This window comes from Echeneis naucrates, chromosome 12 (assembly GCF_900963305.1).
Source record: "Echeneis naucrates chromosome 12, fEcheNa1.1, whole genome shotgun sequence".
Taxonomy (NCBI): Eukaryota; Metazoa; Chordata; class Actinopteri; order Carangiformes; family Echeneidae; genus Echeneis; species Echeneis naucrates.
Window position 1 is genome coordinate 2,826,893 of NC_042522.1, and position 288,358 is coordinate 3,115,250.

Consider the following 288,358-nt stretch of genomic DNA (forward strand, 5'->3'; position numbering starts at 1 on the left):
ACATCTTTGTAAGGTCTGGCTATTTGTGGAAGGTTAATGTTTTGCTTCGAAGGAGGATGGATGGTTGATCGTCTCTCTCAATTATTGATATGTGTAGCTATTCCAGACTAGCTGTCCGGGGCTTTCCTACAAGAACACTAAGCATTAATTTAATTTGGTCTTGATTTCTTTGAGATTATCATCTTTGGTCCAATCTGATCTGATCATTTGAAAGCTATACAGTTTAAGTACAAATAATGATGTTATCTTTGTGCTGGAATTACTAGATAGTGTACTTCCTTAAAGATACCACCAACTTTGGACCAACTTTCTGCTAGATGTTTTCCTAAAACATGAACACACTTCAGACAGGACAGTTTAATCCCACAAAGCTCTGCATGTGCCGCTGTCCTCCATACATCCTAATAATAATCCTGATCAGTGTAGAAGAGGCTGTGATTGAGGTTGTTTTCACACGTTCTTCTCACCATCTGATATAACCAATAGGAGCCTCTGCTAAATTTGTGTCCCAGTGAGACCAGGCAGCCGGTCTTTAGTCCTCAGCTGTGGTTAACGCTGGTCAGAGAGATAAAATAAACAATAAACTGGTCACATTGGTAGCGGTCTCTGGTTTAACAGCCCACTGGCATGGCTCCCTAAACCGCATCTCCTGACATCCCCTTTGCTCCTGCCACCATGACTGCAGCACTGAGGTTCCCTGTCAGAAACACAACACTATGAGGTGTAACAAGCTGCTAGCTCACAAACATCTAAGATTGACTAACTTAAACATTCTTCATCCAGCTGATGAGCTGATTGGACAGTCATGTCTAAAGCAACGGGTTAAAGTAACCATCAAGGAGAGCTTCTGGGGGGGGGGCTTTGTTGTTGAAATGCTAAAACAAGAGTTTCCAGCCACAATATAAACAAGCATAACTTGACCCAGTCAGTCAGTCCTACTGTTTGTCATTTTTCAGTATTATCCTCATCACGTGAAGGTGAAAGTATGATAACTGTGGCCTTTTTCTTTCTTCTTGTTCTTTGTAATGCGATTCAGTCAAGAGAGGGAAGGAAAGGAGAGAAAATAGCAGCACCTGCTGTCAGTGCCTGGGTTTTTGTTTTCCGCTTCTTTTGTCTCGTGCTATTTAGGCAGAATTTAAAGTGATTGAAAAATCTAACCTTCTTTTTTCAGTTTATTGTTTATTTATTTATTTTTGCAGAGGCAATCTTTCTACCAATGATATTGATGAAAAAAGTAAAAAAAAAAAAATAAGTGAATTACTATATGAAAACAGACTATGATGAAAACGTTGCAGTTTTTTGGAAAGTTTGTTACTTTATATAACTATATTTAAAAATGTTTTATTTGAACTATGTATTATTGAAGACGAGCCTGTGGAGTTTCTTGGGTGATGCGTCCCAGTTACAGGGCCTCCCATTGCAGTAGATGAAAAAACAAATATCAGAAAACAATGGAAATCACAACACAAAAACAGTAATTTTTTCCAGTGCGTGGCTTAATGCCTCAAACTCTTTACTTCTGTGTATTTTTCAGTTCAACAGTTCTTTTCTGCTTTTACAGCTTATTAAAGTTGTATTCCTTTACTTGGTTCTATGATTGTTTTTGCCCTCACGGTTGCTGTTGTTGTTAATGTTGTCATGCCACTTTGGTTTAACTCCAGATAAGCTGAGATGTTGGGGAAGAGTTTCTCTTTGATTTCTGTGCTGAGGATGTTCTTCCTCGTACCAGCCCGATAGTTGACCGTTCTTTGCCAGTTGGTTCTCATCTTGTAGTGATTCAATGACGTTCATGTTCATGACCGTTCTGTAGCAATAAATGTGCCATTTTTATAACGCAGCACCTTGAACGTCTCTTTTTTTTTCCACTCTTGACAGCATGGAGGGAAAATGATGTGCAGTGAACTTACGTCGCTGGGCCTACTGGGCGAAGCTGCAGCTGGAGCTGTTTGTGGTTAACTGGTTTGGGGTTGTGTGAGGTAAAGCGCGATGACCCTCTCCATCCTGTACCTGTCACTTTCTCCCTGCTGTCCAGTTCAGCTCCCTCTGTGGTCTTCAGAGTCAGTTGATTCCCACTCATTAAAAAAATGTGGACTGTTTTTTCCTGACCTGGCCTCTGTGGTCAGATCATTACCAACTCAAGCTGCACACAACTCTCACACATGCCTGTCACACTGTCAGTGCTGGGCCTCATCAGAGGGTCTGACCTCCCTGGACTCTGTGCACTGGGGATTTTAAATCTGTCCTGGGACTCAGCACCTGTCTGTTCCCTGATACACCCATTTAGTTTTGGGTTGTGTTAACGCAACTTGCCACATCACACTCACTCATGTCCTCACTCATGCACTCACGGAGACTCCTGGTTTTACCAGCTACACATGCTTATGCACCCCCTCCCAAGACTCCTGCAGAACTCCCACAGTACCCACTCAAAGCTTCCAAGATCATCAGGCTTCCCACCCCCAACCTCTCAGAACTCAACAGCACAGTCACCGCTCGCAGACCACATTACATAGCACTGGATCCCAGCCATACACTCGTACTTCTCACTCCTTCCAGCTAGCCAACAATACAGGTCGCTGGCCTGGAGGAAAAGAAAATTCAAGAAAGGTTTCATCCCAAATGCAATAACTGAACCAAATAAACAAATGAAGACGGTAAATGTGGTGGACTGTCTACGCGTATGGTGAGGGATTAGATGTGTATATGTTGGCATACAGTCCATGTTTATGTGGTACTGATGTTCCTGATATACTGATATTTCTGTCGGTTTGGTTGTACAGAAGGTGGAAACACAGGAAAAGGACAAGAAATATCTGCTGGGGCACAGACGCTGCCCTGGACCAGCCCATCTGCAACAAGCTGCCTTCAAACAAGCACACAGGAAAAGGACAGATATTTGGCTTGTATTTCCACCTTTCTATATGCACTCTCTGCCTCAACCTAAGAATCACTGAACTATCATATTGCAGAGTACATGCAGAATGACACTTCCCAAATGATCTACCGGCAATCATTTTTATCTGAAATTCAGTCCCTATGTATATGGGAAATACCTAAGTCCCTTTTATTTTTATTTTGATGTTCTCCTGACTAGGTGAATTTCCCCTTGGGAATCAGTAAAGTTATCTCTATCTATATCCATGTATCTATGGGCATTGATCAGCCCTGGGTCACCAGGAGATATTATAAGGGAAATCAGTGTGTTGTCAGCAAGGCTGTGGAACTTCATGGCATGTCTATGTTAAGGTTTCCAAGACAACATGCAAAGGTTCAAAAGTGTGAGCCTAAATGAAGCCTTCAGCATTGGCTCCATTCACAAAGAATTCTCTCTGGAGCAGAAGATTTGCTTAAGTGACGTGGTGCTAACAACCACATTCATGGTAGAAATGATCATCGGATCGACATGATGTCAAAATGGGGTTGCCCTCTTTCTCTGCTTCAGTGTTTATGCTGAGCAACATTTTGTGGATTGCTCACAAAATTAAAATTTGTGAGTGAATAACTTCTTTCAGAGCTGCAGGGCTCTAAATGTTTCTTCCATGGTCGCAGGTTCTGTGCATCCGCTCTGTGTCATCCTAGTTGGATTAGCATGTAGCATCACGACACCATGGACACAATCGCATTTCTCACCGTCACTCTCCTTTGTTTTGCTGTGTCAGCAGCTCTGCTAATTTCTGCTTATTTCAGAGTGTAAATTAATTCCCAGTTTGACACTAATCCTGTGTGCTCACAGGCTGGATGTTTCCTCCCTGCTACTGCAGGCCTGAACAGGTTGCACATCATGTCATGCATTTAGAGGAAATGGTGTGTTCAGAAGAAGGAATTACCTCCTGAGCCGTGAAGTGGACTCCTCTCAGTTTTGCTCTGATTCATCGAGGTGATTGTGTCTCCTTCTTTCTAGAGAAGAGAGTGACATCATTTTAGGAGGTGAAATGTTAGTCAAAGAGGTTCAGGAAAAACATTTTTAACCAAAGTATGTCCTGCCAGTGAAACAAACATGTTACGTCTGAAAAGTTGGATCAGTTTGTTAGTTAGTATCAGAGCTGTCAATGCTGTGCCAGCATCGATGTCCAGATGTGGAACAAGCATCTGCAAAAATAACCTTTGAATTTTACATCACAAAGTTGCTGAGCGCTGATGATGTAAAAAAGAGTAAACCTAAACTCACACAATCTCAATGAGAAAATGATATTGATTACATGTTTCTCCGATAAAACCAGTGTAAATACAGGAAGTTCAAATAAGATTGGCCCCCTGTAGAGGACGTCTCTACAGGAGATCCACAGGTCTCTAACTGGCATATACGTGGAAGAGCAGCAGCACATGGGGAAGATAGAATATGAAATAAATAAGTTAAAACAGAAATGCTAGTTCTGCAATTGCAGAACTAGTATACTCAGTATTGACCAATGATAAAGGCAGCAGAAAGCTCAAGCTTGAGCTCAGAAGAGACAAATGTTCCCAAGGCTGTTATATACAACTTAGATGATGTAGGGATGAAAACAGCAGTAAAAATGTTTTAAATGAATGCTGGGAGTACAACCAAGATCAGGGAAATGGCTTTGGAATGAAGATAAACAGCGAATTAGAAGAATATGAAATCAAAGAAATAAGATTTAACTCCCCTGAGTGCTGTTCCCTCTTGGCTCTTTCCTGAAGCTACAGTGGTCATTAACATCACCAACTTCAAGAAAACCTGGATGGAAAATAAAATTGGACACCGAGCAAATCAAAAGTCTTATAATTACTTACATATTTTCACTGATGGCTTCAAGATCAAAATGACCGTGTATGTACAGGAGCGCGCATGTCATAATTTGAAATCTATTTATGAAACAGAATAGCAGATAAATAATCTGTTGAAGGAGAGATGAGACAGGTTGGTGCTATGCAGAAATTCACCAGCAGTTCTTTTGAATTTACAGAATATTCAGTCAATCAGGAACAATCTCAGGCTGGAAATGTTCCTGTGTTCATTTTGAGCTGAGCGATTAAGAATAGTGAGAGAATTTCCTTGGGTCTCATCACGTGTCAGATTAAAAGGTGATGAACTTGCAGGCAGAGTGGCAAAGAAATCACTATATCTAAAATGTGTCTTTGATATTCCACTTGGGAAAGGTAAAGGTCAAGCACCAATTAAAATGAAACAGAAAAATTTAATAGTCAGTTGTATAGTAAAGTTGTATAGTAAAGGCATACTATAAGTATTATTATTAATAAGATAGCATATAAAATCCAAAGTCAGAAAGCACAGTGGAAAAAGCAGAAACAGAAGAGGAGGTTGTATAATTCAGGTTATGGTTTGATCACACTAGTTTAAATGAAACGTTGTTTTCACTGAAGAGAGTTGATGCATTTAAAATGTTTAATGCACCGTTGCCAACGCAAAGAAGAGTGGGTGAGATGAGAACACAGGGAGAGCGGCTGCCCAAGAGTGGAAAAGAGTTTCATACATAGTGGGGTTTTCTGGTTAGGGTTAGGGTTAGGGTTCCTTTTCCTATTGTAATGGATTATAAAGGATCACATTCCCATTCAGATAGCAGCAGTGGGTGCTTTTCAGCTACAGCTGTGTTATAATGATCACAGAGATATTTTAGATTGGTGCCTTTCTCTTTTATTAATAAGAGGAAATCAGATGGAAAAATCAACAAATCACAATGCAGAATGGCAGCAAAGCTGTTAGTGCTCTTCCAGCACTCGGTTCCCGGCCTGTGCAGAGTGTGTGGGTTTCGTCATGTTTGGGTTCACTGCTGAGTGTGAGCGTGAGCGGTTGTTGGTCTCTGTGTGTCCCTGTGTGTTGGCCCTGTGTGAGCTGGGATTGGCACACAGGCAACCAGAAAACGGAGAAGAGGTAGAAGATGAATGACGCTCCTCACAGGAGATATGAGATATGCAGTCCCTCCAGTGAATTCGGGGTCAGCCCAGAGTCTCTTCCCAGTCAGAGATTCCCAGAAAACCTCCAGAATGGTGTAGGGGGCATCTTCAACAGATTCTCAAACCACCTCAATGGTTCCTTTCATCAGGACGACTAGCTCTCCTCTCATATTTCCTATTTACCATGAAGGTACGAGATTCCATCATGCACTTTTTGGAACATCTGCTTCTTCTGAAGAAAGCTTTTAGAGGAATTCTGTTTTTTATTATTTTAGATATTATTGGTACTTTATCTGCTGTATCTCTGTGACCTTGACATCAGCTCTGTGATAGTGAACCTTTTCTGTGAGCTCACCACAGATAATAAACCCAGAACAAGTTGTTTCTTTAACTCCCACTGCCATTCATTTCTTTGCGATAGAATGTTTGTCCTCGGACATTGACATTGTTTTGTAGTTTTTATGCTGGCCATCATATGGATCCAGGATTATGCTTTCTTCAGCCCCACCTCTGCACACCCTACAGCATTGCAGGGGAAAAAAGGATAAAGGCACAACCAAAACACAAAACCCCCCAAACTGCCAGGGTAACAAAATCCAAGAGCCCCTGACACATTCAGGTAAGACATCACAATTCCTCCTCTGAGTGGCGCTACTTCTTCAGGACAGCCTGGATTTTCAAAAACTAAATGAGCCAAATGTACATCTGAAAAATCAAAAAATAAATAAATGGACACCATTTCAGGAAATTTGCTGACTTATAGTAATTGTGTAGAAGTGCATCCCTTCATCTGCCTTATGTAAGTTATTGCAGTGTGTGGGATATCATTGTGTGAGTAAAGGTTGTCTCACCGGGACACTCCCATCTGCAGCATGTTTCTCTGAAGTGCAGGCACACCCTGAACGACAGGTGACAACAGCATGTACAGGTCTTTACTGGGTGACTCACTCCCATGGAATCAAAGCAGATGTGCCAGCACTATCCAGCTTGTCCTCTTATTTTCCGCATGCAAGTTTCAGGTTGGAAGAATCGTGTCATTACTGTTCTTGATTAAAGCTACGTCATGTTTGCACAGAGACAGACATTCAAATCCATGACTCACTGCTTTTACCAACACGCCACTGTCAGCTGGAAATTTGATGATTGCCTTGAAGATTATTCTCGACATAACCATTTCTTAGAATCCAAATTCATGAAGAATTTACAGTTTAATACCAGGAGAAGATTGAACTGACAGTTCCATTGGAATGTGGTTTTCTTGTTGAAAGGCTTTTCAGAGCGACTGTGTCTACGTCCAGACTAAAATGGGGTCTGCAGTGTTTTGTGAGAAAACCTCACATCACATAACCCAAACTATAACTTTCAGTGAAAATCTGTACATCTCTTGCAAAGTGTGGGTTTTTAACCAATCTGGACCGCCTGTCCAAATAAAATCCAATTTAATTTTACATCATTTTGGCTCATACTTTGGAATCCGTTTCACTGTCACTGGAAATGCAGCACACGCTGTAATCAAGTTTTATCTGGACTCCAAAAATGATTCTCCATCAAAATTGTACAAATCAAACAATTCACTTATTGATTTATAAAAAGTTTCATGTATTATCCTGAATGAATTACTGATGCTCGGTTATGTCTCTGCAACTTTCTCACAACAATAGGTTAACCACTTCTGTCTCAGACCTGCTGGGTGTGTGCAGTGCTTTGTGCGTGAAGAAGATCCACGTGCTGCATTTTTATCAGTTCAGACTCAGATAAAGATTTCTTAAAGGCCTCCTCGGGTTATTCATGCTCATCTCCATTCAAGGTTTTTCACAACAAAGTATGAAAACCAAAGATTATTTATTATATATTATTATTTAGTAAATGAAATGCATGAGCGTATTTGTTTGTGTGTGTGTCCATTGTAAAACCTGCTGATGGGTGTGCTCCCCACAGAGGAATGTAAGGAGTGGTTACCTGTGTTACCTAACACAAAGCCAGCCAGCATTCAGTCTGACACCTCCTGTATAGCAACCAGCAGCTGTTTAACAACACCCTGTGCTCTGAGGCACAAAACAGAGTGACTTGAAAGTGTTTCATGTTTAATAGATTGGAAACACAGTGCACATTTTAACTGAACTTCATAATAAATGATTCTGCTCCTTTGTGCTGAAGGAAATCCTCCAAATTAAAAGCACAAAGCCCATTGTTTTGTGTGATAATACTGTGGTTAATGATCGCTCACATGCACAAAGTGTGTTTGCGTTAAATAATGTTTTTTGTCATGGTTACAGGACTCAGGTGGAGAAACAAGGTCTCCGTCAGGCCTCCGCCCACTGGGTTACACCTCAACACGCTGTTAGCTTAGCGTAGCAGCCTGGCTCTTCATTAACTCCCTGAAGCTGGCCTCACATTGACTGAGCAGACATCAGACAGGAGGAGCAGTGACCTCCGAGCTCACATTCCTGAAATACCCACAGAGCTTTATTTTGGTGAGACTGCTGCTCTGCATCTCCAAACATGGAGCTGCAGAATGTCAGTGGATTTCCCCTGTTCTCCTCCCCTCCTGTCCCCCTCCTGTCCCCCCTCTGGTCCCACATCATCCCCCCTCCTGTCCCCCTCCTGTCCCACAACATCCCCCCTCCTGTCTCCCCGTCTATCCCCCCTCCTGTCCCCCTCCTGTCCCACACCATCCCCCCTCTTGTCCCCCTCCTGTCTCCCCTCCTGTCCCCCTCCTGTCCCCCTCCTGTCTCCCCTTCTATCCTCCTTCCTGTCCCACACCATCCCCCCTCCTGTCTCCCCTTCTATCCCCACTCCTGTCCCCCTCCTGTCCCACACCATCTCCCCTCCTGTCCCCCTCCTGTCTCCCCTCCTGTCCCTCTCCTGTCCCCCTCCTGTCTCCCCTTCTATCCCCCCTCCTGTCCCCCACCTTTCCCACACCATTCCCCCTCCTGTCTCCCCTTCTATCCCCCCTCATGTCCCCCTCCTGTCTCCCCTCCTGTCCCCCTCCTGTCTCCCCTCCTGTCCCCCTCCTGTCTCCCCTTCTATCCTCCCTCCTGTCCCCCTCCTGTCCCACACCCTCCCCCCTCCTGTCTCCCCTTCTATCCCCCCTCCTGTCTCCCCTCCTGTCTCCCCCTCTATCCCCCCTCCTGTCCCCCTCCCTTTTTTGCCCGTAGACCAACAGCCTTCAACGTGCGTCATCGCGCTCCGATCCCGCAGGGTTCCTTTGCGGTGCAGGTGCGGTGCAGGTGAGCTGGGCCCCGCCCACCGGGCCACTTCCTGCCTCCCCGCCCGGAGCCTGTCAGTCTGCAGCAGGGCACTGCGGAGGGAGCGACCCGGTAAGTGGCTGAAGTTTCCCTTCCTCTGTCGGCTTTTGGAGCTGATGCCGCTGCTTTACGGTTGTGAGAGACTCAGAGAGATCCGTAGCTCGAAGACAGTTTTGTGTTTGGTGAAATGTTTTAGAGATCAGACAGAGAGGCAGATCTCAGACTGGAACAGGACTCACTTTATGATTTGGATCAAACCAGCATCAGTGCACAGACATAGCCCAGACTGAAATGATTACATTACTCTGGGCTATGTTTGTGTGCTGAATGATGATAGAATAAAATATGATAAAACATGATATTTATGTCAAAACAATCAAAGCCAGACCAACATTCTATCATAATTGATAAAGCTTCACAACTTGATAAACTATGTAAAGTTGTGTGAAGTAAAAAGCTTCCTGCACATGAGAACGCCATCGATTAAGGCAATATTCCAGTCCTTTACTGTGGGTTTCAACAGGAGCATGGCGTAAAGCCATCACAGTTACCGCAGCAAACACAGCTCATAGTGACAGATCCAGACCCCGTCCACATCCTCTGACCCCAGCCAGCAGAAACCTTCATGTTGAGCCACACAGTCCAGATCTCAGGCTCACCCAACACCTTCATGGTCACAGAGAGCATGTGAACACATGTTCAGCTGGGTCAGTTATGTCTACAAAGTGCACATGCTTATGGCCACGTGGTTTAGTTCCTCAGGTCAGTTTGAGAACGTCAGTGCTGTTAACATTGGTCACGCAGGAGAAATTATTATTTGAAGATAGCTTGTGTAGAAGAGAAACAGAGATGCGTCCCTGCTTTTGAGCACATGCGACTAAGACAGAGGAAGTCTCTGTAAGACCAAATGTGCACGGAGCATCAAAGTCCAGTATTTGTGATGAAATAGGGTGTTGTGTCAGTGATACTCTGCTCAGTCAAAGGGTGGGTCTGACTTCACTCTTTGCAAAGCTTATCTTTATTTCATGTGGGCATGGGGTGTAAAAGTCGTTGGCTCCACAGTCAGCCACACTGTCAAGTATTGGATAATCATTATTGGATAACCATTCATGATACGCGCAGGTATGTTCTGTAATATAAAAGAGTTTCCTATAACCGAGCTGTGTGTGTGTGAGAGAGATGCTTCATGCACGGTAAAATATTTGTGTGTGTGTATGTTAATATGATCTCTGTGATCCCTTTAAATGTTAAATTCTTTGCTGTAGGTCTAGTTGATATGGAAGTGAAGGCAAGACGACCTCAGTATCGTTGGGTTTGGTTGTTTGGTTTTGTGGGTCTGCCAGTTTGTTAAAAATATCAGTGATGCTTTGATGAATTGTACATTTTTGACTTTTCCTTTTTAAGTTGGTAAGCTAGTTAGCTCGTAGTTCTGCAAAAGGTGCCATCCAAGTATAAATAAATATCAGCCTCACGTTGTGGTGTGGTGTGAAGGACATCTCAGTGCGACTGTTGTGCACTCTGCAGGTGAAACATTGCTGTGATGCAGTTTTCACAGTGTCTGTCTGGCTCTTCACCGCTTCCCTATCCTTTGTTTCCATCTTCTTCTGCTCTCATTCTTTCTCACACTCTCTTTGTCTTGTCTCTACACATCCCTTGACTTTCACTTTCATCGCCTGCTTTTTTTCCTCCTCTCTCTCTTCTGTTATGCAGTCGTCACTCCCCTCCAGGTTTTTCTCCACAACTGCTTTTGTGACAGTGGTTGGTCTCAGTCTTTTTATGTTGACCAGAAAACTGCTATTTTGAGTCATTTTTCATCTTATTTTGATTTATAGTTTGTTTTTGTGTTGTTTTTTAATTTTTTATTTCTTGCATTTCAGAGTTTTGGATTTCTTTTTTTAATTTTTCTATGTATTTCATTTGTTTAATATTTATTATCTTTTCACATGTGATTTATTTATTTATTTATTTTTTACTGGACGACTCCTCTGCTCTTTGTCTGATTTCTGACTGTTTTCCTCTATCTCTAACTTTCTCCTCCTTCCCTTTCGCCCGGTCACTTTCACCTACTTTCTGCCTCAGATTTCCTCACACCCCTTTCTCCTCCAATGGTTATATTAATCTGTAACGTATCTCATGTCATCAACTAATGTTAATCTGGAGGACAAATAGAGTTGTGTAAAGTGACAGTGACAAATCTTAACATGATTAGCAGTTTATCTGCAACTCTCTCTATCTCTCTTTCTGTGTGTGTCTGTCACATTCACACACACACCCATTCTATCTCTCTCTTTAATGTGTCTTAATGGGACCACATTCTATTACTACACTCTGGTCCAGACAGTTAACCGACCAGATTGACAAGAAAACACAATTGCCGTCTTACAATTTTGCCCGGCACACACCCACTGCCACCCTTTCACCACTTCTCCCTCTCTCTCCCTCTCAGGCTCTCAGACAAGTAAAAGAAAACATTTTTCCCCACAATCTTCTGACCTTGAATGCCAAACAAAGCGATAATGTGTGACTAATGCGTCTGTCTCTTACTGAGTATCAAAGTATTTGGTACAAATCCCGATGATGTACTAAGGTTTCAGGACTGTTACTAAATCAGCTGCTGCTCACACACTGACCTGTTGAGAGCAATGACTGAATATAAAAGTTGGTGTATAATCTGAATTTGAACTCAAATTTTATTAATGTCTACGTGAAGCTGACCCTCCTTCCCCCTTGATTCATAGCACATTAAGAAGACGTGAAACTAGAGACTGAGCCTGTAAGCTCATTGGGAAAACATTAACAAGTTAAGAAGTTAGGGGAAATCATTTCCCCCCAGACTTCAGTACAATCTGATTTCCTTTTACGATCAGTAGATCTGCCCCCTGACAGCTTTTAGATACAATGTAGGTTGATACAGCCATTGTCATAATCAAACAGACACAGATGCACTTTAAAAACACAAAGCTGTAAAGGTAAATGTTTGTTTTGATGTGATCATGCAATAACACTTTTCTATCTATGTAGGGTCCACTCCAGCCCCTCTTAAATTTACCCCTTCTCTGTCTTATGAAATAAGACAATTCTTGGCAGCGAACATTTTTTGGATATTACATAAAGCATTTGTATTTGTGCACAGGTCTGGGTGGCACAAGGAGGAGTGTGTGTTGCCATGTTACAGCACTTTTGAGTTTTTCTTCAGGGTGTTGTCTGTCAGCTGTGAGAGTAAGCTGGAGAAAAGTATGTGTGTGTTTGTTGTGTTTCATTCTTTCTCTTACATGTTTGTCGGGGTGATTATTACCAAGGTACATTCCAAATACCTGTAGTGGTGCACTGAAAACTAAAAGGTCAGCTGTTTGTGAAAATAGACCTGAGGGAAAAAACTTCTTTGTTCTAGATCAGGTCTGAATTCTGAAAAGTCCATGAAAATTCACTTTTAGGCATTCAAAAAATTGCAGTGTTGTGCAACCAACAAAAACTCTAAGCACAACACGCAGTACTTTATATAACCGCGTAGACAATAAATGATATGACCTACCACCTGATTGGATGGATACGGAAATGGGTGTACGTTTTTATTCTACATCAACTGTCAAAGCCTCTGGAGGAATGAGGATCGTGTGTGTGAGGAACATCCTGAGCTGTGCAGGAGAGGAAAGTTCTCATATACCTCAAAAACAACCCTGACATCTGTACTGTTTTATCATCTCCAATGTCAACTTTTACAATCATTATTTAAAATGTTTGTTTATTTTGGAGAATTACAAGGAAAACTGAGTAGATTTCTGATTTAATGGTTAATGCAAACTTGTTCGCATTCATCCATCCATCGTCATCCATCGTCTTTTCCGGGGTCAGGGTTGTCAGGAAAACTTGTTAGCGTTGAGCATACATGTACACAGTGAATGTTGAAACATAAGATTATTAACTGTTAGTCTGGATCTTCATGTATCAAGTTTCAGCTTGTTGAGGATCAGGATTCAGTGATCACTGTGAGAAAGTCAGTTCAGGGTGCCGTCACTTTAAAGATGATTTTTCTGCTCTGTAAATGGCGTCAGTCAGCAGCTTGAATGCTGAGGCATTAGAACCGAGGTAAACTTCTGTCACTCATCACTGTCTACTGTGACTGCTCTGGCTTTTGTTGGTTACATGACAGAGAGATGAGCTTCTCTTCGTACAATCAGGATAAATGTGGAAAAAAATAGCAAAACACACACACACCTTGAAAACAAAGGGTCTGAAGATGTAATGCTGCAAACTGCAACTCAACACTGAATCCTGGGAATGTGGGAAGGTGAATGGAGACATGCAGGTTGGCCAGGAATGAGGGCATGAGCCTTGAATTAGCTTTTATATGCAAACAAAATTGTTTGGAATGTTAGCATTGCATACCTGTTTCTGTGTGTCAGCGTCTGTATGTGTGATGCCATGAGAGCTCATTGCTAAACTCTCTGGCCCTGTCTTTGTTCCATGATTTAATTCAAGCATCAGTTTTCTCTCCAGTCAGGAAGGTGTGAGTGTGTTTGGTAAGCAGTCCTTTTGCTGATCCTCTTTGGTTTTCAGCTATTTCCAGACATTCTACTTATAATGAGGCTCCATATGGAGACATTGTTCTCTCCCCTCTTCCAATGATAAAAAAACTCTCAAGACCTGCTAATATTGGGAGTTTTGTAGGCAAAGACTACAGTCTCCATTCAAACGTAGGTCAAATGGTGCTGTAGGTACTATTCAGCATTTAAACAAACACAGCACCGGTAAACACACATTAAGGGGCACAGACACACACAAGTAGCCTGTGTGTCACACGGCGTACTAAGACTGCCGATGTGGATTGATGAACAAAGCTCTGATCATAATCATCACATTGGAGTTAATGGCTGAATGAATAAAGTCTGCCTGTCTGACTGACAGTCCCTGTAGTTACAGTGTCCAAACCCTGTCTTACCTCCGTGTGGGCAGCAGAGCGAATCAACAAATGAAGGACTGGATAAGATGAAGATGGTCTCCTCTGACACTGTGAGCCAAAAGAAATCCAGAGCTGTTGTTGATGTACAATATGGCACGTTCCTAAATCAGAAGCAGTAATGTGTCTACATGATATATATCCTGGAATGCATTGAAGTTCGCAGATTTATGGCGTGTTATATATCCCCTGCATATGCTCTGCATTTAGTTCTTCACACTATAAGCCTGAAGGCTCTAGGATCTGGACACGCACCAATAAAAACCCATGGCTTGTTGTTGCTACAGAGATTTCCCAGCCAACCTAAGTGTATTCTGCAAGGGAAAAGGCCGGTTTTGTAAAAAAAAATTGCATCACTGCCATTTTTATATTTTTTTCAGCAAACATGAAATGTAAAAATAATCATTCCAAATGACGTTATATTCCTGATCACAATATTCTCCTGACTCTAACTTCAATTTGGAATATTGCTGAATGGAAATGAAATTGCTTTTACCTGTAGAATCTCTTCTTTGTTTTAATGACATTTTTAAGGTTTTACAAATTATATTATAATTTCCAAAACATACATTTATTCTTGACTTGAGCAAGATTCAGACACATCTGAAAAACCTCACAATGTGTTTCTGCATCTTAAATCTCACGTTTTGCACCTTAACATAATGTTCAGGCCGAGCACTTTCGGTTTCAGGGTCATGGGTGTGTTTTGGAGCCCATTTTCTACATCTTGTACTTTCTTCCTCTAATGGATGCTTGAAAATCCTAATTATTCATCTTAGTCATTTAGAAACTGCCACAGAGCTTCTCCCGAAATGCATCATAGCGCATTTTTTTTGCATTTATAGCGCCCTGTTTTTTTTCCTCCAAGTTTTAATGAGTGTTGTTTTGCATTATGAAGTACCTCCAGGCTTCAATTTGGCATCTGGGAAAGTTGGCTTGACTCCAAGACTGTGGTCACCCAGCGCTTTTTACTCATTAAGCCTCATCGGAGGGCCGAATGGGTGCAGACTTGGGTGAGGGGGGGAGGGGGGGGGGTGCAGTGCTTGGAGATTAGATGTTGTTTTTGTCGATGTTCTAGTTTTGAAAGAGAATTAAAAGAAGTTTGAAAGTCTCTATCTCGGGTCTGTTTAGCTTTGAAGAGAAAATAATTAAAATAATTATTTATACAATTATAATAATGATTCTTAAAAGAAGAGTAACATTGACATTATAGACAACAATTTCTGAAAAAACACTTAAGGCACAAGAGTCAAGTGCAATCCATGATTTTAGTATTTATATTTTCCACTGTTATTAAGGATGAATGTGGCAACGATTCACAATGAGCTATGGGCATTGCAGGTGACTGTAGCCATTGTTAGAACTATTTACAGTAAGCTCATATGATTTAAAAGCAGCAATTAGAGGACACCAAAGTGCTTTATGCTTTCTCCCCAAGTTCAGTGAGTGTGTAACTGTCAAGCCTTGATCCCTAAATGACAGGAATATATTTAAAAACCGCAGATGCTATCTGCTTTACAAGACAAGATAAAATAGAGGTCGAACAATAAAAATAAATGATAGTAAAGGTCTTCCGTTAGGTTGGACTTAGTTCGATTATTACATAAGAAAAACAATCCATCCAAACTTCTGCTAAACAAAGGTGAGAAAATCCTGCACCATCACTGTTTGGCTGTGGAGAAATCTACCAGCTGTTTGTTTTATTTTTTTGTGGTTCTCAAACAAATGCAAAGATTTTTTTTTCTTGGACAAATTGTCAGGAGGAGCCCTTTGTAAGTACACACAACTGCCTGTGTGTGTGTTTTGAAGTGGTTCATTGCACCACACCAACACTAAACTGTAAAGCTGTATGCACTGAAAATAAGCCATCAATCAGTCTGAGGTGAATGGGAATGCAACACAGTCACATGAGCAAAAAATATCTGCTCTAAATAAAGAAGATCCCATCTCTGAGATAGATATCTCTGATCTGGGATCGAATGCATTCTGCTTCTGGATGGTGTGTGATGCGGTCACGTCATTTTTTTGGGCACAGTTTATTTTCCATATTTTGGACACATGCATCTTTTGGACAAAAAAATAAATAAATAAATAAAATTTCTCTATATCCTTAACTAGAAGCTGCTTTTTTGTTGCTTCAGCCCATGTTATGTGTGAGTGCTCATGTGATTGTTGAACACACAGGACCATCAGTTTACAGGAGAGGTGATACGCTGCTTATTCACTGCGTCACCAAGCACAGACAAACTGGTGTCACTATTTTATGTAGTTAGTGCTTTTGTGGGGGGAGATTGGTGCACCACTGTCAAGCAAAGTGAAATTTATTTATACTCGTGTTTAAACGGCCTTTATTGTAATTCCTACAGCTGATGCCAATGTTTCCAAAGACAACCAAAGTATGTGGACAGCCCTTTTAACAGCAAATGCAACTGTCTATGGAGAAAGATTGCCTTTACACCAGTTTGATGTGTGCAGGGAAACCAAACCCACTCCCCATCCAAAAGTTTTAGGATGAAGCACAACACCTGCTGTGATGCTCACCCAGTATCAGTCCTGAACCTCAGTAATGTTCATGTGGCCTCAGGTTCAACATCTGGTGGAAAGTATGGAGCAACACATTAACATGAGTTCTTACCAAGAGAAATTTGGGGGTGTGCCCTGTGAATAGATTGATTTATTTGTTTGAGTTTAACAATTATAATTTATGACAAAATGTCAGAACCATTAAATCGCTGAGCATCAGAAAGAAACTCATCTGAGTAAAAAACAGATGCGCCTAGCAGAAACAAAAAGCAAGACCTATATCCCATATCATTCACCACAAACCATGAACATCACAGGAGTCTAAAATTGGAGAAGCCAAATCATTGAGCACATCTTATGAGGCAGTCACTTTATGTCGAACAGTAATTTTAAAGCAACCAAAGTGAATTGTAGGTGTAAAATGATTTGACGTGGAATTCGGCTAAATCCACGCCATGTCAGTGTAAACTCTCAGGTGCAGCATAACCATATTTCCTTACCATAGAAACAGCTGTTTCTATGGTGAGGAAACATTCCAGGGCAGTAAATGAGCCTGCAGGGCGTCTCCGGCTGTTCACTCTGAGTTTAAAGCTCTTGTTGGTTCAAAGTCCAGCAACACATGATGTTGCATACCACAGCTGCGAATCATGAGCATGCGCAGTCTGGGGGAGCTCCCTAGTTCCCACACACAGGTCTGTTTACTGCACCATGACGTGTCATCACCAAGATAGTGCAGAGCTGCAGAATAATGGCTTCGACTAATTATCAGCTGATGGATGAAGAGCAATCAGTCCCAGACTCTGAACCACGCTGAGGTGTTCTAAATTTCCCTTCACAAGCACAATCCCACCTCCATGAGGATTTAGGTGTTACTGTTTTGGATGGTTGGCTTATAAAGACATTTTTGGCTTTTGATTTGCTTGACATGGATTTGCAGACCATGGATTCTTCACTGGGGCCTGAGGTGCGACACATCTTTTTAGAGACAGCCTACTGAGCTGCTCTGGTATATCTCACAGAGTCAGACAAGAAGAGCTGATCTGCCAGATGCCTGGTTTCTTCTGGAGTTGATATAAATCACCTCCAGTGTTTGGGATCTATGATGATATACCCTGATGGGTTACCTTGTGTGCCTTTGTGTGCCTTTTGGAAGATAAGATAATACTTTATTGATCCCAATTAGGGAAATTCCAATGTCACAGCAGTACGAGACAAGAGAACAGGTGACGAATAAAGAAATTAAATAGGACACAGAGGACAGGCGGCAAAAGACATTAAATAAGACAGAGATAAAAACTACTACAAGAACAAGGTGAGAAAAGTTGCAGATAAAGTGACCGGTCAGCTGGGTCAGAACTGTGTGCTGTCCAACCTGCTGTCCTTGCTACAGTGCCATGACTTCAAGTCCAACCTGCGTTCAAATGTATTTTTACATTTTTAGGTGGACTAAAAAAATGAGAAGGGAAAGCAAAGGAAGCATGAACATAATATTTAAGATACTGGTTAGGGTTCACAAAACGGCCTGGAGTCCTATATTGGTGTTAAAAGTGCAATCAATCACATTTTAGACACATGCAGAGTAAAAAATACAAAGTAAATGACAAGGTTGATGTTTGAGTGATTCACAAGTTTCTGCGGGCGGAGAAGAAGCCTCCCCTGACTCAACAATATTATTTGTTCAAACAGGGAGAGTCTGCAGTGTCTCAGGTGAAAAGAATGGGCCACTCCTCTAAGGGGGAGTCACTATCATTTTATTTTTACTGACGTTGATTTTTGACTGAAATCTAAAGGAGGTGTCTCAAAGCTCCACAATTAAGTCGATTTGTTAAAAGATTGTATGTTGGAAAAAAAAAATCTTTTGTGGGTAGCAGTACAATGCAGAATGACTGACAGCTGCTGAGAAAGCTCACTCATGATGATGCATAAAATTTTTATGGCATAGTTTGGCCCCTTAAAGCTCATGGGTTGGTTTTAATTGCAAGTGCTGGTTCACTCTCATCAGCAGCAACAGGCAGCAGGTTGTTGGTGAAGTTAGTCACCAGCTGGTGAAGAAGGGAAAACATTTAGCAGCTAAATGTGTTGCTCTCACTGCATCCTTCAGCCAGACTGAAGACATGGATTGTTCTTCTCTCTGTCGGCTGGAAGAGGACGCAGGAGAGAGGAAGTCGGAAAAATGCAAATGCAGCTTGGATTCGTTTTCAACAGAAGTCATTTCACCCTGACTGAAGTACTTAGCTCAGAGTACTTAAACTGTAACAATTTGGACACATGCAGTCAGTTATGTTTCAGTCTGCAGCAACTTTCATCCAGAAGTTGAGCAAATTCTATGCAATTAACTGTAAATAATCATGTTCACCAGAGGAGGCATCCTAACAGTTTTTTTACTGATCTCTTAGTCATCTTCTCTACTGCCAAAATCCAAGCATATCCAGACAGGACGTGCCATGGACATTAACTGATAATATTCCTACTTTGAAGTGTCTTAATCACTGCAGCATCTGAAAAGTGTTTGTGTGTTAGTGCGTTGTTGCTTATGTGTGTGTTTGTGGTGGAGAGACTGAAATACGGCCTGAACAGAAAATGCCGATAGAAAGGGAGCGAGCCCTGCAGATATGCAGGGAGGCTCCACCCTCACATTGCCTGCTAGCTTATCAAGGTGTGTCTGACTTGGCAGGCTGCTGTAGTCATCAGGCCCCACCCAGACACACCTTGGAGAGGGCATTAAGACTCCTCTGACTCGGATGGGGCGGTTGAGAGCTGGAATTTCAATGATGCAACCCAACCTAAGGTTTAGTCACAGTTTATGTTGTCTTTGCACCAACCAGCCTGGACTTGACAGCTGTGGCTTGCCAAACTCTTTAGGCTTTTATAATGAGTTTTGTTTCTCCATGTGCTCCTTGTGTTTCTTTGATTATTAATTGATGTTTCTCATTGTTTCGGCAAATATAGCTTTATTAAGCACATTTAACATACTAAATAAAAAAAGCAATTTTCATATTAGGTACTTATTCGCTGATGTTATACTTACAGTATCACGTACTACATTTTTGAACAATCTAGTAGCTTCGCAGTTTGCAGTGTATAAAAACACTGACAAGAAATTATGCAATAAATGCATAAACATTCAAACAGTGGCTTTAAAACACATCTACCAGTTATTTTTCACTAAGAGAAAGTAAAGCTGTCTTTAATTAGATTCGTTTTCATTTTCAACCATTTTCCTAAAGGTCTGCATTTGCCAAAATCCACAGTTTAGTCACACAGGTCGTTGCAATGTTTTCTAGAAAGGAGCTGTTGCCCATTAAACACAGACATAACTTACAAAGTGAAACAAAGGATGCATTCTATAAAAGAATGTGTTCCTTTTTGGCCCTTTTTCACATAAATTTGCTACACATTGAAAACTTGCCAAGCCTTTGAATGTGGCATGAACTCAGGATACACATTTCACAATGTATTTCGTCATGTTGAGTCGGTGGTTAATCTAATCTAAAAATTAGTTTTCCTCTCCTCTCCTCTCCTCTCATTCATGGCTGATGTTCTCTCTCTTTAAATGAGAGTTGAGTAACATGATCAGTCAGGCAGCAAAACTCAGCAAACTGTGGCTGGACACAACTAACTCTCATTTTCTCTCCCTCTCTGCTCGTCGAGTCTGATCAGTAGCGAGGTTGTAGTTAGGGTCATCTCCATGTACACAGTAGTGCAGCCCACCCACTAACACACGCAGAAAGCCCCTGTGTCCTGAGCTCAGTAAAGATATGATTGCAAGTGTTTTTGTCATCATGAGCACTTCTCCGTCTCCAGGTCCTGCAGTGAGTATTTCAGAAAGTTAGACCATCAGAGAGTTTGTCGTGTTGAAGAGTTATTTTCATTATATAGTCTTTACTGATCTATCGTCAGTAATGAAAGGGACGTTAACTGGACTGTGATGTAGTACCTTTGTAACTAAAGCAATCCCATGTGTGGTTGAAGTTGACTCACATGTGTGTCACACAGCCAGAGGTAGTGCTCAGTTTACATTTAGAGGTTGGATGTTTCAATCCAGCCAGAAAATCTGTGTGAAATGTGAGAATGTGTTGCCAAGAACTGCAACAGTTGTGTTGTAGTTGTAGAAGTAGAGAGCATTGAAAAGCTTTGAGTGGTCAGTAAGTGTAGAAAAGTCAGGGCTGTCCATTTGCTTTGATTCTTTGCTTCGTTGTATCACCATTTAGAGAATCTGACAGAGAGCTGAGATAGATACCAACGTATCGGTATCTATGAGTGTTTCATTTGCAGAATCATTTAAAATCTAGACAGATCCAGGTTATGTTATTCTGACATCAAAAACCCTGTCTCACACAAATCACATTTATATATTACTGATTTGTTTTCCCAATTATGTTTTGCCAGCAAACATAATTGGAAAAACAAATTAGCTGTATATAAACATAATTTCTGGGAGACAGGGTTAGAAAGTAATGAGCAGTGAGTTATAGCAACCCACATTCACGAAGCACTATTTTACTTTATAATGAGATGTTTGTTTAAAAGAAAGGACTTTGTTGGGTCTACTGAAAGTTACATGCTACTTAAACGCTGCCTGTGACTTGTTTTTCTGTCATTTCTATCATCTTAGAAACAACCCAGCTCCCTTAAGCTCCTACCAATGCATGTAATCTTTCTCAAGGGGATTAAAACACAATGGATTTTTTTGATTGCATTTAATCTGACAACACGGACACAGTGTGCCATGGACACCTAGCCCACTCATGTTATAAATGCATTCATTCATATGGTGAGGAAGGGAATTAATTGCCTTCTGTCCATCTGTATATTTTCATATAGGGGGCATATGAAGATTGATGTATTTCCAGTAAGATGAAATTCTATGAGGCTGTTTCAGCACACAATGGTTCTCTGTGGTGGATTTCAAACAGTGGTGGGCGGAAAGCAGGGCAGAAACAACGGAAGGTCTGCTCTGTAGGCAAACTATACACCTACTATTTATAATACTCATCTTCAGAATAATACTAAACATTTCTGATGCTATGTTCCACGGCACATTGAAATGTGACATTTCAACCGATCAAACATGGTTATAAAGGTGCAAGAACAGAGAAGAATAAACTTCTTTCTTGCTGCACAAAGTCAGTCTCATCACTGCAGGCTGAGGGTCATCCTTTCACATGACCTCTTGCTACCTGCCACTCATCTGTCAGATTGAAAAGTAGACATGGCAAGCTCCTCCAGGACACAATCCTTCTAAAAACAATGACAGCTGACACCAACAACTCTCATACATTATGTTTGTCTGCATGTCATTTCAAGCTAAGTGTAAGTGTAAAGGTTGGACCTTGTTATCTTAAGGATTTCTTTTGCCTTAACGCGTGCACACCAAGGCACCAAAGATAACAGACATTTTCTGGGAATATATCTTTCACCCAGTTTTCATGCATCAGTATGCACACATACACACAGACAAGCGCATATATATTTTTAATCAATCTCATGTAAGTACTCTTAGAGCAAGTAAAAAGTTGCAATTATACTGTACGCCTCATCACATAAGTCAGGATGTTATGTTTCATATCTAAATAAAATTTTGGATAGTGACCAAATGAATTTATGAAAAGTTGCAGTGGAAGTTTTTGCTTTTACTAGTCACTAGTTTACTTTTTTTTTGCTTTTTTTGTGTGTGTCCTGTAAAGGCTTCAGAAACCAAAGGCACATGTCTGAAGTGTTGCAGTGTTCAGTCTGGAGGGCATGAGTCATTTTGTTCTTGTCTCTGCATTCCACAATGATAAAAATGCTTCTTTGAGAATCAAAGGACAGTGTTTTGCTAATTGAGTGTTGCCTTAATTGTGGCATCTAGACATTTAAGTAAAACAATCTGTAACATCCTTCAACCCTAACCCTACTATGATGAATGGTGATGAAATAAGGAAATATTCCTTCTCTTTCCAGAGAAACAGAGAGAATTTTCCTGTCTCTGTGGACAAACTACGGCAGCTTATAGAAGACAAAGTTCAGATTCTGCAGTCCCCGGTCACTGAGGACCAGCAGGTGAATGGCTTGAAAAATCCCTGTTAATAAATATACGATTATAAAGCTGTTTAACACTTAACAAAAAATGCAAATGTGATAAAATAATAGAAATAACATTTATGTCTTCTTAGTGCACAAAGATTTGATCATTACCTGAAGGACAAATTTTCCAATCGGACAGATGGAAGAGAGCATTTTACTCTTTAATGACTCAAATCCCCACAAATTTAGCTGAACTTGTTTCAGGAACGTTAAACATGACACCTCCAGTAAAAACAGTTAGATGATTATCAGCAGTGTGGCAGAGGCATCAAGTGTCATTTTATCTTTGCTGAGGTTGGACTTAGCTGTTCCTTTTTTTTTTACCTGATGTTTTTAAAGTGTGCATCTTTGCTAGAGGCTACCGGGCTAATTGCACAACCCTGCCTTAACTGCATTCCTCCCAAAAGTCTATGTGTTTTTTATCGGCACTGTCTTTATGTGATTTTCACCATTTTTTTTCTGAGAATCTGTGCTGTGTGCTGTCTTTCTTTGTCTCTTGGTGATGTCTCCTGAGGCCACGATGAACCAGGCAGCTCAAACCCAAGTTATTGCCCCACTCTAGTGTCAACTGCTTTTGCTCCCCGAAGCCTTAATTGCAAAAAATATAATAAAAGAGGAACAAAAAATCAAGTTAAAGCTCTGCTCGAGATGTTTGTGTATGGGTTTTAATGTCATTTCCCTGATGTGACCCGTTTTTGAGGTTGAAGTTCTCTTAAAAGTTTATAAAGTGAGCATGATGGCTGCTGAAAAGAGCAACCCCCCAGGAACTTTAGGCATTTTCACAGATTTAACACAAACTTGTTGTGTGTTCCATTCTTTTCTTTTTTTTCTTTGTTCCTCCCCACTGATTATCCGCTCTAAATGATAAAAGTGAAAGTGAGCCAATTTAATTTTTTGAAGCATTATTTAATGAACAGCTAATGAAAGATAAACATCCAGCATACACATTACCTTCCACATGAATACAATGACAAGGATGTTGTAATGCAGGAAGCAGAGGCACCCAAGAGAATGTACACAGACACAGGGAGAACATGTAGGGAATCAAACCCAGAGTTGACTTGCTGGGAGGCTACAGCACTAACCACCATTCACTGTGCAACCCAATACAGAAATATATTTTGAAACATTTTTCCATTTCTTGGTGTTAAAATAAAGATATGGGATTGTCCAGACGTGTAGTATAGGGCAGTCAGTCCTGGTGTCGCAGATCGTGTCTGGATTGTGAATGTGACTCCATGGACACAATTTACTGCAAATTTACAAATGTTTGCAAATACCCTGCATCTGCGTTCTTTGGAAAAGTCACCAAGATATGTGGTTATTTTGGAAAGCAGTTACTACAAAAATAAAGATTTCTAATTTGCTGGGGAGATTATAGAGGTGTAATAAATATATGATCTTGCACGAGAAGACAAAATGGATAACCTGCAACCTTTAATAAGAGATACAGGGATTATAGAAAGTAAATCTTTGTGGGTTGGTATCACAATGCCCCAGATTTTGGAGTCCTGTATTTCAGGATGAACCACTTTAAATTAGTATGTTTGTTCTGCATCTGGAGCAGATGATGTAGCAGTTGCTCTGGGATCACTGTGTCATCACTTTCGCAATCTAAAATCATGAAAATGAAGGTTTATTTTGCAACTCTGAAGTGTGAGCACTAAAGATCATGTGTGAGAAAGAAATCTGATTGGCTGATGTGTGAACATAGTGCCAGTTTGTCTCTCATACTGAGTCACATGGACTCAGACAGACAGACGAAGGGGAGGATGAGGGTGAGCATCGTGTTCTGCCAGGATGACTCAGTCGGTCTGTTGTCTCTCAGCCCACAGCCGCTCTCTGAACGACTCCATCACCTCAAAGAGTTCAGACGCACCATGTTAGATTTAACTTCTCCCAACTTTTGCTATACTCTTCATGTCTTCGAGTGTCTCTTTTGGCTCTCCCTCTTGTCTGTGTGTCTCTTTTTGCCTCTTTGTGTCTGTCTGCTATCCCTCTCTATGGTGATTAATTACTCTCTTCTGTGATAGCAGACCACTCAGAAATGAAATGTTTTCTCAAATAATACTCTAAATAAAGGACTAAATAATATTTGTTTATGAAGCGTATGTTTTGCTGTTCACCTTGGTAACTATTTAGGTGTGTCATTTAGAGACAGAATCGCCGAAGGATTTGGCACAGTCTGTTTCCCAGTAATAAAAGTGGTCAATGACTTTAGTACATTTGCTCTCTAAGACCTACCAATAGCAGTTTCTTTTTCTTGACTTCTTCTGCTGTCTGTGCATTGTGTTCAGTGTGGGTCTCAGAAATCTGCCTAATAGAGAAAGATCACCCAAGCTTTGCCATTCAAAAGCCACATTCTGTGGAAGCTGCATCTGAAAACTCTTTTCAAGTCAGTCCCACTTCTGAGGCTGCTTAAAATGAAGCCAAAATAGTTTTCTGAAGTGGGAATAATGTGGACACAAGGATAAACAGGAATTGTCTGTAGACCAGACAAGCTCATTTTGGTTTGGCGTTTGTAGTCTGTGTGGTCTTTGGAATTTACACCTTTATATAATCCAGCAGATGAACTAAGCATGGAAAAAGCCAGTCCCTTGGTGCTCCCCTTGTAAACTTTTCAAGCAATATTTACAAAGTTACACTCTTTACACAATGAAAGACAGCATGTAAATAATGAAAACTGGATAATATGTTCTGTTTTTAAGAGAGGAACATACAACGAAGAATCGATTTTGAAGTTATTGTATGATAATTGGATGGAGCTACAATGGCTTGCTTATGAACAGATTGATATGATGTTAGCACAAAATTTTTGTTGTTTGTTTTGTTTTGTTGACCTCCAATATGGCCAGCAGACATGCAAAGGCTCCTCTAACTTCTTCTTTCTCCTGCTCTGGCCAGGACTGTGAGGAAAACAGTGGAAAAAAAGGGCTCTGGAAGATTACCGTTCTGAGTGAGGAGCTGACCTCTGACCTCCAGCAACTGCAGAGACAGACAGAACGGGAGCTCAGCAACATACATACACAGTGAGTCCATGACACATGTTGGCCTAGCTAGTGGATAGCATGAAAGGGCATTAGTCTGTGTGCGCCAAAGTGGAGAGTTTCACTGTACCTCAGAAGGGCGGACACTTTACCAATGGCACGAACCAGAGGTGTTGTGTTTGTGTCTTTCTGTTTAACGCCATACTGGTGCCGTCCAAATGAAATAAAATTTTCCTGATATTTTGCTTTCTTAAGATTGACAACAGCGTCATATTAATCAATCAATAAATAGTCATCCTATTGTCAAAACCCAGAAAACATTAACCGATTCACCAAAGTAATCCTCAAGGTATTTATAAAGTGTGACAGCCAAACATACATGATAATTATAAACTTTATTCAGTCAGCAGTACATAAGTTCGCTCTGCAGCATTAAGCTAAAAATAAACCACCACTAGCCTCGTTGCTATGTTTCTTATAAAGCAGAATCTGGATTGTTCTCACTGAGTCTGGACTCCTCTCTTTGTAAACTCATGCCCGTGTTCTGTGCTGTTTGAACATGTGAGTAGGAGGCAGCTCTGTGTTGGTTTGTAACGTTTTGTCACAGAGCTGAAACACGACTGTGGGAGTTTCACTGTATCTCATGACAGCAGCAGGTTCTGCTCCACTAGAGAAAACAACAGGATCCAGCCTGCCTTTGTGTGTGTGTGGCTGAAAAAGTGTGAGAAAATGAAAGTGAATGGCTCTTTTGTGCATTTGAGATTTCCTGTAAATTCGTAAGGACTAAATGGAGCTTTTGAGCTGAGATTATTTTGTTACATTGACTGTTCCCATAGTGTATTCACTTAGAAGTGAACATAGACTTCAAAACTGAAGCCAGTGCTGGAGGGACCTAAACCTTCATTCTATCTAATGACCGCAGATTGTAATGAATTGTATGTGAAAATGGCCCTACGTCCCATTTGATTTATTCGCTCAACAACCATTTTCCTAATGATTTTATGATCTCAGTCACTAGTTTCAAGTCCAATGGCTGACATCACAGTGGGTTGCTGAAATTTGTAAAATGTTGCTCATGGTAGTTGTTATTCATTTCTAGCTTTTATTGTAATTTCTTTGTTTGTTTGTTTTTTTTTTTTAATTCAGGAGCTTGGTTGACACAGTCATATCTTTAAATGAACACTGCCCTGACACCAGTTTGGAGCAGAGTACCTACACAGCATTCCAATATTGATTATATTATTCATAAGGTTTATGCACTAATTTATTTGGAATTTGTTTTAACTCTCTGAAAGCTTGCTGTTATTCCGATTTGAATGTTACAGCTCTGTGTATCGACCTGCCCAATAATGTCAACACTGTCACTAATATCAGCTCACTGGAGCACACTGCAACAACTCCTCCATGAGCATCACTACCCTGAAACCTGATCCAAAACTTTATCTGTCTAGCCATACAGTCATACTGGTTGGTAGCAGGGAAAATTTCTGGATGGTGATATAATGTTCCACTTTCAGACTTATTTATAAGCTGTGGGAAAGTGAGAGATCATGGTGAATTTTCAGATTTTGTGGTGAATCTTCAGATGGTGGTAGGTGGCTGCTGCCTCACCCTGTTTGCTCCTACTCTTTGTAATCTTGCCATGATGATCAGTTTGGCAGAACACTTCAACTGGTCTCACTTCTGTCAGAGAAGGCAAGCTAAAACACATCTCACTATTCAAGGTGTGGAAATAGATGCAAACACACACACCACTCCCTTCCTAATTTCTTAATAACCCTGGTTCTCATCGCTTGTCGGAGCCTGGATAAAAGGCTAAATGACAAAAGATGAAAGAAAACTGTTACACGTCTTGGTCATGTCCCTCCAGACATGATACCCTAAACTCATATCCGCTCGGCTTACTGGAAGAAGACGTCACCCTGCTTTCATTTTACCAGGGTTTTTCCTTGGCTTTAATGCAGGCTTATGTGGTAATGTCAGCGAGAACACAGGTTGGGTTTTGTATATGAAAAGAGGATCGAGCTAAGACTCTGCACCCTTCATGAACAGAGATAAAGCTCTTCTTTTTTTTCCTGAGTAGACTTTACGCTGCAGGAAACAAGCAGCTTTCGTACCAAAAACTTCTGGAACAGTTTTTCTAAACTCTTGCTTTAGTTCAGTTTCTTTGTCAAGGCGAAACAGCATAATTTTCCTCATCTGACATATAGTGGACATGTACTCTGGGTCTTTGAAGTGAAGCCAGTGCTCAAGTTCCTTAAACCTGCAACCTGCAAGTCAAATTGGATTGAAGTCTATGTGAAATTTGTCACTACTTTTGCACTTGATTTTTTCGTCCTGTAAACATTTTTCCGAAAGAGTTCATGGTAACTTTGCCAGACGTACAATAATTTTACCCTCTGTAAAATGCACGATTAATAATTCCAACGATCCCATAGTATAATGTAATGCCTGCAATACATTGCTAAATTAATTCATTAGCAAACAAAAAACGGGAAACATATCCTGCACAGACATACAGCAGTTGATTATATGCATCGTCTCACGTGTCTCTTTATAGTCAATAGCACATGGTGATGCAAAACATATTACAAATTGGGTGTGTGTGATAATTTTCCTCATATGATAATTTTAGGCTGCAGGTATGATACTTTCCCAACTGGCAACAACACTGGCTTACAGTCTCAGGCTCCAGTTTCAAAGTTCAGTGGGATACAGCCAAATGCAAATGGTCATTCTTGTTTTTAGAATCTGCCATGTTCATTCATTTAGCAAATTTTAAATGTGACGGTGATTTTAATTTAATAGGTAGAATACAATTCAAAACTTTTGCGCAGAAGTTGTGTAATTACTGTGACCCCTTGTTGGGATTTTTACATGTAGAGCATAAATAAAACTGTTAGTTTTCTCATAAAATCATGACAATGCAAAGATGTAAGTACAAAGAGAAAATTTTGATTCTGAAATGCATCGGTTGTGATGTACATGTAAAACCCTAAAAGGTTCAGCTGCCCTGCATTCACCTTGAAGCAATAAGATTCCAATGTCCATTGACTTGTTTTATTGTTTGTTGAGCTTCTTTATTCTCTTGTGCTTTCCTGCTGTTGTATAACACTGCCATTTATTTAAAAAAAAAAGTCCTTCACGAATACATTTGAGATGAATTTACTTCATCTCACTGTGGAGATGCAATTGACCTTTGACCCTCCTGTCTGTGGAGTGGGAGTTGTTTTTAACACATGACCAATAGAATGAGTGTAATATAAGAGATTCATAAGTCATATGAATGGAAGTTGGATAAGATGCAGTTCAAAGGGCGGTTGACAGAAATTAGGAAGGAAAATATGTCTTCACTTTCTCATTCCATTTGTCTTGAATTTGAGGTTTCAATGAAAATCTGAAGGTTGCTGTTTTGTCTTTGTCACCTCCTCCCTTATACTGACATGTTGCCTATTAAAGGCTCGGTTTACCCAGATCAGCCTAATTTGTCACCAATGGGTTTCATGGGGACCGTTTCTTTTCTATGGTTCAAGTTCTTTGTGGATTAGCCAGAGTAATGTGAACACTCAGGATTAATTCGATTTTTTTCATCGCATTTCAGTCCATTTGTCTTATTTATGTAGTAGACTATATCAGTGTGTCTGTGAAATGTCAGAAAGATCATCTGACCCACCAAGGCCATGAGGTCCACAGAGTTAAGACGTGAATTCTTATACCAGACAAACTGTCTTGTATGCAGTAGTGTATGAAGTGTCAGTCCAATGTGATGTCAAAACCTCCATTTGTTTGTCAGCCATCACGGTTTCTCTTTCTTATTTAAACCAGTAGAAACCACATTTGGAGGAGGACACTCCTCCAAATGTAGTTTCTACTGGTTGGATCTGACCTGTTCTGCGCTATATTCAGACTGTGTAGAACATTCTGTCAGTCAGCAACTAGCCGCTCCCTTTATTCATACCCTCCTATATGGCCTAGTTTCTTCGAAATGGGACCATCATTTTAAAACATTTGCTGAACTAATAAATCAAATGAGAAATAGGGCCATTTTCACACAGACTTCAATACTGTCTGACTTATTTAAACAACCAGTGAAGTCGCCTCTCGATGGTCATTAGATAGGATGCCCTTTAAGACAGTTTAGCATTAGGTTGGCATGTTTTCAGCCTCAATGTCTGAGCCCACTTTAGAAACGGTTTAGGCAGAGGTATAGATAAAGCCTGATTGTGTGGAGTTTTCAGGGGTGTTTTCCCATAGAGGAGACTGAAACAGAGTCTGGTTATGCAACAAAATCTCTTGTTGTTGCCAAGACTAACAGGCGGACTGGCAGTTTGGAAATTACCCAGCTGAACTTATCATCTTCCTCTTACTTGATGAAGAAAAATCTGCTCATTCTTTCTCATAGCTTCAAAATCCTCTGATATCGATCAAGAAATCATTTACCATGGTGGAGAAGCTGGAATTCTTCATTGACTCACAGAGCCCTGTTCGATGGGATCCGCCTCTGTAGGACACACACAGGTCACAGATCTGGGAAACAACAGGACCACCCAGCAATGCTTTTCTGCAGAATGTTATATATATAGGTATATAACCGAGCATCTTATCATGAAGGCACTGTTCCTGCGCTCTTTTTTGTTGTTACTTGTAAGGACTCACATCGCACTCATCAAACATGACCAATCATGTTTCTGTCTTCATCGCGAGCTTCTTCTTCATTCCTCTTTTTGCCCCTACTTTCACTAATTCTTCTTTCAAGATGTCTGTTTACTTTCCCTCCCATTCTTTCATTTTCATTCAGGAATGGATATAATATATAATGGATCCATCCCTCCTTTTCTGCCACATGTTTTTATCAGCCACATTCCATTTTTTCAATTTGCTAGCAACAAAAGAACTTTAGTTTTAAGGTTGTGGGCAACTATTATTTTCAATAAATTTTTTTGGAGAGAAAAGAAAGGGGAAATAAAATGGGAGGAGAAGGAATGAAAAGATGAAGCAGAAAAGGAAAAAACTGAATGCAACTAAAAGTTAAACTGAATAAAGAAAGAACAATGTATTCTAAATTAGTAAATAATCTAAATAGTCTAGTCTGAACAAAGCTCACATGTGAGAGACTGGAACTGGTCTACAAATTAGCTGTGCTTCCAACATTTTTATTTGTAACTGCAAAACTAACAAAAATATGGATGGATTTAAGACAGCAGTTTGAAGATGAGGAAGAGATAAAGATGAACATTCATTCCCATTTACTTACCGATTCATACCATCACCTCTACTCATACCGGAATCATTTGATTCTTTGTGCTGTTTTGGTGCTATATACACAAACACACACGCACACACACACAGAGTGTGTGTATACATACTATATAACCTCGACACACTGAAAATATACGTAACAGGCTCCCAGCTGTGCAAGACATTAATGTAAAATAAATAAATTAAAAAATAACACCCACACATTTTTCACCTGCAATTATGAAGTGAAATGTGTTTGTCACATACATTCACATAATTATGGAGGACTATTCACGCTTTTCTGTATGTAAGCACCTAATCAGAATACACTGACAGCTGGCACAGCCTGTGTTTTGTGTGTGTGTGTGTGTGTGTGTCTGTGAGAGAGGGGGAATTTCTCAAATTGTCAACAACTTACACACAGACATTCATTGGTAATTACTGTCTTTTCACAGCAAAACATGATGCTCCTCGCTGCTCATCACACACACACACACACACACACACACTAGTATTTTAATAATAAGTATTTTGATGAAGACATTTGATTGGCTGAGATGAGTTTTGACTGACGGGTGACAAAGTAACTAATTTGTGTGAATCTTCAGAGTAAAGATCTCAACACGTGCACTTCCTCTGAACACCGAGTGCCAGTAGGTGTCTGAGCAAAAGTTAACATAGGGAGATATTACCCACAATCCTGCAGGAAGTTAACTTATTGGTTGATCCCGCTCAACTCAGGCAAAACACAAATGATAGTAGTCATGTTTATACTTCTCAATTAAATCAATATTAGATAAGAAAAAATATTGTATGGAAAATTGAGGCTGCTAATTTATTCTTGCTGAAATTTATCATAAATTGGGATGCTCCCCAAAAAGCCATCAACCTTAAGAAGATAAATGTTATTTATTTTAAACATGACTGTTGTTGCAGCCATTAGGCATCATTTAAAATGATATGGTATGATCTTGTGTTATGGCTCTACAAACAGTAGAGCTGAACAGTACTTAATGTCTATATAAGCTTGACATGCTTGCTTAGATTGGAAATCATAGCAGGATTCAGCAGGATTCTTGTCCAAAAGATTCTCACTGTGTCCAGTAAAACTTTGGATGTTTGCTTGGTCAGATATTTTCATAATGTTGAACATTTGCAAAGATACTCAGCTCAAAAACAGACCTGTGAGTCATGAAGACGTTGGAAAAAATAAACTGTCCCTCTCATAGTACAAACAGAGGCCTCCTCGAAAACCTCATTATCACAACGTTAAGATATTTCCCAGAGGGCCTTTTGGGCTTTTGTGCCATTGTCTGTGTTGGTTGTATTAATTTGCACTTTCTCTCCACATCAATGTCACTCCTTCAGTTAGTTCATCAAAGGAAAGGCTTCGCTCAGATTAGCCTCCTCTTCTTCTTCACAAACAAAACACTTCTGTGCCTCTCATCACCTGCTGTTCTCACTCCCAGTCACAGTGGTTTAGTGGCTCCCAGTGGACAGACGCTTCATTACACCCTGACATCCTAACTTCGCTTGGGCTCTCAATTCAGGCTCTCAGGATGTTGTTAGCTTGAGTTCATACCGATCTCTGCCACTATTGTTCTGTTGCTGAAATGGCAAATTCAAATGATGTGCCACAGCATCGAGAGTTAATCCATCTCCAATGCAGGATGGAAAGATACATAAAATCATTCATTCCCCCTGCCAACACACTTCACAACTTCTTAAGCCACCAGAAAGCAGTGATTAATAAAGTATTTCTTATTCTGATTCTGATTCTGAATACTACTATTACTACAGTAATACTGCTACCCTTGCTGTCTAATTACACATACATGTACATATACATATATATTTACTGCTACTATTGGCATTACTAATGGTGCACGTGCTTACTTCTGCTAATAGTAATACTTTAAAATAAAGAGCTTCCTCTCCCCCTGTCTTTTTCAGCTTTCCCTTATTTGGGGTTGCCACAGCAAGTCAGCTCTGTGATTTACATGATTGATTTGGCCACAGTTTTTATAATGCTGCCACCCTCCACATTTATCAGGGCCTGGGACCAGCACAAGCCTACCACTGGTTTGCCTTGTGGCGGGGGTTTGATCCCAGGGCCTCTGTATGCCAAACATGCAGCTACGTCCCTGGGCCAAGAGCTTCAACATCTATAACTATCACTATTCATGTATTATTATCACAGCTACTGTAATCAAACTACTGTAGCAGTATTGTTGGCAGCACCAGGCGTTTATTACTATGCCACACTAGTTAAATGTAATGCTTCTGCTGCTGTTATTCATTCATTCAATCCTTCATCTTCTACCGTTTATCCATTTCTGGGTCACAGGGAGTATTTTCGCCAATCAAAGCTCACACTGGGTGAGGGGCGGGGTCACCCTGGACAGGTCAGCAGTCCATCACAGGGCCAACACACAGAGACAGACAGACCAACAACCACTCACTCTCAGACCTACGGACACTTTAGCGTCACCAATTCACCCAAACATGATGTCTTTGCCCCGGAAATGGATAAGTAATTGAAGATGAATGAATGAATGATGTCTTTGGATAGTGAAAGGAAACTTGATTACCTGGAAGACCCAGAGAGAAAATGCAAACTCTGCACAGAAAGTAATTACTAAATACTACATAAATATTACAAGATATTGTTGCTGCGAGTGGCCAACTGTCAATTCATTAAGACACACTATTATAACTACCCCTAAAGTTGCAGCAGTTCCACTATGAAGCTATACAGTTTCCATCCAACTGTAACATATCGCTACCAACCACAGCTTCTACTGCTGCTGGTCCTCGTCTGTGCTCGTGTATACTGACTGTTATACTATAGTTTTGAAGTGACAGCAGGTCATATTTGATATAGTGCTGATATGAATGATCTGCTGGACTGTAGCTGAGTTTTGTTTTCAGTGTTTGACTTTTGTTGACTTTGAACAGGGAGAATGAATCACTCTCTGGATCAGCTGTTCAGATCTGTGTGTGTCTAAGAATACACAGCCATGTTTGCTCAGGAAAGCAGGAGTGTCATGTTAAACAAGCTGACAGGAGCCCACAGCTCAGGATTGTTTCATATCGGAGCAGAGAGACTGCTTGGGTTTCTGGGCCTGACAAAGTAAAGTGTGTGCGTGTGTGTACGGTTGGTCACAAGGTGCTGATGGTTTAAAATAATCCGCATGGGTGGAACCCTAATGTTTGGCCCAGGGCAAACTCCAAAACAAAGAAACACAAGCATCAGAGTTTATTCAGTCATTTAAATGTTCCAGAGAATATTTGACCCTGTGGCTGTCGTCAGTGTTTTTTCAGGCTGATCAGAAGGGTTTGTCCTGCCTCATGTCTCTTTTCACTGAGCTACTTGGGTAAAAGATATAAAGCAGGAACACCTGAGGGCAGAAACTAAGTATGAATCACCATTGAATTTAAGAACGTGTATTTGTGTGTTTTCAGACTGTGTCAAATTTACGGGCGTCGGCAGCTGCTCACCACTGAGATCTGTAGTCTTCAAGAGAAGAAAAAACAGAGTGAAGAAAAGCTGAAGAGGAGTTTCAGCCTTGAGACGACCACTGTAAGTGAGACTGACATCAAACATAGGTGCCCAAGAGGGTTAAAATTGGCATTGAGCAAAACGCCTCAGAGTTTGCGTAAATGTGATATTTGGGGTTCACACCTAATTAATATGATCAATTATTAGATGCCTACTCTTATCACACAATAATAATTTTAACAAAGTGCAAACAATTGCAATGCATAGCATCAAAGCAATGAAACGTGTTTTTTGCTACACAGATCAACTGATTATTGCATGATATTACAATTAATATATAGACCTCAAAACATGTATGAGAATTTAACTGGCAGAAAGAGGGCCTTGAGTAGGACTGACAGTATGAAAAAAAAATTATATTTCAATGGTGTTGGCAGGAATTCTGATTGTTTGAATTGTTTGGTCTTCGCAGTTTCAGTTGTGCATTTGTCGGGAACTTCAGGCCTCCATCGGTGAGTGTCTGGTCCAGTCAGAGGGGCTGGTGTTCCAGGAAGAGGCTCTGTGCGCACTGCGTCACCTGCTGAACCAGGACCTGCAGAGGTATCAGGAAGAGACCCTGAGACTGACCTGTTTCAAACAGAACCTACTCAGACAATCCCACAGGTACACAACACCACATTGTGACTGAAAAATCGCTCACCAGAAATTACTGTTTAGTTTAACTTTGATGACTCTCCCACTTAAAGCTGTGATGTGTTTTTATTCAGGTCAGGCATAGAGGAAACCTTCACTCACAGCATGCAGGGAAAGAACGAGGAGATGGAGCAACAAAACAACATGGTAAAGACACACCTGAAGAATTTAATGTCTGTAAATGTGTCTATGAGATTAACGCTGCTCTGAAAGCAGATGAACACTCCTCACCTGGTCGTTCCTCTGTTAGGTCACACACTGAAACATACAGTCATTTCAGCTTCCGGTCCAAATGCCCTTCAGATGTTACAGCCCTCAGCCCCTGACACATGTGCAGCTAAAGAGATTCTTTCCCTTGCAGTCATGGCAGTAATAACTTTAATGTTGGCTGTTTGGTGGTCTGAAACTTTGTGCAAAACTTGTGTGGTATTGGAATTCAGGAAATACAATCACGGTCAGTTAGGGTTAGATAGGGTTTTTTGCCTGGATTAACTCTAATACAAATGGAGAAGAAGCTGTTGCTGTGGACACTGATTCATTCAGGCAAAGAAAATATATTTGTTCAACTAGATTCAAAGTTCAGACCCAGCGGTTGAAAAGCAGTCACATCGAATGAAAATAAAATACAGCACAAAAGTTTGTGTGCGTGTGTGTGTGTGTGTGTGTGTGTGTGTGTCTGGCAATGGTCCAGCTGTTGTCAGTCATTCTCAGACAGTCAGAGTAGAGACAGAGGAAACATCTGCCTGCTCATCTGGCTCTGTCTGTCACACACACAGATGTAGACCTACACACACACACTGTATCTTTTTCTCTCCTTTTTGTGTGTATGTCTCTCTCTTTAAAAAAAAACAAAAAAAATGCATAATAAACTGACACAGTTGTGACAGGAGACGATGAGGGAAGAAACCTGGTTCGGAGTCTTATTATAACAGAAAACCTGTCAAAGTGTCATCACAGTTTAACAGTTACGCTTAAACACAAACAGCAGACAGACCAGCTGCCAACATCTCCTGCACACAGATACAACTTGCATCCACAATTTGCAGAGTTTCATTGAGAAATAGGAGCTCCATCGTTAAACGTGAAGCTGTAGCAGCAAAAACAGTGTGAGTGAGTTTCAGTTGAAAAGGTTCCTTCAGGTTTAGCAGCTGCTTTGGTTGCATTGGTTCAGTATCAGTTATGATCAGTTTTAGAGGATCGAGCCACTCCTTCCTCTGTCCGTCTCTATGATCGGCGTGCTCAAAGTGATCCACCATCACTTGTTTTATCACATCCGCTACCAGCTGCTACACTCTCCACTCTCTCCGTATGGATTACAAAAGAGCTCCATATTACAGGTGTCAATTCATCCACACGACAATGAGAGTTGTTTTCAGATAGTTTCATTTTCCCTGACGGCACTCACTCTTTATTTAACTATAAGTAAGCAGACTGTTCATTATTTCACTCAATCTTAGCTCTGCTCATGCATGGACCTTTATTTCATTTTTTATTTATTTATGGGGATAATTAATTCATTCCCTCAATTTTGTTGGCTTTTTCAAACATACACCCATCAGCCATAACATTATGAGCGTTGACGTGTGTGCGTGTTCTCTGATGGATTGTGTTTTCTTTTACATCGTGTGTGAGTGTATCTCTTACCTGGTGAAGACATGGCACCAGGATGTATTGTAGGAAGAAGCTGGTGGAGGCTGTGTGATGCTTTGGACAACTGAAACTTGGGATTTGCTCCAGATACCAAAGGTCTGTTGGAGTCCAGGCCTTTAAGGGTCATTAGACAGGTGGTGATAATGTTCTAGCTGATCACTGCATAAATTGGGGGATTGACAAACAAAACAAACCTGTTACCCCCTCGCTGGTTTAATGTCCAGACATCTGAAGTCTCCTGTAATGTGGAATAAAAGGAAACAGGTCAGCTCTGTGAAGAAATGGATTTTGTTGCTGACAGACTTTTGGCTTGTGACAGTTTTTAACCATGATCGCCACGAAATAGTTTGTTCATCCAACAAAACAACCAATGGCTATTCCCTTCATTTGTGTTTTGCATAGTGTGATGGGGACTCAAACCCTGGACATCTTCGGGCCTCGGTCTCACACTTCCCCCTGCTTACTCTGTCCTGGGAGAGGATCAGTAACCTTTTCATCAGATTAGTCCTGGTTTATCTGTCAGAAAATGAGCCAGGATTTATGTAATCACACATCACTGTGATTAGATATAAATTGAATAGATAGAGATTAAGCTGTTTGCACATTCAGTGCAGCCCATAATAGTTCACTGTGAGATGTTGGACAAATATCAGGTCAATATGTCATCTGTTTGATTTCTTTTTGTAGTTATTTATTTCTACATTTATTAACAACTAAACCTCAATATAAGATGTAAGGCAAAAACCTCAGAACTAACCCTAACCCATCAAGCCAAGTTTCTAAAACTGTTTAAAACTGTCATCAAACCCAGAAAAAAATGTCAGCCTCTTATCTGAATTCGGCTGTAGCTTGAAATACTAAAACTTCATATGTCACACAAAAATCGACAATTAAACAAACACAAGGCCCGCGTTCCTATAGATTTGATTGGAGGTGAACACCTTATACTTACTGCACTGTCCTTTTTTTTAAGGATTTCTCTGAGAGGAGCAGCTGGATCATGTGCACTGTCCCCATTCCCTGATAGAGACAGAAACAACTCAGAGGAACTAACAGAAACAAACCAGAGCACATAAACATCTCCAACCTAAAGGCCAGACACAGGTGCAATGAGTCATCAGACAAAACAGACAAAGCCTCTGCAGGGCTTCGTGCTCATGGGGAAACGATTTGGAAAAGCATGTTTTGTCAAGATAAGTCTGGGATTCTGAGAGGGACGCGTGATTTATTAAATGTAACATTTTGAAAGGACTCAATTAAAAATGGTTCATTTGACAGAAGGGAAATTGAGAAGTTTTATAGTGTTGCTCTGTGTTTTCTGCTGTTCTGGACCCATGTGCTGAGTCTTAATAAGATGTTTTTCAATTCCCATATTGAACATATCAGTAATAGATTAGATTACACTGATACATTAAATCCTGTGATTATTTTGTATTCCCACATTAAATAAAGAGATGTCAAGGATTAGCTTGAGCCTGACTTGTAACTAATAAAACTAATATTCCTGTTGATGGGGTATTTGTTAGCTACACAAGATGTAAGCCTTAAGTCGAGGACGGACACTGGCTGGTTGTTTAAGCTCTGTTATTTACAGCCGTGATTAGACGAAGGGGGAGGATGGGGAGGATGGGCATTGGGGGGGGGGGCAACAAAAACAACAGCACAGGAACATATTGCTGAGCAGATTGCCTCAGGCCAAACGTAGTACGCCGCTTTGCTCTCTGTGAGAGACGTACATGTCCAACACAAGACTGCTGCCACTAATTGGTTATTTATTTTATTTTTTTTCCATGCTGGTGTTTTCACTCCCTTTCTCCCTGATGCAGTGATAGTTTTGCTGTGGTGCAACAGTACAGTGCAACTGCATGTTTGCTGCCTTCCGTCATCCCTGTTGTATGTTGAGGAGATCAGTGTGTGTCATGCCAATAATTGACTGTGAAAAGTTACCAGTTGATCCCGTAGCAGCTCTGAAGGTAAAACCTCTGTTTGGGCTCACTGCATATAAGAGGGGCAGGTGTGTTAATCATCTTCCATTCTGCCTTCAATCACCGTATTTGAACAGCTACATGGCAGACATCTAAAGGGAATGTGAAAACGGAGACAGCAAAAAACTGCTAGAGGACAATCTGAAAAAGGTTAACATGAACCAAAAGTCACAGCACAAGCCACAGAGACTAGAGACAAGCAGAGGATATGACACAACCCAAAACAGAAAACTACCAGAAGGACATTGAAAAAGAAAAAAAAAAAATAATAATTTCAAAGAACAACCATGAAAAGGGGCCAGCATAGTGGCATAGAGGTTAGTGCTGTTGCCCCACAATTAGAAGGTTGCAGGATTGGTTGCCAGGCCTTTCTGAGTATTTATGTTCTCCCCGTGCCTGAGTGGGTTTCCTCCCACCATCCAAAGACTCTAAATTGTGAATCCCATCTTCACCCAGAGTGAGCTGGGATTGGCTCAAATACTCAGCACCCCCGACCCAAAAAAGGATAAGCGGTAGAGGATGAAGGAATGAATGAACCATGAAAAGGATGGATGGACAAAGTGAGGTCCGTGCCACACTCCACAAGAAGCAGGACCTTCCTGTGCAAATCCTGCTGTCCATTGATGCTAGCACTAAAGATGTGTCTTTTCAGCACAAAGAAACAAGTAGTGCTAGCCTCAAATGAGAAGAAGGGGCGCAGCAAGGAAGAGGCTGTGTGTGTCCTTAGCAGCTTAGAGAATTAAGCCTTGTGAAGGAGCTCTGGCTCCGCAGAGAAACGTGTCGTGTCTACGCAAAGTTCCCTTTCCAGGCCAGCTAAAACACCTGTTAGAACAGAATAAGTTAGCTAAGACTCAACAACAGGGAAGAACACAACAGAAGTAAGTGTAAAACAACTTGCACAAGCAAGCTTAAGAATATACAAGAGGGAAGCTATGATGCAACCGTGAAACTAAGAAGTCAAAGTAGAGAACAATGAGAGAAATTAACAAACAAGAAAGCTTTGAAATAACAAGCAAAAGTAATAAATAGCCAAAATAAACCAAAAAGCTGAAGACAAATTGGAGCATAATAGATAAGGACATTTAATAATATATTTCTATGTACACTAGGGAACAACTAAGAAAACTAGGAGGCAAACAAGTAAGCTTGAAACAACCAAAAACTAAAGATCAATGTTGACTCAGACTGAAGACAGTTGAAAGGAACCATGGAAATCATCAGAAAAAGTCAGGCAAGACTGAAAAAAACAAAGAGAGATGAAGCTATTAGTTTATGATGAAGTCCTTAAAAATACCAATCCCCACTGATTTTGAGGTGTCAGTTGTGCTAAAGTTGACCAAAACTTTATCCTCACCATCATCCCTCAATGATGTCAGGTGGCCACAAACACTGAAGTAATAAAATCCTTCAGTTAAACATGGATGTTGGTTTGGTTCTGACAGTTGATCAAATTTATTGTTGTGGAGTAACAAAAAGTCTCCTTTATTCTCTGTTGTCTGTCTGCAGATGGCCATGAGCTGCATGTCTGTGTGATTTCTGAGTAAACCTGCCTGCCCATCAAAGAAATCCATGCAAACACAACTCAGTTTCTTCTCACTTTAACTTCCAGAGATGAAGCCATTCTGGGCCATGCTGCCTGTAAAGAGTCACTCGTCTCATTTACCAGTCGAACAGTAAAAACTGTTCTTTAATGTCTTCTGAGACCTTTCATAGTGATGAAGGATTGATTTCTGAGAAGTGTGCTGTAGACTGTGAACACAGAGGCTAAATGAGGCGGTCTGTACGACGTGACCAGCCGTTCCTGCTCGTTACCATTGCACGCTTGTTGCCTGTAACTTTTCCTCACAAAAAAATTTAGATTTTAAGGTCCTTAGTATGAACAGTTGTACCGTTAACTGAAATCAAACACTGACATTTCACGGTGTAGTCCTCAGGCTCTCTGTTGGTGGTTTTTGTGTCATGTTATTTTCATTACTTGTACACAATGAATCTTGGGATATTCAAATTTAAATTCCCTTATTTGCCCCACAGTGGGAGGATTCCAATATGTTGGGATGTGAAGGATCCACTGCTGCTTTGATCTAAATCAGAGCAGTGTGTCTGTTTCTACTGAACTTTTATCGTGGAGAAAAACCCCCAGCACTTCTGCTCCAGACATCAGCGAGGCTTTGGCTCAAAATCCCAAGGTGCATTGCTGTCACATATCTGGGTCAGATTGTATGCAGTTCTACGCCATATGTCTGTAATGTGGTGAGGCCACAGGGAATAGCGGACCAATGTGCATTTGTTGATATGTGTGTCCCTGACTTTCAGGAATACAGACCTGTTTTTCCTCAACACTTGTTTTTCTAGCTCCTTCAAACTGCATTTTTATCGATAATTCTGATTTTGTGTAAAAGCTCTGGAGAACACTTTTTCACTAAAATATCATGTTTAGTGTTAAGGGACATGTATGCAAAGTCCCAGCCTACAACTGGGCTCAATGGGCTGAGCCTGGTCCATATATTTCCACATCTGGGCAGATTTTGTTTGTGATCCTCCGGCATGGCAGCTGACAGCTCCCATTAAAACTCAGTTTTGATCTCTTTTTAACAATAATAAGCTTTTTCCTGAACACTGTTAAAGCCCTACGTGCCTAAACCTAATAAAGTATCCCTGCTCTGTCGTCACTCTACCAATAGGGCATTACATCATTAGGCACCAAATGTTCCTCCTTTAAGTCTGAAGATTCAAGTCATACTTAATAAAAAGTATCACCAAACGTGTTTTAATAGTTAATTCAAATATTTCTAACATTTTGTTCCAAATACACCAATTTGTATTAATTTATCATTCACCTTATTTTGACCTAAATATTGAGAAAGCCACCACGATAAATGTAGTGAAAAATACAAACAGAAATACAAGAACAGGCGCAATTCATCTCCAACCACTCAATCCAGACTGAGCACACTCAGCTAACCGGGCAAAAATAATAACATTATAAATCATCAGCTCAGAGCTAATCCCAGCACGGCCTGTAAACATTTTAATACCAGTGATTAGCAGTGATCCTAAACCCCAGACACTCTCCCTCCCTCACAGCCCTCCCGGGTCCCAGCACTACTCCCATCCCAGCCTCGGTTCAGTGTCCCCGGGGAAGCTGGCCAGGCGACTCCCCTGGATTAAGGCCACTTTGTGCTTTGGACCTTCAAGCCCCAAAAGTTAAACCCCTGGATGCTCGCCACTTCATTTTTCTAAGTGCCATCGGCCTTCTTGTTAGGATTGTTAATTAAAGTTGGATTTATTCAAGTGTTTTTTTGGCAAAAAAAGAACAATGCTGCCATTTTCTTTTCCTCTTGTCTTTTTTTTTTACTTGAGTGTTTGAATTTTACGGTCTCTCTGCCGATCTGTCTCTTTCCGTCTATTGTGTCTAGCTTATTTATTTGTGTGTGAGAAAGAGAGTGAATGGTGTGTTTCAGGGAAGGGTTTTAATTTTTTTCAGATGAGTGAACAGATGTTGCCATTTCTCAAGGGAGATTTATGTCAGGATAGGAACACGCACACGCGCACAAATGTGCACAAGCACACGCTGGGCTTCATGTCATTATATATGTATTTCAGCAGTCAACAACATCTACATGCTACACAAAGGTCCCACAGTCAGATATTTTAGTCTTTAAAATGTAGCTTTCAAGTAATAATTGAAAGTTTAAATCAGAAGAACACTTTATTTCTAACAGTTAATTTGAAAATTTTTAGAGTTTGAACCAACTGCTTTATAGTTAAAAAAGAAAAATCTAATCAAAATCAAATCTGATTTATTTGTATAGCGCCAAATCATAACAAAGTTACATCAAGGCACTTTACATATAGAGCAGGTCTCGACCAAACTCTTTATAAAGTTATTTAAAGAGACCCAACAGATCCCCGGTAAAAACGTCTTAATATTAGAGGTTACACCATCTTCCTGTTGCATCCTAATTCTAACTTGGTATCGTATGACCAGCAGCTAATGATCGCTAATCTATCAGAAATGTGTTTCTTAGCTGATGGTTTTCTGACTAATCACGCTTAATCACTCTTTTTAGTAGAAATGTTCCAATACCTTTTTTCAGCTGTAGTTACATACACAGTTACATGAAAATAAGGTGACACAATACTAGCCCTGGATGATGTGAGGTGATTTGCACAAACATGATGCCATAAAATATTTTTATATCATCAAATCTGACTTTAAAAAAACTAATCAAGGAATAATTCCTTGAAAAACAAACTTATTTGAATTGTACAATAACAGCATAAAACAGTAGGCTGACATTAAACACAATATTTCACAAGGAGATATGTCGGTTGTGTCCTGCTTGTGGCCCGGCAACTCTTAAATGAGGACTCTAGCAGTGTATTTCTACAGCAATATTGGACTCACAATGAAAGTTTAAAAATGCAACTTCACCACCAATCTGTGTGAGATTCAGGTGTGGTGTGCTAGTGTTGGCTAGTGTAGCCTCAAGCCTCATGCAGAGATGAGGAGTAGGCAGAGGTTTAGAAACTCACTCCTCCAACTCATCTTGCCCTGATTTTGTTGATAATGACTCGGGCATAATAGTGGAATATATTGGAATTGTGTAGCGCTGTTGCCCCACAATAAGAAGGTCGCGGGTTTGGTTTCCAGCCTGGGGCCTTGCAGAGTTTACATGTTCTCCCTGTCTGTGTGGGTTTCCTCCCACCGTCCAAAGACATCATGTTTGGGTTAACTGGTGACTCTGAGTGTCTGTTGGTCTCTGTCTGTCTCAGTGTGTTGGCCCTGTGATGGACTGCTGACCTGTCCGGGGTGACCCCGCCCCTCACCCAGTGTGAGCTGGGATTGGCTCCAGCACCCTATGACCCAGTAAATGGATAAGCAGTTGAAGATGAATGAATGATAATGACTCCTCTGACATCGCAGTTTATGAGATCAGATGCCTCATTTCAACTTCTTGTCAAATGCAGTTGTATGACAGACTCCTGCTTAACATAATTTTGCGGATCTGTTATTTGTTCACCTCTTTCAGCACTCCCCCGAATCCTCTTCCTCCCAATCACCACTTAGTCTTCAGCACACCATCAACGGAGAAGTGGTAGATCAATTCTGGAGAGCCACTTACAAGAAACCAACCACAGGCCTGTCCCGCAGTACAAAGCTGCAGCGAGCTGGCAGCGTCAAAGATCTGATCAGTAAATTCTCTGGTCCAGATGTGGTTTCTCCTTCTGGTTCCCCTCAAAGCCCTGTTCTGTCAGTAGGACAAGCTATGAAGTCTGCATCTGCAGAGATTGTGAAGTCCACACCAAGCAGCGTTGGACCACTGGAGAGTTCACTTCCCAATATCACTGTCACTCCTCCACTCATGGCAACCCAGAGAGACACCCAAACTAGTCAGATCACCGCACGAATTGATTGTCCAGTTGGAAGCAGTGCTGCGAATACTGATTCAGCACCAAGGAGCAAAACTCAGATCGCAGACTCTGGTAGAGATTCAGTGGCTGACTCTGGAATGGGATCGGTAAGACGTCTTGGCATGAAATGCAAGTTTGGCATCTTCTCTACATAAAGACAGCACAGCAGCATGGCACTGCTGCTGTTTTCAATGCGTTACTAAAGCACCACTGTCAATCCGCATGATGACTTGAAACACGTGAAACCACGACTGGACTCTAATGACTTCCTCTTCACCTGCACTAATCAAAATGGCCTCACAGATCTAAATTTCACCCTTTGATTCTTTCCTTCAAATGAGCTTCACTTCTTTCAAATTTTGCCTCTGGGCTGAAACAATAAGAACATTGAGGTGACGACTACGTTGACTTTTACTGCATGAAGTTCATTGCGACACACTGTGTGTCAGCCACATGTGGTATTTTATCTACTGTATCAGAACAGGTGGCTTCCTGACTCACTCTCCAAGTCAAAACTAATGCATTCCAACCCCAAGTCCAAACTTGGTGCGTCAAGGACTGAACTAGTTGTTTGTGTGCGCTGCCAAACACAACTTTCCCTCCTGCTCGGACACGATCTGCTTTTTGAGTGGTTCTAGAACTTTTTTTTTTTAATTGAAAATGATGATGTCGATTTTTACATATCTGCTGCTTTTAGCAATAATCTCTTGCTATTTAATTGATGTACTGTTCAATATCAAGGAAGCTTCACCGATAACCCTCATTGTATGCCCCTTTCAATAAAAAAGTCGGCCAAATGAGTTCTTCCTACTGTGGCAACAATGCGTTTTATCCTGCTTTCATGGAGTTCCTCTGCCCCCTAGTGGCCAGGGAGGATACTAAATTGATTAGTTTGTTATTGAAGTGAGTCCTACTTTATTGGTTGTTTTGTTTTTTTTTTAAGTTTCCCTTTTTTTGTGGACATACAAACTTCAGTTCTTGACTAATTACTTTGACTTTATTAATCTTTTCTCTGCCATCAATCATTCTGATCATACTCAGTAAATTCACACTTGTCAAAGTTATATGCGATATATCAGGGGATTCTGGTGAATGTATGGTGATATTTTAATGTTTAGCCCAGGTTTATTTAATCCCCCTTCCTCGTCCTTCTGTCCTTCTCCCTCAGGAATCAGAATTTGATCCAAACAAGCAGCTAGACAGTCCATCAGAGGAGGAACCCTCCACACCCAAAGCTGTGCCCACCACCCAGAACCCCAAATATCAGCTGTTCATCAACAATGAAATGAGAACCAACGGGCTGAGTGGTAAAGATGCAGATAGCCCAGGAGCCATTGGATCAGTCGGGGAGAACGGTCCCAGGCTTGCCCGATGGGAAACCACTCGGCTGGGATTGAACCACTACCGGGGGTCTCTGGAGTCCCTGGCCTCCAGGGACTGGGACACTTCGTCTGATAGGGTGAGGGGAACCATGGAGTCTGTGAATGTTTACTGTGCGAGCCAGATGAGGGAGGTTAGAGATAAGGTAGTGTTTTATCATCGTGATATTATGATATAGTATATCAGACGCTGCTTAATGACTGCGCTTCCAGTCATAACCAGTGATTAAACAGTGCCATCTTCTGGACAAAACACTTGTAACTTCAGTTAATGTCCTTAAAGTTAAAAAAGAACCATCTGCTAAAATACTGTCTTGAGAACAGATCTCACTGGACAGTTTAGGCTGAACATAGCTGCAAAATTTGATAAAGCTAACTTTTTAGACCAAGAACATTTTTATTCTAATCCACCATTTCCTTTCCAGTTATGGAATCGCACCAGCTCTTGGACAAAACACAGAGCTAAGGTTTCATTATTGGTTGTCCTTTTCATCACAAGATTCAATTATACCAGAGTTCCTCAACTTCTTCTATTCTAATGTCATTTTTACATATCAATGGATTATTCTCAAGGCCCCAAACACCATTTAAACAAATATGGCTGAGAAACTCTTCGGGCAGCACGGTGTTGTAGTGGTTTGCGCTGTTCGCCCCACAATAAGAAGGTCATAGGTTTGATACCTGGCCTGGGGCCTTTCTGTGCGGAGTTTGCATGTTCTCCCCGTGTCTGCGTGGGTTTCCTCCCACTGTCCAGAAGACATGCATGTTTGGGTTAATTGGTGACTCTAAATTGTCTGTAGGTGTGAATGCGAGCACGAGTGGTTGTTTGTCTTTGTGTGTTGGCCCTGTGATGGACTAGCAACCTGTCCTGAACGTTGGCTGGGATTGGCTCCAGCACCAGGTAGAAGATGGATGGTTGAGAAACTCTGTATTAAACACTGACTGAAAGCTTCAAATCAAATCTAATCTGAAACTGGCACCATTCATATATAATTACATATGCCACTTATTTATTTCACTCAACGGTAATTTAGACTATGTATTTGTAATTTATAGCTAACGTGATGATCCTGGTAAAGTAATTAATATCTTCTTAATTTTGTTTTGTATCTAAATTTGTTATAATCAGTTGAGTTTTAGAAAAGGGAATTCGTTTTGAATGTTGTAGTTTGCAGCACTGTCTCTGCTGCTGTTGATTCCTGTTTTTTATCCATGTAAACCATCAGCTTCACATCCCTCTATCTCATTGATTGGTTCTATGGCCTCAGTCTTGCTTGTTTGTTTCTTTACAGTTTGGAGCTGTTGACAGTCCCCCCAGAGTGTTCAACAGTCCCTACAGCACAGGCACTTCCATGGATTACAACCCCATGTTTCGCATGTCAGAATTCAAGGTTTGTGACTGTTTCTGAATACAAGTGGTGCCATATACAGTGCGAATATTTATATGAGCGTTTGATACTTTTCATGGACCACATTTCAAATTATGCAAATACTTTTTTTTACTGCACTTCATTTATTATACCACTTTAAACTTGTGTTTCTGATCAATTTGACGTTGATGAACCCTGATAAAGTAAGACACCAGAAAAAAAATGGCAATGGTTCTGCCATGCAGGATGTTTTCTGAAGAACACTGATAGTTTAAGTGCATTCTTCTAATGAGATTTCTCCTTTTACCTCGATAAAGGATCTTTGACTGATTTTTTTTCTTCTTTTTTTTCTGTTGCCCCACAACAAGAAGGTCACGGGTCCAATTCCCAGGCCTGGGGCTTTTCTCTGTGGCGTTTACATGTTCTCCACGTGCTTACATGATTTTTTCCGGGTACTCCTGTTTCCTCCCACTATCCAAAGACATCACGTTTGGGTTAACTGATGACTCTAAAGTGTCTGTAGGTCAGAGTGTGAGTGTGAGTGGTTGTTGGTCTCTGTCTGTCTCTGTGTGTTGGCCCTGTGATGGACTGGCGACCTGTCCAGGATGTACCTCGCCCCTCACCCAGTGTGAGCTGGCATTGGCACCCCCGCGACCCAGAAATGGTTAAGCAGTAGAAGATGAATGAATGAATGATACCACAGCAGTTGAATTTGGAGTTTGTGATTAAAATGGATCCAGTCCTTTGTAATAACAGTTTTCTTTACAGCTGATGCTCTCCAGGTGACTGACTTTCCTCTTCCACAGGTCCAAGGTGGACTCTCTCCTGCTACCTCCGAGATGAACTTGTACAGCTTCAACAGTCGCAGCACCAGCCCAGTGTCATTGATGACGCCCACCCTCACCTCCCCCCGCCCCCGCTTCTCTGCCTATGACACTCTGGTGAAGAGGAGGGCTGAGGTGAACTGCAGTGTACGTCTACTGGCACTTGCACAGATGACACATTTTCCGCCATCTTTCCCGTGCTAAATTATCTCTGCTGTTCTACAGATGGCACCCACCCACTACAGCATGCGCTCTACCACACTGGGGGCTCCTAATAAAAAAGATTACATCGAGGAACTAACCAAACAGCTGGACGCCTGCCAGAAGGTAGGTGTCATCAAGTTGATGCTCTGCTGGATGATATGCTTTGTTACCTCCAGGAAGATTCCACTGATGTCCGACTTAGCAGACAGATTCTCGCATTTATTGATGCTCTTGTAAGGAACAGTTTTGATGGAGTTTGTGTTATCTCCCCAGCGTAACCAGTTCCTGGAGGCAGAGAGCGTGGAGATGGACAAAGAGAGGAACCAGATCAGGTCTTAATTTATTCTTTTTTTCCCTGTTGCTACACGTCATCCACTCTTGAACTTTTAGTCATTTTCTTCATGAGAACAGTAACTTGATAACATCTGTCTGTCTGTGAAGGTTTGAGATGCGTGGTCTCCTGGTGAACAAGGAGGACCTTCTCAGGACCAACAGTCAGCTGAACAATGAGATGAAGAGGATGAGAGAGCAGATGATAGAGTTGGAGAGAGAGAAGCAGACCATGGGAGAGAAGTTCAGAGAGATGGAGGTATGATGGGATGGATATTTGGATAGATAGAGAGATACTGTAGCAGTACAGTTGAATCATGCTTTGGGTCTTGCCTTGTGCAGATTGAGGTGAAGCAGGCCCGGGACATGATGGTGGAGGCCAACACTCAGGAGTACGCCTTCAACTTCCTCCAGCAGTCGCTCAAAAACAAGATTCAGGATGCTGAGGTGAACATTTATTCATCTGATTGTGTAAACCAGATGTAGACCTTGAACACAGCACAGGCGATATGAGCACAATCCACTATTGCGCCAGGTGCATTGGAAGAGTGAGCGTTTTAGCTGTCATCATTGCCATTCATCAGTTTTTCAAAGGACTCCCTTTCTTTTCGGCTCCCGTTTTATTTCTGTTTATGCCGACTGGCAAACACGAGCTGGCAGATGAATCAGACAATGATCAAAGGTACAGTCATTTATCATGTTCATTCATTCAACAGCCATATGTTTGTGTTGTGTTCAGGAGAGCCTGGAGAAGCAGACGCAGCACGCTCAGACTCTGGCTGAGAAGCTCTGGCAGGCTGAGAGACAACTCGAGGAGCTGGAGGTTGACAAGGACACCAAAGATAAGAGGACATCTGAACTCAACAGCACCATCAGCAGACTGGAGACAGAGGTACAGAGTTTCTGTTCAGCTTGAAGAGGAAAAACAGTAATCAATTAAAACCTATAGACACAGAGTTGAGAGTAAATTGAGTTTGGTTGGTTGTGTTTTAAATATCCACTTCATTGGATGCATATTTAACACTGCTCAGAATAACAATGATAATGTTCTGTGTGTGTTTCCAGCTGAGCGAGGCCCTGCAGGTGTCCACACAGACTGCAGCAGGGATGAACCTGGAGCAGAAGCTACGTGAGGATGCCCAGCTGAGGGTGGATGAGCTGGAGGAGTCTCTGCTGGAGAAGACCCAGGAGCTGCAGGAAATGCAGATTCTCGTCAACAGACTGCAGGGAGAGGTACTCTACCTGCCTGACACTTCACTTTTTCTGGGACTGTGGATGCGGGAGGATCCCCTTGTGGGGAATCGGCTCGTAAAGGCCCAGGGCAAAGGTTGCTCACAGCCTTCAGCCTCGCCCAGTAACAAACTACGTCAACATAACACATTCACTCGTGTTTGGAAGCACTTCATTTTGAAAAAGATGCACACTTGTGTGTACAGGTTTCAGGTAAGCTGATCGACAAGGAGAGGACGCTGGAGGAGGAGATCCAGCTGAGAGAACGGCTACAGCTGCAGTGTAAGCAGGCCGAGAGGGCTGTGGACGATCTCCACATGGAGCTGCAGACCACAAACCAGGCCAGAGATGACCTCTCCAAACAACTCAAACAGACTCAGGTATCGATGATAACACAGCCCGGGGAACCAAAGGGTGCCATCCTTTCCTTTAACAGCTGGGGAAAAAGCATTACTCCAACAGGAGGAGGTGCTGCATTAGTGATCATTTACAGCAGCAGGGAGGTGCATTTAAGAAAGAGCCAAATTAAACTACAGGGTGTTTTCATGCTTATGAAGGAAAATATCAACCAGTGCAGTAAGGCTCACTCATGTGTTTTCCCCATTATTAAATATGATCATAAACTTTAATCTATTAAAATCGCTCTTAAACCTAACCCTAATCACTTCTCCTAAGAAAGTGATTAGAAAGCTTAGAAAGAAATATTTTTACCATCAAAAATTAGACACATTTGTTTCCTTTTCTTGTTTGTGAACATCAATTTTGTTAATACATTCATCTTCTACCACTTAATCGTTTCTGGGTTTTGGGGGCTGCTGGAGCCAATCCCAGCTCACACTGGGTGAAGGTGGGGTCACCCTGGACAGGTCAGCAGTCCATCACAGGGCCAACACACAGAGACAGACAGAGACCAACAACCACTCACACTCACACTCTGACCTACAGACACTTTAGAGTCACCAGTTAACCCAAACATGATGTCTTTGGATAGTGGGAGGAAACCGGAGTACCTGGAAGAACTATCAGTTTTAGTGAAAAATAATAACATTATAAATCTCTCTATAGGAATAAAGGTAGATGAGAAAATACTAAAACATCAGTCTGTTTTATCTCCCAGTTCTTTCTTGGCTTAGAATCAAACTCATGTCCTGCAGGCTTGAGCATGAGCAAACCCTGGCCTAGCTAGTTCTAGTCACTCAAATTAGAATATTAATGAATATCCTGACAATATAAAGTCATTATAAACTGTAGGTTTAGGGTTGTTGGGTTTTTTTTTTATGATACAATCATATATTGTCTCTTCCCTAATCTATTCATTTTAAGAGCCTTCAGTCATTTGGTATTGTAAAGTTTCTCCACCAAACCAACACCACAATAAATCTCAGTAGGAACAGAATTATCTGTTAGTATCAACCACCAGAGGTGATAGCATTAAAATCAAATACAGTATATTTTTAATTTTTTTAATGTTTCATCCGTAAAGTCTGCATGAACTAATAAATCAAACAGAAAGTCCAAAAGTCCACTTATACTAATTAGTCATAAAAACCTTCAGAGTTTGGGGTTAATAGGGCATTAATTATGTAAATCCTGTTTAGCATTCACTGTGCTAATTCCCTAATCCTAAATATCCATCAGATTTATTCATTATATTTCTGAAGATACTTAATCTGCCCCATTTCTCAATAAACAAAGAGAGAAAAACAGTCACCATCATGTGGACTGACCTCAGATCAGACGCCGTCTGAAAGAAGTTTATTGATGTTGACTAATGTTTTGCTATTTTAACTCTGTCTCTTCCAGGAGAAGATCATCGACCTGGAGAGTGAACTGGAGGAGCTGCATGACAGTGAGGCGAGATGGGCAGCCAAACACAAGAGAGCCATTGAACAGGTGAGCTTGAAGGTAACAGCAAATATTCCCATTGCATTGTTTTATTGACACATTTCCTGTGCTGTGATCAGACAGAGCAGCTGCAGCTGAAGCTGATCCAGGAGAAAGATCGCAACGAAGAGCTGGAAATTGGGAAGACGGTCATGGAGAGACAGGTACTGTGTGTTTGTGTATTGAGAGGCACTAAACTGGCATTTTTCTGGCCAACAGGAAATGGATAGATGAGGGGGAAAATTAACTTGTTTGAACCCAGCAGCAGATATCTCTTCTCTCTGTACGTAGGTTCTGGTCTGGTGTCACTGCCGAATATGTGGCTTTGCAACCACACAAGAGTGAAAAGTTAAACCCTCAATAAAACACACAATATTTAATCATTTTGGAAAGAAATTGGAAAGCATTTTCAGAGGGCTGATCAGATTTTAAGAGAGCAGATAAAAAACAACACCAGAATCTGGCACAAATTCAAAACATGCAGAGGAAGACAGGAAGTGTATACCATTTCCTGTCATTGATGTCTAAGTTAAGTGTCTTATGGTGGCTAGGGTGTTTTTTCAGTATCTCTTTCTTTATAAGACTTACCAAGAATTTTATATATACATTCTCATTCAAATGAATAGGAAAGTGTGTCCAAACTTTTGGCCTGTACTGTATTTGAAGGAGCTCTATGTTTAATACATGGCTCCATTACAATCAACAGCAGTTTAGAAGAAATATTGAGAGTCCAGCTGCAGAGTTAATTTCTGTATTGATCCGGGGTTTCTGTTACTTGAAATTAGCATTCTTACCTGCCAGTCCTGACTTAGTCAGCCTGTTACCTCAGAGAGTATTCACTTTATTCACATTATTCATTCACACTATATCACAAAGGCCTGACTCCAAAACTGATTGATCGTGAAAGGACAAAATGCAATTTATGCACTAACAAAAAAGAAATAATGGAAGTCACGCCAATGTTTATTGTCTCAGTCAAGTCTTTTCTTCTGCTGAAATTAGCGTGCTAAGCAGCTAGAGCTGGCCTGTCACTTTCCAGCCTCATAGAATGTCCTATAGCCTCCTTTATTACAAAGACAACAGTGGCTGAAGCTTTTGTCAAGTCACAATCACCCCCACTGGCAAGAAGGCACTAAAAAAACTGACAAATAGCCCCACTGAGAGATCAAGCTGCATTAACTGATAATCGGTTTTGAATTATGAACAACATGACGGCGTCACACAACAGCTCTCCAGGATAATTTACTGTCTCCAAATTTGAAATTTATTTGCAAATGGATATACAACCAGATCTGATGAAGTTAGCTAATGATGAATTATCACCCTCAGTCAGGCTTCAATGATCCTTTTCATTATTATTCATTATTTATCCTTCTCATCACTGAATTAACTGCCAATTAGCCATCAAAAACACTGTTGAAATAACTGTGCATGTAAACGATCAACGCTGTAGAAACTGTAGAGTCACTGTAGAGTCAAGTCTGACTAATGCTCAGACTGAAAGCTCAAATCTGTGTATGTGTGTGCAGCTGCGTGAGCTGCGTCTGGAGGTGGAGGACCTTCAGACCTCCAGAGTTCAGGAGGACGTCATCTCCAGGGCAGAGAGTCGAGTCAAAGAGCTGGAGAACTTCCTGAGGACTGAGGAGAGGTCAGTCACATGATTCTTTACACAGACAGAGTGTATCTGCGCTTTCTAAAAAAGGCCTGACCCCCACCACCACACAGTTTGATTCATCTGGCCTTATATATATCACTGACCTTTACTTCTGGACAGATTCGTATTCACTAGGAGGTGTAAAGATGATGTGATTTCATTTGGGCTCAGTACCTGAAAAGTCACATGCATCCTCAGAACTCCTCTGATAATAATGCATTAATAATACAAACCACAAGTCATACATCGTAAACATAGTAGAGAAAAGGCTTCTCCTGTTTTGTTACGGGAGTATTATCACGTGCCGGTGCACATGTGTTACCCTGGTAGCATTTATTTTACAAAAAGAGAGCATTTACCGTCTGATTGCATACATTTCTGTGCATTGGTATTTTGAGTTCCTGCGTAACAAAATACTGTGGTTTGTCTGATTAGATTTCGCAAAACTTCTTGTTGTAGCCGTTCACATCTTATCTGTGTCATCTACCAGAGGACAGAGGAAGAATAGGCAGCCGGTGGTTTCATTTCAGACCATAACAGTAGTTTTTCAGTGGAGCAGCATGTTTGTGTGTCATTTGTTGATTTGATTGTGCATTTTTTGCAGAAACAAAGCAGTTCTGACAAACACCATCGGTAAACTGGAGCGGAGGATCAGCGAGCTGAGTGATCAGATGGAGGAGGAACTCAAGGTGTCCACTGAACAGAAAGACCTGGTGAGACACACGTGCACGAGTTGAGCGTTGTAGACAGAGCAGATTGGTCAGTATGCAGCATGTAGAGGAGCGAACGTTGTAGGAAGGCAGCTGTTCTGTTCTGTTTTAATAAAAATGATGAAGTCTTATCAGCAGCTTATCAGCATCATTGGGGTGTAATGTCTGTAAGTGCCACCTTAATGCCAGAGTTTTTAAATGCAATACACACACACACACACACACATATCTTCATCTCCCATTGTTTTTTTTTTTTTTTTTTGTTTGTTTGTTTGTTTTTGTATTGTTGTTTTTTTTTTTTTTTTTGTCTGTATTTGTTCTCATAGTTTAACACCACAGGGTGTCAACATTATATGAGACTGTTGCAGTTCCAGCCTTGCAGCTAAATATTTTATTATTTCAGTGCGTGTGTGACCATCACCAGATGGTTGATCTTTATAGAGTGGAATGAGCTTTATGCGGCAGGGAGGGCAGTGCTACACCTCAGTGAATACAGGGGGGAACAAAGGACAGAGAAGATGTGGAAAGAGGACAGGAGAAGGGGAGCAGGTGGTGCTGGTAGGAGCTGGTGGACTGAAGGATGCTGAGCTTTTCCTGTTACCTCACTCAGGATTAAGTCAGTCCGGAGGGTTTACATAGTGATGGAATGAAAGAACGGCTCAGCCCATTTTAGGCAGGATTCATCAAGTCTCCATGATGTGACCCAAGTTTTTAGCCTTTTTATGTGGAGTATCCACATTGTCCCAGGATGGAGGAGGAGCACAGGATGTGCACCTGTATGGATGATGATAAATGATGGATGGATATTTGAATTCTTGAGGATATCATCTTCCTCCATTTTCTTAAATGCATCACCTGAAAGGGGAACAATTGTGCTTTTCTATCCACCTGCATCGCTCTCTTTCTGTGTGATCTTTTTTCTCTTTTTGGACTGTCAAGTTTTTTGTTTTTAGAAATTCTCCTGGAAGTTCTCTTTGTAGGAGACTGGTGTGTGAAAATGGGTTCCGAGGTTTTGTGGAACATTTATTTTTGTAGATTTCCTTTTGGTGCCTCCTGTGTTTAGAGTTTTGAACATAGTCTTAATTTTGTAACGCGTTAACAAAAACCTGAGTAAATGATTTATTGGTTTACTTTTGTAGAGATTGTTGGAAAGGAGTGTTATTTGTTAGCTAAACAAACTGAGAAGACAGTTCACTGCTTTCCAAACTGAGTGGATCTATCTGATCCTGCAGATGACCCAGAGGATCCGCTCTCTGAAGCGTCAGCTGAACGAGGTGGAGGAAGACGCGAGCAGGAAGGATGCGCAATACCGCCACACCCAGAGAGAGCTGGCCGAGGAGCGAGAGACGAACAGCCGGCTGCAGAGGCAGCTGCTCGACCAGCATCAGCAGACAAAGTAACGCACTCTACACACACATACAGTATTTCAGGATTTAGCTGTCATCTCCCGTAGAGTGTAAAATGCTGAAAGTTGGTGTCTTCATGTAGTGTATGAGTTTCTCCTCTCTTTCTTTCCATATTCACGCGCCTTCATGCGGTTTGCAACATCACTCCACTCTGGCACAGACGTAGGGAGACTCTGTCAATTCGTCAGACTCTGGATAACCTGAGGCTGGACCTGAGCGTGGATGATGAAGATGACGATCTGCCACCACAGCAACAAACAAACAGCGTCACCAAAGTCTAAGCTTCACCTTCTATATGTGCATGTTTCTGTTTTATCATAAATCCAATTACACATGATTAACAGTGGCAGTCTGAGTGACGCTCAAAATTCCACCAGGATTTTTTCCCTTTTGTTCGATGCACTGTTGTGCTGAGACCTACGATGTTAATTTATTCTTCTTACGTATATGTTCAATTGCGCTTCATGTATACAGTGTTTTTTAACTTACCTGTAAAGCACTGACTCCAAAAACTCCTCCAGGTTGCACCATTTGATTTGATTGAAGTAATGAAAGGGAAGTCTGTGTTTATAGTATTTTTTCTCCATTTTTCATCACAAGAAACACTGTAGGGAGACACTCTTCATGGACTCACAGCTTCACTGTCACTCATGCACAACAAGGTCTGCTTGATTTACAAAGAAACAGCATCTGCAGCAGCTTGGTGTGGAGATGTCAAATACAGTAAAGGGCAAAGATGACAGGAATGAGATGATATGGATTTGTTTAAGATGCTGTGAATATTTTGACATCTGTTAGAACCAACTTTAAACACAGGGAACATTTTGAAGTCAGCCTCCCACTTCATTCTGACTATTTGATTGTAAGATCCAATTTGAAAATTGATGGTTTTGGTTTTTGTTCATGTTTACCCAAGTTGAAACAAATGTCTCTGATTGTCCTACATTTTAGTTTTTGGGTTTTGTTCTGTTTTTTGTTTTTTTTGTTTTTTTTGGATGGCATTCTTTCATTAAGAGGGATTTTCAACATATGTGTTTAGTTCAATATTCATACCACATTCTTCTGCAGTATTTAAACATATCCCGCACTGTCTATAGACATATTACAAGTTAATAACCCATAGCATGAAAAAGAGGGGGTCTGTGGCTGTGATTGACTGGCGACAATTCTCATTCAGAAACAATTAGGATTATTTATATTCAATGTGTTTTTATGCATTTAATTATTTGTTATTTTAATATTTCTGTATTTGCAGATGCTGGCATGGTGAAAACAACTTTTAGAAAATGAAAAGATGTGTGATTTTAGAATTCAGGTATTTATGGGGGTTTATTGCTGTATTAAGATTTTTCATAACAATGAAGACAACCCCCCACCCCCCAAAAAGCAATCTCATGTTCCACTTGTTTTGATGTGCATTTTCTGTTGAACATATTTTCCAAATTCATCAAACTAATAGGGGCAGAGATTGGTTTGCATAGAACACAGTTTTACAACAAGTGCAAAAGCTGAGATATTTTATGTCTAAATACTGTTGAGGTCTCTGTTAATTTAAAACAAGACAAAAGAGAAAAAAACATTGTTAATGTGTTTGAAACAGCTTATATGCTATATGGTTTACTGCAGCATCTGATAATATCCTGTATTCTTTTTGGCAGGAATAACAAAAATATCATTAAAAATATGGTTGCAGTTGGAAATATGCAGGACTGGATCATTCAATTCAAATAATTAAATAGACAAATAGGATTGGTTTTAATTTTCAGATCTCAAATTAGGCCAGTCCTGTTGTGAGTCTTCTGCATGTTCTTTGCTGCATCTGTTAGAAACACAGAAAGCTAAGTGTTCAGATAATCTTTGGATTTTTATGTTTACACATGTTGGTGAGTTTTCTTTTTGAAACAAGCTTTCTCAGTGAAAGAGTTCAGTTTGTTGTTGGGAATATAGTCAATTCACAGTGTCAATGACATTTTCCCATGAAAGAACGTGACAGTGCCCACAAATATGTAAAAATAAATGAAATACACTGACTTATTTTTGTACTCCAGTTCACATTCTACAGGTTCAGCTATTCTTGGGTATTTATTGTTTTTCAGTGTTCTCTCTTTTGGTGAGAGGTCTCTCGTGCAAAATGCTAATAAATTTTCCTCCACTGTGAATTCACTTTCTGAGTTTTACATGATGAACCCTTCAAAGCGAGCGATTTGTAAGGTGTGTTATTGCTTCATGACAACATTAGCATGTGTCGAAAAGCAGCACCAGTCTGCTAGAGCTGGAGGCAGCCATCTTGTCTTCAGAATCAGAAAACCTTTTGTTGGTTACAGAAGCTCCAGAACAGAAGTGGAACTATTACATGAATAGATAGATAGCTAGATATCTATTTTAGTGAAATATGGGATATTCAATAAGTGGAATATTAAAGAAAGCAAAGAATTGAGTGTGATTGAGTGGTAGTTGCAAAATGTCGAGGGAGAAGAAATTTGACAGAGGTGCCCAAAAAAGAAGATAAACTTATTGAGAAAGAGTCTTGGGGAAAAGAATGACGAAGGAGCATCCCAGAGATCACAGGATTTTTTAAACCAGCTGCTGAAGATGGACCAAGCGGAGAACGGACCACTCACCCACTGGATGTAGCGGGAGAGGACTCACTGTTGTATGTCCCGAAAGAAACAAATGCATTCTGTGATGGAGATTACCTAGATATTACACGTTTTTATAACGAGACTATGTAAATCTAGGGGACGGGGGCCTACAAAACCCATTAGGTGAAGGTGGCTCGGGAGGCAGCCATCTCGTCTTGCTTAACCCTCCGGTCGTGTTCCCTTACTTTAGTGTTCCTGGTCAAAATTGACCAGTCTGTTTTAACTGCTCTTAAATTAGCACAAAAACCGTTTTTCACCACCAAATTTTTATTCAACATTCTTTAGCTGTGAACAATGTCTCAAAGTAGTGTTTAACATGAATTTATAGAATTAGACATAAAATAACTGCAGTGAAATTACAAATAGACACTGAAAATTTATTACGAAATGAACATGTAATGTAAAAACTAAATGGAAAACCAAAGACCAAACTCAACATGAAGTCGTGTGTGTGTGTGCATGAGTGGCATGTGACACTCAGGTCAGAGTGGGCCTTGCAAACAGAGGGTTAGGGTTAGGGTTAGGTCACAGAGCTCACAGCGCTTCCTTTTCTGCCCATGTCCTTGTTGGGGGAGAGCAGCCAGGGCAGTGGCTGGGGCTGGGGCTTGTACACTCCTAACCAGACTGGCACAGGCTGGTGTGCAGGGAATGTGCTAACACCTTTGAATAAGAGGAGTCACCAAAGCCTTCCCCAGCTATGCTAGGAAAAGTCTCCTCTTGGAACTTTTCCCCTGATTCCAGGTTGGGTCGATGGCTGTCCACACCACATATGCGTTGAAAGCAGACACATCAAGGATGTTGTGGAACAGTGCCACAGGCCAGCGGGCTGTCATTTGCTTGCAGGTGTATGTACCAGTAAGCTGCAATAAAAGGAACAATAAATAGGAGATTGGGAACAATATTGAATCTGTCGTACACAAAATGCTATGATTCACATAAATAAAAATGCATGATCCTGGATCATAAGGGGCTTCCTGTCCTCTGTGGTGCTGACAGCGGCGTCTTTGTGTAGCGCGCTCATCAGAATGACATTTCTATTCTTCTTGGGAACATATGACACAACAGTGTGTGTGACAGTGAAAGCAAATTTTGATGAGAGTGCCTCTCTTCCTCTGGTCGATACCAGTGCAGTGAGAAGTTCAGGCTTGTTCTTCCTCACTGTCCCTACCATGGTGAGCTTTCTTTTCAGCAGCTCCTGACCAAGAGCATATGATGTGAAGAAGTTGTCACATGTGATATTATGCCCTTGGGAGACCGGATGCCCTGGTTTTTTTCGGCCCTTGCAGTACTGGGTTTCCCATGTATACCTGCATATTCCACGCAGAGATGCTCCTGGCATCACATGCTGCCCAGACCTTTATTCCATATTTCTCTGGTTTGCTTGGAATGTACACCTTGAAGGAACAGCGACCTCTGAAAGGAACCAGGTGATCATCAACTGTCACGTCAGGGCCTGGATTGTAAATAAGTGGTAGGTGTTCCACCCACCTGTCCCAAATGTTCCTGATGGCAGTCAGTCTCTGTTATCAAATCGAATAATTCATAGTTGCCCAGAATATAGGCCTCCCAGACTCTGCATCCCACAGACTTTTTGTAGCCTCATTGTTTGAGCGATATACTCCAGCTAAAATCAACACACCTATGTAGGCTTGGAGGTATACCAGGTCGATTTCTCTCCAGGTGTCCCCAAACACACGCTTCCCCTCCAGGTTTGTCATCTCCAGTATAATTATATATAACGGACTCTGGTAAAAAGAGTTGGAAGCTGGACTTGATGTCATCCACACGAGATGTCGCATACCGTGTTGGCCCTGGCGTCATCTTTATGATATTTTCCACTCTTGCTCTACTTCCTCTGTCCTGGGGGAATGAAGGCCAGAGCAAGTGTCCACTCTGGACTCTGGGACTGGAACGTCTCCTCAGGTGCCTCTCCCTCTCCATCTGTTGACTGGTCAGTCTCCTCAAAGTCTGGATCAAAATCTAGCTTGTCTTCTACTTCCGAGACATCCTCCTCTATCTCTGGTTCAATTTCAGTGCCCTCTTCATCATGTCCAAAAAGCTGGACCAGAACCTCTTTGACAGAGAACCGCTTGGTCAGTGGCCTACTATATATATATGGGGTCTGTATGAGGATGATACATTGATTAGTCTGGTAGGTGAGGTTCACGTGGGGGAGAGGCACAAAAGCGTGGGACAGAGATGTATTAAGTTGTGAATCGGTCAGATTTGACTCGAACACGACAGGAGGGTTAAATTGCTTCGATCCTGAAGCTACCAGTTAGCAAAGTCTCATTTACCAATACTACCAACATTGCAGCTGTTACTGACTGCAGAGCTTAAAGTATTCCGGCACCGTCGCTGGACTGCGATTTTAAAACGATCGGCATAAAATGTAATAATAATTTAAAAAACTTGTTGATGGCGGATATTGTCAGGTTCGAGCAGCCACTTGAGTTCGCCTACCAATGAGTAACACTAACCAATCAGAGCTGGGGGTGGGTCTTAGAAAACTGGGTTGAGGTGCGGCTGCATTCTAACAAACTGGGAAAAATGAACTCTTAGTGGTCAAACTCGGACATTACTGTTTCGAAAATAAACGTAAATGGCTGCTGCACATCTTTTAGTGTGAAAATATGCCAAACTTATTTTTCTCCTCCGAGTTGAGTGAACTCTATGATATCGGAAGTCGGAAATTTCCGAGTTGTAACATTCTCAGTTCCGAGTTTCCGCTAACTCAACATCAAAGCTGGCGTCTTTTTCACCGAAGGCGCTGCTGGAGATGATGGAAAGGAAGTTTATGAAGCCAGACCACCATCCTTTAAAGCACTGAGAAGAGAGGCCTGCTGGATATTTATTTCCTGCGTATTTAGAGTCACAATACAATAAGGTTTTTTAAATTGTCCTTTACTGAATTAAATGGTTGCAAATCGAATAATTCCTCAAAATAATTATCTTGACTGAGTTTAAGATTTAATATTATCATCTTTAATTTCTAAATTGAAGTGAATTGGCCCAAAGAGCTTCAATAGAAGCTGGAGCAGGAGCTTGTTGAGCTGAAGAGGAAGGATAGAGAGTTTTAACAAATGCACATCCACAGGATCAAATCCAGTTTTTGAAAAAATATGTATCCTCGCTGCCTCTCAACAACTTTACCATTCTGCAGAGCTTTAATACTCATCCTCAGCAATATTCTAAGGGTGCTATTGCACAGCTAAACTGGGAAACTATCATTGGGAACAATTACTGAAGTGGATGTTTTGCTTCCCCAAGGCCAAAAGACCAGAGCTGAATTTTTACAATATTCACTTCCCAAAAAACAGCTTACACTGGATTCAACAAACATCAAATTAGTGTTAAATGATAAGAGAAAAGCACCTTTTCTGAAAAAACATACAGTTATATGATTCTCATCCCAACCAGTTTGCAGACAAAGCTCAGGTTCTAAGTAAGAACCTGAAGAAGAAAAACCCGCCTGGGTGATGTCATTGATAAGTACAGTGGAGTGGAATGGGAGTTTCAGTAGTAGTCACATAAAGGGTTATTGCCAGAACAAGAACAATGACAAATCATGGGTGTTGGAGTGTTCTGCCACTGGCAACTCCTATTTCAAACACTAGAGCAACAAAGTGAACTGGCCATGCCCTGCTTTCTCCACATTCTGAGTGTTTTTGGATCACAAGGCAGCATGACATTTTTGATCACAGCTGAATAGTATATTTTCTTACAGTCTGTCAGTCAGTTGAGAGTATGTGGGTTAACTGCTGACTCTAAAGTATCCGTAGGTCTGAGTGGTTGTTGGTCTCTGTCTGTTGGCCCTGTGATGGACTGGTGACCTGTCCAGGGTGTACACCGCCCTCGCCCAGAGTGAGCTGGGATTGGCTTAGTGTGTCCAAACCTTTGACGGGTAGTGTATGTAACATCTATTTCCTGTTATTTTCTCAATGTTTCTCATCTTTACATAAATCAGTACTGTAGGTAGTAACTGCATGCGTCCTGTGAGTTAGTTGTTGTAATACTGTTGTACTGGATTTGTGAACACAGGCGTTTGATAGAGTGGATTTGTTCTCCATAAATGAAATTAAAAGGGAACGAAATGAACGATGCTTTTATCCTTTTAGTCTTTAGGTATTGTCCCAAGCTGCTCATTTCAGCAGACTAACTATTTCTTGAGCTCCAATCCTCGTTTCCTTATTGAGGACTTACGTCTACATTCTCTGTTGTCTCAAGCAAAAACAAAAAAGTTTACATGCATAGCTTAAAGTGCACATACATTAAAAAAGTCTTACATTTGAAGGCCTCACTATCCTTATTTATTTGAAGCATGCTTTAACTTGATTCAAATAGGTGTTGAATCTTGACATCAGATTATTATTTTTTTTAACTTAATACATGTTTGACACAACACAGCCCCAACAATGCACAGCCAACATTAGTCAGACCTATCTAAAATATATGATAAGTCTCTGAAAAAATAATAAGGTAACATCATCGTTGTTGTTTTCCTTATTTGGGGTCACCACAGCAGTCGGTTATGTGACTTGCATAACTGATTTGGCCACAGTTTTTACGCTGGACACCCTTCCTGTCACAACCTTCCCCCTTTTATCCAGGCTTGGGACCAGAACAAGCCGACAACTGGTTTGCATTGTGCATTGGGGTATGAACCCAGGGCCTCTGCATGAAAAGCATGCCCTCTACCACTGCACTACATCCCTGGGCCAAAACAACATTAACAACATTAATAGCAAACAAATAGTTGCTATTTTAAAGTGTGCATGTAAACAACCAGAAATTACTATAATTATAACTATATTACATAAACGTATTGTTGCCAATTTCATGATTAGACCTGGAATGCTGTAAAAAAAAAAAAAAAAAAGAGGCTCATCATTTGCATTAAAAGTAGTAACACCAAAGGTTCATTTGCTCATAGGAAAACCCCACTTCAGTTTGCAACAGTTTCAGTGCGGTTTATGATAGTCTCTGCACCATTTTATCCACCAGCTACAATCGCCAGTGATAAAGAACGTTATCCCCTGGATACAAAGCATAAAATCTAACCTGTGTTAAAGGAGCCATTTCTGTCCCTGATGGCTGCCTGTGACAGTATTGCCACGTGCCCACAATAGAATGTGTAATTCAGTAACAGTAACTGTAAAATAGAAAGGAAAAAGGATAGGATATTTAGTCTAAGTGCATGAGATTCATACTGTGGCAACCTTTCTCACAGGAGGGATTTTGATAGGCAAAAACAGCATATGATTTCTATCTATTAGCAAAGCTTATTTATGGGGCACTTTTCACAGACAGAGTTTGCTTGTTCTCCCTGAGCCATTGTGAGCTCTGTTCAGGTTCTCCAGCTTCTTCTCCCAGTCCAGAGACATGCACATTGCTCAGTCTAACTTCCCTGTAGGTGCAAATGTGAGTGTGAAAGGTTTTTATGAATGTCTCTGATAGCTCTAATACACCAGGGACCTGTCAGGGATGCACCCCTCACTCAGCCAATGTCAGCTGGCCTGCAACTAAACTTGGTTAAGCAGTAAAGGTAAACAATGGCCATTTCCGAACTAAAGTGAAGTGGAAGCGTCTGTATGTCTTTGGGCCAAATTTAGTAAGAAAAGATTTTATTTTACAGCTGGAGGATGACAAATTTGTAAACAAGACAGAGAGGGAAAGAGGTAAAGCGTACACACAGTGAGCAGTGGACAAACATGAACTAGTATTGATGGTAGGTAACCATGAACACAGACTGTACATCTCATACTGTACACAACTTTACAGTATGTACAATAGCGCTTACCTTGTCTTTGCCACTTGTCCACCAATCAACTTAGTCTGCTTTGATTCAGTGTGATGATGATGATGATGATCTTCATGTGCCCTTTTGTCATATTTTTACCACAGCCTTCATAATATCTATAATCATCTACTGTTGCCATTGGTCATCCCAATATAAGGTAAGAATGTCTTTTTTACAGGTAAACAAGTTAAGTAGCCAACTGAGATCAGTAGAAACTGTATGCAGAGATACATGGACACCTAAAAATGGTGCCCAAAAGTGAGTAAGTGCTTAATGTGTGATGAATTTGCTTTTGTGATGGGAAGATCCATTCTGTGGAGCATTAATGAGATCCAGTGATGTTCGGGGAGCAGATTTTAGCTTTTGGGACCATCTGTATTTCAGATACAGCAGATCTAACTTCAGCATTGAGCAGCCCCAGAGTTTGAGGCTCAGTCCCCCAAAGGTCTGTTTTCATCAGTAGAGAGAGAAATCCCAAATCTCTGCTTTGAAGCTTTACTCGATGGGAACCAGCAGCAGGAAAGTGTTCAATACTGTGTGTACAACTTATGAAAGGATGAAGTTATTTCTAAAGCAAAAAACGCTCCAACGTTATCATCGTCACGGTTATAGCTTCCAGTTAAATTCATTGGCACACTTTACAGACAGGAAGTGATCGGGAAAGCAATCAGTTGTAACCTGCCTCATTTAAAGAAATTTGAGCTTCTCTTTTAACAAAATCTGTCTGTCTCATGCCAAAAGAACTTTACAAGGTCACTGGCAAAATGAAATACAAACTGCATTTAAAAAATGATTCAAATTAGGAAAGACAGATAGACAGGAGAAGATGCACTGACAGAAAAAATATATATTCTGAACAAATCTTACACTGAAATTCTCGTTGCTGTCTCAGGTTTGCGCAGTCGAAGCATCTTTGATGAAATAATGAAGAAAGCAGATTAGTCAACAATAGAAATAGTCCATCTGTGCAACTCTGCTAGGTCCAAGGTGAGAAGAGACGGCTCACAGAGCAGCCAGCTCCTGCTGCAGCCTCTCCTTTTCCTGCTGCAGCTCCCCGATGCTCCGGTTGTTCTGCTCCAGCCGGTCCTCCAGCCACTGCAGAAGCGGCCCGCTCACCGCAGACATCTGGCTGCACAGGTTTTTGGTGAACACCGAGCCGTTGTGGATCTTGGTGACGGGGTCCAGGTGCGCCAGGCTGTGGATCTTGCGGTAGGTGTCCTGCTCCTCCTGGCACAGGATCCGCGGCAGCTCCACGGCGGACTCCAGGCACACCTTGCCGATGGCTTCTCGGGGCACGACGTGTACGGGGATCTCCACCCGCTCGTACTCGGAACCCTTCTGGGCCTGCACGGACTGGAAGCAGGTGTACAGCACCCGGCCCGTCTTTGTGTTCTTGTCCTCGATGAAGCAGGAGAAGATGAGGCCCACGAAGCACTGATCCAGCATCTGGTACATGGCCTGGGTTCGCACGTCGACGTGGGAGGGCCAGACGGTGATGTGAGGGTGGGAGTGGTACCAGCCGACCACCCGCATCGGCCTGCCCGTCATGTCGGCCAGCCGCTCAGCCTCGGTGGAGGCCGCTGAGAGCTGCTCCGGGGAGATCTCCACCCGGTCCTTTCTCTTGTCCGAGCGGCGGAGGATGATGACGGAGTGGATGTGGACGATGCGGCTGGCCTCCACCTCTCCGATGCACAGCCCCATCACCTCCTCCTTCTCCGTGCTCAGAGCGTGGTTCATACACACCAGGAAGGCGTCGGACTCCAGGTGGACGGCGCTCACCGCCATGGCCTCCGTCCAGTGCTGCTGTTTCACTTCCGTGTTGGTGTGCGACGCCAAAACAGTCCGGCCTGGTACAATAGCAGAGGTTCCAATTCTCTTTTTTGTGAGCCCAGCGTGGTGAACTGCAGTTTCTAATCCTCCAGAAGTAATTCCTAGAATTATAATATTAAACCCACCATATTTGCCAGATTTACTGTATGTATGTCCCATACATTTTTCCTTCTGATTTTTTTTTTGTTTTTTAGCGCTTGTTTTGCGATTTTATCCTCATTATTTCAGTTCCAACGTCAGTGGAGCAAAACCAATTTGGGGGCAAGTCTCTTTACCTCTTACCAGAGAATCAAACTGATTAACTCCTTAATCCTGAATTTAATCTGATCCGGGGCAGATTAGAAAGTAAACCACCTTTTTCAGACTGAAAACCCAGCATTAACCCTGAAGTTGCCAACTGAAGTTTCATGATACAGGCCACATTGGCCTGTACTCTACCCTGATTGTGTGGTACAGTCTATTTCCCTCTAAATGGAACCATCCTTGAAAAAATTAACATCATGTGGGATTTAAGAAGACTTGGAACTAGAGACCGAGACCACAAATCACGAGGAAAAAGTTTACTGAGCGAACTAATCAAGTGAAAAGTAGGGACATTTTCACATAGATTTCAACGCAATCTAACTTCTTTTTCCAACCGGTGGAGTTGCCTCTGAAGGTCATTAGATAGAATGAAAGTTTAAGGCTCTTCAGCTATGGCTTCACTTTCCAGGAATAATGAAAGGCGATACATTTAAAAGGTTAAGTGTATTAAGGAACCAAAAATAAAATGTTAGCAGCACAATGTTTGGAGCCATTTCAGGAAGCAGTGGAGGCAACATGGTTCCTGTTTACAAAATGAAGTTGAGATTGCGATGCATATAACCAGACAAGTTTGACATAATAAAACACAACTAACACCACCCCTCCTAAATGGTTATAGATTGAGACAATGAACCTATTCAAAATAATCAACATATTGTAATTGATGTGCTAATGTAAAAACACTGTAACATATAATTTCATAGTGTTTGTTCTGCCCTATTTTAGTTCATGTTGGTGGTTGGGAGGAATCCTGTGTCCTGTAGTGCCCCCTCCTGGTTTAGCAACAGCAGTGACTGCAGGGCAGGAGCTAATGAGGCAGTCTGAACAGAGAAGTGCTATCGCCTTTCTAATTTTAGTTTGTCCATTCGACTGGTTAAATTAGCATGTTGACCTTCAAGTTATCTACTTCCCAAAATCAGCAAACAGGTTTCAGGCTAACATTAGTTCTAGACTAGGTTGTTGCAGTCTTGAGCTACTTAGAAACACAAAGTTAGTGTTAACACAGCTCAGTGACTCAGTGAGTAAGTGCTTAATGTGTGATGAATTTGCTTTCGTGATGGGAAGATCCATTCCGTGGAGCATTAATGAGATCCAGTGATGTTCGGGGAGCAGATTTTAGCTTTTGGGACCATCTGTATTTCAGATACAGCAGATCTAACTTCAGCATTGAGCAGCCCCAGAGTTTGAGGCTCAGTCCCCCAAAGGTCTGTTCTCATCAGTAGAGAGAGAAATCCCAAATCTCTGCTTTGAAGCTTTACTCGATGGGAACCAGCAGCAGGAAAGTGACCAGGGACTCAGGCCAACATGTCCATGGTCATTGCCACCAAGCTCTTATAAGTATGGAGCATGAGGTCATCCATGGTGATCATAGCTGATGCCCTTCTTAAAGATAGCTTAATGTTGGTGGAAATAATTGGCTTCAAAATATTATGTGCACGGAGTAGAATAAATGAAGGAATTTACCATGTGACATGGTACACTCTATGAATATTCTGAGGAAAATAGACCCATTACTAGCACTGAATCCACCCCTAATAACTGGATGTGTGTTATCTGACACTCAGTATACAGGACTGGGAGTCAGCACGTCCTACGTTCATCTGGTGTCTGGTTAGCATCATGCCCAAGCTTCGTCCCCGCAGGGATTGGCCACCAGTTGCTTACAGATGAGCTCCTATCCCAGGTCTGACTTCAGCATGGGTCCCAGGTTTCCAGTTCTTACGGCCTCTTAATTTGTACCTTTTTGGATACCTGTTAGTCTGCCCCCTCCCCTGGGACCAGTTACCCTTGTGAGACCATACAAACTACTACACAGCTCCCAAGATCAAGTGAACACATTTTTTGAGAGCATTGGACTTATCCAAGGATGTGGTTTAGTGGGGAGGCAGAGGTCTGTGTGCAGCCTCTGGATTTCCTCCTTAGGATGAATGCCTTAGTCTTTGAAAATAGGGTGAGGGTAATGATCCTTCAATAAGCTTTCAATGAAGATGCTTTTCTCATTGGGATCTTTCAGGAGCAGCATTGTTAAAGACAGCTGGATAAAGCAGGTGGATATAAATAACGTTACCCTTGGTGATTGGATTTTGTTAACACAGGCATAAAAAACTGCAGCTCTTTGATGAGACCTGCTTTTCCTTAAATAATTTATGCTGCATTTCATTTACCTTGCACAACCTATATGGCCCTTGTTTGTTGACACTTTTTTAGTTTTTGTTCTTTTCACTGACTGGAAGATATTGTAACCCCAACTGAGAGGTAGCCCGTGTCGCTCATCTTTAATCACAGATCAATAAATGTTTTCTGGACATGCTGGCAGCACAGCACCACATGAAGGCCACAATAATGTCAGTGAAACCACCTTTGTCAAGACTAGAATGTCTCAACAACTAGAGGATAGATCACTGTAAATGTTTGTATCTAAGGATGTAAGGATGAGTCTTTCTGAATTTTCCACCATGCCACCATCAGGTTGACATCTGAGGGTGTGACTTAGCATTTAGCTACAAACATTGTAGCCCAAATTACTGCTATGACATGACATGAAATTTCAAACGCCAAATCTTAGAATGTCAGTTGAGGCAATTTTATGAAGGGCAGTGCTTGGTACTTATTAATCAGTGTAATACCTGCAGTAGGTTCTGATCAGATTTTCTGATTAAAAAGCAGCTGATAGCAGTGCACAGAAGCTGAATGATGAGCTGCAGTTGAAAACAAAAACCGCTTTAAATATGTCCAAAGAAAAAACAGCTGTGACTGTGAAACATCCCCCTCCTTTAGAAGAACTGAAATCTTCTCATCTACATTTACTGTTCACACTCCTTTTGCTTAGTGTTCCAGAACTTTGATTTTCATTTAAAACAAGTCTCTAATGCTTCACACTCTGTGTCCTAACTAATTAGACCAAGGAAACATAACATGCTGAATCCATTCTCACGTGTTTATGGCAACACGTTGTGGTCGTAAAACTTTCATCCTGAAACCAGCTTGAAATTGCCATGATCACACACATGCACATAATCATACACTGTTTCCAGCAAGCGCATAAAGCCACTATTAAGTTGCACACCTACATCCACACAATGTCAACTACAATCATTATCTGCTTGCATTAAAAGACATACGTGCGTGTTCATGAGTTGATATAGCATCTGCTTTTGCATCTCATGTATTTGCAGGGGAGTACGGTATCTATGACAACTAAGGCACAGGCAGTAAGATTTGATTGTGAGATTAACTGGTGCCCACTAAGTATATGTTGTTTAAAGGGAAGAACATTTGATAAGAATTGGGATGACTTCTTACAAAACTTTCTGTTTTTTCCACATTCCAAAGGTCAGAGACTCACCACACACATTGCTTGTTCATTGGTGTGATTTACAAAATACACCCCATCAAAATGTGTCCAAGGTTATTTCCTATTGCAGTGTTTGCTAGTATCAAGCTGTGGCAGGAAATCAAACTGTTCCCTAGCAACCTGCAGTTAAGGGGTCTTTGGAGATTTATCTTTGGATCATGTTGAAGAAATGTGTTTTTTGTAATTATTATTTCTGGTATTATTACTTTGTTTCAATGTACTTTTGCAGCATCCCTCTTATAGCCATGTTGCCTTTCAACCTCAGTTTGGGGGATATGTTTGGATTTCATGACCTAAATAATTATCGAAGGAAGTCTTTTGATAGCTTCGTAAGGCACAGCAGATCTATATGTCACACATCAGCCTATTTAATTCACATATTCGTTTCCCTTTGATGCTGATAGTTCAGTGCTAATAAAAGGATAGTCTAATTTTTGTTAATTATTAAATTGCACTAACTTTGATTTTTCTTTTCAACCATGTGAAGCACCAGAACACTGATTCAACCTGTTGAACATTGAGGAAGAAAACTGCAGGATCTAGGACCCAGTATATTCATATCTTACCAGGGTAGAAAAGTGGGAGGCCACCACACACACATGCTGCTGCCTTGAGATTGTTTCATATATGATGTGTGACATTTTTTTTAATTCAATGAATGACTTATTATATATATATAATGTCTTGCATTCTCTTCTTTATTCTTTTTCCTTTTTAATTAGTTGTGATTTATAGCCCACTGTTAGAAGTGAATTCTCTATATGCCTATATGCAAGCATATATAGTACATATTTACTACATGTGGGTTCATAGACAGGCTATATATATTTATGTGTGAATTTATTTTTGTTGTAGGCTCAGCCATGTGGTACCAATGAGGTACCAATGAGGCCAAATAAAATAACCAGTAAATAAATAAAATACTGTGTCACTGCATCTTTGAAAAACTATTTTTTAAGGAAGGCATCATTCATTCACTTTTTTAAGATGTTTGACAATGCCGTGAATAGTTTCCTATTCACACAGCAATAATAGACTTCAAATTTCATGAATGCCTCTGGAAGTAAAAATGTACTCTCTCATTTAATTAGTATCAAATCAACATCACACTCAAAATCATAGCTCATCTATGATTTTCTATGCACTTATTAACAATATAATTGCCACAATAAATGGCTAGTTTTAGATTATTGTTTTAATAATAAATAAATAAAAATGGAGAAACACCTTATTCAAAAAGTTACAAATTACAGTGTATGGACTGATGGACAACATTTGTTGGGTCCTACAAAAAAAAACAAAAAACAAACAAACAAACAAAAAACAATATAAAGTTGTTCTGGATTTTTACCTTGCAAGAAATACCCCGTTTTTGCAAAGTAAAATATGAAACAATTATTGATGAAAAATGTAAAAACTACTTATAGCTATAACAGCGCTAAATTGTCAGAAGTGTGCGAAGAAATGCCTCTAGAATTAAGAGTTAGGATTATCAGACAGCCCCTGAACGCAGCAGGAGCGTCTTTCCTCCACCCCTCGAGGAAGCAGCCGAGCTACATCCATCATCCTCGGTGGAGTCTGTGAGGCAAACCCGCGTCTTCCTCCGTCTGCCCCCTCCTCAGTCCCTCCGCCGGACCGCCACACCGAGCACCCAGGTCTGGTGATCTGTGCGCCGGATTTTCCTCCTGATCCGGACCGAGGGAGAGATGCGACGTCTCGGGGGAGGAGGAGGAGACGAACTGGCCAGGCAGCAGCAGCAGCAGACACCTGAGAGCGGGATCTGACTTTGTTTCCAACGCGTCAAAAAAGGTAAGTGCCGAAGAGGAGACAAAGACCGAGTCCCGGCCGAGAATCTGGAGCAGATGAAGCCGATTGTTGTTGTTTACTGATGCGTTTCTGTGTTATTTGTGGATGGCAGCATCGGCATAAAGCAGGAGGTATGAGTCATAGCCCGGCACGGAGGGTGAGGAGTAACCAAGGAGGTCCTGAGGGTGCTGAGGTGCTGCTTAGGGGGACCTCAGGGTGCTGAGGAGTAACTGAGGAGGTCCTGAGGGTGCTGAGGAGCTGCTTAGGGGGACCTCAGGGTGCTGAGGAGTAACTGAGGAGGTCCTGTGGGTGCTGAGGGTGCTGAGGAGTAACTGAGGAGGTCCTGAGGGTGCTGAGGGTGCTGAGGAGTAACTGAGGAGGTCCTGAGGGTGCTGTGGGTGCTGAGGAGCTGCTTAGGGGGACCTCAGGGTGCTGAGGAGTAACTGAGGAGGTCCTGAGGGTGCTGAGGAGCTGCTTAGGGGGACCTCAGGGTGCTGAGGAGTAACTGAGGAGGTCCTGTGGGTGCTGAGGGTGCTGAGGAGTAACTGAGGAGGTCCTGAGGGTGCTGAGGGTGCTGAGGAGTAACTGAGGAGGTCCTGAGGGTGCTGAGGGTGCTGAGGAGTAACTGAGGAGGTCCTGAGGGTGCTGTGGGTGCTGAGGAGCTGCTTAGGGGGACCTCAGGGTGCTGAGGAGTAACTGAGGAGGTCCCGAGGGTGCTGAGGAGCAGCTGAGGAGGTCCTGAGGGTGCTGTGGGTGCTGAGGAGCTGCTTAGGGGGGACCTCAGGGTGCCGAGGAGCAGCTGAGGAGCAGCTGAGGAGCATTGACTCTGCAGCCTCCAGAGCAGCACTCCTCTATCAGCCACTGTATGCAAACAACTGCACCTCTGGACTGTTTAGGCAAATGACTGCCTAAACTGTCAGTCTAAAATGACTGTGTGTGTGTGTGTGTGTGTGTGTGTGAGTGACCCAATACAGATGCAATGTATGATCAGTCTGGAGCTCTGGAGTAGGAAATAAGTATTCCACACACTCTCTGGTCTGCTTCTCACCAAATGAACTTTGGTCTTCTCTAAGAAATGATCTTCCTGTTTGATGTGGAAGAACCACGTTCAGTCGTGATGATTCCAGATACTTGGCCCCGTCAATGTCAGTGTTCTTTGGTTCTCTAAAGTCACTTATGTGTGTACTACAGTGTCAGGAGTAATGTAGATGAAGTCCCATTCATGTGTTCTCTCTAATAGCCTTAGCTGATTGCACAGATGGCTTTTACAGGAGGTGTCTTGGGAGTTGAGGTTGTTTTCCTTAGCAGCTGCAGCTTTTACCTGTGGTAACTTATTTTCTGACTCAGCTGTTGATCTTTTCTGCTGATGATTCAGCCATTTCGATGCAAACACTTCCATGTGAACAGAAAAGTTGTTCGGCTTCCCTTACAAATAAAATACCAAGACTTGTCAGATGTTTTTAAAAAATAGTTGTAAATGCTCAGTCAGGTGTTTCCCTGAGTCTGAGCTCATGTTTCAGACATTCCAACATGCAGACATGACTGTCCCTAGACGCAGACCTGGGATCTTTGTTGACTCATAAATCAATTTGTAAACAAACATGGAAACAGAGTTAATTAGAGGAAGCAACCTTTATTGTTTGTGTAATGCAGCCGGTGTCCCCCGAGCTGCTGGCAGCTTTGTTTCACGTCTCCGGAATCATTCCAAGATGATTCCTCGTTGATGGACTCATAAAAGAAATTGCGGATGCGAGATTGTTATCTGCTGGTATTATTATTCACCAAAGGCCACAGCTTTCACCAAATTGCAATTCATTTGTTAGAGTTTCATAGAAGGATAAATAAATCAACGAAAATGACGAGAAGCTCCCATCAGCCCATGACTGCTCTGCTCCTCAGGCTTGTGCTCTTTGGTACAATCTTTTTTTGTTTTGGTTCTTAAAACTCAGGTTATATTTTCTCCGGGATATCAACACAAATCACACAAAATAAAACACAGGAAAAGTGTTGAATATAGGGCCTTTGAAAATGTACCCAGTTTGCAGCATCTGATGCTGAGATACTGATGCTGTGATTCTAAAGCTGGACCCTGCAAATAACCGAGTACCTACACCCACAGTGTACACTGTCTTATCAGCAGTAGTCTATGTGTAGATTTAAAGTAAATAATCCGGTTAACAGCGAGCCAAAGGAACAACATGGCAGTGAATACCTTCAGCTCAGCGCAGAGATGACATGTCACAGACACTTGGAAAAGACAAAGGCCATCAAAAATATGGAATAATGCCATATTCAGAAGTGACAATGTAAAGGTAATAATTAACAGACTATACTGTGATAACATGAGACAGACCAGATGACGATTAAATAAATGTGAAGGTATTAAATCATTATAAGTGTAATGGAATGATAATGAAGTAATGGCAGAAAGAGTCCTGTATAAGACTATGCAGACTATAAGCTATAAGAGGAAAGCTTAGTTTTGAAAAACAAAAAAATGTTGTGCAGCAAAAGTGTTTTTCATCCGCAGTATATACAGTAAACCTGCATGCAAACTCTAAGTCTGTAAAGGGAAGCCAATGCTGATGAGGAACTGATTTGGAGTAAATAGTTTAACACTATCTTTGACCTGCTACATTAGCAACGTTAACTACTTGCCAAATGTCAACAATTCTGCAACATGTTAACACAGGAAAGTGTTACAAGTAAAAGAGCAGCCTGCCCAGGGTGCAAGGCTTTAATTTGGAGGGACAGCACTCTCACAACCAGTTCGTTCCGAGATGGGTTTATGTTTCACAGTCAAATTATATAATAGAATTATTTAATAATACAGGTTATGTGGTGGTCATGTAACCATCCACACATGATGAGGAGTAGTTAAATAAAAATATGTGTAATGCAAGTTAGGCGGTACACGTTTGAGTATTGTTATCAGTAGATGTGGGAAAGCAAAATTGGTGTCACAGCATCTTACTATGTCAAGCCCTTTCAGCATGTCCAGGTCAGTAACTTTCAGTTCCATGAATTTTCTTCAGTTGCCATGGTGATGTTTGAAAATCTTGGTACACTTTGAAGGTTAATCCAAGGAGCCTGTGAGAATTGAGGCTGGGTGTTTTGCTGTGATGATTACCTGTGACCTTTTAAGTGTGGGATGCTCCTGCTAACCTGTGTGCCCTTTTCTTCCTGCTCTCTGTCACTGTCTCTCTATCCTCCTCCTCCGGCTCCCATCCTGCAGTGTATTGACCAGAGACAGCAGGGTTCAGCCTTCCCTAAGATGATTAATGCATAGATAAGATTTCCACCTGATACCGGGGCCCTGACTGCGGTAACACTCCTCTCCCAGTCACGTATTGTGTGAGTGTGCCTCCCTGAGAGTACCGTTTGTGGGCAGTATTAAGTTTCAGTGACAGAAATTATTCTTGTCAGGAATAATGTGGTTGAGTTAAAGCTCAGTAGCTGGTCAGAGCCAAAGAACCCACATTTACTAACAGATTTTTATATTATTTTTTTAACAAGCTGAAATGAATAAAGTAGGCTGAGTTTAAACTCAATAATCAGTTGGAGCCAGGTTTCATCACAGCAGATAACAACCATCTAAGAGAAGATGGTTCTGACTTCTGCCTGATCTGAGACTGCTTCATGAACATGCCATTCACAGACACAACTGAAAATGCACACACACATAGGCTAACACAAGGCACACACAACCAGCTGTTAATATGAGGCAGATTGTCTTCCAGATGCTGTTTGTCACTACAGCACTACACTAAATACTACGAGCAAGAGAAAATGTCAAGCCGCCTGACACGGAAATCAGCCTTCATCAGGTGGATTTATTCATATTAAAGCACCATCAGTTAATCAGCAACTTTGCTTGGTGATGTTTTACTGAAATGCCTCATCGGGATGGTGGTAGGTTGGCAGTAGTTTTGTTCAGGTTGACAGCCGAACATTTTTGTTCAGGATGGAAGTCTGGCAAAGACATGTATGTTTTCCAATCTTTATCTGCAAGTCCAAAGAAACGAAGACACTGCTTTCTCTTCAATGTAATTTTTTTCTCTTTTCATCTTTTCAATCAGAATCAGAAATACCTTATCAAAAATTAGGTCAAATTCATTTCAACATTTAAATGATTGTAAACTTGTAAACGTTTTTAAATACAAATCAGGGCTGAAAACACACATTGATAAGAAAGAAGTTTTTTTTTTTTTCAGATGTTGCTGTGAGTGAAATAAAAAATTTGCTCCAATTTGCACTTGTGTATTGATATTACATCTCAGTGGTATTTTGATTAAATCTATAAATGATGGCACTGTTAATGGCCATTACTGTAAAACCATTGCATGAAGCATACTCATTTTTGTCATACTCGTTGGCAGGACAAACAGCACTGATGCCTGCCTGTTGAATCCAGGTGTCAGACTGATTTAAACTTTTTAGTGTCTTATTTTACTAAGTTGTTGCTGCAGTTCTTTTTAAAAGAATTATTTGTATGACTGGCAGTCACGTTGGATATTAAAAGATTCTATGGTAAAAAATTCCCTTCATGTTTTAAACTGAGGCATACCTTTGCATTGCTTTCTATAACCCAGTGGTATTGGGTTGGTACACAATTTATCAGATCGTTGTCAGTGAACTGAAGGTACTATTAAACCAAGTGTCAGATTTGGCACAGTGGCACTCAGGGTGTTACAAAATTAAATGAAATTAGGTTTAGGCATATATATCCAACCAGCTGAGCCTTGGCACTGTTTAAAATTCTCTGTAGTGTTTCAGCTTGTCTGTGTTTATGAGGACGGAGATGTTCTGACACATTCAGGTTAACAGTGGGCTTTCCAGTGTTTCGTTCGGTTCAGCCATTCAGTCTGTGGAATTCACAGCTGGATAAACAGGAGTGGTTGTAGGGCATGACAACAGACTGAGAGTTTGACACATCGTGTCCCAAGTCAGGGAACTATGTTCTCCATTTTACCCAGGGAGTTATGAAGCAACACAAATGTGTCATATCAGTTGTAGGCTGAGAGCAACACAAACTTATGAAGGCAGTGTGTGCAGGTTTTGTTAGCTGCCACAAAACTGAAACACAACTGTCTTGTTTGGGATAAATAAACAGTCTGACATTCAAACTTGAATGATTTGATGATGACATTTGATATTTCTGGGATGGTGGGGTGTTCAGACCTGGTTACATGGGCAGTTATCAAATATGAAAACGCACATCTGAGTATCGTGTTACACTGCAAACATTTGAGTGACTACACTGAAAGAAACAGAAACATCATGCAAATGTGTCAAAGAACATTGAGTCTTACAGAGGAGTGTTAGATTTTCAATTACTGACGTTAAATTAGACAGTATAATTTCTTTAACTAAGTTATTTTGGCAGAGAAACTACACAACAGAAACTTGTTCAAGTTTAGTTCAATTACATCTGACATTTTCTACTTCAACTTTTTGTTGCTTATTTGCCAAAGCCATGTTGGCAAGAAGCTGAATTAGCTTACAGTGGTCAAGCCAATTTGTCATTTATTTCCATGGCTGTTAAAAAAATAAAAAGGAGTTTCGTGTGCCGCAGAGGGGGATGGCGTTCAGAACAGACTGAGAGTCTGAGAACAGGAGAGCTGGCTTTGCGATCAATAATGAAGGCTGTGCCTCTGGACAGTAAATCAGCTCAGCAGTACATCCTCTCCCCTCAGTTGCCACGTTTATCCTCACTCATAAATACCCGGACAGTTTCTCGTGGCAGGCACCCCTCGCCTTGCATGGAGGCTCATGTTGATTTATATAGAGCAGAAGTAAACTGTTCTCTGAAGGATTACTCCATCCCAAAGTCAAATTAAGCAGCAGGAAACTTGGTAGAATTGCACTATGTGTAGCTTAACTTTTTTCCACTGTTCTTGGTTACTTTTGCCGTGAGCCAAATTAGATAATATTTTAATATGCACTTCTTGGGCAGTGTTTTAATCTGTAATTACTCAATTTCCTTCGAGGTCTCATGAAATGTCTGCTTTCTTTCTGTCCTCTCTGATTGGCTTGAGTATGTGAATCATTGTACAGTCATTGTAGAGTATAACTGAGTATCTAAGATGCAGGTACTTGTTTGAAGGTCTAAATTAATGTGCCAATTCAGGGGCCATCAATTCTGTCCATAACAATCTGTGGTGCCAATCTCAGGAGATGAAGTGGAAAGCCTTCTGTCGGCTTCAGACAGAGCTGTCGGAAGCTGTTGGTCTAGTACAAGTGCTTGATTGATGTCGCTGTCGTGTGAAGTCAAGTTTAGAAATGAAAAGATTCTGGGTCTGTGGAGTTGGTCAGTGAGCAGCTCGCCGTTACATTATTTGCTACTAGCAGAATTTCTCTAACTCAACTAACCTAGAAAAAGACACATACCCAGGCAAACAGGTAAAGAGCTGAAGCCAGCTGATACAGATGCAAATGTGATGTGATAACATGCTGAATATGTTATTTTATCTGGTAGGTGTTACTGTGCACACAGCAACACAGCATGAAACTCTGCACTCCGAACAAATGTTCAATGTCAGAGGGTGATTTTCATTAATTATGAAAAGCACTAACGCAGACTTGATGCACAAGATCACACATTTCCTTCAATTACTTCATGGTTCACCAGGTAAATACTTTTACTGTGAAACTTTTATGGAACATGATTATAAATCGCACCACTAAAGAAAAACTAGAGAAATCCTCCTGACTTACATCGACTGTGAATAAAATCCAAAGTCATGAACTCATTGTGTTTATTGACTTTATCTTCAGATCCACAGATGGCTGGTTTGGTAGCATTTCGTGAGATTACCTGAGTGGCTACATGGCAATTATTGATGGCTAATCTTTGTGTAGCTCCTCCTCTGTCACTGTTAACGTAAGAAAAATGTCTGCCGTAAAACAGGCCTGAAGCAAATACATGTAGAGATCTATTTTATGGAAAACATACCTCTTTACTATTCAGTGAAGACCTAAGAAAAAATATTGAAAGAATTTTTGTGCTACGAGTAATATATATATATATATATATATATATATATATATATATATGTTCAAATATTTTTATTCAGTCAGTACTAGTAATAATTTCTTGATCATTGTTATAAACTTGGACTAATATTTCTTGGGAAACAACGGGTTAATATAATAGAATGGTATCTGGGTAGGCTGTTAAATCAGTTATTCCTCCTGTTGGACCTTCGGTGGCTGTAACAAAGGCCCGTGTGATTCAAGTCAATGTGGGCAAACACTAGAAACGCTGCGCAGATTAAGATCAGGAAATGAAATGACCAATCGCATACGAGTTAAGCCATTCCACGTGATGTTACTCAGCCAATCAAGTCTCTGTATTCCAGCAGAAAACAGCGGCACAGTCAAAAGTGAAGAGGCGAATGACAAACGGAAGGACGACAGACAGACAGAGAGAAAGACATACAGAAAGGCAGAGACAGAAAGACAGACAGACAGAGAAAAACAGACAGACAGACAGACAGAAAGAACAATAAAGAAGGTTAAAGAAAGCAACAGAGAGAGAAAACGATGGACGAGTGTGTCAGAGAGGAGGAAAAAACCCACAAGTTGTGCTATATAAAAAAGATATGTTTAAGCTTTCAATCCAGAATGGACGGACTCATTTCTGTTCATCCACACTGTGTCCGATCTGCTCAGAGACTGTAGCGATGTGAAGCGCCACTGTGACAAAAAACACAAACACACTGGACCGTCTCAGAGCCCAGTATGATCAGTCCACCAGGATCTTCACCCGCTCATTCACTGGTCAACACAAAAAACATTTACTGATGGGGCTGAAACCTGACATGAGGGAAAACAACAAGAAGAGCTATGCGGCAAAATAAAGCAGATATTAGCCCAGCTGAATGAAGCCATGAGGCACCATGTGTGGGCTTGGCTGTAGATGAGTCCACTAATGTGTCTGACAATGTCTGACAAGTACAAGAGGAGAGGACATCTACCAGGATGTTGAGAGAGCGAGGAATAGAGCCAAAATGAGTGGTTTCTATAACCAAACCAAAGATGGAGCCCCTGCCACCATAGGCAGAGAGAGACTAGAGGACAATCCTGATCCACCAGTCTGTCCTCTGCTCCTCCCTGTCAGATGAGCATGCTAAGGTGATGAACACAGTAATGAAAATGATGAATTTTCCTATCAGCGTCGCATGCTCAGGGAATTCTTCAGAGATGTTGAAGCAAATTCTGATGATCTTTGCTGCACAACAATGTGAGATGGCTCAGCAAAGGCAGGGCTCTGGAGCGGTTTTGGTCCATCAGAAGGGAGGTAACAGCACAAGTCAGAAGGCAACACAGTTTTCTCTCCTTTTAAAAGATGACAAAAAGATGGATGATGTGGCATTTTTGGCTGATATCACTTCATATCTGAATGACCTGAATACGAACAATTCCATTTGTGAACTGATAACAGACTGTTGATAAGCTGATTGTTAACTTCAGCAAATGTTTTGGCAGCTTCTGCTTTGGACAGCAACTCACCATCTTCATTCAGAGCCCATTTCTCATCGCAGATGTCAGGGGCTTCTCAAAGGAAGTCAAGGAAGCTCTTCAAGTGGGAAAATGCTGCACCTCTTCAAACGGAAGTGGTTGATCTCCAGGCAGATGTTGCCCTGAAAGAGCAGTTCAGAGGAACTGACCCTGCAACTTTCTGGTTCAAATGGTTTGTGAGTCAACTTTCCCAGGTCTGAGGAAAGTAGGCCTGTGACCTCCACGTGTTCATGAGAATGGCCCTGACACAATTTAGGCCCAGATTTAAAACCCTCTAAAATTCTCTCACTGAGCAATAGAAAGAAGGGGAGTGCAATATAAGAGGGAAAAAGTGTTCAGTTGTTAGAATTTGGTAAGATTTTTATTGTAAAAGTGGTTGAAATTGTTCAGTTAAGATGTGATACAGTTAAAGAAAGATACAAAAAAAAGCTGTTGCTACTTTTTCAACTTTATTTCTCCATCAAGACTTTAAGAACTTAATTTTAAGATTACAATTTTTCAAAAGCTATTTTATTTTCTCTTAAAACATGTAGCACTTCTAACTAATGAGAGAGGGATTGAAGAACTCCAATGCTAAGTGACAAATTGTCAAAATGTTAATGCTTTATAAAATCATATTTTTCAGTTATTGATTACATGCAGACGTTGATACAACTACGTAAATATATAGCACACTAACACAAGTTGGACATGATGCTCCGGATCTTTACTTGACTGGACCTCTCTGCCTTTTAGTTGAAAACCCCTGACCTAGGAGAACACTGCTATAACAGTGAGTGGAGGGAAGAAAGACAGAAGACGACTTAGGGAGCGGGGAAATGGCGGGAGGTAGTGAAGAACAAGAAGACCGTGTGGCTTATATTTTGGATACTCCTTTTTCAAGATTGCCTTTTCAGGCAAAACTAGATATTATCCAAAAAGACTGACCATCACCTGACTTGCCAGGATTGGCGCAAGCTAGCAGCTACAGTCGCTATCTGTGGCTAACAGGTAGCAGCAGCACAAAGTATTCTGTAGGCCTAAACAGTTTTATAGCCATTAAGGCCAGTGAAAAGTGGCTGAGCATAGCGTACAAACAGCTTTTGACTTTTCCCATTTCACCTCAGATGGTGTTTGTGTTATACTTTTGGCAGAAATATTAAATCTGTTGTGTCTAAGTTGAAACAAACACAAAAAACATTGGATCAGCATTGGAGCCATCTTTAGCTGTTGAACAGTAGCTCTAGATTATTCTAGACATTTTACTTTCATTCCAGCTAAACAAATATGTGAGGGAAGTGAATGTTTGATTTGCTTGTTTCACTTAGTTTTTGTAATTAAATGAAATCATATTAGCCTGCTTTGAATCACTTTGGTGTGTTGTGAAGCCAGTTTGGGCAAATAAACCTTTAATATGCTGAACATCAGGGCCATATATATATAAATAACCGGGTTATATGCATATGTATGACATGCATGGACAGAAAGATATCCATTTCTACCTACTCACACTCATGTTACTGTGATGTGAATGGGCACCTGAAGGCATTTCTACTTGTTTGTAGCTATGTTATCCTTTCACCATATCCCTCTCTCTCCCTGCTCTGCGCTTTGTTTCCACCCCCTCTTGCTTTTTGGAACTTATTCATCTCTGGCTGCTTCTCTTCTTTTCACTCAACCCTCTCAGGGACCAGCCATATCCAAACTAGCACAGTTTTCCCTTGAAGTCATGACGACAATGAACTGTGTCGAGACTTCAGATGTACATCAAGCAAACTGTCATCAACATGAGAGGATAGATGAGGGAACAACACGGGATGAAAACATCACAGCATCACAACATGAAAAGTTGCACTGCTCTAACACAACATTTGACAAAGTTAACATCTGAATATAAACTGAATCAATGAGACATAAAGGTCTTCATAGGTCTCTGTTAAAAGAGCCATCCTTCTTCCCCATTTTAACCCATTGAATAAATACTCAGGTAAAGGCTAATAAGAAAACAAAGTTCATAAAAGGGAAGTAAAAACTTACCAATGATTGTGAAACTATACAGTGAAACAGAGGTAAAGTTAATTGTTGAGACTAACAAGCAATTGGGAGCCATCATTTTACACGAGTATCTTATAGGATGCTCAGTCAAAGACTGCATATTTGATTGTTTGACCCTTTTTCTCAATTCAAGTTCAATACATTTGTCTTGTTTACCACTCAAAATGATATACTGTTAAATGTGTAGTAATTGAACTCATTAGCGTGACGTCAATATATAATATAATGTGTGGCACAAAATGAGACATACAAACAGGCACAATTACATTCAAGGCAACCATTTCCAGGAAAAAAATGTTTTCTATGTTTTAATATGTTAATTACTCAAATATTAATATCTATACAGCGGGTAAAATAAGCATTTACCACGTCACCATTTTTCTCAGTCTATTTGTGAATTTGTGAATTTTGTCAAAACACCACCGCTAAGTTTTGCTACCTGCTGTAACGGTTGGTTGTTGTCATGGAAACGTAGTTGCTTCTCTGTTATGATGCAGAATGATATGCTGTGACAAGGCTTAATAATAGTAGCTGTGGTATACGCTCAATAAATCACAGTTAACAACCAATCAGATGGCAGGATTTCACCTTTCCGTTTTATAATTACATTCATTTAATACCTCATCGAAAAGACTTTATTGGTAAAAACATCAAGACAAACAGTCTTCAAATCTTGAAGGTTCCGTGGGCCTCTTCTATGAACTCTAATCTTTAGTTCTTTCCATGGATTTTCTGTTGGATTCAAGTCAGGGGGTTGGCTGGGCCGTTCTAGCAGCTTTATTTTCTTTCTCTGAAACCAAGTGAGAGTTTCCTTGGATGTGTGTTTGGATCATTGTCTTGCTGAAATGTGCATCCTTGTGTCATCTTCATCATCCTGTAGCAGTTTTTTTTTTTTTTTTTTTTTTTAAATCAAGAATGTCTCGGTACATTTTTCCATTCATCCTTCCTTCAATTACATGAAGCCCGACACCCTGATGTTTCCTCCAAACTTCACTGGTGGTTTGGGGTGATGTGCTGTGCCATTTGACCTCCAAACATGGTGTGTATTATGGCATCCAAAGACCATCTGACCAGACTAAGTTCTCCCAGCATTCCACAGGCTCGTCTAAATGTTGTACAGCAAACTTTAAACAAGCTTCAACATGTTTTCTCTTCAGCAATGGAGTGTTGCGTGGTGAGTGTGTATGCAGGCCATGGCTGCTGAGTGCGTTACTTATTGTTTTCTTTGAAACAGTTGTACCTGTTAATTCCAGGTCTTTCTGAAGCTCTCCACAAGTGGTCCTTGGCTCTTGGACAACTCTTCTTCTTCTTTTGACTCCGCTGTCAGAAATTTTGCGGTGCACCAGGTCGCAGCCGGTTTATGGTGAAATGATGTTGTTTCCACTTCTAGATTATGGCCCCAACAGTGCTCACTGGAAGAGTCAGAAGTTTCGAAATCCTTCTGTAACCAATGTCATCTGTATGTTTTGCAACAATATGGTTGTGAAGGTCTTGAGAGAGTTCTTTGCTTTTACCCATCATGAGATGTTTCTTGTGCGACACCCTTTTATAGGCCATCAGCTGGGCCTGAACCAGCTGATATTAATTTAATAATAACTGACAAGTAGCAGGATTGCTTTCTGGTTACTTCAGCTGGTGTCTTGGCGTTTGGTGCCTTTTTGCAGCCCCATTTTTTCATGTGTTCAATACTTTTTCCCTGTCATTCAATTTTTTAATTTATGGGCATCTAAGGTTTGATTTCCTTGCATGTGTGGGTTGTATTGGTTGTTACCGACATCTGGTGAAAATTTCATGTCAGAAATATATTTACTGAGAAAAATGGTGACGTGTTCAGTACTTATTTTACCTGCTGTATGTGCATGAAAAGTCCACAAGTCACCTTCTGTTCTTACTATATATTAAATTTGCCCATATTTATGTCTTCTGAAGGTTTATGGATGTGGATGGAATGGAGCAGTACAACCAGAGATCATGTGGGCAGTCTAGGAGTGGAAGGGAGTAGATGAGGCAGTGAGCAGTTCAATTAGTCTGGGTTTCACTGTGATTACTGTGAAATGTGTGATGATTCAATTATTTTGAGAGGGTTTCTCTAGCAGACAGATGAGACCAGGGGCATCATATAAATTGTGTGTGACATAGGGATTGAGCAATGAAATGCTTTTCCAATAGCATAATCCATAATCCATCAAAATGTAAAGCTGAATATAAACCCACACACAATGGATAGGTAGGGAAGGAGAGAGGTTTTAGCCATGTGAAAACAGGGGAGTGACAAAAATGAGAGAGAACAAGAAAAAGCAGGGTGGGAGGAAAGGCCAGTTGCCTGGTGACGGCGGCAGAAGGAGAGTAGGGAGGGGAAGTTGAAGAAAGGAGAGAGAAAGAGAGGAGGAGGAGGAGGAGTGGTGTGGAGTTGTTTTCCAAGTGCAAAGAGTTACTGGTCACGATGCTGCATTCCCTCCCACTGCACTGGAGATGAGCTGCTGCATACGTTTGCTAATGTATGAATCATTTAACTTCTCTAATGAAGCTGTGTTTCCAATTTTTTTTTCCAGAGTGGAAATGTTTATGAATGCGGACTGATTTCACTCTTGCAACGGAAGACATGAACGAAGCGAGACGGTTGCTTAAAATTTGACTGTCTTTAGTGAACAAAACGGGCAAACATACAATTACAGTGTGTGCAGCTAAACACAAGGCACATCGTAGCTTCTTCCCACCACAACAAAACTAATACGTCATCAAGTAACATTCAAGTTTTTTTTCTCAAAGCGTCGTGAGAAATGCAGTCCATGTTTTCAAAAACAGATTAAATGAAATGGGATAGTTCTGGTTTTAACTTAAATTTTACACTTCTCTCTTATGAATTTTTAGAATTTTAACTCATTTATTCTCTAACTAATGTTTTTAACAAATAATATGTTCTCAAATAAATTCTCAACAACCAACTCTGTTCACACAGAACTTCACAAATACACAAAAATCAAAAGGAAGATTATATTACTGTCACGATTTTCTTTAAAGGTTTAGTACCTTGTTACTTGTCAGTATGCAGTTATAAACTTATATCATAAAAACAGAAATCACATGAAAGAGTCCAATCAGAGATCAGATGGGTGGGAGTTACATTTACAACGGTGACACTGATCACTGAATCAGTTGACTGATCTGTGAGGGTTACATTGTGATACTTCAACATTACCCCTCCTTCTTTGAAAAGAGAGAGTTTTATGTTACTGGTGTGAAGAAGGATTAGAAGAAGAATCAAGCAATCATCTGAGCTCATTCATTCATCTTCTACCTCTTTTGGGGGCTGCTGGAGCCAATCCCAGCTCACACTGGGTGAAGACGGGGTCACCCTGGACAGGTCAGCAGTCCATCGCAGGGCCAACACACAGAGACAGACAGAGACCAACAACCACTCACACTCAGACCTACAGACACTTTAGAGTCTCCAGTTACCCCAGACATGATGTCTTCAGTCGGTGGGAGGAAACCCATGCAAACTCTGCACAAAAGGCCCAAGCACTAACCACTACGCCACTGTGCTGCCCCAACTGACTGAGTAAAACTCAAAATTGACCTGTAAGGCCACTGGAATAATGCAATACAGGCTTTACGTGTGGCTCTGTATGAGCAGAGTGTTGGGGGACTGAGGTGGGGGAACTATTCCTGGGCAGGGCTTTGTAGGTTGTGAACAGTACAGAAAACATACACCTGTCCAAGACCTTGGATTATTGCTCAAGCTATTGTTAAATTTGTTGTCATTGTTGTAGGATTGGAGGTGGTCTTGTCTGCGTTTTTGGTTAATTCTTGTGAGGCTGCACTGAGAAAAACAGAAGACATCTGCAGACATGTCTCCATTTGAGGCCATGTCAGTTTGGTGTTTGACACATGTACATTTCCAGGCTTATGCACCACTCTACTTCGTGGCAGTAATGCAACACAATGTTGAGCAGAAGGCAAAAAGTGAAAAGTGAAAATAATGGGCTGCTTTCCTCTGGTAACAAAAAAGGCAAATTACAAATTAGAGGCTTCAAAACAGCAGCTTACAAAGCAATGGGTGATTATGGGTGAAATATTATGGTATTTTGAAAAAGCCAATTAAGTCCGAATTCACCAACATATTCTATACGTTATGAGGTGTTCCAAACAGCAACATAGAAGTATTTTGTTCCACTGGTCATGACAATAAAAACTACCATTTCCATATATAACACATTTCATTTGACTCCGCTTTTTCTTGTTCCCGTGTCCTTGTCATTTTTATATGCACATTTTCATTCCGTGTTGCTTTCCTCTGAGAGACTTTTGCTCATTGATGTCACAGAGCCTTCAGATGAGTTGAGATCTGGAGGCAGCAGTCTACAAGCTTCCCTCTGCCCTCTCTCAACAGTTCAGAGGAGGAATTCATTATTGATGACTCAGGTTATATAGAGCTGTGTCCACTGGGAGTCACTGCAGGTTCCAGCCATACTGCCACACTTAAGTTGTTATTTATTTATTCATTCTCCAGACCATGATATTTTAATACTTTTTAAATGTCAAGCTGGATGCTTGTGGAGGTGACAGGCTTATCTTGCCTTAAGCATGTGCACAGCAAGTGTAGATCTCCCAGAGACCGCCCGAGGAAGGCTTTAGTTTCTGGTAATAAGCATAACAACAGTGTGTTACTGTGTGTTACCTTCATTTAGTCACTCATATCCACATTAGTTCATTTGTTTCCTTGGCTTATTAAATCAACCCTAAAATTAACCCTAACCCTAATCCCAGTCCACACCTGAGACTCTTCAGCCTCATCAAGCCACTGGCGGAGAGGTGCGCCTCACAGACACCCCGCCCACAACTCAACCACACCTCCTTATATCCATGGCAACCAGTCAAAACAAAAATTAGAGAGGAAGGGGAGGAGACAAAAAGGAACTACAAACCCCCTATCATTCCTAACAACAGATTAATTTCATTTGCAGTCAGCCATGTTCCAAACAACTCATCCATATTAAGTAATTAATGGAGTGCACACATTTTTACACTTTAGGGTTACAATCAATTATCTGTTATATTAATCATTGTTTCTTTGCCTTTGACTTACCATTGCTTGTGGGAGGTCACTTCCTGGTGAAGCAATAGGTGTGGCCAAGTGTGAAGGATAGTTATATTCTGCGGCCTGCTTATTAGGTCATACCATGTGCTGCTATGTTGGAGGGGGGATTTGTGTTTAGTCAGTTTGTTCCTTTGTATAGTGGTAGGTTCCCCTTGGCCAAACCAGTATATATGTTCCCTTGTGTCTCATGTTAGGTCAGTTTGTTCAGTTACCACCTTGTTTTCCTTATTGCGTTGCTGCTTGGTCGCTGACAGACACCCAGACCTGCATGGAGACGTATACACAGTAAGTATGTTTACGTATCCACACAGTGCATAAGGAAGTCCTGCATATATGTCTTTACATCGTCCCAGTTTAGCATTCAAGGTGTTTCACCTTCATTCGTTCAATTGCATTTTGTTTGTCTGGCGTTTCATTCTGCTGCAGTACATTTTGTCATTATCACTCTTTTTTTCTTCCTCTTTTTCCACCTTGCCCCTCTCTTGATCCTTTTGTTGTTGTCTTGTGTTTCTTTTTTGTTCTTCCATTCGTTCTTATTCTCATTTCTCCTCCAGCTCTTTGCTCTTCTCTTTCTAAATTTACGGTAAGTTTTCTTCTTCTTCCAGTTTTTTTTTTTTTTTTTTTTCCTTTCTTATTCCTTGTCCTCTCCTGCACCCCCGCCCCTTTGACCACCTGGTACCTGTCTGGTCTTTCCTCTTCTCTATCTTGCAGCCTTCTTTCTTTTTGTATCCCTCCTCCTCTAACTTCTCCTCTCTTCCACTCCCTGGCTGTCTTATTTTCTTCTCCTCCTCCTCCTCACACTTGTGACTCAGACACTGAGTTTCAGCTGATATGACTTCATTACAAGTCAAACAGAGGCATCTCTTTCTCTCCTGTATAAAAAATACGATCAGCTGGGAGTGTGTGAAATGTGGGAAAAAATCTAATCCATTCTCAATAGCTACATGACACACACACACACACACACACACACACACACACACACACACACATACTGTAGTACATGATGCAAAAGATTCAAAACCGAGGAGTAACCACATAAAAATAATCACAGATGTAACTTAATCGTCAGCTGTTCACTCTTATCTCCTCTTCCTTCTGACTGTTAAATGCTAACACACACACATACAGGCAATCTGGTGGAGGCTGGAGCCTCATACATTTTTAAACTACAGAGTTGCCGTTGGCCTCTTCTCCCTCTGTACTCTCTCCCTCTCCTTCTTTATGTTCCCTCAGTGAAAGGTCACTTGTCTCTGGGACTGATGAATGAAGGATGCACCCAAAAAGTGCACATCATAAATGAGCAGCATGACAGTGTTGTCGATCCTCAGGCTGCATCCACACTGTGTTTTAAAAGATGATGCTTTAGAGTCATATTAGGGACAGTCTGCATTTGTAATAACACACGTGAAAACACTTACATGACCCTTCATATCCACAGATTATCTACACTCAGTTTTACTCGCCAAAACCAAGTGTCAGACCACTGTGGCATCTCCCAGATTTGGATTGTGATCTGCTGATGGCTACCTTGGTTTACTGAAACAGAACAAGCAATGTTTGGAGGAAGGTGCGGAGACGAGGAGGAGTGAGGGTAAGGGTGTATCTGAATCTGACACAGGCGTGAAAAATATCCCCACAGACACACAGGTCAGCAATGCAACGACAACAAACCTGAGAATTTCCCCAGACTGAGACACAAGTGGCGCTTTAACTCCTCTTTGTTTAACCTTTCGCTCCAAGGCAACTTTAACTTAAGTCCTGTTATTTTACCTTTTTTCTTTTCTTGTTATTCTGATGTCTCCTTGTCTGGATTCATCAGCTCAACAGTACAGGCCCGAACAAAACTTTACTTGTTTGTAATTAATCAGATAAGGCCTTTAAGCACAACAGCTCCTAATTTTCCCACGTTTCTTCTGCCGCTCCCAGACTGGACAGGATTGTTTGAGCGTGACTGATTCATTTTCTTCGTATTTATTTTAAAGAGGGTTCAAGAGAAACAAGACTCAAATTCATTAATCTCCAACTAACTGTGGACTTTCTATGAAACAAAGAAAAGTCTCACCACACTCATCCTCAGGACTTCATCAGTAACACGTAAACATCCCTAACCCACAAGTATGCTGAAGAATATGTGGAATCTTTGAGTATGCTGAAAAAACCGGAGCGAAAACACATAATTGCAAGACACACAGCAATTTCATAACACAAAATATGCTTCCAGAGAGATGAATTCAGATTCAGAGTTAGGTCATATGTTGTTTGTAACAGCCCTTTGAATGATCCTGGAGAAACCTACTACCTAAAAATCTCAGCTAATGTGAGTAATTTGAGTTCAGTAACAGTCCTACAAACACAAGGTTTGCTGTGCTGCTATGCAGTCCAGCCATCCATCCACCTATCTTCTACCACTTTTCCGTTTCCGGGTCGCAGGGGTGCTGGAGCCAGTGAGAGGAGGGGTACACCCTGAACAGGTCGCCAGCCCGTAACAGACCAACAACCACTCACATTCGCACTCAGACCTACAGACAATTTAGAGTCACCACTTGAGGGAGGAAACCCACACAGACACAGGGAGGACATGCAAACAGGCCCCAGGCCAGGAACCGAACCTGAGATGGCAGCCGCCGTGCTGCCCTCTATGCAGCCTGCCATCCATAAAAACAAATACCGTCATACATCTCTGTTAAAGTGATTTGTGGTATCAATCTGAAAGAAAGCAGGAGGCGGTCATTACATCAGTGTTTCTGCTGACTTGTGGCCAGTTAAGAGCGTGACATTAAGACATGGTGATCAGCAGTCTAGCCACAGTGGGGTCCATTGTTCAGAGAGGAAACAACAATGTCAGTCCTCCCTGAGCCCACATTTTGTCTCAACAATTAGTATTTGCTCTCCACAGTTAGCTCGAGGCTGTTGTGTTCTGCACACAACAGGCAGGAGTGTCATGCCAGATGTGACGTAACCAAAATCTTCTAACATTTTCATACTTTTACTACATTAATAGAAAGTCATTTTCTGCCACAATTTTAAAAGCTTCTTGTAACTGTGTCTTTTTTCACTGCTCCATGTCCAGATGATGATCTGAAAATAAACTTTTGAGAAAAAGTGTTCTCATATTATCTGTATCGTCAGTATATATCAGTAAAACAATATTGTCTGTTCAGCTGCATTGACAACATCAGACTCTAGACCTCCTGAAGCCGAAGGTCAGAGTGTCACTAAAGTCATTACAATTTCAGCACAGTTTCAGCACACCTCAGATGTTTGGACAACGTTTCAGATGATATCATACCGACATCCCTTCAACTGCAAATTCATTCATTCTTTCACTCATCTTCGGCTGCTTATCAGTTTCTGGGTCCAGCACTGGAGCCAATCGCAGCTCACATTGAGTGAGGGCGGGGCACATCTTGGACAAGACACCACTCCATCACCAACATACAGAGACGGACAGAGATGAACTACCACTCGCACTCAGGCCTACGCTCAATTTAACCAATCAACCTAGACATGCATGTCCGGGGTGCCTGGAGGAAACCCAGGCAAGCATGGGGAGGACATGCAAATTCTGCACAGAGAGTCCCCAGGCCTGGGAATCGAACCCATGACCCTTATGCAATAGTGCAAAAAACTCTGCACATCCAAACCTAAGGAAACAGTTTAGGTCTCTAGAGGGAGCAGTGCAAGGAAGTAGAGCTACAGCCAGAGAAGCAGACAGGTTTATTAGGTGTAATTTATGTACACAATACTTAAAATCTATTGAATTACTATCATGTTTTTTTTTTTCACCTTTTCTACTTTCTGCTGTGAGCCAGAGAATCTTTAGTTTGGACCAGCCAGTCACTCATTGGTTTGTGAGCTGCCATTTTGAAGCCTCCATTTTGTATTTTGCTATTAATATCTTTTTTTTTTTTAAGCCTGCCCTGTACTTTATCTTGATTGGGTGGTACAGTCTGTCAATCACACAGTAACCACACATGAATGCATCCCCTGCTCAAAATATGATTATCATGTTGTGTTGAAGAATACTTGAAACTAGAGAATTATGGTCATTTACCCATATATATCAATGAAATCTGACTTCTTTTTACAACCAGTGGAGTTGTCTGCGGATGTTCATCAGATAGAATGGAGACTTAAGACAGTTTATAGTTGCAGCACATTTGCCTTTGTTGGCAAGACTATTAAAAAAGGATTTTTTTTCTATCAGTCTTCAATTTCTCTTCATTGTAAATGAATTCACCTTTCTTTCAGAGTAAATGCCTGTATAATATCTCAGGTGTGACAAGCAGCTGCTAGAATAAAAATTTAAAGCATATATACAGATATATATTTCGTTATATCTGTAACATTTATCTCAGCTTAGACTGCGATGTTGCTCGTATGAAATTGAAATGATAGATTGTGTCCAGGGTTTAATGGCTGCCAAGCACATACGACATATCCAGTGTGTTTCATGCATTAAACATTCCAAATCAATATTTTGGCTCCTTGTGAGGAGCAGTTTTCAGTCCCAGACTGAACTGATGACAAGTTATTTTCAAGTCATCAGGTTTGTTCTTCTTAACACAATATCCTGATTGTTGTGTTGTGCTGACTGCCAGTTCCTGGGTAAATAGTTTTACACAGGGGAGCGCATTCCTGCAGCATTTTACCAGGGCAGTAATAGAAAGTGCATGACTGAGGGATCGTTTTCCGCCTTCAGCTCAGCTCAGACCTTAATGCTGGGTCTCAAATGACTTCAGTTGAATCAAGAAGTTAAATCAAACTAATTAAACAAAAGAGAGATAAGAGGTTGATTCGTTTAAAGGCTGCTGCACCAATGTGGCGTTCAAGCTATAACAGAAAGCATCACACCGCAATTATTACATTCCACACAATTTGTTTTAGCTTAACAGGGACGTAACCTCAAAGTAGACTGGAATAAAAGGCATACAGCCACGAGGTAGTAATCCTGGTTGGACCTAATCTGACGTCGCCTTTGCCCACAAAGATTGCTGACTCCTCACTTCAGATTCATATCTCATTCAGCAGTAGTGGCTGATGGACCCTCAGAATCTCTCATTCCAGCTTCAAGCAAAGCTGAGGAGTGGGCTCCCACTGTTCTGGCTCTAGTTCCATCTTTAAAGGGCAGATGACAGTATTGATAGTATTTTCAGCATTTGACAAGTAGTTAACATAGTAACGCAAACTGAAATCTCTTTTGCAAAAGGCTAATGTGAGTGACTTGGTGTCAATCTATTTGGGGAAAACGGTAATTATCTAAAATGTAAATATATACATTCTCTGTATTTTGCGGTTGCCCTGCAGGTGGTGGTTGTATACCTGTATATAAGATAACTCTGCACTGTCTAATGGCCATCACTGGTTATGAAAGGAAGTAAGACTGTATTAAAGTCACTGCAAAAATGGCTCTGCTTCTCATGTTCAAGTCTTCTTCAATACAACGTGATGTTCATTCAGGAAACTAGACCATACAGCAGGATGTGCATTTGGGGGCTTGGCTATTGTGTGATTGGCAGACTACACCCCTCTGTCTGGATAGAGCACAGAGATTCATCCTCCTCAGCTCCACCTTCTCCTTCAAATATGGCCTGTACTCGTTTCAAAAAAACAGTGCCCAATTCAAAACACAGTTCACAAACCGATGAGTGACATTGGTGAGTTGCAGCTTGACACCAATACAAAAACATCCAGTGATCAATGCTAAAATTAGTGGGCAAAGCTTCATAGCATCTATTTTCTGAGTGGGATACAAATGCGATTATTAAAGAGACAAACGGAGTAACTCCCTATGACAGCAAGTTGACATTGTGTCTTCCAGCAATGTCGTCCCACAGCAACAGGGAGTCTTTAAAATTGAGAATTATTTATATTTTGGCACTGGCAGAAACGATGAGGTAATTTGAGAAGACAGAGGAGGACTGGAGGAAATGCTTTCAATCCAGCAGATCGTGTTTGATATTGTACCTGCACTTCAGCCAATTAGCTGCATGCTTCATCTTCTTCTGCTCATTCAAACACACAGAAATACAGTTTGTCCTTCATTTCTAGTCTTCTGTCCTAACTGATCGTCTCACCGCTGGACCCTGTTAAACTACTGGTTGTGCGTGTCGTTGTGGCCAATAGTACTCACTGTGACCTCCTTTTCATCTCCCTGCTCGTTGTCTCTGTGACCCATCTAATAGATTAACACAATCATTTTGCTCTCTCTGGGTCACAGGGAGTTGTTGCGACCTCGGCACAGAGAGCGTTTAGGCTTCATGTGGAAGTCTTTGTCTTAGCTTTGAGTCATTTGCCGCTATCACATTCTGAATGATTCCCAGCATTTGTGCTTGCTGAGTTTGTCTCCATAGCTTTTCCATGTTAGATGGAAGAGAACACAGATACATGATAACAAATATCAGGACCTTGAGTGCAATATTCTAACACAATGGTGTGAGTGGTTGTGTTGTACCCACGGTTTTTCCAGCGGCCTTTCACATCTTCGACTGCCCTCAGTGTGTTTTCTCATTAAACAAATCATTTGGAAAAGAATGACGGGACTGAACTATTTACCATGGAGTGGATTCTCTGTGCCGACGATGCTGCCATTTTACCTCCAATAATATGACTTCTTTTCAACCTTCTACTTTCAGTTCCAACAGTTTTCTCAGCATGAAATGGGAGGAAAAAAATCCACTGACCTGGTATTATTTCTTTTCAGTAATATTGCTTATTAATGATTATTTTTTATTATTAGCTTTAATCTGATGATTTGGTGCATCCAAAGCTTTCAGTCACGTGTTGTGGTCTTTCTGAGTTTGATCATTTGTGAGAGAGAAGGCTTTCATTTCTACGTGCCCTTAGTACACTACCTCAGAGACCTGGAGACCACAACATATGGCTGGAAACTATTAGAAAATGGGAGTATTCTGCCATGATGTCAAGCTCTTTGTGTGAAGATCTTTTTTTCACAGTTGATCTGAGAACAGCCTGTGCATAAACTAAACAAGAAAATACAGTCAGACTTGAATCCCAGCTTCTGGGAGAAGAGTTAGGGCCCCTGTTGTGACCTACATCATTGACATTCATTTGTTCCTCTGACAGCGAGGTTACACAACTCCTTCAGATAATGTGTTGTTGGTCACAGGATGGTCTGGAGAGGGTCAGATGTTTTTCAGTGACTGTTTAGCACAGTCTTACTTTCTCATTTAGGATGTTGGATGTGCAATCCTGACAGCAAGGTTCAGCCTGTGTTTAAAAAACCTTCACTCAATAAACTTTGTAAGGGCTTATTTGTCTGGTGTAAAGAGAAACACAGAGCATTTAGACTTTACAGATTGTGTTGCTGTCATGAAGGTCAAAGGACCCATGTTTCACATTCTACAGTGTTGTGTTTAAAGTGTTGATAAACGTAAGAAAATATTTTTGTCTCTTGATACCAAAATCCATTTCAGTGAAAAAACCATATCCTCTTTTCAGGCTTCTTTCTGGAGCTCTGGTAACAACAGGTCTGTGAGCCAATCACAAGAGAAGTTCTGACACAAATGTGGAAATGGCAGAAGCTTCTTAAACCACAGGTAGAAAGTCAGGCTTTGTTGAGGAAAACTTGCCACTTCCCTCATCTCAAGTCAGGCCAGAGTCTTCACTCGCTCAATTTCTGGAATAGACTCCAAACAAATGGTTTGAAGGTTCAGTCTCTATATACAGGCTTTGAGCATTTTTCTGTGAATGAGACCTTTGATACTTTCGCTGTATTAATACAGACCTAATTTACGATCCCAGATCCAATAAACATCAGAGTTTATACTGAATGTGACCTGTAAATAGTCCATGAAGCTGCTGATGTGGGAACACAGGACTGACCTGCACATAAAGAGCTGTTTGTATGACATTTCATTCAGCGATTTTGTCACAGATTTAATTGCATTCTGTATATTTTAAGCTGTGATAGACGAGAACTTGTGAAGCAAAATAAAATAGGCAGAACTCCAGCGAAGCTGTGGTGTGACTTTGGAGCAGAATGAGGAAATCGTGTCCTTGGTTCTGTAATTTTCAAGTAAATTGGAATTATTAAGAAATCTGTTAGTGGATGCCTCTTACTTTGTGTGAGATTTGATTTGGCAGCATGGAACTGAGGCTAACAGCCGATGCCTCAAGTTAAGAGAGTCTAGGAAGCCAACATGAATCAGTGGATCTGTCACCTGCCAATTAAATCCGACAACTGAAACATCAATCTGGCTAAATGACTAAGATAATGGCATATCACAGAAAACAGCTTAGAATTACAGCATCAAGTTTTATAGCGTCTTTCTTTCACACACAGGTTTAAGTGTGCAACCACAATAAAACTGAAAGACTCCCCCCAGCATCTAATGTCTAATACTATGATCTTAAATTCTGACAATTAACCCAAAACTTAAGCCAAGGGCAACAAGTGATTAATGCCATTACAAATTAATTTGCCAATTATATTGATTAATGTCTGAACAAATACAGAAATGTGGCCATGTTAAGTTCCCTCAGCCAAAGGCAATGTCTTCAGATGTCTCCCCAAAAGACACAAATCTTGACAACTGGATCCGCAGGTTGTGTGAGTTTTGTTGGTTTGAACAATGGCCTCAAGACTTAATTAAGTATCAAAATGTGATTTTATGAGTTGACTAATCAATAATGCCCCAAACGTTTGCGGACATTGCATCATGTCATGAGCACAGGCTGCTTGTGAGAGAAAACGGAGCAGTTCTGTCCAAAGTGAAGTATTTTCAGTGTGTGAAATATTTAAGAATTTGTGGAATTATGGTATTTTCATTGTCCATCAGCGTTCTGATATTTATTGCTCTAGGATAAGGATCACAAGCTACAAAGGACCTGTCTTTTTGGTAGGATACTAACTAAATAACAAAGAGTAGATGATTCTTGCTACTCAGGTCTGTCCTGGTATCATCTTATAAAATACGAAGCACACGGAGAGATTGGCAGAGGTGAATACAGTCTGTTAGAATAATAGAACATTGTGTCCTGCTGTCAGTGTTCCGTTGCACAGACAGTGGTAGACTGTCAATGTTGTGTTAGCTGGCCATTAACATGGCCTAAAGGTCACCAACATGAGCTGCATGATGTTTCACCGTCTGGACACATGGACACTGCTAACTGCTGAGAGAAGACACATAGGAGATGTTATTTATTTCCAGCCACATCCAACAAGGCACACGCCTTCATGATTTTGTTTTACCGCCATGCAGAAAATGCAAGTGTTATCAGAGGAACAGCTTGTAGAAAAAGATATTACATAAAAATGAGCTGATAAAACCTGGTTTTGTAATGAACCAGCACAGTTTCCTACTAGCAGAAAGTCAAATCTGGAGCTGCTGCCACTTTTTTTTTCATGTAAACACTACAATGCTGTAAAACCTGCTGTGTATGTGGATGTGCAAGATGAAGAGGATCGTCATATCATGGCACTAGATCATTTAGTATCCAATGTCACCCATAAGGTATTTACACATCAACAAATTCACCCAGGGATTTACCCATTTGCATAAAAAAAGCATTTTTCTCTCTAGAGACACACTCACAGAAGTAGTGTGTTTTAATTTAATATTTTTGTAGTTTATATTGCTCATGTTATGACTAGATAACAAGATGCCTAATCTAAACAACTGCATTGATCATTGAAAAGCAAGGAGACACTTCTCTCACGCTGACACTTGAGGGTAACTTTAGTTACTGGAAATATTAAGTCTGTTGATTTGAAATAGAATGCTACAGACAGAAGAACCTGGAGCTCCTTCAGCTGCTGCACCAAAACAACATAACCCTAATTAATTAGGCTATTGTTTGATTTAGTTTATTCACTGTTTTAAAGTTGCGACTGGTTTTGCAACATGTAGCTGACAGATACAATCCAGAGTGTGTTTCCTTCACTCAAGAATTCACCTGTAGCTGCCCTGTATAATTCTTCACCTACTTCCTGTTATACCACAGACAACTACTTCCACACACACTCTCACACTCATACACTCTAATCTGTTAGTAAATTCAGAGCAGATCAGCCTCAGGTCGTGCCGGTGCAGTAAGCTCTTTATTTGCACGTCTTTGCGTTTGTGTGCCCATAGTTGACTGTAGTGAAGCCCCACCCTCTCCTTACATAGAGAGAGAGAGACAGAGAGCATGAGAGAGATGAGGAATGAAGGAAGAAAGAAAAATAAATGTGAGAAACTTCACCTCAATCTTCTCAATCTCAAGCAGTCAGCCAGGAAGTTGATCTAATCATAGTTTGTCGGTTAGCAGGCCATTCATCAGACAGTCATTTGGTAAAAACCTGTCGTTAGAATCTGACTATATAACCAACTGGCTGTCTGACTGGCCAAATGAGTTTGTCCATTAGTAAGTTATCACTTTTTATTTGGTCACTTGCCAGTCAAGGAGCTATTTAGTTGGTTAAAGAGTTCTCCAGGTAGTTAGTGAGTCGTTCATTTGGCAGTGTTTTATTCAGCTTCTTATTCCTTTAATCATTAAGGTGGGAAGGCATTGAGCGAGTTAACCCCCGGAAAATTATGCCACGTTGGAGTCATTCATCCATCCCTGCAGCCAGTCAGCTGGTCGGTGAGGGGAGTGCCTTTCTGCTCTGCTGCCTCCAGCTGAATGGTAGTCAGCCATCCACTCAGTCATTCAGTCAGTCAGGCAGTAAGGCAGTTGGTGAGTGTAGATGCAGGACTCCTGGTCAGCTGCTCTGGACACTTCATACTTCCCTCCGGATCTCACACTGTTGAATCAGCAGAGAAGACACTCAGAGGTAAGGAGCTCTCAGACGGTCAGTGTGTGGGGCCAGCTCTCCAAGCTGTTGGTTGACTTTCATAGGCTGCGGGGGTTAACTTGTACAGACAGGGAAGGTTGGTGTGCATTTATAGCAGGGAAATATGAGCGGTGATTCTGTGATTGTGGAATTTGATCACACCCTTTTTCACAAGTTGATAACTGCTGGTGTGTTGTTGCACCAGGCTGCATCATCCATGTGCCTCATTGTCCGTGCTCGAAGCTGTGAACAAGCTACATCAGTGTCATGATAGTGGCTCAGCTCTGAAGGGAAGTTGAAGTAGGAGTTGACTGGATGTTTCGATCAGGAAAGACTCACATCAGTGAAAGAACTCCCCCTGCATTACTGTATTAATGCCAGTCAGAACAAATAAATCCACTTAGCCGTCTTCCTTTAAGAAAATAAAGAGAGCAGTCATTTTGCTGCTCTGGTTTCTTTGAGATGTTACGGGAGACTGATACAGATTTGCTAGTGTTGGGCAACCATGAACCTGTGTGTGTGTCTATCTATGCCGTTGACTTGAAATTCAGACTCCTTTTGAACTTTGTGGAATAAAAACAAAAAACCACTAGCTTTGTTTGCGTAGCATCATCTTTAAGCCAGTTTGGTTTTGGAAATGTGAGGGCTGTGGGGGGGTGGGGTACTATTTAAAGCTTGTGGGATGCTAGCAAAGTTTAATTAGCTGCAGGGCTCAGAAGATGTGACAGAAAAGCTCCTGTCATCCTGCTCCGACATTGGAGGCATTTCCTCTTGTATGACCTGTAAGAGTGCAGAATCTATGGTAAATATTTGACTTTGGCATGTCTGTATGGCGGTGAAAACACAGGCTCCATTTTGGAATAAGAAAATCGAGTGTATTTGTTTCTGGTGTGTAAAAACTGGATGATAAACAGTGCTATCTTGCTTTCAGCCAAACTTAAAGGGAAATGGCAACAGAAATGTAGTCTTTTTTATCTTTTTCATTTTTATTTTGCAGTTATACAAACCTTCAGTGCCCTCATCACCTTTTTATGTCTTTCCTGTTGTAAAAATAACATTTATGTCTACTTAGACATGAACACTTTTCTCGGTTTTACTTATGTTCTTAATACTTGCTATAAAACTTAACTTATTTAAAAACATTTCATTTTTCACTGAACCCTAACCTTAAAGTCTTTAAAAGATGAGTGTTTAGAAATTGTTAAGAAAAGGTTAGAAAAATGAAGATGGGCACTAAAGAGCAAAAGTGGCAGTGTTATTTTTAGGGACTTGTATAATTCATATGATTGGGTAGAAGTCAGCCCTTTTTTTCGCTTCTTGTCTGTGTTCTAATCATGTGACATGTTAAAACTCCTTTTTTTCTATTTACTGCACTATGAATAGACAGCAGTGTGCGTGTGTGGGTTTGTGTATGTGTGTGTGCATGATGAAGACATTGTGTAGTGGAATGTGTTCATTGGCTTCACCTTTTCATTACAGCTCTATACTGACGGCATTATGTTAGATGAAAAATAATATAATCCTCCGTAGGTTTTCAGTGTTCAGACTGCAGCGCTGCTTACTTGACGGTGTGGTGTGTAAAATGTTTCCTGCGGGTAGTAAGTGCCGTATGTTATCAGGGAAAGGGCACGGGAAAACACAACTGTCACTGATTATATTTCACAGAAGCTAATCATTTCTGTAATAGTTACAACCCTCTTAGCAGTAGCTGGGTACCTTATTATTCAGTGCAGTTTCTCCTGAATACTGAGAGCTGAAATTATCCCAACTAAAACATTTTACTTTGAAAATGTATCTATCTGGTATCTGGTTTGATTAAGGGCTGTGCCATTAGCTCAAATTTGTATAGAAACTTAAATGTCCATTACTCTAAAAAAGGTTTCCCTTTGTATTTCAGTCTGGATCCTCTCTGACACTAGGCAGTGATTAGCAGTAGGCCTGTAACAATTATTTCCTAATTGTTTAACCACGATTTTTTAACATAGTCATGGTTTCTTTATTTAACCGTAGTAATGGGGTTTATTTTCATGAAATGGGTCAAAGCATCATAACACTCTTGTTTGCATCCAACAAACACAGCACAGTGTGCATCCTGCAGCAACACAGAACAGTAACTGTCCTTTCAGAGGATTGATTTACAGTTCTGAAGTCGGCTTTCCAAAGTTAACAATTCGAAGAGAACTGGGTAGTTTCTGCAAGCCCAACTGGTTTCCGATAAATCACGAGGGACTAGACTGTCATCCTGCTTTCAGCTGTAGCATCATTTTGACACTGAATTTGGAAAACAAGACATGAGATGGATCTCCGTTGTGGGATTATTTTGGTTTCAAGCCACCCCCACGCCCTTTTTTCAGAGGACTATATATTTGTATTGTTATTATTATTATTATTATTTAAACTTAGTTGTTGCCACTTGTCCGTATACACGTTCATATCAACTAAAATAACCAGGGAGATACAGTTGGGAAAAAATTCAAGTGAAGAAGCAGTGATGACTATCGGACCTGAATAATGAAAAAAGTTTGGATAATGGAAGAGACAATTATATTGTCAATTGCAAATATTTCTGAGACTATTAACTGTAATTAACTTGCAACATTTGGAATTGTTATAGCTCTAATTAGAAGAAAATATTGAATGTACATTTTAATGTTGACAGTTTGAATGTTGCCTGCTGACACAAGTATTGAAGAAAGAGAGTAAAACAGATGTATTAGTTTTATTCTTGGAAATTAGAATTTTTTTTTCAGTGTACACACCATATGGTTGAAACAAGAGGAGACACAAAGTATTAGTGTCATGCTTTGTCATTAATCAGAGTTACACATCTTATTCATCACCAGGGAGAAGACGTTTTCCGAACCAATGCAAAGATGAATTTTCTGGACTGGAAGTGTCAGAGATTTTAGCTGGAAATTAGATCTATTTCTTTGCCGTAATCACCAAGTCTGCATGGGTCTGTGGTGGATTCTCGATTCACTTGCTTGACAAATTTGTACTGAAGCAGCATAAATTTGATTTGGATGGATGGATGGATTTCTACCACCATGTGCGTTTCAGCACAACATAATGCGCCACATGCTTTTGACATGAAAACATGATTAGTAAAGATTTCATCATGAGGGTACTGGACTAAAAACAGGGTAAAAAAACAAAACAAAAAAACAACTTGGAAATGGATGGTGAAGCTGTTGTCAGATGGTGAGTTTGTATGGAATTGTATGGAATTGTGGCAATGATGATATTTTGTAAACAAATATGTTTTACTTTTAGATAACATTAAAAAAGGGGAAACACAGACAACAAACAATGATGTAGTGTACTGGCTCCCTGAGAGTTCATGCACTGTAATGGGGAAGCAATGAGGGCAAATAACTTTTGTTTAGGAACCAGCGAAAATCACAGAGTGGGTGTGGTCTGTGGCTGATAATGCTTCTGTGTGTTTCATTTGCGTCCTGGGGCAAACAACTGGACCACAATGCCAATCAGCTGACTGATCACATGACCGCAGAGTCAATGGGTGAAGGGGATGAGTAAATGGAAGAAGAGAAGAGCTGCAGAGCGGTAGAGTAAAATATGAGTCAAGATGGAGTGAAGTAGAAACAGATTTTGAAGTGTAACTAATGCTGTCAGTACTGACTGCAGCCTGCAGTCTATCACAGATTGTACATACAGAAGGGCCTGTGAAGTGCAGCCAGAGCTGAAGAGCCTTAAACCTTCATTCTGTCAAATGACCATCAGTAGGGAACTCAACTGGTAATAAAAATAAGCCAGGTTGTATTGAAGTCTATGGGAAAAAAGGCTTCTCTTCTCCCTTGATTTATTATCTTTGTAATTGTTTTCCTGACAAGTTTATGGTCTCAGTCTCTAGTTTCATTTCTTCTTTTTCAAGCAGAAAATAGCCCATAAAGAAGAGTTCGGATTAGGGGGCGTGGTCACAGTGTGATTGACTGTAGCACAATCAGGATAGAGTACAGAGCAGGTCACACAGAACTCTGTATTCTGTGTGCCCATATACAGTTTGTTTGTTAGAGGTAGAAGCACACAAGTGACACAGCTGATCACCTCACAATTGCAGTGGCAGACATTTGTTGAGGCCAATGCTTCATTCAAGTAGCTTTATTGGCATGAACAAAATCTTGCAACCAGTTTTTGAATTATTCAATTGTTACATGAAGTGGTGTAGTCCATGGTTTTACTTTGACAATATAATATAGTTGGTTAAATCTGTGTAGTGGATGTCTCTTGGTGTACAGTTTCTCTCTCTTTTCTTCACATCTCTATCAGGGTAGAAGCCATACTGTAATCTGGGAGTATGCAGAAAATGAATCTGCAAAGAGGAAATAAGTAGTTCTCAGCTAAAACCTTTACAACTATCTCAGCAGTCTGTTGTGTACTCGTCTCTCACTCAGGTTGGAGTGAAAACATAAGGATTATTGGAGTAATGAGAGCAGCAGGTTGCAATACAATGCTTTGTTGTGTCTCTCCACATCAGGTTGAATTTGACTGTGCTCTCTTCAGATTTGGACAGTGGCGGCTGGTCAGTGGAGGGCGCTAGGGCACTGCTCCCATCAAATCAAGAGATGAAAATCTAAAGAAAAAACAAACATGCTGTAAGATGCAAATAATTATTAAAAGATGGTGTTATTTCAGTCTGTGGGTGACTGTCAGTAGTAATTAGATGTTGTTTAAATATATGTGGTTCTAAAATTTATTTTATTGACTTGCTGACGTGGAGGACGCCGGTAAAGCAGAATCCAGTGTTTGATAAGCATGTGACCTGAGGCTCTCTTTTAATTGGTTTGAATTAGACTCTTCATACGTCCAAGAAACAGCAGCAAATCAGTGATTAGTATCGTGTTTTGTGTTGTTGTTTTTGTTTTTTTTTTATCTGATGTGATTCGACAATTCATTCCCAGATTTTATATATTATCAAACTTCATATTTGCAAATAATATGCTAATAACGGAACAATGGAAATGTTCACGTTTTTCTTCCTTCCAATGTGTAAAACAAACTGAACCAGGATGAAAAAAACTGGTCTTGTTTAAATGTTACACACGTAGTTTTCTTTTTTCACCGCAGCATAACTGAACTGCTTTACTTAAAGTTATGACCAATGAGCCACTTTTGGATGTTCACATTTTTCAAAATGAAAGAACCAAAATATAATTTTCTACCTTCTTTTTTTCCTCATTGTACCAAGATCATACTGAACCGTGACTGTGCACCATTACACCCCTGTGTATGCCAAGGTAAATTGCACCCCCCCCCCCCAAAATGTTTTGCATCAGCCGCCACTGGATTTGGATTTTATCAAGTTTCATGTGGTTGGCTGTAACCGAATTAAGGTCCTTCGATTGAAAGGGTTTATTTCTATCACATCATTGGTAATTCACCAGCCTGAACTATTCTCCTCAAACTGAATTACTATTAATTCATAATAATCATGACTATGTTCTGTTTCCAAGCACATAGTGTTATTCATATTGTTGCAGACATGCATGGGCTCTCGAGAATAACTTTGGTGACCAAAAGGCAAAAGTTGACACAGAAAAAACTTAAACCTGCACCCCCCCCCCCCCCCCCCCCCCCCAAAATGTTTTGCATCAGCCGCCACTGGATTTGGATTTAATCAAGTTTCATGTGGTTGGCTGTAACCGAATTAAGGTCCTTCAACTGAAAGGGTTTATTTCTATCACAACAGGAAGTTGTTTTGAATCTCCATTTCCTGTTTTGTAGTATGTGTTTTGCCTGTAGTCTGTTTTCTGTGATGTTTATCATTGAATTATTCTGTGCTGCAGGAAAACCATGAAATGTTAGGAGCCATCACTTCCTGTATGATAGCAAAGAAGAACAGGACTGAAAGCAAATGGACATATTCTGCTGAAGTGGATAGACTGAGCTGAATCACTTCTGTGCTAAAGCAACATATTGACTGAAACGGAGATCTCTGGGTTTTATGTGTAGCTGTTCATAGTCAAGTTAAAGAAATAGGACACAGGTAAGTCAATTTATTGACTTCTAAAACATCCATGATCCTCTCAGGATGAATTGCAACAACTGTGTTGATCCCTTGAACGCCACCATCATGTCAACATTTCTATTTTTCAATTTGTGGCAAAATATCAGAGCCACTTCATACCCACGCTTTACATAGAAGTGTCTTTCTGAGCATGATGGGACATGGGACATCCTCTGTGCCAGTAGATTATATGTATGTGTATTATACACGTATGTATATTATATGTGTATATATGTATATATACATAGGTCTTTGGGTGACCCTGATAGTCGTAATTAGGATGCAAGCGGAGGGGAAATTATGGTGAAAAAATATAAAGCATGAGAGAGTCCATGTTAAAAGCAGGTGGAGTGCACAAACTAATCCATAAACTACAGGACTTGTGTTCGGCTGCAGCTGGAAATATTATGATCAGTGCGAGGACCAGCGAACGTGACAGAAATTCTGTGATGTTCATTGTTCCAGTTGTTAGATATTTGTGGCCACAGATGTCAGTCAACCTCAGATTTGAATTCCCGAGCCTGCCAGTGTTAACGCTCTCCTATAAACCTGCAGTAAAAGTCAGATCCTGCTCTCTGCTCTCTTTTTCCTCATATCCGTGCTGACCTGTACAGATGTTAGCCCACCTCCTGATGTGGGAATATGGACGTGATTGGGGAAACCCTGATGGGACTCACTGATGGATGAATCAGTATTTGCAGATCAGGCTCTCGAAGCTGGCAGTGATGAATACAGTGAGAAGATGGAGTTTCACATTAAAACTAGTCTAACGTACTGGACGAGAGCAGAGCTAGATCAAGCAAACACTACTCAGTTGTGAGTCAAAACTCATGTGTTTACACACACATATGGACAGATGGCTGTTCTATAGTATTAGTAGTTAATGCAGCATTTGGAGGGAGAAGCAGCAACCATCTGGTCACTTTGGTCTTTCTGCTGCACCATCACATTTCTTCTTTGCTAAGTGGGTTTGAAATGCTTAATGGTTTAGGACAATCTGCAGGGCAAACCCAGAGGACATCTGGACAAATTAGATAATCAAGGGTCAATCTTCATCCATGTTAGCGGTTATTGATCATTGTCTCTCGAGAATAGACTGGTAATAACAACAAAAGCCCTCAGCAACATACCAAGACCAATAAAACAAAACAGTTTACCACGTGTTTAAAATTATAGAGAAGCCACACCAGTCAACAGAAAGGTCACTGACTAATGTCTGCTGACCTTTTGCATGGCTGATATGTGACAAACGACATTTTTTAACATCAGTATGTGAAGCACAACTTGCTGCAATACCCTTAATACATATTGACTACTGACTGAAATTTATCTTCATCAACATGCATCTGTAATGTACTGACAGTTAACCAGTTTAGTTGGATCTCTAATATTTTCTTATGATTAAGATTGTTACTTCACTAAGTACAGTTTTTACTCATTCATTCATTATTTATTTCAAATAAATGTTTTAGCAACTTCTTCAGTGTGTAGAATAGCTCTTTATCAGGTAGTTTGCACTGTAAGTGGTGTAACTGTAACACAAAAGATTAAATGAGACAATGCATGTACTATTAGTAATCATAACAAACTCACTCTCACTCATCTTCATCCGCTTTATCCGTACCTGGGTCACGGGGCTGCTGGAGCCAATCCCAGCTCACATTGGGCGAGGGGCAGGGTACACCCTGGACAGGTCACCAGTCCATCGCAGGGCCAACACACATGGTGAGTGGTGGTATGAGACCCAGCAAAAGTCCCATGATCATCATCGTCATTTAAACTATTTAAAAATATTTAATAGTTGCAATATTGTGAAATAAATATAATCACAACTGGAATTGCATATTGTTTGCCAAATAATGTCAACATGATTACAGGACCAACACACACTAATAACCACTCACACTTACGGACAATTTATAGTCAGCAGTTAACCCAAACATGATGTCTTTGGATGGTGGGAGGAAACCCACACAGACACGGGGAGAACATGCAAACTCCACACAGAAAGGCCCCAGGCCGGGAACAGAACCCGCAACCTTGTTGTTGTGGGGCAACAGTGCTATGTTGCTGTGCTGCCCACTATGCAGGAACATCCACACAATATGAGTTTCAGTCCTTTTAAACAGATTTCTCTTTCTGCTTCTAAACATTGTTTAAATTCACAGACATTTCACACAGCATAACCAATGCTATGGTGCTTTGGATGCCCTTCGTTAATGCTTTTTTCCTTGTCATTGAGAACAAGCATTTGAGAAGACACAGATTAATCCTGTTACTATGATCAGTAATGAACACAGCAACTGCCTAAATTGTCAGTTCTGTTCAGTGCTGCTTAGTACTAAAAAAACATTTTTTAAATGATCTTTTCTGTACAAAATAGTGCTGTTACAATTGTAACTTCTGAAAAACGAAATGTAGCAGATTATGTTGAAACCTTTAACTGTTGAAAATCTGTTTGCATCCCTTCTCTTAAACTGAGAAATGTTTTGTGCATCTTGACAGAAGTGTGCTTCTACTCAGAGCCAACTGGCCTTGTGAGAATAAATCTAATTTAGAAATCTGACATGGACTTAGATAGAAACATATTAAACATACAATTGTTAAATTCATTTAATTAAAGGTTTTAATTTGCATCATCCATAAAGATCTAAAAAACCCTTTTCTCCACAGTACTGTGTAGACACATACATATTATAGGTCAAAATAAGTACGAGAGAGTAGCACATGGACCTGATATTAAATTAAAAACTATTTTAAGAAAAAGCAATGAATAACCATCATTGGTAATTCACCAGCCTGAACTATTCTCCTCAAACTGGATTACTATTAATTCATAATAATCATGACTATGTTCTGTTTCCAAGCACATAGTGTTATTCATAGTGTTGCAGACATGCATGGGCTCTCGAGAATAACTTTGGTGACCAAAAGGCAAAAGTTGACACAGAAAAAACTTAAACCTGCATTCAACCTCGTGGCCAGCAGGCTTAAAACTCCAAGGGTTTTTAAAGATATGTCAGAATATAATAGATAGATAGATATACTTTATTTATCCCAGGCTGGGAAATTGCAGTGTAGCAGCAGCATTACACACAGAGACATCAAACAACATAGAATAAGAATAAAAATATATACAGTAAAGATAAAGATATATATAGTAAAGTAAAGTGCGCAGTGACTGTAAGTGATGACCAGAGTTATTTAGTTGTTATTATACAGTGTGATGGCATGTGGCAGGAGAGATTTCCTGTATCTGTCTCTTCGACAACGGAGCTGTAGCAGCCTGCTCTGAAGCTGCTCCGCTGTCAGTCCACTGTGTAATGGAGAGGGTGCTGCTCATTATCCATAATGGATAACAGTTTCTCCACCACGGTCTCAAAGGAGCCCAGTCTTAGACCAAGTACAGAGCCATCTTGTGAAGTCTGTTGTTGTCGCTGGCTCTAATGCTGCTGCCCCAACATGCAACAGCAAAGAAGATGGCGCTGGCAACAACAGACTGGTAGAAGATCTCCAACATCTTGCTGCACACGTTGAAGGATCTCAGCTTCCTCAGGAAGTAGAGTCTGCTCATCCCCTTCTTGTACACAGACTCTGTGGGGTTTCCAGTCTAGTCTGTTGTCGATCATCACTCCCAGGTATCTGTAGTCCTCCACCTCCTCCATCCCCTCCCCCCTGATCCGTAGTGGCTGTGAAGGCGTCTTCTTCCTCCTGAAGTCGATCACCATCTCTCTGGTCTTGCTGATGTTCAGCCTCAGGTGATTCTGTTCAGACCACCCTACAAAGTTGTCTATCAGTGTCCTGTACTCCCCCTCCTCTCCCTCTCTTATACACCCGACAACAGCTGAGTCATCAGAGAACTTCTGCAGGTGACATGACTCGGAGTTGTACTTAAAGTCAGTGGTGTATAAGGTGAAGAGGAAGGGAGCTCCAGTATCACTGACCACCACATCAGACAGCACACTGCCCAGACGGACAAACTGTGGCCGGCCTGTCAAGTAGTCAGTAATCCAGGAGATCACTGCGTCGTCAACACCCATCACCCGCAGCCTCTCACCCAGTAGCAGAGGCTGAATGGTGTTGAAAGCACTGGTGAAATCAAAGAATGTGATCCTCACAGTGCCTCCCCCACCATCCAGATGCATATGGGCTCGTTGCAGCAGGTAAATGACAGCGTCGTCGACTCCTAAATGGGGCTGATAGGCAAACTGCAAAGGGTCCAGAAACGTCCTCACCTGTGGCCTCAGCTGGGCTAGGACCAGTCTCTCCAGAACCTTCATCACATGGGATGTGAGGGCGATTGGTCTGTAGTCAGCTGGGTCGGATGGTCTCGGCTTCTTGGGGACTAGAACCAGGCAGGACGTCTTCAACAGCATCAGGACGTTCTCCTGACTCAGGCTCAGGTTGAACAGATGTCTCAGTACAGGAGACAGCTGGCTGGTACAGGCCTTCAGGATCCTGGGTGTGATGCCATGAGGGCCTGCTGCCTTTCGCTGGTTCAGTCTCTCCAGCTGCCTCTTTACCTGGCCTGCAGTCACCGTTGGGTGGTTGATGCTGGTGTCCTCGGTGGGGGAAGGGGGGAGTAGGAGGTGGAGGAGATGTCCTCAGTTGGGGAAGTGGAGGGGGAGGAGAAAAAGGGGGGGCAGATGGAGAGGTGATGTACAGGAGAATGCTGGGGGGTGGTGCTAGCCATTTGGGACAGTGTGGGTGTGTGGGGGGCAGGGGGTGTCTGAGAGGTGCCAGGAGGTGAGCTGAAGCTGTTAAAAAACTGGTTCAACTGGTTTGCTCTGTCCAGGCTTCCTGATGTCTGTCTGTCTTTCCCTTTCATCCCTGTGATGTGCTTCATTCCCGTCCACACATCCTTCACATTGTTTTGCTGGAGTTTGGCTTCCAGCTTCCTCCTGTAATTGTCCTTGTCCTCAGCATATCTCGGAGTCCATGCTGCACTGTCCTCTGCTCCTCTCTGTCTCCAGACCTGAAAGCCCTTTTCTTCTCATTCAGAAGTGCCTTCAGGTCGCTGGTGATCCAGGGCTTGTTGTTGGAGAAGCAGCGTACGGGCCGGGCTGGCATGGTGGTGTCCTCACAGAATCTGATGTACCCAGTGATGCAGTCAGTCATGTCGTCAATGTCCTCTCCATGTGGCTCACAGAGTACGTCCCAGTCTGTCCACTCAAAGCAGTCCTGCAGTGCTTCATTGGCCTCGTGCGTCCACTTCCTCACTGTCCTGGTGCACCTTGGTTGTCTTCTCACCAGAGGGACATACTTGGGAGTCATCCTGACTAAGTTGTGGCTGACCTGCCGAGAGGGCGGAGGGCTGTGGCGTCATATGCATCAATGGCATTGGCATAGAGGAGATCCGGCGTTTTATTTTCTCTGGTGGGGGCAGTCGATGTATTGGTAAAAGTTATTTAAAGTTTTGTCCAGTGATTAAAATCACCAGTAATAACCATGAATGCATCTTGGTGTTCAGTCAGTAGTTTGGCAGCGGTGGGGCTGATGACTTCACAGGCTACCGCAGCATCAGCTGACGGGGGGATGTAAACAGCGATAACAATGGTGGCCGTGAACTCCCTCGGTAAATAATACGGATGCATTCCCACAACCAGCAGTTCAATGTCTGGGTTACAGAGACGTTCCTTCACGTTAACATGTCCGGGATTGCACCACCTCTCACTCACATAAAGTGCAAGTCCGCCACCTTTTTTCTTCTGACTTTTGGAAAAGTCTCACAAGCCCCCGGCTGTGCGTCACTACATTGGAGTTTTCCCCGGTGGATGAGAGGATCGCCTCCCTACGTCTCAGGGTTGTGGGGGAGGAAACTCTGACTGTTGTTTGTGTGTATGTACGAAACAGCAGTTCAGAGTATTCGGTCTTCTTGAAAGGGCCTAAGTCTCAGTGGTGAGGGAGGCAAAGCAGCGGGTGTGGGAGGAGTTTGGAGAACGCATGGAGAAGGACATTTGGGAGGCACCAAGGTGTTTCTGGAAAACCGTTTGGCATCTCAGGAGGGGAAAGTTCGGGAACATCCAAGCCACTTATGGCAAGGAAGGTTCACTGTTGACCTCGACTGAGGAGGTAGTTGGAAGGTGGAAAGAACACTTTGAGGAACTCCTGAATCCAACTTGCATGTCCTCTGGGGTGGAGGCAGAGCTGGAGGATGATGGAGGATCAGCATCGATCTCCCGGGTGGCAAAGCCCCAGGGATTGATGAGATCCGTCCAGAAATGTTGAAGGCTCTGGGTATTGAGGGGCTGTCATGGTTGACACGCCTTTTCAATATCGCATGCAAGTCTGGAACAGTACCAAAGGAGTGGCAGACCAGGGTGGTGGTTCCCTTGTTTAAAAAGGGGGACCAGAGGATGTGTGCCAATTACCGGGGCATCACACTCCTCAGTCTCCCTGGGAAAGTCTACTCCAAGGTGCTGGAAAGGAGGGTCTGGATTCTGGACCTCAGATTGAAGAGGAGCAATTCGGATTCCGTCCTGGTCGTGGAACAACGGACCAGATCTTTACTCATGTATCCTGGAGGGGGCTTGGGAGTATGCCTATCCAGTCTACATGTGTTTTGTGGACATGGAGAGGGTGGGATATGTTGTGGGAGGTGCTGCGGGTGTATGGGGTGAGGGGGTCTCTGCTGAGGGCCATCCAATCTCTGTATTCCCAAAGTGAGAGCTGTGTCCGAGTTCTCGACAATAAGTCGGACTTTTTTCTGCTGGGGTTTGGCCTCCACCAGGGCTGCGCTTTGTCACCAATCCTGTTTGTGATTTTCATGGACATGATATTGAGGCGTCGTCGTGGGAGAGGAGGGCTATAGTTTGGGGAGCTGAGGGTTACATCCCTGCTTTTTGCAGATGATGTGGTCCTATTGGCTCCATTGGTCTGTGACATCCAGTGCTCACTGGACAAGTTCGCAGCCGAGTATGACGCGGCTGGGATGAGAATCAGCATCTCTAAATCGGAGGCCATGGTTCTTGGCTGGAACCCGCTGGCATGCATACTCTGGGTAGGAAATGAGTCCTTACCCCAAGTGAAGGAGGTTAAGTATCTCGGGGTCTTGTTCACGAGTGAGTGTAAGCTGGAGCATGAGATTGGCCGGAGAATCGGAGCAGCAGGGGCGGTGTTGTGTTCGCTCTACCGCACTGTTGTGATGAAGAGGGAGCTGAGCCAGAAGGCAAAGCTCTCTATCTACTGGTCGGTCTTTGTTCCTGTCCTCACCTATGGTCATGAGCGATGGGTCATGACTGAAAGAACGAGATTGCGGGTACAAGCAGCTGAAATGGGTTTCCTCAGGAGGGTGGCTGGAGTCTCCCTTAGAGATAGGGTGAGAAGTACGGCCTTCCGGGAGGGACTCTGAGTAGAGCCGCTGCTCCTTCGCGTGGAAAGGAGCCAGTTGAGGAAGTCTGGGCATCTGATAAGGATGCCACCAGGACACCTCTCAAGGGAGGTGTTCCTGGCATGTCCAGCTGGGAGGAGGCCACGGGGCAGGCTGAGGACCAGGTGGGGAGATTATATCTCCACTCTGGCCTGGGAGCGTCTTGGGATCCCCCAGTCAGAGCTGGCCAATGTGGCCGGGGAAAAGGAAGTTGGGGTCATCTGCTGGAGCTGCTACCCCCGCAACCCGGCCCCGGATAAACAGATGAAGATGATGATGACTCTTTACTCTTTAGGACAAATCAACAAGGGATTACAATGAAAGATGAAATTATAAAAAGTATGCATGATTCTCTCTGGGAGCTAGTTGAAGATGCTGCCTCAGGCGTTTTTCAGAAGCTGATCAGGACCATAGAATAGGAATTTGACTGTAAAACAAATAGAGATTCAGTCATTTTCATTAAACAGCATTCTGTCAGATACAGTTCACCAAGGTGAGAAAATAAGAATTTTCATCATGCCCTTCCATTATTGTTGCAGTAGACCTACACACAAATTCACCACTTGCTTTGTTTTTACTTACGCACAGTGTGTAATAAATCTGCGTGTATTTAGAGCAGCCCAGCAGCGAATGGTGAAAATTACAGTCAGGGTCTGTCAGGTGGACAGTTCTCCGTGGCGAGGGGGTGGATTTCCCTGGTGCTGTGGCTAATTTATTCAGTAGTTTTGTTTTGGAATTGACCTTCTCAAGGTAACACCACAACACAATTATTTTAACTGTTGTTAAAATAATGAATCTGTTTTTGTTTTTTGTTTTTTTGTTTTTTACCCAAGTTGGGCTCTCAGTTCAAGCCTCCATGTTGCATCAATGCTACATGTTTGTTAGCTCAGGTTGCGTTTACATATAGATGCATATAGTGTGATAAATTTAATGACTCTATCAGTTCTTTTTTGCCGCTTTTCCACCATGGGCTTGTCTTTCTTTCTTGGTTTTTTTCTTTCTGTTGTCTTTATATTTTTATTTTCTTGTGCATTTTTCTTCCTTTGTTTAACTATGCTAGGTAATGGATGGCATTGTTCCTTTAGAAAATGATATGAGATGAATTTTTCTTTCATTTATTTATTAATTTTGCGCCGAACCAACAGCTTCACAGACGCGAACATCTTCTTATGTGTTATTTTGACATTGGTCATTTACATTAGAAAAATTCATACAACAAAACATTTTGTTCTGATCTGATGGTTTAGATGTGGATGTGTAGTAATTCCAAGAAGTAGTTTTCTAAGTATCAGAGAGCAACATGTTACATTAACTTGTGCTACTGATTGAAATGACGACTTTTAAATAAAATGTGCCATAAACAAAGATACTGTAGCTCTGCCTCATGAGGTAAAGTAATACATTGTGTAGAGTATGATTCATTGTGATCATAATGAATATCGACCTGCACATACTATGTAACGGCACTATTTGTTTGTGTAAACTGTTTGTGCATCTGTGTTTGACTGAAAACAGTGAAGCCTGTTTGTGTATCTCACAGTTATCTCATTAAGATAACAGAGGAGGAAGAGCTGAACAGCTTCCTGACAGATGGCCTGATTTCAAAACTGACATATCTCCATACGAACTCGAAAGTCATTTCTTTTCCGTACATCAGATTGTTGTAGACTGTGTGCTGTCCTTCCTCCTCTCTCCAGTTGTTTGTGATTGTGCATCCATTTTTAATGCTTCTTTGTTCTTTATGGTTTTGTTATTGCATGTTGTTGAGATACTGTGTTTAGCACAAGGGAAAACCTTTCATCCACAACCCCAATGTCCCAGAGCTGTGAGCCAGTAATTCAGTATGACAGTGTATGTGTATGCATATAGTATGTACTTGCCTATTGTTGATTGACGCAGTTGAGCAGTGCTGCATTAAATTCTACACATACATACACATACACATTTAACAGCTCTAAATGACCAGTTAGCTGAACAAATGTATTTAAAACAGTAGCCAACTATGATATATTGCTCGGGTGCTGTCTTCAGTATGCTAAATGTTTAGTAATCAGATATTTTGCCCCTCATAGTATCATTTTAATATTTCATCACTATCACTAAATCAATGTAAATGCAGCAAATAGATGTAAAGCTTATGTCATTGTGTTTAACAGTCTGTTGTGTTGTTAGTCACAATTCCTCATATAATATGAGCATAAATTATACATAATGGTTTAATTTTAAATGTTTTTTTTTTAAAGCTGCTGAAAGTAGATTTATATTTTGGCTGAAAAAAAAAATCTGTGATACTAGTGAGAACAAAACCTTCGAAACAATGAGTTGACCCTTACTATGAAGGTCTGAGAGTAAGACCTTTAGGTCTAGCCTATTTAGACCCCTTTATCCCTGAAGTAGATCTGGGTGATATGGCTTTTCCGTTCTGCAGAACATGCTTGATAAGCGTGCTAACTTTAGGAGGAGAAAACGTGTTGAAAAGAGAGTCGTTAAAACTGAAATCACTTTTCACTGTTGAAGTTTGATGCTGAACTTTTCCTCTCTGTAAACAGCTATTAATGCTCACATTAGCTATCTACCACATAGCTCATCAGATAAATCCAAAAAAACCCCAGTATACTGTATGTCTAAAGGCACTTTTTGTATTTCCTCTGAAAGTTTAGGATCGCTATATGCCCAACATCAATACTGATAACTACATTCTTACCAAGACCTTCAGTTGCCATCACATATACACATTTACACAATTGATACAATTACCAAGTGATGATAATATTCCAGTAGGAAATAATTCAATCTCTGAGCAGTACTACTTCCTTTTGGGCATATTATATATGTTACACAAGTATAATATAAGTAATACTTATAACTAAGCATGGTTACAAGTGTGTTTGGAAATGTATGAGATACATAAAGATACCACCGGTAATGCATACTGAAAGCAACTAACTGACAATAAAGGGATAACTGTATCACAGTGTCAAAAAACAATTAATATATATATACACAATATTCTAGTTATATTTGGTCAATAGGTATTTTAATTACTTCCTCTTATAAGAGTTTGAGGCAGACATCTCCTTTCTAAGGTTCAGGCAGGAAGTAAAGAGGCCTGATCATGTGACCATCTGCACTAGTCACAAGACATTGGTACAATTTAGGTGAACCTATTCGTTTCATTTAAGACTTGCATTAGCTTACCAACGTTTGAAAAAATTACCAGCAACAATTGCTGATTAAGAGGTCCTTTTTAAAATAATAAAGGTAAGACAGTTACAGAGGCAGCATACAGCTTGCTGTAAATAATGAAAAGTAACGTCAGTGTGTGGCATGAAAACAGATGTGTTGAAGGCATTGTGCAGTGTATCGCTGTCTGGATTAAGGGCTGAACTGTTGCTAAACACCCTTTCAGAAGGCAAACTTGTGACTATATATATATATATATATGCAGTTATTTCTTGGGGTTTGCAATAAAGACAGTCATATGATGGCATTAAAGGATGCCTTGACTGTAACTAAATCAAAGGATTTAACATGCAATTAGCATTGAGATGTTGTAAAAGCATTGTAACGTGACATTTTACCCTACTATGGAGACACAACATTGCTGAAGCCATTGAGAATGAATTTCTCAATGCTTTTTGCTGTAAAACTCATTCCAATATAAGTATTTGTGTGAGTCCCTTAAAGAAGTCAAAAAAATGAAAAATACAGTCCCCAGGAAAATTTGCCTGGCAGTTAGAGATACGTAGTGGATGTCACTTGGACTCTTCTTTATACCACCCAAGTTCTTACCAGCATTCACACTCTCTCCACTCTGGACTGCTGCCGATTTTACAGACCCAGCTGTGATTGGATGAACTTTTGAGGACTGAACCGGCTTTGAGTCTGTGAACTGTCTTTACTTCAGTTTACTTATTTGGTAGCATCACTGTGATTCTAACTGTGGTGTCTGAAGTACAGTGAGGTTATTGTGAAGAGATCAGAGCTCCTGGGTAATCACGGTCCAGACTGAGATGAAACCCAGTGTTATATGCGCCTCCTTTCAGCTGAGTGAATTTGAGTCTTATGATTCCTCTCCCTAAATATACCACATTTAGCCACGAGGCAAACAAATGACAGCAGCCCACAGGTCCTTGTATAGATTTAAAAAGTCCGCATGAGCCGCTGGCTTGGGTGGAGACTCATCTAACACTGAGATTGGTGTACAGCCTTCTTAGATGCAGAATAAGATAAGATATGGATAGAATGAAAAGAGCATGCAATATAATGTAATATAAAAGAAAATATATATTTACAAGATTGACATTGCAGCAAAGTGATCCATATACTTAAAAAGTGACCAGTGTAAAATAATGTACTGCACAACAGTCGTTTCGAGTAGCAGGACATAAACATTACACAGTGACCTGTGTAAAATAGAATATTGCTCAAACAATGGATTCAAGTAACACTGGATATAAATATTGCAGTCTGAGATGGACACTTTTTTTAATAACTTTTATTTATCAAATGCTGGACACACACATAAAGTGCATACAGGAATACAATTTCTTTTATAACATTTTATGAACATAAATGAACAACAACTCTGTCAATTTTTACTTTTATTATCCCGAAGCCCGGTCCTCCTGGTGGGCAGCAGCTCACACAGGTGGTGTCCAGGGTGGGGTGTGTCTTTCAGGATGCTGTTTTCCCTCCGTAGGTGGTGGAGTTGTAAATGTCCTTCGGAGAAAGGAGAGGACATTCTGTGAGCTTTCATGCTGTGGAGTTGACCCTCTGCCGTGCTTTTCTTTCTGCCATTGTGCAGCCTGAAAACAACGGTTAGACAGCATGGTTCAGAATGGACTTTAACGAGTAGTGGTAGAAAGACACAGAGTAGTTTTCCTGAGGACTCTTAGGAAGAGAGAGGGGCCCAGGGGAACCCTGTGGGCCCTAAAGGTATTCAGTGAAGTCCTAAGAAAAAATATTGAAAGAATTTTTGTGCTAGTAATATATATATATATATATATATATATATAATTAAAATGTTCAATGGTTTTTATTCAGTCAGTACTAGTAATAATTTCTTGATCATTGTTATGAACTTGGACTAATATTTCTTGGGATCAACGGGTTAATATAATAGAATGGTATCTGGGTAGGCTGTTAAATCAGTTATTCCTCCTGTCGGACCTTCGGTGGCTGTAACGAAGGCCCGTGTGATTCAAATCAATGTGGGCATGAATTTGAGTTTGACAGCTGTCTTAGCCTATCATATTTCATTGAGTTGTGGGCGGGGCCATAACACGACATCCTCCGGGTATTCGTGAGTACTGAGGAGAGCATCTACTTTATGAGTAAAGCGACCCGCTAAAACAGTCAGTGTCACACCGTGGTGAGGTTGTCTCGTCTTGGTTTTATTTTGTCCTGCCATTTCCTGTTTTATTTTGAAATTCCTAACTCTCCTCTCGTTTCAGAACACTTGCCCTTCCTCATGTATCCTGTGCATCTCCCTGATTACCATTGTTTCCACCTGTTCCCCATTTCTGGGGAACAGGTTTCTGACTTCCCCTTGTCTTGTGCCAGTGTGTTGTCAGTTCATGTCCCACACCAGTGCTACGTCCATGCCAAAGTCCTTGAATAAGTGAATTTTTGTTTGTACTTTCTATACCTGAGTTAGCCCTTTTTCCTATAGCCTTTTCTGTTTCCTCTGCATTAGTGACTTTTTGTTTGTAAATTATTTTTGATAGATTAATGTTCATAGCTTTTGTGTTTTCCTCGTTAAGAGTGATTTTGAGTTCTAGTAGTGTCTTCATTGAATTACCTTGATCCTCTGTGAGTAGCGTGAGTGAGTTTTCTTTTGTTTTATTAGTCAGGTTTTTCCTCCCTGCAGAGTGTTTTGTTTTCCCCTTTTTTCCTCTAGTGTAGAGTTTATACCTCCTTTGGGAGTGATTTTTTTTTCTTGTTTGTTTTTTTTTTTTTTAAATAGAACCTTGTGACATCCCTTTTAGTCAATGTTTCATAGCCCTGTTTCCTTTTTTCACTCGGTTCTGAGATCATTGCTGCCAAGAATAAAGTCTGTCTTACAAACCCTCTGCATCTGAGTCCTGGCCTGACAGTGAATGGAGGGAAGAAAGACAGAAGACGACTTAGGGAGCGGGGAAATGGCGGGAGGTAGTGAAGAACAAGAAGACCGTGTGGCTTATATTTTGGATACTCCTTTTTCAAGATTTCCTTTTCAGGCAAAACTAGATATTATCTGAAAAGATCGACCATCACTTGACTTACCAGGATTGGCGTGAGCTAGCAAGAGCTACCATCTGCATTTTTAAGCTAGCAGCAGCACAAAGTATTCTGTAGGCCTAAACCTACAGTTTTCAGATAGTTTTATAGCCATTAAGGCCAGTGAAAAGTGGCTGAGCATAGCGTACAAAGAGCTTTTGACTTTTGCCATTTCACCTCAGATGGTGTTTGTGTTATACTTTTGGCAGAAATATCAAATCTGAAGGCCCAGGGATTTTAGAAGAGCTGTGCTGTTTGAGTTCCAGGTTAGGTTCTCCTCAGTATGTGTCCCCAGGAATGAGAAGTCTATGACTCTCCGCTTCATCCCTGTTGATTGAAAATCAGTTAATAAGAAACCCACCACTGTGATGTCATCCGCGAACTTGATAGTTCTGTTCGGGTGGGTAGGCTGCAGTTGTGGGTGTAGAGTAGTGGACTCAACATGCACCCCTGAGGTGCGCCAGTCCTGATGGCAAGTTCTGATGAGAGTTGGGGGCTTACTCTTACCTTCTTGGAAAAATTTGTTAAAAAGTCTGCTGCAGATGGATGGATGCAACCTAGGTTCTTTAGTTTGTTCACCAGTCTGTTTGGAATGATCGTATTGAAAGTGTACTTCCCCTGGTGCTCCATGTGTGACAGCGTGATGTGGAGGAGTCGCTATGGCCTCCTCTGTGGACCTGTTTGCTCAATTGCTCCAAGCATTGCTTGATGTAGCCAAGCACAGCTGAGGTGTGTTCTTCAAGATCCTGATGTTAGGGTTAGGGTTAGTCCAGTTGGCTGTTTGGAAGCATTCCAGCACCTGTGTTGAGGAGCCCTTGGGCCAGGTTGTAATTGCCCTCGTCTGTGGAGGAGCTTTTCTATAGCTGGGGGTGTATGCAGGGATAAGGGCTGCTGACATGTGGTCTGATTTTCCTAAGTGAGGTACCTGTTTACTTCTGTAGCCTAGGCCCTGTTTCGTGCATTCTCTCCCCCTGTGGCACACGTGATGTGCTTGTGAAATCTGGGGAGCCCGGTTTTAAGGTCTTTGTGGTTAAAGTCACCCATATCTAAATGTATGGCCTCAGCGTGAGTGTTTTGTTGTTTACTGATGGCTTTATGTAGGTGGCTAAGTGCTGAACTGACATTGGCACTGGGTGGTATGTATAAAGCAGTTACCATGTCTGCAGGAAACCCGCGCAGCAGATATGTGGGCCTGCATCAAACAGTAATATACTCCACATCAGGGGAGCAGAAACTGTCAGTGGCATAGGAGTTATAGCACCAATTCCAAGATATAAAAATGTATAACCCCCCACCTTTGGTCTTTCCGGACTCACTCATTCTGACGTGGTGATGTGCGTTTGGTTTGCCTGCCGGTTGCTAACATTCTGACTGTTAAGTGCATTCACTGTATGTCGTAATTCAAACAAAACAGGGACCCACTACAGAAACGGGATACGCACACTGACCACGAGCAGCAAACCTTTCTTTTTCAGAAGGAAAAATATGTAAGATTTACGAACAAAAGTATTTAATGTTTTTCACTTTTATATGTGTAGTGTCTTTGAACATACAAATTAGGAACTACAATAATAAGAATAGGGGTGGCATAGTAGTTGTAGTAGTACAAGCAGGTTGCAGGTTCAGTTCCCAGCCTGGGGCCTTTCTGTGCAGAGTTTACATCTTCTTCCCATTCTTCCGTGGGTTTACTCTCGGTACTCTGGTTTGTGTGTGAATAGTTGTTGGTCTGTCTGTCTCTGTGTGTTGGCCCTGGGATGGCCTGGTGACCTGTCCAGGGTGACCCCACCCTCACCCAGAGTGAGCTGGGATTGTCTCCAGCATCCACAGCAGCCCAACAGATCAGCGGTAGAAGATGAATGAACAACAAGAAGAATAATTTTTTTCATAACTGACTATGTGACTTTTGCTGTGTGGTTATTTCATCATTGAATCTGATACTTCTGTGTTTTCATTGTAGATCATCAAAAGAATGATTGAAAATGACGCCATTGTTTCAGTTTGTTTTCACACTGCTCTTTTTCACAGCAATTTTGAGCTGTAATGCAATGTACACTGTCTCTCCTGCTCTCTCATACTCACACATACAAATACACACTCTCTCACCCACCTCCTCTCATGTTCTCACTTACACACAGTCACTATTTTCCCAGAAAGTCATTTTCTGGTCACTGACCCTGTGATCCCCATAATTCATTATTCATGTGACTTTTTTCAGGCACACCCTAACAATGAAAGTATAAAACTTGGGCTACATGTGCCATTTGTGTGTGTCTGTATGCTAACCAGCATCTCTGTGTGTTTTTCTCAGGTTTATTGCAGTAATCACTATGACTGATGGGGACTATGACTACCTTATAAAACTCCTGGCCTTGGGGGACTCAGGCGTGGGGAAGACCACCTTCCTGTATCGATACACAGACAACAAATTCAACCCCAAGTTCATCACCACAGTCGGCATCGACTTCAGGGAAAAGAGAGTGGTGAGCTCTGATCTGTGCTTGTTAATGACAAATTCCACATATTGTTGTTCCTAGTTTTGAACCCAGCTAATCCATTTTAAATTTAATCTCGAGTGGATGTCAATTTTCTCATAGAGGCTTGGTTTCCATAGTTACCCTGGTATTTTCCCTTGGATTCACTTTTCATAAAGTGGGTCAGGTTAGGTCAGGGTGTTCTCCCTCAACAGCTGAGTCACACTCAGCAAAATCAAGCCTGCGTCATGTCCAGCAGTAATCTGGGATGGATAACCTGTGAAAAGATTCAGGTTCACCTTTTAGTTTCTATGGTGTTCATGAATAAAATGCACATGGAGCTCTATAGACCGTAGCTTCATAGACACGTATGCATCAGAGCAATGGTTTCTAACATAAAAAAAAGTCTACTTTTGGGTGCTCAGCCACAGGTTCTGGTTGGTTTGGTTATCAGCAGTTCATCCAAAGAGATTCTTATGCCATGTACTGTACACATTGAAGCTGGAGGAATTATGTATCAAGATAGACCGTCCATCCATCCCGTGCTCATTGATGGCCTAATGACATCTCAAACACTGAGCTTCCAGCCAGAATGACCTAAGAAGACTTTATTTCCCTTTGTAACACCTAATGCTTCATTGTGGATGACAGAAATCCGCTTTTAGTGTGTTGTGGATTTTATAGTTAAAGCAGAAGGATTTTATGGATTGGATGAACTGAACTACCACTATAAACACTCCCTGATAGTTATCAGACTATGTCCAGGACTCTGTGAATCAGCGAGGGGCGAGGTCTGGTTTGGCCGCATTGGTCCTGTGCTGCCATCTGTCTTTAAGGTCAAACCCAGTAATAAATGATTTTATCCACAAGCAACAGTTGAGTGTTCAGTTCAGGGCTGTCACTGGCTCTGGGCTTTTATTTACTTTGAAGCCCAATGTGACTCCTTGTTTTTTCCTTTGAGCAACTACAACTGAATTGTTATTGTAAATTGCCAGCTGCTGTTAGAATATCTGAGAAAACACGCAACAATACTTTTGTAAAGTCTCTTTCTTGCATATATGGTTTAAGAGTACAGTAAGATTCATTAGTTTATTTTTTATGCCTGTTCTTGCATTTCACTGCAGAATTTAAAGGAGGGTTTAGAAATAAATGAGCTATTTGTAGGTTTCACTACTGATACATAGTTCAATTTAGGTAAAACATTGTGAGTTGAGTTCATCATTAAACTTCATTTCTTTACCCATCAACAGCTGTGTCCAGAGCTTGTTTTACTCCTCTTTCTATCACTTCTGACGTGAGCATGCTCACCAGCTAGTCAAGTCCCAGTCAGACTGTGTCATCATTTTCTTATACCAAGTCAAAGCAGTGTCCGGTCTGCAATGAGGATGTGATAAGGTATAAATGTAAAAGCAACAATGGTGGAAGCTCTTGGCGAGGTAGTAAACAACTGGAGTGCTAATGTTGGCTATGCAGCCATAGCAAAGCTCACTGGTTCACTGTCATGTTCAAGGTTAATTTATCGTCATTTGCATGTTTGCACTAAAAACAAAATTTGTATTCAAGTCAGGAAATGTACAATATAATAAGTAAAAACAAATCTATGAAATAGTCTACAATAATTAATATATACAAAGTGTCAAATGGAGTTCACCGGTCTGAACTGGTTGAAGGTGAACGGATATCATCAATTTTCAAACAGTCATGATGGCCATGATAAATGCTTATCAGCCAAAGTCAGAGGTGTGAATCACACCTAATGCTTCCTGCAGAGACACAATCACAACCAGCTGCGGCACACAAAAGTTCATCTGTACAGATCTATCTGTCTGCATCCAACTTCCGGGTTCCTTTAATGGTGGATTCATTTTCAGAGACAAACAACCGGTCACACTCAGACCTACGGACAATTTATAGTCACCATCAGGGGTGATTCTATGATCAGAGCTTTAGGGGTGCTGAGCACTCAGAGTGCAGGCCAGCCAGGCAAGATAAAGTTCACTGTTTTGTACATTTTAACAAAATTTTGGATCATCATTCCCACATTTGTGAAAGAAAAGCATAACAAAACATTTGGGGTAGAGGAAACACTGAGACTAAACCAACAAATGTAAGAAAACTTATTTAAATGCTGAGCTACAGCAAGAGGAATGGATTGGAATCACTCACTCATCTTCATCCGCTCTATCCGTATCCAGGTCGCGGGGCTGCCAATCCCAGCTCACATCAGGTGAGGGGCGGGGTACACCCTGGTCAGGTCGCCAGTCCATCACAGGGCCAACACACAAAGACAAACAGAGACAAACATTCATTTCAGTGAAATGGACAAAAGAACTTTTCAGAAAATTCAGACACTGCCTGGACGTAGAGACCACAGAACAAGGTGTCTGAACAAGGTTGTGTAATATTCCTGGTATGAAATCAAAATGACTGTCAACAGGACAGCGAGGTGTAAGTCACATTTCTCATGCAGGCAGTGAACTCATTCTATCTTTTAACATTGATGATGAAACAAAGATGTTCCAAAGGCAACACATTTGGTGTGCCTTGCTCTTGCTTGTGGTGAAAATCAGATTCAATCTGAAGTGACCACAACCACTGAGGTGATGGTGTGTTTATATGGCATAGAAAGGATGCACAAACTGTGAATGTGTTCATGCAGCTTTTATTTCACCTGTCATCAAGAGCCACGGTGTACTACCATTAACAATGACTCCTCCTTCTCAGGTGTATACAGCATCCAACCCCAATGGAATGACCACAGGGAAAACCTTCAAGGTTCATCTTCAGCTCTGGGACACAGCTGGACAGGAGAGGTAGGACTGCATCTTATTTTCTCTCCAGCTGGATCATAATTAGGATAATGGGTTGTCTTTTTATGAGTTGTGATCAACAACTATATGTTGATTATTTTTTCTTCCACAACTCTAAAAGTCTAAAACTGTGTTCCAGTTGAACACATTCTATCCCAGAGCAGCTGAGAGCTGAATTAAAAGGTGAAAGCTGCAGTCCTTCTCATGGTCATTAGTTGATAACCCAGTCCAACCCATCCGTCAACAATGTAAATATGTCTGGTGTAGGGCGAGGCAATATGGAACAAAATCCTGTCACGATATTTCATATCACTCGATATCGATTGTTGATATATCACAATATAAATCAAATCACTGTTTCTGTTCTTTTTTGCTCTTATTTGAGATGTGAAGAAACCACATTAATATTGGTTTAAATATTATTTATTTTCTATCAGAAGTTAATCATATGAAATGTACTACAGACCTTATAGAACTGTATTTCAAATAAATACAATTATTATATAATAAACTAAAATCTTAATTCTGACCAGCCAGAAGCTTCAAGTGTTACAGGAGAGCACAAACAAATTGACAACTAAATTCTTTGGTCAAATACAAAAAAATAAAATAGGTCATACAAAATAGGAAAGTCTCAATTCTGACCAGTCAAAAACTCGACACAATTTGCGGTGCACACTACTCTGCTTGTTGTCGGACCCTTTTTTTGTCGGACCTTTCTTCTCAACAATGTTGAGGCCACCAAACACAAGCACCACCTCACCACTGGGGCCCAGGCCCTCGAAGCCATGCCCTGATCTGTGAAAATGTCCCTTTTACTGTGCTTCTTCAATCCCTGTTGAGGAATCATTACCCTGCACCGTGATCTTGTTACCCTCCAAGATTAAGATTGGAGGGAAGGAGAGGAGGGTGGGGGGAAGTCAGAGGACTGCAGCACACCTCTGTCCAGCAGCCTACACCGATGCACCCATCCTGAAGCGTCCCTCAAGGTGTGGTGCATTAAAATCTTGTGTAGGGTGAATGTGATGTGCTTATCTGTGGTTGTGAGCAGTAATGTAGTGGTGGGTGGAGCGTGATGTAAATGCGGATTAGGAGGCAGGCAAGTGTGCCCCACAGGTGGGGTGCGGAGCCCGAGGGAATCCAGAAGTCCCCCAACCGGACTCTGCTCCCAGGTGCAGCACAGCAGCAGGGGCACAAACTCAAACAGGTGGCCTGTGTGTGTCGGGCGTGCAGGTCTGGCATCATGGTCCTCTGCCCCTACAGGCACTTATCCCAGGTCCGCCTTCTGGGGCTCCCAGGGGGTCTCTTCAGTCGGTGTGGTACCTCTGGCTCGTCTGGGGGATGGAGGTTGGGGTCCAAGGTGTGTGAGTTCGGTGGCGGATGCTGGTGGTGGGGGGGTACTTGGGGTCGGCGTGGGGCCCTCTGTCCTGCTCTGGTGTGCGCTTGCTTGCTCACCGTCGCCCGCCTACAACACTGGTGACCGCAGCGCGCCCTGTGGCTGTGGTCGCTTGCTGATCTTGGTACCTCACATGCATCAGGGTGGTGGGCTCCTCTTTTGAGACATCTTCATCTATCTGGACTCCCATCTCCCCACATCTCCACATAAACCCTCTGGACTCTCTTAATCCCTCACCCCACCAGCTCCTACCAGCACCACCTGCTTCCCTTCTCCTGTCCTCTTTCCACATCTTCTCCGTCCTTTGTTCCCCCCTGTATTCACTGAGGTGTAGCACTGCCCTCCCTGCCACATAAAGCTCATTCCACTCTAAAGATCACAAACTAGCTTCCATGGGGGGCTGGTTTCACAGGAACGCACTGAAATAATAAAATATGTAGCTGCAAGATTATAACTGCATCAAACTTCATACACTGTTGACACCCTGTGGTGTTAAATTATGAGAACAAATGCAGACAAAAAAAACAACAACGAAAAAACAAAACTAATAAGTGGTGTATGTGGCCAAAAATACCAAATTGGCTGAAGCAGCTGTATGGTGTTGGGCCAGGGGGGTTAACTGATGAATGTCAAGTAATCTGGAAATAAAGCATCTGAGAGAGTGTAAGAAACTGTCCTAAGGCAGAGACACATACACAGATAGCACACAATGCTAGAAACAGAAGGACAGAACCATAACATTGCTGTAAAACTGGATTTATATAGCTGTCACTAAGCTATTTATCTTCTTTTCTGGTTGTTGGATGTGGCTACATGAAGAAGCATAACTCTGAGATATGTGCTGACGTCAAGCTGTCTTTAAATTTCAGCATTGCAGTCAGACACTTGTGTCATAGATGTCGTCTTAGATGGTTCTGTGGGTAAATGTTACTTTGCAACCTTCGATCTAATCGAAATGGAGAGTTTTCAATGGCCTTGGTCACAAGTAAAGGAACATGTCCTTCAAAAAAATTCCGGAATGGTAACACAATGTTGAGTTTAGAAAACTGAACAAACTGAACACTGAATTCAGAAAATTCAACAAGATGTTCTTCCAAGAAAAAGTGGCCTGTATAAAATGAAACCCTGTGGTTCTTCTGGCACATTTAAATATTTACATATTAAACGCACGCTGAATCACCACTCTGTGTACAACCATGGATTTTTCTTGAAACTCAGGGGGAGCAATGTTGCTTTTCCAATCAGTCTCATGTTTTGCAAAAACTCAGATATGGCAAATCCAATTCGCAGTGGCTTAGCAGGTCTCTATCTGTGATGGTGTGGATTGGGGTTTTTTCGTGTTGGTCTATGGGCCTTCCTCTCTTTGTATGTGTCAATCATGTCTGTGTTGCGTGGGCTTCAATTGGAATTGGGATTTATCTGTTGGATCTGTGTACAAAGGTCTGATGAGTCAGAGCAGAATGACTCGTCATTTTTATTTCATTAATTCAGAGAATTATCCTATATATATCCTAATTGTGTAAATATCCAGGTTTTCACCGACTTAACAGTTGTGATCATTTAATTCAACATCTGAAGTCAATATTCCACCCATATGATCAGCTCATGTAACTGTGTCGAGGAACATAATTACACACACATCCAAATAATTCAATATATCAACAGTCATTGGGGGTTAAACCAATCACTAAAATGACTTCAGTACTGAAACTATATCATGTAACATCTGACCTGTGCTATACTCTACCCTGGTTGTATGGTCTATTATCCTCTTAAAAGTATCATCATTTTAAAAATGGACATCTAATTGTCCTGAAAACTTGAAAAAAGAGACATAGACCATAAACCCATGAGAAACATGAGGAGTAGGGTCATTTTATAATGACATCTATATGACTGTGATGAACTTATTTGCAGATTCAGCAGTGAGTAATTCCCTTTGCTGTTGTGTTTATCAGCCATCTGGTCAAATAACATCATTATTCACTCATTTTAAGCTTTGTTTGGGTCTTCACCAGTGTAGATGTTAAATGTTAAAGTAATTTCACCATCTAGCTGTAAGACATATCTGTTGTTTCACGTTGGCAAATTATCTCTAATTCAGTAGAATATGGTGTCACATGGACTGCCGTTGCCCAAACCAGCTGAGCCTCACAGCTGTCATCTTTGCTCAGGTCTTTGTTCAAATGGCGAAGACCCTATTATATTATATTATATTATATTATATTATGTGGATGTTGTGCAATGGTACTAACCTAAGGACTTTACAATATTATATTGTGTCATTGTGTATTTAGTTTTTGCTCGCTTGCACATTCCAGGTTCCGCAGCCTGACGACAGCGTTCTTTAGAGACGCCATGGGGTTCCTGCTGATGTTCGATCTCACCAGCCAGCAGAGCTTCCTCAATGTCAGAAACTGGATGAGTATGTTGTGGAGGGTCTTTTTCTGCTTCTGCTATCAAAATTCTCCAAGGGATGTAAACATGAAGTAAGGGGAAGTTGTAACAAAGCTGTAAGTCTCATGAAGAAAACATAAAATAAACCAGAAGTAAGCGACACCAGTTGATTTTTTTTTTTTTTTTTCACCGCCAGTCCCCTGACAAACTGTTACACAATTTTCAATACTAGTTTTATGCCACATTTATTTGCTGTTGGTTTTTTCTCTGTGTGCATCCCCAGGCCAGCTACAGGCCAATGCCTACTGTGAGAATCCAGATATTGTGTTGGTGGGAAACAAAGCAGACCTTGCCGACCAGAGGGAGGTCCAGGAGAAACAGGCCAAGGAGCTAGCAGATAAATACGGGTATGTTTGTTTTTCATATACAACATTTTAATACTTAGAATATTGAATATACTGACACACTGTGACATTGTAAAGTCTCTGACATCACACAGGGAGCTTCAGATATAACAAAAGAAAGCAGAAAGCAGACCGTGGTGACTGACAAATGACTTACTGGTCAACAAGTGCAAAAGCATTTCCTGGTGCCATTGCAGCCAGTTACAGCCTCAGTCTGATGTTGCCGTGCAAGTTCCAGGAAGTAATAAATTGTGGTGAACTCTGGGAAACTACATACAATACATCCATAAACAGAGATTGATATCCATCCATCCATCCACCCAGCCAGCCAGCCCTTTTCTGTTGTGTATCTGAGAGTCATGCTGCAGCAGGCTACGCAAGATATCCCTGACCCCTGACATACGTCAACATTTTCACTTGAACAACATTAAAGGGACCAATTACATCACTTTCCTTCACATATCACCTAGCAATACCATGACCTACATGACTGAGTAACTTAAATTATGAAATAGATCATTAATACACTTTATTGACATGACTTTATGAACATGCATTGAAATAAAGGCATAGAAATAGTCCTGCATGTTTTCGATGTTGCCTGCTCCAACACACTGATTCAAATGATCAGCTTGTCATCAAGCCCAAACTCATTTGAATCAGGTTTGTTGGAGCAGGACAGTAGCTCCCCAGGACCAGAGTTAGAGACCTCTGGTCTACACAATGTTTTCACTGATACAGAAATTCATCTTAAAGTGGAGGATATTGTTTTTACAAGGTCAGGAGGGTGAGGTTAGCAACTATTGAGTTATTAAATATTATGTCTTCTTGATGCTGACAGGATCCCATACTTTGAGACAAGTGCAGCGACAGGAGCAGAGGTGGACAAGGCAGTGATAACACTGTTGGACCTGGTCATGAAGAGGATGGAGCAGTGTGTCGACAAGCCACCTGCCGAGCCCGCCAATGGGAATGGGGCCACAAAGCTTGGTGAAGCACAGCCCAATGAGAAAAAATGTGCATGTTAGATATAGAGGTGGATCAGGGAAAGAACAGTTGACACGCCTCCATTATCTTTCTTTCCTACTTGTCACATTCCCTCCATCTTTTATTTTCATCCTACTGTCATCTTGGATGCATGGTTTTTTGTCTTCTTCGCTCTTTCCTTTTTGCTTTAAAACCTACCTTTTAACCATCAGCTCAACTCTTCCTTTTCTTTCCAAAGTGTCTGCCCCTCTGGCAATGAAACAACCATAGCCCCCTCTTGTGGATGTTAAAGATACTAAGCCACAGCCTGTTAAGGAAGTGAAAACAGGAGGGGAAGGTTTCATTAGTCTCAGACATAAGATGTGCCTCGTTTAAAACATGCAGCCTGGGAATTAAGCTCTGCATGCTCCCACTTAATCTGTGGTTTGAAAGATTTAAGTGGCACTAAACAGTCAAAACAGATCTTTACAGATCATTTAGTTTTTAATGCTTTGGCATTCTTATCTTTTCATCACTTTGTGTGAGTGGAAAGCTTTTATCTCCTGTTTCGACTGACAGCCCTGTCTGGGCAATAAAGAGGTCAGGCTGTGTAGCTGTATACATTTTGCCTTTTCATCTGGACCAGGCTGAACAACTGTGTGTGTTTCTGATCTGACCTTTTTTCCCCTTTTCACATAGTATTCTTTGCTGTACCCATATTTGCCCAGAATGCCATTTTTCACATCAGCTTTGTGTGGTTCAGTAGTGCCACAAATGTTGATGATGTTGAAAACAATTCAAATGGTGATGGCTTTTTTTTTTTTTTGTTTGTTTGTTTGTTTGTTTTTATAATAAGTGACAGTGTTTGTTCGACACCTTGTTGATCATGGCTGTGATAGCTGACAGCTGAGAGGGATAAAGGCTACTGGACTGTGTACACTCACACCCTTTGCCAATGTCCATGTAGCAGCTAATGTAGCTAGCCACCCTAACCCAGTAATGTTAGCAGGGGCTACAAGCCACAGGCTAATATGCACAAGGGTGGTTTTGGACTATTCTAGAGTGAAGATAGTTGACAGTGAGCATGGTTAGCACATTTACTCTACTGCTTTGTGTTCAAGATTGATGTCACTGCATGTTGCGTTCTTTTCCAACATTTTAAGTTTTCCCTAAAAGTGCCCTCATCTGTGTTTATATTAGACTTTTAATACAAAAAGAAGTTTCACATGTATAACATATAGTGCTGGTTTTTATGTTTACCTCTTTTTTTTTGACATTCAGTAACATTACATACTGTCAAAGCATGTTGGTCTCTTGGCTCAATGCGGTTTCGCTGGATAAATATGGGTACAGCATATTCATGTGAAAAGGAGGAAAAAAGAGCTTAAATTTTATATAACTGTAGAGTATGAGACTTTCAAACGGATCTACTGCCTTGGTGTTTAAAGCATGATTTCACTGTGGAAGGTTAGATATTACCTCTGTTTGAGTTTGAGACAAGTCAGTTAAACTTGTTGCACTTGGTGTCCATTGTCGTCATGACTTACTCACATTTAACTGAAAACAAAACTTTAATTCAGCCTAAAACAAAACATTGTGTTCTGAAGATACAACAAACAACACTTTTGACTCAGTTATAGTTGCACTAATGGATGTGAATGGAGTTGACAATAATTGTTCCCAATCAGAATCATATTTTATGATGAATGAATATGATTATGAAGCTTTCTTAGAATGAAAAATAAAACAAAAATCAGGCAACATTATATTTTGAGCAGATATAGTTTGTAGTTCATAGTTGTGGTGTGTCCTTTTATCTCTTTAACAGATAATCCACCAGTGAAATATTGCTTTAAGGCCCTACACATTAATAATATTATAGGAGTATCAACCAATTATTTATATTTAAAGAATTTTAAAATGTAGAATATTATCTCGGATGTAATATGTTGTGCTGTTTGTCATATATTTCTTCTTTAGTTGTTGGTGTTGTCCATTTGGAGCAAATGATCTCAACAGGATTTGCATTTGTGATATACTTTTGGATTGCTTCGGTGCTCCTCCAGTGTCGAATTCTCCCCAAATTACACATTTATAGACATAATTTGTCTTTAACCTAAGGAGGACATACAATAGAGTTTGTTAGCTTTACTTTGAACCAAGTTTTCCATTGAACAGGGGGTTTGGAGAAAATCCAGTTATATCATGGCATCCTGAAACTCTGCTCCATTATGAAAGTATGCATATTTGCACCAAGATGCTATGCCATTGATTGAGTTGCCAATTAGATGGAAATCCTTTGTAAAATAAAGTTTATTTAGTTGAAATGAGCTTTGGTCCAGAGATCATCTCTTTTGTTTGAAGTGCATCTCAACAATTCCCCTCTTATAAAGTGACACTTTGATCTGCCTTAAAAACATGACACAAGTTAAGGTGCACCAGAAACAAGAGAAATTATCTCTAACTGTTGTCATTACTGCCGATCACCTGCTGCCACTTACACCTGATTTCGCTGTCATTGTGCCACTTATGTATAGTATATAGTATAGTTTTAGACAACTGCAGTTACGATGAAAAACAATGTTGGCAAGATGCCTAAAAACTGGTATTAATTATGTACTTGTGGCCAATTATGGTAGGTTGAAACAATGTAGAGCTTTACCTTGTTCTCACGCACATTTAATCTGACACTGTGTAAAATGACCACAAGAGAAAAACTTCACAGACTTCACAAATTAAAAACTGTGTTTCGTTTTTGTTCTTTTGTTCGTTTAAAAGTCAAAATGAAAAGATCTCAGTGCCATGTTCAACAATTATGTTGGAGATAAGATAGACAGAGCTGTCGCACATTATAACAACCTCGCAGTTATTTAGAAGCATAATATCGACAATGTTCCCTGAAAATATCGTCTGTTTGCTCCATTTCAGTTGACTGCTTGCTTACTTTGAAATGTAGGTAGGTGTCATCTGATTTGTAGAATCGTGTACAGGTTAGGTTGGCCCATTATATCTTTTTTTTGTCTAAACATACAGCACAGCACATAGATATTGATCATCCCCTCTGCTACAACGTGGAGCAAGTGTTGTTGGAGTGTAGCATGTGTATATCTGTATAATTAAGGTTTGAATCTTCAAGACAGTTAAAGCAGCAGTTGAAATGAAACATTTTGGCCACTGGGAGGAAGTGGAATTAGCTGAAAACAGCACTGACAAATCTGTGTACATTTACCTGCCAAGTCTTGCATACGGTGTTCGACTAAAAGCAAATTCCATCAACCTCAGTCAACAATGGCCCGAAACGCTCTGCCACCTATTTAAAATGTACGGACATTTTATCCGTCATTATTGCTTTAAACTGCTTCAAAACATAGCTTTAAAATGTCTTACAGATAAGTTTAAAAATCTTTCATTTCAGTTCTTGTAAAGGTAGTTTTTTGTAAATCTGGAATAAAGACGAAAAAAAAAAAAAGGTTAGTTGCCAATAAATGTCATGCAGCCTTACTGATCGAGATGACTGGCAACAAATTTAGTATTTCTTTATTTTACTTTTTTTCTATGACGGCACTCAAATGAATCCCAAATGATGTACACAAAAGTTCAGATGAAGCAGTCAAGCATAAACAGCACCAAATTCACAGTAATGATTGGCACTAACTTTCACATTTGAAATTTGTGGAGTCTAAATGCCCTGGATGCCTTGCTTCCCAGATGGACAATTTGCTTTGACATCTTCAACCAATGCCTTTGAGTTATGACAATCTCTTTAACTTCTGCTCATCATATTGAATTTTATTTAAATTTGTAGAATTATGTAATTTGCTTTCTTCAATGACATTTACTTCAGTCTTAACATGTAAGCACGTCTTTCATGAACCTCCTCAGTCCTTAATGTAGTTTCTGAATTCACTTTGAAAGTTTACAATATTTGAAGAGTCATGCTGTGCCTGTTTTTAACCTTCTATAATCTTCTCTCTGACCCTCTGTAAAATTTGTGAGCTACTGAGTATTTTAATGCATTATTGATAGATTGATAGAAAACAGAGGCAAAAGTTCTTATGTTGTTTTTTTGCTCATTATTTCAAAACAATTCATCAATCCAAGTACCTCTCAGAGCTTTTATTTTTGGAAATCCTGTGTGTGAATTCTCTCTGATGCCTGCGATTTATACACGTTTGTTCTGTTTTCACTGTGTGTATCAATGCCTGTGTGTGTTTGTTGGGTTTGTTGCACTGTTTGCATGTTTGACACTAAAAGAATGGAATGACCTGTGATGCGTTTAGTGTTTATAATGCGAGAGCTGCAAATAAATCTCCATGTTTGTTTATATCCTTTGGTTATTTTCTCCTGTGGACTCTGTTTTAAGTGATGCAAATGATAAGCACTTGGTTGAAACAAAATCTAAGAAGCTAATCTAAGCAGTAACAGCAAGGCGTTTCTGTGCTGGTGAATTAAATTTATCCCAAATCATGATGCTAGTTATGTCTGAAGATACAGCAATACTTCTACTGCGCCAATTAAAGGATAAAACTCAATGAATGATACACTTTATTTTGGTATAATAAGTGTAATCTCGAGGCCTTAGCCTTTCATATAAGGATAAGCAACAAGACCTTTGTCAGGGGCTTTATATGTGACAGGTGGTATGAAGGAAAAGGTAAAAATATAACAAAAGGATACAGATAACTAAGAACTTAACCACCTTTTTAAGAGCAGCTTTATTGTTGTAGCTGTATCTGTTTTAAGTGCAAATAAATTAGTATTAGAACTTCAATTTGCATCTTTATATGAGTGGTTCGTCCCATTCCTTAGTCAGGGTCTTTATGTTGCAAAACATTATACCCAGTCACAGCTAGAAAAGTTAAGTGATAACGGTGGTAATTGTGGTGTTTCCAGTTAGCCTAAGTATGCTAACAGTTGGAGCTTGTTGTAGAGCAACAAATTGTAATGGATTTACCAAAACCACACTTTTGTCATCATGCAAGAACACTAGCATTACTCTAAAGTTAAAGGGTTTCAACAAAAACTAGTCAATACATTTAATCTATCATAACATCAGTCATTATACGTGTAAGATATTAACTGTCCAACAAACAGAAAACCATGATGGGACATCATTAAGGGGATGCCTTGTTGTGATACTTACCAGACCATAATTTTCACCAAACTATTCAAACCTTATTCTTTGGTTTGGCTTATTTTCGGCATCCAGGTGAAGCATCTGTTATATATATTATGTTAGAGACACTAGGTAGTAAAATGAGGTGGGTTTATTGGTGAGTAATCATTGCCTCGGTAACCACCAGGGAACGCCTCGGAGAATGAGAAAGTTCAACCTGCCTCGGGAGCTGCTGGTCATTTTCTACACCGTCATCATCCAGTCTGTCCTCTGCGCTTCCATCACTGTCTGGTTTGGATTGGAAATTGGAAATTTGGATTTGGGGGAAAGGAACCCTGAACTCAGAGTTCAGGGGTAGGCTCATAGTTTGTTGAACCTCCTTTCTGAAATAGACTCCTGGACCCTGATCTGAACCTGGCATCTAGAGACCCATCTTTTCCAAAATAATAGATTGCATTTAGTGCCACAAATTAGCATGAACCTGCCTCAGCCCGCAGAGAGGTACCCCTTCTCTGACCCTCCACTCAGGCTGACCTGATAACGCTATCAGCCAGTCAAGATATGCATGAAAATGTTCTTCTCTTAGTTCATTTGTTTGTGTGCTCTGATAGAGTCTTGGTGGAGTTCTGGGGAAGTTCTGAAGAGGAGAGCTTCCCCAGGAGACCTGATGAAGCAATAACAACCACAACAGAAAAGAAACTCAGAAGTCAGAATTTAGCCGCTAAGCTACAGGGGCTAAGTTCCAAGTTGAAGCTGAAGCTGCTGGAGACCAGAACAAGTTTGGCAGCACGGAACTCAGCCTCCAGCATCTCGAGTTGCCGTGGTAACCAGGGCTGCTTGTGCTGTTCGTGGCTCCAGTCTGTTTTCATCAGGACAGAGAAGGATAATTCCAAGCCAAGCCAATCGCACGAAAGACAACACTGCTGCTGAGGACCAGTCTAGCTTGGGAGGCCACAACGAAGGACCTCAACGTGGCTGCTTTCGTCGGACATCTGCTCTTTTCATGGCCAGTTGATTCGTCTACCAAAGTAAGGTGGTGTTTATCTGCTTCCCCAGCGGGTTGTTCTGAGTGGTGAGAGGCATGGATATTAGACAACAGTGAACCAAATTTTAGTTTTAGAGCTCTCCTTCCTCAGACAGACTTCCCCTTGTATTGTGATAAACGATCTGCCATTCATTCGCCCAAATCCCCAAGGATAACCAGCCGCTTAATTATCATTGTTATATCATGCCATTCCATTTACATATCCAAGCTCACCTGTTTCACCTTGTTTATGATTTGATTTAGACCTGTATTTAATGAGCATGTTTTATTTCCATTTTTTTTTATAAATAAAAAAACCCATAAATTAAGCCATTGTTACACTCCTTCCTTCAGTAATTGTTCTTAAGTCAATCCACAGTAAAGAACATTCCTTACATATAGATATATACAAAGTTTCCACCAGTGCTGTAGAGCCCTGGACTCTCAGGTACATCCATGTATGCTGTTGGCGACGCTATGAATGACTGAATGGATACTCAATTCTACTCATTTCATTAACAAACAAACAAATAAATTGAATTTCATTTTCATGTCATACTTTTGCTCTAAATTATTGCATATCGGATTATAAAATATCACAAGAATGATAAACAATTTAATAAATGGGGAAGAAAACAAACAAAACCTTACAGCAAATAATCGCCGCACAACACATGTAGTCTGGGGAACTGTCAGTGCCAGACTGTGACTGCAAGCTGTATTGTTGCCAACATACAGCTCCAGCAGCTGGTAGAGATGCTGCAGTCCCTCATTTTCCACGAGAACTGTAATATACCTGTCGAGCTCTCATCCTGAACTTAACCTGCTCTGAGGCAGGTTAGGCATCGTGTCCCAACAGAAAGTAAACCAGCTTTGTGGCACTGAATGCCTAAGGTTACCTCACTGTACAGAAGTCCAGCTTTACGATAGAGGCCCTGGGTCTTCCAAAGAGGCAGCGGGCTGCTGTGAAGCAGACAGGTTTCCAGGAAGAGGTTTGGTGACCACTGAGGGTTTTAAAAGTTATCAGTAAAATCTTAAAATCAATCTTAAAACATACTGGTAGCCGTAGAGGAGCTAAATCTGGCGTAATGTGTTCATGTTCCTTAGTTCTGGTTAAAAGCCTGGCAGCAGAGTTCTGCACTGACTGGAGCCTGTTCACGGATTTCAGATTAAGAAGAGTTTTACTCTTCTTAATATTAATATTAAGTAATATTAAGAATATTACTTAATATTAGTAAATAATATTTACTTATATTTACTTACTTAATATTAAGTAAATAATATTCAATCCTCCCTTTCGGTAGTTTGATCAGAGGGTTTAATTGAGATTAAATCTATAGGCAATTACAACTTTAGAAAAAAAATTTGTTGATGCCTCTCTAAGCTGAAAATGTTCAAAAGCAGTTTCTTCTCTTTTAAGTATAACAGTACAGTGAATATTTGGTTTTAATAAATGTTGGCCAGATGAAACTAGACACTCAAGGTCTTCATCTTGGTATGATTTTGACCAGTTAATCGAGAAAATCATCTGATAATAATGCCAGCACAATCCTGTGTGCCGTTGTGTGTGTTTTGTGAATTCCTCATTCTGTCAGGTAAGTAAATGTACCTTCAGTTCAACACTGAGTATTAATGAAATTGTCCTTAACAGGTGAAGACTTTTTTGGAGGGGCTGTCTCTAAGCTGACATGGACGGCCTTGGTGACGTTGCAGCATCTGTTGCTCTTTGGCAGGACCGTCATGGTTGGTGCCTGGGATACGGTGATTAGAGCATGCTGCGCGCCAGGGGCTTGGTTGCCAACACTCATGTTGTTAACCTGCTGGTGTACCTGGAGCCTCAGCTCCTGGTTCTGTTGATTCAGGTCTTCTCTCTGTTTCTTCAGAGCATCTCGAATCAGCACAGCTGTGTTGAGGCGCCGGGTCAACTGCTGCAGCTCTTGAAACTCAGACGTCCCCTACAGACAGAGGACACAGAGCTCAGCAGTCTTGTCAAGTTATGGTTTCATCTTTTACTTATCACCATTAAATTTTCTGTCCTTTTACTTTTTCTTTGTCTTTGTGTTGAATTGTCATTTGAATTTTGTATTTTGCCAAGTTTAAGTTATTCATGTGGCATACTCTCTATTCATTTACCCCTGTATTAATCATTCCTCCACTCATCATCAATCCATCCATCTATTTGTCCATTTTAGCAACCAGTGTAGAAAAATGCAATAGGTAAAGGTCAACTGGTTTGAAGGTTTCACCTCCTGAGTTAGTGATCTGTGGTTTTCTTCTGCTGCTGCTGATGACGGTGATGATGGTGATGATGATAAGGATGATCTGAGGACCTTTTCATGCTTCCTCTCCAGCTTTCTACACATTTCACCAACACGTACAACCCTCTCACCCTAAAACACCAGAACATGGTTAGAACAATCACACAGAGAATACATTGCAATTTCTGCTCCATCAACAGACAGACGGTGTGAGAGATGTCACCTTGGCAATCATTGCCTGCAGTTTCTTCATGGCGCCATTGCTCTGCATGGTGAGTTTGATGAGTTGCTTCCTGGCTTCAGACTGATGCTGACTCCGTTCTTGGTTAAGCTTGTCTATCTTTATTCGTATCTCGTTGTTGAGAGCCTTCAGATCTTGTATTGCTGCATTTTTTTCTGTCTCCCTGGAGTTCATCTTCTCCCTCAGCTTAATAACTGAGTGCTAATAGACCAAAGGCACAAGGAGACAATGGCAAGGGTCCTGAGGTACACAGTGTTCAAACTGAATGTTGTAGTAGAGTGAATATGTGATCAGCTACAAAATCAGAAGTCCCTGAAGTCCCAGAAGATTCTAGGAAATCCTTTAGAGAAGTGTCTCACACATCAGAGAACAAAGAAATGTAAAAGTTTCAATTTGAGTAAAAACCACTCAGTTCTTTATAACCATAGGATGACGTATTCCCACTAATGTCATATTTCAGCCATCCGAGCCAATCCAATCCTAACATTAGCAGGGAGGACCCTGGACAAGTGGTCAGTCAAGCAGACTCACATTCAGGTCTATAGGCCGTACACAGTTCGAAAGCTGCCTCAGGAGCTGCTGATCATATTTTACACCACCATCGTCCAGTATGTGCTCTGCACTGCTGTCTGGTTCTGCTCTGAACCAAGCTGAACAGAAACAGACTACAGAGAACAATCTCATCTGCAGAAAGAATCATTGGGACTGACCTGCCCTCAGATCAAGGCCTGTACAGGTCCTGGACCAGGAAACAAGAAGGCGACATTGCCGCACACTCCTCGCAGCATGGATGCAATAACCTCCCTGCCACTTCAGTTCAGTTTTTCTATTTTCTGTACTGTCATACTTCTTTGCCAAGTTTAAGGGAGCTATACAAAGGGAGCTAAGTTCCAATGCAGTCAAATTCCTTGTTTGTCCATGCATACTTGGCCAATAAAGTAAATTCTGACTCAGATTCAGATTTTGATTCTGATTCAGAATTTGGATAGCAGAGAGGAGAACAGCTGAATCTGGAAGTTTAACCACTGCAGATAATGCTGGGATGAAACTAGTGATTAACTACAGTCAAAGTGTGCTTGGCTAACTGTCCTTTCAGCTTCTAACATTTTGAGACTATGCACAGATGAGAATGGAAACTAAACCTGTACAGTAAGTGTTACTGTAACAGGAAACAGTGGCAACTAAAATTTGCACTAATATAAAATCTCTATACAGGACATGCAGTAAATTTGAAGTGAATACAGGTTACAGGATGAGATGGGAGCAACTCCTCCCAGGATAATAGATCATAGGTTATGTGCTTACAGAGAAAAACGGAGATGCATCGGGAGGATGAGACAGAGTGCAGAGCTTGTAACCGGAGCGTGTGCAGTTAGAACTATATCATTTTTCAGATATACATGCTCTTTTTTTATCATATTATGATACTCTATGCTGCATATTTAATATGATTTTGTTAGGTCAGAAGAAGATTCCTAAAATTTTATCTGATGGAGACTGACAGATGGTTGGACAGACAAACAGTTAAGATTCATATTGCCTCTCTGAACTGACCTGTAGATCTTTAATGTCCTTAATTTTTTTAGTTGTTTGTTGTAGGTAATGGTGGTCTGTTTCAGCCATATTTTCCAACTCCTTTTTTTTTTTGCGGAATAAAATCAAATCCTCGCGGCGCTCCACCCTCAACTTCATCCTCTCCTTCTGTTTCAGCATCTCCTCCTCCCTCAGCTTCTTCTCAAGAAGCTCCTCGTCCTTGTCCTCTGGGTTCTGCATGTCCTCAACCGTGTCCATGTCCTTTAAGGACCCCAAAAATTAAGAATGGACAGGAGACAAAACTGACAGTAAGACTTCAGAGACACAGTCAGGACAACTGTCATATATGTGAGCCAGACAGCTTAGAGAGATCTGGTGCTGGGAGATACCGTCTCTTCTACAGCTTTCTCCAGGACCGAGATCCCCTCACTATACACTTTGTGGATTTCTTCCATCACTTTTTTGTGCTGCTGCTCCAAAGTGATTGTTGCACCTTCCAAATCAGTTCGCTGCTGCTGAGAGAGTTTCCCCATTTTCATCCTGAAACGGACACACACACACAGCATTAGATAACACGATGACATGCAGCAGTTGTGACATTTCCACTTTTTACTTTATTTTAACTTTTTTTTTTTTTTTTTGTCGTTGTGTCCATCAGGGGCATTGTGGCTCATCAGACTGACCCTGTGGAGTTGAACCTGGAGCTCAGACACTGCATGCCGTTCTCCCAGTGCTGCTGCACAATCATCATCCTCTTCTCATGCAGAGCCCATAATCGCTCCAAACGCTGCAGGTGATCCCGGCGCCCCTGAGCAGACCGCCGCTCATTTTCCTGGAGGTTACATGCAAGATCCTACAGAAAAGACAGACAGGAAGTGGAAGAGTCAACAGCTCAGCCTCAGTGTGCAGGACTGGTTGAATCTTGCGGTGGCAGTGACTCACTTTGATAACATTGTCCAGGCCGTCCAGCTGCCTCTCAAACGTCTGACTGAAAATAGAGATTTCCTGACGAAGCTCCAGGTCTCGAGTCTGACGGAGAATCCCCCTCCAACCATCATTCAGCTTCCGAAGGTTCCCTGCTGTGTTCTTCTCCTCTTTCTCCAGCTTGTCCTGATTCACTCAGAGAAGAGGAACAGGAAAAAGATCACCAGATAGTATTAAATGTAAAATACAATAGAAATGTAACCTGACACCTTTAACCATGATAGCTCCCATCGTTAGATCATCAGTGAGCTACCTTCAGAAACTGAGCAAGCGTCTCCTCTCTCTTCTTGGCCATCTCCTCCTCTGCCTGAGCTCTCTGCTGCAGGAACTCCATCCTACCTCCACCTTTCTTCGCTTTCTTTGGCATAATGTCCAATCGTCGGAGAATGAACTCTTTTCAGACAGGAAATAAAATCATTTCAGACGGTATAATCTGCCAGGTGAAATCATTTCTGAATGAAGTGAGCTGCTTTGCTGTCAGCACTGCTCCACTGGCCTTCACGATAAGCACCAAAGAATGACCCAGCTGATCAGACCTGCCTGTTTACATGTTTAATTGATTAACAGGACAGCCACAGAAATCAGTGAAACACTGAGCTCATATCAGAAGTCTTTGTTCCGCCATGAAACGAAGAGCGCTTCGGTTCCCTCCGCATTAAAATCTCACCTGAACTCAGGTGGCATCGCATTTTCCACAGCAAACATTTCTTCTTGTTGGTTCACTGTATTTCCCCGTTTGTGTCCTTCATCTTACCGTAAGAAACCGAGGAACCGCTCCAGAGACCACAGTCTTCACCGTTCGTTTGTTTCCGGTCTCCCTGGCAACGGCGACATTCGAGCGCTTTGTTTACACCGCCATGTTGGACAGGAGCTAAGCGTCAGAGTCCATCTTTCCATAAATCATACAAGGCCTTTCCTGTTTTTACTGCTTTTCTCTCCTTCCGTCCACGTGGTGAAATAATATGTTGTATGATGTGTATTTTCGTATTAGGCCATTTGGACTGCTGGATGCAGTATGCTCCATATCAAGTAAAGAGATCAAAATAAATAATAGCAAAACTGATGCAATTGTTGTCATTGTTGTTGCACCAACCTGTCAATAGTTTAAAAGCCCTGACAAAAACAATCTAGGATGCGGACATAAATAAAATAAAATAAAATACTACTATATTGATTTTTCATTTCTTCCATTCGAGCCTAATTATGTTTCAACACAGTTGTTAAAATACTCCCTTTAATGGGCTCCATATTTTGTTTGCAAGAGATCGTTCATTCTTCATCTTCTACCGCTGATCTGTTTCCGGGTCCGGGGGGGCGCAGGGGCAACCCACAGAGACGGACAGAGACCAAAAACCACTGCGAGGCCAAATTGAGATGTTTCTGTCTGCCTCATGAAAAGACCTCTAAAGTTTCGCTCTGGACATGAGTGTGTATGCAGACATGGATTGAAACAGTATTGTGATGTGACGGTAAGCTGGAGGAAATGGAAATTACAAATGAGCACCTGAAAAAGAAAAAGCACATCTTTCCTACTTTGGCTACAAAACAGAGCCCTCCTCTTCAGCGTCCAGATCCTCAATTCCACTCATCGTCCTATACTCTTCGTCTCGCGATGGTGGTATAGTGGTGAGCATAGCTGCCTTCCAAGCAGTTGACCCGGGTTCGATTCCCGGCCATCGCAGTCTCTTTTAGCTGCTAAAATCCGCTTTGCCACGTGTGACACCCCCTGCAGTCTCCCTGGATGTTTCCTTCTGATTTTTTGTGACAGCATTTATCTGCTTCGTTAGGTGCACAGTTACAGATAATCGGGTTAAAGAAGGAACAGCTAAATTTTATCCCACTGTCACTGGCTCATCACAGAGGAAAATTTTACTTTTACTTTCCTCTGTTTCTGTAAAATTTTAGACATCGTTACGAAATGCAAAACAAGTTTGCGGATGAAGACGCACTGTGCGGAAAAGCGCAATGTGGCGCGCATCGTGAAGCTGAACGGTAAAGTCAGTTTCTTCATTGGGTAGGTGTGATGTTATGAGCATACATACATAAGAACTCCATTACCCAGCAGGCCACAGTAGTTAGGAGCCCCGCCTAAGACGTCAGTTTACGTATCCGTGCCGGTAGGGCAGTTTGCAGACCAAATCATCATCGGATGTGAGTGGATGTAGTTATTTGTTGTTATCGCCACAGAACATGGCACACAGGTCACAGGTGTGCTGGCGGCTTGCAGCTTTAGTCAGCAAGATAGACTGCTGCTTCACTGACCAGAATATGTTTATGGGCTCGGTTTGTGTGTATGCAGGGTTAGAGTTAAGTTAGGGGACAGGAGGCTGGTTAGGGTTGGGGTGAGCATCAGGACTGAAACTCTCTGTTGGCCGCGGCACTACGGAATCACGTTGCGCTTCCTGTGTGCTTACCTTATTATGTACGGACGACTGTAAGTATTGGAGCGTCTGTACTGTCGTGAGATAGAAATAAAGGAGCGAAAATGGAGTTTGGGTTGCGTGTCAACAATTTTCTCCCGTGTTCAGCCCACCAGCTGATTGTTTTTATTGGTTCCAGTTAGCCAGAACACTGAGCCTGTGTGGGTTTCCTCCCACCGTCCAAAGACATCATGCTTGGGTTCATTGGTGACTCTAAATTGTCTGTAGGTCTGAGTGTGAGTGGTTGTTGGTCTCTGTCTGTCTGTGTGTTGGCCCTCTGATGGACTGCTGACCTGTCCAGGGTTTGAGCACTTCATTATTTGTATTGAAAAGTGCTATACAAGTAAAGTTTTGATTATACATTCAGTAGAGCAACATTAAAGCAACTGTTCTTGAGGTACAGAGAGAGACTGAAGACCTGAAGTCCACTTGGTGATAAGGTTTGGGAAGAAGCCAATACACTTTGTGTCTCTTGGTTAAAGCCAGCAAAAAAACATAGTCCTACGGTGCACCCAGGGTAAACCCAACCAGCATGGGAAATTAAAATCAGTGTTGTTGTTGTTGGTGGTGGTGGAGGAGGTTGAGTCACTCTACTTCCAGCACTTGAAGGGCCTGATGAAAGCTTTCCTCACAGCAGAGAAAACTGGTCACTTTGGACCGCTTCTTTCTGGGTGGGTGGGTGGTGAGGGGCTTGTCAAAAAACCACAAGCAAGACAACGCAGACAACATAAATTCCAATTCACTAACACTGATGATGACATGATCTGCAAACACAAGCTGCTGTAGGCTGTTGTGGCTGAGTGGTTAAGGCAATGGACTGGTTCTGCCCTACCGGCACGGATACGTAAACTGACGTCTTAGGCCGGGCTCCTAACTACTGTGGCCTGCTGGGTAATGGAGTTCTTATGTATGTATGCTCATAACATCACACCTACCCAATGAAGAAACTGACTTTACCGTTCAGCTTCACGATGCGCGCCACATTGCGCTTTTCCGCACAGTGCGTCTTCATCCGCAAACTTGTTTTGCATTTCGTAACGGTGTCTAAAATTTTACAGAAACAGAGGAAAGTAAAAGTAAAATTTTCCTCTGTGATGAGCCAGTGACAGTGGGATAAAATTTAGCTGCTCCTTCTTTAACCCGATTATCTGTAACTGTGCACCTAACGAAGCAGATAAATGCTGTCACAAAAAATCAGAAGGAAACATCCAGGGAGACTGCAGGGGGTGTCACACGTGGCAAAGCGGATTTTAGCAGCTAAAAGAGACTGCGATGGCCGGGAATCGAACCCGGGTCAACTGCTTGGAAGGCAGCTATGCTCACCACTATACCACCATCGCGAGACGAAGAGTATAGGACGATGAGTGGGATTGAGGATCTGGACGCTGAAGAGGAGGGCTCCGTTTTCTAATGCACCTTCATGGCATCACGTTACCCCCGCCAAAAAAAAGAAGCTCTATCAGCTGCTCAGCACTTGTACATTTCCCATGTGGGGCATTTAATGCCAAAGCATGTGTGTCAATATTTCCCAAAGACATATTGAATTCAGCCTCAGTGTTTTCTTGCGGATATTATCTGTGATTATGTGGGATTATGTTTGATGACTCCAGGTATAACAGTATAAAGAAAGTGGACCACTGCAGTACACAGAACAGTCAGAGTAGCTGTTGTGTCTGAGACCACAACTCCAGCTGCCAACATTCAAGTTCCTCTGAACTGCAGACAATCTACAGAAATGTTTCATGACCACGGGCAAAACACCTTTGTGGGTGATGGCCATGTTCACGTCGATCCTGTTTCTGGAGCCAGCTCAAGACTCATTTAGTTTTGGGCTGAAGCCAGATTCTGGAGCAGGAGCTGGAGGACTCCATTTCAGTGTGAAAAACTGAGATGCTGCTTGTTCAGGAGGAAATCCTAAAGGTTCTGGTGCTCAGTTCCTTTGAGAAAGTGAAACAAGAAAAGAAGATGCCAGCTCTGTCAAAACCAACACGAGACCGACTGAGATGATGTGCAACGTGCATATGGTATGGTCTACAGAGATGCTGGCTGACTGGATCACTAAGTATCACAAGGTTTCCCACACCAAAAGACTAGGAGCTTTCACCACAAATAGATGAAACTCCCAAAGTATGAAAGAAAAACGTGCATGTTTCAAAGTAATTTATAGTTATTGTTATTAATACAACCTCCAACAACACAACAGTGGTTCTTCTGTTAAATAGCTCCCTGACAGTTTTGCACTTTTGATGAGCGTTCTGTTTTTTTTTGGCCAATATGGTTGTGGGCTGTGGTGGTGGGCATGGAGGCAGTTGGGGGCAACGTGGCCTGGATGGGGGGCAAGATGTGGCCTCCTTTACAGGAAAGGAGGCTAATCTCTCTCCTGAGAGCCACAGCCTTCTGCGACTGTGTTTTCACCAGGATTTTTAATCTTCGAATGTCCTCCTGGTCCACACATCTCCTGTTGTCCTGGAACTGTCTTCCCTTTGGTACACACAAAAATAGCTATTAGAGCGGAGTTCACAAAGACAAACTCAGACAGATTCAGAAACAGAAGAAAACAATCTTAAATGCTGACATGATATCCTGGTTTGAAATCTGACGGATGACAAATTCAGAGAAAGACTCACAGGTTCAGTGTAATAAACATATTTAAAGCAACATGTATGGACATTACTGCATTAAAGAGAAGGTGATCGTGTTTTGACAGCAGAATAAACCAAAGTGGAGATGGTGGCAATCCTGCAGATGTTTGTGTAGTTTTTCAGCAAATAGAATCACACACTACAACAAGTTTAAGATGAATTGAAGGTAAAAAAAAATACCATTTTCTTCTGCCTGGCCTTGAGTTTAAGCTCCATTTCCCTCTTCTGGTTGAAGAGGTTTGTCTTGCTGAGGACACGCTCCGTATGACACTTAGTCACCTCCATCAGAGCATCACGCGCCTCTTCTACCTTCGCCTAAGTAAAAGTTGAAGAGGTTTCGAGCAAAACAGGCGAATGTTATAGATGTCATGATTGTCAGAGCACACACAGGTCATCTTACATCCCACTGGTTGAGTTCCTTGGCGTATTCAGCTTCTAAAAGGAGCTTCTCCTGCCTAAGCTCCTCCAGGGCTCTGTTCCCTGACAGTGTCTGCAAAGCCTCCAGGTCCACAAGTCTCCCAAACTTCATCATCATCAGCTCGTTGCACTGTTTCTCAAGCACTACAACACCCCACAGACACACAACGAAATACTAATTTATGAACACTGACTTCAGTCTTCTCTCTGACTCGTTTGTGTTGATGTGGCACCTGAAGTTCATGTTACACCTTTTCACACTATCGGTCTTACCCTGGATAATAGCTTTCATGTCCTTGCGGTCATGGATAAGCCTGATGTGCTGCTGACGGGCTTGAAGGTGCAGATCTTTCTGCTGGTTCTTCTCCAACTGCAGCTGTTTGATTTGCCCCTGCAGCCTGTTCAACTCCCTCCTGTCCACCACCAAAGCCTGGCTCATGTCTGACTGCACTGAGCCGTTAAAAGCATACTCAATCTATGAGACAAATGGAAGAAGAATTTATCCATACTTAGATAGCATTTTCATAGAATAAATAATTGTTGATATAAACTAAAAGTCCTTTATCATGATCATTTTCATAATTCCAGGACTATTCAGGGCTCTTTTCTGAAGGGTGGAATGCATCAGTCTAAGTTTTAGTTTTGACCACATTTGAAGCTTGAAAAGAAAGGAAAGCTCTACTCGTGCCTGATTTGTGTATGTGTATGCTGAAAAGCTGGATCATACAGAGCAAGAGCTTTGACCTTCTCTGATGACATCAACAATAAAACTGAAATGCATGTGGCGCTTTAACCTGGTTGTCCTTCACTGATAACCACTATCCATAGTTACCCACCATGTAAACCATGTAAATCTGCTGACTTGAGTTGAATTTAGTTTTGCTTTCACTTTGTGTTTAGCCTCCACAGTTTGCAGCTGCTCACCTGGTGCAGTCTGAGAGGAACCACCACATCCAGCTCATTCATTTTCTGTTGCTTCTCTCTGTTGACTAACTCCAAGTCATCATCTGCTGTCTTCCTACTTCCAGTCAGCATTTTCACCTGCGAGGACAGATCACACAGATGTAAAGTACAACACACAAACACAAAAAAGGGTGTTACTTAAGAACTGAGCAATGAAAAGCGGTGTTTAACCTTCTTGACTAGTGTCTCATACTCCTTTCTCAGAACTTCAGCGATCTTTCGCTGCTCTAACAGCAGGTCCTCCAGGTCCAGGCGACGCTCACGCAGCCGCAGTGTGTTCTCAAACAACTCGGGGTCACAGCCTGACACACACATACACACTAAATGTAAAGGCCAAAGGCTTTGTGTCTCTGTGCAGTATTGGAACAAATCAAAATCAAATCAGATTTATTTGTATAGCGCCAAATCATAACGAAGTTACATCAAGGCACTTTACACATAGAGCAGGTCTAGACCAAACTCTTTATGAATTTATTTAAAGAGACCCAACAGATCCCCCGATGAGCAAGCACTTGGTGACAGTGGCAAGGAAAAACTTCCTTTAAGAGGCAGAAACCTCGAGCAGAACCAGGCTCAGGGGGGGGCGGCCATCTGCCTCGACCGGTTGGGTTGAGAGTGGGAGAGAGAGAGAGAGTGAGAGAGAGAGAGAGTGAGAGTGGGAGAGAGAGAGACAGTGAGATAGGCATGGGGGGGGGGGGTGTAGGCAGGAACATGTTGCTGCATGAAGTTCATGGAGTTGAGCTGTAGTACAGAATTCATGAAATATGGGACCAGCAGGTGTTGCAGGAACATGGGATGGAGATGAGTCACCACCTGCAGGATGAGGACAGGGAGAGAGAGGAGAGGAACTGGGAGAGACAGAGACTTTGGAAGAACATGGTTAGTAAATGCAGTATAAATGCTTAGAACTAGGTGAAACTGTGTTTTTTAAGAAGGATGGTTCTTATCAGCGCATGCAAGGGGGGAAGAGGGAGAGCGAGTGAGACGGAGAGAGAGAGAGAGAGAAGCTCAGTCCTTCCCCCAGCAGCCTAGGCCTACAGCAGCATAGCTAAAGAGTAGAGGACTTTAACTTTTTAACTATAAGCTCTGTCATACAGGAAAGTTTTAAGCCTGGTCTTGAAAATTACTAAAGAGTCCGCCCCCGGACCGATACTGGAAGTTGGTTCCATAGAAGAGTGGCAGGAACAGCAACAGAAAGTTCAGGTTCTATTGTAGAATAGCTTCATTGTATTGAGACTCAAATAAAGTTCAGCAATTGTACTAAACAGAGTCTGTTGGGTCTTCAGTATTTGGGATTTAGATTTAAGATTCAAATCCAGACAATTTAGAGTAAACACAATAAACTTGTGCGACAAAAAAAAAAAAGAAAAAAGAAAAAAAGGCCCACACTCATTGACTAACTCCCTAACAAACTTTCGTCCTGCCCTGCCCTATGTGCCCTGAAGATAATATCTAACTAGGCCAGTGAGCAGGGTGGAGATACAGACCCTGGTTCGGGTAGGGGGGAGAAATAGAAGAGGTGGAGATAAAAGTAGGGATGGGATACAGACCCTGGTTCAGGTAGGGGGGCATGAAAGTATAGAGGGTGCAGGAGGTGGTGGCAATACAAGCTACACTAGCAGATTCAGCAAATGAGGGTTTGACCTGGATTTCTTCCTCTGCTTCTCCCAAGAGTCTGTCTATTTTAAGAGCTCCCCCTGCTGGGCCCCCAGCTACTATTACTTCTTCCAACCCAAATCCACTGACTGGATCTTACTGCCTCATCCGACATTTCCTTCACTATTTTCCTCACACTCTGTCCCCTTCCTCCTAACTCCTTCAACAAAGCAACAACAGATGATGAATATATGTTTGCACCGACTCAAATTATTATCATGATGATGATGATGATAATAATTGATGAAGAAGTAGTAGAATAAATGTAAATATAAATTATGACATATTTACAGACTGATATATCAGGTGTGTTTGGGATCACTTTCAGATCTGAAGAAATGTAAAACTTACAAAAATGAAGCAGTGTGGATGATTGACTGACTACCTTACATACGATGATCTGCTCACTTCAGTATCTATGCTCTGTTGCCGGCTTGACAGGGCTGGGGAATTATGCAACACCAAATTCAGGTATTTTGTCTTTAAAGTCATTATTATTGTAGGCACCTTCTATTTGATTTTGGTTAGTTGTAAGGTTCTGCCCAAACACCAGGTAGGACATGGTGCAGGCTGGCTGGGCACAGGAGGTTTGTTAAAGGTAATCATAGGAGTTGCTGATGGTGAGAAGCACAACGTTTTTTACTGTGCCAGGAGGCTGTGATTTGCTGTAATGTGTAAGTTAGGTTAAATTTTTGGATAGTGCTAACAGCGCAGATTGATTGGTAAGAGAGCAAATACACAGTATATGTCAACAACAAAACAGTGAATAGCCACCATTTATTCTGTCTAAACAATTAGAGTCATTCGCTGCCTGTAGTAACTGAGGTTAAGGGTATAGTAATTTAACCACAGTTAAATTATTATTATTATTATTTTGCTTAGTCAGGTTTTCTAACAGTCTGATTGCAATTGTTCAATAGCAAGTCCAGCAGGAATGAGACAGAGTCAAAGTGAACTGCTCTGACATAGACTGCGCTTCATGCTGTTACTGACCTGGGGGACAAATGCTGTCATCCAGAACAGCACCTCCATCCTCTGTGCCACTGTCATAATCATCCCAATTGTCATATTCATCAGAGTCTTCATCGCTGTCTGTTTTTTCTTCTGCAAAAACACATAAAGGATAATGACGGAAATAATGGACAGAGATATTATACAGCATCGTGCACGCACACACACACACCTTCATCTCCAGCTTGCTCCCTTTTCTTGACACGCTTGATGCTCTTCTTGAAGACTCTGGTCAGAAACTCCTCAAACTTGTTGTTTTCGCCCAGTGTGTTCTTGAAGGCTCTGAGTACAGTCCTTTCTCTCTCTTGTAGCCTGACGATCTCTCTCTGCTCCAGGTCCAGCTTTTCCTTACATTCCTCTAGTGCTGCCTGTCAGGAAAGAAACAAGAAACTAATTTTAAAAATGGCTAAAGGACGTGATGAAATAGATACAGAGAGCAGTGCAGACGATCCCTCCCACCTTGATGCTATCCTCCTCTTTAATGCATGTGTGAAGCCTCCCCTGCAGGCTGTCTTCCTTCCTCTCGTAGTCCTTGAGCAGCAGCAGCTCCTGGTAGAGCGTCAGCTGACGGAGGTCAGCCATCTTCAGCTGCCAGTCCAGATGGAGTTTCTGGAGATGGAGCTGCAAGAGCTCTGCATCAAACTGACTTGCTGAATTTTCCATCTGAGGATTTTAAAACGAACAAAAACAGATTCTATTACACAGATGCACAGTTGATTCCGGATGATATTTGATGCAAGACATATTTAATCAAATGGAATGGCCTTTGATTTGATTCATTATTTAATGACGATCAAAGACCTGCTTTAAGAGGGAATCCTGTTTGTACAGCAGTCTGATCTCTTCCTCATTACTGAGCTCCCCCTCTAGCTCAGTCAGCTCCACTCCCTCCTCCTCTGGTGTCTCTTGTTCTTCTGGGCTTCTTCTCTCGGGGCTGGGTGTCCCCTCTTGCCATTTCTCCTGCTCAGTCTCCTCCTTCAGCTCTTTTTCCAACTGCTCTAACAAAAATGTAGTTCCCTCATGCTCCTCATGCTGTATGCTCTTAAACCTGTTAAAAATGAAAGGTAGATTTACTGTTAATCTTCATGTTAACCTATTAATATAATGAAAAAAACAGTATTATAGGAAATCATTTGGTTGGCCTGCCCTTTATAGATTTGCTCCCATGCACCACATTAAGTTTCAAAGGCCTGTATGAGAATGCTTCTGTTGTTGAGCTGAGTGATTATTAATAGCTGTTATAGATCTACTGGCCCCATAAAAGATGTTTTTGTAAGAAGCAAGAGCGCTGTTTAATGTCAACTTTTGGGCTCGTGCTAAAACCTGGTTCCTGTACCTATGGTCCCTCAGGACACAGTATCGCTCCAGGGTGGCACGGTTGTACTGTAGCTTCTTCTCTGGGGTTTCCTCAGGCAGCATTGTTGGCATGGGAGGTGGAGTTTGGTGGAGATGAACCGCCAGTCGTTGTTGGACCTTGCAGAGCTGCTGAGCCTGAGCATGGAACTGAGACATCAGATGAGCCTTGGACTTCCTCAATGACACAATACGTCTATTCATCTCAGTCTGCTTCTCACGGATCTGGTGGCATTAGAAATTCAGTTAATCTCCTAGACTGGTAACTTTGTGATGATCTGGTTTTTCATGATTTACTTCAAAAAGTAACAAATGCCCATTGTAGGTGCTGCATTCAGAGAGACCACATGCATGAGATGTTAGCAGCAGAATACATTTTACATTAATAACAGACTGAATCAGTTATCTATTCATCATAACTAAAAAAAAACCCAATTTTTTTCATTACATGAGCTAACTTCACAGACTAATCAACAAAGGGGTCCTGGTTTTCTTCCTCACATCAACTTTTGAAAAAGATGGACTAACAAAATATACCTAAAACGTGAACTCTGATGATGATGATGGTGTTTGCTTTGTGAATAATTGTTTCAGTTTATACACAATTTTTAAACTGACAACTTCATGTCTGCATCCAGACACGAAGACATCCAGTATTAGCATTCTTCATTGAGCTTTAAATTCACTAGTCTAGTGCAAGGCAGACAGCTGATATATCAATGCAAACAACCATTTACATCTTTGATGGAAAAATATTTGTAGTAGTATAATAGTATATTAGTGTATAATAGTAGTAGTATATAAAAGTAGTAACGTCAGTATAAAAGTAATATAATAGTGTTACGTGACTCTAGTGATTATGAATCTTGCCTTACAAGAACTCTAAAGGCCAGTGGAAATATGCAGGTGGTGACCTTGTAAAGGGGAAGACATTTTATCTGAGCGTCTTCCCCAGATGAAAGAGATCTTATCTGTTGCCGACTCCTTCTCACCCAGACCTACAGGCAGTTTTAGAGTCACCAATCAATTCAACCTGCATGTTTTTGAAGTATGGGAGGGAACCAAATATTTTCCCACATAGCCACAGAAAGATTATAGAAAGACCCCAGTGTCCCACCTTGCACGGGAACATCTCAAATGATTGGTATGTGTATTAATCGTATCATTAAATGGCTTTGTTCCTCTTTTCAAATTAAGAAATAAATACTAAGAGACTTATGCCAAGATGTTTTGGTCTTGCATGTGTGTTTGTGTGTACATCTTCCTCCAGGCCCATCAGCTCTGCTCTCTTTTGGACAGCGTTCATCCTCAGGTGTCCAGGCACCCTGAAATCTTTGGCTGACTTCAGCTTTAAGTCTCCAATGTTCTCCTTGGCTTCATGGATGGCATGCACATCTTGTGGATCCTCGCTGTTCTCGTCTGGCTTCTCTTGGTAGCTGGGGCACAAACAAGGCACCGGAATTTTGTCCCAAAAAAGAATAAACACAATGATAACTCAACAAAACAGTTAATGCCCCATAAATATCATCCCAAAGGGTAGGAGGTATCGTTGGTGGTCATGACACTCACAGTTGATCCCATTCCTGTTTCCTCCTCTTTATTTTGGCTCGAGCTTGCTCAGCTTTCTCTGCAGCTTTTTGGAGCCTCTCAATCTGCCGATCCCCCAGTTTAATCACTGATTGAGTAGCCACCTTGGGGCGAACCACCTCCTCCTCTATAGGATGTACACAGGCTATAAGTGATGCATGTCACTGACATAAAACAAGAATGCAAGCAATTTCTGACCCTCTAGTTTACTGCTGTATTTCACAGGCTCAGCTCTGGATTTCCTGTGTTCTGGTGCATCTTCTCTGTTCTTTTCCAGCTGGCTAGGTTTGCCTTGTTCCTGAGTTGAAGGCTCAACGAGTGCTGGTAAATGATAGGTAGAGACTCTGTGGTTGGAGCGGATGGCGACCACAGTTACCACATTTGTCTCCAGAGAGTCCCTGAACCTGCAAACAAACACAGGATTTCATTCTGTTTGGAAGCTGCTGGTCTGCATGTATAACTTTGTATATAAAGGGCAAAATCCAAATTAAATTCAAATTAAATCCAAATTAAATCAAAATCAATTCAATCATCCAATAATTTCTTGGGTTGCTACATGGAATGATTTCTGACACTAAAGAGACAAAGAGAGAGGGGGAATGAGTCTGTCCTGGCTAAAAATCAAACCAAGGCCTCAACTACACAAAGCATTTGTATGAACCTAAATATTCTTTATATTCACATTCATCATTGAGCTGCAGCATGTGCGGTGCAACTGGGTCAAGGTTATTGAGGTATAAGTTACAAAATAGGAAAATAATTGTGTGTGTGTCCAGTGAGTACCAGTCCTGTAGCTTGCTGAGTGCGGTGTGGGCATGCTCCTGTTCCCAGGCCTGCTGCTTTCTGACCTCCATCACCTGCTGGGACTTATCCCTTTCTGCCTGTTCTCTGAAACACGGGTCCAGCTGCAGCTCCTTACACACAGAAACAAACACCACACATACCAAAGGACATTGCATCATCCCTAGTCTTTACCCAAACTCAAACAATTTTAGTTTAGTTTATTCAATCATTTCAAAACAAGCAAAATGATACCACACATACAACATAACAAACAAATCCACAGGACACCACTGATAACAAACCATGTAACAACCACACACAAACAACAACAAACAGAGGAAAAGGGGATGAAAGAAGCAAAGCTTATATATTTCCAACCCCAAGACAGCATCATTACAATGAAAACACACATTTGGTCACCCCTGAAAATAATTTCAATGTAGATGACTTCAAAAACAGTGGATTATTGTGATCATTGTCCCTGACATTATAAAGTGTTCTTATGGCTCTTTTTTGTAGTATGTACAGAGGCAGCAGGCTGGTTGGGAGCAGTATTACCCCAGTCCTCCACACAGTAATTCAAATATGGTAATACAAGAGAATAATATCAGTAAAGATTGTTGATTAAGTACCTAGTTCTCCTCATAACACCCAAACTCTTTGCCATCTCGGAACATGCATAGCTAATTTGAGATTTGCAGCAGATTTTTTCATCACTTACCACACCTAAAAATGTATTATGGTCCACTCTTCCAATAATAACATTATCTATTATTATTATTATATGAACCAGGATGTCAATTTTACATTTTTCCAAATAACATCAATTTTGTTTTGTCCAAATTCAGTGACATTTTGTTTAAACCAAACCAATTTTTCAATTTGTTCATTTCATGTGTGAGCTCTTGTAAAAGCTGCTGCAAACCCTCACCAGAACAGATAATATTGGTATCATCAGCAAAAAGCACAAATTTTAGAATTTTTGATACTTTACAAATATCATTAATGTATTGAATGAAGAGAATCATCCCAAATATTCATGTATGAAGACCTTTTTTGAATGACTAAGATTACTGTTCCACAGAAGGAGCTATAACCGATACAATGTCAGCTCTGTAAGTCTCAGTAAGTCGGCGTCCTGCAGTACGTCTGTATTGATAACATCCTTTATGACGTCTTGTTCTGAACATGGGTGTTCCCCAGGGGTGTGTGCTTCCCCTTTTGTTGTTAGCTACATACACAAATGAAGTGCAGCGCAACAGCAATGACCTCTCTCTCATTAAACACTGTATGCTGATAACATGGCCATGGTTGCCTTACACTTACATATTCATCAGCACAAAGGGCCAGGAAGTGGAACAGGTCCCTCATCGAAGGGTACTTCAGAACAGTTATCAACAATAAACTCACTTTTCTTGCCACCCAGACTGCATCTATAAGAAAGCAGGAGCTTTCTTGTCTCACTCTCCTCAGCAAGTTAAGGAACTTCAATAACAGCAAACCCACGCAATCCAAAATGTAATCACAGGCTGAGAATGTCCTCACATGCAATATAACCTCTTGGTATGGTCATTTCTGATTCAACTGTCTAGCTGAGAGACTGTCAGACCTAGGGCTGCACAGTTATAGCCAAAATGATAAATTCATGTTTATTTTCATCAATATTGAGATCACGATTAATTATCTGACTCAGTCACTGCCCTCAGTGACTGTCAACTAGTAGTACACATTCACGGTGGTGCAGGGAACAACTCTGATTTGCTCATTGGGGCATGTGATCAGTCAGTGGTTCACGGAGCGCCAGAGAGAGCATTTTCTCTATTGCTCTGTCACTCCAATATCGTGATTGTGATTAAAATTCAATTAATTGTGTCAGACCAGTCCATAATGCACAGGTCTAAGTGCCTTTACCTCAGGCTTCAAACGAACATGCTTCGGCAGACTCTGGTTTAAGTCCAGCACCTCTTTAAACTTCTTCTGGAGTTCAGCCAGCTTCTTCTGCTTCTCTGCAATCTTCAGTTCGGCCTTGCGGTGCAGGCGGTCCATCTCCAGCTTCTGTTTAGCAGTCTCCATGCTGTTAGAAGTTACAAAATCAGAATCATAGGAAACTTAGATTGACTGCAGACAACATACACAAAAAGCTTTTTGAATATGTCAAAGATAAAAAATAAAACACAGGCAATAGTCATGTAGTACTTTTTTTAAAAGATATAGAAACATGGGAAGAGATAAAACAAATAAATACATAAACATGATGGATGCACAGAGTAATACAAGAAAACAAGAAGAGAAAAAGAAGAGCAGAGGGTCACTAACCAGTTTATTTACACTCACCTGTAAGCTCCTGGGTCCTCAATGTCCTGAGCCAATGCTTCATTTTCAAGACCCACCTGTTAACATTTTAACTGATATTCAGCTCCAACCATGTAGTCTGAAAAACTATGTTGTAGCTCTGCTCATTTGCCTGAAGGGCCCTCAATCTAAAACATGCGATAGTTTAAACCTCATTTATACTGCTGTCAACAGTTTACAAGCACTTATCTAATCGGAGAAAGTGAGCAGAACCCGTTTGATTAAACAAAAAAATGTGACAAAAGAAATGTTAATAAAACCCATGTGGACCAACCCTGGGTGAAGGAACTTTGGCCTTCTTTCTCTTAAGAGTCTTTTGAAGCTCCTCTGGGGGAAGCAGGCTGAACGAGAAGATATTCCCATCATCTCCCGCTGTCAGTACAAAGTGGTCGTCGTGGCTACAGCAAACATGCCGCAGGTGTCCATACTGGTTGTCATGAACATTGAGAGCCCAGTAGGCATTCATGGAGGTGAGGTTGTGGTCCTCAGGCTGAAGCAGGTACACCCTTATGGACCCTGAGTGCATGCCACAGAGCATCAGCTGCCTGTTAGAGCTATGAAACACAGAGACCAAAAAGCACCAAGTAGGGCATACAGGAAACATTAAGACATGAAGGAGGCTGTGCAGTTAGTGATTTGTTTGCCTCTCATCCCAGCTACCTGAAGGTTATGGAGAGAACAGGGTCATCATCTGTGTCCTTGACAGGCAGGAAGTTGAATGGCTCATCCTGCCGTTGGGCCGGATCCTCATCCTGCTTTTCAGAGAATTTACAGTGATACAAGAAGCCAGAGTCAAAGCCTCCCTACAGAAGACATAAAAAAAAGACATGACTTTAGGAAAAGCTCTGTTCTCCTTGGAGCATTATGTCTGTGAAATTTTACCATGTACCAAGAGTCAGGTTGTCACTCTCCGTTGTGAATCTAACTGATATGATGTATTTATTCATCTAGCCATGATATTCATGCCATACTGCCTACACATTTTTCATACATCACTAACCCTAACCCTGTCTATCTATAATTTTATGTTCCTGATGTATAACTGTTGTGTTTGTGCATCATTCTGTCCTCGGTTTTTATTTTTATTTCAATAAACTACGTTTTGTGGGAAGTTTTTTATAGATTTATAGCGTGTACAGGTTGAAATTTGGTATTTGACCACATACATACAGTACAACTGACTTAAGTTTGATGTCTTTACTGATTCAATAGATTGCTTACATCGTCCAAGTTGTTGCCTCTTGACTGACATGATTGTGTGTAAGTTTGGCTGTGTGTGTACCATGGACAGCCAGAAGTGGCCAGGCTGTGAGTAGAAGCCACAGCAGAGAGGACTTGGATGGTCAGGAATGTAGATTGGTGGTAACTCTTCCTCTTTCATCTCTACCTCCTCTTTGTCTTCTGGCTCTGTGGACTCTTTCACCTCTTCGTTTTTCTCTTTCTTCTTTTTCTCTCTTGCAGCTTGGCGTCTTGCAATTTCCATTTCTCTCTGCATTATAACCATATAAATTAAAAGACAGTAAATCATGCTACAGGCATCTTAAATGAGCCTGAAGACAAGGAAATGACAGAGAAAAATATATGAATGATATGGGGAAACAGATGACAATAGATGATATAGGTTACAAAAAAACCCACAGTAGGATGTATTATAGTTGCATGTCCAATTAGAGGCCAGCAAACAACATTTAATACCGATAATGCAAAGACCTTAATTCGAGATTTGATGCTCCTGAACCTGAAGGATCTGCTGGGCAGTCCAAGCAGGTGGAAGGTTTTGGTTGGTTTGGCTGGTTCTTTTGCCTCTGAGTCAGGACACTGCACCTCAACCACATGACCACTCTGACACAGGATTAGCAGCCTGTTTTCATTCTGGGTGAGAATATAGGAGAACTTGGTTGAATCATAAACATGGTACTAAAGCTATTTAGATGAAAGTGAGACAAGCGTGTTTCCCAGGCTTACGTGGAAATGAGGGGACCACTCCAGCCCCTGCACTGGCCCAGGGACACGGACAAAGCCAATAGGGCTGTATTTTTCCCCAACAGCAAAGAAGAACACAGTGCAGTCTGAGCTCTGAGCAGCAATGTTTTGTTAAAAAAAAAAAAAAACAGAAATGCGAGATTAAATAAATAATCAAATGAAGTCAGTGATGATAAATGAGCTCATTCACCACATCAATATGCAAAATATAACGGGATGGAAAACAAACTGCTGGGTCCTCTGAAGATGATAGTTGTCTCATATTGACTCTTATGGTGATGGAAAAACTCTTACCCCTGTAGCTAAGATGTCTCCATTACGCTCATATGCCACAGCGGTTACAGGGGCATTATGGGGTTTGAAGGCCTGCTTGAAGCGCAGATCCACACCTTCTTTGCAGTGGTGCCCAGTGACCACATGCAGCCTTTGAGGGTCAAACAGCTCCAGTAAACGGACCACACCATCTTCAAAACCTGTCACCAGTAAACCACTATGGTTCACCTGAAGAGAAAAGCCAGCGATCAGTTCCCCCCCAGTACACATTACAGATTCATGTTTTCATACCAATATACTTACCAGAGGTGGGGCCCAAGTGAGAGCAGTTCCACCCTGGTTGAAGCGGCTGCTGGTGAGTTCGGTTTTTGCCAAGAAATCAAAGATTCTGACTGAACCTGGAGCGTAGAGACAGAGTGAGTGTCTGTGTGTGTGTGTGCAGATTTGGAAATGTGTATGACTTACGGTCCAGAGCAGTCGTGGCCATCAGGTGGGATTTCTTTGACACATCCAGGCCCTGTATCGCTCCAGCATGGAAGTTAAACAGACACTCTGGATCAGGAGTCTGCACGCACACATACATCAACTGTCATCATACTGTATATTTACAACCATTTATATGAGTCCATTTGTTTTGCTTTACATGTTGTTTAAAATACTGGAAAGCTCCTCAAATAAATATTGCACTGAGCCAAATAACAGCGACTTTCCGTGTTGGTGAAGGACAGATCCAGTTTCCAGATGGTTCCGCTGGAATCCTACAATTACGACCACAAATCAGAGAGATTGGGATTAAGGTGAAACTAGATAGTGTTTTACAACTGCTTGTAATGAACTTTAACTGTTGACTGTTTGTCCTCTAACCTGAGCAAACCAGATGAAGGACTCAGGCACTGAGCTCTTCACTACAGAGGAGAGGCAGACATTGTGTCCAACTACCATCTCATTCATGGGCTCCATCTCAAACCTGCTGCAGTCACCGTTACTATCAGCAGCGTCAATGCTCTCAAAGTCCCAGCCCTGCAAGGGCAGAAGGACTGTTACAAAATCACAATAGGGATAAATTCATCACTATCCCTATTCATTTGGTCAAGGTACTATATCAAGGGCTTTATCAGGCAACAAGAAGTGAATTTTATATCCTAAAACGGATGTGTTAGAAGTAAGAAAATAGCAAAACTGCACTTGTGTGATGTTTCCAGTCTACAATCTACAAGATCTGGAACCAAAATGGTCCAAGGAAGAAAAAATGGTGGGCCGGTGCCAGGACCATGAGTGCTCAATGCTCATTGACGCTTATAGGGGATGAAGACTGGCCCATGTGGTCTGATCCAACAGAAAAGCTTTGTAGTTCAGACAGCTGATGAAGCTCATGTTGGTTTTGATAGAAAGGTGTCAGAACACAGTGAGCACCACAGTTTGTTGTGTTTGGGGCTGTGTAACTGCAGACCAGTTACACAGCCCCCCCTGGTCTCTTTAAATAAATTTATAAAGAGTTTGGTCTAGACCTGCTCTATATGTAAAGTGCCTTGATGTAACTTTGTTATGATTTGGCGCTATACAAATAAATCTGATTTGATTTGATTTGATTTACTGCAGGCAATATCAAATGCCACTGCTTTGTCTGAGTAGCTGTCTGTTGGTAAATGAAAATGGTAAAATGTGACAATATTAGGGATGAACTTGATGCTTGAAATGTTTAAAAATAATAAACATAATATGGAAACAATCAAAAAATCTAACCCGGACCACACCATCAGAGCCAATCGTCATCAGCTGTCCATCCTCAAGGGCAAATGGTTGAACTGTGCCAGTGTGACAGTTACGTCCCTCCTTACGGCAAATCTCCGCCTTTATGGCATTTCCGTCCCACAGTAGCAAGTTTCCCCAGTCTGTGCCAGACACCACCTGCCAGGACAACACAAAGAGGTTTTCTCAAACCAAAATAATTTTCAAGTCAAGAGCAGCAAAGAAAATCAGACACCACTTTAAGTCCCCCCAGCACCTGTCCTAGGGGTTGTTATAATACCAAATTGATGTGTCTATGACCACTAGCCATATTCTTTTAGAGAGAGATTCCCATGGATCAATCTCTGTATCATTGTGTACAAATAGATGGGATTGTGGAACTTCATCTACTGGGATATTTATTACTTATTTACCACACCTGACACTCCAATCCAATCAGCCTCAGCTGAACTTGGTGTTTAGTGCTACTTCACACTTAGCACCAAGCATAACAGTATTTTAAGTCTTAGTCATAGTCAGGCCTGAGTGACTTTTGAGAAGCACAGACCTTTCCATCGGGAAGCTCAACGTAGCCTTCAATATCAGTTGCTGCAGTTTTCCCAAAATGTCCCATAAGCCCTTGCAATTTAAGACCTGTGAATGTGCTAGCCATTTTCCAGAACCTGATAAAAAAGAGAGAAGGTATTTTCAATTTATATGAACTAACAAAAAACACATTGGTCATCAATTAATGGGAACAATTGAACAGCTGATGTCAAAGTTCATTTATTTAACACTTGGTTTAATTGTATTTGGTCTGCTATCCACTGTTAAAAGTGACTGAGTTAGCAAACGAATGTAAATTATAACAGTGTTTATTATGGCAAATTTTCAGATGATTCAGTAGATTGTTTACTTGATGTGCCTGGATCCGGATGATGTGAGCAGTCCTGAGTTGTATGGGGAGAAGCTGACTCGGTACACCTCCTGAGAAATGGCCTTACACCTTAGCATCACCTCCTCCTGCCTCCAGTTCCAAAGGGTCAGCATGTAATCAGGTGCACTGCCCATGCTGGCTAGCAGGCTCCCTTCCCGGTTAAAATCAACAAAGCTGTATGCATGCTCTGTGCCACCTAAAGTTAAAGAAAAAACAATGATCAGATACTGAAAAGTAAACACCAAGAAAGAAATGTAACTAATTTCATATGGGTTCCAATTACCTCTGAGGATGCGGTATGGTCGTAATGAGGGATATTCATATACTATGATGTTGGGCTTGTTTCCCTTCTCTGCTGCAACAAAGTAGTCTTTGACAAGACATACCTTTAAATACACACACATACAATGACCCACACACAACCACAAAGAATAAAAGACTATTTTTTTTAACGATGACATGTATGTCCCTGTATGAGTAAGACATTTTTGAGAAACTGTTATCATATGGTTCTTGATAGGGTGGTATACTGGTTATCTCATAGGAAGAAGTTTCTTCCTATAAGGACAGGCAGTGTGGCTATGGATAAATAATTCTTCATCATCTTACGATAAAAACATTTAAAATCATTTCAACTGACGCATTTTCATATGAAATCATCATGATATAATTTAAAGAGTAGCATAAGACCTGTTGTAAATGGGCTAAAATAGCTAAAGAAAACAAACAACTAGTGAGACACAAAAAAAATATGATCAGATATTGGTATTTGGTAAATATACTATGCAATGTTAATTAACCGCCGGGCCGCGGACTGGTACTGCTGCGTGGGTCATATGTACTGGGCTGCACAGAAAGAACAAATAACTTACAATTCCGTTTCATTTATTATCTGAGTCTGAACGACATGACCATAGACATACAGAATGGATGCCGCTTTGTCTGCTTGGGCCACCATCTTGGACCGGTCACTCCTTATGTCTGTGGACATGACCGGATTCTCTCCATTACCGCTAAAATCAAACCCACAAGCTAGCAAAATGAGTAAAAAACAAACGTGTTTGGAAAGTTTCTTTGTGAAGGGAAAAGTCTCAGTGAGGAGACAAAAGAAGAGCCTGAGGAAGCTGCATTTAGGTTCGGGGTCAGGGGTCAGGCGGCAGAGAGGATGTTCTGAGGACGCTGCTAATAAAGTTCCATACGAGTGCACAGTGGATTCACGTTTCTTATGAAATTTAGAAAACAGCACAGTTTTTATGACGGCCATATCATTTTACTTTGTTGTATTTATCCACTACACCTTTAAGGCCGATCCGTGGAAATATTGTCTGACCTTAAACCAGTTGGTGGTGCAAAAAAGGTTGGGGCCGCTGAATTAACTGATGCTTCCCATTAAATGTAGGTATTTCATTTTGAAAGTGAAGTTACAATCCTCAAACAGTTTAACAAATAGAATGATGCGAAAGCTTTAGCCAACTGAGTAAACGGAAAGTTATCTCTGTTCTTCCATATCTGTCAGTCTAGAGCGCCTTATACATGGTGTAGGGTTTGTCAGGTTACCCACCGTGATGGAGCCGATTCCACCTCCACTGCAGGAGCGAAGGTATCTCTGCTCCTTAGTGGAAACATCCAGAAGGACAAGCAGGTTCCCTGCTATGAACATCAACGTTTTGTCATCCAGCAGCTGTAAATTTGCCCTTCGGCCACTGTCATAGCCAAAAGAGTGACTGAGTCAATCACTTAAGGATCAAGATGTGCTTCTCTTATTGCAGTATAGTCAGTAAAGATGAAACTCTATGCTTTCATTTTTTTTAGCTCTTTGGTGATGTTTACTTCTGTGATGGGTATTGGCCAATTGATTTCACATTTGCCTTGGTCATTCAGAAGGAAGTTTCTGATCTCGAACTCCAATGATATGTGTGGCGTTTCCTACTCAAAGTTCTCTGACTTCAACTGGCACATCTGAATGTGTAGAATACAGAATAATAGCTATGCAAAAAAAATAAAAAATCTTTAGTACATATTAATTACATCAATTTAGATTACATGAACTAAACTATGAACAATAAAGCATAATTAAATGATATCCCATCTCATAATAAACCTGCTAAATAATATACAAACTGGGACAGGACTGAAATTGATGATTTAATGAGAAATCTTGGAAATAAGACACTTTAAAATCAACTCATGTCCTGATTTGTCTAAAAGGTAAATAACCCTTCAAATAAGATAAGATTTTTAACTGTGTGAACTCTCTTTGCTCTTTTTCTTTGTGTGTATTTTCTGCATATGGTGAGAGGAACTGGGGTGAGAAATAGGTTTCTCGAAGGATACGAAAGGTGCAGGAAGTTTTCTGGGATCTCAGAGTCTGCTGTGATGTATGGTCTGGAGCAAAGATCCTCATACTGGTAGTACATGTCTGGATCTAGCTGCTTTTGCATTTCTTCCTCAGCCTCCTGTTGAGCCACTGACTGCTCAGGATCACCTGCAGTAAAAGTAAAATTCTTTTTAATATCATTTACTTCAGCGGACTTTTAAAGCTCTACCTTCTACTCCTACCTGCTTGTTCACCAACGCAGGCCATGTCTCCTGCCGTTTTCACACACCTGTCTCTTTTATCTATAAAAACAGACAGCAGTTTTGCATTCATATTTCCAACTGACCAGACAGACGTGCTGTGAAAGTGGCAGAAAACAAAATATGCCGTTAACAGCTACATTTTCAGTTATTCCGTGTGAAGTTAACACTCACGTCTGTTTCTTAATGTCCAGTATCTTCTCCATTTATCTCTGCAGCAGATTAACCGACTGAGCACGACTTTTGTTTGGAAACGTTGCTAGGCAACAAGGACATCTGTTTTCAATGACAAGGTCGTGGCCACTAGTTCAAACGAATAAATAAATACATTTAATAATTAGCAAATTTCCAAAGTTTTGTATTGTTTGGGATACCGAACTCCTACAAATACTGATGCAATGGAAACCGTGTGTGATTGTAGCCATGCAACTGTCCCTTTAAATACAACTTGTAAACAAAAACGGTGTTTTCACAGTAAAGTATTGTACGACTACTGTTGTATTTCTAAATAGATTGTTGTGAGTCTTCCGTTCGTCTGCAGAGCTACTAAAAGAAACTTTTATTAATATATACCACACACATTCAAGCGCTACTGTTTTCACTGTTACTATTTTTCGTCAACAAATGTCGTAACAACCTGCGTTTTACGGCAGCGAAAGTCGAAGGTGATAGGACGGTTTGTGCCGTAAACCGTCTGTAAGAACGCATGGGACGGTGCCGTGGCAGCGTGTGAGTGTGCATCTAAAATGTAAGTTTTATTGAACCAACCCTTTCAAAGTGTATCACAGTTCGTGTTCAGAGTCCAGATAAAGCCAAGACCCGCTGTGGTGGTTAATTCAGCAACATGCCTGGACTAACTTTGATTATGTAACCAGTCAAACACTGGGAAAAAGTAGCAAAACGGTTTAGCCGGATCGAAGTTACAACTGGACCTTTTTGGTCAGTCACAGTCAAGTTAATGTGCAGCATTAACATTTAAAATGAAGCAATAATGTCCCGCTCACATGTTTACAGTGTCGTTAGCCAGTCGACACAGGTATTTCATTATGTTCGTGATTCTTGAGAGAGAGAGAGAGAGAGAGAAGAGGTTTAAAGCCACTGACCAATTACCTCACTCTCACACTTGATTTTTTTCCCCGAGGCCTAGCTTATGTTCATCTCTATCTTGAGCCTGGTACCGGTCTCCTTCCTTCTTCATAGCTTAAAGTGTGAGATAGTGACAGCAGGTAAAGATAACAAAGGTTTGTCTTGATGTGTGTTGTGGAGAAGCTCAGCTGCTCATTATTCATGTTATTGACTTCATCTACACTTCTCTTTGGAATCTGTTGTAGGATGGAGGCCAAATCCAAAAAAACATTTTCTCCAAAAGGTGGAAAGAAGCAGAAGCTGACACAGAAATCAAAAGGTGATTCAGGTGATTCATCAAGCATCGCTGTACAGCTCCGTACAGTTTTCCATCTGCCTCGAGCGGGCTTGTCATTGCTGCCATTGTCTAATTTTTCCCAGGTTCCACATTTGGGAAAAAGCCTTTTAAACCATATAACAACACAGAAAGGAACAGCAGACCAGGAAAGGGAAGAGATGGTGGCAATAAAGAACAGAAATTTGCCTTCTCCAAAGGCGGGAAGGGACAGATGAAGAGGAAACTACCAGTTACCAAAGCAGAAGAGGGTGATGGTGAGATATCAGCTTGTGGTGCTTTGCTTTTGCAGAAACTGTTAGATTTAATGTTGTTGTGCATTTGTTATGTATATTTCTAAAATATATGCTCACAGAAAAGCAACTAAAGTGCTTTACATGAAAAACTGGTAAAAAGAAAAGAAAAAAAGCAGATATTAATAGTTGGATTATGATGGGATGTCAGTTTACGACATTCAAAGCCTCAGTCTCTCCCTACATGAGCATTATAATTGGCATTGGGTGTGAAGTGTGTGTAGGTCATTGGACAATATGAACAGAATTACTCTGCTTCTGGCAGCATGACTACCTCAAACTATTTACAACAACGCACATGCAATGTCGGAGCTCATGGCAAGTGTTACTAAAAACAAATGGCAATAACTGCTCTTAAAAGGCTGAATACTGAATCTCCAATATAAAGGTTGGACTTGTCAACAACCACAGAACTAAGATTTAGCTTTGATATGTGTTTTATCGAATAGTAAACCCACACTTTCAGGTGTGAAAAACTGAGTTGAGTTTCCTCCTTTTCTCATTGACCAAATACTGAATAGATTGTTGGATTGTGATGATTTGGGGCTGCTCGGTTCACTTCTTAAAGCAGTAGAGTTTGGCCTTGAAGATTTTTCTTGATGGCTGTAACTGATGTGTCGTAACAGGTCCAGTGTCCAAGAGGGTGAAGAAAGGTGAGTTTAAGCCAAAGAAAAAAGAGCTCAATAAGGAGGAGCTGAAAAAGAACAGGCAGCAGAAGAAGAAGGACCTGAAGAAGAGCAGACAGCAGGCAGAGAGGAAGGACATGTTCCAGATCATCAGCCAGTGCAAACAAGTGTGGGGAGATCTCAGGAGGTACACACCCGCAGACACACAAATCATTGCTCTGCTCTCAGCTTTACAGTAAAATCTTTATTCATTAAACAGTAAAATATTTTCATTTGGTCAATTGTACTGTGTCAGAGGGCATAAGCTGTTTCCAGGACACAGTCACGTTCATACAGCAAAGGTTGAATTTGCTTTCTTGTCTCCTAGTAACTCAGCTCATCTTTACTCAGACCTACTTTTTGTTGCTAAAAACTGCCACACGTTACAGTGAGAAAACTGAGTCTCACTCAACTTTGTAGCAAAACATCACACGTCATCATCTGCTCATGTGAGAACACAGGCTGCTTGTAGTTTTGTTTTTGTACCGCTGCCTGCAATGACATTGTATGTACATGTCAACAGGAAAAACTGTGACAACGACTTGAAGAAGAAACTTATGAAGCAGCTTTATGACCTAATTTGTGGAAAAATCAAACAGGTGAGTCTCACTTTGTGATTTCATCAGTATACTGTCTGTCTCTGAATGCTTTGTCTGTTTGACTCTATCAATTTGACTGACTGTCATATGTCTATCAGTCTGTTTGTCTCTGGCTGTCTCATGTCTGTTTCTCTGTCTGTGCCTGCAGATGGCGTTTGCTCATGATTCAGTGCGAGTGCTGCAGTGTTTCATCCAGTTCGGCACCCATGAGCAGAGACAGGAAGTGTTTACAGAAATTAAAGGTGACGGTCAAGATTTTTGGTTTTTTCTTCCTCTTCTGGTGTTTAGTGCCACTTTCTGCCTCTTTATCACCTTACATCCGTTAGATTTTCACAATTGCTGATGCTCATGCTCATGCTCATGCTGGATGATGGAGGATGCTTTAACAATCAGTTTGATCATGATGCGATTGGAGCGATCTGGAGCTGACCTTTATTTTTGATCCTCCATTTATATATGTGTAATACGAGGAGTGCAAGTATTAACAGTCTGTTCTCCTGCTTCCTCCAGATGACTTCATCAATTTGTGTAAGTCACAGTATGGCAGACACATAGTGAAGAAACTGCTGATGTATGGGTGAGTCAGTTTCTTCTTCTCTGTCTCAGCAGTTGTCCAGGGGGTCCAGAACATATACAGCGCCTAAGTGACGCTGTGTTTAAAGATGTTATTTGTTTCTTTGGACAGTGGTGTGATATTTATGTGTTCATTTCCTCCACAGCAACAAGGAGCTGGTGGCAGCTGTGATGCAAACATTTAAAGGTCACGTGCGCCCAATGCTTCGTCATGCTGCTGCCTCATCCATCATTGAGTACGCCTACAATGACAAGGCTGTGCTCGCCCAGAGACTCATGCTCACCGAGGAGCTATATGGAAACACCTTCACCATTTGCAAGGTACACACACGGCCGACAGACAAAAGAGCAACAATGCTGAGCTGCATCCAGGTTTTGTGAAATGTTGATGGGGCCATATTTGTTTACTTCTTGTTGCTTCATGTTCGTACAAGTCATCATTGACCACAGCTGACTCAGAGGAGTTTTGAATTCTAATTTTAAACTCAGGACTTCCTTGCAGCTGCATGAATATCGGTAGTAATATTTTGGCCTTGTGTTCCATCACTAGCTGCTGTCTTTGGTCAGTGTGTTTGGGTACTGGCTATCAATTTGTGAATGTTTCTCTTCCCGTGTGTGTAGTCGTCTGTGTGTAACACCATAGAGAAAGTTGCAGAGATTAACCCAGACAAGCTCAACAGCATCATTGATGAGATGAAGCAGATTCTGACGCCCATGGCCCAGAAGTAAGTGACAACACTACAGGACGCCAGAACTACAGTCAGTTTCAGGAGATTTCAATTGAGGCTGTGCAGGGAAACAGTTTTGGTTAAAATACTGTGGTCAGGATATTTATGTCAGCCATAACTGCTCAAAGCAGGTGAATCACTAGTTTGATTCCTGCCTTAGGCTTTCTTTGAAGCAGAGCAGGCAGAAATAAAGTCAACGACCTTTGACCAGGAAGTCGATGAAAAGAGAAATTTCTGCAGTTGACCTCAGAGTATGTGTGTTTCATTAAAATGTAATAATAGAAAAGTAGCATTTTACAAATGCTGAGAAGATTTGGTTGAATGTCTGGAGAAGTTCCTTCTGCTGTGTTAATGATGAAGTTCCAGGTAAAAAGGAAGTTGAGAAACATACATGCATTTTCCCTCAGCTTCAATTTAAATTAATGCATTATTTGTTTCTCACTCACTTTGATTCTACTTTATGAAGTAATATTTACCCTTGTAACTGAGTTGTGTTGTGTATCAGGGAGCAGGTGATCAAACACTCTCTGGTTCACAAAGTCTTCCTGGACTTCTTTCTGTTTTCACCTGACAAACAAAGAACGGTAAGCAGCTCTGACTCCTCACATCTAGTTCTGTACTGTACAGTACTGTATTGAAAAATATAATACTCTGTGATTGATGCTGAGAGTTTTCTCTGTCCTTAACACTCATGTTTCCTCTGTTTGTGTTTGTGTTCTGTTGGGAGCAGGAGATGATCGAGTCCATTCGGGAGTCTGTCGTCTACATGGCTCACACACACGATGGAGCACGAGTAGCAATGCACTGTCTCTGGCACGGGACAGCCAAGGTTTGTAAACCCTCACAGTGTTTGCTTTTGTTGGCCAACATACAAAACTGGAGGAAAAACATAAAAAGGCCCTTTCTGTTGTTCAGATCACAGCGCATCTCTTGTTCTCTCCTTGCTAGCGCATCATCTGCATTTTCAAATGAAAGAATAAATTATATGGTGACAAGAGTAAGTTCTTTGAACATCACCACGCTGGCGATAAGCAGATGAGTCCTTCAGGGCCATCATTGGATGTGTGGCACAGTAATGTTCAGAAGCAGTCCAAAGGGAAGAGGAAAAAGACGATTGTGGTTGTAAAGTGTATGGCAACCTTCACAGTGACAGTATGTATCAAGCTGTTTTTTGGTGACATACTTATTTCACAGGATGCTGTGAGGGAACCGAGTCTCCAGCATCAGGTGACAATGAGGAGCAGGATATAGAGAAGCTCTGTTCTCTCCGTATTCAGTTTTGTATTCTATGTTAGACTTGTATTCCTCTGTGGCCTCCTCAGTCAAGGATGTTGCTCAGACCTCATGTTGTTCCCTTTGTCAGCTTCATACAATTGATTCCACACCCGTGACTCAACAACAGGAAGCATAAATCCCCTCCAGTGATAAATGATTGGCCTTCTCCTTATCCCTCTCCAAGTGGTCCTCAGTCCTCATCACTAGATCTCCATGACGACAGGAATAAAAGGAGGTGTTTTAAAACAAGAGTGCCTGTCTCACTTTTTGCTCTCCATTTTTCAGGACAGAAAAGTCATTATCAAAACCATGAAGACGTACATGGTGAAGTTTGCCACGGTGAGTTCTCAGTGATCATCCATTCATCCATTTGTTCATGAGACTAATGTAAGGTGTAGCTTGCTTGCAGCGTAGTTGAAGGCAATTAGCTTTATCAATAACCAGGCGGGCTGAAAAGTCCAGCAGTTTCATAGCTCAAAAACAATATGCCTGACCTTAGCATGGCTTTAAAAACAGCCGTTTTAAAATCAATCACTGTCACTGGACCACAGGGGGAGTTTGGTCACCTGGTTCTTCTTGCCATATTCGACTGTGTGGACGACACCAAGCTGATCAAACAGGCTGTGCTCTCAGTAAGTCCGGCAATATGTGATCTGATGATGCTCCGGTATGATCCTGATCAATAATCTATTTATATGCATCATTACTTATTCATTTACATTTGTGTAGTTGTCGATAACTCTGGTCTCACCTGTTCAGGAGATCCTGGCATCTCTGGACGAGGTCATCAGTAACAAATTTGGAAAGAAAGTCCTGCTGTACCTGCTGAGTCCAAGAGATCCTGCTCACCTGCTGCCAGAGATCATAAAGGTGTTGGAGCGAGGAGACGGCAATGCCCACAGGTAGAGGCTCTCCTTTTGACTGTGATGTGATGATGATGAATTTGAGTGGAGCTGCTCTACACAGGATGACATTAAAAGTGGCATGAAACAAGTTACAAAAGTTGAACTCATAGTACACCATTATACATCAGAAAAAGCAGTTTATGCCTGGTCACTAACCAAGCAATATAGACCATCATGCTGTGCAGTAATAACAGTGAGGTTGTGGTTTGAATTAATCTGATTTGATGAATCTTCACACTTCGCACACACGCACCTGGCTAGGTGTTGTAAAAGGCTGAGTGTGACATTTCTAACATAAAAATAATTGAGATGGTATGATGGATTATTAGCGTGTAAATTTGATTCCGTTCGTAATGAAATGATCCAGCTGTATGACTCAGCAGCGAAGCTAAAGCGGAAACCTTTGCCACCCTCTACAGTAAAAAGGATCCAGCTGTCCGGAGGAAGGAGCTGCTGGAGGTTATCTCCCTCCCGCTGCTTGAGTATCTCCGTAGCAACGCTGCCACCATGGTGATGGACAAGGCCACCAGTGTCACTGTTAGCGACATTTTGGCATCAGCCCGTGGTGACCTCCGGCCTGCCATGATAGCCGTGGCTCAGCTAGCCAATCAGGAGTTAGTGCCAGGAGGGACTAACGGACAGGTGTGTACATAAATGGATTCTAATAACCTCTCACAGCATTATCAGGCTGAAATGAATCCAATACTTTGCTTAATAAACTCAGGCCCCTGAACTTTCTCATACCTATGTAGCTTCACATGGCTGAACATCCAGCAGGACATCTGGTCCTCAAGTGGCTCATAGCGCAGGACGTGACGCTGGCAGATGCAGGCAAAGAAGGTAAACGCACACATACAAGGCTCTGAGGCTTATATCACAAAGCTGGATGTTAGTTTAGCGAGGTAACGTCAGGGTTAACCCCGGGGTCTCACAAAAGTTGTTTACTATCTATTAGGGTATGTTGCCATGCTAACTGAGGCGGAACCCCTAACCTGCCCCGGAGCAGGTTAAGTTCAGGGTTAAGAGCTCAGCAGGTTTATTCGACCGCCTACCTGCCAATCGTTTTTTTGTTTGTTTGTTTGTTTGTTTTTTTATAATTTCCTGCTCATTCCCAAATGAACCCATTGACGTGGGTGATAAAATCCTGCTTGCTCCACTGAGGTTGGGACTGAAATAATGAGGGAAAAAATTGTAAAACAAGGGATTAAAAAAAATAATAATAAAAAATCTGAAACATAAATTTATGTGACACACATGCAATACATCTTGCTGATGTGGTGGAGATTTAATATTATAAATCTGGTAGTTTACACATTTCCAAGATTCTGCAAATTTTTCCCAGCATTCTTTGTGGGTTCATTTAGCTTCTGCTTTGATGTTTACGGCACCTCTCACCCTCTCAGAACGGTTTGGTAGGATACTGCTGGACACAGTGGGAACAGACAAACTGAGGAGCTGGGCGAAAGTCAACAGAGGAGCCATGGTTCTGTGCAGGTCAGTGCAAACAAATGTGACATATGAGACCTGATATGAGCTCTGATTGGACTTGGACCCAGTGTCTTGTTTCCTTGTGTTGTAAATGAAAACTGGTGGGGGAGGTTGGGGTATCTTCTAACCACCATCTGTTTGTGTGTAGCCTCCTGAACAGCTGTGACAAGTCTGTGGCCTCAGAGGTGAAAGGGGCACTGAAATCCATCACATCAGAGCTCAGCAGCATCAGCAACAACAAAGGAGCTGAAATCCTGCTGGAGAATCTCAACAAGTAGAGACATTAAAAAGGTGACTTCCTGTGCAGGACTGAGTGTGTTTGCAGCTGTGAATGGGAACATTTTTAGGGAGCTACATAAACCTAGAAAATAGTCATTTTGGCCCCTGATGGAAAATGGATATTGTGTGTGAGCAGTATATTGTGTTTAGAGGACAAGGATATGCCATAAGACAGGTTTAAAGACACAACAGAAATTCTGTAAACCTGCACAAATAAAAGCAGAAGTATGTGAATGGTTGGGTGGAACTGGCCCTTTATCTAGGATGAGTGAACGTGGGGCTGTATGTTTGTACACACAAAATCTCATTGTCCACTTCTGACTGTTTGTGCCACCCACATTTTTTTATTTGTAATATTTTGTACTTTAACAATAATTTAATCTGAAAAGGCTGTTTTCAAAATAAAGGTTATTGTGATTGATGTTACAGGTATGTCTCATTGCTTTAAACAGATGGGGACATACTAAAAGCTGAACCAGTTTATTTCACTGTCAGCTAACTGCTTTTCTGTACACATGCAGGTGTATGGATGTTAATGAAAATGGAGAAATAATGCTACCATGAAAGGTGTTCAGATCACAAATCTTACATGACTGGTGTTATTCTCATTTCATTTCACTGTAAACGTTATCAGCTCATTAACCACTTCAGCAAAAGCAGCCTAATCACCTCCAGAGGGGTGAACTACGAAGGAAGCTCAGCAGAGCCGGGCTTTCTCTGGGTGAGCTGGCTCCACAAAGCCTGAGGCTCCAACCAGAGATAACGGGTATCACATTGGTGGTTATCATCTGGATTTATCGACCCAGGCTTTCCTCAGCAGGCTCTGAGTTTATAAAAAAAGGGCCGTTTAGGCGTCATTTCCACAGAAAAATGGTCCGATTACATGCCGCATACTTCAGCTAAGAGGAGCAGATTATGATCATGGAGAGCTGTGAAGAGTTCAGACCGATAAGAACAGCTAAAAGAACACTGTTTCTACAAACAAGGCGAGAGAGGAAACCTGACAAAAGAATTAGGTTGTGTAAATTAATATAGCTGATATAATATATAACTTTAATTCCCTCCCCGAAAATGTCTCACAATGAAGAATACATGGAAATCACTTAGATTAGGGCCAAATCAAAGTGAGATTTATTTATATCATAAATAAATAAAAAAAAAATTGGTGTTCTATTAGTTGTAGTGCCAGCAGTGCAAATCTGGACCAAGCACAAGAATATAATCCAAAGTGGTTTGTATTCATCACTCTGTTAGTGGAATGTGGATGATATTATCTGAAGCAAACGAGAAGAAATGAAAGGACAAAGACTGGAGGGGCCCACTCCAGCAGATTAAACGGCCTCAGAGGAGCTGGATCATGGAGGGGATACAACTGGGTATTCAGTCAGACTCTGGAGCTGGCAGCTCCCAGCAGCTATTCTCTGTCCAGGGGATGTATAAGTGCTTTTGTTGTAAAATACTAAATGCATATTTATTGTTTCTCAGATGAGAAAAGTCTATTTCACAGTTGAAGGAGACACATTAGTGTTGCTTAGGCCACCAGTACACACCTTTGCTGACCCCCAAACAGAGGTAACTGTCAAAGTTGTCATGTACTCCTACATGAACACCAATGGATGACTTTTCCTCAGAAAAGGCAGAACTTTAATAAAAAAAAAACACATCCTGTGGTTGGTGGGGGGGTGAAAAACTGCTGCTGATGGCTGCCTTACTGTAAATGCAGGGCTTGGTTTGGTCCTATTACTTCCATGTGGTCACCAAGATTACACGTGTAACATCTTCCCTCAGCTGAGAATGTGTATCAGAAAACACCAACAGATCACTCCGGTCTGGAAGAACTCTCTCCCTCCGAACAACTCCTGAATCCACCAGATCTTCTACAAACTGTGAGCTCATGTTCAGGGAGGATGATCGGTGAAGTCAGCGCTTTTTACAGCCGACTTTAAGCCGAAAGTCGGAACAAAAACTGGTCCGGACCAGGTTATGTTCACAGCTTCCGTTACCATGACGATACAGACAGCTTCGAAGAGAGCTGGCTTTGGGCTCAACATAGCTCGATGAGGCACTAATCTGTCTTCATAGATCAGCCCTCAGATCTGCTCTGTGCTCTCCAGCCTTTGGGTGAACTTTGAACCAGGAATAAACAGGGTGCTATTTTTTACAGTTGATCTGAAAACAGCTTTCCTGCTGAACACTGACGGTGTACATCCTACCTACACACACAAACTGGTCTCATTTCTACCATCCAGATCATGGGCCTGTTGTTCAATCCTGAATCCTTACATGTGAGACTGATGGGGAGTGAGGAGGCCAATGCCAGATTTTTCTGTCGTGAAACAGCCTGAAAGGATGAGTTGATGGATGCGTGGCTGTTGTGAACTGCTATGAACCTGCAGCACAATTTGTGTATGTAAACATGGAAATGGAAACGTGTGTCAGGAAGTTTCAGTGCAGGGGGGGGTCATTTGGCTCAGCGACCTCCTCCCGGCACTCTGCAAACTTCTTTGCTGCTCTCCGGGCCAAGTGCAGCTTCCCCCGGGCCTTGGTGACGGCAGTGTACTCGTGGGACTTGAGCTTGGTGTAATAGTCAGAGAACTTGTTGTAGAGGACTGAGATGGGCATGCCGTTGAGGATGATGCCAAAGGAGATGCAGAGGCAGGCAAAGATACGGCCCAGGTTTGTTTCTGGGAACATGTCACCATAACCCACCGTGGAAATACTGACCTGAGGGAACAAAGATAGAACAAACATAGAGCTCGTGAATCTGATAATAAGTTACAAGGTCAGCACCACATTGATTTAATTTGCATTATAACTTCCATTTTCAAAACTATAAAACAGTATTGAAAATGATAGTTAAATATGGTTAAATATCATACTGTATACTCCAAAAAGTGTAAAGCCTAATTTCTACCGGGAACAAACAGCCGCCATTAAAATCAACAAAAGCCGCAGCAAGTCAACCTCTGCTCATTGGATCGCACCAGACAGGAAGTCAGATACAGTTTCAACATTAGACTTCCGTCACCTTTCAAAATAAAACAGCCTACTTCCCCATGGTGGAAGCAGAAATCCCAGGAAATATCAGAGGATGGAGCTTTTTCGCATGGCAGAAGCAAACCGAACTATTCTTTGTAGTCGTTTCTGTGAACGATCCGTTTGTCTCTCGATCTCGCCCCAATAATACAAAGAGAAGACGGGTTTTCTCAGGTGGAGCTAAAGAACAGATGGAGCTGCCCAGCTGAGCTTCTTGTCTGTTTACATGGTGTAATGAGTGTTCTGCTCACTATCAGAGGATAAGAATCATTTCTGTGCCCAGATCTTCAGCTTTACTGTTCCTGCATCTTCTAATAAACAACCAGAGCCATAATACTTTCATACATACTTGTGATGATTGTCTTTCTGAGTAAGTGTGTGTAATGTGTGTGTGTACGCGTTCATGAGATGGGACTCACTGCTGCCCACCACCATGCATGTGGCATGGAGGTGAAGTTGGTGTTGTACACATCATGCTCCACAGTGTACACCATGGCTGAAAACATGAAGATCCCCATTCCGATGAAGAGGAGTAAACAGCCCACCTGCATGCAAACGCGCACACACAAGCACAGTGATTTGTCGGTTTAACCTCTGTGTACAAACTCAGTAACACACATTTCTTCTGTCAGTGTTCAGCGCACTGAACATTTGCAAAACAATTTCTGCATTAATCCCCCAACAAATCATCAACTTCTCACAACATGAAAGACTCAAAGACCAAGCATATCTTTTGTGCCATCAGATTGTACAATGTCTCAGGAGGGGAGGCAGGTCATGATGATGGAGAAGTGTTGCTTTTTTCTTTTAATAAGGTAATAAGCTTTTTGTGCCTTTTTTAAAATGTACTAATGCTGTTTTTGCACTGTTGGCTTTTCTTTCACTGTGTATCTTCCTTGTTTTTTATGTCTATGTCTTGTTTCCTTGTGTGAATGATGTACAGTACGTATGTGAGCAACAGATGGTTGAATTTCCCTAAGGATAAATAAGGTATCTATATCTATGTATCCATCTATCCATCTACATTTGAGCATTTGAGCCCAAGTTCGAAGTTAGTAGAACTTCTATGTGTTATGGTGTTGGTCTGACCTGCTGGTAGCACTGTCGCAGTGTGAAGCCAAACGCTCGGAGGCCTATTGAGTGACGGGCCAGCTTCAAAATCCTGAAGATTCGCATTAGACGCATGATCCTCAGAACCTGACCCACCTGCAGAGAGAAAACAGTGAGCAACCAGGAAAAAGGGCAGACCTTTTTACCTCAGGTAGCCAGAGGTATTTATTGATGAAAAAACTAGGATCACATTTTCTTATGTCACAATTTTTTGGGCGCTTTGTGTGTCAAGTCATCTTACTTTTCCAACACTAGCCACAGTCTCAATGTCCCCTGAATGCAGGTGCATGTCTTCATCATTGAAACACTCTAGGACCATCTGCAGGTAGTGTGGCAGGATAGCAACCAGGTCAACAGTGTTCAGGACGCTCTGTCCGAAACTCTTGAGGTCAGGGGTGGAAACCAGGCGCAGCAAGTACTCTAGGGTGAAGAAAGCAATACAGAACGTCTCGACGTACTCTCCGTAGAATCTTCCACTGAGTTGGCCTGACGCCATCTGGAAAAAGCGATGTGAAGTGAAGTAAGAAGAAAAACCTCTTTGGTTGTTTGTGTGATGAAGAACGTCGTGGGAAATAGGGGTGGGGGATTTATGACACTCAGCAAAGTGTAGGACGATATAATAATCTCCTCCAACTCCAGAAAGGAACAGGCTTTTAACAAATTAGGTCTTTATGTCTGTTATTTGTACATGGCGAACAATTTCTGAGTAGGTGTAGTACAATACTAGCAAACCAACAGACCCAACTGTCTTGCAATCTGCTAATCATTCATTTAAAGGGGGCATGTTCAAAATAATAGCAGTGTGGAGTTGAATTAGTGAGGTCAACAGGTGACCCTTATTTAAGGACATAGTCAGCATATGTACATAATGGTTATCGTGCATTTCTCTCTGAAAGAGAAGAACAGTGTATTTTAATTAAAAAGTTGATTGGGGATTGGAAAACATATGAAGAAGTGTAGAAAATGAGAGGCTCCCAAATGCTTTAAAATGGCAGCCAAAACCAGAGAGACGAGCAGGAAAACAGAAAAACTACTAACAGCAGCAATGGCAAACAATCAGTTCCAGGAAGGTTAAAGGTCTAAAGCAGAGCTCTCCAACTCCGGTGCTGCTCCAACACACCTGATTCAAATGAGTGGCTCCTTATCAGACCTCAGAAGGGCTCGATGACGAGCCGATCATTTGAATCAGTGTGTCGGAGCAGGAAACATCAAAAACGTGCAGGACAGTGGCCCTCCAAATTTTTGTACATTTCTCTTCATATTTTGAATTGAAATAGAATGTGCAATGTTGCCAATGCATTTGTGTGAATAGAAATAAAAGCTATTGTAAGGACTTTAAGCTTTACTCACTTTTTTAAACACACTGCTATGATTCTGAATTATGGTTTAACCCTTTTATTTTCGTATGCAGCCTCTTGGCTGATAACTGATGATCTCTCTCTGTCAGATGTTCAGTTACTTTGCAGTACAGTTGAGTAACTTTAGGGTCTGCCCTGTCTACATAAACACACTTTGTACTGCATCTCTTCCACGGTGTTGAGAGTCATGGCAACCAGAGAGACCAGCACAAAGACTGAGGAGGCGACCCCCATCAGCTTGGCAGTTACTGAGGAGAACGGTTTCTCCATCAGGTTCCAGATTTTCATCCGGGTCAACCCAAAGGCCATGCCGTGAAATAACGCTTCGTTCTCCTCCATCTCCACCTGGCAGACACAGGACACAAACAGGACAAACATTTTTGGCATCAATAAACTGATCAAGGACTGACCAAATCACACTGAAACAAGCAAAACACAACATACTGAGTGAGATATTCATTTAAATGATATGAGCGCCAAGCTAAATAAGAGCAGGCAACCAAATGTGAAGAGGGCTCAACAGGGGAAAAACTAGCACAACAAACTGCATCATGGGATGTCTTTGCTCGGAACTGTGCCAAGACAAAGCTTATTCTCTGCTCTCCATCTGTCAAGATGTCAGTGATTTATAATGTAGGTCAGGCAGAGTGAGAGTGAGTTGGTAGATTAATGACAAAATGTCACAGGTAAAATGAAAACGCAGTGACCCGTGTGCATTTTTATTTTGCAGTTATTTAAAACATTCAGATCCTAGAAGGTAGGGAAATCCAGTAACCAGCGCAAACGGATTACTACTTCAAATAGTTCACAGGGACAACAGATTCCATTGAGAATTGTCTCTACAGTCTGCTGATGATTATCCACAGTAACTGTGGCGCAGATTTTATTTTATTGAGGTCCTTTAGTTATCAATACTATGAGAATCCCAAATAAAAAGTCCATGGGGTGAAATATGTATCGGCATACGTCCTATTCCCTAAATGAGTGCGTTACTGAACTAAAGCTGTATCAGGAGAAACAAGCTAACTGCTGTAAGACACTGCAGTGAAAAGCAGCACCATATTTCAAGTTTATTTTTATGGGCATTTTTTTTATCTCTCACTCTGACACACTTGCTCATTTTCTATCGCTCAAACGTTTCTAGGTCGTGGAGGCTGCTGGAGCCAATCCCATTTCACACCAGGCGAGGGCGTGGTCATCCTGGACAGGTCACCAGTCCATCACAGGGACAGCATACAGAGAAACAACCACTCAAATTCTGCACAGAAAGGCGCCAGGCCAGGAACCAAACCTGTGAAATTCTAATTGCGGGGCCAACCACTACGCCGCTGCGCTGCCCTAAGTTAAATTTAATGTTGTTGTTTTTTTTAGAGCCACAAATGGACATATTAGTGGACAAGATCGCTTTTGTTCATCCCTTTAGATGCCTGAGGGTTAGAGTTAGGGCATATATATTGGTCTGCTGCTGGATAAAAGGATGACAAATCATTTCAGCTGATTGTTGGGGGAACTGTTCAACTCCCTTCATATTGAGAGAAAAATTTTGTTTGTTTGTTATTTGTTTCTCCTGTCTATCGTTCACTCAGTGTTCACATGCACAGATGTGTCTACAGTGACTGAACCCCCCCCCCCCCCCGGCATGCCCACCTCGGCCATCAGCTGCTTCTGGATCTTCAGCTGCTCATTTAGCTCGTCCTGCCTCTCCTCGAAAGAGATACGACAGCATCGTTGGCTGTTTTTGATCCTGACGCCCCAGTAGTTTATCTCTTCCAGGAAATTGCGAGGACACAACTCATCTTTAATCCACAGCACTCCTGTCCTGAAGGTTAAAGCAAAAACAGATAAACATCCAGTATTAGTGTAGGGTAGGGGTGTCAAACTCAAGCAAAAAAGGGGCCAAAACACATAGCACACATCAGGTCGCGGGCCAAACAGGAAAAAAATGCATTGAACAGATTAAAACTAACCATGTTTTGAGTAAAAATATGAATTGAAATGAAGACAGAATACTATATTTTGCCCACAAAATAAGCAGACTTTACAGTGTTTCGTATCTCATGTGTCACAGTTCACCTGTAGAAGTGAAATATATTGTGGAAGATTTTGGGATCTCTATCAAAGAAGAACTCATTATTTTGGACAATGTAGTCGTCACACAGGTCCAACTTCCTGCTGTGGTCCATGTATGTGGCCAACCGGCCAATGCGTGTTTTGGGATACCTGGCAGCCAACCTGTACGGCAGGTGGTACACCTAGAAGAAAAGAAAAGAGAAAAAACTATGTAATATAAGTTGCAATAGCACCACATTAGAGAAAAGAAAAGGGTTGAATAAGGCTTAAGGATGGAAACTATGATTACATTAGAAATAAAAATTACGGGTTTTATATATATATATATATATATATATATATATATATATATATATATATTTAATTCTTCACGTGAATAAAACTTTACTTCATTGCAGAGCTGACACTCACACATATACATACAGAGAAGAGCATGATTGATAAGAAATGCTGCATACAGGGCTGATGTGAGGAGGTGAACAGGACCTCTGTGTCTGTGGGAGGGAACACAAGCAGACCCATTCTGAGAAGGTCTGAGGAGTTCCTAGTGGTGGAAAACAGGAAGGTGGGCCTGATTATCAGACGGCGTGAAGAAAAGTTACCATTCCTCCAACATTGATGTTGAGGGTGAAGTGTTTGGTTGGAGAAATCAGTAGGCGGGAAGGAGACACAGATAATGGATCCTCATCCTCCTCCTTCTCTTCCTCGTCTTCATACTCAGCATAAAGATCATAGATGTCTCTGCCCAGATCCTTCACAAGTATAACTAAAATGTTATCTTCATAAATTAAACATTTCAAGGTTTCATACAAAATTAATGAGATATTAAAACTTATATGAAGCTAAGTAAAATAAAATAATGACAAGCAGCTACTTTTGGTAAAAAAATATTGTATATATATATATATATATATATATATATATATATATATATCTCACTGAAAAGAGTCATTCAAATCCAGCATTTCAGATGTAATTATGAGCAAATATGGCGCAAAAACAGACATACTTTCAGGATTTAATTTTTAAGACTCTCAATCCAGTGAACAGGAGCTAGTACAAATTGATTTACGTTCACATTTGACCCAAAGGACTGGCAACAACCAAAAGATGCCGTATCCATAAACAACTACTTCAGAAAAGTCATGACTAATGACACTGATGACTGAGGAGAAATCCAAACAATAGCTGGTTCCAGTTTTACTTTAAGTATGAAGAGCAGAGCGACATGAACAAAGTGATGAGGCGTCTGACCTGCATGGAGTTCCACGGCTTGAAGGTGTAGGTGAGATCCAGATGGTCGACTGCTTCTTTGACGGCTTGAATCTGGCTCCCAGGCTTGTAGCTGTGAAACAAACTCCTGCTGCGGGCTCTGAGCTGAGTCAACATGGTCACTGCTGAATGTGTGCGCGTTAAAAGCTAAACTAAATGAACCTGTGAACTGAGAGACATCCCAGCAGCTCTGCTGTCATTGTACACTCAAACATACGCCACCAGATGGAATATTAAACATTTTCAAAAAACCTCAATCACATATGGTACAAATGAGCGACCAGAAAAGGAGATAGAGGGATAGTGAGAGAACAGTGTGAACAGACTCACCCAGTAAGGATAGAAGAAATGACTCTGGTCGCTTAATGGAGCTGACTGAGATGATCTGGGTGCTTAAAGTTTTAAATCTGATTATCCTCTTATATCCATCTCTGAGTCTCTCTCCCTCCCTCTCGCTCTTGTCCAACTTTACACATCTGGTAAAGCCGCAGCTCTTAGCCGGTGTCATTACTGAGATGTCCAATGGAATTTCTCATCTTCAAGTTGTGCTGGTGTAGTATTATCGGTGTAATATTTTATAGAGACGCTCGTGGTGTCCCGATAAAACCCTTCTCATTCTGAGTCATGGTAAATGGTAAAAGGTGTATAAATATAATAAATAATATCTACTTGTGTGAGATTTTATTTTATACTAAGATTTTCAAGTTGGCTAGGACCCAACACTGGTTTGGAATGTGCAATAATTTAGTGTAACATGGTTTAATTCTATATAGTAATTTGGATATAATATTGCAGATGCTGTCAGGGTAAGGAAGAGGATGAAATTAGTCACTTGGGTTGATGGAATTTGTTCAACAGTTCACGTTCTAACGTTGTGAGGACATTGTAGATCGTAGGGCGGCAAAATGTGGATTAACAGGCAGACTGTCAATAGTATCTCTTCCATATGCGTTGTGTCTGCCTTTGGCCTCATAGTTAATATCACAAAGTGTTTGAACTTTTTTTTTTAGGGTTAGGATTATTTTAGTTTTGTAGCTTTACATTTTATTTCAGTGCTAATTTGTGATCTTTATTGAGTGGAATGAGCTTTATGTGGCAGGGAGGGTTAGGGTTGTAATGTTGTAGATTACTGTTTAAATGTATTTTGGCAAATCTGGGTCCAGAAGTCAGTCACTGGACACGTCAGATCTGTTTCCCATTTGATGTTAGTAGATGGATAGAATTGGTGCTTGAGAGTGACCTATATGTCTTGGAGAGATTTTTTTTTTTGTAGAGAGCTTTGTGACGTAACTAAGATTGTGGTGGCTGTATAGTGTCTTGAAATTTTGGAACTCACTTCTTAATTGTCTTTATCACTTGTAGATCCATTTCAAGTTTGGATCAAGTTTGTATGTGTCGAAGGCTTGCCGTCTTGGAGGAGGTGACGGAGATGGCTGATGCCTTTCTGCTTGCATCTGCTAAAATAAAGAAATAAAATAAACTTCAAGAATAACAGACTGGGGAGAACATACAAGGTTCCAGTCGGGAATCTGTAGTCTCCAGAGATTATACCAGAGATTATACCTAACCCTAACCCTTTAGCAGGCATAAAGGGTTGAGGCATGTTGCCAAAACTCAATGGACCTGGCTGGGCCAAGCCTGAAGAGGTGAAGTGGGTCCGGCTCATAATCTGCAGGAGGGAACATACAGGGCTGGTGCAATGTGGTTTGGATAGCAGTCACAAGTGGACACCTGGACAACAAATCTGGTTTTTAGGACATGGAATGTCACCTTGCTTGGGGGGGTGCCTGAGCTAGTGCGGGAGGTTGAGTGGTAAAGGCTACAGTTAGTCAGGCCTGCCTCACTGCACAGCCCGGGCTCTGGATCCAAGCCCTTTGAGAGAGGCTGGACTCTCTTCTCCCACCCTGAGTACCCCCATTCTCTAGATTCTGGCAGTGTCTTGGCTGACACGCCTCTGTAGCATTGTGTGTTGGTCGGGCACAGTGTTGTCGTCACCGGTCTTGTTCATTACTTTTATGTACAGGATTTCTAGGTGCAGCCAGGGGCCGGGGGTGTCTGGTTTGGTGACCACAGAATTTCATCTCTGCTCTTTGCAGATGACTTTGTCCTGTTGGCTGCTTTGAGCCGGGACCTGCAACATCTACTGGGGCGTTTTGCAATTGAGTGTGAAGTAGTTGGGATGATAATCAGTGCCTCCTAGTCCAGGCCGTGGCTCTTGACTGGAACAGGGTGGTTTGTCCTCTCCAGGTTTTAGTCCTTGCCTCAAGTGGAGTTCAAGTATCTTGGGGTCTTGTTCACAAATGAAGGAAGGATGGAGCGCGAGATCGACATACAGATCCCTGCAGCAGCAGCACTGATGCGGTCGACGTATTGGTCTGCTGTGTTGAAAAAGGAGCTCAGTCGAAAGGCAAAGCTCTCTCTTACTGGTTAATCTACGTCCTTATCGTCACCTGTGGTCATGAGCGAAAAGATCCTCGAAACAAGCGGTCGAAATAAGTTCCCCCTGCAAGGTGGCAGGGTGCTCCCTTGGAGATAGGGTGAGGAACTCCGTCACCTGGAAGGAGCACAGTAGTACAGCTGCTGCTCCTGTTCTAGCTCAATCCACGAGTTGTAATCTTCATTTGCATTTGATTCACCAAATGATGGTTCATGAGGGTTAGGGTTACACAGTCCTCAGTCCTCCTTAAGATGTACTTTTGAGGGGTTTTTTTTCTTTTGCTTTTTGAGTAGGATTTTATAACGGTAACTTTTGGAGCCCCTTTGCCGTTGGTTTGAATGGAATCATGGAAAATAGCTGATTTGTGGTAACAGTCCCAAAAGGGAAACGGGATGATTGTTCCTAGTCACCACAGATTTCATCAAGGTGTGGGTCTAAATTCAGGGGGACTAATTTCAGTGAGACATTCATACAGAGGTATTTAATGTTACCTGTGGAGAAAGAAAAGAGGATTTTAGCATGCAGGATCACAGTTATTCAGTGTTATTGGTAATATTGTCGATGTAGACCATTTCCCTGCATAGCCAGAAGAAATTTGAAGTGAGGTTATAGGCTTCCTGTTGCGATGTTTGGGGTTCTTGTAGAGAAAAGTATCATTGCAAGCATACAGGTTGCATTTGTGTTCAGAAAGAGCAGAGTGGTTATCCTTGATGTCGGGTAGCCTTGGGTGAGTTATACGCAGTGCCGATACCAGTCGATAAATTACTTTCCAAAGTATCAGTGAGGAAGGACCAGCTAACTTGATCAAAGGCTTTTTCCATATCGTGTGATACAATTGCTTATGTGTCGCTGCGCTGCAAAAAGCTTGTCAGATTTAGGAACCTTCTTAGTTTAGATTGTTGGCCTTCATTGAAATTTTGTGTTCGGTCAAAGCAAATTATCGATGAGATCGTCTCCAACATAGGAGTGGTTATACAAATTCAATTGTCCCTTTATTTTATGAACGATCAGTTTTTCCACTTTAGAAAATGTGTTAGTGTCAGAGCACCATTCTGAAAAAATAAAATGGTATGTAGGCAGTCTGGCTGGAAGGCAGATGCGTGTAAAGATACACTCAGAGTGAAAGACCACACCAGAGTGTTGAACATTGTGGATTAAGTTTTAATTCTGAAGTGATTTGCAAATCAGTTTCTTCACAGATACAGAGCTGTTATGTTTTAATAGTGTTTCCCTTCACTGTACAAGGCTAGAAAAGTCCACAGCAACAGCACAAACATACAAAATAGTTTTACCAAATTCAGTTTTTCCCCATATTTTTTCAGCTTTCTTGTTAAATACATCTTTAACCCTGGTACAATGCCCAACCATAGCAAAAAATTCATTTCAAGTCAAATGTATACAATCTTATTTACACAAGGAACATTTGATCAAAGTGCATTGAAGTCCTGATTGACAGTGAAGTCTGAAGGATGATAGTGTATATTTACAGTGTTTATAAATGCTGCAACAGTGATGATCCTTAAACAGCTTAATAATAATAATAATAGAAAAATGCTTGCAAGAATGAACTCCTGGACATACAGTTGGAAAGAATACAAAAGAAGCATATAAAAAAAATAAATAAAGGAAAACTGTATTGGAGATGTTACTGCCCAAATCATGATCATAGATAAATATTCACATCTGAACCTGTTGAATTCAAGAACTAGGTTTTTTTTTCCCTGAAATGGCTCATTACTAAATGGCCCTTGACCCTCAATTCTCCCGCTGTTTTTATACGCATCTTGTCGGACACTGAGTGCTCAGATCTAGGTTCCTGTCCAGCAGAGTTGATCTGTTTCAGAGAAAAACTGCATATTTCAGTTTCCCAGTTCAGTCTGAGAACAGAGATGCCTGAAAGAGGGTATTCAAGGTGGGAATTCACAGCTTCTCTTATTTGTTGAGAAAAGATAGTGGCAGACTCAGGAAATGGTCTGAGGGCCAAAAAAAAAAAAAAAAAAAAAACAGAAAAGAGAGAGAAAAAACAAAAAACAACAATGTAACACTTCAGATGAACTGAGTGAGAACAGTTATGACAATTCATTGTAGTATTCATATAACATTTCCTCTGCTCATCCTCACCACAGATAATGACATAATGCACTTCAGAAGGCATGTGGTCAAACTGTAACGACTGCTGCTGCTACAGACAACCTTGCTGTTATTGAGAGAAAAAAAAAATCCCCAGGACGATCAGGACAAATCATCATCTGTGCTCACTATAGAAATCTGGAGATGGAGAGAGGGAGAGGACAGGAGATATAGAAATGGCTTAATCACATTTCATCTCAATATTTCCTCAGTCTTAGAGTTGACAAATAGCCTGGTCCTGTTCAAATTTAAACGCATGAACCTGTTGTTCATTAGGAAGAAAAATACATTGTTTCCACTCCTTTGACACATTTTTGCCTGAGCTGTGAAGGCAACAGGAGGTTTGTCAATAATGCGGCTCTGACGTGGTTTACCTTAATCTGATCTCAAATCTTTGGACCGCCAACAACGCACAGAGGATTACTACAGGCCACAAAGTAGGTCATTAATGGGTGGTCTGCATCCTCTGAACAGCAAAGCATTTTACAAAATTTTACCCTAATGCAAACTTTATCGGGAGGAAACTGTGTTTAGCATTCTGTACATTTCAGGTCACATTAACTATACAAATAATGAACTCAAAGTCCGGACTGTTATGTTGTTTCCTTACCCTTTCTTAACCATTAAGCCCTTTGCTCTGGGTCTGCGCTGCCATTTACTCACCGCAGGGTAGGTGTGTCCCACATTAGCACCATGGCGGGTGATGTCAATGTTGAGGTCTTCTTCTGTGGTCTTCAGGTAGACGGGGTTGTCAAAGTTCATGCTTTTCTGGTTCTTCAGCTGCCAGTTCCTCCACATCAGGTAGGCACCTGCTGCCGCCATTGCCAGGAGCACTGAGCAGCAGAAAAAAAAAAAAAAAAAAAAAAAAAAAAAAAAGACTAACATGACATTCATGACTTGGGGTAAAGGTTCCTTCTGTAAGTCACCCAGTAAATATTTGATGGAAATCTGATAAGTGGCCAATTCAAGACCACATTCTTCAATGTCCTAAATAGGGCCATTTGTACTTTGGATTTTGATTGTGTTCCCTCAGATCAGACGATTTTACCTGTAGTGACTCAGTGAGGATCACTAACTGCTTTACTGCAGTAGAAGGTTTGGCGTCAGTATTTGGTAGTACATGTATCGAATGAGTGCACATCGTACAGGAACTTGCCGCAAACAAGAGTGCAACAAGTACGTTGCAACTTAAGTGTATTGACTACACATGAGTAATAAGCATTCTTAATTTCACAAACAAATTACAATAATCTAAGACGATTTTAATCAAATTTGTGTGCACGCGATCTACTCACAGACAGGCAGTATGGCCCAGGCAGCAGCTGAACCTCTGGTTGTGGAGTTCACCTGAATTGATGTGCTCACATTGGCTTCTGGGGTGAAGAGAGGGGGAGAGGGGAGGAAAAAAAAAAAAAAAAAAAAAAAAGTACAGCCAGATGACTGGATTACTGTTCAGTTGGAGAAAACACTTCAACAAGCTGAAAAGGAATACAGAATGGAGCTGTATTCAGAATTTAGACAAGCAGCATGATCAAAGGCTAACATGAACCAAGCGGATCTTTACATTATCTCCTTTTTTGGATTTCTTCAAAAAAAATAAAATAAAAAATAAAAAGATACATTAATCCGCTACCAGCCAATTTTTGTACAGACAGATGAGGTGAACCACATGTGGGCACATGTGGTCCTGCTTGTTCTGTTAATTTGCCAGCCATGCGGAAAATCTCTGCACATTTCTTGCATTCCAGCATTGTCAAAACTTGTATCAAGATAAATTTTAATTTAAGTTTTTTACCATTAAACATTGCCAGCAAAAAACTTGCAAGTGTTCTGTTAAATGTTTAATACACTATTGTGAACAATATTGAAGTTGTGAACTTGGAGGGTTGGCTACAAAGTACCTAAAGAGAAATGTTAAACTTTGTTACAGCAGAGTTTGTTTTGTTTCCAGGATTAACATAATCCACATTTGTGGCTAGCTAATGGAAACTTCAGCACAAAGACCAGAAACAGGATTTACTTACAATCCTGTTCTCCTTGCCATTCGTCGGCTGCCAAGAAGCCCAGTGATGTCATTAACATTCTACTGCTGCTGCTCTTTGGCAAAAAATAAAGTGGCAATTCTAACTCCAGGCAAACTTAACATTAAAAACTGGAAACCTGTTCAATTGGCACAGCACTTCTGTGTTTAGCAATACTTCAGTGGACTGATGAGGCTAATGCTCTTTGCTTACTGCAAATAAAAATATCAAAAGCACAGCTGAAAGTAAATCACAACATCACTATATTTAAGTTGTTAATGGTAGATATGTTGCCAACAGTTTCCCTTTTAGACTTCCAGATACAGCGCAAAACCAGCTGACTGTCTGCGGCTTTCTAAGGAACACAAGAATCCCAGTGATCAACAAGGTTCAGCGATCTCAAAATTTGTAAATACACAAAAATCTAAACAAATTACTGTAAGTGATTTGCTATCAGTTTCTCTTCCAATATAAATACAGCAGTGTCACTCATTTAGTCAGGAGCATAACCTCCTTCCATCTGCCACTAGATGCTGCTGCTCAGCCGAGTTAATCATCCAGATTCTCACTAGCTAATTTAACAGTAAAGTATCAGGACAGAAAGTTCACAAAACCCAGTCTGCATCGCATGCATTTAGGAGATTTAGATTTAGGGGGCTAGTAAAGTTGTTTAACTACACTTGCACAGCTGAAGTTCACCAATTACATCCAATACCTTGTGATTCTTAAATAACATGTGGTTCAATGATCCACATCTATACTGCATGAAGTCAAACCAGAAATCAAAGCCCAAACCACATGTATGTTACATTCAAACTTAACAAACACGAAGAAAATCCAACATAATAAAACGAGGAACAGAAGGAGAGCAGGGGAAGGAAACAAGAACCTCAAACCACACCTCTCAACCACATTTCTGCTTCATTTCCTCTGTAGTGTAGTGAAGACTGCCAGCCTCGTTTCATTTTCCGGTTCTGTTCAGGCTTTCAGTTAGTATTTGACTTTATGAAAGTGTTATCCCATTTTAACATTGTTTTTCTACATGCATATCATGGAGTGAAAATGTGTCACTGTTGAGGGACGTTATGCTGTTTGACTTCACCTTTGTTGTAGTTCTCATACAAGTAAATTTGTTTTGTGCTCTAGATTGTGGATTTACAGGTCACATCATATGAATCAGGAAGTCAAATGTTGCCATGAAATCATTTGCGGTGTCTAAAATAATCTTTTCTTACCTACATCCAATCAAAAATTTATCAGGTCTATTTAAATTGTGCCACATAACAACAAAGTTACAAAGCACTTTGCACGTAGAGCAGGTCCAAACCAAACTCTGGCATTTACTCACAGTATAGCACCCTTAATCCATATTGGAGATTAAGTTGTAATTGATGATGAAATTGCATAGTGGTTAGTGCTGTTGCCCAAAACAAGACTGTTGTGGGTTCGGTTTCCGGGGCCTTGCTGTGCGTTTGCATGTTCTCCCTGTGATTGTATGGGTTTCCTCCTACTGTCCAAAAGACTGGTTAATTAATGACTTGCCCATAGGTCTGATTGTGAAAGTAAATGCATACAGAGCAGAGAACCAATGGGAAGCACACCTTATGTGTCAGAGAGGCACTGCTTTAAAATCACTTTCCTGAAAAGCACACAGGCTTGAATCATGTGGATGCATCACAGCCCAACAAACAAAGTATAGCCAGGAGCCCTTATTCAATACAGCCAGACAGGGAAGACATTCTGTCTGCAGCCAGCAAAAACACTAACGTGACAGATTTTCAAAGATTAAAAACATAAAACCCTCCTGGTTTTGGTACATCCAAGTCAGCAGGCAGCAGAACAGTTGGCGACTGACGGTTTTACCTGGGGGTGGCTTTATAGAGTTTTCCCCATCGTCCTTCTAGAGCTCTTCGGCAGAAGGGTCTGCCATCAAATATGATTTCATTTATTTTTAAACTGCACACATGTAAATAGGCCTTGTTTGAAATAGTCCAGATCTCAGGAGACTAAACCTAAACACACTTGATGGACCAAAGAGTATCCACATTTCTGCAGCAGGAAAAAGAGGCCCTGCCATCACCAAGTGACAAAAGAACAAACAGCCATGCCAACAATGACATACAGCAGCAGCTTTGTATTTAAAGGCTATTGCAACTCTCACTTAAGAGTAAGACGCACACAAACAGAGGTAAAGTGACAAGACAGCAATCAGAAGCAATTCACAAGTTTAAAGCTACAATGCAAAGTAAACTGTATTGATCAGCATGTCCCAATCAGATGGACAAGAATAGTAAATTCCTTACAGGCAGATCTATGCAGCCTTGATAAGAAGACACGGCAGAGCTGCTGAGTTCACGCAAAGCACAGAGCTACTGTATGAGCGCTGTTGTGTAGGAGTTGGAAATAGATGCACGTTTGTTGCCAAACAGCCACATGTGGCACAGAAACACTGACAAAACAGTTTCCTTTATTTACTGCAAACTTCACTGGTGCTGAGATAACTTTGACCAAAGAGAAATGCCCAACACTAGGCAAATGTAGATGTACTCGTCTGTGGAAACCAGCTGCCCAAGTTAGGGGCGTTTTATGTTGTCATGATTTAATGTAGCATCTTGCCTTTACTATAATTTATAACACCCAGTGCCCAGGGTTCTCCTCAATGGTTGTATGTGAAGAACCTGGTACAAGCTAGAAATAATTAAGTCAGAAAAGAGAAGGTACTTCTCTTTAAATCCTGCACTGAGTGATTGCGGCAGATATTCAAATGTTCATGTCAGCTTCAATAAGCAATCATGACGACAACGACAAGATTGATTCTTTGTGGGCAGACAAAACAAATCCTGTGTGACAAAACATTTACTTCAACAGCACATGAATCTGAATGACAGCACTGTCAAGTTTATTTGTGTGGGATTTATACTGACTCATGGCTACAGACGATTCTAAGACAAGTTCAGAGTGCTCCCCTCCATCTGCAGTTAAACCCTACTCTCCTCCAGAAGCTACTTTATCAGGAGGAAAAAGAAGCAAGGCTGCAATGGATGAATGACAGAGCAGTGACAAAAGTTACACCCCTTTATTATGGCTCAATCTCACAGATGGCCATTTACAGAAATTGATACGACTTCAGCCTTGATATATCAGAATAACAAATTCGTCTACAGTAAATACAATATGGCCAAAATTCAAAGATTTAAATCCAACCCTACTCTGAAATGCCCTTTTCTTTCTTAGTGTATGCGATACAAAGGCCTTTGAGTAGACACTGTCAAAGCTAATACTGTAGTTTCACTGTATAAATTCTACAAAAATCTCATAGCAAAGACCCAAAATTCTTGAGGTCAGAAGGGTGGAGAGATGCAGCCATGACAGCATGTTTCTTGTCCTGCTCTTGAGTAGAAAAGCTTTGTGGGGGGAAAACACAATGTAAACAAAAAGCCACATTCAACAGGCCTTTAAATGGACCTGAAAGGTAAACTCGAATACTAAGTACAGGAAGGGACTGGAAAGGATTTAATAGCATAGTAATATTTTATTTTTAGTAAGCTGATGACTGATGCCTTAGGAAAACAAGTAGAACTAAGTGGAGTCCCAAAAGAGTCAGAAAATCCCAGAAACATCCTATTTCGGCCTTTCATCGTTCAGTGTGAAGAAAACACTCCCCAGTTGCCTCTTAAGACTGTTGTATGAATCCCTCTGTGGTAGTTTCAGGTTCAGCCCTAAAGTGAAGAGCGTTGCTTATTAGTTTTCTCACTAACAAGATTAGAGACGGTGAAAGCTGCAGCCACACAATGCACTACAGTTTCCGTTCAGCCCAGCTGCTATGGCTGGAAAATGGGATAAATATGTTTGCTAGGGGTTTTGGAAAGAGCAACAAGGCCTTTGGCTTCAGCTCAACGATGGGGAAAGCAGAGAAGCATTCAGCAAAAGACAGGCATTCCTCTAACCCCTCACACAGTTCAGTTCTGAATTGCACCAGAAACAGAGTGGAGTGCAAACAGTTATAGAAACAGAGCGCATAAAACTCAAGAGTTGCTTGAAAATTCACACTCATTCACAAGTAGATGCACACACCTGCCTCATGCATATGGATTAAGTCAATGTATACTGATTCACATGCTCAAACAGCATGCAAACACTTCAGCGAAAGCAAAAATGGGGGGGCCCCCCCTCACACATTACAGAGGTCTTGCTGTAAAGAGCCTGGAAGAAGCTCTAAATTCCCAAACAATACTCAAGGAGTTGAGTTGGTCCACAGGGACATTGATTAAATAAAGGCCATTATATTTCTGTAGAGCAGGCAGGCTATTTAAAAAAAAAAAAAAAAAAGCTGCAGAGTTCAGTTCATCTTAATCTATGATTTTAAGATGACTCATTCAGGTTTTGTGGTGAAAATAACAGGTACATTTTAAAGATGTCAGTAGGCTTGCTGCTTTTTTCCATGAGTGTACCTGAGACAGCCAGCTTCACACCCCAACTGGCTAGTTATGAGAATGAGATACAAGGTGCAATTTTGGCACCTTGTACACTTCATATTAATAATTTACTTGTATCAAATGTGTTCATGTGAGCATTTCCTTTATTAAAAGGAAATTTAAAAAACATTTCCCCAATCAGACTAATCGAACTGGAGCACAACACTGTGGTCTTACTTCAGTTGCAACAGCATGGACAATTTTCAGAATAAAGCTAAATGTTGATACATGCGAGTGTGGCAAGAGGTGTACTCTGGCACAATGGTTCTATGAAATAGAGGTGAGAATGGAGAATGAATGGAGGTGAGAAAAGACAAATCTTAAGCAATTCAAGTAGATATGCTTTCATTCGGGAGCAGAGAGTTGTCAGGGAGATGTCCCAGTACTTTTGTGTACACCAGTTTCTTCCTCGACAGTTTGAGCCAATTAGGAAAGTATGTGTACTAGATTCAGCTGTCAGTTTCCAATCGGACACTGCTTCAGTATGAAAAGACTAATCTGTGGGAGCACACAAGGAAGCTGGACAGCTTGAGACAAAAACAACTGCAGAAGAACTGATCAGGGAGAGGACAGCGGTTCCCAGAAACCTTTTCACAACAAAGATTGTTATGGGGGTAGTTTGTCTTTCATTCCTGAAAACATTACGCCAGTCACAGTAAATCTCATAACAAACACTTTTCTAGGTCTTTTCTTGGCACCAACTACATACTTTGAATGCTGGTAAAATGACTAATTTGGTCCATCAGCACTGTTATTTTTGAGGTGCTATATGTAAATACTTTAAAAGTAATCACCTCTGCTGATTAGCTTGATTTTACCTCTCTGGAGGACGGGTAAACAAGATGAGGTCTCATTCTGCAGGCAAACCATAACTTTCCAACCATCTTTGACGGCCACTGCCAAATAATAGTTAGCTGACAAGCTGTTTAACAGTTAAAGGTTACATAAAGCTAATATCCTGCCAACAGTTTGGCAAAGACCTATTCTATTTTAACCTGTCACTGTTGACAGCTTGGTCCATGAAGTGAAAAACTAACCACAAAACACCCCTGGAAGTCAGGTCAGATAAAGAGGGTAAGTGCTGCTGCCATAATGGAGGTAAATAAATAAATAAAAAAAAATGAAAATAAACCAAACTGGAAAGTCCAGAGTTTGTTATATTGGCAGATTAATACAAATGGTTCAACCTTCAGATTTTGGTGCCTTATACATAGGAAAGCCATACCACACTCTTGAAGCCAAAGAACATTTTAGACCAAGCATGAAACTAACAAGCAAAAATTAAGCAAAATGAAAAGCTCAGACTGAATGGAGGAGTACAGCTGTCAGGACAAGACAGACCATTTCAAACACAGGATAAGGAGACGGGGCTACAACCGAGATGAAAAGGAGAAAGGTTTTAGGACTTGCAAAGTGTTGCTGAAAATTGGATCACAACACCAACTGAATCAGCTACTGTTCAGCTGTCAGGCTGTTAACATGGAGAGACAGCTGGGCTTGCTGCTGGCATGGATACACTTAGATATGACTCAGAGGGAACACAAAACCCACATACAGCCACTTAGACGTGTTTACTTGGTGTGTGTGAAGCACAGGGAAAGGAGGGAGCAACAAAACTCCTGTTTACATCAAAGCTAGTCAAAGTTTTATTTTAGTCTAATTCTTTCAAACAATTGATTCTGTGTTTTGAAGCCTTGCTCCTTTAAGCCTTTTCTTTATTTGTTTATTTTTTTTAGACTAGAAACAGAGGATGAAACAAGTGCACAGGATCACAAACATTCATTTTTGTACATGCCAGCTAACCAGCTACATGTTTCTCACCTGCTCATTGGCTTTCTGCATCACTGATCTACACCCAGTCAAACAATTTAAAATGTGGCAAATTTTCATCAAGTCAGCTAGATTATTTGATATTTAGTAAAGACTCTAGTTACCCACTTGTAAATTGTATATTGAAAACAATTTGTAAAGTGTATTGGTAATTAAAAAAAAAAAAACAAAAAAAAAAAAAAACATGCACACAAACAATGCTAGACTAAGTTTCCTGTTCACAAAAGAACGGAAATATTTCTGCATTCATCTCATTTTGGGGGAGGAGAGAAACCCAATAAAACTGTTCTTTATTCATGCCAGCTGTAGTATTCTCCTTACTAACCATTGCACCACAGTGCTACCCTTAGTAACACTGCTTAAATCTGTCCTCAGCTTTTGAAAAATCTTTCTTTAATTCTCGATAATGTTCCCATACTTAAAGAGCCCCCTGTTTCAACAGACATGAGATTTTGTACTATATTCTGAGAGGGGGAAAAAAAAAAAAAAAAAAAAAAAAATTTGATTGTAAATGGATCTGTACAATCATGCAGTGACTGAATGACATCCTTGCAATTTCCACAGACAGTAAATTTGTAGATTTAGTGTTTAGGGTTTGTGTTTAATGTGTCCAAAGAGGACATTGGATCTTCCAAATGATACCTTGCATTTTGCAAAAGTGGTACAATAGGCTCCAGGTGTGGTATAAACAAATGAAATTAATTAACTGCAGAGCAATGCTATGACTCACCAGGTCTGCAGCGTAGGCCGTCAGCAGCCAGGTCCTGCCCCTCCGGACACACGCAGGTGTATTTGGGGGAGTGTTTATTAATTTGTGGTGCAGGCAGACACATGTAGCTGCAGCCTCCATTCTCTCCCTTTTCTGTGCACCAGTTGGTCCCTGTCAGAGGAAGCAGGTCTCAGTATGCTATCCATAGAATCTGCACACTAAGCAGCATTTCCTTTAACAAATTTAAATTTATGTATGAAGTATGGATTTTTTTAAACCGAAATACATGTGCTTATTCACAACATATAAAATGTTAGAATATTACTTTTCGATTAAATAAAGACAGAAATCTGATTTGCACAGAATGGCGTTTGGTGACTTGTGAGATAGTCCCAAGTTTCTAGATCACAACACATGGTTTTCAAATGTACAAATGGAGTTTGTTCTTCTGGGATCCTCTGATATTTCTTACATGCTGAGCTAAATTCTATTCTTGGTTGTGTGATGATATGATCCAAGGCTGACGTTTAGCAGCAGAACCTGAGGTGATATTTGTTTTATCAAGAAGCTGGTGCATCTCATTGGCTCCTTCCTCCATTAACCTCAAATAAATGTCAAAAGATTATAGATCTGTAGTGATAGTTAACATTACAACACCCCATACAATTACAGTTTCTTCTGAATAATGGCATTTACTCGCAACAGCAGCTACTGTAAAAAGAACAGTCTTTATGAAACGCAGCCTCCAGGACTCAGGTGAATAAGGAGATTTTTCCAGTGCAGATTTTGACTGTCCGTCTGTTAATATTCCCTCCTACCATCCCTTCCAGTTAGGCTGTTACCTGATAGTTGGATTAGCTCGTGATACACTATAATGTCCTGAGGGTCATTCAGGTTGCTGGCCAGGGTTACAACGTCAGAGCCCGTGAACTTGTTTGCACCATAGATGGCTTCATTTTCACCATCTGTCCAAAAGACTCGATCCTGGAGGGAAGACAATTAAATAGAATTGAGATGAGATACCAAACTTGTTTATTATCTAAGTACGGATAGATAATTCATTTTCACACTACAGGTACTTACCAAAGAACAGCCTTGACTACTTGAATAACTATCATGGCTACATGATAATATTTCTATAACGGTTCCAATAATTATATGTAAACAATTAACCTGCACAACCACAACTTCCATTTTGTAACACTATAACTTAATATTTGAAAACCAATTTCTCCAACAGAAAAACTATTGTTTGTCTTAATTGAAATTATTTCAACAAATAAATGGATGTAACACTTGCACATCTTTCTGTATTTTTTTTTTTTTTTTTTTTTTTTTTTTAATTGCAGCACTAAACACTGCAAAACAGGACCAGAGATTTTACTAAGGATGAAATTCAAAAACAAATTCAAGTTGAGAACAAGTCCTCAATTCCTTTTGTTGGTGCTGATGTGTTTTGAGGATAGTTGTGCATTTGGAACAATGGAGTCGTGACAGAATGAGACCTGGTCCAAAAAGTGTCTTCATGTCATAGGAGGATGACAACTGTGCTTGTTGGAATTTTTGTAAAATTCTATTATCTATCTATCTATCTATCTATCTATCTATCAACTGTGGAAACAAGGAACCCACAAGCAGAATCAAAGGCATCAGTAGCAACAGAATCTCATCAATTCCAACGTAGACTTCATGTTGCACATGGGGCTCTGTGTGCCAAGACCATCTGTGTTCCCACAGTATGCTATGGACACCTCCTGTCAAATCAAACTGACATCTCTTCTGGTAATTTCAGTGTGTTCAGTATCTTTCACTGATCCTGGTATCAAGTTTTCTTATGAAAGATGCATGAAGAGGATTTTTCTCCTTAAGTGACTCCAGAACTAACAGGGCTGAGAAGAGATGCCGTTTAGGTGAAAGCCCCTTACGTCATCTACATGTGAATAAATGTCTCATCTGACAGAGAGAGGCCGCAGTTGTACGAGTGGGTGGAGGTGAGAGCCATATGTCCTGGTTCTGTGATTCGGCCACACAGAATGGACGTGAAGAGTGCTTGGTAGAGATAGCCTTCAACCTTAAAACTAGTTTTGTTGCAGCAATTCTGATTTTAGCCTAATGTGCCAATGTCACGGTTTTCATAATGCAATTCAATTTCAGTTTATTTTGTATACGTTAATGTGAGAGCGACACATTTCTACCATCATACATGGAAAAGAGCAGATATTACCGCTATGTACATGCAAGTTCAAAGAGAGCAACACTGCACAAAGCTGACTAAAGTCACGTCAAAATCCTCCAACTGTACCAACAGAGATAACTCTGAAAGACAAACAGGTCAAATGCAAATTTAGCATAAAAGCTAAAGACAGTTAAAACACTAAAATGAGGTGAAAGTTTCTTTAAATTACACACGGATCCATCAGATGAATCTTGAACCAGGACTGATAAAAACAGGCCATAATACCACAAACTTTGGATAAAATAATGAGGAGCAGAGGAGGAACTTCACTTTCAAGTATGGCCCACCTATTCCTGACAATGTAAGTTGAATTTACAGACTGACTGTGGTCACAGCTGCGCCCACTCTACCCTATGAACCCTATGAATGTTACTAAGCAACACACTTGACCCCATTTTCTATCTTCAAATAAATTGGAGGATATGGCTAAAGAATTGAAAAGTTGTCTCACTCTTAACCATTGTTTCAATCCTGATAAGAAAATACCTGCCCACCAGACTCACAATTCTGAGGCAATGCTGAAGATACTCTTCTAGTAGCATAACATGAAGTTATCTGATATGCATTAACAAGTTCATCAACTGTATTTTTGGAAGACCGCTAGAATAAGGACAGACAGTCCCTGTCTACAAAGTGCAACTTCTGCTGACCAAATCTCAATCCAGTGGGTTGGTCCAATCAGGTGGCTCCTTGTCTTAAAAGCCTTTCAATATTTACTTTGTAAACAAATGTACTACCATCATTTTACATCCTGGTTGTGTGATCAATATTTACCAAGATCCCCAAAGATATTTGACTTTTAATCTGACACCTGCTTCATACTTGAAGTTACACCCAGGTGCAACACATACCAAGCTTAAAGGGGTGATGTGCAAGACTATCATACACTGATTGTATGGCAGAGACACAACTAAGACCTACATTAATTTTATTTCAAAGATCCCTACAAAAATTTTCCTGCTTACCAGTAAGCACTGAACAGTCCTGCCTTATCATGCCACTTTGGGACACTAGTTACTATGTGAGCAAGTCTACTGCCCTCATTCCAACGAAGAACAGCTTCATTGGACAAAGGTTACAGCTACAAATTTAGACCAAGCAGGTGTTGTACACACAAAACCCGCAAAGTGTGCTTATTTCCTTATTTCATCTGTTCAACAATCTCAGCATGTGTACAAATATATTTTACAGAGCAAATCCAACAGTATGAAAATATATCAGATGCAGTACCTCAAAAACAGTGAGAGCGAATGGGTGAGCCAGGTAGTCTGAAGACTGCAGCACTTTCTTCCTGTTGTCTCCATTCAGGTCGACACTACAGAGCATGTGCAGCTTAGAGTCAACCCAGTACAACCTGCCTTTGATCAAATCTGGGAAGTGTATAAAGAAATGGGGTTGGGGGGGTAAGGAGAGGGGTTGAAGATTCAAGAAAAAAAGTGAGCAAAGGTCCAAAAACCAAACACGACAGATAACGAGAAGAATTATATAATGTAAGAAAGAAAAGGGTGACCAGGTAGGAAAAAGGAGGGTGAAAGAATGAATCACAGTACAGCGAATAGATGAGGCATGGAGGGCAGAGTTGGAAAGCCTGAAGGCGATATGGGTTGGTCAGAAGTTGCTATATTTATTAGAAGACATTTTTAACTACAGCTTAATTTGTATTACACCAAGGTAAGAAGAGCGAACCAATTGGGGGGGGGGGGGAAATAATAATAAAAAAAAAAAAACCTGTTCTGTGAGCATGAGACACGAAACTCGGGATGCATGCAGCCCTGTCAAACAAGTACCACTTCTATTATGAATCAAGTTTTTACTCCACAAAGTGGGGCAGATTTGAAACGTCTGGCTTATAAAAAGCCATTTTAAAATGATGCTGTAGCCTAACTTTTTAAATCGCTAATAGGTTAAATGATGAACTCAATCGGGTAGTTGTAAATATTGATCATGTCACCTCCAGCCATTAAGATCATTTCTACATAAAAATGAAGGCAAACAGAACAATGAGATAGACCCACATGTGAGATTTTCACTGTACCATTTTTTCCTCCAGTACAGCTAGAGTTTTAAAATAATCATCTGACATGTTGATATGTTTTAAGCTAACTACCGGACAGTTTTTTTTTTGGGTTGTTTTAAATTGTGCTGTTGTTGTTTTCCCCTCCACTAGGCGTGGCTTTCGGAGTATGGTGCGTTGTGCTCTGTCTCCATCACAGGATGCACCAAGAAGGATTTTCCTTCAGCCTGAGCAGGATATTGACTCATATGGTACTCGTCAAAATTGCTATATCCGTACCGGATACTGGTTTCAGCCGAGTATCCGGCTCAACCCTAGCTATGATGCATTCTAAAGTAGGGAGCTTGACAACATAGAAAGGCAGAAGATGGGCTGAATTGTGTCAGTGTGGACTTTTCATTTTAAACAGTGGCAGGAATTGAATGTGAAAAGATGGCCAATTCTGTTTGCATCCCTACCCAGAGTGATTCCATTAGGCCACTGAATGTCTGTTGCTACAAGAACCTGTCTATCCACTCCATTCATACCAGACTTCTCAATCTTGGCAGGTTCACCCCAGTCAGACCAGTACAGAAACCTGCAGGACCAGCACACAACATATGCATTTGTTAATGTACATTGTCATTACAAGATACAAGGTTTTCATGAAACAAGCTTTTCACCCACCCTGAAAGAGGATCCACAGCAATAGAGGCCGGTTCTTTGAGGCCTCTGCTAAAAAGAGCTTTCTGTTTTGTTCCATTGAAGTTGGCAACAGAAATTGTTTTGGTGCTGAGATCAGACCAGTACAGATTCTTATAGATCCAGTCTACAGCAATTCCCACTGGAGTCTGGACGTTGTCTATCACTTTGATGTGGGTTCCTACATCTCCTCGTTTGTCCAGCACAGTGCTGTGGGGAAGACAGAGGGAAAGCCGCTTTGATGCAAGTAAAATTATCCTACATTGTGTTCATTATATAGGTAGTTAACATAAAGCATGAAATGTAATGATCAAAGGCCACATTAGTCCTGTTAATTCTTTGTTTCAACAAAAAAAAAAACAAACCAAAAAAAAAAAAAAAAAAAAAAAAAAAAAAACACCAACGTTTCACTTGTCAACACGTCAAACAGTGTAAATAGATTTGTTAAGTATGAGTAGTGGTGACAAGAATTAAAGCCAAAACAGGATGTTCTTCACCCACTGTACTATGCTAGCAACAGCTTTCGTCGATCGAATCAGTACAATTGGTTACCGGTTTTAAGGAGAAATTAAAAACTGCCTTGTTCTCTACTGCCTGCATTTAACCTTTAAACCTTCTGCTTTAATTATGTTTTATAATATGCTATTACTCTTATGCTTTGTGCTTCTTTCATTTCCATTAGGCGTATTCATTGTGTGTGTGATAATGCAAACACTGAAGAAATGTGCATTGTTGTGGATGGAAAACTTATCACTTTCATGCAGCCGCCATATTTTACTCATGAAAAATTAATGAGTAGCATATTTTGAAAAAGTCAATGTAACTATGGGACTGTGTTATGTTATCAAATTTACCACAAATGAAAAAATTCACAAGTCTTTTGTTTCGCATGTGTGCAGGGTATAATGTACCTGTATATTGCTTTCTGGCCCAGGTCAGCCCAGAAGATCATCTGCTGGTCAAAGTCTGCATCCAGAGCCACCGTGTTCCTCTGCTGCTCCACAATCTGAGTATATTCCTTCCTTTCCAAACCCAGACGACGGATGTCCCGGCGGTTAGTGAAGATCAAGCAGGGCTCCTTACCTGAGGGCAGGACCGACTTTAGACTGAGAAACAATGTGAGGGTTATGCCGACATCTCACCTCTTAATTGTACCTCAGGTTTCCCACTACTCTTCACTGATGCAATCAGACAGAAATGGCTATATTAAATATTTTAAACATGTTTCAAGTGTGTGGCTTCCTTCTGTTTTTGTTCATCAGTTTGCTTAAACTGCCACTTCTAAGTAAAAGTGAGTCATAATGAGTGAACTTTGCAGATTATCAAACATCGTTTGGACAGACAAGGAACAAAAATTTAAGATGATTAAACAGTCTGGCACTTTCAAAAAAAAAACAAACAAAAAAAAAAAAAAAAACCCACACAACCCCGATTCAGGATATAGCGATTGTCTATCAATGACCAACAAAGAGTCTTTATTTGCAGAAACAATAGCACATGACCTGACATCTGTGCCTCTGGTTGAGCAACAGTTCCAAAGCCCTTCTGATCAAATTTCAGATATGTCATCTTAGCAGCAACTTGAGTTGCGAGTTTGATATTTTTTATTTTATTTTATTTTATTTTTTTTTTAAACCTGGCTCTCAGCTGCTGTCAAAGGAGAAAGTGCTGCATTTGTATTGACAATTGCAGATCTGAAATAGTAATTCTCAGAGTGAAGTATGCATGAACTTCAATCTGTAAAGTGGGTCGTCAGAAAAATTATTTCTTATCACCACTGTGTCTATCTAATAAATAATGAGTGTCACCCAGGATGAGAGTTTAAACATCGTTTAACCTTTCTGCTGTTGCAGGGTCATAACGAACTCTTCCATATGGAGAGACTGATGTGGTCATGTACTGGGCATTCAAATTTCACTTTTTCAAACAGGTTTATGGGGAGATGGTTTTCTAGGGTAAGAATTTATGCACCTCCTGAATGCACCCCAATCTTTTTTTTTTTTTAAGACCTAGTTTTCATTATCATTGGAAACCAAAATCAATGCAGAATAAAATTGAACTCTTGGCTCAGCACTACATACAGACTACTTCAAATTTCTTTTTATCTTTAAGATTGAGGGTTGATGTGTTGTGTAGTAATTGTTTTTCCAGCTGTTGACCCACCGACAGCCTTGCAGACTCCAGTTGTTGGATCCATCTGGTAGCCGTTGTGACATTCACACTTGTATCCTCCCTTTAGATTGATGCAGATCTGACTGCAAATGCCAGGATTCAAACACTCATTGATGTCTGCATAGAGAGAAAGATTAATGTTAGAAAACCAGCAAACCCATTTGAACGCAAATGAAATTGTGTGTTTGAAACGCACATCTTATTGCATGAGACTTAACTGATTTGCACATGGGACACAATGAAAATAAAGCCAAGCTGTAATTGGTGTTGATGTTTTGCCAGTAGTCTCATCAAAATTAAAAGTACAGATTTAAATGCTTTCCAGAGTTTAGCAGTTATTTCCCTGCTGAGAACAGTTTAAGCACAACTGTGAAACCAGTGGGATTCATTTTGGATGGGATTAAAAACATCCCAATATCCATAGCAGCGTTTGAGGCCTAGATTGGCTCAGTCACAAAACTGTCAGATCCTAGCTCCTAAACATTGTGTTTTAGACTTACTGACATTTTTGGAAAAAGGAGCTGACCCAAATTGAATATTGGGTCTGCCTACTAGGAAAGGTGAGAACAGACTTTCAAGCAGCTTGTTGGCATTTTGATGGAAAAGCAGGGGTACACATGTCCTTATTGGTATAAGGGCATTTTATATTATATAAATAAAGAGTCATCTTTGGTAGCTGATTGAATAATTGTAGTGCCAGTGTACAATTATATGCTGCTTTGTCCATACTTTGTAATCGCATTGTAAACTTATTTGAGTGTTGGCATGTGAATTACTAAATCTGGAGGTCTCAATGGAGACTGCATAAAGACGCTGCTGACTCGAGGTAACCACTGGGAAAAACCCAATCTTGCATGATGGTGGGTTTCAATTGGGCAGTGCTGACCAGGACCTGACCAGTTCCTTTCTTCTACACGTTGTCAAAACGCCCTTACCTCCACATGTCTTATGGTCAATGAGCTGCAACCCAGGTGTGCAGTCGCACTCAAAACCAATCACCATGTCCTTGCAGATGTGGGAACAGCCACCATTATTCAGGAGACACTCATTTAGATCTGAAGAAAACAGGCAATAATGGGGTACACAGAAGAATAAAAATGAGAAAACGCTGCCTTGGAATCAAACTGATGTTTATGCATTTTGATAATACGACATTCTAATCTGATCGAGAATTCTCTGACAAGGATGTTTTACCCACATTGAGCACTTCTGTCAGGTGGACTCATTTTTTGCTTATGATGTGAAACTGTCCCTTCAACAGTGGCCATTTTCACAAATCTGAATTTGCATTTTCAGATTATGAATTCTATTTTAGGCAAAATTGATTCATGCTGCTGACACTTTGGGCCGCAAGCTGGGGAAATCACTACAAGTGACACTTGCTGATTAAAATAAACAGGTCACTTCAAGGAATTTCACATGAAATCAAACTCAAGCGCAAGTACACTGCTCGATATCTCTCAGTTCCTTATTGATGTGGGCTGCTTAAATAAAAACAAACTTAGATGCAAGACTCAATTTTATGTCACTTTGACAATGAGATTCCACCAAGCTGAAAAAATGTCCCAGCACAGAAGGGGAAAGTATGGAGTTGCGTTATAATACGTGTGAATAAGCTGTTATAGGAAATGCTGGAGTTTAGATGTCTCCAGATTTTCCATTGTTATTTTTTTTTTTTTTTTTTTTTTTTTTTTTTATAATTACTCACTACATTCCTGAATGGGCTCATCACTCCAGTCGGGACAGTCTCGGGCCTTGTTGCACACTTTACTCATTTCAATGCACTCCCCGCTGCGACACTTGAACTTTTCTGGCCCATTACACTGCGTCACTGTGGACAGATGCAGAGATTTTATGTGTCAAAAAACACCCACCCCCACACTCACCCCTCCCCCCCTCCCAAACACACACACGACATACTGTTTTTGCAGTTGACTTCATCTGATCCATCGGTGCAGTCTCTGACTCCATTACATTGTTTGCCGCCCAAGATGCAGTTTCCATCATCACATTTAAACTGATCTGGTCCACAGGTGCGTACAGCTGCCAATGACATACATGGTATTACACAAATGCCCTACTAACATCTTCAGAATGACACCAAAAGTAATTTTTAATGCTTGCTCAATCTTCCTCAATCAATATTCATAATGAATTATTTTTCAAAATTCCTAAACTTATACAAATCCATTGAAAGAACTAAGAACTTCTTTATTCATGAGCTACACTGAACCTGTGCTAATTGTTCTTTTTTTTTTCTCGTGTTCAGACAGAAAAAGTAGGGCTGTTGTTACTCCAGTCTTCCTCAGATGCATCATTCAACGTGCTGCTGACATGTCATTTATCAGCTGGCCATCTCAACAGACCTGTCCAAGTCTGTTAAGCTGGCTGTGCCTCCCCTGCCTTGGATGGTCTCTGGAGAAGGGAATCCCAGGTGTGTGAGAGGGTGTACCCCCCCCCCCCATCCCAGTTGATGTGCTGTTGGCCAGCTGATAAATGACACGTCAGAAGCACATTGGATGGAGCTTCTGAGGAAGACTGGAGTCAAATTGTCAAGCAGGTAAAAACATCCCTATTTTTTCTGTCTGAACACAAGAAAAAAAAAAAAAAAAATTATCTTAACAGAAGACAAGTCACCAATTTAGTCAGACTGAACTATGATCAGTCTAAAAACAAAGTGTTTCCATCAATGTGCTGTAGTATAACTACTATTAATGCTGTACATACGGCAGTTGGCTTCGTCGCTGCTATCCTTGCAATCTGGGTCTCCATCACACCTCCACTTCTTGTGAATACACTCGCCTGAGCGGCATTGCATCTCACTGGATGAACATTTGGCTGGCGGTGTTGGGTGACGGCCACAACGAGATGGAGACTCATCTGACTGGTCCTTCAGGACAGACAACAGAAAGAGAAACCCTTTATCATTGTATTAAAAAACAGCAAATTTAGAAATTAGAGTTAGAGAGCATGAAGGGAAACCTTTACATTTTATGTATTGTGATGAAACAAATGGAAATCTTTCCCATAAATATTTTCTTTTTTTCCCCCACATTTCCATCCTGGAGACATGCCACCACAAGCCTACCAGACAAATAACAGCTCCAGGAAGTCACTGCTTTAGTCACATAACACAGCCCCTAATCCCACTGATTCTTGGATCATATAGAAACTAAAATCACTACCTGTGCTTGTCTGTCTCCTAAACCTTTGACTGTTAGTCACCCACCCCCCCCCCAAAAAAAAAAAAAAAAAAAAAAAAAAAAAAAAAAAAAAAAAAAAAAGTACTCAATTTGTCTTCGAGCCCAAACAGACATTTTTGCTAATGTGAATGTTCAAGGCCTTACTCATACTGAGTTCACAGGGCCAAACTTTTATTCTGTAGTGCTAGAGACCTTGGCCACCTAAATATGGGTTAATGAGTCCTAGTGAATCACTGTCTCAAACAACCAATTCTAACACCTTCAGTAAGACCTTAATGCTGCTTCAGTCACAAACCACCTCTGAATTAATTCTTAAAGTGATGATTTCTAAAAGCTGTATTCGGCTGATCAATCATTGCTGCCAGAGTCTGTTCTGTCCAGCAGAAGGTTGGTGGGTCACATAAGTGACCATTGGCCAACAAACATAATGAACCACAATGCATGATGACCCATGTGGACCAAAAGACTATCAGTATCAGCCATTCCCCAGGTTGTACACACATAGCCACTGAAGAAAAGAGCAAACTTCTCAGAATCTAGGCAAAAACCAATAATTGCTGTTCTATACACAAGTGATCGGGACAGGAGTGGCAGAAGTTTCACAGCTTATTACTGCTTTGTTTGCAATGAAAACTGGGCACAGACAAAATGGGATCATCAGGAGCAGCAGGAAGAGTTTCTCACACTTTCATCATCCCAGAGAGTCACTGACTCATGTGGGAACAGATTAATGAACTGTGTGAAAGTGTTGTGGGGTGTGTCTGTCTTTCTATAGATCTATTGCTGCAAACAGTGATGCAGGAGTACCTCGGCATGAGCAGGTAAAGAAGGGAATAGAAATGACTAATTAATTGAAGGCAGCATTTAAATATTTGTGGCTGTAAGCATTTGAATTGCTGTCTATATTTTCCAGCAGGGCCATCACATTGATAACCATGGCCAATTAACTGGGACACCAGAAAACGCTGACTCAGAACTAGTTTTGTCATGTCTGAAAAAAGGTGTTAAGCGTGTCTGTGCATCTGTGTGTGTGAGAAGGGTCAATAACTCCTGGGCGTTGGATTTGCAGAACCAGTGTGTGTCAGTGTAAGCCCTGGGGTAGTACTCTGGGCGGTTCATTATATTGAGGCTAAATCTATTTAAGAGGGATACATTTGTTTATAAACTCAACTACAAACGTTTCTTTCCAATTCATGCCAGTGCCATTAGTATTTTTTAATCAACCATCCAACCAAGCTTTTAAGATTTCAGCTACCATTAATCAATCATGACTGAAATGTGAGGAAATGGCAGCAAGTCATATGGACCAGATCCAAGTCAGTTGTCTGATAGTGCAGTCTTCTTTCAATCTCCCTCTCCTAGTCTGTTTGCATCTGTGTGTCAATTTGTTGAGATTGTATCTCACCTGGCAGTCCACATCGTCATCGCACACCCAGCTGGCAGGAATACATGATGAGTTCCCACACTGGAATTCACTGGGACCACAGGAGGATGGAGCACAGTCCACCTCATCTGAACCATCGCCACAGTCATCCTCACCATTACACACAAAGTTTTGTGAGATGCAGCGACCACTGGCACACGTGAACTCATTTGGAGCACAAGTGATGTTCCCTGGAGGAAGTTAAGAACATGAGCTGTGAGGGTAAATATGCTTGAAAAAAAAAAAAAAGTCTGCATTCTTTCAGTTTTTGTTTTTTTTTTTTTCCCCAAAGTCATCCGACAGTATTCTCGAGAGACAGGCCACCTTGAAACATAATTTATAAGACACTTGTGCTGCAGGACTTATATTCTCAGTTATCTGACTTCAGATAATGTGTATCATACAGCTTACTCAGACTCCAAGTATAGCCTGACAGACGAGGGCCACGTTGTTCATGCAGCTTTTGCAAAGATCTGTGGATTTAATGTGGGTGATGTAGTTGTCATGACAACGCTTGGCATTTCAAAATGAAATACTGATGTCAAGTTAATAGAGCACGTGACAGTAATATTGTGAGGGCAATACCATGAATTTTGTCTGTACAATTGCATAAATATAAGGTACATGTTTGTTTATAGTGAGCTCTTCATTGAAGATGCTGGTCAAAAGGCACTCAAGTCTGAGCACAGCATAATTTACATCATCAGCTGCTTCAGGAATAACTCTGCCAACAGGATCATATCAAAAATAGGTCTCAGAACAATATGGTTTTGTGGCAGTTCAGGAAATGCTATTTGAACATCAAGTGTTGCTTTGCTCTTGGTTTGGGCCAATCATTCAGTTGAGGGGAACTCTTAGAGCTACATGTAACTATTCTAGAGAATAGAGTGCAATTAAGGGAAGCGTACAGCCAGGCACAAAGAAATTGGTGCGATAGAAGAACTTCTGTCTTGACCTTGTCCATCAAACACCTTTGGACTGGAATGCAGACAGACCAACTTAACTAATATTTAAGTTCATCCCTGCACTTAAGCTCCAAAATGTTGTGAAAAGCCTGAGAAGAATTGAGGTCGTCACAGCATCAATTTAGTGAAAAATTACTTTTACAGCGTAGCACATAATTAGTGGTCATATTAGACTTATTCATCTATATTGAGAATACTTTGGTAAAACCAAAAGGTATTGTTAGGAGGAGAATGCGCAAGTGCTGTCTTATCGGTTGTGCTCTGACACTGGCTTTGTATTTCATTACTTATAGGAAACATTTAAAATTCAAAAGCGCAATAGACCATCGAATTACCTCCCAGTAGCTCACAAAGCAAGGGAATTGTGTTTGTAATGTACAGCGTACCCTGCACTGGAGCCAAGTCAAACCCACCAGAAACTCTTCTCTCATCCATCAGTGTAGGCACCGCCCATTAAGTGCAGCTGAATTTGCAAGCAAAACCTTTTAACTTACAAAGGACTGATTTATCAGCAAAATGATCATGTGATTTTACTTGAATTGTTTTTGATTTGAGTTCAAGAAATATGCTCTCAAAAATTTTTTGTCCCCCCCGGATTGCAACCAGTGATTCAAGCACATAAAAACAGAGCCAATTAGTAATATTTTATAATCCCAATTTTAAGACCATATAAGCTGATGCAGACATGCACAAACATGGGTGTCCACCTACCACAGTTGATCTCATCCTCTCCATTGTCACAGTCCTTCTCTCCGTCGCATTTCCAAAACACAGGGATACACTGGGTGGAGCCCACTCCGCAGCTGAACTCATTCACACGACACGTTCGCATGTCTGGACAAAAACAGAACAAGTATTGTTCACATTTCTGCTTTCTTGCAGTGTTGATTCACTGTATTTTAGTAAAAAAAAAAAAAAAAAAAAAAAAAAAAAGTTTTAACTGTTAAAAAAAAAAAAAAAAAAAAAAAAGGGACAATGGTAAAGTGTTAGAGCATGTTGCACAGTAATGACATTAAGCTGAACTGTACCTGACACAAAAATGTGTGCACCAGTGTTCACTTCTGTTTAACATCTCAATAACCTGGATCACTAATCAGCTGTGCATCATCCTACCTGGCCAGGTTTGCAGGAACATTAAAATCTGCGCTCTGGAAATGTATGCAACAGTGTTGTATTGCTGCATATTTATGTAATATTTTATAATTATGTCCTGAAAACTAAAATCAGACTTGTAATAAGACCTGCTCAGTGGAACAGTAGTTGATGGTGAATCCAGAAGCAGTTCCTATAGATCCATTAATTATTAGGGACATGGATGTACTTGTGTTGATAAACCAGGAGGGATTTTCCTGCTTTGATACCAAATTAGTTTTAACACCAGTTCCTCATCAAACTGGACAATACCAGTTTCATATAATGCTTTCTGTGCCTCAGACGCACCCTGGCTCTAATTTAATGATATTTTCTCAAAACATCTGGCATGGAAACAGAATAATACCAAAGACTCTGTACGGCATTAATTCCAGCTGGAAAGTTCTGAATGGCTATCTTGATTCAATAATAGGTGAAATTGTTCAGTCCCACTCAGACCTCACTTCCTTTTGTCACACAGGCAGCCTTGCCTGATTTTTCTTTGACTAAGAAAACATGCTACACAGTATCAATTCAAAATGGGGACAAAGCACTGATAAACATAGCTCACGGGCTACAGCCAATAACAGACTTCAAACTAAAGTTGACACATCAACAATCAAAACCTGGGTAGACTTCCTGCAATCTCTAAACAAAGCACACAAGCAATTGATTGCACACTCAAATTATTCTTGGGTGAGTGCAACACCAAAAAAAAAAAAAAAACCAAACAAAAAAAAAAAAACAAAACTGTAATTTGGTCTTAATCTAGTTTGTTGGTAACTACCAAGTCTCTCATTCATTCCCACATTGGCCCAGAAAACAAATCAGGCCATAAGCAGATGTTTATGTGGACTTGAAGATTTTGGTTAGTCTTTTATAAGTGTCTGATCAGACTGCAGCTCTCTTTCTTACACCAACTCTGAGGCAATATAAGTATAAACAACGACACACACTTTAGATTCCACTCCCTGCTGCCAAGTCATGTGTAACAGCTGGGCAAACAGTACAGTGATATAACAGCTTTAGTGGCTGGCTTGACCTGCACGTACAGCCATGACTGAGTGGGTGTGCACACATGTAGAAACGTGTACACACTTAATCTGCACAAACACAACTCAGTGTCTTAAAGTGGTCAAGTCTAAAGTGGGAAGGTTCAAGTGGCACAGAAGGACTTTCACACTCTGCTGGAAACTTTACATGGAGTTTTTGAAATGTAAAGTGAAAAAAGGTCACCAGTGTGTATATTCAGATCTACACACATGTTTTACAACCAGACTGAACATAGAGACTTTAAGCCAGCTCAAGTAATTTTCACTTCATTTCACTGATGGCAACACACACTGGCTTTGGTAATTTGCAAATAACATCTAGCTCAGTAACATTTACTTTAACAGTATCCAAAAAGCCATTTTTTCTGTGTGCTTAATATCGATTAAAGGTAATTTTACTATAAACAGGCTGCTGCACTAATGGCTTTTCCACAACCCATATTTATAGGTCATGTTTTTTATTTTGTTTTTTTAAGTGTCTGATTCAGCTATACCAAGATTGCCTGCCAGCTATACCTAAATCTCTGGCACGAGAAGATTCCCAGTTAATCATGCATTTTATCAGCAAAGTGGTATTCAGCTTAACTAAAGGAAGTGATCAAAGTATCGGTTATTACCCTTGGTTTATCTTCCCCCTGAATTAATATCCTACAATGGCTATTTCCACCCTTTTCTTTAGACTCATTCAGCATTGGCTGGTCCACCTAACTCTTGTCTTCCTGACACTGCACAAAGATGAAATCAGTGTATCGACTAGGTTATTGCCATTTTTTTAGTATATTGGCATCGGTTGATATCTGTTTAGTAGCTCCAATTTAAGGCACGTCCGTGGGCAGCCCCGTGCTATTGGTGTGGTGGAATGTGCTACATGTGTAGAATGCATAAAGTTGCAGAAAACAAAAGGTTAGAATGCACTTCAGACGTCCTGTGTCAAGTGTCATACATTTTCATTAAACTAAACAAATTTTGCTCGTGTTTGCAGCACTGCTATGATTTTTTTATACATTTTATAATTTTCAGTTTAATTGATGTATTTATTTTATTTAAGTTTACGCTCATGTTCCAACAAAAATTTGGCTTGATAAATGCTCTAAAATTTTTTATGTACCGAGATTTCTGGACTATAGAGCGCACCTGAATATAAGCCACACCCACTAAATTTAAAAAGAAAAACAGTTTTGTACATATATAAGCTGCACTTGTCAATATAGGCTTGTATAACTGCTTTCACATCCATATGGTGCTACATTCCTGCTAATGTACAAATACACGCATCAAAATAAAATAGGTCTTATTCATCAAAATTCAGTGCTTCTCCTTAAAGAATAAATAAAAGTAAATAAAACAAAGAAAACTGCACATGGCCTGTTCATTGTTTTGTGTCACTTGCCTTGAAGGCTAAATGCTTCCACACAATGGATGACAATCCGATTCTCGACCAAGCCCATCAGCCACATTTTTGTTTTCTTTCTTAAAATAGTTTGTCATCTTCTGACCAGCAACTGCCATCTACTGCGGAGCTTTCCCCACGGTCACTGTTACTCTGCCCTCAGTGACTGTCGACTAGTAATACATCTAGAAACTAAGCTTTGTGGTGATGCAGGGAACAGCTCTGATTGGCTCATTGAGTCACGTGATCAGTCAGTGGGTTATGGTGCGACAGAGGCTAAAAGAAGGTTTTCTATCACTCTGAGGAGCACTAGATTGGCTGTGAGAAAAAAGCCTATGATACGGAGCATTCTGTGAACAGTATGACGCATTTTAAATATCACTCAATCACGCAAATTTGATCATGGGAAGCCAAAGTCGTGATTAAAATTCAATTAATTGTGCAGTCCTAGTAACAGCTGTCCCAGCAACACTGATGGTTTTAAAGTTTAAAAAAAAAAAAAAAAGCCATGTGTAACACTCCATTGGTCCAGCAGACTCAGTAATCAACCACGTTTCTTAAATTATCTTGGCTTCACAAGAACAGAAAAATTTTGTCAGTCACCTGTGTGCAAACCATGCACCAAATCTTAAGAGTTGAATAATCATTCCAAATTTTCTACCAGTGCAGCTGTTCTGAGAATAGACTAGCTGACAGCTCACGATGAGCAAAGCAAGGACCACATGTCTGATGGATGCAATCTTGACCATAATGACAAGGAATGAGCCAATGACTGAAATATCCATTATAAACTGCCGACGGGGGAATTAAAAAAAAAAAAAAAAAAAAAAAACACACACAATGCTTTCAGACTAAAATGAGACTTCAGTGCCCAGTTTTGTAGTTGACTAAAAATAACCCAACAAGGATTTCCAACAAAGGGTTTACACTACAGTTAAAGCTGTCTTGGAGGGGGTTTGGGTATGAGGGACAGACCCCCCCCCCCCCCCAAAAAAAAAAAAAAAAAAAAAAAAAAAACACCTCTTACCAACACATTTCAGGAAAGAAATATGATCAAGTTATTTAATGTGAAATTCAGAGAGGGAATCTGTACTCACGGCAGATTTCTAAGCTCTCGTCCGACCCATCCTCACAGTCTGGCTCCCCATCACAGTTCCACCTCTTTGGAACACACTGGCCGTTCTGACACACAAAGTCCACCTCTGCACATGTCTTTTTAACTGGAGTGGGAGAGAACATGGATGATTCATTACGAAGAAGTGCAAAATACTGTAAGTTCTTAAAAGAAACCAAAGTTGTGACATTGTCCTGACAAAGAATTAAGTTGTAGGATTCTTTTAAAATCATTTATTAATATTTAGGTACCTCAGTTTACTTTTTGGCAATGTAACAAATTAACCAAAGAAATGAACATTTGCTGCACATATTTCAGCTCATTACATTGTGTTATAGATCCTTAAAGGACAATCCTTCCCAATTATGCTAGGATTTTATTTTTCAAACAACTGCAGGAAGTGTTGCATTTCACTGTACGTTCTCCTGTGACAATATAAATTAAACAAATCTGCATCTTCCGACAAATAGTTTCCTCTAGGGTAAGCAATAGACTAAACAAAAAAAAAATAAACTGGCTGAAGGCCTGACACCATCTGAAAGTCGAATGGTGCCAACAGTGATGTCTTTAAAAATTAAATGGTCTATGTGCACAGCGTCACATTGTAATGGACCAATCAGCAATACCTTTAATCTCGCAACCCTTTTCTCCATTCCTCTCTCTTACTCAGTTTTTATTACCTCCCAGTGCCATATGACCCAGATAGATGAGTGACGACCCAAAAAAAAAAAAAAAAAAAAATGTTGGGGGGGGGGCAGGCAGGCGACACACACTTCTGTTGTATCCAAATTTGGCTCTGCTCTATCTGCTATCTTCCATCACCAGGTCACTGTGTCCCAAAGGACACTGGGAAGGTTTATAGTTGGGCCAAGTTAACATATGACATCACATGTAACATCTCTGAGAAGGGCAAATGTGAATTGAGAACATGAGACAGAGGAACTTGTCAGTAGTATCAATCTACATGTGGTGGTAACATGCGTCAGTATTTATCTCATACTGAAGTTAGATGAAGTAGTGATTCAGATCTTAAAAATTCTCCAACTTGTTGATGTAGCTTCTGATCAATGTAGCACAGGTGGTGTGAAGGAAAGGGAGTTTAAAAGTCTTAGAAACCCCTTTCCAAATGTACTGGCAGAGGCAAAGAGACACACAGACAGAGACAGACACGACTGGTGCCAATAAATGGGTAATCTAGAACCTGTGTGAGACCTTTCAAGACACCACTCAGACTCCCTTTCCACCATGATTGACTAAATGTTTATTTTGGTAGATAAAGGGATTATCTGTAACCATGTGGTGTTGGTTGTTCTTTCTAATTCAAAGAGATTGTAATGAACCTGGATCTTCAGGACTGATAGATGGCTAATGTTCACTATCAGAAAGTAATGAGATGGGGCTAACTAGTTAGGATGCAAGCTACAGTGGGGAAAAAGACAATGGCAAAACATTGATGTCGTTTTCCACCTTTGGAGAGATACGGTATGTTGGCTGGAAGAAGAAATTAAGTTTGATATTGAACTCAAGCTCTAATAGACTGGTGAGTAAATATTTCTAACACTGACATAAGCTATGGATTAACAGCAAAACTGAAAAATGGCTATTTGAAAGAGTTAAAACTGCTTAATTGTAAGCCAAAAAAATAAAAAATAAAAAATTATACCCCCCAATCAAAAGTCAGTACATTTGAGCCCACATACTGCAATATTGGAGTACAGAGTACCAAACTCAGATTAACAAGACAGACAAGGCAGTTCAGTCATAAGGCTCAGTAGTCAGAGGGATAAGATACCTGTATAATATGCGGGATATCCATCACTGTTCATATTTAAAGAAATTACAACTAGTCTCATTTAAAGAGTAATAGAAACATGCAGAAGTGACGAGCAACTATCTTGTAAAGAGGTGGGGAGAAAAACTTTGCTTTTAAAATTTTACAAATGGCAATTTTACTGAACACAGGCTGGCCATCAGCATGCATTCGTTTCCTCACCACACGAGTTCTCGTCACTGCCGTCGGTGCAGTCCTCATCGCCATCACACTGCCAGACGGACGGGATGCAGCGACCGTTTCCACACTGAAACTGGCTGGCCTCACATTCTGTCTTAGTGCCTACAGAGGAAGACAGAGCTGCTATGAAAGAAAGCAAGGCATTTATAGTCTCACATAGCCTCATAATAACCCTTTGCTGTTTAATTAGATACGGATTTGTTTCAGCCTAACAGGGCTCCCCTACAGCGTAGTAATGTTGTTCATAAATTGTAAAATACAAATTGTTTAACAGTTGGCATTGAGGGCCACCACCACTGTGCCATTTGTGGCGATATGGCAGTAGTTCATGATGGATTTTACACAAGTTTTACTTCTTTAATCACAATGAATGAGAAAATCCTTCCATAAATTGTGTGCATACAGCGTGGACCCACATTTGTTTGCATTGCAGCTGACGATGAAGTGCCATGAATACTTGAGTTAAGTACTAAACGTCATGATTCTGAAAATGTCAACTGGATAAGAACTGTGTAACCACTGATCAAAAATTGAGCAAATATGAAAAAGCAATTAGAAATGCAAAACAGCTGTGATGCCAACATTTTACTGGGGACGGCCAGTATGTTGGTAGCTTTGTCAATTTAATCTAAACCTTTTTGAGCACAAACTCAGGCATGCATTACACTTGCTCATCACAGCATACTTAACATTTTATTGCAAATTAAAAGAATCCCAAATAAGATTTGTTGATGATGCAAGACTAAAGGAAAAAAAAAAAAAAAAGTGTTCTGATGAATTTCCCATTCAACACAATAAAATTTAAAAATATCTCCAGACTCTTCCTGAAAGCAGTGCTTGCATTTCAGTGTGCAGTTGCACTAGATATGGCGACAACTTCAGGTCTTAAAATAACACTGACCTTGATGTGCGCTTTCATTTGGACTGTGTGTCCAGGTGGGTAACTGGAGCAAAGAAAAAGAGAAAGAGAGGCCACAACTCCAACTGCATCATTGTGAATGAGAGGTCAACTATCTTCCAGGGGGTGAGCAATAAAAATAAAAATAGAAAATTGGGGCCAAACAACTAGCAGTCATTTACAAAATATTCTTTTCATTAGGTGGGAAAAAAAAAAAAAAAAAGCTGTAGAGTCACAGAAACATGTAATGAAGTAAAGTACTTTAAGTGGGTCAGCAGCTCCTTAAGGAGAGACCCCGCCCCCTTCACTGATTTGATCTAAACATGAGGAGCTTGTCATTGTGGCAGCAACATGATTAAGAACTTCCATTATATTTTCAACCTGACCAGATGATCTGATATACATTTTGTATTTTGCAGTCAATTGACATTTGCAGAATCAGGCTCTTGTCACCTCATTTAAAAAAAAAAAAAAAAAAAAAAAAAAAAAAAAAACACATGCGCGCCTTGGATAGTAGTATAAAATGTAAAGTCTCACAGGAAGGATTTTAAAGGCTCAGGAGAAAAAAATAAATAAAAAGAATTTGTATAATTCACAATACATCTTCACAGCACAGGATGTTCTGTGAAGTTACAGCCAACTGCACCAACAGCCTGCAGACCTCCATTCAACCAGGACTACACCAGCTGTATGTAAACAACTCATAATACAAAAGAAAAAATCATTCCATCCAACACACAACTACTTGTTTGTAAGAGACTTAACTCAGCACATCGCCACAGGAAACAAGTACCTCTGTTTTATTAGATCTGGTTGTGTATAATCAGCCTCAACTACTAGTTGTGAGCATAACATGGAGAAAATTGGTATTCTGTGGATTTTCAGAAATGTAGTGATTCAGCCAGCTATTAGTTCACATCAATACCCAACAATGGTACAGCTAACTATGGAGTTGGATGACATTTTGTGAAAAGAGGGAAACAAGTGAGATAGCATTTGCTTTCTGTTTAAAATGAAAAACAAAAAAAGAAAAACTAATTAAATTAAGTGCTTCTAGAGAATGAGCCATTCATGGAGTGAGTTGAGTTCTGAGCTGCTGTGGAAATTAAAAGATGCTTACAAATCAATGCCAAAACAAAACCCTAATTGAAGCACAGTTTTGAAAGCTTCTGATCCATGTATCCCAACAACTATTTAAGTTGGGTCATGTCCTGCACCTGGTTATGGGTGCAGGATAATAGGTTTTTCCAGGCACAATGGACCAATTCAAAAATTTGGTAGGGAGTAATTTTGAAGTATTCCACAGAATCAATAACCATGATCTACATTCAATCATCCTGTACAACATACTCTGTTTATCAGCGTACACTATAACTAAGTGGCCATTCATGGGCATAGGACATGCACACAATGAAATCAGGACTTCACAGAAGAAAAGCAGGAACAAAGAGAGTCACAGTTACACTTATGTGTCATTCATGCTACACATGCAATTTAAATGTCGACCTTCTCAGCTGACCACAGGAATCCTCACGTGATCACTGAAACTATTACTATTTTCAAGTAGTTAAGGTAGTTGACTGTACACCTAATCAATCAAAGCAAGCAAGACTCTTGTACCCAAGAGCAGACACCAACAACCAGGGAACCTGTTGTAAATGTGTAAAACAGCTAAGGGTAGACCTGGGCTGTTTAGTCATAAATGAAATGTCTTAAATCTAATTAATTTGGATTAAGTGTCTCCACAGCAGCAACCACCTATTGCATGAGATGACCAAAAAAAAAAAAAAAAAAAAAAAAAAAAAAATCCCTAAATTGTATGCAATTGTGTTCATTTTGCCAGACAAGACCCATCAACATTACTTCTGTGTGCTGGCAGTGCACTGGTAGCACTTCATTCTTTGTTGTACATGGTGAAAGACATTTTGAGATTTAAGTTGTACGAATTCCAACATCAGTATCAGGAATCCCTCAGATTTGGTCTTAAATCCAGCATAAGTTACCTGCAAGTACATTCGCTTATCTGATATCATGCGATTTGACATTTCTAACATTGTCACTGTGCTTTTACCAATTAGAGTTCATGAACAGCAAACACCTCAATCGTGACTTCACTCACCTGAAGATACACCACTGGATGGGGACCAATACACCAATGACAAGCGGAAGAAACAGGATGAACTACAGCAGCAAAGTAGTTGTTATCCACAGCTGTTCAAGCATCTTGAAGGGAAACGATATTGGAACATGTGACTGTCGAGATGCACTAAATGACCCTAAATCCACTTCCTGTTGGCTCATTTCACCATGAATGAAGTTTAAGCTCTCTACATATTGTACAAACACTGGTTCGTTGTTGCTAAGAAACTGTGTCCACAGGAGAACAATGATTTCAGAACCAACTCTCTCAGGACCTCTGAAATATGGGACACAGAAGGCATCAACTCCTCTGCACAGGTCCTACATAGATATCCCCACTGGACCTGTGTCCTCACTGACAGCCATTTGCTTAAAGATAGATTTCCATTCCGTCACAATCCTGTTGGCATATTGTCAAGATATAAAGAGTGATACTGGAATTCTAGTCTGGTGGTGTCAGCCATGTGGGCAGGGAGCCACCTGCCAGATAGAATACTTTTTTTGGGTGGTGCTTTTTGAAATGGTAACCAAAAAAAAAAAAAAAAGGAAGGAAGGAAACAGACAAATGGCATGTCCTTTTCTAAAGGCTGTGGTCAACATGTATCTATAGGAGCAAATAGATTATTTCTATCAGTGTTCGAATGTTTGATTTGTGAATTAATGACAATATCAATGAATTGTGAAAACATTTAAGTGTATCTAAAAAGATGTTTGACTTAGAATGTACAAACTGCAAATTAGTGAATGAATAAATAACTCATTAAGTTCCAAAACTGCCAAATGGGCCATTTTCACTGTAGTTTTCTAAAATGTATAACCATAAAATTAAGGAGCATTACTGCTGTCATGCCTCTCTTCCTACCAGTACTACTCATCAATACAGTGCTTTTGGGGTACTCTTATGACATTTTTTGCCTTGAGACAATATCAGTCTTGCTCTACTTGTAGATAGCTACACAATATTGCTGCCAGAACAAATTACAACATTGTTTTAAAAAAAAAAAAAAAAAGTTATAATAATTTACTACAGGACCATCTGATAGTGTCATATCCAAAGCCATATACTGAGTGGCCAACAAACTCCCATGTTGAAATGAAGAAAACCTACCCCAGATGACCTTAAGTCAGCCAGCCAATGACCAGACAAAGACACTTTACATGCATCTCCAAGTCATTGCAACCAACTAATCCTACTGATTTAGGAAGCTTATCATTTACAACTCTTAGGTCAGGAAAAAAAGATTTCTACTTATGTTAAGAAACCAGAAACCTTTCCGTCTTTTTCAAGGACGCTCCAGTTAATTGGTCACCAATCATTATTGGATAATATTCCTGCAAAATACTTTGATCAGAGCCCTGATATTCTGCGCACAGCTAAACCAATTGGCAACAACAACTAAAAAGTTTGATACTTTAAGCTCTTAGCTGTGTTTCTACTGTATTTTTAAGTCCCCTTAGTTTTAATGCTATAAGCGATGCACAACCTGCACACAGAGGATTCCTATCACATGATTGGCAGATCCTGGTTCTAGTGCTTTACAAAAAATAAAAATAAAAACAATGAGGCCCTAAAAAAAAAAAAAAAAAAAACATTCTAAATTGAAGCTTATTTGAAAAGCCAACATGCTCTCATGGGGGGAAGACAAATGTGTCCTTTGATAGTAATAAGCCACTCAAGACAGTGGGGGGGAAGAGAGAAAAAAAAAAAAAAAAAAACTATTTGAATAGAGGCCAGTTGCTACTGTTACACATTTCTAGCTGTAAAGTGACAAACTTAATGTACACTTTAAGTACTTCGGGGAAACAAAGGAAATTGGTTCATGTTAATATACACACCCCCACAGAATAATCCAGTGCAGAATTTATAGAAGAGTTTGGAACCTATTTGTACAGATACTCAATAATGTGGAATGAATAAATGTTCATTCAACATTCATTGCATGTATAATAATTAAGACCATTTTCAGGTTTTCCCACACTTCTCATGTAAATCCAACAATTTTATTTAACACCAAGACAGAGTTGGAAAACAATCAAGCAGAGCATGCAGTTTCTGGGGCTCTAGTGACCCCCTCACTTATTGCCAGGGATAAAGCAGATCACCCAACAACTTACTGGTTCAATTCCTCCTGTCTCGCAACAACCATCCGGAAACATTGTCATTTGAAACAAAGCCACCAAGTGCTCACAGTAGACATGGAAAGGATGAGAGCAGTTGAAATCTACAATAGAAGTCCTGCCTTATAACATGAGGCTGACCTACATTTACATTAAACAGAGGCGTGAGGAAGACAGAGCCTGAGGATTTGCTGATACAAGACATTGGCTTTGTGTTTTATTAATATTGTTTTTCATTTTAACAGCTGCACAAAAATAATACCTTAAAGAAACACAAAAACTATCAAAATCTTTGGTGTGAGTAAATTAATGGCCCACTAATGAGCAACTAATTAGGTGCAATAAGCAGAGCCACTAAAACCAACACAGGTGCAAGAAACCATAGTCCTGTGTTTTGCCTCTTCACAGGCATATTCTCTGGGGTTACTGGTCAGATAGCTTCATAGAAATATTAACTTTCTTACTGAGAGGGGAAAAAAAAAAATAAAAAAAATAATGCACACCCTGCACTTTGATCCAATCAGAAACACTTGCAGCAACTGAAAAGGGTCAGGGTTACCCATACCAAAGTACTCGTTCCGTGCAGTGTCAGTGTTTTTAGCTGACATTTAATGTTTCAACTCTCCAGAGCTTAGTGTAAAGAAAGAGTAAAGAGGAAACAGTCACTGTTTTGTCTACGTGAAATTCAAGGTTGAGACATGTCAACTTACAACTTTGTACGAGAATAACTACCCTAGAGTAGTTTTATATACTGGAAACATGTATTGTACGTTCAAGGTCTATCTATCTATATATAAATAAATTTCAGTCAGAAATTTTTGAAGCCATCTTGTAAACATGTTTCTCAAAATTAGTCTCAAAATTAAAAGCCAATAATTTTCATAATGCTAACCGAAGACAAGAGCTTGAAAACACGTTTTAATACCTCAAATTTCAAATTCTTCCCCACAAAAAAAAAAAAAAAAAAAAAAAAAACCCACTCCCCTCACCATTTATCATTTGTTTGAGAACCGCTTTCATCCTTAAAGTGCACTTTCCATGGTGGGTGTGAATTTAAGAGACTGGAATCACTGCAAGACAACACCAGCCAAGCACAACCATGTCTGTCTGAGCTGTTTCATAATTTAACCTCCCTGCAAACTACTGTTTAAATGAGTCACTAAAATTATGCCAACATTATGTACATATTTTATGTACCTTAGGCCAAAAAGGAATGACGGCAGAAGCTAGCCCTGACCCAAAACTGTCATACCATGCATCACGGTCCTTTCAGACTTCTGATATTCCAATAACCGAAAACCCCATGAAATTATGCTAAACTTAATGACTGAAACAAATCTATTCAGCAAACCTTTAAGGCGGGGGGAGGAAAAACAAAAACAAAACTTTGCATTGCAAAGAACGGCATCTTCATTTTACAATTCATACAAACCGTGTCTTTTTGCTTAGCGTTTAAAAATGCTGGGATCTTACAATGTGAGACAATAAGTTTTTGGGCTGTGGTTCTATGTCTGATGTTTGTAATGTCTCAAAGTGGCATATACCATTGCGTGTGTGCGCGCGTGTTGGGGGACACTTTCGTGTCCATGTCCTGTTTTTCCACGATGATCAAACAGCAGTAGGAGTATTGGATGACAGTAACTGCTCATTAGGCCTGTGGCCGGTGACTGGCCGCGGTCAGTCCTCTCTCCCGGGACCGATCACCAACCCTGGTGTCAGTTCTGCTCACTATAATCCCTGGACCTCCGTGCCATCCCTCCGCCGGAGAGTCCCTCAGCGGTGCCGGGTGGGACATCAGGACACGACAAACGCCGGTCCAGTCCAAGAAGCAGGTTTATTCGTTACGGCTGCGTATTTTCACTGTGATGCTAATGAATCACTAATGAGACAAGCAGTACGAATAAAAGACAAGCCAAACGGGCCTCTCCATCCTCCCTTTTAAATCTCCATTTCAATTCACGGAGCGAGAACGCCGAGCTGGAGCATGGACTTGATTCAAAGGATCAGATTTAAAGCACACACACGGACTCCCTGAAATGAGCAGACTGAGGCGGACTAGCCCGAAATGTAGCACAGCGCGGTCACTCCTTCAAGGAGCAGCCGAGACAGGTGTACAGCTCGGTAAGGTTAGCTAACGTCACGGGACTCGGTCCGCTTCCCCTCCGCACACAGACACACACCGTGAGCGGCAGACTTACCGTGGACGGTAACGCAGTGCTGGAGACACGTTAGCATCGGCAGCAGAAGGATCCCCGGAGTGGACGTGACCATCTCTCGCAGTGTCAGGTACGCCTGCTAGCCGAGCGCTCGCTGGTTGCCTCTCGCTGCCCTGCCTGCCTTTCTTACCGGCCCGCGGTGGCCTGTTTGGTGTCTGATGCTGCCGAACACACACACACACTCACTCATTCATTCATACAAGGACACAAACGGACGGCACGGACCGACAGCCACAGCAGACGGAGGATGGCCGCTCCTGACGCCAGCAACCGAGCAGCAGCAGCAGCAGCACGCGCTTCAGAGGACCGAGCCCAGAGCAGCCGCGGGAACGAGACGTAGGCGGCCGCCGCGTACGCCACGCGCCTTTTGATCTCGCTTTACAACCTCGCGCGGTGCGGGCCGCTCGGGCGCTCGTCGGCTCCGCCGGAGCTGAAATCCATTTCTGTAAATTGACGTTAACGAGCGGCTGCAGCGACCGGTTAGTTAGCTCTGATACGGCCACAGCTGTTAACCCTTCAGCACCCGCTTGAATCAGCGGAGGTTTCATTTACATACAAAAACAGCAGAAAATATGAATGATTCTGCTTCTGTCTGCACTCTGAGAGATCCACTTATTGTTCCCTTATCAATCACTGGATCACTAACAGAAACAGAAAATATGAACGATCCTGCTTCTATCTGCACTCTGAGAGATCCACTTATTGTTCCCTGATCAATCACTGGATCACTAACAGAAACAGAAAATATGAACGATCCTGCTTCTATCTGCTGGTTCCTGTATTCTCCATCTGCAGCTGGCAGACAAAGTTTTCACCATGGTCACCACACATTCTGCTCTTTAAATGATTTCACCCTGTTTCCATGTTGAATCACCCACAGGGGGTAATTGATGCGGCTCATTAAATAATCAAACAAGGATCCCTGACGGCAGGTTAAAAAGGACCTGTAAGCAAACACTGTTTTCAAAAACAGTGTGTGTAGATGTATTGAGTGTTGTGACTCAAAAGAGAAAGCCATGAATATCTGAACCCCAACATTCAATTTACCATTTCAGCAGAAAAGTGTCTGTCATATGTTTCGTTTTGATCAAAAGTGAAAATTCTGATCATTTTGTAAGAGCAGATGTCTAATTTTTCAAAAAGTGAATACGAAATCTTGGAACGAAACTCTCCTCCAACATTTTCTTCACTGTCTGTCTGATGCTATTTCTCTGCATTTTGATCAGCAAGCCTTTGGATTTTCCAGAGGGCTGCTTGCTGCCAGGTTTCACAGCCTCCCAGAGTTCTCATCAGAGGATTCAACCTCATCTTCAGCGATGGCTGATGGCTGCTGATGCACCCCAAGGCCCATTTTGTCCCAGATTTTTACATTGCATGATAAAAACACACACACATCTCTGTGCAATTCTGTATGAAGAAGTCTGTTTGAATCTGTCCGATTGCTCTCTTGCTTTCTTACCCCCAAACACACAAATTCACACATACCAATTGCTGATATAAAAGATGGAGCTCTAGTCTTTCATGAAATACAAGTGTGGAAAATAATTTTTTTTTTTTAGAATTATTAGGCTCACCAGCAGGAAAATGACTCCTCCAAATCCACTGGCTGTTCTTTTTTACATGACAACCAGCTATGTAACCTGTGTTAAAAATGATATTTTCAATGAACAATAAAGTAATTATATTTGTTTCCTTATTTTATTTATGTATTTATTTATGAAATGGAGCCATAATTTAATCAAATCAGAACAAAGAGGCTTCACTGGTCTGGACATGTTATTAATGGTAACTGTGGGCCAGTAAAATCCAGTCCAGTTTGAAGAACAGGTGAACCAGTTTGAAGGCTTTCAGACATTCAAACACCTTACAGCAGTTAAAAAAAAACAATGAAACAGTATTTGTCATTTAACCATAATTGTTGATAAGTTTTACAGCAATAACAAGCTAACAGGTATTTTTTTTACATATCTTTTCATCTTCACTTTATTCTTTACATATAATTCTGAAACGCTATTTAAATGTTATAGTTTGTTTTTCAGGAACTCATAATTTGTGAAATTCTGACAGTGGCCCTGCACTGACAGTAATGTATGTTCCATATTTACCCACATACTTATGTTAAAGTAAAGTGGAGAATTTAGAGTTAAGTGCATCCATAATGATGCTGTCTCTTCCATATGTTGTACAGCAAAAGAACAGTAAAAGACTGAGTGTTTCACCCTGACAGTGAGGGTGTGTGGTGGCTCCGTTACTCTGCCTCATGGGCAAAGAAACTTGAAGTAGCTCTGGTAGTTTTTCCTTTCATTTATCATCATCTCTGTGAGGCCTTAAGAACGAAACCAAATCTCACATTAACGGTGATGCTCCATTGGTTTTTATGGAAATAGGTACATTAATACGTATAAACTTGTTTTTCTCAAGTTAATTTTGCCTGTTAGGTTTTTCACATACTCTGGAGCCCAAAATGCTAAACTCTGACTCAAAGGTTTTACATAGTTTATTGTAAAGCTGAGAAACAAGAAAAGCTGAAAACGCTGAGAGCAAAATAGGTACGTTGGTTTCCTTCAGAGAGGGCCCTCACAACAACGTTCTCGACAGAGCAAGCAGATAGGATAGGGGAACAGACCACCAGCAAACAGAGATGAAAAAAACAACTAACGGGATTTGAATTAGTTGCATTAACACTTGGTAGAGCAGATGATTTAATGCATGCCGAGAGTGAGGCCAAAGTTCAAACAGAATGTAACTAAACGTCAAGTCATCTCATGAAGTAGTTAACCATAAAGCAAGCTATAAGGATTTTAACATAATTTCAGAACATTCTGATGCTTCAGAGATGGTCCTGGCAGGAAAGCAGAGAGAGATGTTAAGTAAAGGTCCAATGGTGCAATCAAACTGCAGCTTTACAGTTCATTATAAAAAACCCAGAAAAATAATTGAACTGCAGAGATTAATTTTGTCAAAAAGGACTAAAATAAAACTACCCAGTGAGAGCTGGTGTGTGAACACAACCCCTGGTAGGGCTCTATTTCTTCATTTTCTTTGCAATGTGCAAAATTATGACTTTATGTAAAAATTCAGCAAAAAAGTGGCTTTTTTCAGGCAGAGAATTGGACAAAGCCCAAAGATATCAACACTTCCTGAGACCAAAGTTTTTTATCCTCATCTCACCAGGGAGTTGGGAAGACTCTCACCACTGGCTGAAAGCAGATATGTAATCATGCTGAGATCTGGGCCAGGTTTCTGAGGATAGTATTGCCACAGGGAGGGGAGGTGGGCTTCTTTATGTCTCCATGAAAAAGAGCTGGTCCACTCTCTTTGGCATTGTAATTTTCTCCACTTAGGTTCTGATGAGATTCATTTGACACACCAGGTTTGTTTACAATAATTGAAACCAGAACATTGAAATATACAGTAAAACACAGCAGATGTCACATTAAGACTTAAGAAAGCAGCTGTCCTCTTACCACATAGACTAAAACTAGGTGGAAGACCTAAATGTTTTCGGTTTTTACCAATGTACCTTTAAAACATTGACATATATCTGTTCTGTAATCACTCACTGACTCATCTTCATCCGTTTTATCCGTATCCGGGTCGTGGGGCTGCTGGAGCCAATCCCAGCTCACATCGGGCGAGGGGGGGTACACCCTGGACAGGTTGCCAATCCATCGCAGGGCCAACACACAAGGACAGAGACCAACAACCACTCATGCTTCTGTTCTATGATCAGTTTGGAAATATGTGGTGACCTGTGTGTGTGCTCACTGGACCTGAAGTTCTACTCAGCACCATACAAAGTGATGCCTGACGCTGGTCAGGCTCATCTGGAAATATTAGCTTCTTACATTGGTATAGGTACACATTAAATACTCACCCCCAGCTAAATACTGAAGGTGCACATGTGCACTCACAATCAAACCAAAATGGCTGTGTCAAGCATGAAGAATTACAACACAACTGTGTTCTGTTAAAGATGAACTGTATTTCCTGACCTCTTTCAAACCTATGACATCATAGCAGTGGGTAAACTTGTTGCAGAGATCTCTACTCCAGAGCTTCGATGAATATCCTAGTTTGTATCAGCACAATGTATACAAACCATTCAAATTCCGAAAAAACTGAAGAAATCGTCCTATTGATTAGATAATCGCCTTAATTTAACAGTTGTTAAAGCTGCGCATCAATCAAAGATTCACAAATGAAGTTTTCAAGTTCAAGTTTTCATATAGAAATTTGAAAAAGAAGACACAAATAGTCTGAGTAATCTTTAATACATATATTTATGTAGAAAACAACTTATTTACATTTTTACACATCTTTTTTTTTACAGTACATACAGCATTTACATATAAATAGAGAGATATGATAAACAGTACAATTTGATAAACAAAGCATTAAATCAGGGCTGTACAAACTGTATTGGCTGAACGTCTTTACATTCAGCCAAAAATATTCAAGCTATTTGGATTTATTTCATGTTAATAAGTAGATAAATGTCTGCCTGTCAAGGAACGCAACAGAGTGTGACATTGTAGAAAGCCCATCAAACTAATGAAGAGTCTGGGCCAAAAATGCTGTATTGCTTCTTTAAAACATAACATTTTTAAAATCAGTGCTTGGAAATACAAAGGAGGCATCTGTGACAGTCACAGTTTTTGGACACTGCACCTAAACAATTAAGATGTGCATAAATTTTTCACGCTAAACAAGAGACTGCAAAAGGAAAGCTGCCTGTTAATTATCCAGTAAAAAGAGGTGCAAAGTGGTTGTGTGTCTGTTTGAGATGATTGGGTTTTGAGCACAAGAGCCATGAGATAATAAGAGGCAGTGGTTGTGTTAGTTAAATAATGTTGAATGTGAAAACATAACACCTGTTGTCTTGGACAAATGGTTCTCAAGGTGGGGTTTGTGGGACCTCCAGAGGTCCTTTAAGGGGTTAATGTGGTGTTCAGAAAAAGGGGACTGATTTCTTTCCCAACAATTTTGTTGACAAGAAACATAACATTCACAAGGCACATAACATGACTACACCATTCTACCACTCACAAATACACATTTAATTGTTATTGTATAAAATATTCTGTTGTATTCTTATTATTTTATTTTTTTATTCCTTCTTGCTTCCCCTTGTGCTGCTACTCTCCTCTGCTGGCGTGTCAAATTCAAATTTCCTCTGGGATTACTTAAAAAACAAACATTTTATTGGTGGGGTCAACAGTCTTATCTGTGTCAGTTTAGGGTCCTTGATGTGAAAATGCCACTGAGCCACTCCATGAAGTGAGGTTTTTAGAAAACTGAACATTGAGAAGTATGATCAGTTTTAATACGCAATGACAGTTATTTAAAGTGTGTGACTTTACGTGTCATTGATAGGGATGGACCTCAGCTGGAGAGATGCCCTGATTTATCTGCTTTGGTTCATCTTATCTTGCATGACAGTGTGGATCAGATGCTTTAGATCTTTGTGAAGGGCTTCTGCAGGCACAGTGAGCCTTGGTGAGGAAGAGGATGGCTGTGGTAGTGTTGAATCAGTGCCTTCAGACAGGGGAAGGTCATCTCAGTTTCCAGAAATATGACGTTCGCCTGTGGAAACAATCACACCAAACGGGAGACTTTGTTATTGCCTCATTCATACAAATAGATATTTAAAATATCTTTCATAAATTAGGTCAAAATATGACGAAGAGCAGCTGGTTACTCACTTCTTCAAACAGTCTGTAGTTTCTGGCTTTGCCTATACTGATGTCCCACACCACCAGCACCTGGAATACAAACATTATTTATTTCAGTGAATATTACTCTTGCAAATATCAGTTAACAGGATAGCAGAAAGCTGCTGTCTGTGTAGTACTGATTAAATTTTTTGTTGTCAGTCCATGAGGCTGCATCATTTTTATTTCTTTCCACTGACCCCTTTGTTGTTCTGTTTTTTACCTTGGAGGTTTTGGTCCCAGAGTTTCTAATGCCGTACAGGCCATCCTCTGGCGGGGTGGGACCTTCCCTGAACAACCTATGAAAACAAACATCACAGGTTAAAAGATATCAATGGAGTCGATCAATAATTCAATAATCAATGCTATCATAGGCAAATTCTGTGTTAAATCACATGGATTTACGTGTCTGTCTCTCAACGCATAAGAACTCAATTTACTGAAGGTGCAAACAAAGAAACAGAGATTAATAATACACATGATAGAATACTTATTGGTGTTAAACACTAAACTGCTTCATAAATAAGAGAAATACGAAAGATAGCATGATTAAAACAGCTGAATAAAATAAAGTGCAAAGGACAGAGCAATTTTATTTTTTGCCACTAGAAGGCAGAAACAAACAACAAACTGTCATACTTCTCCACAATGGTGGTTTCAGTTGTGTCAATGAAAACAGAGTCTGGCAGCTGCATCTGAGGACAGAAAGACCTGATTCATCAGAGTGTAACACTTATACAGTAAAAATACACACCAGAGATTCAAGTTTTCCATTTGTAAAGCATATATAATAAATCAACGCAAAATACTATCAAAGTCAACATTGCACAAAGACTTTGTGACTTTGTGATCTTGAAAATGTCTCTACAGTTTGAAAGAAAATGAAGGTGTGAAACTCAGGGGTCTCACACTTTACACAGTTTATGGAATGTGATGACTAGAGCACTGATGTGTTTAATATAAGGTTTTCTAATAGACATGAATATTCCAGTATTACCTCAGGTTGGTTACTGTAAATGTCAAGTTTTACTGTCTTATTTTTGAAACGAAACGATCTATGAGCATGGAGTCATTTGTTAGAATGACTACTAGGAAACTAGGAAACTGGTGTGACTGTTTTAAAGAGACTTAAAAACAATCTCTCAGTCTCTCTTACATTTTCGTAGTCCTCATCAGAATCGTCTTCTCTGCGATGTTTGCCTTGTCTCCCCCTGAACTCTGAGGATATCCCTTCTCCTGATGAGCGGAAGCTCTGACCCTCAGGTGATGATCTTCTGGAGGGAAAATGTGTCTCAGTGAAGTAGTTTCAACCAGATTTACCTTATTTGTGTTGTTGCTGTGGATTTGATAATTGACCTTTTTCTATATATTTTCTTTTTCTTTTGTATTTTGTTTTTCTTTCTCTTCCATTGTTCCATGCATTGTGTAATGCTAAGCTAAGCACTCGTGTAGTGAAAGCACAACCAGGTTCTACTCATTGATCTTCTCATGTGATTTGTAATATGACAAACAAATTTGTTTTGAAAAGTTGCATGTGTTGATGTGTGTTTGAGTTCAGCTTACTGAAGAGGGGCTCCGGGCTGGTTGGACTTGGGTGCAGGTAGCGGGGGTTTCACAGCAGGTGGAGGAGGTTTGAAGATCCCTGACCTCTGAGGTTTTAGTAGAGGAGAGAGTGAAGGGTTGGTGGGGGACCTTACAATGTTTGCAGGATTCGGAAGCTGTAGAGTCGGCTTGCTGCGGATGTTGGCCAGTGACGGGGTCCCTCCAGTCTTCAGGGAACAATGGGCTGGACCATTTAAAATCATCCTGGTCTCTAATTGGTCACAGATGGGTAGAGTGATAGTGGACTGATGAGTTCTCTTTGGGTTTGGGGGAGGAGGTGGAGGACCGGGATACGAGGGCTTTTGCAGGTGGGGAGCAAAGGGGAGAGGAGGGGGCAGGCCTTTGTTGGGGTCCTTCAGTATGGAGGGAGGGGGGTGAGAGGGCAACGGTTTCCTGGTGAGCAGGGCGGTTGGGACTTTGTGTTGTGGTGGGATGGGAGGAGGTGGGCCTTTGGAGAAAGCTGTACTGGAGTCTAGATGAAGCTGGAACACTGCTGGCACTGGGGGAGGAGGGTAGGATGGGGGTGGTCCTGTGGGTCGACCTGATGAGGTAAGACGAAGAGAAATCAGACTGCTTTCTAGACTTGTAGATCATTTTTTATTGCTTTGATTGACATTTTTCACCAATGCCCTTCCTACTTCAACACTCCCCATTCACCCAGGCTTGGGAGTGGCACAATCCAGGCCATCACAGGGCCAACACACAGAGACAATTTAGAGTCACCAATTAACTTAAACATGTTTGTCTTTGGAGGGTGGGAGGACACCAGAATACGCAGATGAAAGCATGGGGAGAACATGCAAACTCTACATAGAAAGGCCCCAGGATGGGAACCGAACCCACAACATTTTGTTTTGGGGCAGCTAACCACTATGACACCATGCTGCCCATCCTGCGAGACTTTAAATTGCATTTTCAAATTGTGAATTTTTAAAAATAATGAATAGTAAATTCCATAAAAACACGAAGAACATACTCATGCTTTTATGTGTGAGCCTTCAGCTGTCATAGTGATGCTTGATCTTGTCTTCGTGATTTATTATTTTCGGCTTCATTCAGCTTTGTCTTCAGTTGTGATTTGTTTGCAGACATTTCATGCACGATGACGTTTTGTAATTTTTTTTGTCATACAAAGTGGGAGTGTTGATCTCCCCATGTGACCTTTAACCTCATTATTTATGAGTTTTGATATCAGTGACATCTCAATAGTTTATTCAGGTTTATTCTGCTGTGTGAGGAGTCACCTGTGGATGTTGGTGAATTATCATCGTCAGGCTTCAGGTAGTCTTCCTCTTCGTCATCATCGTCCTCCTCAATGTAATCTATCCACAGATCCATCCACAGAAAAGTTATATATTATCTTGAGCGTGTTTGTGTATGGACTGATTAATCAACAGACTTACCATCCTCTGCATTGCTTTCAATGTGTTTAATGTCCATGGGCTTTTCGATTGTGCCGTAGAAACTGTCGGCATCTGAATCTGAGTCACTATGGCAACAAAGAAAAAGCAGTGAAGAGTCAATATGGAGAAAATATCAAGTTGGAATGAACTTTGGCTGTAAGTTCAGCTGGATGTAGCTTTGCCTTTAAATTTTATAGCTTTTAAGCTAATGATTTAGCTGGACTTTGAACAACATTACTGACGTACACACATAAAACATCATTTCAATTAATATACAGAAAAGGTCAGTGTGATATTAATGCTTCATTAGGCCAGGCTTTATGTGATTATTTATATTTTTTATCACTAACATCTCAATTGAATCAGAAACAATTTTTGCCTTCAGAGACCTCCCATCCATTAATATGACTTCAGAAACATGACAAGATGGAACAGTGTTGGTGTTAAATTTCTACAATTAAAGTGTTTGTGTTTTCAGTCAGGGGTATATGAGAAGTAATCTCTGTCATAGCACTGACACTCCCCTGAAGAAAAAGCATTGAATGAGCTTTTCATGTTGTCAGTCCTGACCTGCAGCTTTGATCTGAATACAAAACAGCAACAGGACGGGTATCTAACTAATGATTAGAAAGGCTGTCTGCTCTGCCAAAATAAGTGAATAACAAAGCTGCAGAATTAGCTCATGGCGGGCAAAATGTAAGACCATTACTCTGATGGCGGTTGGACTGGGCTGTGTTAGCCTTCACTGGTTGGTTCACACACTGATTTTAAAGGTAGCTGAGATCACTTTGGAACAGACAGATGAGACTGAGAAAGCAGAAAGTGTGATTTTTTTATTATTTTTTTTTTAAATACAGCTCTTCCACTGAATTGTTCCAGTTAAACTGAGCTTTGAGTTTTGTGTTTATGATAGTTATTTAATACCACACATGCAGGTTGAATAAAATAAAACAGTTCTGCACACTGTGCAGATTGTATGTGTCCATGCTGTGAAACATGTTCTGTGACGTGGTGTTACCTGGGAATGTGTGAGTCTTTCCTGTCGTTATAGTGATCTATCTCCCTCCGCAGGTATCGCATCCATTTCTGAGAAACAGCAAAAATTTATTAATAGAATTAAGTGTAAGTGATTTTTTTCTGTGGGGTTGTTTTGTTTCCTATTAACAAATTAGCGCCTTTTAAGAATCCCAAAGAACAATAATGTCTTACAGTTGGACAAAGAGACTGGTGAAGAGTTCTTCTTCATGAAGTTTTTAGCCTTTGAGCATCAAGTTAAATTCCAATATAACATGATAACACATTAGAGCAATTTCACTAACTTAAAAACTAAAAACATGTTTCTCAATTGCACTTGTGCTTGTGCTCACCCTCCTCTCATCCTCGCTGGCTGCAGAGAAAACCCATGTCCTGTGTCTCTTGCTGAAGTGGACGATCTTAAAAGGAAAAACATTACTGGACGTCGTCTCCTCTGCTGCTCTCATCACTCTATGGAAGTGGACATGTATTCAGAGTTACGAGGCAGGTAAACTGCCTGTATGAAAATATACAGGCGACTTTTTGTTCTCTTGAGCTATTGCCAGCAATAAAAATGCCTATGAGCAGTCTGGTGGATCAGGAGGGCAGTAGTTGCTATTAATATTTTTCATGGCTCTTTAGTCGTTGGCATAGCTGCTTGTGGCTTCTTTAAAGCCACATTGTGGAATGAACCCTTGAAGCATAAATGTGACATTTATCAGGAACTTAACTGTGAAAAAGAATTTGGCATTGCCCTCTACTACACTGAAGACTCCCAGCGGGACTGTGGCTAAAACTAACTGTTGTGATCATCACTGTAAACTGCAACTTTAACAAGCTGCTGCAGCTAGAACAAATAAAACCTTTCAATAGCAGCAATTGTATGCTAGTTCAAGAGTCAGTGAAAGATCCTGATGCATGTTTACAACCCAAAAACCAACATAAGAGCCTTACTCACCTGTTGTATCCATTGAGGGAGAATGCCCCCTGTGGTGAAGGAGAAGTACTGCTTTTGAAGTAATACACACAGCCCTTGTGGATGATGATGTATCTCAGTGGCCCTGTTTGGCAGGGAGAGGTAACTGACATTAAGGATGATTCCATCCAAAGTGTTGACACTTAACTGAGGTGGAAGAGTTCACCTGTTAATTTAAAGTCATTTTTCTTGGTAACTCACATTTCAGGAGGCTGAACTGGCTGCCTCCTTTCTTGTGGAGGTATCCTGCAGTGGAAACGCCTCCTGGCATGGTGAGAAGGTTCTGAGCGCCGATAGCTCGCATCGGCACCGGCCAAGAAGCCTCTGGACATGACATGGTTCTACAGTGGAGGAGAGAACAGGGTGTTATCACTCTGCCACTGAGGATCCCTCTCAGGAGTTATGCATGATAATTGCAGTCTGTAGTCTGTGATGATCAATGATGATGATGATGTGTCTGCAGTCTTCCATCCCAGAAGAAACAGATAAACAATAGACGGTCATAGCCATAACGCGCCATAACACACTCTGCTCCAATACACCAACACAAACAAAGAGGAGACACTTGACATTCAGCCTGAATCCATGTCATATCCTCGTACCTTTAAAATAACCTGTCCCACTGGCAGTTTCATCTAACTTTCATCTGAGTTAGCATTCCCCTGTGAAATAAGGAGCTCTTCATGTCCATAAATCGGGCATAAGGGTGCAGATGGGTGGGGGCACTTAAATGCATCTGTAAAGCCCTTGTTAGAGGGCCTATCTGTATTTATTATTATATATGGACACGTGTGTTTATATATACTGTATATCTATACAGATAACAAAATGACCACCAATATTGTGTTGGTTCTGCTTTTGCTACAAAGACAGTACACATGGGCCAGCCTTCATTCCCCATATGCATCAATGAGCATTGCCTGCTAATGACCCTGTCAGATGGTTCATAATGTTATGTCTGATTGGGGTATACATATGCATATACACACACACACATTTATGCATATACTTGTAAGAGCATTACATTTACTAAATCAAATTATAAGATTATATTACATCACTGAGCAGCAATATCGTCAGGGACACTTCGTGCTACAGACAGTTACTCATAATTTGAAATTATTGGGAAAGATTAGAATACTAATTTCGGAAGAAGAGAAGCCAGGGAATGCTGTCTCCCTCTGGAGCGTGCTGCTGGAGAATACAGGAATTGAGCCTGCATCAAGATGGTCATTGTACTTCATGGTTGTTATCGTCATCACCACTATCATTGGACAAGCAAAGCCTTCCTGACTCTGACTGTTTGACTTCATCAGTCGGGTGTGGCCTACCTGCTCTTGATCCTCCTGTTGATGCTCTGAACCATAGCGCTCTCCCTCAACAGGCTGACTGAGGAGGCTAATGTTGACAGGAGCTCCATCACAGAGAAATCAGAGGAAACACTACTGAGCAGACCCCTCTGTCTGTCTCCTTCCCTCTCTCTGGCTGCCTTTGTTGATTTCAGTCTTGCTTGTGCTCTCTGGCACTCAAACACACACATCCAGCACATACACATGAAGTCCTTTAACTGGTGTCCAAGACTTCCTCTAGTAGGTGTGTCTACAGTCATCAAAATAAACATCCAAAGTGAAGTCCTTCATCCTCTGATCTGTTTACGTGTAACTTCCAGTTTATCAAAGACATCTACAGTCCTCAGAGGGAAAGAGAGGGTGTGTGTGTGTGTGTGTGTGTTATCCCTAGAAATTCAGGACGTTCTTGCCAAAACCTACTCCCTTCAACTGTGATAAAACCTGCAGAAATGAGTTATGTGCCAGCTCATTGCATTTAAAATAAATTTCCTCCTGTTAGAAATATGTTTCAAATGCCATTGAAATCCACTGGAAAGCTGGCATTAGGTGACATCATACTGATATTTTGTATCTACTGTCATGTTAGTTCCTTAGTGTGTTTCAAGCAGCAAAAATCTTGTTGGCATAAAGAGGAGAAACAATACCACTGTGTTATTCAGACTCAAATGCAAAGGCTGTATCACACCGCACGTTTTTATGGGGGCTGGAGTTCAGCAGACATCGGTATCAACCGAACATCAGCCCCCATCAGTAATAATGTGTTATAATGTGCAATAATGTGACAAGAAAAGGCTATCACCATCCTTACATCCAGCTGAAAAGTTTCAACTAGACCACATTGACTTTAACAAACATTTAAAATGTGAACACCCTGCCTGCAAAATGAGCCTCATTATGTCAGACTTCAAGAATGAAAAAAATAAGCAAAAAATGGGAGAGGGGTATTGAAATGGAGCTGATAAAACACGGGGGGGGGCGGGGGGTTCTGTCTGGCACACAATATATCACCAGGGTGGAGCTGCAGTTTGAGTGTGTCCTCTGAGTGCACTCGTGTGTGTGTGTGTGTTGCACTGCTCACTCATAACCAGCCAACCAAATGGCTCAGTTGTAAACCAACCTCATCTCATTCTTGATGGGGTCATCACCAGCTGTTTATGATACAAGGATTTCCTGATTTCCTCATGTAGCTACAGCAGCACAGACGCATGACTGCTATGATTGACTCAGGATTTTGAGGTTTTATGTAAGAAGTGGTCTGAAACATTCACACACACGCAGTTTCTCTAATACTACTCTTCAGCATTCACTGATGGTGCTGCCATATCAGAGGCAGTTGGGGTATACAACATAAGTTCTCCTAGGGTTAAAATTTTCTGGTTTCAGATGCAAAGTATCCATAATTAGAAATGAATACTTAAATAATAACAGACAATTATTCCTCCTGCCATATCACATGTTGAGGGTTAGTACAAACTCCCTTTTGCAGCAGGGCTCCAGGATTTCTGGGTACTGAAGATAAGCTTCCTGTCATGGCAACACATAGCCGCCAACACGAGACACAGCAGAATTTATTCCTCCCTTTCCAGTAGCTTGTGCAGCCAAAGTGTGGATTGTACTGTTGTAATGCTATGACAACACAAGCAGCAAGAAGAAGAAATAACTCATGTGTGTTAACACTGATTGCTGTCCTTCCATGACGTGTGACTTGTTGTGGTTGATCTAAAGTGAACGGATTCCAGCGTGCTGCAGCTTTGAACCCTCTCACCCTGTTATTGGTTCCTAAGTTCTCCAGGAGCTGTTTGACAGGAAGGGGAGCACAGGATCTGCTTACATACCAGACTGATTCAAACATGTTTCCTCACTGGAAACACACACACACAACAATGTGCTATAAACTCATGTTTTCAATTGGTATTTAAGCCTTTGGCTACGCGTAAAATGAAACAGGATCAAAAACACCTGATAGCTACAGAAGCCATACTTGCAAATATATTATTTTATCTCAAAACATGACAAAACTTCACCTCAGAAAATTATATAAAAATTATATGTTTACCCCCAGGCCCCCGTTTCTCTGTCCCTGTACATACATAACAAATGATACAGAAGTAACGAAAGTCTGTCAGCTGTTTTTCTACTCTATGTGCACATTTTTGTCACATCTTGCTGCATTATACCATAATAATACATCTTACTTCGCCGAATAAAAAAGCCAGAAGCAAAGAAGACAACACAAATCTCAATCTGAGCTGCTGACATTTCCCATCTCTGAAAGTGATGAGAGACAGAGAGAAAAGAGACAGAGAACCTGCAGATAAAAGCAGCCACAAAAACAGCTCTAAATTAACTTTCTTACAGATCCATAATCATGTTTCACACGTCCTCAGTGCCTCAGTGTATTTAGACTAACACATAACAATCCTCAATGGTCTCTATCTTGGCCACCGAGGAGAAAGAGGAGGAACAACTAATGCCTTTTCAAACTTGTGAAAATGTTGTCACTCAACACATTTACATGCACAGTTAAGTCGAGCTATGGTTATAGCACGATAAAGCCATCTAATCAGACTTCTGTCCTTGTCCCAGGAGTGAAATCGATTTATTTGTTGAACTCATGTCTCCTCCGCTACAATAGATGGCGATATGCACTCTTTCTGCTTGTGGGTAATTGGACACTACTGACTGACCTGTGACGTCACAGACGATAACAGAGGTGGAAAGAAAAAAAGACCACTGAGCTAGCAAGTTAGCCTCCGTATCCGTCCAAAAATGAACTTTTGCTGAAGACGCTACCATGCTCGGTGCGTTAGCAGTCAACCGGCTTCTTTTGTCTGACCTCCTACACTTACGTTTTAAATGCCATTCGACTGAGTGTGAAACTTTAGCGCATGTGCAGATCACCTCCTCCAGCTCCAGTCTGATACCGTCCGTATACATGCAGCAGTAGATCGACTTTCAATCGCATTATCTGTGTGTGTTAGTCCAACAATTATAAATTCGACTTCAGTCGAGCTAACATGTTTATATGTACTTTAAAAGTCCAGTTTTGGTTGGACCAATGCAATAATTTCTTTCGTTTTTAGTGACAGTGTACAACTCCACCTACAGTACATGTTAGTGTTCAGACTGAAGTGTCTGAGCTGTTACAGCCTCAGCGTGAGTAATCCTCTTATCTTGTTTAATGTCTGCTGTTAACTCTTAATCTCTAAGGCGGGGGGGAGGAACCTGATTTACAGGAACAGACTGATGACAGCAGCCTGGCCAGAATTGGTTCAGGCAAACTGAAACTGAAATTAGTGCAGCAGTGAGATGGAAAACCCCCGGCCAATGACATCAGTCGATGCTTTATTTTAGTTCCTTGTGGTGAAAGGGGAATGTTAGACAATCCAATGTGGTCTGACTGTATTTAAAGAAATTATTTTTATTTGTCTCAAACCATACCTTTTGGCCTTTTTTGAGTTGCTTTAAACGCATTAAATGAAATAAACAAACAATTGCAGTCATTATACAGGACATATTGTAATTTTAGATTTAGATTTAAAATCAGCTTTTCACTTATATAAAATCATTGCAGTTAAAATTGGTGCAGGAAGTGACTGAAGACTGTGACCTACAGAGACAAACAAAACCTTATCTGTCTTCATTGCTTCATTCATCTTCAATTCTTACTTGATTTTGGGGGGGATCTGTGGGACTTCGGTCTAATTAAGTAGACCGTGATATAAAAAAATATTAAATTAATTAATTACTATTAATATTAGAAATACACCAGAAAAACCCAAAAAATATATCTGACCGCTCACAAACTTCCTTCAATTCTCAAGGTTAAAGGAACTCAGCTTCCTCAATGTAATATGGATGTGAAAACCCTCTAATTCAAATTCATTTCCTCAAAATGATTAAGTGTGATTTTTTTGTGTTGCTGAAGGTTTAAGTTGGATGTAATTTCCAAATAGTCATTAATAAATATAGGGTACCATTTATGTTCAATGAAGACCACTCAGAATAGTGAAGTGACCCCTGAACAGACTCAGCGCCAAGCCAGATTCTAAGATTAGGCATTGAGCCTTAAAGTCTAAATGCTGTGCTAAAAGGTGCATTCAAACTGCTGCAGCTCATAAAGCTTTACAATGCACATACACAGCTGAACGTGACCTTGATCTGTTCTATAGAAGATACAGTTACTCAGCAGTAACACATGAAAACAGAAGGACTTCATGTGATGTGGTTTGTAAAGAGGACGCGCCCAGGCGGTTTCCATTTATACCATGAATTGACAGCATAGGAAATCCCAGTGTCCTGGGTTATTTCACAAATGACTTGTTCTTGATTGCTGCTTCTTCATTAAGGACCTGAGTACATTTCAGATCAACATGCAGACATTCACAAAGCTCTGCTGGTGCAGAACAGCTGCCAGGTGTCTGCTCAAACATTTGTGCAGCTAACCAAAGCTCCTGCTGTGCTGTGAAAATGTGTTTCAGGTTCAAATATGTTAATCTGGCCCCCCACAACACCCGCACATGTACCCACATGTGTGCAACACTGAGGTAAATGCAAAGGTACACCATCAGCCAAGGGCCAGCAGATGTAGCGGAATAGCCACCAAGTTCTGGAGAGAGACTGCATCAGTCTACCATTCAGATACCCACAGGACACTTCCTGTCAAACTCCCCACCCCCAGAGACAAACCACAACAAACATTCTTCCTCTGGTTCAGCTTCACATTCTCATAGCCCTCTTTTTCTAACTCAAGATGACTAGTGGAATGAAAATGGGTGTTTGAATGGTATGGTAAAGGTCAGCCTTCCTCCTGGGGATGAAGGGTGGCATCTACAAACACACTGAATACTGCTAGTATTTTCTGTCCGAAGGATTTATTTTTATCTGATGTATGTGATCTTCAATTACTATTATTGCATTACCATTATAGCATATTGACCCCATGGATATTGTCTAAATGTGGATATATGTCCAAGGCCTTAGAGCTGCACATCTCTTTACTGCATCTTTTTGCTGCTTAGGAGCAGCAGAGAAGTGGAGGAGTACTTTCACTCCACTGAGCCTTGCCTCCATTACAGCAAAATAACGACTTTTATTTACATGTATCATTATTCAGAAAGCAGATAAATATCTAAATATCTGAGACACTGAGCAGAGAGAGTGAGGCCGTTTGTAAGGGGGCTTCATACTTCATAACGCACAGCTGACCATTTCTACATATCACACAGGAAGTCAGAAATTGAAGACCCGGTGTAAAAAAAGCCTGTTTCTTTCTGGAGTTGAGGTAAATGACGAGTAAGCCAATGTGCCCCAGTGCCCCCACTGGGTCCCTCAGCACAGTATGTGGTTTTTATACTTGCCTGGTTGGAGTCTAGCTTGCAGCCCTTTGCTGTGTTCCACCCTCTCTCTTTCATTACACCTTTACAAATAACTTTAAAAAAGAAAGTCTATCTTTCTCTTTGAGTGATGACTTTATTAGGAAGCCGAGGATGCTGAGAATAACTCATAGCGCAGCAACCTGTATTGCCATTTGATTTTCATGGATGTCTGTAGCTGCTGGTGTCCCACCGTATGACTGGTGGACATGTATTTACATATTAGTGGCTCGAAGAACCATTAATAAAATCAGTAACCTAACCAACTCTGTGTGGGCCTGTGGTTCCAGTTCAATGCACAAAAATACAAAAGGAGAACAGAAACGCAGACACGCAAACACACCTGCAGCAGTGGGCTCATAGAAACCTGAAATAAAAACTATCTCTACCTGTGGCCTCTCCATCACTTCCTCTGTCCAAATATGGTAGCACCTCTTCACAGGAACTGTGGCCCCCTCTCAAACACAGTATTTAAAGAAATTAGCCTTTTCCTTTTTTGTACGTGGCACAAACTCTGCTGGGAAATCACACGCAACCAACAGCTGATAGGACTGGAGCACATTTTTCATCTCCATTGGAAAATAAAAGCTCTTCTTCAATGAGAAAAATCACACACACCTCAATTGTTTTGTTTAGAGTTGTGCCTAAAATATCCAAAACCTGGTCATTTCAAGTCCCACTCACACATTATAAGGTTGAATATAAGGATATAAGTATATTATAAGGATGTTATTGTAGATTTTGATAAAAAAAAAAAAATGTATTGTGTGTTTAACAGACTTATATATGGATTTCCTCTGCAATAAATACTGTATTCAGACGCTCCACAAAGCACAGGCCTTCCACTCAGGAGACTGCTGTTTGCGTCCAATAGGAAGCTGAGATAACGTGGCTTTCTCTGTCAATGACATTTCCTGTTTTCACTGTACCCATGAAGACAAAGGTCAGGCAGAGGTTCACAGATTCATTACCATCTGCCAAAAATCAAATCAATATCGAAGTGTTGATCTGTGTTCAGATCTGGTGACTGGGAAAGTCAGAGCAATGGCTCATTTCATTTTGATAATCATCAAACCATCCAGTGGCCTTTCTACTCCAATAGATCCTGACCTTTTAACCTTCAATTTGCCTGTACCTAGGACTGAAACGATTCTTTGATTAATTTGTACCTCGATTACAAAAAATGGTGGAAGAATTTCCTCTGCCTTGAGGAATCATTTTAATTTTTATTTATTTATTACTTTTATTAAGAGACTACATGTGTCTCTTGTCACTCTCCGTGTGCCAGCAAACACGAATCCCCAGAAGCTGCTGTGTGGTAGGGTGATCGACTAACAGGGTAAAGAACCCTGATCTGAGTTTTTAGAAGCTGTAGAACAGAAAAAAATTAGACTGTAAGACAAGAGAAGTGGATACAGGCGGCGCCAGCTAATCATCAGCCTTAAAGACCGATCAGTCAGAGTCGGCTGGTTGATGGTTCATCATTTAACCTAATCGTGATAAAAACCAGGTCCTGCATAAGTTAGGATACATCCACACTACTACATCATCGTTTTAAAATGGCTTTTAATAACCCAAACGTTTCCAATCTGCCCCTTTTCTGGGGTTAAAACGTAGTTGGTTGATGTACGTTAGCCTTAGTTAGTTTCTGCTCCTACAGTTAGCCATGGTTAGCTTCAGCTCCTACAGTTAGCCTCAGTTAGCTTCTGCTCCCACAGTTAGCCTTGGTTGGCTTCAGCTCCCACAGTTAGCCTCGGTTAGCTTCAGCTCCTACAGTTAGCCTTTGTTAGCTTCTGCTCCCACAGTTAGCCTTGGTTAGCTTCAGCTCCCACAGTTAGCCTCGGTTAGCTTCAGCTCCTACAGTTAGCCTCGGTTATCTTCAGCTCCCACAGTTAGCCTTGCCAATTCAACAACCTTAACTTGAAGTTAAAATAATGAATGCGCATAGCTTTATTAATTTTAACATTTCAACCGTCATGTCACAAAATATTCTAATGAAAGCTTGGCATGAGAAAAGTATCCAGTGAGGTCTAACTGCTTATTATTTATCTTCCTTTTTGTCAGGAATATCCACTCACACAATAATGAGAAATTACACATCTTTGTAACTCTTTTTGTAAGTGAATGGATCGAAGTTGTGTTCCACCATAAACCAGTCTTCAAGGCTAATTTTTCTGTTCTGCAGCTTCTAAGATCGTAGATCAGGATTCTTTACCCTGTTAGTAGATCACCCTACCACACAGCAGCTTTTGGGCATTTCTTTGTGTTTGCTGGCATACACAGAGTGACAAAATACAAAGTCAATGGAGAGATCGGGGTGGGCGGGGCTTAGATGTGCTCTGTTTCTATGGAGGAAAGATGTGACGACAACTAAAGCGATGATAAGATAAATGTTGATTGTCTAAAAAAGGAAACCAATTGGTCATTCTTCAGTGAAATGTCTTATTTTCTTATGTATATTTATAATTGCTCTTTAACTAAACAAAAATATGTTTTATCCGATTACTCGATTAATCGATGGAGTTTTCAGCAGAATACTCGATCACTAAAATATTCGATAGCAGCAGCCCTACCTGTATCTAATATGTGATGACTGAGTTGTTAGGCTTTTCACTGTGTAAGAGTCCATATATTAAACATATTTGAATAAAACTGAACAGAACACTCCTAAGATGAAGAAAGTGATCAGGTCATAATACACAAACACTAAAATTTGTCCTAAAATAGGACATTAGCCAATAAACCAACCACTTCGCTATGTGTGTCTGTGTGTGATGATACTTTTTGCTGCGTTGTTTCATCATATTCAGCCCCTGTGTCAAGGTCTCATTAAATTTGTTGTGGCAAGATGGTACAAACAAATGGTGTTAAACCTTGTGTTTGTGTTTCCCTGCTTCATCCTGTTTCCTCAGATAGAGGAGCGACTGTGTGAACAGAATTTTAGTGCTCCTCTGTGCTCTGAGGTTACAGCTCCTTTAATGCAGGTGTTGTCTTGCAATGGACAATGTCTTATTCTAAACAGTTTCACACCTGGCAAAAATCAATGTGGGGAAAAAAACATGTGTGTACTTCTGACCTTCTGACTTCCCAACAGCCTCAACATTTTCTTAATACTATGAAATGAAAAGGTGATACAAACAGGGGTCATCAAGTGAACAGCGAAATACCGGATTGCCTCACTCACAACTTGCAATGGGGAAGAAATGTTACCAGATCAAACAAAAATGTAAACCCTACTCCATGGTACAACTTAAACCTACGTAAAAAATAATCCAAAGCAAAAAACACCTAATCCCTGAAATCAGCTTAAGACACAAGAGATCACTTCCCTGAACAGCTCTCAGAACTGGTCATCAAACTAAAGCAGGTCCGCATAACCACCAGTCAGCTTGGAAGTGAATGCATCCATAAAATAAGTAACACAAAGCCGACATGATGCAACTAAATGAAAGCAAAAAGATGAGGTAAACACAAATCATATCAGACTCAGCAGAAAGAAAATTGAAGTAAAACTTACACGAAATCCCTTTGTTCCCGAAAACACATTTTGACGCTTGGCTTGGAAGTCCGCGCAAATGACTTTTTCCTCATAGATGGAGCGGACATGTCGATGGACATGATGAAAGCAGGACAACACAATATACCAGCATACTTTTAAACCGCGTGGAGTGTCGAAGGTCGGATGCACGGTGGACTGAAGGTAGAATGGATTGATTCACAGATTTTGCAATAGAAAAATGATAGGATTTAAAGAACAGAATCAGAGTACAGATGATTAAAAAAAGATGGAAAAACAAATGAGAAATACAGATAGAACAATCAGTCTTGTCGATTAGCGAAGCTGATGGTGGTCTGCACCCCTGAAACTCCACCAGCCATTTCCTGTAGGGGCCTCCTTTTCTCGCCCTGCTTCTGATTGGCTGACTCGCTGCAGTAAGTTCCTTCCTGCTTCCTCCGAGCCAGAATGTGATTGGCTGCCAGATTCAACCCACACCATTACACACGCATGACTCACACATATGGACAGACAGGCCCTTAGAAAGAGTCTGGGGGATTTTCCATGCTATAAACCTGGGACAATATGGAGGTCAACCACACACATACACACACACAAACACGCAAATAATTATAACTATGACCTGAAATTTAACTATTCCTGTGTGTGGGGCGCAGGTGAACTTAAGTTTTACTTTTATGTTTGTAAATTCAGAAGTTTGCAATTACTCCTGAAACTGTCTCAAGAACTTTTATGTCCTGTGTATACGCCTTGTATTTTTTTCATCCATCTTTTGCAGAAATACATTTTCGACCGATTCTATCAGCCACGTCTTGTATTTCTTGATTTAGTGTTTGGTTTCAGTCTGTAGTTTCAAGTCTTCTTTTTCAGTAGAGGAAATTCTGGAAGGTCACCTTCTCTCAAAAGCTGCATCCTGTGTTCACATCAGGCAGCGAACATGTTTATTTCTGCTGTAAACTGGATATTTTAACAAGAGCGTCTATGAGGACTAACTCACTACTGGAGTCAGACTCTTGTGGTCTGGAGGGGAACTACAGGTTTATGCACTTGGAAAGACCTCGAGCAGAAGTAAGGTCTGTGCTTGTTATTCTTGTGCATCGCAGAAGATGCACAGGAAATATACAACCAATGAAGGTTTATTGATAAAGTCATTTCTTGAAATGCCATTTTTTTTCCACAGAGACAGATGTAAACTTTCAGTTGTTCAGATAAATATCATCGCTGTTACAAAGAACTCAGCGTGTGAAAATAATGTGCAGCAAAGTACTTTTACTCATTTACTGTACTTATTTATTTACATTCATTGCTGAGCCTTGTTGCAGTTTAGAATGAGTGTAATTGTCCTTGTGTGACTTTTAACCACAGTCTGCAGCAGCTAAACAGTGTGTTCCTCCTTTAACTTGATTGTTAAAATCAGCACCACTTAAGAATGAAACCGACTCATGAGCATGTTGTCTGCACCATTTGATTTAACATTGAAGATAAGCAGTGACTATCACATACAGCAGACACTCGTCTGTACTTTTCACAACAACACGTTACTACTTCAGTCTGGAGGCAGCAATGATGAACAGCCCATTTTCAGATCAGTCTGCTGCTCGTGCTGTATCTAATGCTGTCAATGTTGTCTGAATACCGGAATCACTGGCTGTGATGTCTGTGGTGGTGTGGCAGAAAAGGAAGCATAACTGACACACACTTCAGTGACATCCCACGCTGCCCATGGGCCATCTCAACCCCTCTGACACCAGCTCATGAGTAACACGTTTGTGATCCTGACAACTGAGTCAACATCTGCATCACTGTGACAACAACCCTGAACCTCAGAGTGACAACAGACATCTGGAGATGAGGAATGACAAGGTGTCTTACTGTCTACTCTTCCTCCTCTGATGATTCTTTCATTTCAGCTTCACGCGCTCCTGTTTCCCTTCTATAACATCTTATCTAAGAGTTGGATGCAATAACTTTGGCCTTTTGAGGAGTTTGCTTGGTCAGATTAAGCTACAATAAGGCCACGCTTCCTTGTTGTAACTTGGCTATGAGAGAAAATAGCCTACTTGGTGTAGTATGTAGTTTGACCATGTTTTTTGATTTGCACTGTAACTGAGATATAAGCAGCACAGAACAATTTGATATGAAATGCTTAAACCTGTCAAGTGGTCAAAGGTGCACATCTGTCTCAGATGAAAAATCATGAATCATAAATTCAGTTGGAAGCCATATATAGAATATATTAAACATAAATTATCTAAATCTATTGGTATTATTTACAAAACAGGTGTCTTTGAAATATATAATGTGAGAGCTAATGTTTAATACAGATGAGTTTGATTTTTGGACATTAAACTGGAGTCAGTGATGAACTGAAATTGTGTAGATCTCTCTGAGTTTCAAAAAAACATTGAAAGGTAAAATAATTAAGGATTACAATTCTTACAGTTCTGTTAAATTTTGTTGTGAGAAAATGTTTCGTGCTACATTTGATAATGTATCAGTTGATTGCACACAATTTCTGTCCTGTATATTGCAAGCGAAAAAAAACTATTCATTCAAATGAAATGGTAATTTTTTTCATCAGCATATACATTTTTTGCTAATTGTTTTGATAATCATCAAACTGTTCAAAAGCAATGTGTTTCACATGTTGTAGTCAGAGTTAAAATTATCTTTAAAAGATTTTATATTTCGTTTTAGATGTAACTCCTTGATGCCAATTGCCACAAATTCACCACGGACTGCTTCCATAGATTGCAGTCAAGATAGCGGCTTTATTCCCCCATGCCAGTTTAATAATTTAATTTAAATAAATAAATTCAAATGTCCAGGGATTAGCATAGTTGAAATCTGTTATAATTAGTTCAGTGTTGAACTTGTTCACCTCAGTTTTTTTGTGTACGTGTAATTATCAAATGAATATTCATATTAAATATGAATAATTAAAAGAAAATTTTAAATTTTCTTCACATGATAAAGGCCTTTTGAAGTGTATTAAAAACAGTTTATGACTGCATCAGCTCCTTTCTAGCACCACAGCAGAAAGCAAAGGCTTCAAGCCAGTTAAACGTTTCACATCCATTTATGTGGAAATGCATCCACTGTGCTTTACTACTGACATGGCTCCACCTTAACCAGACAACTTTACAACTAACTACATTGTAAAGAAGGCCATGAAAGAACAAAACAGATCCACATGCAACCAATAACTTCAAACAGATATATGTCTAATGAACCCGAATCTATCAAAATAGTCAGAGGGGTCATCGGGTTCTTGGTCACATTTCTCTAGAAAGCTTTAAGAAGAGTCCTGGTTGTTCCAGGTGAATGGAGGGGCCTGATCCCAATTCAAAGTGTACCAAGCTAAATTATTGCACACACTATATCCCTCCACATCGTTGTGAGTCAGACAGAGGTAAGTGTTGGTCCACCTGAGCGCAGGAACACAATGGTTTAACAGTGGAAAAAAGGCAGTTCCAGTGTAAACTTAAACTGATATTTCCTCTTATCTGCGGGTAAAACCTTATTTGTGGAGGACGTCAATAGGCTAACCCGATTTTCAGTTCAAGGATGTAAACCTCTGGATCGAACTGCAATTTCCTGCAAGAAACTCAAAAAAGTGATTGTACTACACCCAGAACTCCTCAGAAACATGTAAACTAATGGTATAAGTGGCATAGGTCCGGTCTTCAGAACCTATGTAAGAGAGCTAATCGGGAGTCCTACTCCCGAAACCAATCTTAAAGGACTGCCTTTTTCAGCTGAATCACAATTATCTCAAAAAACTAAAAAAAAAGTGCCACACTTTCTGAAGGGTCTCCATTTGATCCAGATTATTTTTCTCTCGTTGCATCTCTCTACTGTCTTCCTGGAGAATTTAGAAATTAAAATATTTCTTGTCACTTGAGACAAAATGGCTTTCCATGGTCAGTCACCATTTTATCTTTAAGAGCTTGTTCGTTTTATCACCCCAGGAGAACTGTGCTCCCACAATGCAAAGCTTAGTGGTGCTCCCACAAGTTTCCGCAGGCTCCTAAACTGTGGAACAATCCTGTAGTCTGGCTCAGTGAGGAAGCCATAAACCAAGACTACTCATGCTGCCATATGTGGGGAGCTATGATGCATTGAGCTGCTTTCTAATATACATTACTCACTTAGTTCTGTCCTTCTCCACATCTCTCTTTCCTGTCCCTTTCTGCATGTATTTCTGCTTCCAATTCACCATCCATTGTTAAAAATATGAATGAAACGGCTACAACTGTACATCGCTATGTGGAACTTGCATGGCGCTATGTTCTCTTTTCTCCTACTCTCTCACTAACCCCCCACCTCTACATCTTCTCCTCTCTCTTTCTCTTACCCACTCAGAGCTTGGTTATTTATGGTTGAAGTTTCTTCCTGTTAAGAGAGTGTTAGTTGCTGCTGTCACAAAGTGCTTATAATGGGGAAGGCTAGTTCCCTGGAATTACTACTGTAAAGAGTCTAGATTCTGCTTTGCATGAATAGTGCCCTCAGATAGCTCCAGCTAGCATTTCTATATGAATAAAACCATGATGCAACACAAGGAAGCAACTGTGACAGCACACAAAGCAAAAAAAGTGATCTGAATGACTTCTACATCTGCAGCCAACAGTACTTTCTTTGTGTCGTGCTGTGACTTTGTGAGTAAACACACTCAGCAGCCCTACAGCCCAATGCCTTTTACAACAAACTCTTAAGACAAAAACACATCATAAAGTGCACATCTTGAATGAACTTGTATTAAATTTAGACTTACCCATGGAGCGCTACATCAGCTGTGTGGCTTCTCTGTCTGTGTGTCTGTCATCAGGGTTTGAGCCCTGCTCCGCTTTAGCCCCGTTCACTTCCTGACGTGGTGTGTCAGAGCTACTGTATGAAGTGTCAAGACAGCCTCCCTTCAACCACAAGAGAAACTGGCTGCAGTGCTCATTTATAGATGGACAGACCCACAAACCAGTGAGCAAGAAACAAGAAACATGGCTACTTATCAGCATGAGTACACTTCTTAGGAGTATCTATATACAGTTTCACAGGCTGACTTTAACCAGAACTTCATGAATAACTTCCCCTTTGCAGTGTAGACAGATCCCAACATCTGCTCGATCATTATGCCATAAACATATCTACACACTAGTTAACCCCAAACTCTCTGCTGGATATGAAGACTAGTCCTGAGTGTAATGACTTGAAACAGCAACAATGCAAAAAATCCAGTCCAGTCCAAACCCTGAGTAGTGTTAGCTCCTGGTGAATTCTGAATATTATTGTAAATGTAGCTATAACTGAATAAATAATGATAATGAATGTGATTAAATCAGAAAGATTCATCTTCTGGAACGAAAGAATGAAAGTGAAGATTTTGTCTGCTTGGGATGTCAGTCAGTCAGTCAGACAGATAATCAGTCAGTCAGTCAGTCAGTCAGTCAGTCGGTCAGTCGGTCAGTCAGTCAGGCAGTCAGGCAGTCAGGCAGGCAGTCAGTCAGCCGGTCAGTCAGTCAATCAGTCAGTCAGTCAGGCAGTCAGTCAGTCAGACAGTCAGTCAGAGAGATAATCAGTCAGTCAGTCAGTCAGTCAGACAGTTAGTCAGTCAGACAGATAATCAGTCAGTCAGTCGGTCAGTCAGTCAGTCAGTCGGTCAGTCAGTCAGTCAGTCGGTCAGTCGGTCAGTCGGTCAGTCAGTCAGACAGTCAGACAGTCAGTCAGTCAGTCAGACAGTCAGTCAGACAGTCATTCAGTCAGACAGATAATCAGTCAGTCGGTCAGTCGGTCAGTCAGTCAGGCAGTCAGTCAGTCGGTCAGTTGGTCAGTCAGTCAGACAGTTAGTCAGTCAGGCAGTCAGTCAGACAGTCAGTCAGTCAGTCAGACAGTCAGTCAGACAGTTAGTCAGTCAGACAGACAATCAGTCAGTCAGTCAGGCTGTCAGTTGGTCAGTCAGACAGATAATCAGTCAGTCAGTCAGTCAGATAGTCATTCAGTCAGACAGTCAGTCAGTCAGTCGGTCGGTCGGTCAGTCAGTCAGTCAGTCGGTCAGTCAGTCAGACGGTCAGTCAGACAGATAATCATTCAGTCAGTCAGTCAGACAGACAATCAGTCAGTCAGTCAGTCAGTCAGTCGGTCAGTCAGTCAGTCGGTCAGTCGGTCAGTCAGTCAGGCAGTAAGTCAGTCGGTCAGTTGGTCAGTCAGTCAGTCGGTCAGTCGGTCAGTCAGTCAGGCAGTCAGTCAGTCGGTCAGTTGGTCAGTCAGTCAGACAGTTAGTCAGTCAGGCAGTCAGTCAGACAGTCAGTCAGTCAGTCAGACAGTCAGTCAGACAGACAATCAGTCAGTCAGTCAGGCAGTCAGTTGGTCAGTCAGACAGATTATCAGTCAGTCAGTCAGACAGTCATTCAGTCAGACAGTCAGTCAGTCAGTCAGACAGTTAGTCAGTCAGTCAGTCAGTCGGTCAGTCAGTCAGACGGTCAGTCAGACAGATAATCATTCAGTCAGTCAGTCAGACAGACAATCAGTCAGTCAGTCGGTCAGTCGGTCAGTCAGTCAGTCGGTCAGTCGGTCAGTCAGTCAGGCAGTAAGTCAGTCGGTCAGTTGGTCAGTCAGTCAGTCGGTCAGTCAGTCAGTCGGTCAGTCGGTCAGTCAGTCAGGCAGTCAGTCAGGCAGTCAGTTGGTCAGTCAGACAGTCAGTCAGTCAGTCAGTCAGTCGGTCAGTCAGTTGTTCAGTCAGACAGATAATGAGTCAGTCAGTCAGTCAGACAGTCGGTCAGTCGGTCAGTCAGTCAGTTGGTCAGTCAGACAGATATTCAGTCAGTCAGTCAGTCAGACAATCATTCAGTCAGTCAGTTGGTCAGTCAGACAGATAATCAGTCAGTCGGTCAGTCAGTCAGTTGGTCAGTCAGACAGACAATCATTCAGTCAGTCAGTTGGTCAGTCAGACAGATAATCAGACAGATAATCATTCAGTCAGACAGATAATCAGTCAGTCAGTCAGTCAGACAGTCATTCAGTCAGACAGATAATCGGTCAGTCGCTCAGTCACTCAGTCAGTCAGTTAGTCAGTCAGTCGGTCAGTCAGTCAGTCAGGCAGTCAGTTGGTCAGTCAGACAGATAATCAGTCAGTCAGTCAGTCAGTCAGTCGGTCAGTCAGTCAGACAGTTAGTCAGACAGTTAGTCAGACAGATAATCAGTCAGTCAGTCAGTCAGACAGTCAGTCAGTCATTCAGACAGACAATCAGTCAGTCAGTCGGTCAGTCGGTCAGTCAGTCAGACAGTCGGTCAGTCGGTCAGTCAGTCAGTTGGTCAGTCAGACAGATATTCAGTCAGTCAGTCAGTCAGACAATCATTCAGTCAGTCAGTTGGTCAGTCAGACAGATAATCAGTCAGTCGGTCAGTCAGTCAGTTGGTCAGTCAGACAGACAATCATTCAGTCAGTCAGTTGGTCAGTCAGACAGATAATCAGACAGATAATCATTCAGTCAGACAGATAATCAGTCAGTCAGTCAGTCAGACAGTCATTCAGTCAGACAGATAATCGGTCAGTCGCTCAGTCACTCAGTCAGTCAGTTAGTCAGTCAGTCGGTCAGTCAGTCAGTCAGGCAGTCAGTTGGTCAGTCAGACAGATAATCAGTCAGTCAGTCAGTCAGTCAGTCGGTCAGTCAGTCAGACAGTTAGTCAGACAGTTAGTCAGACAGATAATCAGTCAGTCAGTCAGTCAGACAGTCAGTCAGTCATTCAGACAGACAATCAGTCAGTCAGTCGGTCAGTCGGTCAGTCAGTCAGACAGTCAGTCAGTCGGTCAGTCGGTCAGTCAGTCATTCAGTCAGTTGGTCAGTCAGAGATAATCAGTCAGTCAGTCGGTCAGTCGGTCAGTCAGTCAGTCAGCCAGTCGGTCAGTCAGCCAGTCAGTCAGTCAGTCAGACAGATAATCAGTCAGTCGCTCAGTCAGACAGATAATCAGTCAGTCAGTCCTTTTAATGTTAGTTTCCTCCCTCCCAGTCAGGACAAACTGTAATCACAGTGGAGGAGCACCAGTGAAGGCTTGTTATGCTTGTTTAGAGAACTCTGAGCAATGTTGCCACAAGATAAACAAACCCTCCTCTTAAATCTGGTTTCACACAATCCGCCTGTGTGCTGAGATCCAAACAAGAGATGCAGAATAAACCCTTTTATATTTGACTCAGCCCCATATTTCACACACATACTGTTTATGGTACTTTTTCCTTACCTTTGGGTTTTAAAGCCCAGAGAGAGCTGCTCCTCCTTCCCCATTTTAGCAGTGTTTGACTGTTCCTTAACTCAGAGTTCAGGTAAAACTAGGCAAAGGGGAGGAGCATGTGTGGAGACAGCTGTCTCTGAAAGCCCACATCTGCAGACTTTAATGAAACGAGACAGGAAACAAATCTATATGAAATTTTTATTCCTGTTGTAACATTGGACAATCTTAACATGGCAGTCAAAGCCTGACTGGGGAGCTGCAGGGCTAAAGGACCTCACTGTCCCACCAGCTTAATCTTCAAACAGACCTTCAAAGTTGCGAGGTCCATTTACAGCATGCTCGCTCCTGATTCTCACCAACACAGACACACAGGTAGAATTTGTTGCTGCTGTGAAGCTTTGCTTGAATGTATAAATAAGCGGTGACACATGTCCTTTCAGGTCAAGCAAGGTGCCTGCTCTGTCTAAACTTCCAGCCTTCTGTGGCTGCTGTTAAACGGAGTAAAGCCATGCACACACCCATGCACTTGGCAACCAAAGCTGTTTCAGAAATGTGTGAGCAGAAAAAGAGGAGAAATGGCAGAACTAAGCAGTGCGCTTTTCACTACGGTATGGGGGAAGGTCACTTGTTGTTTGGGGAGACGCTGATGATTCATCAGCACGCATGATCCCTGTAAAAAGTTTTGGGTTTATATTTGTCTGAGTTCCGCCCTCAAAAATAGCATCCCAGCAACACAGCAGAAGCAGCTTTATACCCAGTCATTAAAAATCCTACAGCTGCCTGTGAGTCCAACTGGAGAAACCTCACTGCTTAGAATTTAAATGGCAGCCCACAACGCCTTTTTTTTTTTTTTTTTTTTTTTGCTGCTTTCCTGCCTTTGGAGCAAAGCTCAAGGCTCAAGGCTGATTTTGTAACTTCATCTTATTCACATTCTTGAATACTTGGTACTGATCATTGGTTAATTCTTTTTCAACCAGATACATTACTGATTTAGATCTTACCCAGAAGTTTAGCATAGCAATCAAAATGATTAGCTACACATATACAACTTATTACTAATCTCCTATATGTTGTGTCACATTGGTACACCCACTAATAAAAGCAGATTGACAAAATCTTGTGTTCATGTGTTTTGTCTTAACCTTAATCCAGGAAATAGACAGAAGCTTTTGGGAATGAAGCGAATTGGTTTGAATTGTTATGCAGTCAAAAGGGCACTGGAAACATACTGAAGAGTCTGTTTTCCAAGCAGTATAGAGCATGAGGGGCTAGGGCATCCAAACTGTCCAGTGGCAGGAGATAAGACTGTGGACTGCACTGAAATAATAAAATATTTAGCTGCAAGATTATAACTGCATCAATCTTATACAATGTTAACACCCTGAGAACTATGAGAACAAATGTAGACAAAAAAAAAGGCTGCAGAGGAAGAGTGAAGATTAGCAGAGGACAGGAAGACATCCTGGCAGCAATTCAGGCATCAGTGAGAGCTGTCAATGGAAAACGGTTTAAACTTGTTCATTCACCTTTACCAAAGCCAAGCCAGGGGAGCTGGTGTCACTTGCCAGCTCGGGTTGGGTCACATCATGGAGACTTGATGAATCCTGCCTAAAATGGGCTGAGCCGTTCTTTCATTCCATCACTATGTAAACCCTCCGGACTGACTTAATCCTGAGTGAGGTAACAGGAAAAGCTCAGCATCCTTCAGTCCACCAGCTCCTACCAGCACCACCTGCTTCCCTTCTCCTGTCCTCTTTCCACATCTTCTCCGTCCTTTGTTCCCCCCTGTATTCACTGAGGTGTAGCACTGCCCTCCCTGCCACATAAAGCTCATTCCACTCTATAAAGATCAACCATCTGGTGATGGTCACACACGCACTGAAATAATAAAATATTTAGCTGCAAGGCTGGAACTGCAACAGTCTCATATAATGTTGACACCCTGTGGTGTTAAACTATGAGAACAAATACAGACAAAAAAAAAAAAAAAAACAACAATACAAAAACAAAAAAAAATGATAGTGTTGAAAAAGATGAACGATGAAAAAGATCAACTGCATCTTATCTTCAGGGCACTGATTAAATTAAACACAGCAAATACTGAATTTAAATGTATAATTAGATTTCTTTTTACCACGTTGAACAGTTGACTCATGCTAAGACAGTTGTCCAAAAATGTGGAAAATTTGTGTGACACAGTCCATCTATGACCTGGGTGACCATAACTACAGGTCATCTTTTGCATGAAGTCTACCAGCTCATTGGTTTATTTTCCCACCGTGAGCTTGATTGCCATTAGAATAAGGTCAATGTGCACCACTTCCTACACTGACTGTGGAGTCATGGGGGCTGTGACGGAGGTTTGCAGGATTTGAAAAAACTATATGCAAAAACATTGTTGTTTGTTTTGTCTCATTTCTGTGTGGGAGTTACCGTGTAAAGATTGATTTGCATGTCACAGTTTATTTTAGAAAAAGGGTATTTGAGGAGCGAGATAAATGTCGGGTGTAGGCGTATGTGCAAGTGTGAGGTAAATATGTGGGGATGCGGGTGTGTAGAGACGCAGTAGGTAGGAAGACAAAGAGAAACTGAATCTTACATCTTACAAATACCTCTTTTTTTTTTGCCCCTAACCTTCATGATTATATAGTTGTATTAATTTTGCATCCATCTACATTGCAAGTCAGTAGTAATGCATTCTACAAACACTTGTTCACTTGTATTTAAGCAATACATTATACCACAGGCCACGGTATAATGAGCATATACCACGGCCTGAAGTAATGTATTTCTTTTATAAAATGCTTGCCAATAATGGAAACATAAAAGAGGAATACACAATTTATTTTGTGTAGTTTTTATTTAATCAGAAATACATATTATTCAATAAAAAATAGCCCCACTGTGAAAAGTAAATAGTCCCAGCTCTGCCTGTCTTCTGTTCCTGTGGTTTTTTTCAGGAGACAGTCACTGTTCAGTCCAGTCAACCGCTGTCAACCCTCCCTGGAAGTGACCTTAAACATGTGAGTTCTACTGATGTAATCTATGTTTTTAATTTTGTCAAGACATGGCTGCTAAGTTATGCTACCTACTGTCAGAGTTGGTTGTTGTCATGGAAACATACTGTAGTTGATTCTCTGGCAACAATGACAATACTGAAGAGAACTACACAATCAATTTAATGTAGTTTTATTCACTGAGAAATACATAGCTTATTATAAATAAATAATTGTTATCATTTTGAATTATTATTATTATTATTATTATTATTATTATTATTATTATTATTATTATATACATTCCCTTACGCAGAGTGATATGCTGTGACAAGACTTTAGAATAGGAGCTGTGGTATATGCTCATTAAGACAGAAGAAAACTTCAAATACTTCTTTACCTCAGAATACATTAAGGCAGAGTTAACATTTATAAATTATTGATTGAGAAATAGAAGGAAAATTTTGATTGCATCATGATGGACCGACACAGCCAGAGACAGAGTGAAGACGTGTGAGATCTGTTTCAGATGCAGATTTAAGCATATCAAGTTACATCAGTTTTCTCTGTAATTTATGTATGGGGCCAGCACGGTGGCAAAGCAGTTAACACTGTTGTCCCACAATATAAAGGTTGTGGGTTTGGTTCCTGGCCTGGGACCTTTCTGTGCAGCATTTGCATGTTCTCCCCCCTATGTGGGTTTCCTCCAGGTACTCCAGTTTCCTCCCACCGTCCAAATGGGTTAATTGGTGACTCTAAGTGTGAGTGATTGTTGGTCTCTGTCTGTCTCTGTGTGTTGGCCCTGTGATGGACTGCTGACCTGTCCAGGGTGACCCCACCCTCACCCAGTGTGAGCTGGGATTGGCTCCTACACCCCATGTGACCCAGAAACAGATAAGAGGTAGAGGATGAATATACACCACCAGTCAAAAGTTTGGGCACACTTTCCTATTCATTTGAATGGGAAGGTGTGTCCAAACCTTTATTTATATATATATATGCCTGTAAAGGCATTGATGCTCTTTGGTATTATTGGCTTCATCATTTACAGATGATGTGTTTAAATCAGCTTCCTTTAAAAAAGCCACAGAACATTTACAGCCTATAATTCATCTTGATTTTCCATCACAATACTTTCAACAATACCTGCTGGTTCCCTGACATCTCTTGAATCTCAAAAACCTGAAGCATCATGGAAGAATCTACACAAAAATAAATAAATGGCTTTCTGTCAGAACAAAGAACCAGTGTGTGTGTGTTTGTGCGTCAAAGGGGATGTTGCAGTTTCCCCTATAGTGACAGTAACAAGTGTCCTTCCCACGTGTCACATTCAGCTCCTCCTCCTCCCACGCTTCTCACAGAGAGGAACATGCAGCTCTATTATTATCACTGACAGGAAACATGTTGAACCACACCAGCAAAGTGAGCCGACTCTCACTCCATCTCTCATCGCTCAGTCTCTGACTCATCTCTTCCTTTCTGTTGTTTGGCTAATGTTTATTTCTTCCAGCTCTTTCTGTTGCTTTGCTTCACTGACTTTCAGTTTTCTAGGAGTTTTTTTTTTCCATCTCTCAGCATCTGTGTGTTCTCACTTTCCTTGTTTTTTTACTGTGCATTACCTGAAACTAACAACCCTTCACCAACTTTCCCCTCATTATCTCGTTAAAAAAGGCCCCTGAGTGCTCTGCTCTACCATCTCACTGTATTAGAAATCCTTTTGTAAGCATATTAGTGCAGACTGAAAAATCTTACGCTCAATGTCACCAATTTAGAATAGAGTCACCAATTAACCTAGACATGCAGCGCTAACCACTATGCTGCCGTGCTGGCCTGGCATCTTCCAGATTTTCTAAATTTTAATGCAAGAAGGTTCTCTCTTGCATACACTCCTCTCCCTACAAAATTGTCCATAAGTAGTTTATTTATATATTGAAAAAAAAAGCCAATAGTAAGCAGAAAAAATGACAAAAATAGACTAAAAATAGAATACACTTGAGAACTAGCAGACTTGAAACTGCTCAGTGAAAGTTCATGATGACGGTATAAACGCTACCAAGTCAGCCACCATAGGGGCCATGTCTGCCCAGCATTTCAGCTGGCTGGATGCTGTGAATGTGTTCATTCCTCTTCTTTCACTTTATTTCCCTCCTTCTCTGCATCACCTCTCTTCTTTTCTTTCAGCACACACATGTCCTGGATAGCACCAACATTGCACAAGAGTTGCTCTGAAAAAGGTTGGCGTTAGATGAAGTAACATCTGATAGGATCCAAAGCATCGCCCCTTACTCCACTAGCTTGTCTTCTTCCCATACTGCATCCTGATGAAATGTCTTCCACAGCTCAGAAAATACCACCAGACCACCTTCCTTTGTAGCTCCATGGTCCGGTTCGGATGCTCGTGTGTGTCCATTGTAGTATCTTTTGGTGGTGGACACGGATCAGCAAACTGTGGTGCTCTGTGTGTTCTGACACCTTTCGATTATCACAACCAGTATGAACTACTTCAGCGGTTAGAAGTACAGCTTCCAGGCCAGATACAGCTCTCATGATCTCTTGATCATATTGATGGCCTTTCCACTACTGCTTTTCAGGTGGCACCTTGACATATGGTGTCCCTGATTTTCTCTTTAAAAGACTTTTTTTTTTTTTTTTTTCAAAATCATTTATTTCCCATTACCACAGCTAACAACATATGAATGTAAATAAGAATATTTGCAATATATGGCTAAGGGTAAGGGACCAGGCTAAGGCTGAAGTCACTGTTGGATGCAATATATGTAGATGTCAAGCAGAGGCAGGGTGGGTATGGGTTTTGATATTGATCTGAAGTCACAGTCTGTCCCTTAGAGTAACTGTCAGTCTAACATGACAGACGAGGCATGATCTACTTGGTAAATTGTCTTGAAAGGGATTAGAAGAAAGCATGTTTCCAGTGAACATAATTCAGGAAGCACAATCATCTCCTACTAGGTGTGTTGGGACAGTATACTCAGTCCATAAAAATATTCTGTTGGTGACCAGGCTAAGGCTGAAGTCACTGTTGGATGAATTGTGCCCTGCTCTCACAGTAATGAAGCTGGTCATGCACAATTTAATTTGGCATTGCATTGGCTGACTCCTCAAATTCTCCCAAATTTAAGTTTGATAAGAGTAACAAAACTGATCTTCTGCAGAGCTTCAAAAAGATTTTTCATGTTTTCAGTTCGAACTACAATAAAGTCATATAGGTCCTCTACACCTGAGTCCGCCAGCTTTAGACATCCACACTCTCATTCATTCATCTTCTACTTCTTATCCGTTTCTGGGTCTCGGGGGTTTTGGAGCCAATCCCAGCTCACACTGGGCAGGTCACCAACCCATCACTGGGCCAACACACAGAGAGAGACACAAACCAACGACCACTCACACTCACACTCGGACCTTATTCAGAGTCGCGAATATACCTAGACATGAATGTCTTTGGACTTTGGAGGACTTTGGAGGAAACTGGATGATCTGGAGGAAACCCATGCAGGCACAGGGTGAACATGCAAACTCCACATAGAAAGGCTCAAGAAAAAAACATCTTGTTTACTGCAGCTACAGCTGTAGCACCTGCGTATCAGATTCCTGTCCTTCCATCTTCAAGGTACTTCCCCACTAAAGGCAAACAGGAAGATGAAGTAGACAGTGGAAAATTCATTTTAGAGGAAAAAAAATCCAGTGCGTCAAAAATTCCCTTCACTCTGGGATTGAAGTGTAAAACATGTTTGTTGCAGAAACAGGGCAAAATTCTTCCCTTTAATGCTTTTAAATCTGTAAAGTCTTACTGCATCATTTATTGAATCTGTACTAACCATGTTTTGAAGGGAGCAGTTCACTGAAAACTTGTCTGAAGAGGGTGAACAGCCCTCTGGTGGAAAATAGGGAAATAGGAAAAACAATGAAGATTTCCAGTCAAGACAACAAATGAACATCCAGGAGCAAACAATGGCACCATCTAAAGGTTAAACTCACACACTGCACACTATATATCCTCAACTATCTAGTCTTTGTCACCAACTTATAATTCCTGTCAAGCAGTCACATAGGACTCAGAATTCCATTAAAACACTGAATACAACATGGACCAGCATCATCAGCATGATCAGAATCAAATTTTACAAAGACATTTTCAACTTTAAAACAGGATTTAGTAAAATTAGAACATGAGAAAATTGGTCAGAACATGAAAAGTTTGTATTTAAAATTAACCCAAACATGATGTACCATAGTACCTGTCAAGCACAGGCCTTGTTCTCTGATCTGTCCAGATGCCTCCTGTGTAAACCTGCATATTTTAGACATTGCTGGACTGTGTGTCACGAGCTGATCAAATTTTGACGTACTATTAGACAGGTTTGCTCACCATTTATTGTTGGAAAGGACACAGCCCATGAAATGCAACCAAGCAATCATCCAAAAGTCCATGCGAAGTATCATAGTACTCATGGGAATTATACTTTCCCATCCCCCTTACCATGTATCAACTCAAAAGTATGAATCCTGTACCTGCGGGTGTGGGGGTGTGAGGTCACACAGACAGACGGAGGACCGCCGATACATACAGAATGTGTAAAGCAAAATAAAGTATCATCATGATATTTTATTCTTGATCAGTTGTCCCCCTCAAATTAGGAAAAAAAACTAAACCAAAAAAACTACAACCAACTACAATTTTTTGAATGATACGGAATGACACTGAATGGGGTCATTCCGTATCATTCAGTTCAGCATGAAACTGAGGCAGGTCTCCTCAATCCAATTAGTTGGTTCTCTGTATGAACGACCTTTAATCTGCTAAAAATTGATTTGGGTTCTGCAGTATCCATTGGAAAGAAAAAGCAGTTATCCTTTTTGAATAACCTGCTGTATCTTTATCTTTATTTGAAGGAACTTCAGGTTTTCTCTGTCAAAGGAGGTTCAAGGAGTAAAAAAGTCCATGTTTCTGTTCTATTATCTTAAACACTTTGTGGTTCACAGTACAATCGACTGAGATGAAGATCTGAACAAGTTAAATGACCAATTCATTGGCAAAACCAAGTAAATCCAAAGAGATGGCTTTTTGTTGTCACTGTCATGTTTTAGTATAAACTGGACAAATACTACGCTAAATCCCTGAGTATCCATTTGTGAATCAGGAAAACCGAATTAAGATGATTTCATTCATGAATTCATTTGTGCATTCTAAAGCATCAAAACATCCTGTAAATGCCCAGCATCCATCCCTTTCTCTTTTCTTTTCCCGTGTCTCTTTCTGTCCTTTTGCCACCACTGCAGTTTCTTTTCTCTCTGTCCTTGGCTCTTTTCGCTCTCTCTGTGAAACAGATTTTTAAAAGCTTTGTTAAAACTTTTCAGGAAATGGAACAACGTTGATTAAAATAGTAGCTTTGGAAATCTAGTATAGCATCAAATAAATGGAAAAACCTAATAAAATCCACCAAGTAAAGACAGTGTTTCCTCGAATAAAACTTTTACATGCTGAGATTATTCTGTAAACACCATTACAGGGTGACCAAGAAATACGTCTGTGTCTAGTATTAAGGAGGACTAATCCAGATAAATCCTTATCCTCTCTCTGGTCTGTAAGAAGCAGTTAGTGATATAAATGACACATATGGAAATGAACAGATTAATGTGATGGTAAATAGGAGAAAAAATTACTTTTGACTATTGTGGTATGTCTGTGCAGGTCCCTGTGAGGTGATTTAATCTTTAAGAGCAAATCTGAAATAAAAATATGAAATTGATGATTACACATCACCTAGGTCTGTGCAAGGTCTCGTCCTGTAAAGCCAGGAAAACCTCGCAAACACACAGTACATGACAGCCAGCCCAGGCTTCCTCAGACTGCGCAGGACAGCTCTCTCTCTGGATTTCACCTCCTGGTTCTTCAGCAGTAGTGCTTCATACTGGATGTTTACAGAGACAGTATCGGCAGCACAGAGAGTAGCTCTGTGGGCCTCTGGTGTCTAAACTTAGAGAAGCTTCAAGTTCAGTCAGTCACACTTGCACAGCAGGTTTTCTGTCACAGAGCGTTTGCAACATGTAAGGAAACAACATTTCCTTGCATGTTGTGCCCCATTAGCGGTGTTTGAATGCAAAAATTAAAATTCAAGTAACATACAAAGTGAAAAAACCCAACTTCAGTTCTTCCCATTTTATTGGTTCAGACTAATGCTTCTGATGTGTGCTGTTGGAACTAAGGAGTGTGTTACCATTTTCCTATTTTTTGACTTTCTTCAGCTTGTTTAATCCAACTCTGCACGGTGCTGGACACACACTCTCTATAATGATGAGAGAAGGAGGAATGTGACTGACCCGTTAATGTCCACAGATTCATTACTGTACCCTCTTCCCTCTTGTTGCCTGGGAAGAATCACATTACATATCCACAAATCGACTCTAGGTGCAAAAATAGACAGGGAATTTTTCAGCGGCAGATTTCAGTGCATTACTCACACAATGATGATGTTCAAAATAACTTAATTACCTGTGACTTTATAAAAAAAAACAAGTGAAACATGAAGTAACAGCTTTAAGAAAATGTTTATTCAGTGGTTTATTTTTGGGTGGAAACTGCCCCTGAGTCTGATCCAGACCTCTGCTGACGGCACAGTCATCCACTTACGTAAACAAAGGTGAGGATTTGAGGCATGTTGCTCATTCCAGTTAATGGAAAACATCTCATCATCTGAACAGCAATGTGACAAAACACGGAAAACATGGTGAAAATAGATTGTCTGTCTGCTCTCTTTCTCTGTTTTCCTTTCTTTTTTCCACTCATGAATACGTCTGGAGGAACTGTGCTGAGGAACTGCAGCTGAGGCAGTGCAGGCTTGCTGGCTTCATATACCGGCCACCACAGTGCTCATAAGGAACAAGCAAACGATGGATTGTGCCACTCAACAGTTACCAGCTGTATTTGCTGCTCCATTATGTTGGGCCACATAAGCCTGTCAAGGGCAAACGTAGGTGTGGCATCATCGTCCAACAGTCTTCATGGATCTTTTCACACAGCCCAATTACCTGAAGCAAACTTAAACTCACCCAAAACATGTGGCTCTTGCTCTTGATTTCCAGCCATCACTATGGTCTTGAACAAATGCTCTCAGCAATGTCTCGCACAACAAAGTGCTGATCTACTGACACTACTGAGATAGCCAAAAGCCTACGACCCAACTCATCAGCAATTTCCTGGCAAAAGAGATATATATGTGTGTCATTCCTTCATCTTCCACCACTTATCCATTTCTGGGTCACGGCGGGTGCTGCAGCTAATCCCAGCTCACGTTAGCTTGGTAGTTCTTCCCTCTATCTAACCTGACAACAGGTTTAAATGCATGAGTGTTTAGTGTTTGATAAGTGGATAAGACACTGAATGAAAAGTCAGGGGCGTAGGTTACCTTAGGTTGGGAGCTCCAGTGAACCACACAGGAACCACACAGGCAGGTTTCAGGCCTGGAGTGCCCATGTAAGGCCACTTCCGACCTCAGAACTGGGGCCTCTTGGTTGGGAACATAGACTGGGAGTGACAGCCTCCTCTGCTTAGTAGTCTGTAATTACAGTACTGTAGGTTGGCCGAAGGAGGGCTGGGGCCTCAGAGAGCCACGTTAGTGTTAGTTCAGATGTAGAGTAACTTCCTCCAAGCGTGTTTCAAATTAGAGCTGAAACACATGTGTAAACATAAAATCACACATTCATACATGTACATGAAGACCACGCTCAAACATGTATTTATGAGTTTTATTCAAACAGAGCATGTTTGGACATTTTGATTGTTTTGATTGTTCCTGTACACATATAAAGCTCTGTGGAAAATTAAGACTGCATATTGTTCACTCTATGTGAAAGTGGACATCTTCAAATCAAGTGTTCTGGCCCTCATTGGCATTATTTCAATAATTTTCATGTCGTACCTCCCGGAGTATATACGTGTTAAATTTAGGTTATAAAACAAATAAAAGTGGCCCCTTTCTCTGTGTATGCAGACCTCTCCTTTGTGCTCGTGCACTTGCTGTGGTTCATCTGTGTTTAATGGGCTGCAGTTGAGCCTTCTGACTGTCTTAATGAATTAGTGAGCCGGGATCATATTATTGTCTCTTCAACAGCAACGCACTGTGATGTTCTCTAGCACTGCCCTGTTAAATGCCTTTAGTTAACGGCCCTGTATTGGGAGAGCCCCCTGACGACCAAAGACATGCAGGTTTAGATTCATTGGCAAGCTGTCTGGGATGCATCATGCCCTCGCCCAGTGCCAGCTGGGATGGGCTGTAACCCTGGAAGGACAAGTGGTGGGGATAATGGAAGGATGATCATAAATGCATTCTGGACTGAGAAGCCAGGAGTCAACTGAACTCTTCAACTGCACCTGTGCTGGAGAGCCTTCACAGCAGTGCACCTCATGTTGTAGATTTCCATTTGGAATCGCACAGTAAAGGAGACAAAACTAAAGAAAATTATCCATCTGTCCTCTACAGGGTGCTGGATCCAGGTCACCAGTTAACCCACGTAGAACATGGAAACTCCACACAGAAAGGACCCCGGCCGAGAACTGAACCCACAACCTACCGATTGTAGGGCGACAGCGCTAAGGACTACACCACCGTGCTGCCCTGGAGGCCACCTCCACACAGAAAGGCCCCAGGCGTAAGTGATCAGCTGCCTTGTCCTTGAAACATCTAAACATTGGTCTTGATGAACACAAGACTGTTTTGATACTCAATATTTCAAAACACACTCTGCAGGCTTCACAATATTTTCACTGTGGTCAAGATCAGTGAGTTTCATTTGCGGCTTCTGAAGGACCTATGAATAAAATAGGTAATTAGATGTTGCAATGCACACGGCCACAAAAACTGTTGTCTTTGTGCCTGCCTCATTAAACACCAAACACCCACCTCCACCATAAAACCAGTGTCTCAGATCCACTTTTTTCCCTTCAGTCATCATCTTCAGCTGGAAACATATGAAGCAGAATGCAATGTTTTCAGTCACATGAATATTATTTTCATGTGCCTGCATCTGGGGCTTCCTTTGTAAAACTGACAATTCAAATCAATAGCATTCACTATAGTCTTTTACTAAATACATGTATTTATTCTTTTCTTACACAAATTTGTTAGGCACTGCATTATATAGGAAAAACTATTAATGTGTGCTGTCGCTTGTTGTGTTCGTCAGACTGCTGGGCAGAGGCATCTGAGGTGATGTTGCGTGGTGGTATGAAAACAACTACCAACGCAGAACTTGGAAGGGAAAACTGTGTTCATTTTCTAAAATCTAAAAGGAGCAATTCCTCTCAGTGTCTCATGTTTTGGGTGGGATGACAGAGCTACAGGAACATGGGACTGGGGCTGCAGGATGATGCTGTACAGATTATTTCTGACAAGACCAGTTTCCACTTGAACTCCATCACTTTCCAACCTTTTGAGTCTTCACTCCATATTTAAGGTTATTCAATGTATTCAGTCAACATTTATAAGATAAATGACTGATTCTATCTTTTACCTTCGAAATCATTTAATGTTTATCAAAACTTAAATCATACCACCCAACATTTCAGAAAGTGACATGCCTTTTTATACTGAAGACAGGCTATGCGTGTTTACCAGACATTTTGGCAATCCCAACTTCCAAGGAAGGGTGTGTGATGTACTTCGCTCCGACACTCCAGATGTTTTCTACTTGTTGTTCTGACCTGTTCGGGGGCCAGTACAGGTCATGGTGACCTGGTTCTCCTGTTGATGTTTGAACAGGGTAAAAGACCCCTGGCCTTCCCATAGACTTCAATATAATTGGACTTCTTTTTTCAGTCAGTGTAGTTGCCCCCTTGTGGTCATTAGATAAAATGAAGGTTCAAGGCTCTTCAGCATGGGCTTCACTTGAAAGACCCAGTATATGAGCATGTTTATATAGAAATAGAACATCACAAGTTCTGCCACATTGGAAGAAATGTGCTGACTGGCCCAGAGGCACCCTTCAGCAGTGCTGCATTGGTCAGTGGTCAGTGACACAGCATGTATGAGACCTCCTGTCTCAGATGTCATGTCACGGATGAATTCAAAGCATGTCTGAAAATGTGTAACCTCCCAAACCATGGGACAGTACAGAGGCTGGTTTGGGGTGAATGGGGTTACAGCTGATTTAGCATTGAACTGTATCAGTGGCTTCCCAGAACAGACGCCTCTAAAGTTAACAGAAGGAGGTCTTATTCTGTAAATCTGAGGGACAGTTTTCTTTCATCAGAAACCTACATGAAATGGCAACAGCAAAAAGATCAAGTATTCTGGTAAATCCTAAAAAGGGAAAAGCAAAAACTCTGACATGACACTTTTTGTCTTTGTTGTGCATCCATGAATACTCACTCAGTCACTCATCTTCTGCCACTTATCCATTTCCAGGTCGGGCCTATCCCAGCCAATGCTCTTGATGAGGGCCTGGGAATCAAACCTGAGACCTTCTTGCTGTGAGGCAGAAGCATGAACCAATATTCTGCCGTGCTGCCTATCCATGAATAAAAATCAACAAATCATGTCATAGATGATCAAATACATCACAAGTTTATGCCTTAGAAATCCAGTATCATTTGACTCTAGCAAAGGAGTTCTCTGTACTGAGACAGAAAAATAGCTGCATAACAATGTTTCCAATATCCTTAATGTGTCTTACCATGAGGTTTGTTTAAGGTTGAAGTGACATTCACCAAACATTCTCAATTAAAAATGTAATCATCATCTATAGCACTCCACTAATATGTTACTGTGGTGCAACGGAAGTTGTACATTTACATAAACATTTACTGAAATTGTACACCAAAGAGCTAATTTTAAATGCATGTGCTTTACACCTTTCTGATTTATTTTCCTACATACTTCACCTTTACTTTCTCCTCCAAGTATGGTGTTGGTTTTGGTTTACAAAAAACCAACAAAGTGGAGGCTTCAAAACATCATCTTATAATCTGATGGGTGATCTGTGCCATTTTATGATGGTAGACACAGTCCATGGATTTAAATGATGGACCCCTGACAGCTGTTATGCAGTGCCTTGGCTGCATTGTGGATAGTTAGAGCTATTACTTCTGGTTCTCAGTCTTACTGATAGTCTTGCACACTAACAGTCTGTCTGATTTCCTGTATTTCCACTGGTTTGGATCAGTGTGTAGCGGTTAGCTGTACATATTTTAACCAACCTGAAAGCTGTTTGGCAGTTCTGGATTGTTACTGGACCTCATGAAACATTGGGTTTATGTGAAGTCACTCACAGGTCAAAAGGCAATGGCTCTTTCACTTCCTGCCTTATTTTAGGATGACGCACACCCATAGTGTTCAGGGGCCCTGTGTGGTCACAACAGGGGAATTCTTGAGGCCACGCTGAGATGCAGTTTGATGCACAGTTTGCTTTTAAGTCTGTGTAAGATGCCAGGTTTATGTCTGCTGCATTTCCTCAGAGTGGATAGTGCCAAATTGTCAGCCCTCACTCTGTCACAGTGAGATTCTATACCATAGAATCTCACTGTGGTTCCAAAAAAAATGTTTTTTCATTCCTAAATGAAGACCATGATTTATGGTTCTGACTGAATGTAATGCTGCCGTGTCTGCTCTAGTTGCTTTGAGAACCAGGTCCAAGTCATGAAGCTATTATACAACTGTTCAACAAAAAAAAAAATGTAGCTCAACACACTTTCATTTGTTCATTCATCTTCTACCTCTTTTCCGTTTCCAGGTCATGGGGGCTGCTGGAGACAATCCCAGCTCACACTGGGTGAGAGTGGGGTCACCCTGGACAGGTCAGCAGTCCATCACAGGGCCAACACACAGAGACAGACAGAGACCAACAACCACTCACACTCACACTCAGACCTACGGACACTTTAACCCAAACATGATGTCTTTGGACGGTGGGAGGAAACCAACACAGGCACAGGGAGAACATGCAAACTCCACACAGAAAGGCAGATAACCACTGTTTCATAAAATGCACACTATTATCTATTATATAATGCTATAATCACAGATACTGAGCCAAAAAACTGCATACAAACAGAAAGAGAAAACAGTGATTTCTATTCTACTGTGAAATGAAACAAGAGGGCAACACAGCGGCATAGTGGTTAGCACTGTTACCCCACAAGAAGGTCGAGGTTTCGGTTTAGTCATTACACGTGAAATATGTGGCAGAAAGACCTGTTCACTGAGCCTGTGGCGTGCATGCACAGACCAGGGAAGAAAGAACGAACCACTCACTGAGATGACTTGTTACCCCCAACTCATACAAAAAATTAGTGCGAAAGGACACATCACTAATTGGGAGGCAGATCTTTAAGCTCTCAGACTCCACTTACTGCTAATATTTACTAGTGCACATTTAGGACTAGCAGGTTTCAATCACTGAATGTTTTCTGTATGTTTCATATTTGTATTTTCCATGGCATTTTCTCCTGTTCTTGCTCTCTCTCCATCCCCTCTCCTTCAGACTGTGTCTTTCTCACTGCTTCTGCATCGCTGTCTGCCTGCTCCCTGCCTGCCTCCCATCTCTTCCTCTCTCAACCCAACCATTCAGAGCAGATGGCTGCCCTCACTCCCCCAGTTTCTCTTAAAGGAAGTCTTTCCTTGCAACTGTTACCAAGTGCTTGCTCTTGGAGGGATCTGTTGGGCTTCTTTAACAACTCCATAAAGAGTTTGGTCTAGACCTGCTTGGTGTGTAAAGTGCCTTGATGTAACTAAGACAAAAGAGCAAATTGGACACACCATCATCATGGTATAGTTTCTCAAGGTCCTGAATCCTGAGCTTTGCACCTGGATTAAAGAATGGAACCCACGGACCTCTAAAGAAGCAGCAGAATTGACCAAATTACCTCACAGCCAAGTGTCGCCCCACCCCCCCTACAAATGGTACTTGCAAGTACCCTTAACAGATTCTTCAAGGACCTGACAACATTCAGAACTCGAAGTCCAGTCTTTAGATTCAGAATAGTGCCATTTGGTTTGCATGGAGCATCAGCAACATTACAGAGGTTGGTGGATAAAGTTTTGAGAAGTGCGGAGGTGCAGCGGTTTACATTGATGACATTGTTACCTTCAGTCGGACCTGGGAGGAGTATGTGCAAGATCTTGTTGATGTCTTTCAACATGTCCAGTTCCACATCTGGTCATCAATACCAAGAAGTGTCACACAGCCAGACCTGAGGTCCAGTACCTTGGTTATGTGATCAGAGGGGGAGGTATTTGTACTCAGGTAGGAAAAGCAGGGGCTTTTGAAGCTTTCCCACTACCTAACACCAAGAGGAGGTCATTCTTGGGGTTAGTAGGCTTGTATTGCCGACTCATGCCCAATTTTTCATCAAGATTTGCTATTCTGACTGATATGGCTTGCAAATCTAGCCCAGTGAAGGTTAAGTGGTCTCAAGATCAAATCAAATCAGATTTATTTGTATAACGCCAAATCATAACAAAGTTACATCGAGGCATGTTACATATAGAGCAGGTCTAGACATAGTCATAAAATTATTTAAAGAGACCCAACAGATCCCCCCATGAGCAAGCACTTGACGACAGTGGCAAGGAAAAACTTCCTTAAAGAGGCAGAAACCTCAGGCAGAACAAGGCAAGAGAGGCACGGAGGGAGGGGGGGTAGTTTATCGTGAGAATGAGAGCAGGAGAGGGGGATAATCAAAACAGGTGTCGGTAGGAACATGATGCTGCATGGAGGTCATGGGGATAAGGAAGTAAAAGGCGTTGCAGGAACATGGGATGGCACTGAGTCACCACCTGCAAGCTGAGGACAGGGAGAGAGAGGAGAGGAGCTAGGAGAGAAAGAGACGAGAAAGCATGGTTAGTAAATGCAGTACACATGCTTAGAACGCATGGGAGCGCATGCAATGATGGGGGGTGGGGGAGAGGGAGAAAAAGAGAGAAAGGTGCTCAGTCCTTCCCCCAGCAGCCTAGGCCTATTGCAGCAAATGGCAGCCAATGAAGAGCAGCTAACACAGGAGAGATATGATCTCTTTTCCTAGTTCCTGTTAATACTTGTGCAGCAGCGTTCTGAATCAACTGAAGGCCTTTTAGAGATCTGTTTGGACATTCAGATAGCAGAAAGCAGCACTAAAAGCTAAAAGGAGAGCGGTGATTAATAAGCAGAAAAAGGAGTGAAAAAGTTGATTTTGCAGTTGAAAAACATAACTTTCCTGGTTGGGAACTGACGGGGATATTATGACAACAAAGCCACACCGGATTTGGTCAAGTTTTTGCTTGGTGTGTCAGTCGGAGTGAGGATTGTCTGCCGTGCACAGACGGGATTCAAGATGGCGAGCTGGACCCAGACCTTCAACTCATCTTCTCCATCGCATCAGTGAGGAAATCTGCACATGGTGACTCACTGCCAGAGTGGGAGGAGTATCAGGAATTAGTTTGGACTGAATCAAACTGAGACTTTTCATTGAACTCGCATTTGGACTTGAATTTCAATTGAAAGTGTCATACTTTTATTTCCTATTGAGTTCATATTTTTGAATGTTAATTGGTTGGTTGATTGTGGTCCACTTTGATTTGTTTGATGAATTGATGGTATCTTCTTCCCTGTAAAAGGAAGGTTAACTAAGGAAGAAAAATAGGAATTCCAAAATAAGTGCAACCTAGGAAAAAGGTCTAATTAAATTTAGATTAGCTTTACTGAAGTAAACTAGGTGAACTAAAGAAAAAAAAGTGAAATACAGTTTCATTTATTATATTTACCTCAATATTAGAAACCTGCAGGGTATTTCTTTAGTTTTTTTTGTTTGTTTTGTGTACTGTGTTTTATATGTGTGTTTTGCATCCAGTAAACTGCCGGCCTTTTGAATTTAAAGCAACAGTCCCTGGTGAAATTATTCTTGCTCCCCACTCCTTAGAACCTAGAACTGGCCCAGTGGCGCAGTAAATGGTGCGATACCGGTGCTACATTAAGCTTAAAGTAGTTTATTTGTTTAGTTGGGTGAGCCAGATGTTAATTTTCTCTCTTCCTTTTACTTACCATTCCTTCCTAACTTCCTGTATTTATACCATTGACGTCATCTGTGAAGTCACTGGGTTAGACCAGGCATGGGGGAAGACAGATTATTTGCTGTGCTGTATAATTGATTGTGGTTCAGTTATTTATGTTTGAAGAGGTGTTTTATGTTATGTAGTAAGCTGTGTGTGTGTGTTTTAACTGTGAATTAGTGAACATGAATAACTTACTTTCTGTTGCCAGAAGAACAGCACTTTCCTCAGGATGGAACAGCCCTGATAGAGGGGCCTATATAAGCATTTGGGTTTAGCTGCTAAAGGAGCCATGGCTCGTTGTGTGCACATTTTTGTATATCCCCTCCTCTTCCTTTCTAATTATTTAATTAGATAAATTAATTGTTCAGAAATTAATTTCATTTCTAAACACCCCGATGTTACCTGGACATTGTTTCTGACTCTGCCTCCTACCAACATCCATCCGCTTGTGGTCAAGCTCCCACTACATACGGCTTTTATAGTATTGCAAAGTGTTTTGTCACATTTACTTAAAAAACTTCAGGCTCCTTCACAAAGTTCAAACTGAGCACTAAAGATTGTTGTGCTAGCCTTCTATTTATATTCTTATATGCTGTAGCAACAGAAAGTTAAACATGTATTGCTTCATATATTTTGAATCATGTCACAATCTAGTTCGGGAATATTACAAAGGATAAAAAAACACATTGGTGAGTGAGTGAAGGTCCTGGAAATATGCATGCTTCCCACAGGAGTGGAGGCGAGCAAGCGTGTTCATTCTCATGACACTTTTCAGTTTGTTTTATGGTCCAACACACACACTTCAGACAAACATCTGAAGGTTTTACAAAAATACATTTGACATTTACAAATCTCTGCACTTGTTTTGGAACAGACTCGTGAAATAGGATGAGTGTGCTGTCATGTGTCATTGACCAATTCCGCTGCCCACACGCACACATACAACTTGAGCTCCTTTTATATTGCTAACACAAGTGCTGAACAATAAACCACAACAGACCATGATGTTGTTTAAAATAATTCCACGCTCACGCACAGGCATCAGGCAACACGTCAAGTCACACACAGTCATGCAGGTTCCCAACAGTTTATTGCACAGTATTAGAAACCTTTTGAAAATTACCTGAAAGTCTTCTATAAATATATATGTTACAATATGAAAAAAGGAGAGGGCCATGTTTTGAAGAGTTAAAATGATTCTGTTAAAAAGAGGCAAAAAGAACAACACATCATTGTAATCTATTAAAATTTGAGTGTGAGTTTCTCTTTCATAGGATATGTCCCTGGACTTAAAAGGTCTGCAGTAGTTGCCTGTCTTCTGCCGATTTACTCTAGTGTTTCTTATTCTTCTCTGGCCAAGCACCATTTAACCACTAAAATAAAAGTCATATACCGCCTTACACCCCTTACATCCCCAAAACCTACAGCGATGACCTTTTCAGTTCTACTGTGAAAAGCTTCAGCAGAGAAGTACCTGGGAAAGATGTTTTGACCCTCAAACTAGGAATCAGGAAAAGTATGCATGCTTAAAAGTAAATTTACTTAACATATTTGAATGATGAAACCGCAGCAGAAGGTATTGAACCATTACAATTAGCTGTGTATTGTCAGTCACAGAGGGTTAGGGTCACAGAGTGAAAGTGTTGAGTGTAAAAATAAACCAAACAAATGAAAGGAAACAGAAAGGCTGTCACCAAAAGTTAGTCACAGGCTAAGACTCTAATGCAGACTCTGACTCCTAAACAAGGGAAGAAGGCAGGTAACAAGAGAAACCAGCACAGAAGACAAATACACTGAGTGGAGACAATGAGGCATAGATACAGCACATTAGGCCAGGGGAGGTGATACTGTAACATACACGACATGAAAGATGAGGTAAACAAAAACAGGAACTTAGCAAGCTCCACTGGACGTAACAGACAGGGCAGATTTCCAGAGATCTCACAGCCCTTAAATCAGGTCAATCACTTCAGGCTGCTGACCACTCTGCTTGGCTTCCTGAAAAGCAAGAAAATCCAAGCCAGCGGGCCTGGCAGAACGAAACCCAAGCAGTCACACGGTCTCTTATTTAATGGAGAGGTGATCCCTACATCAATACAATACTCCCCTCCACTTGTGTATTAAAGCCTTGTGATTAGTTTGTTTGTTAGTTCATGTTCTTTGTTATGTCAAGAGTTCCAGCCTTTATTTCCTTGTTAGTTTCTGTCCTTGTGGTTTTTTGATCCATGACAAAGGCTTAAAGGGATACTCGAAGATAATTTATTAACCCTGAGGGAAATTTAATATTAAATATATTTAATAAATATATTAAATATTAATTAAATATTAATTAAATATAATACATAGTGTAGAGTCATACCAGAGTAAAGTATTGCCAGGTTGTGTGTTGATGTTTGATTGTGAACAGACCTTGTGAATAGCCATCACTTTTTTACATTGGTGCGCAGTATTTCTATCTCTGAAGTAGGAGACAGATGTTAGAGTGATCCTTTAACAAAATGTGTTTATTCTTCAACCGTGGTTACAGTGTGAGTGTCATCTGCCTTTCCTGCTATGACTGGTCCTCATGTCTGCTATGAATCAGTCCTATATAAAACTCATAAATGCATCAGATGCCAATGCATAACTGTTTTTGGTCTAAAACTGCGCCAAAGTCAAGCTGGTTTTGCATCTTCTAGCAGTCACACACTCAAGTACCTATACCTGTTCAACTATCTTTCATCATTCCAGGTTTGTTCTTCTGTGGAGTAACATTTATTCATTCATTCATCCTCTACTGGAGACAATCCCAGCTCACACTGGGTGAGGGCAGGGTACAGCCTGGACAGGTTTGTTTGCAATTAAGCCAACAAGTCTATATTGGGACATGAACTGTATATATGAAGGTCACACCGTTGTCTCCTCTGACACTGTGACACTCACTGTGTAACAAAAGGCATGGCTTTTTGTTACTGGGCATGTGTGTGTTTGATGTCTCTGTGCGTGGGGTTTAATAGCACATACAGTAATTGAAGATGCAGCTGACTTCAATAAGGTTGCAGATGGTTTGGGAGCCTGTAAAGCTGTAAATAGCACCACTGACTCAGGACAAAGTTCAACTTTCAGTTGTGCGTATTAAATTAGAAACAGTCCTTCACACAAGACAGGATCAACCACCAGCTTTTTTCTCAGTGTGACAGGGTTTTTTATTCCCTCTTTAGTTCGGTGGAACTACTTTACCACGCTCTGGTGGAGGGACAGTACCTGATAGCTGCATACAGCGGGTAAAATAATTACTGAACACGTCACCATTTTTCTCAGTAAATATATTTCTGACATGAAATTTTCACCAGATGTCTGTAACAACCAATACAACCCACACATGCAAGGAAATCAAACCTTAGATGCCCATAAATTAAAAAATTGAATGACAGGGAAAAAGTATTGAACACGTGAAAAAATGGGGCTGCAAAAAGGCACCAAACGCCAAGACACCAGCTGAAGTAACCAGAAAGCAATCCTGCTACTTGTCAGTTATTATTAAATTAATATCAGCTGGTTCAGGTCCAGCTGATGGCCTATAAAAAGGTGTCACACAAGAAACATCTCATGATGGGTAAAAGCAAAGAACTCTCTCAAGACCTTCACAACCTTATTGTTGCAAAACATACAGATGACATTGGTTACAGAAGGATTTCGAAACTTCTGACTGTTCCAGTGAGCACTGTTGGGGCCATAATCTGGAAGTGGAAACATCATCATTTCACCATAAACCGGCTGCGACCTGGTGCGCCGCAAAATTTCTGACAGCGGAGTCAAAAGAAGAAGAGTTGTCCAAGAGCCAAGGACCACTTGTGGAGAGCTTCAGAAAGACCTGGAATTAACAGGTACAACTGTTTCAAAGAAAACAATAAGTAACGCACTCAGCAGCCATGGCCTGTATACACACTCACCACGCAACACTCCATTGCTGAAGAGGAAACATGTTGAAGCTTGTTTAACGTTGGCTGTACAACATTTAGACAAGCCTGTGGAATGCTGGGAGAATATAGTCTGGTTTTTGGACTGGGTGTAAACTTTTATTATATGGCTATTTGCTGATTAGGTGTTGGACATTTTAACTTTTGTTTGTAGTAATGTTTTAATAAAGCTTTTCTATTTTGCTGTTAAACTGTCTCTTGCCCAATGGTATTACAGAAGTTGCTCTTGAGGGTCCCATAAAATTCTTCATTGAAGTTAAATAATTTCTGGGGGTTGAAAAGGCCCCAAGGCCATAACCTTGGGGGCCTTTAGGTTCTACTCTGGTGTTATTGTGTGTTTTTCAGGTGCATCTGAGGGGTATACTACAAAGCGAGATTAGTGCCTTAGCGAGCTATGTTCAGCCTAAAGATAGCTTTTCCGTGTCACAAAGTTGGCTCTCTTTTAAGCTGACTATATCACAGGGTTAACGAACTTATCCGAATTTTGACTTAAAGTCAATAATTAAAAGTGCCGCCCCTTCACCGATCATCCTGCTTGAACACGGTATCCCCATTTGTAGAGGATCCGGTGGATTTAGGTGACCGAATTGTTACAGGTGCTCTTCAGCAGGAGAGTTTTTCCAGACCAGAGTGATCTGTTAGTGTTTTCTGATGATATTCTCTGAGTGATACAGATTCTCAGCTGAGGGAAGATGTTATATATGCAGTCTTGTTGAACCATCTGGAAGTAATGAGACCACATGAAGCTGTGCACCACCAGTCACAGGATGTTTTATTTATTAAAGTCTGCCTTTCCTGGGAAAAGTCAGTATAGTATAAAATGGCAATCATGTTTAACAAAACCTTTTAAAGTACCATTTACTGCAGTGCCTTCGTCTCATACTCCAGTTGCTCATGCTCAAGTTTTAGTTTATTGATTTGCAGCTTTTTTTTTTTTCTCTCTAATTATCCAGCTCTAGATTTCATTTGTAGAGGACCTTCACTTTGTCTGCTCCAACATGTATCGATGTCCTATTGGACATAAAGTTTTTTTTTTTTTTTTTTTCAGATCGGATGTAACCCAGGGTCCTCAGGTGTTTCGGGTCTTTCAACATCATACACCCTCACCTGGGCGACCCAGCTGGGGTTGATCAAGCCCCGACTTGTGTCTAAGTAGCTTTAGCAGACCACGGTTCTCCCCGCTTGATCCACAGCCATCTTGATGCCGTCTCTGGCGCATCTGAGATGGCCTTGATGGCTCTCCTGCTGTGCAGCCCTCTCACTCCCATCCTCTTCAGTGCCCTACAGAGAGACTGGCCCGTGACGCCCCTACACCCCACCTCAATGGGGTCACACCAGGTCTTCCAACCATTCTGTCGGCACTTGCTTGCCAGCTCCTCATATTTGGACCTCTTCCTTTCAAAGGCCTCCTCCATCTGGTCTTCCCAAGGAACAGTCAACTCCAACATTACCACCTGTCTGGATGTTTCTGACACCAGCACTATGTCTGGTCTGAGTGAGGTCTCAGCAATGGAAACTGGAAATTTGAGCTGTTTCCCTAGGTCCACCTTCAGCTGCCAGTCCCAGGCTGTTGTTAGAAGCCCTCCTGTTGTTCCTGAGGAGTGGTGCACCTTCTCTCCAGCCTTGACAAAAGCCATGGTGTTCTTTGCTTGTTGTTGCTGCCTGCTCTTGACCCCTGAACAGATGACCTCTGCAATGACCCGCAGCACCTGATCATGATGCCAGCGGTAGCGCCCCTCTCCTAGGGCCTTCCTGCAGCTGCTCAGGATGTCAGGGGAGGTAGGTCTCCCCTTTTCTCCAAATTCACTCGGGGGCACTGTCCATGGCTTCGAGGTCGCTGCCAGTTTTCTGGTCGCTTCTCTTAAACTAGCAGGCTTTAATACATGAGTACCCGCCACTCCACCTCACAAAGACTAAGGGGGAGTTAGGTAGCAAGATCTTTTGTTGGGCAGTTAGATAGTGGGGGAAACTCTGTATGGAGGCTGACTATTCCTCCCGCGCACACAGGCAGGTCTAACATATTGCATTCCTTGTGGTCTTCAACTGTTTTCCCAGTATTAAAGATGGATGAGGTTGTGAACGCATTTATAGATGAGCCGGCTGAGCAGTTTTTAAACGAGCGTACAAGTGACCACTTGTTCAGGATAGCCCTCAGCTTGAGGGCCCGTATCCGCCTGTACAGGATCCTGGCACGAGCCTGTCCTTCGAGCAGCAGACGATTGCCAGCGATGGCAGTCATTCAAAATGAATGGTGTCATCGGCATCCAGCTGAGAAAAATGGCTTTTGTAGGTTCTTTAGAGCCTATCTGTCATTTAGCTCTCCTTTTCACAAAAACCCCTCAACAGCGACTGTAATAACAGCACTGTGAAGAAATGGACCCTCAGCTTTCAATCTCAGAGCCGTGACCACCACAAAGATGTTTCAGCACACATTCAGTCTTTGATTTATTTTCTGCCACATGGCTGTTATGGCAAAGGTGTCCATGTGGTAGCCCTTGTCCTTTGCCCCATGCTGCGTCACCATTACACTGCTTACATTTACTACCTACATTAACATTAAAAAAGATTACTACTTTGCAGGGAAAGCATTTTGCCTTTGAAAAATCAATGAATATGCACCTCACCAGTTCCTTTTCAGGGCCCAGCTGGAAGATGTCTTTACAAAAAAGCTTGTAGGGCCCGACTTTTGCCAGCAGTACATGGCTATTGTTACCACTCCACACGTTTATGATGCCTGTAACACATAGCACACTTAACAAATTTAGAGTTTTTAAACAAATAAAGGCAATTGGTGGGTATGTATCACTTACAGCTATGCACAACATTGTCCTCCTGGTTTACTGGGTCCAGTGTGTAGGATATGTATATATGTATCTTTGGGTTATGTACCTCAGGCACATCAGACCGCGGTCATCAAACCCCAGCTTAAAAAGCCTAATCTTGATCCAGATGTTTTGGCAAACTATAGACCCATATCGAACCTTCCATTTATTTCTAAAATCATTGAGAAAGCTGTAGCAAAACTACACGACCATCTGGATGGGAACAGTTTGCTTGAAGAGTTTCAGTCAGGATTTAGAGCCCATCATAGCACAGAAACAGCGCTGGTTAAAGTCTCCAATGACATTCTAATGGCTTCAGACAATGAATCAGCCTCCATACTTCTCCTTCTAGATCTTAGTGCTGCATTTAACACCATATATCATAACATTTTACTACAGAGACTGGAACATGAAATTGGAATTAAAGGAACTGCACTAAGGTGGTTCAAATCCTTATCAGATAGACATCAGTTTGTTCAATAACAAACAACAGCTCCTCCTCATGTACTGTAGTCAGTCATGGAGTTCCACGGGGGTGGTACTTAATAACTTTTGACCAGGACATGTCCTTTGTCCCTCACATAAAACAAGTTAGTCAGGCAGCTTTCTTCCACCTGAGAAACATTAGTAAAATCAGAAACATCCTTTCTCAGGATGATGCAGAAAAACTAGTCCATGCATTTGTAACTTCTAGGCTGGACTACTGTGACTCATTACTATCTGGATGTCCAAACAAATCTCTAAAAGGCCTTCAGTTAATTCAGAACGCTGCTGCACGAATATTAACAGGAACTAGGAAAAGAGATCATATCTCTCCTGTGTTAGCTGCTCTTCATTGGCTGCCAGTAAAATATAGCGTAGAATTCAAAATCCTAGAGTCTCCAAGAGTAAATCTGGAGGCAGATTGTTCAGTTATCAGGCTCCTCTTCTATGGAACCAACTTCCAGCATCGGTCAGGGGGCGGACTCTTTAGTAATTTTCAAGATCAGGCTTAAAACTTTCCTGTATGACAGAGCTGATAGTTAAAAAGTTAGTCCTCTACTCTTTAGCTATGCTGCTGTAGGCCTAGACTGCTGGGGGAAGGACTGAGCACCTCTCACCTTCTCCTGAACGCTTATGTTGAATGTACCTGTTTGTTTGTTTGTTTGTTTGTTTGCTCATTTTGTTTATTTCTCTTTGTAAGTAAAATGGTTGGCTTGAGTTAGATCTATGGCTGCATCTTCCAGGATTGTAATATCACAATTTAACATGTTTTTCAACTTTGTTGAGAAACAAAAATATTCAGTTATACATAAAGTGATCTGAAGTTGCACCAAGAATATAGCATCTATTAATTTATGTTTTAGGCCATATTTAGAAAAAAGAAAGCAAAGTTTTGTTAGAGGTGTTAGAGGTATTAAAGCAGCCTCTCAGTACAGCTCATTGTGTAGTTACTACTACCTGATCAAATACTACCAATTGTCAAACATGAAAGCAGAAAAGGAAACCTGGGAATGCTGCTGATACAACAGTGCAAAATCCAACCCCTCTGACTTTGGGACACTGATCTAACTCTCAGCTGTCCCTTTAAAGAAAATTGTAACATCAGTCAGGCCTGACAACCAATTTTCCAACAAAATCTGTGTTGTGTTGGTGAATGAGAAAAAAGACAAAAATCAGATCAACAGAAGGATTTATTTATTCTGGCTCTGGATGTAACTCTATAACATTAGTACAAATTCTCATGACCAGGCTTCTACATGCAAGCATGTCACATGAATGAGCAGAAAACATCAGCTCTTAATTATATAGTCACAGTTATTGTATCCCCATTATACCAGAGAGGAACCCTCTGGGCATTCTAAGTGTTGTAAGTGAAGGCCGACGAAAAAATATTGAAAGAATTTTTTGTACTACTATATATATATATATATATATATATATATATATATATATATATAATTAAAATGTTCAATGATTTTTATTCAGTCAGTACTGGTAATAATTTCTTGATCATTGTTATAAACTTGGACTAATATTTCTTGGGATCAACGGGTTAATATAATAGAATGGTATCTGGGTAGGCTGTTAAATCAGTTATTCCTCCTGTCGGACCTTCGGTGGCTGTAACGAAGGCCTGTGTAATTCAAGTTAATGTGGGCATGAATTTGAGTTTGACAGCTGTCTTAGCCAATCATATTTCATTGAGTTGTGGGCGGGACCATAACACGACTTCTTCCTAAACCTACAATTTTCAGACAGTTTTATAGCCATTAAGGCCAGTGAAAAGTGGCTGAGCATAGCATACAAAGAGCTTTTGACTTTTCCCATTTCACCTCAGATGGTGTTTGTGTTATACTTTTGGCAGAAATATTAAATCTGTTGTGTCTAAGTTGAAACAAACACAAAAAACATTGGATCAGCATTGGAGCCATCTTTAGCTGTTGAACAGTAGCTCTAGATTATTCATGACATTTTACTTTCATTCCAGCTAAACAAATATGTGAGGGAAGTGAATGTTTGATTTGCTTGTTTCACTTAGTTTTTGTAATTAAATGAAGTCATATTAGCTTGCTTTGAATCACTTTGGTGTGTTGTGAAGCCAGTTTGGGCAAATAAACCTTTAATATGCTGAACATCCACGTGACAGGGCTCTGGCAATTATTGGTATTACTATGTTTAATCTTTTATTGCTACGTGAAGGTCCAGGGTCTGGGTCCACGGTTCCCCACTGCATTATACTTACCCTCTTGCACATCTGTGGCAGTTTTATTAAATATGAAAATATAAATATTACACTCACTCATTTTCTACTGATTATCTGCTTCCAGGTCGTGGGGCTGCTGGAGCCAATCCCAGCTCACAGTGGGCAAGAGAGGGGCCACCCTTAACAGGTCACCAGTCCATCACAGGGCCAACACACAGAGACAGACAGAGACCAACAACCACTCAGACCTACGGACAATTTAGTCACCAGTTAACCCAAACATGATGATCTGTGGACGGTGGGAGGAAACCCACACAGGCACAGGGAGAACATGAAAACTCTGCACAGAAACACCTAAGGCTCAAGAATCAAATACATGACCTTTTTGGTGTGAACTGTTATGACGCTGTGCCACCTAATAAAAATACTAACATACATGAAAACACACAAAAAGATAAACTAACATTACTGGATAACTGTATTAATCCCAGTGACAAATAACCATAAATGTGTTCATTCATAAACACATTGAAAAATATTGTCCTGACCTGTTATCACTCAAATGTGATATTTCCTGAATATATACATACTATTTTAAACAGGAAGATAATGCATTATGTGTAATAAAATGTGCAACAGGAAATGCGGTTGTGTAAACTGGTGAACAGACAGACTCATTTTGCAGCAGATGAAAAGTGAAAAGCTTTCGTGCTCCAGCAGCATTTACACTGTGACATCAGCATACACAGCAGTACAGCCATGCAGCTCTATTGTCTTTCTGCCTGATTTTCCATAACACAGAGATATGGTGAAACCACAGAGAAGGGGTTTCCCAACAACAGCTACAACCTTAGTTTATATTGCAGGTTTAGAGAACAATAGACAGGAAGCAATGAGAAACAAACTGTGTGCCACAATGATTGCGTATCCAATTCCACTCTGAGGCTGTGTATGATATAAGGCTGTCTGGGTATTATAAGAAACTAAACTGTATTATTTGCTGGTCAAAAGAAACTCCTGACTCCTATTTACCAGGTCACTGACATCATTGTGTTTATCAGAGTATCATTAAGGCTTACAGAGCTGCTCGTGGGGCTGCAGTCCCATTTGAAATGTAAGCCACCAAACCAGTGCTTATGGGGACAGGTTGATTATGATGTGGGATTTCCAGTATAGCATCCTGTACAGACCTTCTGTTTGAGCAACAGTTAGCTCTTTTCATTTGTGGTGTTTCCCTTTGAAGTGTGTATGTAATTCTGATGATGATGATGGCCTGAATTAAAACCATTATCCTGCATGAGATTTCAGTTTAAAAGCACATTAAGAAATACAACAGTTTTCCTTCCCGTATTCCTTTTTCCTTTCACTTTTCTCCTTTTCCTTACATCTTTCTCCCCATTTTCTCTGCCCATCCTGTCAGCTGACTGGAGAGTCTGATCACAATATGGCCACAGCAGTCCATCTTTACAGACAAAAATACCACATGCAGTCCTTCTATAGCCACACCCTGGTATAAATATAATGCAAACCACTTAGACTGCTTTTAGCCCAAAATATATGGAGCTGCCTTATAAACTCCAAGTACCTGTTACCCAGTGTGCTCTTTGACTGAGCTTATGCAGGAAAGAATTGGAACCCAAATTCAGCCACGATCCTAAAAAGCACTGTTACATAACAGGAGCACCAAAATATATTACCAACATATTCCTTTGTTTTAATGATACCACAGTGTTTTTCCCTTATTCTAGTGCAAAACAACAATGTCAGTGCTAACATTTATGGCTTGTTTTACCATGTTTCTTGTTAAATATTATTGGTGAGCAGAATACCCCAAAACACAGAATAACACCATGGAAGGAAGAAACAAACGGCAGAAACCAGTGGTCTGAAGTTGATGCAGGAGCCGAATACCATTCAGAGGTTCCTGGTGATTTAACCAGTGAGTGTGTTTTCAGGCATCACTGCTGCCAAACACTGCAGGTCTACTTAGCTCTCCACAAGAGTCCATCTCGAGCCAATCCAAATGGCCTCTTCCAACAATATCTGAGCAATTTACTCATATGCATAGCATTGCTTCCATTTCAATCCATCAATAATCAAACAATAAAAATCAATATATCATAACAATATATCATTTTAAAAGGTATTCTTTAGGATGGCGGAGTCCACAACAACAACAGCAAAATATAGTTGTACAATTTTAGTTTCAGAATGGTTTTACTGTATGAGAAGAAATGAAGAAATTCACAGCCCATCGCATTTAGCTTATCATAGTCATGAAATGAAGTATACCACCTCGGCACTCAGATACACAAAAGTGTGTTTGTTTCACATGGGGGAATTCATAAAATAGTCTTTAGACATATTTTCTATTAGTAGAAATAGGAACATATTAAAATAAACACTTGTGTCTCTATGGAGTTGTGAAAGACACAAAGCACCACATCTATGCTGCACAGAGGCAGCTACTTTCCGACTGGTTTAGGGGCCATATGAGGACCATCATATCATATTTGGTCAGTCTCATCTTAAGTCATTGTGGTATTAAACTGAAAAGCTCATGGTGGTGTGCCCTGCATGAAAAGTCAGGAACAGCATTCCTTGACCAAACTACCTCAAACATTATGAGACTGATAAGAATCTCATCTGTCAGCACCTTATTCATTCAGTCCGTTTTTACATTTTAATATGCTCCTATTAGCAGATTGGTCTGAGCCACCCAAACATGGTCAGAAATGTGTGAACTATAAAGTTTTATATGGAGTTTTTATTTAGGGGTAGGCTCTGGCAGTGCAGCAAATATCAGTAGGTTGCTAGTACATCATTATAATTTGTCCAGTCCGCCCCAAACATGGTCAAATAACACTGAACACCTTCATTTGGAAATTGTAGTTTTTTTTTAAAGGTGTGGCTCAGTCAGTGAGACAAAATTTGCAACAAGATGTCAATGTATCGCTTTAAAGTTATTTTTGGAGCATTTTTTTCTCCTGAACTTGAGAGTGTGGTGGAGCAAGACTGGAAATAAGGCGTCACTGGCCGGGATGCAAACCAGGGAAGCCATCTCTGCTGACAATGAGCGAGAGTGGGGTTCAACCTGTGCAGGTTGACAGTCTATCACAGTGCTGATAACTCAAACTCTCACATTCAAAACTACAAGTAATTTAGTCTCTCATTTAACCTTATTTATAATATCAAGCCAATACTTTTCAATAATTGGACCACATCAGTAGGCCGACAGTGAAACAATCCAATGACCCATTCCTCTAGCACAACTGAATATATATTCATTAATTGATAAAGGCAATAAAGGTTTCCTTTCTCTGGTATATCAGTTATAAATGACAATAAAGAGGCTACAACTCATTGCTGGTTTGATCAAACAAGTATAAATAAGATCTACCTCTTCAAAAATGAGCAAAAGTGTTTTCTTTTAAGCTACAACCTTAAACACAAAAGTATGTTTGGTAACTATCAGATGATGTAATAAAGTTATCTTGATGATTTCATTTGGAGCTGTGTTGGGTTTGTTCTTGTTGGATGCAACCCTTTATTAAAAATAAAGAGAAATTGTGAGTATGGGGCAGATGAAGTGACTGCACCAGTGCAACAAATCACAGCTTCTCACATTGACTTTTAAAAGAGAAAAGAGTGGAAAAAAACAACACTCAGATGTGAATTGGGTTCTGGATATTCTCCAAAAAGTAAGTCACTCAGTGGCCAAGTGGAACATAACAAAAACACCAACCAGCAGTATGGACTCAATTCCCCTCCGTTGGTGGTCCAGTTCTTCACTAACAGTTTCATGACAGTGTCAGCGTCATCCTGGCAAGAAGTCTTGTTTTGAAGCTCCTTTATTATTACCATTGTGACTTAGCAGCATTAAGCCTTAGTGGGACAGGCCAACATTGCTTCACAGTCCGCTCAGCATGACCAAGTAAAGCTACTGACGAGCTGGTCCATTACTGTTTTGGCTGAGACAAGATCCTACACATCTGCTGAGGTTGTGTTGTGCAAAGAATGGCAGCTTTAACACTGAGAACATACGGCATTACTCTTGGATGCAGTTGGACTGTAGCGGCTCAGTGGGAGCTTGTTGGCCGTGCCCAGTGGACCAGTCGCTGTGCCAGGATTTCAACTTTGGGTGGGCCAAAGTCATTTAGGCTGGGCCTTGTAATTATAGAGGTCCATACTGTTTCCAACTTTAGTTTATTAGGACCCCTAAAACAGACATCCTGACATTTTGCAGAGGGTGACCACGTTGTTTTTAATACTTGAAGCTTTTTTTTTTTTAATGACAAAATGGATATTATTGAACGATGGCACTGACTATGTTTTCATTATTAGGAGCTAATGCGGGCACATTGCTCAGATCTTACCAAATTACAGCACACTCTGCCCTTTTTTTCTTTATTTATCAGTTGTATATCTGTCAGTTTATTAAAGGGCCCAAAGAGAACTTCAGCACTGGCAGAGCTGCAACTTTCATTTTGAAACAAAATGGATCTCTGTGCACACCAACACCCCTGGCAACACACAGACATTACCCTTTAATTATAATTACTGTAAACGCGAAGAAAATTATTTAATCTGCAGCGAAATAGTTGCACAAAACTGCACATGAGGAACAGGGTCCTCTAGACCCGTCATTATTAACAATGCAGTGCCAACTAATGGGCTTTCAGTTATTTCAGTTCTGCACCTGTGGGCCGCAGAGCCACAGAACCACAGTGCAGCTTTCCACCCACTTGGTGGCAGTGAGGGGTCAGCCAGCCATTTAACACACTGCAACAAGCTGCAGCAGAAGAAGCCAGCAGCAAACCTTTGGCTGAAGTTATGGAGAATTTTTGTAAATGAAAAAATGAAGATGAAAGTGACGGTAAACACCCCTCAAAGGCTAAACATGTGCACAAGTACAACCCTAACTTTAATATGTTGAGCTTTTTGAATGGAGGTAGCGAGGTAGAGTGTGTTAAGTGTGAGCTAATGCTATCCAGCGGCATCTACAAACCAAACATCCAAAGCTGGTTGGAAAGCTGGTGGAATTATTCTTGTAGGAACTTGATTTGTTATAATTGCTAGCCTGTTCAGTGTTGTTGTATGCACAGATTTACACACATGATATAAATGTCTTTGAGATGATCACAGTGGATCATATATCATTTATTTCACAAGGTTTTAGCTTGTTAAACTGTAAGTGGACTTGGTTTAGTTGTTGAATACAAGACAATACCAAAACTCGGCTCAACTCAAATGAAAGTGTTAATATTTGAAGGGCCCCGGGCCACTTTGCACTGGGAAAATTGGGCCCAGTGGTCAAAAAGGTTAAGAACCCCTCATTTACTAAGAGCTCAGATCAAACGAAATCAGGAAGCAAAAGTGACTTTGGAAACTGGTTGAAACTTTCCATGTTGTGTATAATACATTTGTTTGCCCACCCAACAACCCAAACGGTTGTTTTGTCTGCTTTGTGTTATTTATCCAATTTGTTTCTGAGAGAGCCAGACCCCGACTGATGCTGCCATTCTGCTACATTGCTACATAAACACAGCCAGATGATGTTCACACTCATGCCCTCATAACATTTTAATGAGACAAAGAACATACACAGGAAGCTTGATGTGATATCAGTGCCCTTGCCGTGGCCTCCCAGTGTTGGTGTTTCCGATTATTAACCGTCGAAAGGAGCAGGATTAGCTGGGTCTAGTCCCATTTTGCTCTAATCCTGCTAACCTGCAGAAAGTTAAACCAGAAGGTATTGGGAAGCAGGAATGGCTTAAATTTCTAGAAATATTACAGCTTTGGTGCCCACGAATGAGGAAGGAACAATCGCTAAAGTGACTAATATGTGTTAAATGTGCACATGGTCTTGATCCTGTCTAATGACATAAGGAGAAATATGTTTAGTGTACATGATCAAAGCAACTCTTTGTGCCTCCCAGAACATGCACAAATCTAATATTAAAGGGGCATAAATTTCCAACTTTGTGTGATAATGTTAATAGTGAATGAGAGCCAGAGGAGTTAGACCTTAAATCACCACACATTTTTTTACCACTTATTGTCAATGCCAGTGCAATTATGCCACTTTTTTGATCAGCATCAATGGGCGGCCAAAACATAGCAAATTAACAAAAAGTAGTGATGCTTACATATGTTGAGAGATATTGCTGAAGTTTCAAAGCAGTAGAAGACCTGGCTGTAACGACTGAATATTGCACATAATTATTGAGAAAAGTCAACAGAGTCTTTAGGATAGAGGGACATCTCTGCTGTGACAGACGTCCGGAGCTGGCTCCACCATCAGACCACAGAGCAGAACCGTCTGGACTCAGGCACCCATCAGTGCAGGGATGGTGAGTTATCTAACATTCTTCCACGGAAGCATCATCTCATACACCGTGGTGTTGCACTTAGAAAGGTTTATTGCACAACATCTAACCTAAATCCAGCTCCACCCAAACTAAAGCCAGGATAGTATGAATTACATCTTTAGGCCAAAGTAAACAGAGGCCTCAGCAGAGACTTTCTGCTGATGGTTAGGATGGTAGACATGAGGGAGCAGTGCGTCAGTCACCAAGGGGAACATGGAGCTGTATATGTGGGCAGACTTTATTGTGTTTTACCACACCCCCTTCATACACAGACAGACACACAAACGCTCACTCCTTGGGCAGAATTAGAAGAGGAATGTCTGACAAAGGTTGTTGGGGAACCACCTTGAGGTGCCCATAGACAGGAAGTTTGACATAATCATACGTGTAATTTGGACACTGCTCTTCTCTGTGCGTAAAACTGATGCAGATCGCTGCGTAAAAACACAGACAGTATGTACTTCAAATGTGCATTTTCTGCTTGGGTTGACTCTTTTCCAAATTCCAATGCACTGAAGGGGGAGAACTGTTCTGCATTTAGCTGAAGTTCTCCATACACAGCTAAAAAAAAAAAGCAGCGTAGGTTTCTACATTTAGAGTCCGTCATTACAAGTGACCATAAAGAACAGCACTCAAAGGATGTGAGATGTCACAGCAGCACTCTGATATATGAGAAATGGCACAAAATTTGAAAAGAACAGGTAATGAGTAAAGTAAACTTTAGAAGATTAGAACAGTTGATGATGTTCTTGATACGACTCAAGAGGCTGACGTGACAAATGTTGAGTCTCTCAAAGAAAAGGGCAGTAACTTTCTCTCTTACAGACTATAAATAAAATGTCAGTCGGGTTGCAACCCATCCCAGTTTTACAGGATTTTTTGAGCAATTGTCCCAGAGATTGTGTATTCTTTGAGCTTCGTAGTGTTTCTTCTTCTTCTTCTTCTTCTTTTTTTGGTGAAAATGCTATTCTAATTGTTTTCTTCTAGGCTATATTCACTCATGCATAGGAAGTGTTCCAGTCCTGATTCTGAGGCGTCTATGTTGGTTCCTGACTAACTGAGACAACAGAGGCTGTTGTGGGCGTTAAACATGAACACTGATCTACCCTCCAGTTCACCTTTACAGCCTGGTTGTGTTCCTACAAGTTGTTACTAACTGTCAGAGGAAAGTATAGAAACAAACATCACAACACGGAAAAATTTAAAAAAATTATCCTGCTGAATAGGATCAGAAACTGGTGTTTGTGTTGGAGTTTATTTTCTGAGTAATTCAAGTAATGCCTAGTGTCTAATGCCTAGTAGTGCCTTGATGTAACTTTGTTATGATTTGGCGCTATACAAATAAATCTGATTTGATTTGATTTGAAGTAATTCAAGAGTACGTAAATGTAAAAATTCCTGTTGGCTTTTTGATGTTTACTTCCACTAAAAAGCATCTTTCCTGCAGGACTCTATTGGTGCTAGGATTGTCTGACGTTCATCAGCAGATATTCTGAGCTGTTAGACTTTCATTTATTGACAGTCTCCTATTTGCACGATTGTATCAGCATCTGCTTAAATGGAAGGAGGCCTCCGTGTTGCTGCAGTTTTATTTGAAGGCTCTCTCCTTGACTGTGCTTCATCGCTCTACTAGGCCACTTACCCTCTGCCTTGAGCCATTCCAGGTTAGTTTCTCTCAACCAACATGAGTTGAAAACATTGGAAATAGTTGCATATGGATTTGGCACAGCTGCAATGTTCTATATTAAGACTGAAGATTTGGGATTGGCAGGAGACTCAGTGGCCTGGTGTCTGTGCCAGACTACTGCAGAGAAAACATCTGTAATTAGTGACAGACAACCTGCTGTAATACCGGACTGAAGCTAAGTGAGAGGGACAACTCCAAGTTACAGTACTACCAGAATAAACTGTGGCTATATCAACATAGTAAACAGTAAATGGAAGTAGCTGGTACTTATGTTAGCCTGGTGATGTTAGCATTCAGCGTAGACAACTGCACTATCCACTCACTGACAGTGTGTCAATTTCAGCACTGCACTTAATCTTCTAGCTCCATTTGGCTGTCCATATATGATCCCATCTAACTGTGATTGTCATTTGCAAATCTTTATTCCTGCTTTTTGGCGCATATAAATGAAATCCAAATGCTTTCCTGTGTGTCTCTCCTGTTTCATGCAACATGTAAACTCATACCAATGATTCCTCACCGTTAATGAATGCAGAGATTGGCACTGTCATCTCAGAGAAAGGAGGTCTGCCTTTACATCCTGGGCCTGTTTGTAAATTGCTCATAGGCCTGAGTATTTACTGTATTTGCTGTTTAACTGTATGAAGCCAGCCCTGCTGTGAAAAAGAGAGGAGCATAAATAACTGAACTGAATGAAAAGACTCAGGAACATTTTACTCTGCGAGCTCTGTGTAGCTGCCCACCATCACCATTAAAAGGTAAAAGTCAGGACCTTTGGGTTGACCTGGTGGTTGTTGGTGAAGTCAGGTTGAGTGCTGTAATAAAGTAGTTTAAGAAGTCATCTTTAGGATGATGACGACAAAATTTCATTGATAGTGAAATGAAGGAAATATACTCCAGTGAATAGATATGAGAAGATTTCATTTGTGATGAATGACAAGGATTCACATGCAGCTTAGATATGGCTGAACTACTCGGTTTCTCTTTCATCACCATCTCTTCTTCTTCTCTTCACTATGACCTCTGCTTCAGATACCTGAGGCATTTAGGTTTCAAAGTCTCATGGTCACTTATTCATGGGAACTACATTATAACAAAATGCCAATTATCATCCTGTAATTACCTATGGAATAAAACCCTGTGACAGCGCAGCCATGTTCCCCCACAGTCCTCCAGCTCACACCACGGACATCACACTGTGGGACAAAATACCACTGTCATTCGGGCTAAATTTGATGCCATTGATGTTTAGTTTCTTTGGTTTGAGCCAGTTGATTGTATTGCTGTTGTCATATTTAGTCTGTTTAATTTCACAGTGCCCATCTGCAAACAAACCAGAGCCTGTAAACAGCGGTCACATGACGTATGAGCAGATTCTTTATTGGACGGAGCTGAGCGACATGCCAAAGTGCCAGCTTTGTGATTTTGGCAAAAACAGAGTCACAGTGAAATGAAGAAACCCATAATCTATTCTCAACCTCTGTGTTAGAGGTTGTTCCCTGTAGTTTGTTCTAAGTAGTGCCACATTTCTCATGGACAAAGACTCAAATTATGCCAGTTATGAAAACAGGTCTGCTGCACATCTTATAATATATTTGCAATAGCTTTATTATAATAATGTTTTATAATTCATCCACATAAGTGTGTGTGTGCGTTTTCAGCGCATGTTGTGAAAATGAAAGTCGTTTTCTGAACTTGATAATGTTTTTTGTAAGTGCATGTTTACATTGCTTTGTGCTGAACTGTGCCATAATTTAGAGAAAAAACAAGAAACTTGTGTGACAAAAAAAAGAAAATGGACCAGACTCAGTGATTACCTTCCTAGCAACAAACTTTCACCCATGTGCCCTACAGATAATATCCAACTAGGCCAGTGAGTGATGATAACTATCATGTCTTTGGGGTCATCAGGTGGGAACCTCCTTTCGTCTGTGTTTTGTCTAGTTAGGTCCACAACACCTCCAGGTAGACTGTGAACACTGGCGTCCCAGAGTCACCCCCCTAATGCCAGCCATCACCACTCCTCACACAAAGACAACTATCTCAACCAGCACCACTGTCAACTACTCTAAACTCTCACCAACTGCACCAGTGAAAGCGGGGTGGGGCTACAGACCCTTGTTCGGGTAGGGGGGAGAAATAGAAGAGGTGGAGATAAAAGTATTGATGGGATACAGACCCTGGTTCGGGTAGGGGGCATGAAAGTATAGAGGGTGCAGGAGGTGGAGGACAAGCTACACTAGCAGATTCAGCAAATGAGGGTTTGACCTGGATTTCTTCCTCTGCTTCTCCCAAGAGTCTGTCTATTTTAAGAGCTCCCCCTGCTGGGCCCCCAGCTACAATTACTTCTTTTAACCATCTTCATACCTGAGCTTTTTCCTTTGATATGCTTCTTCAACTGAATCCTCCCACAGCACAGTCAGCTCTATGAAATATACTTTCTTTCTACTCCTAGAACACAAAATTATATCAGGCCTTAGCTCTGTACAGGCTATTTCCTGAGGAACATCAAACTTTCCTCCTAAATCCACCTGCATCTCCCAGTCACTGGCATCCTCTAAGCTGCCTTGCTTCCTTATTAACTTATTAACTTTCCCTCCTTCCTGAACAAACTGAATTGCAACTCTCTTTGTATTAAAATTGCCTGACTCCGTATATCTTCAATGCCTGCAGCTAAGCTTTTAAAAAACCTGGTTATATCGCCACGTATATCGGCCTTGTGAGAGACTAACCTTACAACCTGACAAGATGTGCTTTAGAGTTGCAGTACCTGAACACAACGAACATAAAGGGTCTCCATTTACCCAGAGTTTTAGGTTCTGGGGAGTTGGCAATACATCATATGTTGCCCCTATCAAAAATCTAATCCTACTTTCCTCCATACTCCGCAGCTCTTTCCAACTAAGCTCTTTCTTCTCTACACCTTCTCAGTTCAACCACTGTTCCTGCTTAGCCTGAGCCACTGCCCTCGCACTCCTTAATATTTCCTCCTGTCTACAAACCTGCTCTACAACTAGCTTCCTCTTCTCTTTGGGACCTGCTCTACTCCACACCAGTATACATCCAACACAAAGAGCACCAGCAGCAATTACTGAGACATTTCTCAAGTAAAGATTCAATTTCCAGAAGCAAATGAACTTGCTGATAGATTAGCTAAAGGTGTGTCAGGCTGTCATCAGTGTGGTGAGAGGGAGACATCCACATACACAGACACACACAGAGGACACAAAGGGGAAAAGAGGAGTGAGGGCGGGTGGCACAAGAAACACTGGGGGGCAGGTTGAGATCACAGCAGGACTGGGAAACAATGTTGAAATAACTTAAATTCTATCTAATGGCCGTCAGGGCTACTCCACTGGTTTTAAAAATATTGTATTGTAGTCTGTGAACTTGACCATACTTCTCCAATCAGGATAGGGTACAGACCAGGTCAGATCCAGCCATCACTCCTTCAGCTCCACCTTCTTCTGAAAATGTGAAAAACAAAGAACCAAGAAAGTGACAGCCAAATTAAAAACTGGAGGCTTTGAAAGAATGGTGACCTGATTCATTACATGTGAGTGTGAGTGTGTGTGCATGATGTACATGTGGTCACTGAGAAACCAGAATCTGATAAAAAATAACACAAAAAATTTTTGATTTTTCTGCTGCTCAAAAGCACGTTTTACTTGAAACGGTTTGTTTTTCTCTGCCTCTTATATTTTTTACAGGCTAATTAATATTTCACTTGGGACACTTAAATCATTCATTCATTCATTTATTCATCTTCTACCTCTTTATCTCTTTCTGGGTCACTGGGGGTGCTGGAGCCAATCCCAGCTCGCTCTGTGCAATGGTTCATCACAGGGCCAACACACAGAGACCAACAAACACTCACACTCAGACCTACGGACATTTTGGAGTCACCAGTTAACCTAAACATGCATGCCTTTGGATGGTGGGAGGAAACCCATACAGGCACAGGGAGAACATGTAGACTCCGCATGGAAAGGCCCCAGGCCGGGAACCAAACCCGCGACCTTCAGGGCAGCTTTAACCACTATCACTTAAATCATGTCTGCTTTAAAATCGGCAGTAACTTTCTAGATGAATTAGGTTTCCTCCTCATTTTGAAGGCGACTGTTTTTATTTAAGTGCTTTCCACCAGATTAAGGGTATTATTCTTACTGAGCTCTGTGTTTGTGTTACCGGATTCAACAGTTCACTGTAATATGCAGTGAACAGGCAACCTCAACCACATAAAGTCAGAGTCTTGTCACTTTCACAAAGCATTTATTTACTGCCTCAACAGCTGTGGTTTATCCAGACTTTGTTTATGGAAAATTAAAACCGAGAAGATCCAAACTGTTGTTGAACCATCATTTTAGTTAAACACCAACAACATTAGCCTTCATGCACTTGTTGTTGTGTGACTGTTTTATTTTCTCTTTGTTTTTGATTCCCATGTGCTTCAGTCATCTCTTTTAGAGATGCCCTATGTGCCAGACCGACACAACAAATTACACCGCAGCTTGTGTAATTAAACTCTATACTGTAAATAAAAGGTGGATCAGGTCCTCAGCTCCATTACAGTAGTCATATTTATGGCAAGATATTGTTGGTTTGCTCCACAGTTACAGAAACTGTGAAGCCACCTCCCGAATGAACTGCCTGTACAACATCCAAAACACACCCTGGGAGTCCAGCAGACCCAAAGGACCTCCACACATTGACCCCAGCCATGAGAAAGAGCATCAGTGGCTCAGCAGATGGGCTCAACAAGCAGTGGTCAAGGCACATTTCCTTTGATGTAAGTAGGTCAGAGGGGCAGTGGCAGATATTTTACTCCTCCCCTATCAAAATGTGATTAGAACTACAGTAGCAGCTTCAACAAAATAATAAAATAAATGGTACATTAAAAATTAAACACATATACCCACACAGTGTGACATGTTCTTCCATCTCTTTGC

The 288,358-nt window shown here is 41.1% G+C and overlaps 9 protein-coding genes and 2 non-coding genes across 19 annotated transcripts; 4 read left to right on the forward strand and 7 right to left on the reverse strand.

The window, feature by feature from the left end:
• Nucleotides 1-8,376: 8,376 nt before the first annotated feature.
• LOC115052331 (uncharacterized) lies at nt 8,377-57,288 on the forward strand. The gene is made up of 24 exons (XM_029516398.1): nt 8,377-8,559; nt 9,033-9,194; nt 22,546-22,644; nt 25,573-25,697; nt 34,359-34,476; nt 34,868-35,058; nt 35,163-35,235; nt 43,757-44,245; nt 45,307-45,597; nt 46,810-46,908; nt 47,694-47,846; nt 47,937-48,038; nt 48,189-48,247; nt 48,357-48,504; nt 48,588-48,692; nt 48,985-49,137; nt 49,311-49,478; nt 49,682-49,855; nt 51,279-51,368; nt 51,440-51,523; nt 52,889-53,007; nt 53,618-53,726; nt 54,956-55,119; nt 55,290-57,288. The coding sequence occupies exons 1-24, from the start codon at nt 8,377-8,379 to the stop codon at nt 55,408-55,410; spliced, it is 3,579 nt and encodes a 1,192-aa protein (XP_029372258.1). The 3' UTR covers nt 55,411-57,288.
• Nucleotides 57,289-64,052: 6,764 nt separating this feature from the next.
• Nucleotides 64,053-65,391, reverse strand: brcc3 (BRCA1/BRCA2-containing complex, subunit 3). Its single transcript, XM_029516080.1, has one exon. It carries the CDS (start codon nt 65,354-65,356, stop codon nt 64,574-64,576), a length of 783 nt encoding a protein of 260 aa, XP_029371940.1. The 5' UTR covers nt 65,357-65,391; the 3' UTR covers nt 64,053-64,573.
• A 31,796-nt stretch (nt 65,392-97,187) lies between these two features.
• Nucleotides 97,188-130,895, forward strand: rab27b (RAB27B, member RAS oncogene family). Of its 3 annotated transcripts, none has more exons than XM_029516514.1 (6): nt 97,188-97,303; nt 119,267-119,438; nt 122,154-122,242; nt 125,957-126,060; nt 126,316-126,439; nt 127,278-130,895. In XM_029516514.1, exons 2-6 carry the CDS (start codon nt 119,286-119,288, stop codon nt 127,462-127,464), a joined length of 657 nt encoding a protein of 218 aa, XP_029372374.1. In that variant the 5' UTR covers nt 97,188-97,303; nt 119,267-119,285; the 3' UTR covers nt 127,465-130,895. The 3 variants fall into 3 exon arrangements, with proteins under 3 accessions (XP_029372374.1, XP_029372375.1, XP_029372376.1); XM_029516515.1 differs by lacking the exon at nt 97,188-97,303 and adding an exon at nt 103,207-103,307; XM_029516516.1 differs by lacking the exon at nt 97,188-97,303 and adding an exon at nt 105,030-105,053.
• Nucleotides 130,896-134,852: 3,957 nt separating this feature from the next.
• Nucleotides 134,853-139,240, reverse strand: drc2 (dynein regulatory complex subunit 2). The gene is made up of 9 exons (XM_029516409.1): nt 139,226-139,240; nt 138,812-138,951; nt 138,517-138,684; nt 138,258-138,427; nt 137,976-138,114; nt 137,596-137,775; nt 136,024-136,242; nt 135,770-135,932; nt 134,853-135,493 (listed from the first exon to the last, which is right to left on the reverse strand). Exons 2-9 carry the CDS (start codon nt 138,923-138,925, stop codon nt 135,159-135,161), a joined length of 1,488 nt encoding a protein of 495 aa, XP_029372269.1. The 5' UTR covers nt 138,926-138,951; nt 139,226-139,240; the 3' UTR covers nt 134,853-135,158.
• A 927-nt stretch (nt 139,241-140,167) lies between these two features.
• Nucleotides 140,168-140,239, forward strand: trnag-ucc (transfer RNA glycine (anticodon UCC)). The gene has a single exon. It is a non-coding gene; the product is annotated as a tRNA-Gly (tRNA).
• Nucleotides 140,240-142,246: 2,007 nt separating this feature from the next.
• trnag-ucc (transfer RNA glycine (anticodon UCC)) lies at nt 142,247-142,318 on the reverse strand. The gene has a single exon. It is a non-coding gene; the product is annotated as a tRNA-Gly (tRNA).
• Nucleotides 142,319-143,192: 874 nt separating this feature from the next.
• On the reverse strand, nt 143,193-161,247 carry cfap44 (cilia and flagella associated protein 44). Its single transcript, XM_029516399.1, has 34 exons — nt 161,223-161,247; nt 160,998-161,148; nt 160,225-160,387; nt 158,947-159,049; nt 158,643-158,859; nt 158,295-158,409; nt 157,742-157,906; nt 156,863-157,018; nt 156,691-156,756; nt 156,464-156,563; nt 156,302-156,396; nt 156,020-156,226; nt 155,708-155,818; nt 155,438-155,614; nt 155,025-155,231; nt 154,403-154,545; nt 154,017-154,296; nt 153,725-153,780; nt 153,302-153,464; nt 151,391-151,521; nt 150,818-151,011; nt 150,590-150,734; nt 150,279-150,456; nt 149,004-149,245; nt 148,469-148,715; nt 148,127-148,330; nt 147,840-148,035; nt 147,650-147,760; nt 145,172-145,302; nt 144,962-145,078; nt 144,311-144,512; nt 144,021-144,181; nt 143,801-143,935; nt 143,193-143,459 (listed from the first exon to the last, which is right to left on the reverse strand). The coding sequence occupies exons 1-34, from the start codon at nt 161,245-161,247 to the stop codon at nt 143,193-143,195; spliced, it is 5,361 nt and encodes a 1,786-aa protein (XP_029372259.1).
• Nucleotides 161,248-161,938: 691 nt separating this feature from the next.
• On the forward strand, nt 161,939-169,885 carry pum3 (pumilio RNA-binding family member 3). Of its 3 annotated transcripts, none has more exons than XM_029516066.1 (18): nt 161,939-161,988; nt 162,572-162,645; nt 162,747-162,917; nt 163,580-163,766; nt 164,142-164,217; nt 164,366-164,459; nt 164,728-164,794; nt 164,937-165,111; nt 165,412-165,515; nt 166,024-166,102; nt 166,249-166,347; nt 167,079-167,132; nt 167,345-167,425; nt 167,553-167,695; nt 168,118-168,340; nt 168,451-168,538; nt 169,102-169,192; nt 169,335-169,885. In XM_029516066.1, coding segments are annotated over exons 1-18 (1,938 nt in total). In that variant the 5' UTR covers nt 161,939-161,986; the 3' UTR covers nt 169,465-169,885. The 3 variants fall into 3 exon arrangements, with proteins under 3 accessions (XP_029371926.1, XP_029371923.1, XP_029371924.1); XM_029516063.1 differs by having other exon boundaries at nt 161,948-161,988; nt 162,572-162,654; XM_029516064.1 differs by lacking the exon at nt 161,939-161,988 and adding an exon at nt 162,392-162,466 and having other exon boundaries at nt 162,572-162,654.
• Nucleotides 169,886-171,910: 2,025 nt separating this feature from the next.
• Nucleotides 171,911-178,428, reverse strand: kcnv2a (potassium channel, subfamily V, member 2a). Its single transcript, XM_029516400.1, has 9 exons — nt 178,294-178,428; nt 177,642-177,791; nt 177,043-177,221; nt 176,617-176,788; nt 175,123-175,314; nt 173,853-174,107; nt 173,591-173,707; nt 172,921-173,046; nt 171,911-172,189 (listed from the first exon to the last, which is right to left on the reverse strand). The coding sequence occupies exons 1-9, from the start codon at nt 178,426-178,428 to the stop codon at nt 171,911-171,913; spliced, it is 1,605 nt and encodes a 534-aa protein (XP_029372260.1).
• A 4,320-nt stretch (nt 178,429-182,748) lies between these two features.
• vldlr (very low density lipoprotein receptor) lies at nt 182,749-219,105 on the reverse strand. Of its 2 annotated transcripts, none has more exons than XM_029515399.1 (19): nt 218,659-219,105; nt 211,288-211,407; nt 209,278-209,400; nt 205,319-205,441; nt 203,625-203,833; nt 201,744-201,906; nt 200,937-201,059; nt 200,725-200,847; nt 199,952-200,071; nt 199,008-199,133; nt 197,756-197,927; nt 196,830-197,054; nt 196,622-196,740; nt 195,380-195,519; nt 192,756-192,897; nt 191,935-192,084; nt 184,174-184,248; nt 183,542-183,711; nt 182,749-183,016 (listed from the first exon to the last, which is right to left on the reverse strand). In XM_029515399.1, exons 1-19 carry the CDS (start codon nt 218,729-218,731, stop codon nt 182,981-182,983), a joined length of 2,532 nt encoding a protein of 843 aa, XP_029371259.1. In that variant the 5' UTR covers nt 218,732-219,105; the 3' UTR covers nt 182,749-182,980. The 2 variants fall into 2 exon arrangements, with proteins under 2 accessions (XP_029371259.1, XP_029371258.1); XM_029515398.1 differs by having other exon boundaries at nt 184,174-184,251.
• Nucleotides 219,106-222,950: 3,845 nt separating this feature from the next.
• On the reverse strand, nt 222,951-247,899 carry sh3bp2 (SH3-domain binding protein 2). 4 transcript variants are annotated; one of them, XM_029515880.1, is made up of 14 exons: nt 247,857-247,899; nt 244,401-244,539; nt 229,587-229,726; nt 229,368-229,470; nt 228,763-228,880; nt 228,414-228,481; nt 227,396-227,481; nt 227,237-227,314; nt 225,954-226,533; nt 225,547-225,664; nt 225,030-225,085; nt 224,614-224,689; nt 224,382-224,441; nt 222,951-224,262 (listed from the first exon to the last, which is right to left on the reverse strand). In XM_029515880.1, exons 3-14 carry the CDS (start codon nt 229,720-229,722, stop codon nt 224,134-224,136), a joined length of 1,608 nt encoding a protein of 535 aa, XP_029371740.1. In that variant the 5' UTR covers nt 229,723-229,726; nt 244,401-244,539; nt 247,857-247,899; the 3' UTR covers nt 222,951-224,133. The 4 variants fall into 4 exon arrangements, with proteins under 4 accessions (XP_029371740.1, XP_029371739.1, XP_029371737.1 ...); XM_029515879.1 differs by lacking the exons at nt 244,401-244,539; nt 247,857-247,899 and adding an exon at nt 239,627-239,984; XM_029515877.1 differs by lacking the exons at nt 244,401-244,539; nt 247,857-247,899 and adding an exon at nt 230,717-230,914 and having other exon boundaries at nt 225,547-225,661.
• Nucleotides 247,900-288,358: the final 40,459 nt, after the last annotated feature.

Excerpts from the sequence above, each read along its gene's own strand:
- LOC115052331 (XM_029516398.1), top strand. The coding sequence starts at position 8,377 with ATGGAGCTGCAGAATGTCAGTGGATTTCCCCTGTTCTCCTCCCCTCCT. Across the intron at positions 48,693-48,984 it reads ACAAGATTCAGGATGCTGAG|GAGAGCCTGGAGAAGCAGAC; the intron begins GTGAACATTTAT and ends TGTTGTGTTCAG. Across the intron at positions 49,479-49,681 it reads TCAACAGACTGCAGGGAGAG|GTTTCAGGTAAGCTGATCGA; the intron begins GTACTCTACCTG and ends TTGTGTGTACAG.
- brcc3 (XM_029516080.1), bottom strand. The coding sequence starts at position 65,356 with ATGGCGGTGAGCGCCGTCCACCTGGAGTCCGACGCCTTCCTGGTGTGT.
- rab27b (XM_029516514.1), top strand. The coding sequence starts at position 119,286 with ATGACTGATGGGGACTATGACTACCTTATAAAACTCCTGGCCTTGGGG. Across the intron at positions 122,243-125,956 it reads GACACAGCTGGACAGGAGAG|GTTCCGCAGCCTGACGACAG; the intron begins GTAGGACTGCAT and ends TGCACATTCCAG. Across the intron at positions 126,061-126,315 it reads CAATGTCAGAAACTGGATGA|GCCAGCTACAGGCCAATGCC; the intron begins GTATGTTGTGGA and ends GTGCATCCCCAG.
- drc2 (XM_029516409.1), bottom strand. The coding sequence starts at position 138,925 with ATGCCAAAGAAAGCGAAGAAAGGTGGAGGTAGGATGGAGTTCCTGCAG. Across the intron at positions 138,428-138,516 it reads GCCTGGACAATGTTATCAAA|GATCTTGCATGTAACCTCCA; the intron begins GTGAGTCACTGC and ends TCTTTTCTGTAG. Across the intron at positions 135,933-136,023 it reads TGCAGGCAATGATTGCCAAG|GGTGAGAGGGTTGTACGTGT; the intron begins GTGACATCTCTC and ends CTGGTGTTTTAG.
- cfap44 (XM_029516399.1), bottom strand. The coding sequence starts at position 161,247 with ATGGCCTGCGTTGGTGAACAAGCAG. Across the intron at positions 156,757-156,862 it reads CCTTCATCTGGTTTGCTCAG|GATTCCAGCGGAACCATCTG; the intron begins GTTAGAGGACAA and ends TCGTAATTGTAG. Across the intron at positions 151,522-153,301 it reads ATGTTCGTTTGAAGCCTGAG|GAGCTGCAGCTGGACCCGTG; the intron begins GTAAAGGCACTT and ends TCTGTGTGTAAG.
- pum3 (XM_029516063.1), top strand. Across the intron at positions 165,516-166,023 it reads CTGACGCCCATGGCCCAGAA|GGAGCAGGTGATCAAACACT; the intron begins GTAAGTGACAAC and ends GTTGTGTATCAG. Across the intron at positions 167,426-167,552 it reads TCAAACAGGCTGTGCTCTCA|GAGATCCTGGCATCTCTGGA; the intron begins GTAAGTCCGGCA and ends TCACCTGTTCAG.
- kcnv2a (XM_029516400.1), bottom strand. The coding sequence starts at position 178,428 with ATGTTGACTCAGCTCAGAGCCCGCAGCAGGAGTTTGTTTCACAGCTAC. Across the intron at positions 173,708-173,852 it reads CTGTGGCTAGTGTTGGAAAA|GTGGGTCAGGTTCTGAGGAT; the intron begins GTAAGATGACTT and ends TTCTCTCTGCAG. Across the intron at positions 172,190-172,920 it reads ATGCATGGTGGTGGGCAGCA|GTCAGTATTTCCACGGTGGG; the intron begins GTGAGTCCCATC and ends TTGTTCCCTCAG.
- vldlr (XM_029515398.1), bottom strand. The coding sequence starts at position 218,731 with ATGGTCACGTCCACTCCGGGGATCCTTCTGCTGCCGATGCTAACGTGT. Across the intron at positions 200,848-200,936 it reads TGAAGTCAACTGCAAAAACA|TGACGCAGTGTAATGGGCCA; the intron begins GTATGTCGTGTG and ends ATCTGTCCACAG. Across the intron at positions 197,928-199,007 it reads TGGAGTCTGCAAGGCTGTCG|GTAAGGAGCCCTGCTTGATC; the intron begins GTGGGTCAACAG and ends TCCTGCCCTCAG.
- sh3bp2 (XM_029515879.1), bottom strand. The coding sequence starts at position 239,727 with ATGTCCATCGACATGTCCGCTCCATCTATGAGGAAAAAGTCATTTGCG. Across the intron at positions 228,482-228,762 it reads CCAGCGAGGATGAGAGGAGG|AAATGGATGCGATACCTGCG; the intron begins GTGAGCACAAGC and ends GCTGTTTCTCAG. Across the intron at positions 225,665-225,953 it reads CAGCCCGGAGCCCCTCTTCA|AAGATCATCACCTGAGGGTC; the intron begins GTAAGCTGAACT and ends TTTTCCCTCCAG.